Genomic DNA, 203,932 nt, shown 5'->3' with positions numbered 1-203,932 from the left:
TTTCTTTATGCAGGTAGTATTGACTGATACTAACATACTGAAATTTTAAAATTTTTATTAATTAATACAGCAATAAACCCATTACATGTTAACAAAAATAATTATGAAAATTACATTTAAAATAGAAAATGGCATGGCTTTACAATTTTGCATCTCTTCAGTCTAAGATTTCATTCGTGGATTCTCACATGTATCTTTACATTTAATCTACTGTAATCTGATGTTTTGATGAAAGTACACGAAGAAAAGCCAAACCCACACAACTACGCAAATGGCTGCAGATTATCTTAGCAGTCTCTCAGGAGAGGGGGCATCTGCCAAGTGGCAGTTTTCAGAGGCCAGCTGCAATGTGCACTCTGCAATCCTATCAATTCATTTTTTCGTACTGTTACCTCTGACATTCTGAATGGGGTCACGCTGTATCAACAATGGCTGAGCTTCGCAGACCTCCCAATCTTTGACACACTTATTATACACCAAAATTGACATTTGTTAACATCACCACGGGTGCTCAGCATGGTAGATTAAAATTTTCACCTATAAGCTCAAGTTTTACCATTGGCAACACTCTGTTCCTTCTCCAGAAAATAAATGCTGTCAAGTGTGAATAGCCAGTTACCAAACCTTTGCTCAAGTAAAAGATGACAGTTGATGAGGAAAGTAGCCATTGGGCCCACAGCTTATGCAGGACACTCACAAAGATGTGATTTATGCATCCTGTCACTCAGAAACATGAAAAGGACTGCAGACAGGTTGAGCATCATGGAAAGACTATACGATTACTAACTGCATGGCAGGAAAGACCACCACTGGCCTTGAAGTGTGCTGTGTGCCAGTTTTATCCATGTCAGCTTTTGCAGATAGCAGCAGTGAGAGCACTGTTAGATATTTCCCTTTACAGACCACACTCTGAAGCAGTGTGTTGGCTGGTCTACATATCCAGTTGCCTGAGTACGATGGGATTATGAGAGCCTAGAATCCTAAGTGTAAATCATGAAGCTTCCTCGCTCACCTAATTCAATGGCCACTGAACAACCTTTTGTTAACTGCCACACAGTTAAACGTCAGATGGAAAATGCTACCTGCACAGCTAACATGGTCATCCTCATAGCTATCCTCACCGTAAGTGAATGTATTTACATTCACTTAATGAATTGCCATTATGTTTCTGCTCAGCAGGCTCTCAGCCTCGTGGGAGCAGAGCTGATCATTTTGGAGGTAAATGCTATCTCATGATAACTTCCCTGCAGTTTTTGTTCCTATGGCACCTCCGCAATTTTCTGCAAAGGGAAGACTATGGCAATTTCAAATATTATGCTAGAGGTCTGTGGTATCAAAGCCAACAACAACTAACATGTAAAATGGCAAAAATTTTCTCTGGAAAGTATTAAGTTATTACTTTCTGGTTTAGCTTGAGTTAAAAAATGACAATTGAGCTTTACAGTGATAAGGTAAGGACTGAGAAAACACAGGAACAGCACGTGACCTTGCCCCCACCTCCGCTGCTCTAGGCCACTTCCTGGGCTATGGCGTAAGAAGCCTTCCCAGCAACAGCGCAAGCACAGGGGAGTGGGCATGCTTGCATGGGACACAAGAGGTAGCACAGCCTGGAGCTGGCAGCCGGCCAGCAGCATCCCCATTCCTCACAGCAGTTTCCTGACTGGCACAGGCAGCAGCACTGGATGACCAGCTCTGACCTAAGGTTTTGGGATAAACTCTTGAGAGATTAGGCAAGAGCCTAATGACCAATCCACTGTGTTCAAACTATCATAAGTGACATTCATGGCTTACAGTCAAAAAGTAAACAATTCCTATTTTAACATTTAACTTTCCTTTAACACCATGCTCTTAGTTTCTAGTTTTATATCAATACTTTCTTCCTCCATTGCTTTTCTATGCCAAGACAATGTCCCTTGAAGAGTTAAATATCATTAATAAATCAAACTACTATAGTACTGTTTTTAGATACATCTACAATTTTATTACAAAAACCACTGTTTTGGCATTAGTTGGTTACAGTGAGCGTAAGATACCGTGAGTGTGCCAGAGCAGCTCTAAGGAAACAACTGTATCATCTGCTTATGGAATCGAACCCAACTTACTGCCTCACCCTCATCGCATGTGAGTTACCTGCAGTCACTACACGAGGAATGCCTTTGCACAGACCACTCAGGGAAGAGCCAATGCTAAGCAATTAGGTTAAATGCTGATAAGACTACAAAAGCTCCCTGATGGAACTCCTTTCTTCCTACTCTGCTCCAATTACATTGCCTTGTATAATAACTGTATTACTCAGAGCTAACCAGATAGCAGCACCACCCAGGGAACATCACGCTTAGTTCTTGTTAGAAAACAGCACCTGTGCAGTGCACATTTCACACCACAGGCCAAGGGAATGATCCTGCATGAGAGTCCCTTAAAAAAATAAAAGTGCCCTGTCGCACCCTTCTGGATGGTGCTACTGCTGCACATTTGTCGGGAGGTCACCCTCTGAGCTGTGTTTGCTTTGAAGGGATCTTCCAATGTATCTCCAATATTCCTTTCTTATCGTGTCTTTTTCTTTAGCCAGGATTTCACATAACTGCAAATAAGAAATAAAAATTCATTAAAAGAGGTGGAAGATTAAATCTCAAGAGAAAATGCTTTTAAGCCATCACAACTCAATTCATGTTCAACTAAAGTGCAATGCTAGTCACACACGATGAGGACACTGCAAATTTGCAGAAAAATGGAATTCACACAGGAGTCTACTTTGGTGTAAAAATCTTGTACTTTTTCAATAATACATTTTCCATGAATTTCCTCAATTCCTCCTATATATGCAGATTTCAAAATTTTTGAAATTTATAAAGCTATCTTTGAATTCCATTTTTCTATGAAATACACTCACACATCCCCTAGAACACAGCAAACAGCCCTAAGCAACCATGTTGAAAAGGGCATAAATATTAGCGATATTGAGCAGAGTCAATGCTGAAATACCAAAAAGAAAAATACAAATTTCACAGCTTACCTCTAGTGCTTTATTTAGAATGTCCTCCTTATTGTCACATTGGTTTTCTAGCATGTCTTCATAGATATCCACAAGAAAGGCAATTAGGTATGGGGAACTGTGACTTGGTTGTAAATCAAGTAACTGACTTAATAGATTAGGATATTTGGAAAGACCACGATCCTGCAAAATACTTAAAAAGAAAAGAAAACAAACAAACAAAAAAAAACCAGAGAGTAAGATGTTTAACTCTGAAACAGAAACAAAAACTCATGAAATACAAGCATGAAAAGATGACTTGGTTTGAATGAATGAGGCTGAACCAAAAAAGTTTTCAGTTACAGGAGTGTATCAGAGATAATCAGGAGTAAAATCATTTAAAAAAAAGAAAACTAATTATTTGTAGTTCAATCTGTAAAGTAAAAGCAGAAAAGAAATCATCCTCTTAAAATAGGAGAGCTTACTTCTTGGTGGTCCCACCCTTAGCTCTCTGCTGTGCCCAGTCCTCCGAGCCCAGCACTTCCGCAGAGTGACCGGGTCCCACACTGCAGCCTCTTGCGTTTACTGCCCTCACTGACCTACATGTTCAACAGTAAGTTTCCTTCGATCAACAGCCAGAACTGAAGCTTTTTCTGTTTAAGGAGTAAAACTGAAAGAAAATGAAATACTGGCCAAGCATCCGTTTGATGTTTGCAAATTGTCCAGCCTACTTCACTGTGTTCTTGAGTCGAGCACATCCCAAGTGTGTGTGTGTGTGTGTGTGTGTGTGCTGAACAAAGTGTGTGTGTGTACTCTATGACAAGACCAAAACCCAAAACAAAACAAAACCAAAATCAAACAAAAAACACTCTTGCAAATGGGCATTCAGCCAGCAGTGAGGACACTCACACCCCATACTGGAGCAGCTGGCCTTGATTCCCGACTCCAGTTTTTGACTGGACATGGATTGAATTTCCGGTTCCAGGCTTCACCCCTGGCCAAGCCCACCATTTACCAGCATTTGCAAAACTGAACCAATGGTTGCCACTCTTGCTCTATTAGTCTCTCTGCTTCGCAAGTATTTTTTAAAGATTACAGGTTTCATAAATACAATATTTCATTACTGTTTTACCTGGACATTCAAAGGAAAGTTGGAGGGTGAAACAAAAAAAAATCTTCTATCTGCTGGCTCACTCACAAAAGCCACCATGGCCCAGGTTGGGCTCAGCGGAAACCAGGAGCACTGAACTCCTATGTGGATAACAAGGGCCATCTTCTACTATCTTTCCCAGACACACCACGGGAGACAAACTGGAAGTGGAACAGCTGGGGCCTAAAACTAGTGTCATACAGAATGCTGTATCACACACGGCAGCTTAATCCACTGACCTAGACTATTTTTAAAAACTGCTGGTACATGCGTAAGATGGGAGGAAAGCAGTTTAGTGAGTTACTGTTAACACTGTAATACTGCTGTTAGGTCGAGGAAAATGGAAAACCCTCAGGTATTCTTTTAGAGTTTGATTATGAAATATATTCCATGATGCCTCATATTAGCAGGTTATTTGCTTTATATATAAAACAAGCAAAAGTGGTCACTTACCCTTTCAAATAGTTCCATGCACTTTCATTATGTGGTACTAATTTAATCATTTCCAGAGTATACCTATAAGAAAAAAAAAACACACAAGTGTGTAAATAACATCTTTTTTATACATTTATTTTCACTGGCAAGTCAGATTTACAGAGGGGAGAGATGCAGAGAATGATCTGTTGGCTGGTTTACTTCCCCAGTAACCACAATAGCCGGAGCTGAGCCGACCTGAAGCCAGGAGTCAGGAGCTTTGTTCAGGTTGATCTCCCAAACAGGTGCGTGGTCCCAAGGCTCTGGGCCACCATTTACTGCTCTCCCAGGCCACAAGCAGGAAGTTGGACGGGAAGTGGAGCAGCTTGATGCACAAACTGGTGCCCACATGGGATGCCAGCGCATGTAACGCAAGGATCTGGCCACTAAGCTATTGCACCAGGCCCAAGTGTGTATATCATCTTACAGAACAGCACAATGGGGTCCAGCACAATGGCTCAGTGGCTAAATCTTCATCTTGCATGCACCAGTATCCAATAGGGCACCAGTTTGTGTCCTGGCTGCTTCACTTCCTATCCAGCTCTGTACTTGTGGCCTGGGAGAACAATACAGAATGGCCCTGTACCTATGTGGGACACTTGAAGGAAATTCCTGGCTTCAGATCAGCTCAGCTCCAGCCATTGCAGGCACTTGGGGAGAGAACTTGGGGATGGAACATGTCTCTGAGTGTCTCCTTCTCTCTGTAAATCTAACTTTCCAACAAAAATATAAATTAAAAAAAAAAAAAAGAAACAGCACAATGGACACAGTTATAAGGTCAGAACCCAGTCTACATGTGCTTTCCTACTGGCAATTCTTTTTTCCTGTCTCTCAGGGGATGCTGGCATCTCTCTAGATCATATCTGAATCAGAAAGCCTCAAGTCTGCGGCTTACTCTAGTCTACACAGCTCCTCCCTCCTGCATATCTCTAACCTGTCCCAGGGCAGGACACCTAGCCAATTTAAAGGTTTCAATTCACAGTAAGGAAAGAAATTCACACAGATCTCCTTTCTGGAAGACATGTCAGCTAAAACAAGGAGATCAAAAAGACAAGACGTACTTGTACCTGAAAAAAATGAGTCAATGCAAAAGGACAATTAACATAATACTAGTTATTATGTTAACTATCATAAAATTATAATTATATAAACAGGATAGCATAGAAACCACATAAAATTAAAATTCAATTTCTCATATTCTAAATGAAGACTAATAAAAACAATGATGCAATTTCCAATCAAACAAGCATTCCCTTTCTCTTCCCCCACATTATTAAACAAAATATAGACTTAATTACCACTGTTTGAGCACATCTCTTCTCAGATATCACCAATAGGAGCTTCTTATTCTTGAATTTGTGTGGTATTATCACAATACAATTCTATCAAAGTAACATAAACTCACTTAACATTACAAAGATTTTTCCAACTAGTTTCACGTAACTCATGTTTCATGACCACATTCCTACAGTTTTGTTTTGTTTTTAAGATTTATTTTTATTGGAAAGTCAGATTTACAGACAAAAGGATAGATAGAAAGACCTTCTGTCCCTGGTCCATTCTCCAAGTGGCCGCAATGGCCAGAGCTAAGCCCATCTGAAGCCAGGAGCCAGGAATTTCCTCTAGGTCTCCCACAGAAGTGCAGGACCTTAAGGGCCATCCTCTATTGCTCTCCCAAGCCACAAGCTTGCAGCTGGATGGGAAGTGGAGCAGCCAGGACACAAATTGGCATCCATTTGAGATCTCAACATACACAAGGTGAAGATTTAGCCACTAAGCCATCATGCTGGGCCCTCTATAGATTTTAACTGGTCATCACAGCTCTTCCTTTTGACTTTTAAATTGTACAGGCATATGACATTCATACAAGCCAAGAGTGGTACAAGCCCAAACAAAATTGGAAGCAACAGTACAAAGTGGTAAAAAGGTAAGAAAGAACTGTATAAATGGTTCAGAAACTCGCAGACCCAGAGAATGATCATTGGATTTTTGTTTGTTGATACATAGAATTTAACCTTTTCTTTTTGTCCTATTGAAGGCTTCTATCTGCCATGGTAAGACAAAAATACACAAATAACATTTGATAACAATAAACATGGGGCGGGGGGAGGCAGTAGCATTTTTACTAGCATTCTATCACTGACTGCAAAGCTTTTCCTTCCTTCCAGCACTGTGTCTCCAATGAACCACCTATATTTCCCTAAGCTTTTTATTTTGGGAGTTATTTTTGGAGAGAAATCTACATGTTAGGAACCTAGGCCATGGCAGGGTTCCTAACAGTAGGACAGGGAGTTAGGTGCTGATTTTTCCACCTGTGACCCAGCTCCCTGCTGATGGCCTGTAAAAGCAGAAGATGGCCCAGACACTTGGGCACTGCCATTCATATGGGAGACCCAGATGGAGTTAAGATCCTGGCTTTGGTCTGTTCCACTCTGGCTATTGCAAGCCAGGTGAGCATACTAAACTCTCTCCATCTTCACAGATAAATAAATCTCAAGGGAAACAAGAAGCAGTCACCATTTATTGGCCATCAAGACAATTTAGGCTGTTCACTGGGAATTGCCACTACCATGGCCAGCACAGAGGATCCAGCAGCAGCCAGAGGTCAGGAAGCAGGCTGTGAAGAAGGCATAGGAGGCCAGCAAGTCAAAGCAGCAGAAGCCGAGAGAGGCAGTGTTTTAGATGGCCTACTGTGTCACAGAGCTTTGGCAAAGCACAGTTCTGTTCTCACAAGGCACTAAGCTGCTTCTGTATGTTACAAAGCTGGTGCCAGGATGTTCTGGCTTCCTTGAACAAACATACAATTTAGTCAAGAATTCATCTTCTTTCTTCCCATTTCTTAGAACTGTGATCAGTATACATGTTGTTTTCCTTATATCTTTTAGTCTGAACAACATAGACACCAGCAATAAATTTTTTCTAATCCACAATAAACATACCTGCTTAAATACAAATGTTAATTTTAGGTATTATTTTGGAATGAATTCCTGAACTATTTCATTATACACAAAAGCTGAGGAGTCGTTCACCTATTAAGTGTCAAAGAAAATGAAGCAGCGACAGGCCAGTCTTCTGCTATACTTAACAGGCCTTATTCACTATGAGCTGACATAACCTTACATGGCACCTATGTAAATTTCACACACACATTTTTCTCATTCTGCTTCTCTGCCTCTCAAGTAAATTAAAACAAGAAACAAAAAAAATCTAAGCTATGTTTGAGATTTGAGGGTATGTCCACTCCAAACATAAGCCAGGAACAGAGTTAATGGAGAACTTTTAATGAAAAAGCAAATCATTGGAAACTGAAATTGAGCATATAAAAAAGGTATGTGTGTTGATGCTAGTGAAAGTGAAGGCAAGGATACAAGGGGGCCATGAAAATCAGCTTCTCAGCAGCACTGACAACAACTTTTACAACAAAAATTATGACTTTGGTCTCCTCACATTTTAAAATTAATGCGCATGTTCCAACAGACACTGAGACAGAATGCACCAATAATGTCAGAAAAGAAGTCACTACTAATATTTGTGCAAATAATAGAAATTCATGCCAATTCAGAAATTCTAGTTCTTTCAGCAGCTTTCTGTATATTCCCCCAATTGGAACATTCCTCCAGGGAACATCCAACAGTGTCTGGAAACAGTTTTGCTTAAAGGCCAGAAATGCGGCTAGACACCCTAGTCCACTCAGGGGAGCCCCACAAAAGGTCTTATTAGGCCCAAGACTCTGCACTCGATTAACAGGGTACCCGGGGACTAAGACACTATAAACCAGAGGTACACCACATTATTTGCCAATGTGGCATTATGTAATTTATCTCAGCACTCAGCCTTGTTTCAGTACTGCAAAAGTAGAACATGGGACAGTCTTGATCCTTGCTGTATCCTCAATGCCAGACATGAGGTCAGGATGAGCATTTTCTTAACAGACGAGCAAGAGAAGGGCATTACTAACTGGACTTCTCTCTCCAACACAGCACGATCATTGTAGCCGGTGGTATTAGAAATGACGAAGTATCTTTGGTTCCAGACAGAGTTATTTCTCACATCTTCTTTGAGAAGCTGGTCTACATACTGCAGCTCATTATCCCAGAGTTTATATTCCTAAAAGAGAATTTTTAAAAACCCATCCAATTAGAACATGCTGTTAGTTATAAACAAGTACATCAACAAAAATATTTTAAAAATCTTTAAAATCATATTCCTTTAATTAGAAAAGTCTAAAATGTAATGAAAAAATCTTTCTGATGAAATGATCTTGAGAGTGCAAAAAGTCAGTCACTGGGAAAAAATTCACAGAAAACAACACACTACAATTGTTTGTAAGCATAAAGAGAAGGCTTACAGTGGGAGTTAAACTATTCTATTCAGGATTCAACATGTGGGTAAGAACAAAATACATAACTCTTATGTGAAATCAGACTCTAAGGCTTATATATGCAAAAACTTTAACACGGAATATATACACCCTTTTTAACTAAATGCAAGTCTATTAAAAACATACTACTTTCTAACAAATATGTGATACAAATTCAAGCAAATGTTGAAATTTACTCTTCTTTAGAAGGATACTACCGGAATCTACTTGCAAACATACCTGAAGAGACTGTAAGTACTAAATCTTAGTTTGTCAGATTTTAAGTATCTTAATAATTTTATAACTAATGCATAACGATGTATATGTATGACATGGTTTAGATGTAAACATATACTTTAACAGTCCTTTTAACTATTTCAATTAAAAAATGAGAATGTGAAAAATGCTGTAACAAGAAAGGCATTACCTGAATAACCCACTGCCGATGCTGCCAGGCATGGTAATTCTTGGCATCCTGATTAAGAATGTCAGCAATAAACTCAAGCTCCTGAGACGGATCTCCCAGCCACTCCACTAATACACGTCTGTGATGCCTAAAGAGGGTGGGGTTTAGTGTGCATTCGCTCAAGAACTAATACATGAGGCATGCATAATTCTCAACCCTGCAGGGGCCAATGCTGTGGCACAGCATGAAACACCACTGCCAACTGCTTCTCGGCCTTTTGGCTAAGATCAAGTGTAAATGCTGCTGCCAGTCATACCAGCAACCCACATGGGCACTGGTTTGAGTCCCAGCTGCTCCACTTTTGATCCTGCTCCCTGCTAATGTACCTGTAAAAGAAGTGGTAGATGGCCCAATTCCTTGGGCCACTGCACCCAAGTGGGAGACCCAGAAGAGGTTCTGGGCTCCTGGCTTCACATTGGCCAAGCCCCAGCCATTACGGTCATTTGGGGAGTAAATCCATAGATGGAGGATCGGTCTCTCTTTGTAATTCTTTCAAGTTAACAAATAAATGTTAAATACTGCACTGCAGGGGGAAAGTGACCCAAATGTGACACAGAAGAAGCATTTAGGAAATTTTTAGACAGTTCCAGATGAACTAGCTGTTTTTAAAAGCTGCTGTCAATATAAGCCAGCAGGAAAAACAGTAAGACTGCACTGTTAAACCAGAGTAAGGATATTTAAGGCATCCAACTAACAGATGTTGTCTAGCTAGTACAGAACAAAGTTTACATGGCTGAGTTTCCCTCCATTTAGGTTAAAAGTTCTTCACATGAATGCTATGGAGGATATATGTGTTCATAAAGATCTTTATTTGGAAACCTGAGATTTCAAAACTACCAGTAATCTACCACTATACAGCTACATTATAGAGCTCAATTTTGAGTTACTATACAGTTTTTTTTCACACCATCATTTTGTAATGTTTTAGTGAGAATTCTTAGGATGAAAGTTTGGTTACAAACCATTGCGCGCCAGCGCCAATATGGAATGCTGGTATCAACTGGCAGCAGAGGACTGGCTCAATACACAATTTCACCAACTCCCAGCACAGGTATTTGACACAGTGGTTAGAACGCCAGCTGAGAGAACTGCATCCCATACTGGATTGCCTGGCTGAGTCCCAGATCCTCTATTCCAAGGCAGTGTCCTGCTAATGGACTTCCTAGGAGGCAGTAAATGATGGCTCAAGTTTTTGGGTCTTTGCCATTTGCCCAAGAAAACCAAACTGAGCTTGAGGTAACTGACTTAGCCTGAAAATTGAAGGTATTTGAAGAGGCAATCAACAGAAGATTGCTATCTGTCAATCTCCGCTTTCACACAGGATGAAAATAGGTTTCTCATTGTTTAAAAAAAGTACCACACCTGGCCCAGCAAGGTAGTTTAGGAGCTAAATCCTCGCCTTGCATGCACCAGGATCCCACAGAGGCACTAGTTAATGTCCTAGCTGCTCTACTTTCCATCCATCTCCCTGCTTGTAGCCTGGGAAAGCAGCGGAGAGAGACGGCCCAAAGCCTTGGGACCCTGCACCCACATGGGAAGTCTAAAAGAAGCTCCTGGCTCCTGGTTCTGGATCAGATGAACTCTGTTGCAGCCACTTGGGGAGTGAACCAGTGGAGGGAAAATCTTTCTCTGTGTATCTCTTTCTCTATAAATCCGCATTTCCAATAATTTAAAAAAAAAGGTACCACACCTAAAAAAACTGCTGAATGTTCAACAGCAGGGATTTTCTGTGGTTTTGTTGTTTTCCAGATAAAGGGTAATAACATTATAGACAGCACCTGCAGTATCCAGAAAAGATAAACCATTTCTCTTCGGCAAACACGATGTAATGAAATAATGAGAATAGCTATGATATCTAGATTTTTGTCACTACAGAGTTTATATATAAATACCTGCAGGGAAATTAATTTTTTTTTTTACAAAGATCTCCCTCTAATTAAAAAATTATAATTTTAATTTAAAAATTACTTTACATCTAATTTCTTAGGCGGCAAAACAGTTGTAAGCAAAGAGGTCACAGTGGTAAAGCTGTTTAGCTAAATATAGCTCCACAAAGATCCACACAATACTCACAGCCAGCCCTTCTACTGTTTGCTAAGCAACATCCAGTTACTGAGTGCTGTACCTATTATGCTCAGATTCTCCGAGCATTAGTTATCAGTTCTTGGTTGCGCATTTCATAGAGTAACACTTGATTACGTGGTCTGCTGCTCCCTGGTTTGTCCACATTTGGCATGAAGGCATTGTTTCTTGTACAGCTAACCCATGGGGTGGACACCTTCTCAATTCTGAGTGTTGACTGGATCCCCTCCCCTACAGAATGCCCAATCCTCTCTGTATTAACTCTCCTCACCATAAAGTCTTTACCACCATGACAAAAATAAATAAATAATTATAATAATCAAAGCTCTGTGTCTTACTTCTCAGTAACTAGTCTTAATCTCCCATTTATAATTGAACTACTTGCTACTTACTTCACTCCCTTTCCAGCCACCACCCTGGTGGGAGGACAGTTCATGGCAAGGGCATTCAACAACAACCACAGAGCTAACAGATCTGTCATCAATCCTTCCTACTCCTTATTCCACATAATTTTTCAACCACTTACTGGACAGCTTTACCAGGTTTCTCTGCAAACTCTACTTGTCCAATACTGACCCCATCTTTCTTCCCCAAAACATGCTGCCATGCCTCAACATTTCCCTAAGTGATGGCACCACCATTCACCCAGCTGTCAAGCCAAAATACCAACATCACTTTTGCCATTCCTCAAGAAATTATACTTCACCTGTTACTATTATTGCCAAACTGACTGAATACTCTCAAAACTAGCCTTCTCCTGTGTCCCACACTTTGAAGGAATCATTCAGGGTCACTCATTATATGCTAGGAACTATTCAGACTCTAGTTCCTCTGTTTGTTCTCAGTCCTTCTGCCTCATTTCTTCTTTCTTCCTATTCTGCTGTGCTACCTCTACCTGTAACAATGCCTGCATCCTTCTCATGCTAACTTAGGGCCTTAAATTTTAGATCAATACACCTTATGAACAAGCTCTACCACACTTTTCACACTGTTCTGTAACATAACTGGTTTGATTATTTGCTTTCTCATTTAGGTCATGTCAAGTTCATCTTAGTATCTCCAGTATCAATAAATCTGTTTAAATAAATAAAGATTAAATATCAGAAAGTCATAATATATTGAATAAAAATGTTTTCTAATTCTTATTGAAATGTTTTCTAACCCCAACAGTACTGCATTTTGATGGTGAAACTTTTAAACAAATAACAGTAGCTAACATCTTAGTGCTAACCACACATGCGGAAGCACTTTAAGCATGAAATTAAAGGTATCTCGGAATCCCAACAACACCACATAGCAGGTAACATCGGCCCAATGTAAAGTTCTGAAACTATATAAAAAATTTTTTAAAAACTCCCTACTATGTCATCATGGGCAAGCACTATCTACTTAGTGATACGTCTCTCTGTTTTCATCTTACCAAACTTGATAGTTTTTTGGCTGCTCCTCAATTATTGCAGTAATGTAGTTCATTTCTTCGTGTAGATCCTTCTGAAGGGACTTCAAGAGAACTCTCCGAAAATGCCTAGAGCAAGCATCAACCATCCAAAGTCTCATTACTCCATGTAAGTTACCTGGCAACAGTATCAAACAGAGCTAAAGGATAGTTAGACATTTTTGGTAGCTGCTCTCTGGAACCAGGAATTTAACAGTCTCACTGGCTGTAGTCATCCACATTCATGCACCTGTCTAGTAACTGCAAGATAAAGCATCTGCAGTAAAAACAGTGAAAGGCAACAAAGAAATGGGAGTAAATTTTTGAGCTTAAAAAAATAAAGGACCACTAAGTAATTACTTTCAATTAAAACACTGTGAGGGGCCAGCATTGTCGTGTAGCTAGCAAGGAGTCCCAGCTGCTCTGCTTCCCATCAGTTCCCTCTAATGTACCTGGGAAAGCAGGAGCAGGTGGCCCAAGTGCTTGGGTTCCTGCATCCATCCACGTGAGAAGAAACTCCTGGCTTCCAGCTTCAGAGGACGGAGGACAGATCAAATCAATCAACTACCCAATCAAGTGTTGGCAGTGAATAAGTGGAGAATCTTAGGTGAACTATGTCAGCCAGTGGATTCTGGAGAAATTTCATTGTGCTTGGAGTGGCAAAATCAACAGTAATTCAGAACTGTTAAACTATTGAAAATTTATGAGCAGGGCTCTCAGATGATGCCCTCCATCTGGGAACCAGGGGTGATGTCAGGTGGCTGCCCTCCATCCTAAGGTGCTGAGGCATTTGGGAGGCTGAGTGTGGCTTCTCTCCTTTTCTCCCCTCCAGGTACAGGAATTAAAAAAAAAGAATGCGGAAATGGTGATCTCACCCATTTTGCTATAGCTCTTGACCCTAATCACCATGATCAACTACGTAAAAATCATAAAAAATAAAAATTAAACAAAATAATTAAGTTTATATTGAAGACATAAAATAATGCAATGTCATGCTGAGATTTCCAGTTAAATGGGATATATTAAATAAATAAATAATAAAAAATAATAAAAATATTTTTAAAAATAATAAAATAAATAAATTTAATAAAACTGTTGGTCATCTCTCCAGACTTCCAGTCTATTGAATTAAGCTGATTTCTCTGCATCAACTCTTGGTGGTCTGAACCTTGCTTGCTTGCTTTCTTAGAATATTCATTTATTTTTATTTGAAAGGCAGATTTTACAGACAAGGAGGGAGAGGCCATCCGCCAAATGGTCACAATGGCTGGAGTTGAGCTGATCTGAAATCAGGAGCTTCTTCCAGGTCTTGCACATGGGTGCAGGCACCCAAGAATTTGAGACATCCTCTGCTGCTTTCTCAGGTCATAAGCAAGGAGCTGGATCAAACATGGAGCAGCTGGGACATGAACTAGCAGCCATTTAGGATGCCAGCACCACATGTGGAGTACTAGGCTGTAACACCATCACACCAACCCCCACCTTGTTTTTAGACATTACACTATGACTCATTATTATGTGCAACTATGTGTCAATTAAAAATAAAAAACATGGGTCTGAAATAGTAGCCTAGTCCTGGGCTAAAGCCCTCGCCTTGAGAGCACCAGGATCCCATATGGGCGCCACTTCTAATCCCAGCAGCCTTGCTTCACACCCAGCTCCCTGCTTATGGCCTGGGAAAGCAACAGAGGACAGCCCAAAGCCTTGGGATCCTGCACCCACACAAGAGATCCAGAAGAAGCTCCTGGCCCTCTACTTCAGATCAGCGAAGCTCTGGCTGTTGAGGCCACTTAGGGAGTGAATCAGCGGACGGAAGATCTTCTCTGTCTCTCCTCTCTGCGCATCCAAGTTACCAATACAAATGTTTTTAAAAAATAACAACAAATAAAAAACACATTATCAATAGAAGAGACAAAGTGAGAAAGAACTCAAAATTAAATTAAAAAGACAATGAAAAGACAATTCAGGTGGCATAATATACAACTAAACGCATTCCAGAAAGAGAAAACATAGCAAAGACGCAGTATTAAAAAAGACAAAATTCTCACAATTTAAAGAGAAAAGGTTTACACAAAGAAATAGGAATCTGCAACTTGAACAAAAGCTGAAACAAATGGAAAACTGGTTTTAAAATTGTTAAAATAACTTTTATAGTTACAGCGATAAATCTGAAGGGAGACTAAGCATTCTTAGACACATAAATCGAGGAACCACCAGTATGAAATAGCAGGCAAAGCCACTCCCAGCGATACCAGCACACTGTCAGAGTGGCTGTTCAAATTCTGGCTGCTACTTATGACCCAGTACCCTGCTAATGGCCTGGGAAAGCAGTGGAAGATGTCCCAAGGACTCGGGCCCCTGTCACCTATGTGGTAATTCCAGAAGTTTCTCACTCCTCTGACTATGAACATTCAGAGAGTGAACCAGGGGATGAAGACCTCTTTCTGTCTTTAGGTAACTAACCTTTAAAAAACAAAAGTGAATGAGCATGAACAAGAAACTGGTAACTCATTTTAACAGAAGGGGAACAGTGGAAAATAAACTTTCATTTGTAGATAACGGATGAGGTTCAAAAAGAAAACAATAAAAAGTAACACTGAAATACACTCATTAATTCAAGAAGAAGCCTGCCACATGTGGCCATTTGGTACAGCAGCTAAGATTATTGGGGTGCACACATATTGGAATGTCTGGTGCAGGTCCTCACTCTGCTCCCAATTCCCAGTCCTGCTAATGTGTGCTGTCAACAGGGGGTGGCTAAGTTGGAGCTGGCTCCCTGGAACGTGCACGGGGCAGAGCTGCTGGCTTCAGCCAGGCCCAGACCCAGCAGTCCAACATGTGGGGTGTGAGCCAGTAGGTAGGGGGTCACTCTGAGCATGTAGTGCTATGCCTTTGAAATAAGCAAAAACTCAAGCCCAACTACTCCATAATCACATTTCAAAGAAAAAAAAACAAAACAGGAGTTGCCACCAGAAAATGGGGCTCCTGGAAAAACGGGAAGGAGCTCACTTTTCCTCCAGGGACTGACTTCACCCTTATGTGAAATGTTACTTTAATAAAAATTACCACTTACTTTAAAAAAAAAATCATATAAATTTAAACATGAGACATTTTAACAGAAACCTGAATGATGTGTACTACTTACCACACTGTGTAATTGGCTGCATTTAATTCAATAGCATCTCGGGTCAGTTTAAAAGCTCGTTCACTCCTTTCATCACGTTGGAGAACAGCCCGGAAATAATCATAAACATCCCTAACTGGAGAAGAGCACACACTACATTAGGACTGCCTTCTTCCACAAAGCAAGCCCAGAGCAGGCATCTGACAAACGGCTCAGCACACCCGGGGGCCCTGTATGAAGGCACAGGTGATCAAGCTGTCACCTGAGGGCCAGTTCAAGTCCAAGCTGCTCTACTTCCAACCCAGAGCCCTGATGCACTTGGGAGAGTGGTAGATGGCCCAAGTCCTTGGAACACTACTGCCCTCAAGGAAGAAAAGGATCACATTCCTGGCTCCTGCCTTCAGCCTGGCCCAACCCTAGTGACTGCAGCCATCTGGGTGGTGAATTAGTGAATGCAAGATTCATCTCTCCCTCTCCCTCTCTTATTCTGTCATTCTTCCTTTCAAACAGTAAGAAAAAACCTTGAAAATAAAGAGACTTGGGGTCAAGTCCTGACTGCTCCTGATCCTGTTTGCTGCCTTGCACCATGTGCTGTTTCCCGCCTTGCAATTTGGCAGGCTCCATGTGTTGGCTCAAGAGGCTGGGTCCCTGCCACCCACTTGGAAGACTCATACTGAGTTCCTGACTCCTGGTTTCAAGCCTGGCCCAGCCCACTTGCTACATATTTAGCAACTGAAACAACAAAATCTATCTCTACCTCCCCTGGTGCCTTTCAAAAATAAACAAATAATTAAAAATAATAAATACTGGAGAATGTTTCAAGCTTCAAAAAATCACAACTCAATAATATAAAATAGCTGTAATTATTTCAAAAGCCATAATGGGTAGAAAGATATGTTATTTGCGATCATTCAAAATCAGCAAAATATAATGACATGACTGTGACCGCCACCCTATAGTGTTCTCCAGTGTCACAGCATGAAGCAGCAGCTACATACATATATCTATACACACTGCTCGCTATGCTAGTGTTAGATTACAAAGATCTTAAACCTAAAATTAAGAGTGCTGACCCCAGGGCAATGGCTCAGTTGGCTAATTCTACATGGGTACCAGTTCAAATCCCAGCTGCTCCACTTCTCATCCAGCTCCCTGCTTATGCCTGAAAAAGCAGTAGAGGATGACCCATAGCCTTGGAACGCCAAGGGGATTCCTGGCTTTGGACTGGCACAACTTCAGTCATCGCAGCATTTGGGGAGCGAACCAGCAGATGGAAGATATTTCTGTCTCTTCTTTCTGTAAAATATGCCTTTTGAATAATAAATAAATAAATAAACTCAAAAAATAAAAAAGAGTGTACACATCAACTACATTCACATGCCTACTTTTCTCAAATAGTTAGACTGCTTAAAAAACGTACACAGTAGTTAAAATGTTCAACAGTATAAAAAGGTTCGCAGTAAATCTCAGTTCCACTAAATTCCCATTATTCCTGCCTGGAAACAACGTGTTGATGTATCCTGTATCCTTCCATGTATTCTTTTCTAAAATGGGTGGCAAAGATCCAACCACTTGTATTGTCACCTGCTGCCTCCCAGAGTAGGTACTAGCAGAAGCTGGAATAGGAAAGGAGCCAAGACTCGAACCCAGCCTTCTGAACGGAGGTGGGTGTCCCAAGTGACACCTTGACCAGGAAGCCAAACACACCTCTCCTTCTAAAGAAAATTCTCTACATAAGCCTGCCATGTGGTCTAATTCATAATTTTCTACATAAGCAAGATTATACTCACATGTTGTAGCAAGCTTCTCTCACTTGCAAATTACTAAAAATAAACTTTTACGAAAATTATTTGGTACAACCATTTAAAATCTAAACTTACATATGCTTTGACCTAACAATTCTAATTCTAGAAAGTTCTCTTACAAATATACTCCTACATGTATGAAAAGCACCCAAGGATATTTGTTTTGCTTTGCTTTTAAAGCAGGTAGCTAATGCTGTGGCTTAGAAAGCTAACCTGCAATGCAGCAGCTTTCCAAATAGCAACTAATCCACTCCAATCTGGCCCCAGACCTGAATAAAAACAGCAGATGTCCCAAGTACCCAGGCCCCTGCTAGCCATGTGGGAGGCCCAGATAAAGCTCCTGGCTCTGACCTGGTCCAATCCAGCTTGTTGCACCAACTGAGAGTTAAATCAGCAGATGGAAGGTCTTTGTCGCTCCCTTTCAAATAAATAAATAAATCTTTAAAAAATTAAACACTTTAAAGCTGAATTTAATCTATTCCAGGGCAAAATTAGGAACAACATGTCAATCAGAGACACACATACATACTATTAAAATAATAAAACGGGAGGCTACTGCAATGAGATGGCTCCACTACGGAGTTCCTATGTAAGCAAGTCAAAATCAATTCAGTAAAATGACATTTGAGTTTAACCAATAAGGAGCTGCTAACTAAATTCTAATTATACTGAATAGAACTGTTTTCCGTAAAACTTTCCCACTTAATTTTATTTGGAAGGCAGGGACACAGAGGGAGGGGCAAAGAAGCTATTCCTCTATGTGGGCTCATTCCCACATGCCTGCGTGTTGCTCCCTGCACCCAGGTCTCCTACATGGGTGGCAGGCACTTAACTACGTAAGCCATCCCCCCGTGCCTCCCAGGACTGCACGAGCAAGCAGTCAGACCCCAAGCAGAGTAGCCAGGATTCCACCCAAGCACTTCAATCAAATATGGGACATAGACCCCAAGCAGCTGCTCTGCAGCGTTCTTTTCATACTAAAAGCTTCCAGAAGACCAAGCTGGGCAGGGCTACAACACCTCACATGAGCTGGATCAGGGGAAAGCCAGGTTGGGTTGGTTGACTGTTCCTACTGGTGCATGCACAAACCAGAGTGGGACTGGGTTGGTTGGGCTTTGCCACAACATCAGCTGGCAGATGCAGGGCGGCAAATTCTGACAAGTTAAACTGCAGAACCAAAAATCTTTCAGAGAATCAAGATGGCGGAATAAGGTAAGTACAAGTTTAAACAGATGAAAAAAAAAAAGTTTAAACAGAAGGAGAAATATTAGCCAGTGTGAAGCACAGAGGGAACATGCCAGGAAACAGGAGAGGGCAGACCAACAGCAGAGGGGCACCTGGAGACTGACAGACACAGAAAAGCAGCAAAAACAAAGGTGTGGTGTTGCAGTGACTGATACTCCAGGAGCATTCAGCAAATGGCAATCTGAACTCCACCTGCAGCCAGGTGAGAAGGGACTTTCACTGGGAGCTTGGGAGGTGAACCCAGACAAAGAACTGCTCGTCCTTCTGGTCTGATTTGAACAGTAGCAGAGACAGAGCAGCAGATCCCAGACGAGTAGTACTGGAACAGGGTGGATTTCACAACCTAGTCCAGCCCCTAGAGTCATATCAGGTGCCATTTTGTTTAAGGAGGCAAGGGCTATGGGGCAGGACTGCAAATGCACTGAGCAGGGAGTGAAATCACTTCTACTTCAGCGAACTGCAATAAGGTGGATTCCTACAGGTTCTACCCAAGACAGGTACAGATAGCCCTCAGTCTTGATGCCCAGCAAATCAAGAACTCTAGTAGTGGCACATCAGGTACCATTTTGTACAGTGTGGCAAAGAATTTGCGACTGCAGGGAAAACAGTGAGCTGTGCATGCACTGAGCTCGGTGAGAACTCCCTGAACTTAGTACACTGCACTGGTCCCACAGGAAAATAATACTGACTATGCCATTATACAGGTCAAAATAGGTCTGTGTGGCCCTCAGACCCAATGCCCAATAGGTTCTGACAAGATCACCACCAACAACAACCTATCTATACAGGACACTTGGTGCCTCCCTAATCCTGGGACCTGCTCTAACTGAAAGTGGGAGAAAGGTTGTACACACAACGGTGCAGCCTCAGCATAGTATCACAGGAGGTGGAGACTGGTGAGCCAGGAGCTGGGAAGACAAAGACCATGGTAGAAATCTAACATAAGAACCCAGACCTGGAACTCACTGGAGGCAGTGGCACAACTGATTGCACACAAAGAGCCATGTACTAACTGCAAAATAAAACTGAATGGCAGACCTGTGGGTGACAGAGCTTAGAAACCTGCCCCAAGGAGAAGAATCTGAGAAGCAGAACTATAATGATCAAGAGCAAAAGAAGAGACAAAGACACAACGAATATTACTGAAGATTCCCCTGCAAAGGAACAAAACCCTTTACCAACCACAGAGCTAACTGAGGAAAACATTTGGAAAACTGGGGACACAATTCAAAACACTTGTTATAAAACTTCTTATCAACAACAAGAAGCACACAAAGCAGGCATTCAAGGAATTCAAGGAATATGTCACACTGGAAATGAATAAAATGAAAGCTGATATATCAGAAATCAAGAATACAGTGGAGCAAACTAAAAGTACAGTGGAGGGTCTCCAAAATAGAATGAAGGAAGCAGAAGAAAGAATCTCAGAACTGCAAGATATTTCCAGCCACCAGGGGGAAACAAACAAAAAGATGGAAGCAAAGTTGGCTCAAGCTAAAAAAGCATTTAAGAATTGAAAGACACTATTAAAAAGCCTAATTTAAGAGTTATAGGAGTCACAGAAGGTACAGAAAGAGAAGCTGGGTTTACAAATGTATTTAATGAAATAATAAAGGAAAATTTCCCTAATCTAGAGAAAGAATTGGGAAACAACATCCATGAGGGGTATAGAATTCCCAAAGGCTTGACTAAAAGCAATCTTAACCATGACACAAGATAATCAAGCTCTCTTCAGTTGAACATAAAGAAAAGATCCTTAAATGTGCACATGAAAAAAAATCAACTGATATATAAAGGAATGCCAATTAAACTCACAGGAGACCTCTCACAGGAAACTCTACAGGCAGGAAGAGAACGGAGCAACATATTTCAGATTTTAAAAGCAAAAAATTGTCAGCCCAGAATAAATTACTCAGCAAAGCTTTCCCTTGTCTTTGAAAATGAAATAAAATTCTTCCACAGTAAATGAAAGTGAAAATATGCCTCTTCCGGCCTAGTAGGGAAATAGTGGACACCTCCCTCCTGGGTAACCACTCTCTCTATGGAGAGCACGAAAACCAGGACAGGGCAGGGGTGGCTAGACAGAAAGGCACCTGCCAATATGTGTGTGGGCTGGATAGTAGGTTGGTTGGGTTGAACTAGGCTTCAATGCCCATTGACAAATACAAGAGCTAAATGGAAAGTGGGACAGACTGAACAAGCCTGCGGTACATACCGGTATGCATGGGAACCAGGGTAAGGAGCAGGCCTGGTGAAGGTTCTGGGGAGTCACCCCAACCAGGCTGCAGCTCCCACTGGTTTGCATGAGGACCGAGTGTGAAATGGGCAGGATCAGGCTGGACTACAACACCCACTGGTTCAAGTGGAAGACAGCTGGAGGCAGAACTGACCCAGCAGTTGCAACGACCAGCATGTGCATAAGCTGACCGGGGCGACGGACTGTGCCAGACCCTGTACTGGCAAACTCACACAAGAATCAGGTTTGTGATCATCTCAGATGAAGTTTCTTTGGAGATTCCTCCAACTGAACTGCTGATCTCAGAATCCCAACCATGAAGTGATTATGTCAGCCAGTAGATTCTGAATAGGTTTCATCACGACTGGAACAGCGAGACTGGCAGCAGTTCAGACCTGTTGAACTGTCAAAACTGCTTGAGCAGGACCCTTGGAGTGTGCCTCACATCGGGAACCGGGGATGAGTGGGAGGCTGGATGGAGCTTCTCCTTTTGTTTCTCCCCTGACCCCAGATACAGGAGAAAAAAATGATATTAATGTGAAAACAATGGTCTTACCCACTTTCCTGCAGCCCTTGACCCTTTGTACCCTAATAAACTAAGTAAGATTATTAAAAAAAATATATATGCCTCTTCCAAACCTGCCCTACAGAGAAAAGGAACAGCGCCCACCAAAATCAAAGGCAAATGTGAAGAACATCCCAGTGAAATAACAAGAGAAGACTAAATCAGTGACAAACCCATTGCTAAAAAGACAGGACCAAATTACCACCCATTCATATTAACCCTGAATGTAAACAGCTTAAATCATCAATCAAACATCATAGATAGGCAGACTGGATTAAAAAACAAAACCCATCTATTTTTTGCCTACAAGAGATAAGAGTATGGAAATGGTCTTCTCACCCACCATCCTGCAACCCTTGACCCTAATCAATCACATATGAATTATTTTAAAAAGTAAAAAAATTAAAAAATAAACCTTCTGGGGCCAGTGGTATGGTCCAAAATGTTGTCCCCAGTGGGACATCCACTCCTGTATCAGACGGCCTGGATCAAGCAATCGCTGCTCAGTGGGAGATGTGGATGGAGTTACTCGGTTGCCAGCTGTGGCACGACCTAGCTCCAGCTGTCATGGGTCTTTGAGGAAGGAATCAATATAATCTTTCAAATAAACTTAATAAATGAATTCCGCAATGGAGTTCATGAATGAAAATGACATTCCCTTTTAATTTTTGTAACTTTCATTCATAATAATAATGAAATTTCACCCTAAGAAAATGAAATACTATCTATGTCCTTATTACTTTGTTCATTTTGTGACTAGATTTTCAACCTTCTGTTGTAGGAATTCCTGTTAAATTCTGAGTATTAAATGATCTATCTCCTGCCATAGTGCTGCTGTTTCTTCTGTAAGTGTGAATTTTGACATTATTTATTAATTTTTTAAGGTTTATTTTTATCGGAGGGGCAGCTTTACAGAGAAGGGGAGACATAAAGAAAAAGAAAGAGATCGTCCATTCACTGGCTAACTCCCCAAATGTCTACAATATCCTCAGCTGAAGTGATCTGAAGCCAGGAGCCAGGAGCTTCTTCCAGGTATCCAACATGGGTACAAGGGGCCAAGACTTTGGGCCATCTTCCAGTGCTTTCCCAGGCCATAAGCAGGCCGTTGGATGGAAAGTGGAATAGCCAGAACTCAAAACGGTGCCCACATGGGATGCTAGTGCTGTAGGTGGAAGACTAGCCTATTAATTTATTTTTCATAGCTCAAATTTATTGTTTCCTTTGTGGTTTCTAATCCTGGCAAACACATTAACTTAAACGATTAATGATTCAGTCTGTAGAAATGTTAAGTTTACCCTCAGTACAAACATGATTGCATTAATTTTCCCAAACATCTTCGTTTCGGTATTTATGAATCATAAAAAGTTGTAGTTTACATTTCTGCTGTCATTAGTGAGGTTAATACCTCTTCATAGGTATTTCTGCTCCTTCTGATCTGTTTCTGTATAAAATTTCTCCAAGTATGGAAATTTTGCATTTTTACATGCATTTTTTCCTTAACTCTGAATTTCCCATTCTAACAATGCCTTCTCCATCCCAAATATCTATTTGCTACCAGTATGTTCATAGTCTTGTTTCAGGACTTTATATATGCATATATGTGCTTTACAAATTTTTCATAAGTACATCAAATATTCATCACATTTACTTCACACACATATTTTGATTATTTTTAGGACCCTTGCTGCTCTATTTTTATTCTATTAATCTATTTATGTATTAATTTCCCCATGTTAATTTTAATTGGTACATTTTCATGCTCAGTAAGGCAATTCTGATACAATTTTTACTCTTTTTCAAATGTATCTGACCATCCTTTCACAATCAGATAAAAAAAAGTAAAAGCTTTTTTGTAAAGCAAGGATGATGTTGGATAATAAAGCCTTAACTGAAAGAAATATACAAATTTCAAAACTAACATTGCAATGTATTTGTTTTACCCTTTCCCAAAACAACTAACAATTAACATTCGCATGACCTTCAATGCACAAAGCATCTTCACATTCATTATCAAAGAATACTTTGTCTAAGAAAATAATCCACCCATTTTAATATCCATAAACATATTCCAACGGAATCTAACATTTCATTGTCAAAATATATTTCAAAATGCTATTTTGACAACCAGAGCTCATTATAAATGAAACAGTAACTCATTTGTGATCTCCTACATGCAGATAAAGCAGAAGAGGGAAAGTGCAATCACCCACCAACCAGCATGTGTTACAATGGAACAGTCATTACTCAGATATGACCATTCTTGGGACAAAACAAAATTACTAATCATGAAAAAATACAAACCAACTCATTCTAAAACACTGATTTATATTAGACAAAAACCTATCACCTAACTTGCTAGAGTTGTTATTTCTCTTTTTTTAAACATTTATTTATCTGAAAGACAGAGTGGCAAAGAGACGGAAAGACCCAGAGGGACATCTTCCACCCACTGTTTCACTCCCCAAACGGTCATAAAGGCTGAGGCGACCAGCCCAAACCCAAGAGCTAGGGGCTTCCTGTCGATCTCCCACATGGCTAACAGAGGCCCAAGGACTTGGGCCACCATCCAGTGCTTTCCTGGTTTGGAAGTGGAGCAGCTCAGACTTGAACCAGTGCCCACAGATGTGAACTGCAACTCCACTACTAAGACTGACTTACAGACCTGTTTCAAGTAAAAGCAAACTTACATTTTTCACTATAGATGATCTGGACCACTGGATTGGGACCATCATTCTGTGGTACTGGATCAATATCTGCCCATTCTGCTCTGTCCCTGAAAATACACGTTGTTTTCAGTGATTATACTCAAACACATAAGAGAAACAACTCTTCTTTATAACAATTTTCTTAAAATTTACATTAAAACCAAAAGCTCAGAGGGACTTACCGCAATCATGGCTGAGTTTCTCAGGGTCACATTTGGCCACCTGCTTTACACACTGAACTTTTAAAGCAAAAATTCTCTAAGGTTAATAAATCCTTCAAATAGAGATGCTTTTAACAGATCAACAACTTTCAAATTTAAAGTTTTATACTCGGAAGCAGCATCTTCGTTTCAAACACACGGCAGTTTCCACTGCAAAACGATCTAGCTCACTGGCTGGCAGACTGGAATTCGTGTCTTTCAAACTTGAGGAACAAGTTACTACGCACGGACATCCAGTTTCTGTAGAGCAGACAAGTGGCCCAGGTGATGAGTCAGAGAGCAGGCAGACTCAAACTGCGCAAACTGGAGTACTCACTCTACCACTTACAAGCCAAGTATCCCTGAGAAAGTCAGTCCTTCTGGGCCCCACTACTTCACTTCTAAAATGGGGATGCTGGCATCACCAAGCAACCTCAGAAGGCTGTTTTTGGATTCAATGAGGTAACAGATGCTAAGTATTTAAAATGTGCATAGCGAATCACAGCATTCAAGGACTACTACTCATTATCAAAGATAAAATTACATTATAGTGATAACAACTTACAGACATTCCCCTGTGAACTCTCTAATGTGACCCAGTTTTTAGCCTTTTTTTTTTTTAATTTAAAACTCAAGAGTGAACAGAGAGAAAAGCAGAAACAAAGAGAGATCTTTCCCCCTCTGGTTCACTCCCCAAATGCCAGAGCTAGGCAGGAGCAGAGCCAGGAGCTTCTTCCACGTCTCCCATGTGGGTGCAGGGGACCAAGGACTTGAGTCACCCCTCCTCTGCTTTCCCAAGCACATCAGCACGGAAGTGGATTTAAGTGGAGTAGCCAGGACTCAAGCAGGAGCTGCAGATTAGCGTGCAATGCCACGGCTCCAACACCTTAGCCCCTCTTTCACTCCTACTCTTTTCCTGTCACCCACTCTTGCCTATACCTGATCAGCTGCTGACAAAAGGTGCCAGACAATCCCTGTGTGTCCAAGAAAGGAGCAGAAACGCTGGGGGAACAATGACCTGAGATGGGACATTGCAATGGAGAGGAGACTATGAAGTCGGTGACTGCGAAATCAGACAGTCTAAACATCTCACAGTCCAGGGACAAGGTCACCACAACCAACTGAAATCTAGAAAACACAGGCTCCACTAATAATTACATCAATAATAAAATCTGGCCAGCGACTGCTCCTTCGTTCACCTGACGGGTGTGAATGCATAGCTAGGGAGAAGACGGGATGTTTTTGCTTCTGCAGGTGCACATAGAAAACAAGGAATCGGCATTTCTCCCTAAAAGCAGCGGCCACAAGGGGCTGGAGTTGCGTGCTGGGGTGGGTGGAGGAGAGCCAGGGGCGCTCAAGCAGCACTTCCACGCGTGAACGTTAAAGTCAGAAAGCTCTCTGCACCCTCGCGGCCTAACGATGCTAACAAGAGGGTCCCAGGCTCTAATATGAACTCAATCCTCCGCGGTCTCGCCCCTGGGGGGCAAGCAGCGCCCCAGCCCTTGCCCGGTGTGAGCGGGAAGCTCCTCTCCCAGGCTCCCAAGCCAGCACGCCGCGATGCAGGACCCGCTCCCGGGGCGTCACCTGTACAGGACGTAGGTGGGCGAGTCCAGGCTCAGAAACCCGTCGTCCATAGGCGACGGCACCGCCTCTCCGGCCTCGGCCGCTGTCTCTCCGCTCTGCGCCGGCGGCGGCGGCTGCGGCGGTGGCTGCTCCGGCTGGCCCTGCTCGGCGCCAGACGCTGCTTCCCCGACCCCCTCGGTGGCCGCCATCTCGCCTTGGTCCGCAGCGGAGGGGAAGGCGGAGGCCCCGCCCCTTAACCCTGGCGGCCACTTCCGGCTGCTCGCTTCCGGCCATAGAGTTGCGGGCCAGAGCGCTGGGGCAGGGTCTGGGAGGACCGGTGCGGGAGTCTGCGAGTCGGGGTAGAGACTGTCCAGCCGGTCCGGAAGCCTTCCAGAAGTAGGCTTGCCCCGGGTTGGGACTTGGCGACCGGGCGTTTGACCGAATATTGGAAGCTGTCAAGAAGCCAGCACCGGCAGGCCAGTGGCTGGACCGGCGACCCCTGACTCCCACCTCAGAGCAGCCAGCCTCCAGCGGGCCATTTTAGTCGTCAAAGGGCCTTTCCTCACCTCACCCCACCCTACACAAATTCTCTTTTGTATAAAAGCCAATCCTCCTTCAAGGAAGAATGGCTGCCCAAGTGTGGGTGTTGCTGTGAGCAGAGAGCCAACAGCTTAACCCCAAGCTACCCACCCAGGATGAACAAGTGAGGCTAAGGCACAGAGGCCGAGTCCTGAGGGGCTCAGGAGGTGGACCCAGAGGCCTGCTTCACACTCCCGCCTGGCAGGTGACTGCAGGACCTGCAGCCCCCAGCCCCCCAGTCTCTGATTCTAAGACCACCATTCACAAAAACACAGCACAGTGGACTATAGGCGAGTGCATTTTATTTAGTGAAAGAAAGCAATGTGGGGGGGTCAAGCTTTTGTTCATTATTTACACATTTTGAAGCTTAACAGGTCATATCATAACTATTTCTGACTGTGGGTCATTATCAACATTTTGGGAAACAATGGCAGTGGAGGTGATGATAAACTCTGGACATGGTTTTAAAGGCTGTTTAATGCCTTCATTGGATGTGGCATTGTGAAACACCCCCCTCCCCCCAAAAAAGGCTCCAAGATAAAACTTTCTTTGGTCAGAATTAACCAAAGTGTCTTTGATTGTCCATTGTGTTTAACAATATACTGGTTTTTTTTTAGGGACTTCTATTTACATATACAAAAGTTTTTAGGTTATTAATTTTTTTTTTAAAAAGTGTTAACTTTTTTTTTAAAGATTTATTTTTATTATTTTTTTATTGGAAAGGCAGATATACAGACAGGAGAGACAGAGAGGAAGATCTTCCGTCCGATGATTCACTCCCCAAGTGAGTGCAATGGACCGATACTATGCCGATCCAAAGCCAGGAGCCTCGAGCCTTTTCCGGGTCTCCCATGCGGGTGCAGGGTCCCAAAGCCTTGGGCCGTCCTCGACTGCTTTCCCGGGCCACAGGCAGAGAGCTGGAAGGGAAGCGGGGCTGCCGGGATTAGAACCGGCGCCCATATGGGATCCCGGGCGTGCAAGGCGAGGACCTTTAACCACTTGCGCCACCACGCTGGGCCCCCAAAAGTATTAACTTTTAAAAACTTCTAGACATTTTAGTACTTTGTTTTTCTGGGCTATAAAATAACTTCTCTGTCTTTGCTGATCCTCTGATATGCACTTCCCAATCAATGATGAATTCCTCTACACTCTAATAATTAATTCAAATAGACTATACAACATATCATTTGAAGTTGTAGGAAAAGAAAATCAACCACTTCTACCAATATTTCAATACAAGCATCCTAAACTACCAATCAAAAATACAACCTAAGTAGGGAGCCAAAGTAAGTCTGAGCAACAGTAGGTACCTTACTCTCCCAGCCATGTGGATCTGTGGCTAGAAGAACCAGGCTGCCTGCTGGGGATCCTAGCTCCCCATCTATTGCTGCTGGGTGAGGGGAGCGTCCTGGGCTTGTGGGCAGCCAGTGCACCAACTGACACCAGCTCTGCCTGCTGGCTGCCATGGATAAGGCCACTGTATGTGTAAGTGAGGAATGAATCCCGAGGGACACTCAACCACAAAGCCACTGTACTTGCAGGTAAGTGAGGGGACTGAGACCTGGTAGTTTGGAGGGGAGAGACCTGAAGATCTTTGTGGGTCGGACTGATACACCAGCCCATATGGAAGTCCTGGGTTGGGCTTGTTAGCATGAAACATGACTGACAATGAACATGACACACAAGCTATGGCTGGGGGCCTGTCTGGCAGGGCTAGATCCCAGTACCTGACAGTGAGTGTCACATCAGGGAATGGGTCAAATCAATTGGGCTATGACACCAACTAGCAAGAGAACCAAGTCCAGGGGTGGATTCTGTGGGGGACAAATGGGCCCAACGCTATGGAACTACAAGACCCGCTGGTTAGCTTAAGAGTTGGAATGATGATGGGCTGAGTTAGGTGTGACCATGTAACTCACTGGTAGTGGGGCTGAGAACTAGTGGGCAGGTCCAGACTGTAGCACTAGCATGACCACCCTGAAACATGGTGTGGGGTGTGCTGGGCTACACCAATTCATACAAAGACCAGGACAGATGGGGCGAGCCATGCTGTGTAAGGGCCAAACTCTTGCTGACAAACATGAGATCTTGCTGTGGGAGTGACCCCATTGAAGGAACCTGGGGAACTCCCCTAGTGGGTCATAGCTCCTACTGATGAGCACATGGAAAGCAATGGACCCAAGGCCTTGAACCCCTGCACGCACAAGGAGGACCTGGAGGATGCTTTTGGCTTCAGACTGGATCAGCTCCGGATGTGGGGCCGTTTGGGGAGTGAGGCAGTTGGTGGAAGACTTTTTTTTTCTTTTCCTGTCTCTTACTGTGAATCTGAAAAGGTAGATTTTTATATAGAGAGGGACAGACAGACGCAGAGGTCTTCATCTGGTTGTTCACTCCCCCAGTGGCCTCAGTGGCTGGAGCTGGGTCCATGGTGCTGTATTAGCTTAGAGCCCTTCCTGCTCCCCTGCCTGGGACCCAAATGCATACATGCATAGTTCCGGCCCACCAGCATGCCATGCATGCCAGCATGCTGGCCTGGGACCCAATGCCACCCACTTCCCAACCTCCAGCTGCCTGGAACTCTGGCACATGTGAGTACTCAGGCCTGGAACCTGGAACAGCACTCCAACAGCACCGAGCAGTTGTTTTCTTTCTGCACTTTTTTTTTAAAAAGATATTTATTTTTATTGGAAAGTCAGATTTACAGAAGGGAAGATCTCCCATCTGCTGATTCACTTCCCAAGTGGCTGCAATGGCCGGAGTCACACTGATCTGAAGCCAGGAGCTACTTCCTGGTGTGTCACATGGGTGCAGGGTCCCAAGGCTTTGGGGCATCCTCTACTTCTTTCCCAGGCCACAAGCTAGATGGTAAGCAGGGCTGCCAGGATTAGAACTGGTGCCTATATGGGATCTGGACGCATGCAAGGCAAGGACTTTAGCCACTAGGCTACCATGCCGGGCCCACTTTTTTTCTTATTTTTAAGAACTAATGTAACAAAAGAGTAGTTACAGAGAAAGAGAGAGCAAATCTTTCATCCAAATAGCCACAACAGATAGGGTCAGGCCAGGCACAAGCCCTAGGAGCTCCATATGGGCTTCCACATGGGTAAAGGAGCCCAAGCACTTGGTTCTTCCACTGCTTTCTCAAGTGCAGCTGAGAAAGTGGATAGAAAGTGGAGCTGGATAGAAAGTGGAGCAGCTAGGGGCCAGGCGTGATAGTGTAATGATTAATGTCCTTGCCTTGAATGCAGCTGGGATCCCATATGGGCGCCGGTTCTAATCCCGGCAGCTCCACTTCCCATCCAGCTCCCTGCTTGTAGCCTGGGAAAGCAGTCAAGGACAACCCAAAACCTTGAGACTCTGCACCCGTGTGGGAGACCTAGAAAGAAGTTTCTGGCTCCTGTCTTCAGATAGGTGCAGCACCGGCCGTTGCGGCCACTTGGGGAGTGAATCATTGGATGGGAAATCTTCCTCTCTGTCTCTCCTCCTCTCTGTACATCTGCTTTTCCAATAAAATAAATAAATCTTTAAAAAAAAAAGTGGAGCAGCTAGAATTTTACTTGGAGCTCGTATAGGGTGTCAGCACTGTAGTCAGCCCCCTCCCAGGACTTTTGATATCATTCTGCTGACCTATGCTTCTGTATCAGGAACAGGTTCCCATGAAGCACAGCCTGCTGTTTTCCTAACTCTTGGGCAGAATGATTGCAGTAAGGTCTTTACAGGCGTGGATCAAGCCAAACACAAGGCACACAGAGGCTCTGGGCTGGCAGCAGAGATCAAGAAGACCTTACCTACTTCTCTCTCCCTCGCCAGATCTCACAACCCCTTACTCCTGCAATGCAATCAGGGACCTGAAGGCATCAACCTGCTTGGCTGCTACAGAGAAAGCAATGCTGAAGGCTGCTAAGCAGTGGGGGAAGGTGGAAGCTGACAGCTTAGTCATTTCACAGGATCCCCAACCATCTGGCGATCGCTTCACCTGAAAAGCTTCCAAAGTGTGCAATCTAGTGAGCTGCATCATTGAGCTGTGAAAGCAATGCAATGAAAAGCTTGTGTCAGTGGTTCCTAAAAACGAAAAGTAATCCATGATGAACTGCACAATGAAACAGTGAAATGATTGACAATTTACGCCTCAATTTGTTTTACCTGTTGTGTAGTTTATTTGGTTTATTTAAATAATAAAAGGACTGGAGAAAGGTATCTGGTTCAGCAGTTAAAGTTCTCCTTGGGATGCCCACATCTCGTGCCAGGGAGTACAGGTTTGAGTCCCAGCTTTGTTTATGATTCAGCTTCCTGGTAATGTACGCCTGCAGAAGCAGCTTCAATATAGCATCGTGTTAATGCTCAGAGCCTAAATACAGTGTCCTGCTAATGCATACCTGTGGAGGCTGCAGGTGGTACCCCAGGCGCTTGGTTCTCTAGGTGGGAGACCTGGGTTGAGCTCTTGGCTTCTGCCTTTGGCCTCATCCAGCCCAAGGCTACTGGGGTTTTTTGAAGAGTGAAGCAGAGGATAGATGATATTTCTGTGTGTCAGGCTGCCTTTGAAGTAAATAAATAAAACTTAAAGAAAAAAAAAAACCCCTCAAATTTCTCCCACTAAAGAATGAGAACTCCCTTTTCATAGACTGTTTGACAATGACATTAACTTCATGAAGGCCTCATGGTTGCATCTGAACACCTTGTATGAACCGTCACTGGGGCAAGTTTCCACCCCTCTGCATCACCAACCCCCTGACTTTGGGGTCTACATACTAGCGTGTATTCAGAAAGCCTTTGAAACTGCAACAGTTGGGTTACTATTGACAGTTCCTGGTTAGGAAGCCCTCCTGAGTAGGTGACATTTGAAGAACGATTCCATGGAGATGGAGCAAGCCCAGATGGACATCTTTTTTTTTTTAATCATTTTTTGTCTTAATTTTTCCAGGTGGACATCTGTGGGAAGCCATTCCTGGTGGAAGTGCAGACATGAAGACATCTGGTAAGAAGCCCTTGTGACTGCAGTGCAGTGATTGAATGGGAGATGAAAGTCAGACTTACAGAAGGGCAGGAAATATCTGTGTTTCCTTGTCCCACACAATTTTGCCTTTTACTTGTGAGATGTGAAGTTTGGCTATGGGTATCTTTTGCTTTGCCAGACACTATGACTTCCGTATTGAGAATGAATTGTCCTCAGTTTATGCAAACTATAGTGGCATCACAGGTGAAGATAGAATTAGGGAAGCCCAGAGGGGATTACTGTGGCAGAGGAGAGACAGTAGCTCTGGAAATGGCAGAAATGCTGTATAATTGGTTAAACTGCTGTCTGCAACACCAATATGCTGTATTGGTGCCATCTAGGAGTCTTATCTGCTCCACTTCCGATTCAGCTTCCTGTGAATACCCCTGGGAAAGCAGTGGAGGACAGTTCAAGTAAGTGGGCCTCTGTAACCATGTGGGAGACTTGGAAGAAGCTCCTGGCTCCTGGCTTTGGACCAGCCCTACCCTGGCCATTGTAGCCATTTAGGGAATGGACAAGCACAGGGAATATCTGTTTCCCTCTCTCCCTGTATCTCTGGGAATACATACATCTTTCCAAAAAAAATTCAGCAATAATGTTATAAGTGGTGAGGCAAAAATTTGTGTAAAAATTTTAAGAGGGCTAAGTGCAGAAGCCTAATGGTTAATGTCCTCACTTTGCATGCACCAGGATCCCATATGGGTGCTGGTTCATATCTTGGCTGCTCCATTTCCCAGCCAGCTCCCTGCTTGTTGCCTGAGAAAGCAATAGAGGACAGCCCAAGACTTTGGAACTCTGCACCTGCATGGAAGACCTGGAAGAAGCTCCTGGCTCCTGGTTTCAGATTGGCTCAATCTGGCCATGGTAGCTGCTTGGGGAGTGAACCAGTGGATGGAAGATCTTTCTCATTGTTTCTCCTTCTCTCTGAAATATGACTTACCAATAAAATACAGATAAATCGTCAAAAAAAGATTTAAGTCATCATCATCAACACTTGCTGACTATGCATATGGGGGAAAGATGAGGAAAGAGAGGGAAGGCCAAGTTTTCTTCAGGACTTTGGGCCTGAGCAGTGGCAGGAATCAGCATGTAGATACTGGGAATTCTGCTGAAGTGGCAAAAGATTGTTTAGTAACAAAGGGCAAGGTTTGCCTCTCACTTGAAAAAAAAAAAAAGGACCCAAAATGCAGGTGTACTCATCAAGACCTGGGCAACTCACACACTGTTGAGAATATAAAATGCCTAACCACCTCAGAATATAGCTTGGCAACATTTAAAAAATTGTGCACAGACATCCTATATCACCCAGGTATTCCACTCCTAGGTGTGTATGCAAGTGCTTATAAGCAAACATCTACAATGGCTTCATTTGTGACAGTGACACATTGGGGGAAGAAAACACCAATGTCCACCACCAAGTGAATGCATCAATTAGAGGTGAACCAGCTATACAATGGAATACTCCTCACCCATATAAATGGGTGACCCTTGAACAGACACACAAGATGGAAAGCCTCAAGGTGATCATGCTGAGAAAATGCGGCCGGACAAAAATGAGGGCCTACGACACGGAGATGATAGAAAGCATGAAAAGCAGGATTGACATCCGGGGAGCTGGCAAGGCTGGAAATATTATAAAGGGGTCTGACGAGCCCTTGGTTTAAAATGCTGAATTCATCATTACAAACAGATGTATCCAGGCCCGGTGCAGTAACGTAGTGGCTAAAGCCTTTTGCCTTGCATGCGCTGGGATCCCATATAGTCACCAGTTCTAATCCCGGCAGCTCCACTTCCCATCCTGCTTCCTGCTTGTGGCGTGGGAAAGTGGTCGAGGATGGCCCAAAGCCTTGGGACCCTGCACCCGTGTGGGAGACCCGGAGAGCTCCTGGTTCCTGGCTTCAGATTGGCCCAGCTCCAGCTGTTGTGGTCATTTGTGGAGTGAATCATCGGACCAAGGCTCTTCCTCTCTGTTTCTCCTCTCTGTATATCTGCCTTTCCAATAAAAATAAATAAATCTTAAAACACACACACACACACAAACAGACGTATTCATATTTTGGGAAAGTTCTTTATGATACAGTCCCAGGAATTAGGGACCAGGGCACTCAAGTATTCTCTAATTTTCCTTCTGAAGTATGATCTTCATAGTTTCCTCCTTTCAGAATCCAGGGTGGTAGCTGTGGGACTTACCATTCCTCCACTGAGAAGCAGACTATGTTCTGCTTTGACTTGGCTGGTCTTGTTTCTGAGTTCTGACCAATAGAGAAGCAGGGCTGTGTACCTCTCAAGGTTAGACCTTACACAGATCTGTACCTTTCTCCTGTGACTGAGAACTTTGGCTAAGTTCGAAGCTGGCTGCACAGTATGTGTACACCCCATCTGAGGGTTCAGATAGTGAGAAGATCTAGTCTAGACCTGGTAGTTGCCCCATGAGTCTTTGGTATGTCAGCAGGCCAGCCCAAGAGCCGGCACACGGCGAGTCTTCCGGTGAGCTAATCACACCTGAAAGGGCAAGTTCAACTGAGAGCACCTGCACTGGACTCAGCTGAAGTGTGAGATGGTTGAGAGCTGCTAAACTGCAGAATGGTTTGTGATGCTGCAACATACATGCACTTCAGGCAAACAGGAGAGATACTATGCAGGAACCTAATATAGTTACAGTCCAGCTAGGAAATAAACTGTTTCTGATATTGAAATGTCATACTAAGTGCACATAAACATGAACATTATTTTAGCTATGTATAATGCTACCTTACTTACTGCTAATTTCACTTTGGGATAATCTGGTTGTTTGTTTTTAAATAATCCCACCAATGTCAAATGTTATTTACTTCCAAATTACTATTACAACCTTATGTCAGATTTCAATAATGTTTAGGAGAACAGATGGAGCCCAATGGGTCTACAAGGTTAGACAAGGGACATTTGCTGCCTAACTAGGATGCTTCAGTGATAATGTCTTATCTCGTGAAGTTACACTGATGCAAAGAATGCTGTACTTGTGTGGTGAAATGGAGAACATAACTCTTAAGATGCAAGAATTCATATTGAAGTTCTAACCCTGTGTTTTTTGCCTAGTCATTTACAAGCATTTTGTACCAGGCTAACTCAATGCAAAATCTAGTGCCGATCCTGGAGGAAAATTAAAAGAATATGTATTTCTGATTTATGATAAGTCAGTAACATGATCTGTAAGTTGTCAGGACAGTATGGCAAGTAAGTGAAAGTGGAAATAATTCAATTATTCAATTACTACATGTTTTTGTCACGATTCAAGAACAAAACAACAAAACTGAGCTACATTTTTATACAAGTCTTTATTTACAACTTGTTTAACAACTGTACACTTTTTGCAGCCTTGAAAACATTTTTGTACTTGAATGGGAAAATATAGTTTGACCAAATCTTAACTTTACTCTTCATATACATATACATATATTATATGCATACATATAAACACATACACATAATACCATAACAAGTTGGCAGTCATAAATTCAAAATGAGTGATTATCAAAACAAAATATAAAATTTCAAAAAAAACTAAAATTTCATCTTGGGTGGTGAGTTATTGTGACTGTAGGTAAAATTTCTTACTGAAGCTCTCTAGCAAGTAATTCATCTCAGAAAACCAGCAAGAATACCCACTAAATGTCCAAAAACAGTAAACTGTAGATAAATTTTGTAAGCAGGTGGAGAAATGCTTGGATACCACTATGTACAAAGTGGCTAAATCTGTATTGTGTTTCAGTTGTGAAGCAAGTCCTACATGGACATCATTTCTGGATTATAAAGACAAAGAATGAAATGATGAAACTATAAATTTAATAGTCAGCCAGAAACAAGACTACTTGTAGCAATATTCTTTCTGCAAAGGCTATAGTGCAAGGTGGATAACTGTAATGTTGAAGAAGAAACCCATAACCCAGAGAACAATCAGTACTTAAGACATGAGGGTAAGGCTCCAGAGTGGGTCCTGTGACTAACACAGCCCCAGCTCCAATGTACGAAGATCTTTTCCAGCACATCTGAGAAGTGTAAAAAGGACTACAGAGGAAAAAAAAGTCTCTTTTAAAATCCCCAAATTTCTGACACTCTGATTTTGCTAATCAAAATAAGGCAACTTATTAAACAATCGGATATGTTTGAATTTTACCAGTCATAACACAGTCAAAAAATAAGTGTTATAAATAATAGGCTATTGTCAAAACATGAAAACTGCAAAATAAGACAAACCTGGAAATTTCCTTCTGAGTACAAAGCATCCCCAAACATACAGAAAGTGTAAACAGCAGTTAGTGAAAGTGATGACATTTTAGTGCATATGAATTATAAATAACTAAGACTCTTAATAACAAGACTATTGTTAAAAAAAACTGAAAAGGCCCCCAAATCATCCACTGCTATCTTTGTAGACAGTCACTTCCTGCATTTTTACTAAAATACTATTTCTTATTTTAAGCATACTGAAAATTTCCCTTAACTAGTGTGAGTCTCTGTAGAACATTATGTAAACCAGGTCACCAAGAAAGTGATAAAATTAGCTTAAGTCACACTATTGCTCATCTGTCCTTGGACTGCCCTAAGAATTCCATCACACCTTGTGTGGAAGTTGACACCATCTGATCAAGCTTGTTTCCTCATTACAAAAACTAAAGAAGAGAGGCGCATCAAGACTTCCTAATAGTGCAGCTTTACTGAAGTGCTGCACTCATTCAAGAGGAACACGATTTTCATTTAAAAATTCACAGATATAACCATACAGTCTTTTAGTGAAGTAGTTTAGTACCAGCTCAAGGACATTATCTTAATGTTTTCGTTAGCTAAGTCATTGGAATAGTCAATGTCTGCTTTACACATAAAACTTGATTATAACTCAAGTTAATAACAGCCACAAGCTATGAGGAAAGTCAAATTATTTGGATCTTGATGTACGTATCTTGGAGGTGGAAGATAGTTAAATGTGACTTTGGGGAAAAATGCTTAAAGGAACAGAAGAAAGTGTTGGGAACTCTCATTAGGCCCATATAGGCTTAAAAGTAATAACATATAATGAAGTTTATTCACTTTTACTTGAAAATTGGTATCCATATCAGTTTTTGTTGGGTAAATATTAGATAACAATATTATCACTGAAAAGATCCTAAGAAATTGCTCACCAAATGATTTAATCACCTGAAATAAAGCACTGAGAATCTATTTAAAAAAATGAATATACTAATAATTACCTTAACTCAATGGGGTCTAGATTTTTTTTTCATGGTCATAATAAATGGCTACTATTTATTTTCTTTTCTAAGAAGAAAGTTTTGCAGTGGTAGAACACAAGAGCTGCCACAGGTTAACGACAGCCTTCACTCTGTCCCTATTTTTGTTTGGGTGCCCCGGGTTCCCAGAACAGGTGGCTGCAGAGCATCTGAGCTGTGGCGAGCTAACTGACGCACACAAAATCCACCGAAATCATCACATGGGACCACTGATGTTCTCCTTTAGACCAACAAAAGCAGCCAGGAGGAATAAGACAGGAAGAGTTTTATCTGTTTTAGCAATGAATCAGTACTTCTACTAACTGAACCTCTGTGTTTTGTCCTCATGTGTAAATGTAGAGCTTTTGCTTTGGGAAGGTGAGGTGTACTTTTCTGTTGCTGGGCTGTGGCCCTGGCAGGTGTCCTGCCAAACCAGTGCACCCCAGGACAGGGTGACGCGGAGGACAGCAGCACACAGACTGTTCACACCACAGATGCTAAAAAGCGTAAAGCACCTTCATGCTCTCACGAGCTGATTTCCCCATTCTTTGGCAGTAATCACTCAGTGTCAGTTCATGTCACAACAAGCATCTCCAAACTTTTGGACTATAATTGGAATACTAATATATCCAAGTTACAAATCGAGGAATCCCAGTTCCTAAAACACAAACAATCCTCTCCCCCGCCAAAACCTCTCAATAGAACAAGCTGAAAACTTTGCTAAATATGCATTGAAAAAATGGCCAAGGGTGGACATTTGCTGTAGCAGTGAAGATGCCTATGTAACAAGGTTGGGTACCTGGGGCTTGATTCCCAGCTCTGGACTCAAGCTTCCTGTTAGAGCGGCCTCTAGAGGGCAGTGGTGATGGTGCAACTAACGGGGTCCCTGATAGACCTGGGTAAGTTCCTACCTAGCTCCCAGCTTCTGCCTGGCCATTGTAGGCATTAGGGGAGTGAACCAGAGATGGGATGTGTCTGTCCATCAGCCTGTATCTCTAACTAAAAGAAAAGGAAAAAGAAAAAAAAGAGCCCAGTTTATAAAGCATATCTGTTACAGAACTAAGAGTCCTCCTGTATCATCTTGACATGTTTAGGAGGGCCTGCCTTCCCTCAACCCCCACCATTTGTCAAATAACCTGACTTGTCAGCTTTTAGAACCAGCTTTTATTCTCTTATCCTTGGGCATGGATGGTGAATTTAAGAGACAATTTTGCAGGAGAGAGTCAAAGGTAGGCAAATCTTCACATTAACCAGAAGACAGCTTAGTTTTCATTGATGCAACTCTAGCAAATGAGAAGTTTTGAGTGTGTCTGCATTTGAGGGGGTTCTGTAGGTCTTGTTAGGAGCCCTCATCCAACTTCAGGTTTCCAGACTTAGACCTTCAGAGTCCTGACTTTGAGACAGGAACCGGGGTGTAGAGGGAGTCAAGAGTTGTGAGGTATAAACAGCATGCAATGATCAGGATAGTACACAACACCACACTCACATCTAACAGTGTTGACACACACAACACGAACACACAGCTCCTCACAGGCAGCTTTACAACACAACCACTAAGTATTCTCCTTCAGTTTAGAGACCTCTCGGGTGATAAGACTGCTCAGAAATCTCCTAGACATGTTAAAACCTCTTATGCTTTGGTAGTTTTCTTTTTTCTCACTTGGAAGTTGCTTTAATACCGGATCTGGGAGTTCCAGGGATCTATACACATCTCTGATTACATTGTCAGACCCTAAGCTTCTAATTCTGAGCCAGGGCATAATGGCTCATTTTCAAAATATTTTAAAATGTCTACTTTGCTTTCATCTTCCACAGACTTTTGTGAGGGGCTGCTCTTCTTAGTTGTAAAATGGAGCCTGTGGTTTTGCAAACAAGATAAGACAGCAGCTCTAGACAACTGTTAGGAAGTTGTTTACAAGCGTGATTCACTACCAGTTTCTTGTCAACTCATCAAATCACAGAATCCTTATGATGATCAAACATCACTATCTCAGGTTTAGCCACGGCTTAACAATGCCAAAATGAAAATAATTGTTTCCCCCCCCTCAACTAATTGATATACAGTTTCATTATGTGCCTACTTAACAGCTACTGAGAGACACTAAGAAAATAAGCTATATTTTTCTACTCTGTTATTGAATGATCACATTAATAGATGTTAAGCATTACTTTAAGCAAAAGTTTTGAGTGTCTTAGTACTACCATCTGCCTGGATACTCACTCACAATCAGGCCATTCTTAATGTAGTCATCCTCTGAACTCACTAGGAGGGATTGGCCTGAATAGTCTTCTGCTACTTTCTTAATTTTCTATTCTGACTTCATACACAGCATGCAAATCTAGTCTTACAGACTGCTACCAGCAAATATAAGAAAAAGAGACATCAAGCAATCTTGCTACATACTTATATATGCATGTCTTAGGAAGCATCCATAGACCTTGCCACAAATGCTAAAATCACATACTTGCCATAATCAAGTTTATGCCTTTTGTTATGCAAACAAACTAATGTCCCTTCTTACCATTTCAATGTAATGTGAACATCTTCATGTGTTGTCTTAACTTTCAAAGTTTCTATATTCATAAATACATGTGACCTGGCTTGCTAAGGCTGTTTATAATTAGCATGGACTTCCCAACAGTATAACCCTTGATTTAAGAGATTGTGATGTCATGTTTGTGTTGTTCATTTTATAAAGATGAAAGTTACATCTGAATAATTGTGTGATTTGTGGGGGACAAGAAATAGCAGAGTGAAACAGCAGTACCAAACTGTACTTACACTTATTTAAGCTTCTAAGTAGCTTTTACCATAAAAATTGTAAAAATATTGTGCTAAAATCACAAAATAAAAACATTTTGAAATTTTTCAATAAAAGCAACACTAGGTATTTTCATAGGATGTAAAACTTTAAATGACAAACACACTGACAATATTCTTCCTCAGGTAGAAACATAGGAACTAAAGCCAACAGAGCTGACTTTTTAAAAAACTGATTAGGAAACCCATCTAACTTACATATTAAAAACAAACAAAAACCCAACATGATGAAAAGATCCCCAGCATCCAATGCCCATGCACTCTGCTCAGCCACCCTTTGCCCTCCTGGAGCGTCAGAGTGGGGTCACAGCCTCGCACAGTACTATACCAGGCAAAGAATTCCATCTTCACAGAAGGGTAACAAGTAAAGCTATTCTTCTGTATATAGTGAATAGACAACACAAAGTGGAAGCATCTTTCTCTCACTCTTGAACCAAAGATGTCCTTATCCACCTGGCTATCAACTAGTTGAGCTCCCTCTTCCCAACCTGGGATAACTGCAATATCTTGGTGTCAGAGATCTGCATAACTGAAGAAAAAAGGAAAAGAGTGAAATGAATCTTCAAGAACTTAAGTTTATGTTTCAAGAAGATTTTAACATGGTGTGATCATTACAACACAAGATGAATGCTCATGTGGGAGTGAGATACAATCAGAAGCATTTGCTCTCATTCCTCAGATATCAAGAACTGACCGCAGAGGGAACCTGAGAAGAGGAGCTCAAATATAAAATGCATGTGTTCTTCAACATCTGTCACTGTTCATCTATTTTCGCTGCTTGGATATTTCCTTGAGAGAGCTAATGAAATACACAGAGTGAAGTTTCTGACTGGGTGCTAGCTTACTTTGGTACAATGAAAACATGGCCCACAACATCACCCTCACACTCTACCTCAGGCAGCCCATCTCACCTGGCTAACGAGATCCAACAGAAATAATTAAATGCTGCTAAATTTTGGAGTATGGGCCTTTTATTTAGGGCTCACTCCTTTTGTTGTCATTATTGAGTAATTTAGAGAAATGGTAAAAAGATCAAGTCACGTCTTTGAAGACTCATTTAAAAATATTGTATAACTTATTCTCTTTTCAGATATGATGAACTACAATATTTGCTGGATTAAAAAATTAATACATATGATTTTTAAATTGTACTACTAATTTAAAAATATAAACATTCTTTCAACGTTCATTAAGTGTTTACATTGAATTTCTTGCGCTTGTTATCAGGAAAATAGCTTTCCGTTTACAAGAATTCAAATGCTACAGCTGTGGCTCACTCAACCAGGCACATGAACATTGCACACACCACTTGCCAATGCCAAGCTCAGTCCCTCATGTGCACGCTCACACACACACACATACACAGTGGCTTCATGAAATTACTGTGTACAGGAGTTGGAGCTTAGTACATCTACATTCAGTTCCTAATATCTTTCACGTTCTGGAAACACCACAGATCACCACCCATCTCTCCTGAGAATTATTAACCTTTAGTGGAGAAAAGAGATCTTAAACCCTGCCCAAAAGCCAGACAAGGGAAGAGACCGTGGCCACGGCCTTAGTGCAGTTTTATTCTAGGATTTCCAATACCCAAAGCACACTCAGATGTTGTTTGCTATTAAAAATACCTGTTTTGTTTTCAAACATCATCAAATGTTTAGAAATATCATCTCTTTATGTAATGAAAGTTACAAATGTAAACATCCAAATCAAAGCATACAACAGATGCTAAATAAGAATCCGAAATAAAACTTCTAAGAGATTGGCACCTTTCCAATCCATTTAGAGAAAAATATTTGGCTAGGAGACCAGGACTGAGAATAACTAGAGAATGAAAATTAAAATGTCTCATCTCACAGAATACTCTCATTTATTATTATACATTCTGTTGTTTCCACCTGCCTTACTCTGCAAGTATCATGCTCTCGTTTTTATTTCACCAAGGCCAGCAGTGTTCACATCCTAATATGTTTCATAATCATGTGAATCTTCGTGCTATCTGTGAAACAGGGTAAGGGGAAGAAGCATCCTACAAGAGCTTTACGCTCTCATCTCAGTTTCTTAAGAAGCCCCCATACTGCACTCTGCTCATGTAGAGTTCTCCGTGCTTGCTAGTTCTTGCTGCTCTGTAGTAGCATCAGGCAAAAGTGTTCATGGTGTGCTCAACTTCCGCATTTAATGTAAAGTTAGCACAATGCCTGGAGTCACTTCTGTGTTTATGTTAATGCCTTTCCTCAAGTAGATTTTCTAATGACAAAAATGCTTCTAATTCTTGTCAACTAATTCATAAACAATTAAAAATCAAGCATAAGAATTTCTAACACTTAAATTACATTTTCCTGAATTTGAAGTGATATATTTGTATTTGACAATCAGACCTAAATGAAAACCGATCTTTCACGCATCAAGTACAAGAAATATTTCTGACCTAATTTCAGAAAATTTTTACTTTTAAAAAAATATTTGCTGTGCTGCAGAGGAACTCAATATATTGGGACAAACATGTACATGAGTCAAAATGGGAAGCTGGACAGGACAGAAGGTATTTCACTGTCACATGAATGTTTGCTTTTACACCTATAGCACCTTAGACAACAAGGGGCCTTCCAGCGATGACTCCACAGGCATTCATCCATGTGAATAAACACAACTTACAACTGAAACATTCTGAAACCCAGAAAAGCCACTCAGCAACAAAATCTAGGACTACCAGATTTAAGAAAAAATTATGAAGAGAGCTCTCATAATAATACTACATATAAGAAGTCATTTAATGATCTGAATGGTATTAAAGATAGAGAATTATAATAAATGAATGGGTTTATAAATGAAGGAATACATGAAACAAATGATGGACAAGTTAACAAACTACCCAAAAGGAATACCTTAATTGTAAGTGTATGAGAAATAGATCACATGGATGTGCAGTGTAACAGAGTAACTGGTAAATACGCTGATAGACTTAATCCTTGGCTAGAAGATATTCCAAAATAAGGAAAAAAAATGCACTGCCTGATTTTTTTCTTCTATAGTTTTCCCACAAATAATCTCACCAATGCATTTACTTCTGCCAGCTAACAAAATTGCAGGAAATAACGAAATATTACATAGTTATGTTTTAAAAACAGTCCCCAAATCTTAGGACAGATTTAATTTCCTATAAAACCACATGAAAACTGATTTTTTTTCTCTAAATAATAACCAGGTGCCTTAGGTGACATGATTAGCACCTCTGCCAGTGTATTTTCATCTTTGCAAAAAGTGCACTTGCCAACCAGTTATATAGTAAATATGCGAATTATTTGAAGTGCAATTGGAAAACAATCAAAAATACAGATCAATACATCATAAAAAGATTAATTCCCTTTAAACAAAGACATTCTTATAAAGCATGGTAACACATAGGCACAATAAAGAATATAAATTTATATCAATCATTGGCAGAAAATCTAATTCATTACAAAGCATTGGGGAAGAAGACATTTTCATACAAAGGAAAGTATTACACTATTATACAACACTTTTAATTGGACACTTACAAATTTTTGGCACATTAAAAGGAACTGAAAGGATTATAAAATAAAGGACAAGGGAAAGGAAAAGAGATACAGGAGAGAGAAAAGTCCTCAGATAAGAAGCACTAAATAATAACATCTAAGAGAAAGAAAAAATAAGCTGGCTGAATTTCCTGAAATGTTGTTACATGTAACAGAAGGATGCTTTGAATGCAGGTTGTTTTTTTGTTTCTCACAGCAGACTGCTCTACCTTGCTGTGGCTGGTTGAACATGGCCTGGGTAAGATCTTCTTGTGCTGGTTGCCTGCCTTTGCCTAGCCAGAAATGACTGCCCGGAACTTGTGCTAGCCAGTCTATCTTCAGCCGCCTTTTTATGCAGAGCCATTCCCTGTAGCATTATAAAACAACAGCAATATAAGCAATCAATGTAAAAGGAGTGGAATAATATATCTGTTACAAAATGTCATCATGCAGAATTTGTCACACTGCATACAAAGCACAATTAGAAATATGAATTACAAATTATTTTATGAATTATTTTATAGAGGTATTTTAGTTCCAATAATTAATTACAAATTTTAGGAAAATTAAGGGTTTTTTGCATTTTGATAACCAAAACAATAGATCACAGAGACAGATTTCAGGAACATAATCCCCACATTCAAATCACAATTCCCTTCTAAAGTGTACAAGGTAATTTGCCAAGAAAAAAGTGCAACTGATTGGTGGCAGCTGATTCAGATGGGCAATGGAAATCACTGAGCTTATATAGGATGGAAAAACGGAAACGCACTTGTTTCTTAAGATGGAAAGCCACACCAGATGTTATACATACCACTGTGATGGTTCTCTTCACTTGCAGGCCGACTTGTATTCTCAAACAAACTAAGAGAAGCTCCTGGGGCCACCACACAGGGCCCAACTGAGAGAGCAAGGTGGTCTTTCTTGGAGCCAGGGAAGGATAGCCTAGGCATGCACTTATTGGGTTGAGAGTGCCTTAATCGAGGGAGGAAACCCACGGTGAGTCTGGATGTGGTGCAGACAATAATAGCACTACTGGCCTAAAGGCGGGGGGTGTCAGGACAAAAAGCTAACAAGCAAGGAAGAACCCTGGACAGAGAAAACAGCATGACAGAAGCTGATGTTGAATCCTATCCCTAATGCTTACAAGTGAAGCTGGCAACAGCAAGAGACAAGCCATGAGGAGGCAAAAGAGGTCAGGTGGATAAGCCAGATGGTATGAACATGAAATTTAGCTTTCCTGGAATGAAATGAACAAAGCACAGAAGAGAAATCTTCCCATTACTATGTGGCTTTTAGAGAAAGCACTTGCCCTGGCATTGCATTTCTTGTTTTATGTTAGTCTATCATGCACCCCCTATTGCACATCCTAATACACATTTTCCAATGAGATAATTCAGAACTTTTTAAGTTCAGCTTGAAAAAGTTTGATTTGAAAAAGTAACAAATATTTAAATTGGCTACATATGCTACTATATTTAAAGCACTTTTTTTTTTCATTTTTGCATTTGAGAAGTCATCACACGTTTTCAAGCTATCAATATTGACCTCTAGACACTGACTCGACTTCTGAGCACCTTAGAGCCCTTCCCCAGCAATCCCCACCTCCTGAGCCGCCCGAGCAGGTCAGCGGAATGCTGTTACTACAACATATGTGAACCCAACTCTGAGAGTTTGTTTAGAGTTATTTCTTTACTGAGCAGTGTGCAATTAGGGCTCCTCCTCAGTACTGTATCAAAGAAGAAATATATCTGGTTCCAATTAAGAAACAATGTGCAAATCACAAAACCAATAAAAATGTTAGGTTACTAATAAAAATCGATTCGCAGAACTGAGCACTAAGCTTAGGGGAGGACAGAGAGGAAAAATGACCATGCTCAGGGTTCTTACATAGGTGGTGTTACTGTGCTCAGGATTCTAGAGAAATTCCTTAAATATGTGGTGTGTCTCTATTCTTAAAATGTTACTTCTCAAGAGACCTACACTTGGTAACAATATAATAAGTCCAATACATCCTCCTTTAAAAAAATTGTGATAGAATCTTAACTGAACAGTTTTGACCAAGACAAAAATACATATTGATGTTATCTAATTTATAAATGTAAAAGCTATGATTTTAGTTTTGCCTGAAAGGTAGAGACAGAGAGAAGGACCATCTGCTGATTCACATGGCAAATGCCCACCACAAACAGGGCTGGCCTCAGCCAAGGCAAGGAAGTTTGGAACTTGACCTGCATCTCTCACGCAGGTGGTAGAGACCCGAGGTCTTCAGCGTCCCACCTGTTGCCCCCCAGGGAAGGCACACAGACAGTGGAGGCAGGACCTGATCCCACTGAGCCCACGCACTCGGACATGGCATGTCAGTATCCCAAGCTGTGTCCTAGTAACTGGGCCAAAATTCTGTCCTGAATTCATGAATTTTTGAAAAAGATCAAACCAAATTTTCAGACCAGGGACACTAACCCTTAATAGGCAGTATCTATTACAACTAACACACAAATAATGGTGTTGTCTCATTTACAGTGCCCTGGGCTCACACAGGGGATAAAGCAAGGAGTTTGGTTTCATTTTTCTCTCTTACATAATTAGTACTTTGAAATGAAAAAAAGAGGTTCTTTCGGGAAGAACAACATAAACAGACAAAAAGCCTGAGAAAGAAATGTTGGAAAAAATTGAGCATTTTAAAACAAGCACAACTCTCCTCACGCTGAAGCACACAAGTTCCCCCTGTAACACACATAGTTTGTGTGTACTGAAATACTCAATCGCAAAACCTTCCGATGATTCAGGGTCTGATCTGTGAGATGGCTAAGGCATCCACAATGGAAGTACATTCAGCAAAGCCCTGGTAACAGTTCCCCTCAACAAAAGATGCTGCATGTATGTTTAGATATTCTGAATGTCCGTCTCCCTTACAATAAACAGATCTGACATTAAACTGGCATTCATCTTGCTATCTCCTTGGGTGATGTATGCGGCATATCCTGAACCCGTTCATGGTGACTCTCATACTGCTTTTTCAGCCCCAAGGTAAGTATTTGCTCAGGTTCTGTTAGTATGTTAGGATAGCAATCACTTTCACACTAATTTGGCAGAATTACTTCTGCAATAAAGGCAGTGCAGTAATTACTCCAGGTTCCTAGGACTTCGCAGTAGGTTGAGGTGCTCATGTCTTACCATGTTGTACCAGGCACTAACAATATACTTCTCCTCCATCTCTCTTTGGCTCTTCGTTTTCTCATATTCTTTCTAAAGAACAAACACATGCACACATGTAAAGCTAGAAAATAATTCAATTAAAATAAGACACTGACAGTTGTCTATATCCAACTGTAATTTTCTGTTTCCAGAAAGCAAAAAAAAAAAAAAAAAAAAAAAATCAAACCAAAACAAAGCAAAACAAACAAACAAAAAAAACCCGAAGATGAGTATTTTATCACACAGCATACAGTATATTACCTCTAAGGAGTAGAAAAGCCGGTCCCGTTCCTGGAGCTGGTTTTTAAGAGCTTGTATTTCTGGTGCTGCTCCTTGATTCTGTTTAGGATCTAAAGTGCGGATAACCTACAAAAAGTGATGAAAAATTAAAAGCTGTTAAATTTGAAGAATACAACATTGAAAACAATTATTAAAAAATTCAGGGCCCAGCACGATAGCCTATTTGCTAAATCACTGCTTTGCATCTGCTGAGATCCCATAAGGGCATTGGTTCGTATCCTGACTGCTCCACTTCCCTTTCAGCTCCCTGCTTGTGGCTTGGGAAAGCAATAGAAGATTAACCAAAGCCTTGGGACACTGCACCTATGTGGGAGACCTGGAATAAGCTTCTGGCTTCTGATTGGCTCAGCTGCGGCCACTGTGGCCACTTGGGGACTAAACAAGTAGACAGAAGATCTTTCTGTATCTACTTTTCTCTATATCTTCCTTTCCAGCTGTTGTGGCCACTTGGGGAGTGAACCAGTAGATGGATCTTTCTGTCTCTCCTCTGTAAATTTGCCTTTGCAATGAAAATAAATCTTAAAAAAAAAATAAAGACGAACACCTAGCTATCTGCAGGGATAAACTGGAAATCTATGAATTATATTAATTGTTGCAGCTTTTGAATTATATAAAGAATCCATCTTAAAGAGTAATTCTGACTTAAAAGTAATAAATATTGCAGCAGCAGATAGTTCTGTCAGCTGTCCACTCTTTCCCTTTCTTGTGACTTGGCTCAGCCCCCTGCCACCAAACAACGGAACTTTGAAGAGCTGTTGGGCATAGAGGGTCTCAGCCTGGCACTGTTGCTCGATCTCTTCCCCTGCCTGTTTAGTTTGTGTATTTGTACTGGCAGTAATTCTCAGACAAACTACAGGATTTCAGGGAAAGGCTTTTTTTCCCCCAATATAGATATATATATTTTTAAAGATTTATTTATTTATTGGAAAGTCAGATATACAGAGAGGAGGGGAGACAGAGAGGAAGATCTTCCATCCGATGATTCAATCCCCAAGTGAGCACAACGGCCAATGCTATGCCGATCCAAAGCCAGGAGCCAGGAACTTCTTCCGGGTATCCCACATGGGTGCAGGGTCCCAAAGCTTTGGGCCGTCCTTGACTGCTTTCCCAGGCCACAAGCAGGTAGCTGGATGGGAAGTGGAGCTGCCGGGATTAGAACCGGCACCCATATGGGATTCTGGGGCGCTCAAGGTGAGGAGGGCTTGAGCCGCTAGGCCATGCTGCCGGGCCCTCCCCCAATATATTTTTACAAAGGACAAAGTTGTTTTGTTCTTTAGATGTATTCTGACTACACTTGATCTTAGCCAAAAGGCTGTGAAGTGGCAGATGCATTTTTATTTATTTGAAAGGCAGAGAAACAGAGAGACAGGTATCTCCCACCCACGGGTTCATTCTCTATGGGCCTGCCTGGGTCAGCATGGAGCAGGTTGAAGCCAGGAGTCTCTCACACAGGTTAGCAGGGATCAAAAACTGGAATCATCACATGCAGCTTGCCCAGAGTGCGTACAGCAGGAAGCTGGAACTGGGAGTTGAGGTGGGAGCTGAACCCAGGCACTCCAATACTGATATAGGCGCACAAACATTACTTTTTTTTCCCCCAAAAAGCACCTCACCGAATGCAACAAATGTTTGTCCTAGCCTTAAAACTTTTACTGTCAGAATGTCCAAATCCAAAATGTTTGAAAAGGTAAAACAAAATATTCGCTTTTTTTGCCTTCAACTTTGCTCAGCAAAGTACTACATTGCCATTTGTGACTTCTCCACCTACATCGTCCATACTTACTCATTACAGGGACTGTATTTAAATGATCTGCAAAGCTGCTGACATATCCCATAGCTACTTTAATGTGCACCTCTTTGGTTATGGTTGTTATTCTACAATATCACAATATTATTTTCATCTGTTAGAAAACCAACTCTATAAAATCAGCACTCTTTGGCCCAAATTCACACTTGTACACGTCTCCAAAATACATTCTAAAACTGACCTCCGACCAGCACCAATCCAGGCCCCAAGGAGAACAGCACTGCATCAGGCAGTGGGATGGGGCTCTTCAGTCACAATGGCCTCCAGCAGCACTGCCTCATCGAGCTTTCCATGACAAAACTTTAATCCCATGTCCTGGACTGACCTAACAGCTTCCTGAAGGCATTATTTTACCTCTTTTTCCTACAAACTTTAAGCTAGGTTGTTATAGCTTATGTTCAGGCTAATTATTGCTTTATCAGGAGGCACAAGGCCTTGGCTGTCCCAGCACCGGTATTGTGAATTTCAGTTTTAAGGGGCAGGGTGGCGACCACCACTCATTTCCTACACCAGGGTATTTTTTTCTTGGTAATCCTAAGTAATCTGCAGGTGATCTGCTTGAACACTGCCTCTTGGCTAACACAACCAACTTCTGTTTTTAAGAGGATTTCTTCTTTTTCTCCTGGGAACGCTCTTGATGAGATGCCACTATTTCTGTGTATTCATTACATTTCCAAACTTTAATGAGGCATGATCACAAAGTAGAGTAACATGCCCACTAATTCATACTTACACTTTTGGCTTTCTCTAAGTACTTTTTATATCGTTCTTCCATTTGCTTCATTTCTTCTTCTTTCTTCCGTAAAGCTTCTTGTAATTCTTCAATTTTTAAAGCTTAAAATAAAATAAAGCAAAAGTAAATTATTTAGGTTGCAACAGTTTAAAAAAATATCTCATTTGGAGCCAGCGCTGTGGCATATCAGGTAGACTCTGCTCGCAGTGCTGGAATTCAATATGGGTGTTGGTTATTGCCCTGACTGCTCTGCTTCAATCCAGCTCCTTGCTATTGTGACTGGGAAAGCAGCAGAAAACAGACTTAGTGTTTGGCCTCCTGGAAGAAGCTCTGACTCCTGGCTTTGGACTGGTTCAGCTCTGGCCATTGTGGCCACTTGGGGAGTGAACCAGCAGATGAAAGAGCTTTCTCTCTGTCTCTCCTTCTCTGTACAAATCTGCCTTTCCAATAAAAATAAATCTCAAAAAATAAATACAACAAAGCAGTTACAACAGGAAAAATATACTGATTCTACTTGAGACAGGAAGTATGTATGATTATCAACAGGTGCAGAGAAGAGCCCTGGGAATGTATTATCACTTTTGGGAATAGCACTCCAGTATGACATGACGAAAAAGTTTTGTAAATGGGTGGTACTGGTGATAGTTGTACATGATAAATGCACTTAGTGTCACTGAATTGTACACTTAAAATGGTTTTGTTATGCATATTTGACCAAAAGTTAAAACCAGTAAAAATCTGCCTTCTCATTGCCGCCCAAAGAAAGTCAGGCTATATACAAGGTATAAAAATCAATGGAGGCCAAGTACAGATGACTTACATGTAACTATAGCATAAAAGCATCTAATTTCAGGGATGGGTGTTCGCCCTACATTAAAACGCAAGTTAGGACTCCAGCCCCATGGAGGCAGCTGTGATGTTTCTACCACCACCCACATTAGAAACAGACTGAGCTTCCTGACCCTGGCTTTGGTCCTGGTAGCTCTAGCCATTACAGACATCCGGAGAGTGAATTAGCATATGGTAGCTGTCACCTATCACCCTATTAAAAAAAATACAAAATCCTAACTTCATATGTTTATTATAATCTACATCTAAGGAAAAATTAACTATAATCAGAAGTTAAATACATATAAAGTAATTACATACTCATTCTGTAAATAAAGCAAATTCCTTAATTGCCAGAATACAGAGTAGGACCCATTTCAAAAAGAAACAATGTTATACAATAAACTTCTCACTATGGCAATGTGTGGATAATTCAATTAAAAACTATGCTAATTAAGATATACTCACAGCTATTGTTAAATCTTGGTTCAAGATCTTCAATAATGGCTCGCTTCTTCTGCAGTTCATTATTGGCTTCATGCAGCTTCTCTCTGTAACAAAAATTAACACTGTGTCATGCAGTGTTTTTGTTTTGTTTTCCATTTAAAACTAAAGGTCTAGTATCTATATTTCTGGAATACATTTGCAATGCTCCGAAGTGCTAGCTACAAAACAAAGATGAGAGACTAATTGGTATGACATTAATTTTTCTTAAAATTTTGTGAAAGGCAAGGAGAAAATTTCCCGTTTTTCCTCGGAACAGTGGTCATTTCTTTCATTGAGGCCTGCATAAACAAACAGCCTGTGTAAGAAAGCACAGATCTTTATTTTGCAGGAATAGGATATCGTAAAAAGTTAAATTTAAAACTTTAGAGAGGATTTATAAAGCAAATTTTGTTGTGAAAAGTAGTTCTAAACATAGTAGTTAATGGAATCAATACAAATGGTGAACTAATGATACACATAATCACATACGTATGACACCGATGTTTAACAATGTAAGTACAGAGGAGAGCACTGTCAGGTTCCATTAGGCTTGTCTAGGGATGAGATCAGTCACGGATGAAGGACGTGGTATCTTGCTGGGTGCTGGAAATACTGGAGATATGCTGATTTGAGTTACTCAGCTATGGAGGTAAGCATTCAAGCTACAGATTTAGGAACTTAGGATACATACTTTTGTGTGTATGTTACATCCTAATATAAAAGAATGAGCAGAAAACAAGTTTCTTTCCTAGTTTGCAACATGTGTTATTCTCCTTTAACAGCACTTAGTGCACAACACAATGTTGCATGAGCTGAAGAACAGTCACAAAAATAAAAGGTCAATTGAGTACTCTGTTATATCTTCTATGCCTAATACTTTGACAAATCTTTTTCTCTTTCAATATACTATCACCACATGTTTAACATATCTGAAACATGATGTAACATATTAAATGTATACCTATACTAATCTGAAGAAAGGGGAGAAAAAAACACACTTTAGAAAACCAAGCTCGGGGCCCGGGGCATGGCCTAGCAGCTAGGTTCCTCGCCTTGAACGCCCCGGCATCTCATATGGGCGCCAGTTCTAATCCTGGCAACTCCACTTCCCATCCAGCTCCCTGCTTGTGGCCTGGGAAAGCAGTTGAGGACGGCCCAAAGCTTTGGGACCCTGCACCCATGTGGGATACCCGGAAGAAGTTCCTGGCTCCTGGCTTTGGATCGGCACAGCATCGGCCGTTGTGCTCACTTGGGGATTGAATCATCGGATGGAAGATCTTCCTCTCTGTCTCCCCTCCTCTCTGTATATCTGACTTTGTAATAAAAATAAATAAATCTTGAAAAAAAAAGAAAAACCAAGCTCACAGGATAGGCTTTTGGTTTAGTGGCTAAGCTGTCTCGGGGGAAGGACACGCAGCATGCTGGGGTTCAGTGGCTAAGCTGCTACTAGGACACACAGCGTGCTCAGGTTCAAGTCGTGGTCCCAGTCCTAGGCTCCACTTCTTCCTGAGGCACATTCTGGGAAGCAACAGGGGTTGTTGGCTCAAGCAGTTGGGTTTCTGCTACCCACAGGAGACCTAAACAAAGTCCTAGGTTCCCGGCTTCTGCCTGGCCCAGTCTCAGTTGCTATGGAGACTTGGGAGTAAATCAGTGGAAGGAAGACCTCTGTCTGACTCTGCCTTTTTTTTTTTTTTTAATTTTTAAAATTATTTTTATTGGAAAGGCAGATTTACAGAGACAAGGAGAGACAGATCTTTCATCTGCTGGTTCATTCCCCAAGTGGCTGCAATGGCCAGAGCTGATCTGATCTGATGCCAGGAGTCAGAGCTGCTTCTGTGTCTCTTGTGCATGGGTGCAGGGTCTCAAGGCTTTAATCCGCCCTTGACTGCTTTCCCAGGCCACAAGTAGGGAGCTGGTCAGGAAATGGAGCAGCTGGGACATGAACTGTTGCCCATATGGGACCCTGGCACATGCAAAGCCAGAATTTAGCCACTAAGCCATCATGTTGGGCATGTTCTGCCCTTTAATAAATAAAAATAATAAGCACTAGCCCCAAGCAACCCTAAAACAGAAAACCAAAAACCCCATACTAGTGATTCACCACTATGATGAGAAACAGAAATCATCCCCAAACCTTAGGAGTTGGGTGTGTCTGTAATCTCTTCCCTGTGCCCATGATTTTTACAGAAAAATCATTTGAGTGGTAGAGACAGGTGGACACAGAAAGCCCCGCTCCCCAAACAGCTGTAACAGCCAGGGCTGGGCCAGGCCAAAGCTGAGAACACAGTTCTGGTCTTTCACATGTGTAGCAGGCATCCGGCTGCTTGAGCCCTCCCCAGCTGCTGCTCAGGGCACGCATGAACAGAAAGGCAGAATCATGTCACTCTGGCGTGAGATGCAGGCATCCCAACCACTCCCCTAGCTGTTGGCCAGACATTGGCTCTACAAGTCTGAATCTTTACTATTCTTGATTTTTAATATTGTTTTATTATCTGTATTTTACTGCTGATTAATTTTGCCCTGGTGTTATTATTTTGTTGTTCAGCCATTAAGTGTTGCCCTGACTTGCATCCTTTATGACAATTGTTCTTGATATCAGCCCATTTTGCACATTTTCACCACTGAATGGAGTTCTGTTGTTTAAATTTGCTCTATCCTTCTCCAGCTGGTAGACAATTATGTTGGTTTTGCTTTTTTTGTATTTACAGATAACATATGTTAATCTTTTGTCTCTTTTTTTTTTTTTTAAAGATTTACTTGTTTTTCTTGGAAAGGCAGATTTACAGAGAGAAGGAGAGACAGAAAGATCCTCCATCCACTGGCTTACTCCCCAAGGCTGCAATAGCTGGAGCTGAGCTGATTCTAAGCCAGGAGCCAGGAGGCTCCTATTTTCTCCCCTCATGGATGCAGATCCAAGGCTCTGGGCCATCCTATATTGCTTTCCCAGGCCACAAGCAGGGAGCTGGAAGGGAGATGGAATAGCAAGGAGACAAACTGGCAGCCATAAAGGGTCTTAATGAATGCAAGGCGAGAACTTTAGCCACTGGGCAACCGTGCCCAGCCCTACAGAGATTATTTTTGCACTTTCTTCTACATCTTTTGCTATGCATTGACAGCAACACCTCTAGCAAATGCTGCCGCATAGGTGCAACTGAGATATTGAATATGTGTGTGTCCATCTTGACTAAGAAATTGATGAGCACTAACCTTGGCAGGGAAGATTCAGCATTGTTCAACGTCTTTGGTGGGGTCACCTCGTCTGATCTTCAAAGTTTTTTTTTTTTTTAATAATTTAGGTGTGTTTAAAATGATCTCCATTATTTCTAAAATTTGCATGAGATTTACTATACCTTTCATTTAAAAACTGATACATTTTTATGAAAAAATGATGTATCTTCCATCTGCTAGTTAACTCGTCAAATGGCTGCAATGGGCTGGGTCAGGATGAAGCCAGAAGCCTGGAACTCCAGCTGGGACTCTACACATCGATGTTGGGAGCCCAAGCATTTGGGTCATCTGAGATTGATGATTTGAGTCTTCTGAGGTTGACTGTTTTTTTTATACATCTATGGATGCTGTGGGGGTTTTAATTGTCCAAAAAAAGTAACCTGAAGTTCCTACCCCTAGTATTTGTGAAGTTTATGTTATTTGGAAATTGAGTCTTTGTAGATATTAATGAGTAAGAGAAGGTCCCTGGATAAGCACTGGCCCTAAATCCAGTGAGTGGTCAACTATAGTGTTAAAGGATTTAAACAGAATATCTGAGTTTTAAACTACACAATGTTATAAAGTGTACAGTAAAATCCTGTACCACCCTGCTTGATCCATTCAGGGGTATGAACCATTCTGTTCAGGTCATCCATATGGAATATGACATCCACTCATTTATCACCAAGCATCCATCTCAGTTATCCAATAAATGGTTGCAGTATCAATATATTGCTATACTCACTCTATTCTGCTACTAGCAATGGTTGTTACTCTCTCATTGTGCTTAACTTCCATGTTAACTCTATCATTGGTTCATTTGTATATGAAAAAACATGGTATATACAGGGTTTAGTTCTTTCTGCAGTTTTTGGCGTTCGCTGGCAATGTTGGAATGTATGCCCCAGGGATAAGAGGGGTACCCCACAGAGAAAACAATGGTATGCAAAGATGGAGACAGACTGGAGTGACATGTCTACAAGCTGGGGAACATCAAGGCTTGCATCAGGACACAGAAACTGGGACACAGGCATGAACAAATTCTGTCAGGGTGGCTGGGAGGAGACAACTTTGCAACGCCTGGAGTTTAGCCTCCAGTGTAAGAAGGAAGAAGTCTTATGCCAGCCAGATTGTGGTAATCTGCGACAGCATCCATAAGAAGCTAATACAGGCTTCATCCTCAATAAGAAACCTTCTGTGATAAAGATATTAGCAAGCAAAGGACTGAACATAGGACAGAGACAGATGGTTTCACAAAATGAGAGATATTCTTTTTTTTTATAAACCAGAAAAGGGAATTTTGAAAAAACAGGATTTAGTATCCAATTTTCAAACTTACAAAGGTCAGAAAGTAGCCTTCTAGTATATTAAAAATTGGCCCATTTTAGATGTGGTAACAAATCTCAACTCCTAGTGGTATCTCCTACATTAAAGAAAGGGGTGGGAGGAGGAAATAGCATGAAGCCATCTCTAGAACACAGGATTCCTCTACAACCACAGCACAAGTGCAAACTGTCTCTGCAGTGTGGAGGATGTCTGGCGTAACGCAGTGTTACACTGACACCCCAACAAGCTGTGATTCATAGTCACGCTGCCTTCAGCACCTGCAAGGAACTTTACTCCAAAGCGACAGGAAAGATGAAGGTTGCTCTGGGTGCAGGAAACACCCCGAAGATTCCTGATACTGTCAGCTCTCCTCAGAGAGGGATGAAGAAACTAACAGTGATACATCTTAGGTTGAAGCTCATCACTACAGGAGTAAGTCATACTCCAACGTGGTTGCAATTCAAGGACTTGTCTGATTACCTATCAAAATCTCCTTCAAGAGGAAGATGCAGCTGGCACACTTTAGAGCTCAGCTGGCTGCCTGTCTTACACAATGGAATTCTACCGAAGCAGCTACACGGCCAGGCCTACTCTCTCTCCAGCAGCTCTAAGCCAGGGTAGTGCTGGGTGAGTATAATGATGGAGTGTGTGGGCCGGCAGAGGCCCAGTCAGGACCTCAGGGCCTTTATGGAACTAGGCTTCTAACTCAAAATCAGCAGGGAAGACACAGGCCTTAAGGTCTCATGCAGACAATGGTTCCAGCAGTGGCTATTTGACCTGATGACCTCGGGCAGGTAGGATCCTCTGCACACAACTCTTACTCCCAACTCCTGCTGGGCAAAAGACTAAAGCCTCTGTAACCAGCTGGCACAGACAATAAGGTTCCACAGTTTTTATACTTACAGATGTTCCTCAAGCTTCTTTTTTAGAAGAACTGACTGAAAATGGAAAATAAAGATGAGTTTATTACTTAGCATTTTAAATAGCAAATAATTTTTTAAAAAGAGTACAGTAGTGACTTTGAATAAGCCCCCAGGGATATCTTTGGTCAAGACACAGAATGAATTACAGTTTAATTTTCTTTAATTTAGGGAAGAGGCAGTCTGAGAGCAATCACTATAAAATATCCAGAAACCGGATATGTGATGTTTGTATTTGTAGAGAAGGAAATAAGTGGCAAAGTCACTTAACTATAGCTCTAACATCTCTGGACCCGACAAGCAGGGAGAGCTCCATGACCGGCAAGCTTACTCTCAGAGCCTTTTTCATCTCTTACAGTGTTTTCTTGCAACATGAAAAAGTATAATTTCCCAAACTTATTGACTCAATCAGTGATTTATTACTTGAATGGCTTGCAAATAAATTATGCAACAGTATGAAAAATGTGAAGATGCTGTATGCACATCTTTTAATGTTCTTACAATTGCATCTTTGTCTGGGTTCAAAGAAAAGAAAAAGCTCTCCTGAAAAGCAGGAGATCAAATTGATGTAACTGAACTTATGCACTTCCATACCCCAATGTATTAACCTGACAACTGTTACTATCCAAATATGCAGTAGGAGGAGGCCACACTGTGATAAGAAACCAGCACCAAAATCCCTTCCACAAAGGAATTAACTGACATAACGGGGTAGAGCAGGACAAAGATGGGGGGAAAAAGACAACGATTCTCTTTGGCTTGACTTCTTGATTTGGACATCCGTTAAATATGTTAATTGCAAAAGTCATAAACCCGTTTGGCAAATAAAGCTAGCCTATTCCTTTTGCATGAAAGTGCCTTCATTTAAAATTTCAACTATGATGTTAGATAATGAATAAACCTATAAACTGTTCACTACACAGAAAGGAACAGGAAGCCATACTTACAATAGCCTTGAGCAGAACCATGCCAAGAGACAGAGAGGACATATTAGTATGACGCAAACACAGCAGCCAACAGAAGACAATTTGATTTAGTAATTCTTGAACAAAAGTAAAAAGATACGCATTTTGTTTCAGAAATGTACATTTTTCTTCTATGATTTCCTCATCCTGTCTTGTTCTTCGGAGTTTTATATACTGTGGCTAGCTCAAATTATCCACATGACTTTATGTAACAATGTTTTTCTGCTTCCATGCTAAAAACAAATGACATAAAAAAGTCATAATAATGTGCAGACCATCCTACTCTGACTTAGGTCACATGAAAGGACTGTGTTTCTGATAACATAAACAGGTAAAACAATGCTGTTCTCAGAGGGAACTACACCCATTTGGCAGGTCTTCCATGTGTTACACATTCCTGAGATGCAGCACTGTAGGTTAGTGAGACAGAAAAGTGACAGAACCTATACAGCACCACTCATTTCTCCAGCTGGAGACAGATGTTCAGAATAAGTGAATTTTTGTCAGAGTGTTTTCAGCCAAGGAAGCCCTTCTGTTTAGCTTTAAGCAACATGCCTCATTAAGCAGAGGTCATTTGATAAATGAATTAATTTATGCGACCAGTACTTGACGGGGCTGGCATCTTACTTCTGACATGCATTACTCTATCTGTACCTTCATGAAAGAAAATAAAGCACAACAGGAGGTAATGTTTACCTAGTACTGATATTTCCTCTTTTCACTCCATTCCTTTTCCTATCCTATCAAATCAAAAACTCTCCTCCAAGTAGAGATCAGAACAAATCTCGTGTTCACTTCAGGCTAAGAGATGAAGTGATTTCAATGACCTCAGAAATGTTACTGTTTCAGGTTGATCCTCTAAAGTACTCCTAACCACGCTTGGGATTTTAACACATTAATGATGCTTTCACTTCATCTCTCTGTGATTTAGCATTCTGGATAAAAACATTGTCTTTTTTTGAAGGCACTGTAAATTATCTCCATTTTAATAAGGGCAAAAGATAGTTTAAATGTGACGAATAGCTTAGGGATAAACTAAAAATCACTAATACTAGAAAAAAGATGCTGCCAATATAAACCAGATATATGTTTAGACAAACTAATTAAAATTAGATACCATATTTTGATTTGTAGCAATATGTTCAACTCCTTTTGTTTGATTGTTTCTCTTTTATGTTTGTAAAGCTGGATGCAATTGTCTGTACTTGCAATTTGAAAATCAATCCCCCAAAATGACTGTCAATGAAAACCAAGATCTGTACTCAAAATGTCAGTTGATAGAAAATTACACTGGCATTAGGAGAAACTAAACAAAACTAGCATCCAAATAACTAGCTAAGTATTAGTCACTAAAAATTTGGAATTTCCCCCCTCCTTTTTAACCCTGTTTTCTAAACATTTTACAAGTCATAGCTCTAATACACACTTGTCATTAAATGACTAATTTACACGTTGCCAGAGACTGAGTAAGCATCATGTGTCAGCTAGGCACTATGACACGCTCAGATGCTGAAGGCAAGCGAGCCACATTCCTTGGCTCAGCTCTTCAGCGTACTCCAGGTGAGGGTGCAGGCAGGCAGAGCCAGAGCAGCCAAGCGCAGAGCTCTCAGGCAAGGGGAGTGGTGGGACTCAGAAACCTAGGGATGTCATTATTTACTGGAATATCAAGTTTACACTAAAAATTTCTGCCTTACAAATTTCTGTCCTCAGCTGAAGACTCAACATGCACTTTGGCAAACTGAATGTGAGACACTGAAGCACTACAAGAAACATTGGTAAAAGGGAAACACTTTCATTTGTGTAGTCAATATAATGCTAAATTATTTGTATAGATCACTAAATTAAAAAATAAAAGTTATAGGCTTTTTCAACACCATGGAGCTTTGGCTGTGGTTGCCAACATTTTAAACTTACATCTTCTGCTTTTGAGCCTTGGTCCTGTAAAGATTTTTGCAATTCTTCGACTTGTGACTGTACTTCCAGAAGTCTCTGATTCACCAGCCTAGAAATCAAATGTACATTAATTTTCCAAATACTGACATGCATTTTTTTGTAGTCATACTGATTAGACAGATGTGTAACTAGCACACTAGAGCCTCTTGTAACAGAAGTAGATAGTGATAGTTGTAAACATAAGGCCTTTATGTTTTGAGCTTGCTTTTCAAATTATCTTCATATTGCTTGAAATGATTTCCAATGTAGTGGTTTGGGGGACACACTTTTTGGAACTGATGTCCTTGCATCAGTTCAAGTGTTCAAACAGACTGAGTCAGCACTAGGCTCATGATCCCTGCATTCAAGAATTCTACAGTCTTTGGCAAAGGTGAACACGTAAATCAAACAACTAAAAATGCAATGAGGTAGACACTTCTCAACAGTGCACACAGGCATAAAAAAAAAAGAGAGAGAGAGAGAGAGATTGCTCAAAGAATCACGAACGTGGAAGAGTGGAAACAAGGAGCAAAGATGGCCATGGCAGATCAGCCAAGGGATCTCCAGGGAAAGGACCCTCAGGCTGAAGAACAACCACAGAATGAGGGGAAACATAGGAGGGAGGTGTTACTGAAATTAAAATAACTAAGAAGGAGGAACTTATTAACAACATTGAATATAGTTAAGAGACAAGTGAAGAATGATCCTACTGGCTATTTACAGGATGCCTATTTATTTTTCTAAGAAATACTTCAGTGGGGTAAACACTTGGCTCAGTAATTAAGGTGTCATTTAGGGTGCCAGTATTGCACATAGAAGTGCCTGGGTTTAAATCCTGGCTCAGCTTCTGATTCTACCTTCCCAATAATGTGCATCCTAGGAGGCAGAAGGTAACAGTTTAGTCACTGGGTCTAACATCCCCATGGGAGACTTGGGTTAAGCTGCAGGCATTGGGAGGGTGAACAGAAGGTATCTCTCTCTCTCTTTCTGCCTTTCAGATAATAAAAAATTCAAATGTAGAGGCTGACACCATGGCATAGTGGCAGAAACTGCCAGCTGTGCAACATGGGGATCTCATATAGGTGTTTGTGTTCCAGAGGCTCCAGCTTCCTGCTAATGGCCTTGGAAAAGCAGCAAAGGATGGTCCAGGTGCCTGGGCCCCTGCCAGCCACATGGGAAATGTGGACGAAGATCCTAAATACAGAGTTTCACAATGGCTCAGCTCTGGCCATTGTGACCATTTGTGGAGTGAATCAGCAAGTGGTAGATTATCTCCTGTCTCTTCTCTGTCACTCCGATTTTCAATTAATAAGTAAATCTTTACAAAAACTTTCAAAAATAAATGAAAGACATACTGTAGTGAAATGATAGAAGCAAGATTCCCAAAGTAAGAATAAGACGAGGCAGTATTTAGAATGCAAACAGACATAAAGTTCAATACCATTTTTTACTTAACAAGCTGTAAGATATTAAATCATCAGAGAATCCAGGTTCAACATGAAGATACAAGTATGTAAATACAAAATTAATGACACCAACTTTGCTTTTATTTTATTTTTCAGAAAGCAATATAAAAATACTACTGAACTGTAAGACTACTTCATGAGCTGACGTTTGAGATCATTTCATCAGCTTTCATTGTAATCCTACAGGGTATGTACGATTGTAGAGGCCATAAGATACCATGAGTCCACACCAAGTTGTTCCTTGCGGTGTTTGTGTAAAAAACTCAAATGTCCATCACTGGGAGCAGACAAGTAAACATGGTAATATAACTGTTAAGAGTAGATAAGCAACAAAAATATGTGTTAAATATATGTGAATAAATCACAAAACAAGTAAGGTTTATAAGGCTCATCTCACAGGTTGTTTAGAAGATGAAGGGAAACAATGCATGGAGCATATCCAGCGTACTCTGTGCACACAGCAAGCACCTGTGTGAACTGCTTCTACCGTCCCCGTCCCTCTTGAGGCATTCACTTAGCTAGCATTTTAATCAGAGTCCAACACCTGCTGAATACACAGCTGTCACGGAGCTGCACAGGGAAGATGAGCTTGAGGTCAATGACACCTTCTGAGGTACAGAAATAAGAGGACACATTCCTTGAGAGCACTCCTTGGGCAATTCTGAAACAGCTCCATTCTCCACACTGCATCCCTTTTCCAGTATCGTTTCCTCAAAAGCTGGCATTACAGATGAAAGACATGCTCGTGCACTGGGAAAACCTGATGGAAGGGGCAGCAGAGGTCTACTCAAAGCTGGCTTTCTACCAGGGACATCTGGGTGGTGAGCAGACAGTAAGTAATAGAGCTGAAAGGTAATAGAGCTAAAAACACAGAGGAACAAATATCAGGTTTCCTGGAGCTCAGTCAGTACTGCAATCCAGTAAAAGATTAAATTGGAAATGTGGTAAATAGCTGTCAATCTCAGTCATAACAAACTTCGGGTAAGTCACTTAAGAGAAAAAGCATCCAGAGAGAGGAAGGCAGGAGAAAGAACAACTGTTGTGCAAGCCAGATGGGAGACAGATTGGCCAGGAAGGGGATCTGGGGGGGGTGGAGAGCTTTGGAGTCAGGCAGCCAGGGTCCGTGGCCCAGGTCCCTCATTTGCACAACATTTATGAAGATAAGCAACACAAAACATTCAAAGAATTTAGCATGATGTTTGGAACAAATAGATGCTTAATAAATATGAACTTAATATTTTTCTTGTTTAAATCACTGGGGATGCCTATCTAAACATAAACTGTTATCCGTGTCTTAATTGAAAGAAACTTGGACACTAGGTAGTTAGTAAGTCTCTGTAACTAACACAACTGATTCAGGCCATGGTCATTAGTCTTCCGTATATTCCAAGACTGAATCAATGGCAACAAGCTGGACTATTTCTGATACAACAAAAGTGGTAAGCATAAAATCTGGAGAAATAAGGAAAAACGTTGTGGGAAAAGATATGTGTTTTCAATAGAAAATTCAGACTTGGCAATGGCTTTCCTGACAAGACCAATTAAAATAAAACCTACCTTGGGGTCAAGAATCAATGTTATAAACAAGGTACTTTCTACCCAGAGACAGCAGGACTGGTGCTGTTTCTAGAATCTCCCTTCCTCCCTCACTTTTATTTCCCACTGAAGCACTTTAGAAAAAGTGATACCAGGCAAACTATGCCTAATATTTTACTTGAATAAGAATGTTAATCCCTTGAAAATAACAGAATTATCACAGCATAGTAAGAAAAAGGAAAACACACCATCTAATTGGTACCTAACAGTTTTCAAACTGAAAGGGAGAACACAGTTGTGACACAGTGCGTTAAGCTACCTCCTGTGATGCTGACAATCACATTGGCGGCTCCACTTCCCATCCATGTCCCTGCTAATGCACTTGGGAAGGTAGCAGTGACCACCGTGCTGGGGCGCCTGCAACCCACACAGCAAATCCAGAAAAAGTTCGAGGCTTCTGGTTTTGATCTGACATAGCCCTGGCAATAGAGATTATTTGGGGAGTCAATCAGTTGATGGGAGATTCTCTCTCTTATTTTTCCCTCTCTGTAACTGTACTAAATTAAATACATTATTAAATAAATCTTAAGAAAAAATAAAAAGCAAATGAAAATAGCTGATGGTCACAACAAAATTAAAAAAAAAAAAAAAGGTAACCCTTGTCAGTTACTAATTAAAATAACTGATTCTTAGGCCAGTGCAGTAGCCTAGTGGCTAAAGTCCTAGCCTTGCATGCGCTGGGATCCCATATGCCTGTCCAAGTGGCCCTGCTTCCCATCCAGTTCCCTGCTTATGGTCTGGAAAAGCAGTGGAGGATGGCCCAAAGCCTTGGGATCCTGCACCTATGTGGGAGACCTGGAAGAGGTTCCTGGCTTTGGATTAGCTCAGCTCCGGCCATTGCAGCCACTTGGGGAGTGAATCAACAGATGGAAGATCTTCCTCTCTGTATATCTGATGTTACAATAAAAATAACATAATCTTTAAAAAAAAATCTGACTCTTCCTATCTGTATAACAACATGCTAAAAACTTAAAAGTAGAGAAGTGAGTCTCTTATCAAAATTTTAAGATGCTAACTTTTTCCAAACAACTGAATTGTTCACTTGAGTAATTTCCCTATAGGATCAGAAAATCATTAGATGTCCTGTCAACTCCGTTACGATGGATCCTACTGCTTTCTCTATTTCAACAGAGTCTCTGAACCATCAGCCTGTGAAAAGAGAGTCAGTTTTATTAACATAATGAGGACAGTGAACGGAAACTGTTGGTGAAAGACTGTGAATTGATGAAGGTGTTTTCAGAAGTCCTCTGCCTTTATTCAATGATTAGAAAGGGCAAACGTTGGAGCTTTGGCAGCATTTGGTCTAAAGAAATAGTATAAATGCTACTAAAAAGAGACATAATAGTTTCTGGCAAATCTGAAAGTGGAGAGATGGGTTAAAGTACTCCTAAAAGAAAACAGAATAGGACAGATCACATTTCAAAATACAAGTCAAACCTTTAAAGGAAAACCTGTGGCTGGTCATGGCCACCTGCAGATACTCTACCTATTCTCTGTTTCCAGCTCATTCTTGCGTAGATTCGCATCATCCAGAAGGCTTTGCAATAAGGCAATTCTTTCATTATCTGAACCCTCTTGGTTAATTTTTAACATCTTATTCTCGTGCTGAAGACGAATAAGTTTCTCCCTGAATGAACAAAATAAAAACTTATGTGGTACATCAATACAATACAAATACCAAAACCCAGCTTCTGTAGTTAAAAGATTTAATACACAGAGCACAAATGGAAATAAAGTATCTGTGGAGCACCTAATACATAATACAACTACGAAGACTTTATATTTTGAGTCTTAAGAACTTTCTTTTTACAACAGGTAATCTGAAGATAACTGAGTCTAAACACTAGGATTTGAAATGAAGATTTCTAAACCCTACAACCCCATTTCCTTTCCCATATAAATTTTTAAGCTATGCATACTTTTATTCATCCTTTGGTTCTCATCAGGATCATGATGTTACCAAGTACTTGGCTACAAGATATTACACGCAAGCAGGACTGCCCTCAAGATAAACACTACATGTCTACATATGTAATATTATGCTGTTATCACAAATAGATTCTTAATTAAGATGACTGCAATAGATTGTTGTGGGCTTTGTGTTATGCCAGGATTGCACATTAAGGGATGGTAAGAACAGCTGCTAAACACAACTGGCCATCACATTTACTGTAGGGATGACAGAGGATGGTGCCTACAAAAACGGATCTACTGAAGGTATGCTTCCTGTCTTTACACCGGGCCATCAGCAGAAGGCGCCAGAAAGACAGTGCTTCCAGATTTCAGACAAAATGAAAAATGGAAAAATTTTTTAAAATAAATAAATATAAACAAGAATAATGCACACATTTTTAAATTCATTCTTGCACTGGATATATGAGAGTCAAATTTGTGACCCAATTCAAGAAATTACGCAGTACCTGATAAATGATACATAAGGGCAACACTGACTATACAATTAAAAAGTAAACACCCATTGTAGAGCAAAAAGAAAAATAGAAATACAGTACTATCTGAAGTTGGCACATAACTACTGCTGAAATATAGCTAATTCTGTATAGACATACACACAAGTAAATATTTTAAAAAGAGATCACATGATATATGTTGCACTGATACTGCTGTTTATATACTTAAAATTTCATGTTCTCATATATTAGTTATCGTAGTAAACTGGACTAATAATTGTACTAATGACATGTTAAAATGCATAAGAGTAATTATTTAAATAAACTAGTGAGCATTTATATTGCTGTGAATTCTATGTTTTAACACGTTAAAATGACCAAATTAATCTATACATATACTTTTATGTACCTTCCTGGTCATCCCTTAAAATTAACTTGTAGAAAAATAATTTTTGGATCAAAAAACAGGCTTATGCTTAGACAACAGGTTCCGACTATGTCCTCATAAGACAGTTACACCACTTTATTTTACCTGCTATGTCCAGCTCATGAAGTATACAATTCCTCCTCATCCTTAACACAGTAAAATGTATTAAATGTTAAGTTGCAAATTCAACTCTGTTCACCATTTCCTTGATATGTCTTTTGGACATAGAACATGTTTTAATTTATACCTAGTCATAATCAGAAAAGCTGAGTTTACTGACTCATGATTTATTTATTTTTTTTAGGATTTATTTTTGGTGGAAAAGCAAATTAGACTTATGGAGAGACAGAAGATGACTCATCCATTGGTTCACTCACAAATGGCCACAATGGCTGGAGCTGAAATTTCGAAGCCAAGAGCCAAGAGCTTCTTCTGGGTCTCCCATGTGGGTGCAGGGTCCTAAGGCTTTGGGTCATCTTCCATTGCTTTCCCAGGCCACAAGCAGGGAGCTGGGTGGGAAGTAGAGCAGCTGGGACAAGAACCGTTGGCCATATGGAATACCAGTGCATGCAAGGTGAGGATTTAGCCACTGAGCCATAGCTATGGGCCCTATTTACTGAATTTTCATCATTGACCTTTTCATAGTTTAGAAAGCAACTATACTACAAATAAGTGCCTGTAAAAATAATTTTGGGGGAAATATGACCATTTCTCTGAAATTCTCATAAAATATAAGAATTCACTCATCCAACTAATTTTATCGATTTAATCATCATAAAGTAGGACATCAGATGGCAATCAAGTAAAAGGTATACAAAGATTTTTCTAGACTGTGTGTCTTAAGTCCATGTGCTTATTAGTAAATAAATCTTGGTGATTAATTTTTTGCAGGTTGCTTGTTAAGTACAATCTTTGTCCTTGGGTAAAGTATTCTTCTTGCTAAACATTGGCAATATGTAAGCACAAAGTGGATTAGCATGCTCTCAATGTGTGAAAGATTCCACTACTAAAAATATTTCTGTTTTGGGTCAGTTTAAGATTAAGATTATGGGCCAGTGTTGTCCTACAGGGAATGCAGCCAGAGTGGCAATTCTGCTTCCAATTCAGTTCCCTGCTAATGTGCTTGGGAAGGTGCTAGAAGATGATCTAAGTACCCTGCCATCCTCATGGGAGACCAGGCCAAAGCTCTTGACTCCTGGTTTCCAACTGGCCCAGGCCTATTGCAGCCACTTGGGGAATGAGCCAGTAGGTAAAAGAGCAGTTTCTTGATCTATCTGTCCCTCTCCACTTTCCAAAATAAACCTTACATTAAAAATAAAAAGCTTTTGATATGCTTAAAATATAGAAAGATAACAGAGTTCATGTTGAAAGTAGCAGTAACAAAAACAAACTGTTTTGTCTGCTTTAGAGAAACACGTTTGCCACTCGCGTGCATTGTGACTGAGTAGGACGGCATCCTTACCTGATCTCAGGCGTCACAATCTCCACCGCCAGACTGTCAGAAGGCTCCTGACTCCCCAGGGGCACCAGCCCTGTGAACACACACAGGAAAATGACGTTCAGAAAAGGGACACCATTTGTACAGGAAACTCTAATTTTCTGAACCATGTCACAGTAGTCTTATTATAATATAATTTTACAACTTTAATTGTAATACTGCAACCCACCATCACTATTTTTAAAACTTTCCCATATCAAAAATTCTGCAATCAATCAGTCACAAACAACTCTCCACCACCACTTTCCTTCTCCCTGACAGCCACACTCTACTTCTTGTCTGTCCCAATGATCCTCCCACTGGAAGCACTTCACATGTGAGACCACATAACATCTGCATCTGGTTGGTTTCACTTAATAAAGTGTTTTATAGATTCAGAAACGTTACAGCTGGAATCAGCACTTCTTTCCTTTTCTTAGCCAAGGAATATTCCATTGTACACACAAACCACAGCTCCATCTCTTACTAGAAACCTGGGTTGTTTCCACCATTTAGTTACTGTAAATAAGTATGGTTGAGTCTATGTTTTTATTGTCTTGGAATTGCCAGGTCTTATGGTAATTTTTACTTTTGTGAAAGGTAGAGTTAAAAAACCCACAGACAGGGCTCGACGTCATGGCCTTGCGGCTAGAGTCCTCACCTTGAACCCGCCAAGATCCCACGTGGGCACCGGTTCTAATTCCGGCAGCTCCACTTCCCATCCAGCTCCCTGCTTGTGGCCTGGGAAAGCAGTCAAGGATGGCCCAGGGCTTTGGGACCCGGCACCCATGTGGGAGACCCTGAAGAAGTTCCTGGATCCTGGTTTTGGATCGGCACGGCACCAACCGTTGGGCTCACTTGGGGAGTGAGTCATCAGATGGAAGATCTTCCTCTCTGTCTCTCCTCTTCCTCTCTGTATATCTGACTTTGAAATAAAAGTAAAATAAATCTTTAAAAAAAAAAAAGAAAACCCACAGACAGGAAATAGATCTTCCATCTACTGGTTCATAGCCTAAATGGCTAAAATGACCAATGATAGGCCAGGCCAAAGCCAGGAGCCAGGAACTTCCTCTAGGTCTTCCACAAGGCTGGCAGGTGCCCAGTACTTAGGCCAACATCTGCTGCTTTCCCAGGCCCATCACCAGGGAATTGAATCAGAAGAACATCAGACACCCATACAGGTTGTGGCATTGCAGGCAGCAGCTGACTCAGCTGCAATCTATTGCTGGCCCTGTATGGTAATTCTAATTTTTAGGAGCCACTAAACCATTTCCCATAGCTTCGTCTCATTTTAGTCTCACTAGTAACACATAAATGTTCCAAGTTTTCTCTATCCTTGCTAACATTTATTTTCCTTTATGTTTTTGGTATTGCTTGTCTTAACTGGCACTAAGTGATATTTTATTAAAAGTAGTTCTAATTAGCATTTTTCTTCTGACAATGACAATGACATTGAATACCTTTTCTTGTGTTTACTGACCACTGTTTATCATCTTTGGAGAAGTATCCTTTCAAGTCCTTTTTGTGCTATTCTTAGGTGACAGAAATTCCTCTTATATTCTAGACAATAGTCTCTAATCAGATACGCAGTCTACTAATATCTCCCCTTGTCTGAAGGCTGCTTCCATTTAATTAATATTTTCCTCTAAACACAGATTTTAAATTTTGACGAAGCCCAACTCATTATTTTTTTTTTTTAATTTTCAGTGCCTATGCTTTCAGTTTCAATTCCAGGGAACCACTATCAAACTCAAGGTCAGTAAGATTTTCCTCTAAAAGCTCTTTTTTTTAAAGCCTTTTCCTGTTTTGGTAGGTCCTCTGGCCTCAGGCTTCCTTCCGTGGCTGCTGCTTGGTCTCCAGGTTCTTCTCTGCTGGTTGGGCTGGTGGCCAGGGCAATGCCTTTGTAGAAATTCCCAAGGTTTTCTTTCTGGGTCCAGTTAGTGCTGGTGAAAACATTGGCAATAGATCTACAGAAAAGTCAGATCTCAGCGAGCACATGACCTGCTACTGTGGGACATGTGTGTGTGTTGTATGTGTTACTATTGGACAGGGACAGAGTGTCTCTGTGTGTCGTATGTGTGTGTTACTGCAATACATGCAGTGTGTGTCTGTGTGTTACTGTGGGACAGGGACACGGTGTCTCTGTGTGTCGTATGTGTGTGTTACTGCAATACATGCAGTGTGTGTGTGTTACTGTGGGACAGGGACACGGTGTGTGTGTGTGTGTGTGTGTGTGTGTGTGTGTGTGTGTTGGGGAGAGGGAACAGCTATGCTCAGGGGAAAAGGATTCTGAAAGTTTTAGGTCTGGTGTCATTCTTTCATGTGTAGACATGCACAAATACGCAATTTTCATTTTTCTTCATACAAGTATTACAGTGGGCATCTCTGCCTAATTCCTAAACCTTAACGGAAAATCTTTCAGTCTTTCAACATTCAATATGATGTTTTAAATAAAGACTTAGTTATTTTTATTGGATAATTCTGGAATATGAAATGTCCCTCCATTTATTCATTTTTTTTTTTAAAAATAAAGACTTATTTTTATTGGAAAGTCAGATATACAGAGAGGAGGAGAGACAGAGAAGATCTTCCTCTCGATGATTCATTTCTAAAGCGGCTGCAGTGGGTGGTCCTGAGCTGATCCAAAGCCAAGGAGCTAGGAGCTTCCTCCGGGTCTCCCACACGGGTGCAGTGTCCCAAGGTTTTGGGCTGTCCTCGACTGCTTTCCCAGGCCACAAACAGGGAGCTGGATGGAAAGCAGGGCTGCCAAGATTAGAACCAGTGCCATAGGGGATCCTGGGAGTGCAAGGAGAGGATTTTAGCCACTAGGCTACTGCACTGGGCCGACTTACTTTGTATTTTTTTATTTGATAAAGAAACATACAAGAGTGATCACCCAATTACTGTGTCACTCCACAAACATCTTCGAGAGCCAGGGCTGATTCCAGCTGAGGACAGAAGTCAGGAGCCAGGAGCTCCAACTTAACTGTCACATGATTGCCAAGGGTCTATGTACTTGGGCATTTTCATTGCCTTCTCGACACATCATCAGGATGCTGAATGGGGGAAGCACAGCAGCAGACTCAACTGTCACTCCAGTACAGGATGCCAGCATTGCAGGTGGTAGCTTAACTTATGCCACACCACCAGCCTCTCTCCACTTATTTAGATCTTACTTTACCTCAGCACTGTTTTACAGCTTTTCACTTTAAAATTTATCTTTCAGCATTTTATTCTTTTTGATTCTTCTGTAATTTTATTTTCAGACTGTTCAAGAAATATACAAAAATAAAACAAGCATTTTTCTTGAGACCTTGCTGAACTTATGTCTGATTTGTTTTTACAACTTCCCTCCTAATGAGTTGCTCTGCTATTTTTTTTTCTTTTGCCTGAGTGTGCCTGCTTACCACCTCAGTTACAAAGCTCAGAAGGGCAACACACGGATGCAAAATGAAACCCACGAAGAGCACTTCATGCTGACGGTTCAAGAAGGGCATCATCTACTTTTTCTTAACTTCATGATGTAACAAACACAATTCTTCACGCCAGGCGAGACATATGAATCCTTCTATGGTTCTATGGTGTATAGCTGAATGAGAATGCCGAACATTTAGGTTGTTAAAAAATTCACTATTATAGGACCCAGCAGGATGGCCTGGTGGCTAAATTCTTGCCTTGCACGTGCCACGATTGTGTCTGGCTGCTCCAGTTCCCTGCTTGTGGCCTGGGAAAGCAGCTGAGGATGGCCCAAAGCCTTGGGCCCCTGCACCTACGTGGCAGACCCGGAAGAAGCTCCTGGCTCTTGATTTTGGATCGGCTTAATTCTGGCCATTGTGGCCATATGGTTGGTTAACCAGAGGATGGAAAATCTTTCTCTCTGTCTCTCTTTCCCTCTATCTGTCTTTCCAATAAACCAAATAAAAAACTTAACTAATTTCACAAAGTTCACTACTAGAAACACTTTCAGTGTTTTAGGATGGTTGCCTACAGCAAAACCACTTGGCCAAAGGATCCACACAAGCAATAACAAACTAATCTGAATATTTAGGAAATGTCTTTTACTTTTTTTTTTTTCTTAACGTAGGAGCTGAGAGCTAAAGAGTTAAGGTTCTGGTTAAATTCTTATTTACTCATTTATATTGGAAAGTCAGATTTACAGAGAGAAGGAGAGACACAAAGATTTTCCACCCCTGATTCATTCCCTAAGTGGCCACAACAGCTGGAGCTGAGTTGATCTGAAGGCAGGAGCCAGGAGCCTTTTCCGGGCCTCCCACATGGGTGCAGGGTCCCAAGGCCTTGGGATGTCCTCTACTGCTTTCCCAGGCTACAAGCAGGGAGCTGACTGGGAAGTGAGGCAGCTGGGATATGAAGTGGTGCCCATATGGGATCCTGGTACATGCAAGGCTAGTACTTTAGCCACTAGTCTACTGCACTGGGCTCTCTGATTAGATTCTTAGCATTTTGGAAAAAATGCTGTAGAGTTGATTAGAAACGCATAAAATAATTGCCAGGCAATGATGAGGGCTGATTATAATCAGAAATCATTTATTTTTGGTGAAAATAATCAAAAAAGAAATGTAATGTTCTTTAGCTGGCTTTGGTTATTTGGGATAGTGTCTGAATCTGGATCTGAGAGGTACAGAGGACAGGAGAGAGAGCAGAGGGGAGGACACAGTTACAAGGGCTACCACAAAGGCTGGGCAAACAGGACACTGAGGCCAGCCGAGAGCTGACAAGCAGTGACAACTACTGATGCGGGCCTCAGAAGGCAAGTACACAGGGAGCAGTCTGGAGAGAAGGAGAAAGTGGGGGTCGATGAAGAGGCTGAAATGCTAAGAGCTGGTGACTAGTGAATCAAGTGAGGCTGCACAAGCAACTGCCACTGTGATGTCTGAGAGGCCAAGAGCTGACCTGGCCAGGTCACGTACAAGAGCGCTTGAACGTAAGTTCCTAAACGGACTGAAACCTTATCCTACTTAGTTCATCTAGGGGAAAAAAATCACTGACTTAAAATGTCTGATACACTTGCAAAAGAGGTCATGAGCAGTTTTTCAGGCAAAATTTTCCAGGTGAACAAAGATGATTTTAACAAATACTTTCCAACTAATAAATCTCAGATGTTAAAAAGAAAATACTCTTTAGTTGAGCAGCTAAAGCCAATTCTACAACTATAGCCCAGAAATAGCTAAAAAGATTTTATTGTCTCCTACCACTTGTTCATGTCAATCTACTGGTATAATAATTTTAATGTAAATATTTTATTCTAACTGGTACCACGAGAAATATGAAGCAACTTTAAAAAGTATATGGAAAAATAAAAAGATGTTTATTTTATTGTAACAATTTTGAAATCAATGTAGTTTTCTCATAATATACATTTTTTATCAAGTTCATGGAGGCTCCCATATGTACAGATTTCAAAAAAAATTTTGCAGCAAAATGATCATCTTTCCATTCTACTTTCCGTGAAGCCTGTTAAGGTCTTCACGAAGCTAGCAGCATGAGCTTACCTTGAGTTGTGAGCTGCCCTTCTTGAGCCTGGACACACCGAAGCTCTTCAATGGTTTCCTTTAAAGAATCCCTTTCTGTTCGTAGTCTCTGCAGGAACATAAAAGCAGGGTTAGTCTTACGTGTTAAAGGTTCTGCAGTGGTTACCATCTTACCAAACAAAATGCTAAGTGATAGTGCTCACAGACATATTTTACCTTTCCATCTCTTAATGAAGGACCACAATGTAAAGAAAATGTATTACTTAAAAAAAATTTAATTTGCTTTGCCCATTTAACAACACTAAACAATACGTACAAAGCAGCATGCTACCCAAAGGCAAACAAAAGAAACTGTTCTGGTAAGTTTTGGCTTTTTTTCTTTTGAAGAAAAAAAAAAGTAAATTAATGATTTAATCCAAAATTTATCTAATTATAGTTAGGTCTCCAGGATAACTGATTTCTTAACGTTTTTCTTATTAAACATAAAAATCAAAAGGATAGTTTTAGTATTCATTAAAAAATGACAAAGTAAGAGTGTTTTTAAAGAGTTCAATATATTCTAATCAACAACAAAAAAAGTATCTTCCATATTGACACAGAAAACGAAGAGTTACACAAATCTAGCTATGGGCAGAACAATGTAAAAGAGACAACAGCAGCAGAAAATATTGGCATATAAAAAGGAGAGGCCGGGCCAATGACTCAGTTGGCTAATATGCCCCTTGTAAGTGCTGGGATCCCATGTGAGCAACTGTGTCCCAGCTGTTCCACTTCCTTTTAGTTCCCTGCTTGTGGCCTGGGAAAGCAGCAGAGGATGGGCCAAGCCTTGGGACCCTGCACCCACATAGGAGACCCAGAAGAAGCTCCTCGCTCCTGGCTTTGCATCAGCTCAGCTCAGGCAGTGGAGGCCATTTGGGGAGTGAACCAGTGGATGGAAGACCTCTGTTTCTCCTTCTCTCTGTAAATCTGACTTTCCAATAAAAACAAAGAAAAAAAATAGCAATCAGAATGTCAGAATGGAACTAGAAAGTCTTTTATATCTTTTATTTTCAATCGATTTTAGAAACACAAGGAGAAATCTGTTGTTAAAAAATACACAGGTTCTCTTGTTTCTATCACAAATAGAATGGATAGTCAAAAGATGAATCATTACTATCCTAATTTTAGCAGTGTTCAAAACTAAAGTATTTTGTTACACATACTCACATCTTTTTCTTTTTGAAGACTGTCAACTTTTTCTTTTAGCCGCTTATATTCAAAATCTAATTTATCTGCTTTCTTTGATTCTTCAGATAATCTATTTTGCAGTTCTACTACCTGATACAGAAAGACATGATTACATCTTATAATTTGGAAAGTAACAAATTTTCATTATTTTCTTCTATAGGTCTATAAAGACCCCCTCTTCACTAACACTCACATAAAAATACAGTTATTTAATGCAGTGGAGACATGAAGGAAGCAAAAGCCAGAGTCATTTAGAATAACAATGTTCAAAATTGTAAGAGGGGCTCATGATGTGGTGCAGCAAGGAAAGCCACTGCCTGTGGCATCAGCATCCCATCTGGGTGGTGGTTTGCGTCCTGCCTGCTTCACTACTGCTCCAGCTCCCTGATAAAGCTCCTTGGAAAAGAGAGGATGACCCAACTCCACGGGCCCCCACACCCACGTCGGATACCCAGAAGATGCTCCAGGCTCTAGTCTGGCTCAGTTCTGGACACTGACCATCTTGGGAGTGAAATCAGCAAACGAAAGATCTTTCTCTCTGTCTTTCCCTCTCTATTATTTTTTCAAATATATAAATATGTACAAAAATTATATTTTTACAAAAAGAATATATACAGGACTTCTATTTCTAGTAATACAGATAACTGGGCATTCAAAGATCCTGTTTGTACAAAACAAGAAATCCTAAGAAGAGAAGATATCCAATTGTACAGCTAAATTCACACGAAAGGGAAATCCACAGAGGCTAAACTCTGAGCGAGAAGTTCACACAGACTCTTGTGGGTACCAAGAGGTGCCAGATTCCAAACTTTGCAAGGCATTTATTAGGAGACAGGTGGTTGTTGAATCACCAGGAAATCTAAAAGGTCAGAAAAAGGGTGAGGCTAAGGGAAGAAATATATCAGCAGAAAAAGAAAACTGCGTACTTTGGGCTTAAAAAGTACAAACTGGAAATCTAACAATGACCTTTTAGTACACAGATTTTGTGTTCAAATTTTTAGAACTGTTGTCTGGGGAAAATTACACCAAACAATTAAAGTGATCCTGATTAATAATGCTACGGAAAATCTGATAGAAGCAAACTCCATATATGATCTGCAGAAACACAACCTCAACTCAGGATACCCAAAGACAAAGATGAATTGATAAAAGCAAACACCAGCACTACAGAGGCCCACAGGGAAATAAACAGCATTGCACTAGTCAGTAGAAAACATGACCAGAAACAAGAGAACAGAATAAGGTCTCAAAGTATTTCATATTGGAATTGTCAAATTTAAAAATATGTACACATGTATAGATACTAGATTTAAAAAGTTAAAGAGGAGGAACTGCGGTGTGTGGTGATGCTGACGTTGCAAATGAGTGCTGGTTCGTGTTGTGGCTGCTTCACATGAAACCCAACTCCCTGCAAATGCTCCTGGGAAAGCAGCAGAGGATATCCAAGCACTTCGGCCCCTGCCACTCTGTTGGGAGACCTGGAAGACGCTACTAGCTTGCACTGCAGCCATTTGGGGACTGAACCAGGAGAGATGTAAAATCTTTCTCTCTGTGTAACTTTGTCTTTCAAATAATTTTTTTTAAAAAAGTGAAATAATGAAAAAGGAGTAAGAGATTATAAAAACAATCATGCGGTTTGAAAGACACACAAGCGAACTGGTGGAAAGAACATAAAGTCTATTAAGCACTAGTACCAAGTACAGAGTTTTCATGCATTATGCAAGTTTTACTACAATACTGTTGGTGCATCAGTTTTTAAAATGATTTACTTATTTTACTTGAAAGCAAAAATTACAGAGAGGCAGGGAAAGATAGAAAGAGAGGTCTTCCATCCACTGCTATGATCATAGCTGGGCCAGTCCAAAGTTGGGAGCCTAGAGTCTCTTCCATGTCTCCTGTGTGGGTGCAGGGGACCAAGCACGTGGTTATCTTCTGCTAATTTCTTAGGAGCATTAACAGGGAGTTGGATCAGAAGTGGAGCAGCTGGCATATGAACTGCTGCCCATGGCTCAGTCTGGTATGCCATCATGCTGGCTCCTAGATTTCTTTTTAAATTCTAAATCTGATATCCTTCATTACTTTTCAAAAATGTCCAGCCAGCTGTTCCTTCAACTATATCTCACCAATTCTTTCAAATGTTTTGTTTTATATTTCATGTCACCTAATAACATTTATAGTTTCTGTTGTAGCTATATCTATTGTAGGTAACATCTCAGTTCATACTCAATGCTATCAATTCTTTTAATTTTACTTTTAATATTGTTAATAGTTTGCTTTGGGCTATATATAAGAATTTATTCAGAAGAAAAAATATATCTCCATCAAAACACACCACCTACAATTCATGATGTACAGGGCTGTTCTAAAACTTCATAAAAGGAAAATTCAAGTTTTATACAATTTTATTTTTCTGAGAACAGCAGACCAACTCCAATTTACTTTATCAAGATGGTATAATATTGGTTGCAAAAGCAGATAAAACAGAATTATCTCCACTGAATCATACAGGTTTAAGCTTAGAAAAAAAATCTACCAATAATGATTTATCATATTAACACAAAGTATATAGGAAAATTAGCTGACTGAATCCAAGATTTGCTTAAGAAAGAAGCTGGAAATAAGGTGAGAATAAATCCTACAACAGGGCTGGTATAGTAAACTAATCCTTTGCCTGTGGTGCTGGTATCCCAGTGGGCTATAGTCCCTATCCTTGTTACTCCACTTCCCATCCAGTTTCACCCAAAAGAGCAGTGGAGGATGGCTCAATACCTGGGCCCCTGCACCACATGGGAGACACAGAAGAAGCTCCTGGCTCCCAGCTTTGGACCAGCCCAGACCTGGCAATTACAGCTATCTGGGGAGTGAACCAGTGGGTGGAAAATCTCTGTCTCTCCCCTTCTCTCTTTAATTGTTTCAAGCAAAATAAATAAATCTTAGACCAACAAACTCAAAATGCTATTTTTCTTAAACTGCATTTACAAGACATCCAAAACATGCTAAGTCCCTAAGAGTAATACAACAACTGTTATGCTTAGAAGATTATAAAAGTTAATTAAAAGATACTGAAAATCTAAGTAAGTGGAAAGATAGGTTCACAGACAGCAACATTCATTGTCACCAAGATGTTAATACTTCCCAAACTGTAAACAGATTCTACGTAAGTCCAATTCCCAAAGAATGTTTGTGTTTAAAAGAAAAGCAAAAACCAAGAATACACTTTTGCAAAAGAAAATGGCTCATGGAACTGTATTCCAAATGTCAAAATTACTAAAAATCTACAGAAAATACACAAAAATGTGGTACTGGTTAAGACTAAGCAAGTAAACCAAGAAAATAGAACAGTTCCAAAACAAATCCTCACATAACACAGAAAGTTAATGTATGCAAAAATACTTCTAACAGCTCACAGAGGGGCCGGTGTTCACTTAGCAGTTGAGATGCCAGTGAGGGTGCCTGGATGTGATACCTGGGTGTGTTCCCAATTTTAGTTTTGTGTTCATGCAGACCTGGAGAGGGACCGCAGATGGCTCAAGTAGCTAGTTTCCTGCCACCCCGGGGGAGACCTGGGCTAGGTCCCACCTTCCTGGCTGTGGCTCCCAGCCTGGGGTCAATTCTAGGCATTTGGAAAATGAAGCAGCAAGAGTTCTGTTTGTCCCTCTCTGCTTGTTTCTCATATACATACATACATACATACATTCATACACACCCCTTTTTCAAGATTGCAGAAACATGGAGCTAAAAGACAAATTTATTTTAGGGCCAAAAATTTGAAAACCATGCAGGACTTTCATAATATGAGTTTTCTGGGAACATTCTGGAGCCCTTCATAGAAAGTAGCACTGTAAGCTATGTGGCCGAATGAACTATTACATAAATAGTGCTAGCTCAACTAACTATTCACACAGACAAAACCAGTATTCAATGGATTTCTTTTCACACCATGTACAAAAATCCATCCTAGGGAGGACTAAAAAGCTAAGTGTTAAAAGCAGATTTAAAATCTTGCAATGAAAACAGAGATCAGACTTACAGCATTGTAATGGAAAAAATCTTTTCAAAGTAAATAATTAGTTAATTAGAGAAGGAGTGAGACAGAGAGAGCATGTGTGCAGACTCAAGCCAGCTCCCATTTGCTGGTTAATTCCCCAAATGCCTCAACAGCCAGGGCTGGACAAGGCCAAAGCCAGGGACCAGGAATGCCTCTAGGATACCCGCATGCATGACAGAGGTTCTGTGACTTGAGCCACCACATCAGCAGAAACTGGGACAGGAAGCAGAGCAGGACTGTGAGCACAACGATGCAAATATGGGATATGCAGGTCCCTGTGCGCATCTTACAGATTGCACCAAACCCCACCCCTGGAAATGATTTCTTACACAAGCACAAAAGCACACAAATCGTCACCCTTAAAAGAAGTAAAAGTAAGGTCATAAATCTGCAAGTGACGATTTAGAAATCAGTAGGAAAAAGAAACAATTTTAAAATCACATAAAGCATGAAAATAGACAATTTGTAATCAAGATAATGCAAAATATAATCACAGGAGAAACCAGTTTATATCCACGGATGTGATATAAACACTTGGAGCGCAACATGTAAACGCAGACAGAGGAATATCTCAGTACACGGAAGATGCTCTAATAGACAAATTCCATAGAATCTTCAAACATAGATGGAAGAGAACACATGCTCACTACTATTCACAACAATATTTCTTTTAATATTACAACAAAGGTGCAACACCTTCAATGGGAAAATGGATAAAGTTTTGCTACACAAAATTTTTGAAGATTCCTTATATAATAAAGAAAAAGTAAAGAATAATGAAAACAAGTCGGAGTTTCGAGAAGCCACTTATTGTAATGACATACCTACTTTAATATCGTCAAGAAATAGTGTTTCTGTTTGTTTACCTGTCTCTTGTATGTCTCAAGTTGGCTTCTTGCTGCATTGGCCTTTCTTAACTCTTCTTCTAGACTGACAGTGTTCTGCATATACATAGTGTTCTTCTCTTCTAAGAGTTTAACCTGCCGCCTCAAATCACCGAGGTCTTCTAACTTCTTTTTGTATGATTCCACTTGACCTTCGAGTTTAGAAACTTTATCAGATGAATGCCTGGAGTGAGACAGGAAATTAAGCTATAAGAACATCCATAGTTACAAAACTGCTTTAGGCAGTGCTAAAGCAAGAAATGCTGTCAGAAAAGAACATGGGCTAACGACATTGTAAGATCCTAAGTGGTGACAGATCATTTTTTCTCAGGTTAAATATAAACAAAATTACTAACATCCAGGACTATAGCAAATTTCAAAATCCAACAACAAACAATCCAGTTAAGAAAAGGGCAAAGGGAGCGCAGCGCAGCAGCCAAATGGCTAAAGTCTTCGCCTTGCATGTACCAGGATCCCATGTTGGCACAGGTTCTATCCTGGCTGTCCTGCTTCCCATCCAACTCCCTGCTTGTGGCCTGGGAAATAAGCAGAAGATGGCCCAAAGCCTTGGAACCCTGGACACACATGGGAAACCCAGAAGAAGTTCTTCTCTTGGGGAATCCAATTGGCTCAGCTCTGGACGACACTGCAGTCACTTGGTGAATGAATCAGTGGATAGAAGAGTTTTCTTTCTGCATCTCTATCTCTGTACATCTGCATTTCCAATAGAAGTGAATAAATCTTATAAAAGATCAATATGGAGAATCCTCAGATATCTGAAAACAGATCCACAATATGACCAAGCTATCTCATTCCTGAGAATATATCCAAAAGAAATGAAATCTGCACATAAGAGAGTTATCTATAACCCCATGTTTAGAGCAGCAAAATACACAATAACTAAGATATGGATCCAACCCATATGCTCACTGGCTAGTGACTAGACAAAGAAAATGCCTACGGAATACTACCCAACCATAAAAAATAAGGAATTCTTATCATTCACAATAAAATGGACCCAGTTGCAAACGATTGTGCCTAATGAAATAAGGCAGTCCCAAGAAGATAAATATCTTGAGTTCTCCTTGATCTATACACAAAGCACAATAAACATAATCTTTATGAGTAAGATCAGCATGCTGGGAATTAACTGCTGTGTACAGCGACAGTCTATATGACAAGTAACAGCAGGACTTTCATTTTCATTTTAGATTACTTTTATTATATGTACTCATATTTTCCCCCTTTTCTCTCCTTTTATTTTCTATGTCATGATACCTTTAAATATCAGAAAGTTATACCTGTTATTGTGAAATGAATGAATATGCTATTGTAATCTGGGAAAAAATGAGTGAGGAGATAAGGAAGAGGCAGGGCAGGGAGGGTATGCTTGCTCTATGCTTGCAAGTCTGTATCTGTATCATGAAAAATGTCAAATCTGCTCATTCTAAACAAATTAAAAGAATTAAAACAAAAGTCCCCCCAAATATGTCCAAAATCGTAGCACAATGTGTAACAGAGAATGTAGGAAACCAACGAGGAGGGAGCCAGCACAGTAACATTTACTACAAAAGTAAAAGTGTGTGGTGTCTAAATGACACGGCCAGGAAGATACAGGAACAACTCTGACGAGCACTTTCACATTTGGTTATGGAGAAAAAAGAGTGATAAATCAATCTTTCTTCCCTTTTCTTTTTCCTTTTTTTCATTTTTTTTTTCCTTACGGTTAAACAGACTTACATGTGTTTGTGCATGAATGAGAAGGGTAGCCTGGACAGGAGGGTTAACAGGTCTATACTAAAGCAGCTAGAATGAAAATGGGCAAGTGGTTGCACAGAGGTGCCTGGAAGCATGGGGGACAAAGGCTCCGAGAGTCAGCAGTGCATTGCCTGAGGAAGGCGTGGTATGGCGGTCCGTCAGCTGAGAAAAGCAGAAGAAACACAGTAATAATGAGGAAAATGCAAAATCAATCTCCCCACAAAGCAGAAGCAGAGTGGGGAGCCTGTGGTAGGAACCCCATACAAAGGTCATTAACAGGTAGAAGGACAAAACTGCTTTACTCCATAATTTGTTCTCAGTATTGCAAGAGCAAAGTGGAAGAAAAAGGTGGTTTCCAAGGACCCCAAGGAGGAGAGTAGACTATACAGTAAGTAGAACAATGGGAAAATGAGAGGCAGCAAAGAGTAAAGGAGTAAGAATATCTACCAAAGCAAAGAAGCATCTGGAGGAACTGGGGACGGGGAAGGAAGACCTGGTGACAGGAGGTACAACAGTTACAAAGAGCCTACAAAGCTATGTAAATATGAAGTGATGGCCAGAGATTAATTTCTACTTAACAAATACACTTGCTTGCAGGTTCCCTTCCCAGTGCTTGCAGACAAACACCCACAGAATTCTTCATGGAAACCTCAGGCAGGTAGTACATGATTTCTGCCTCACAGATGAGAGATTAAATGGAAGACCTGGGAACCAGGTGTCTGGCTCCTGCACACCAGGGAAGTCACAGAACTGAGAGTGTGGCTTCCAGGCAGGTGGGGCCGAGCCGCCGCCCTAACGGGAGATGGCTCACCTAAGAACATCGATCTCATCTTTCAGAGACTGGGCTTCATCTGCCAGCGTGGTGAGCTCCTCATTCTGCTGTCGCAGTTCAGAGATTTCCTTCTCCAATTCTTCACAGCGTATTCGATAATCATCTTTAGCTGCTTCTAGTCTGTAACCAAACACAGCACGGATCAAGCCGGCACTGTTTACACTCTCATCATTCCTCTCACGACAGTCACAGAAAGTAACAACAGGAAACATCAACATACTCTGTTGGGTGGTCACAAGCTGCCGTCCCAAGCCTGCCCTGTCAGGACAAAGGCTGCACTGTTGCCAGGAATGGAAAGATGGCAACTGACGCCTGCGTACCACCAAAGAGCTAGACATCAAGTAATGCTTTCTCAAAATATTACTCAATGTCATTTATTTAAGGTTCATTTTTTTACTATGACACTAATACAAGTTCCTGTTGAAAAGCTGTCAAAATACAGGAAAGAAAATAAAAATCACTCATTCATCCGCAGAGATAACTACTACTTACATTTTTGGTGAGTATTCTCCAGGCTCATTTCTGTTTGCTGTTTTCATGTACAACATGGACAGTACAGTTCCCACCTACTCACTGGCTTGTCTATTTAACATACGTCCCTCCTTCATTTTACAAGGTTCTTTGTCTCTCATGTTGCAAATATTTTATCCAATTTACTTACTCAATAATTAAATCTTAGTTATTTTTTATTTATTTAATGTATATCCTTCAGTAGTTTATTATTAGTTCAATTTGTCTTTCTGCTTTTAAGTCATACTTGACACTTTTTTCTTTTAACTGCAAATTTGTTAGTAATTCTAATGGCTTCACCTTAATGTTAAAAATTCAAATTTTCCCACATCAAATTTTATATACAATGAATGTAGGAATTTAATTTTCCTTGCTGTGATACCTATCAGAATTCATTTAACAGATATTCTATTTATTTCCTATTGATAAAATGCTTCCATTGTCATATTACACATTTTTATACAGTTAGATACATTTGTATCAATTTCTGTGGTATTTCACTGTATCAGTACTAACTTATTTGAATTATAAGAGGCCTATAACTTATTTCCACATTGAATATGGCAAGAGTTCACTATTCTCAAAATGTCTGGTGGAATTTTGCTTATTAGTACCTTAATTAAACAAACTTTAGACTGGTTAGCAGAAAACAATATCCTTGAAATGTTCCTTTAAAAACATGTAAGACTACAATTATTCTATCCATATAATATTTTTATGTGTAACTTAAAAGTTTTATGTATTTTTAACATTTTAACATTTTTTTTATTTTCAGGATTTCATTTATTTAATAACGTAAGATTTTGCCAATTATTCTGATCAGCAATTGCTAGAAAAGTAGTATGTAACATGTCTTTCAGCTAGCTTTCTTTCCCCTGTTAAGTGTGTACTGGGTCAAAGAACTTTTCACTTAATTCCCTTACGTTTTCTAGGTAAGAAAAAAATACTATCTGTAGAAAATAATTGCTTAGTTTTTGTCTTTCCAACATTTTTGCTTCATTTCTTTTTATTTCATTTTCTATAAAAGTAGCAATAGCAGCTAAAACTTACACAGCACTAGCCAGGCAACATTCTCAGTGTTTTTCATGTACCTCCGTTAACGCGGTGCACTGTCCCTTTATAACACAAGTTATCTACGAAATTCAAATCTGAAAAGCCACAGGTTCTAAAAAATAGTAAGTAAAAGCAAACACAATCTTAATAAAGATGAGCCAGAGCTGGCTTGGTGTGGTAGTCTAGTTGCTAAAGTTCTGGCCTTGCATGTACCAGTATCCCATATAGGTGACGGTTCCTATCCTGGCAGCCCTGCTTCCCATCAGTTCCCTATTTGTGGTCCCTGCCTGTGGCTTGGGAAAGCAGTCAAGGACGGCCCAAAGCCTTGAGACTCTGCACCTGCATGGGAGACCCAGAAGAAGCTTCTGGCTTCAGATTGGCTCAGCTCTGGCCATTGCAGCCATTTGGGGAATGAACCATTGGATGAAAGATCTTCCCCCCCCCTCTACATATCTGACTTTCCAAAGAAAAAAAACTTAAAAATACAAATATAACTTCTGAATTAAATTATTCAAATAAAATGATACACTGAAGCACCAAGCACTATTTCCTTCATAATATGATTTAAGGCTATCTATCCTTAATACCACTTTCCCTAAACACTAATTTTAAAATGAGCCACAGTTTGGGATAAGAGCCACCCTATGATTCTTTTTACCAAATCAAGTGAGTATGGGGTAATCTCATACTTTAAAAATTACAGAGAACCCAAAAAGCTGTCTTTAGGAGTTTCTTCTATCAGTATTTACTTTGTTAGAAATTAAAACAATAAAATTCAAGCCTTCCTCCCTTAGTTACCTGAAGATAACAGCAATAAATCAATTGTGTTATGAGAATAAAAAACTATATTGCTGGGGCAGGCATTTAGTCTATGAGCTCAGAACGTCTATAGGATCTCCCACATCCCACCTTCAAGTACCTGATTTCAACACCCTGCCCCAGCTTAGCTCCAGCCATTGCCTGCATAAGAGGAATGAACCAGTAGATATGAGCTTTCTGTCTCTTTGCCTCTCAAATAAAAATAAGCAAACCAAACAAGAAAAATCACAGTGAGATGTTGCTTAGGCCATTCACATCTCAGAGATCCTGGGTTGGGAGTTCCATTGCTGCTTCCTATGCAGCTTCTGGTAAATTCATCCTGGGAGGGGCAGGTGATGGTTCAAGTACTGGGGTCCCTGTCACCTGTGTGGGGAAGGCAGATGGAATCCTAGGTTCCTAGCATTGGTTTGCCCTGACCCTGGCTGTTAACAGGCATCTGGAGAGTGAGCCAGTAGGTAGAAGATCTTTCTGTGTCTGTGCCTTTCAAAGAAATAATTTTTGGGGGTAAAGCAAAGCAAAACAAAACAGGGGAGCCAGGCTGGGCTAACCGATTGTATCCACTGTTGCAGGAATGAACCAGAGTAAGGTCAGGCAGGTTGGGCTTTGCTGCAGCAGCAGCTGCCAAGTGCTGGGACTAGGGGCAAATCCTGTGGAGCTAGACTGCGGAACCACCTGGGGAGTGCAAGATCCGGGCAGGAAGTGGGTCCAGTAGGGAGGCTGTGAATACCTCTCTGATAGGCTGAAACTCCCACTGGTGAGCATGAAAACCAGGACTGGGGACAGGCCTGGCTGGACAGGCAGTGGCACCTGCTGGCATGAGTGTGGGCTGAAAGGTGGAGTCAGCTGGACTGAGTCAGGCTTCAATGCCCAATGATGTATATGAGATCTCAATGGGATGTGGGGTTGAATGAACCAGTCCACTGCACATATTGGAAGGAACAGGAAGCAGACCTGTAGGCTAGTCCAGCAGGGATTACTAGGGGGTCAGTCTGGCTAGGCTTCAGCTCCTGATGGTGTATATGAGGGCCAAGCGTGTGGTAGTCAGGGTTGGGCTGGGCTGCAGCACCCATTGGTTTGCAGAGGAAGGAGGGCAGAAGAAATTGATCAACTACCCCAGTGAAACTTCACTGCAAACTTCCGAGTGAATGGAGACTTGGAGGTGGTCTATGTTAGCCAACGCTGGAAACCTACAGCTGGGTAATAAAAAGGTTTTACTATACTTTTTCTTATTGGAATAAAATAACGAAATATCTTCATCACACTGCTAAATCCTTCAGTTGTGGGGTTTTGTTTTATCTTGTAGACAGACATGGAATTTCCTTCCTTTTTTGTATTCCCTTACAGGATCCAAGTGCCAAAGGAAACTTCTTTTCTTTTGTCTTTTATTTCTCCAGAAGTTATATGTGGAGGACTTGGCCCTTGAAATCCTGCCTGTCCTTTAAAGTCAGCTTGTCTCTAATGAAGTCTAAGACTTCCTTAATGTGGTTTCTCACTGACCTGTGTGTCAGGAACAGGCATCAACTTCTCTAAATTTCTGGCCTGGATATTTCTGTGGCAGCTGACCTTTTAAGAAGATGCACTTCTCTGCCTGTGGCACCATCATCGCATACAGTCACTGTGTGTGTGTGTCCTGGCTGCTCCACATTCCATCTAGTTTTTCACTTGCAGCCTGAGACCTTGGGCTGCTGCCCCCAAGTGGGAGACCTAGAGGAAGCTCCAGGCTCCTACCTTCTGCCTGGCTCAGCTCCAGCACCTGGGGAGTGAACCAGCAGACAGAAGACCTGTGTTTCCTTCTTTCTCTGTTAAAAGATAAAAAAGCCTTTTGAACCTTTGGAGCGTGCGCCACTTCGGGATCGGGACCCTGGGTCAATACTGGGTGGCCGTTCCCCATCTCTGGGGACTAGGGAGGTTGCAAGACTGGGTGGTTTATTCCATCTGCCCCATACTCCCAGATACAGAAAGAAATAGAAAATTTGTAAATAATGATCATACCAATGACAGGTGACAACTTTTCCTAACCCTTGATCCTCTTCACCCTGATCATTATGTAAATATCATCTAAAATAAAACTTAAAAGAAAAATCTGCCTTTCAGATTAAATACATACATTCACAAATAAATCCTAAGGAAAAAAATCTCTCTGCTCTGAGATCCCTGTCTCAGGTTGCAGCTTCCACTCTACTCTGGCAATTGCTCCCACCGCCCGCCCCCCCAAAAAAACAATTTGAGATTCGAAGTGACTTTTACCTATGTGGTAATTACTCCAACTCACTATTAGGCCCCTTCACAAGTGTTATTCTATTCTGTTCTGGATTCCTATCAAACATCATGGCGGCCGAGGAGGGGCAGGTGTGTGCGGAATAGGGTTGGTGTTGGCTACCTCCCTTCACTTAAGATTATCTGCAGCTGGGACATTTGTCTTCAGGTCACATTGAGGCAATATCTATGCCAAAATTCCTCCTAGTCATGAAGCTACCTCGTACTGCATGGAGACGTGGGGAAGCTGTGTACTACACAGCCAGAGTCGTCTGCAAGGGCCCAGAAGCACTGACACTGTATTTTCAACTTCAAATGGCAGTCACCAAATGTTTACAAGTTAGATTTTAATGAGTGATCTTTACCTGAATGTTTCTTCCTGTAGCTGTTCTAACTGTGTTTGGAGCTGCAGATGCCTTCTTCCTGCTGGACTATTAGGGTCTTCTATAGAGTCAGACTGATTGAGTCTTTCCATCAGTATCTGATTTTCTGCCAACAAACTACTCTTTTCTTCTTGCAGGGCTGCAACCTGTCGCCAAGGGGAAGACAGTGGTCATTGCTTCCAGTGACAACTTCTGTTCAGGAAAGCCTATTAATGCAGTGCCATCATCTCCACTTCAAACATTACATTATTTCCAACTGTTGAACACACAGAACACTGTGGAAGAGTTAATTTTTTTTTTAAGTTCCAAAGGTCTTAAGGGTTTATTTTGATGTAAAAAACGAAATCCATGAGTAGCATTTCTAGAACATGCATGTTCCACACAAACCTTTTGAAGGTTACTAATATTTGCATACAAGAGTTCATCTTTATTTTAAATTAATTACGTGCAAATGCCACGTGATTGATCCAGCCACTCTATTCCTAGGTATTTACTCAAGAAAAATAAAACCCCCCACGGAGATTTACAAGGAAGGCTTGTAGCAGCCTTGCTTAGAACAGAGCAAAGCTGGCAACAACTCAAATGTTTATCCACAGATGGATCAATAGGAAAATTGCAGTGTATTTCTACAACAGAATACTTACTCAGCAATGAAAACAACTGTTGATACCAATTACACAGATAAATATGAAAATGAAAGAAGCCGGATGTTGCACTCATCAGAAACAGTACTCAATGTACAATGCTTTTAAACACAGCACTACAAGACTGTAAAGGTCTCTCTTCAACTCTCACGTTCTCCTGACCATTTTATCCTCCCATTCCACAAGGCTGCTTACCAGAACCACTAAGAACCTGGGTACCACTAATATCAGACAACATGATTGATGCACTTGATCCTCCTCCCTGGATGTCTCACTCTCCTGGACTCTGCACCTTTTCATCCCCTTGGTTAGTCCTCCATCAGCCCCTGCCCCTGCACTCTTCCAGTGTATGGCTGTAAACACCATTGCGTCACTGAAAATCAGCATATTCCTATCTCTGGCCTACAACCTTGAAGTGGTATCACTTCCACATGCATGTCCAATAGGGATCACACATCATTTTTTTTTAAGATTTATTCTATTTTTATTGGAAAGTCAGATATACAGAGAGGAGGCCTAAATATGAAATATTAACATGTGCGATTTTGGGCCTGGTGCGGTAGCCTAGCTGCTAAAGTCCTCGCTTTGCAACTGCCGGGATACCATATGGATGCTGGTTCTAATCCTGGTGGCCCCGCCTCATATCCAGCTCCCTGCTTGTGGCCTGGGAAGGCAGTCGAGGACGGAACAAAGCTTTGGGAACCTGCACCTGCATGGGAGACCTGGAAGAGAGAGGCTTCTGGCTCCTGGCTTTGGATTGGCACAGCTTCGGCTATTGTGGTCACTTTGGGAGTGAATGGCTCCTTCCATTCCTCTCTGGGTGTTCTTGGTCACTGCACTCCCTGTGACTCAGCACTCTGGCAGTTGTGCTGGAGCTGGCTGCAGACAGGCAGACAGTTTAAATAGTCAAGGGCCTTGGGGGTTGGCTGGTAAGCCATCAGTGACACAAAATCAGCCACTGGGAGAGTATTCATATAGAAACTGCCAAGCACTACAAACCCAGGTTTTAAACACCACCCTACTCTCCTGAGAGTCAGTATACTGAAATACCACAAAGACTTTCCTGTGCAGATACCCCTCCTTGGCCTCTCCTTTTCTGTGGGTTTATACCTTTTTAATTCATTTAGCATGAGTCCTCGTTGTTGAATCAAAAGCCAGCTTTCCTTTTGTCCTCAGTCAGAGCTGCTGGGCCGCACGGCACACACAACACACACAGAGATACACTCTACACAAAACAGGTTCCCTACCTGCATATCCAGTTCATGGCATCTCTGAGCAATTTCTTCCTTGGCTGACAAAGCTTCATTAAGTTCCTCTGTAGTTTTCTTCAACTAGTTGAAACAAAGAGGTAAGTAGGTCAGTACAAAGCAGCAATAACTAGTGTATAACATATGTATAAACCACAATTAGACCATTCCCAATCCTTTCTGGAAGGATGGTGCAGGCAGAAATCAAGGGCTCCTCTGAAAAGGTCCACAGGCAGCATGTTCAATGTTAAGTTTCCCTCAGCACTAAATCTGGTCTTTTCTGTCTTTCTGATTTGGTTTTTCCTTTATGAAGTTTTGTTACACATATTTTGTCTGGATTATTTGTTACTTGGTTATTCAGCAGGTGAGAAATTTTAGTTTGGTAAAATATATATGTACTAGAGCAACAGAGATTTCAAGCTGTAAAAGTAAACAGCTGGATACAGGAAGGAAAAAAAGATAATGCGGAAATGGTGATCTCACCCACCTTCCTATAGCCCTTGACCCTAATCAACTATGTAAAAATCATCAAAAATAAAAGTTAATAATTTTTAAAAAAAGTAAACAGCTGGTATTTTTTAACATAAGGCTATAGTCATAGCCAGTCTTTATGGTCATTTGCATAGCATCATTTTAAGAAAAGAGTTTTGTTCTTCTGATACTCAATATAAAGCAATATTCCTTGCATGTGTCTTATTATTACATAAATTCTAAGTTAGCAATGTATGGAACAAATGATTAAAATCTCTTCATTTCATGAAATCAAACTCTGTCTCTTATAGATATAAAAATGCATTTATGGTACAACTTTGAAAGTAAATATCACAAAGTAAGTAAATGACAAATCCCAGCTAGGTTAAAATTACAGCTCCTCAGAAGAGCTTCCTACAAAACATTTAAAACCATTCGAAACGAGAGAAAACTAAGAATATGAACATGTTTCTTCATATAATGGAAGAGTTATCCAAGAATAGTTTGATCACAGAAACTGACAGTTTCTACAACAGGACTTTATGAAGAGATAACATTTAAAAGTATAGAATAACTTTCCACTAAAAGTATAAAAACATACTGCAGTATTTCCCCTTCCCCCTCAAAATTACAGCTGCTCCCTTATATTCCCTTGCAGCATTTTATTTATCTACTGGCAGAAAATTCACAACTTCACAAAAGATGAGGGTAAGGCAAGGGGGGACATCTTCAAGTAGAGAATATGGTTATAGCTAAAATATCTTTAAAATAAACAAATTGGAATAAACATATCCATCCTCCAGGTACCTAACTACTGTGTTAAATGTGGCATATATATACTGCTAATAGAAAAGAAAAAATTTTAAAAAAACAGGAATTACGATAAGTTAAATCATTTTACAGTGTTATGGAAGAGTACTTTCATTAGTGTCTGAAGTGTATCTTTTCTCAACATTGCACAAACAGAAATCATCTGAGTGCCATACCTGACGATCGAGGTCAACGTAGGCATCATTCCCAGCAGAGACGGGGGATTCTTTACTCATCAGCTGAAATGAAGATTTACATGATCAATTCCACTAGAGCAAAGAAGACACTACACATAACTACACAGCAAAGTGAACCACAGGCACCAGCGAAATGTATACACTGAAATGTGAGTTTGTGTTTTTTAAGATTTACTGATTTTTATTGGAAAGGCAGATTTACAGAGAGAAGGAGACAAAGAGAAAGATCTGCCATCCAGTGGTTCATCCCGCAAAATAGCTGCAATGGCTGGAATTGAGCCAATCCAAAGCCAGGAACCAGGAGCTTCTTCCAGGTCTCCTAAGCGGGTGCAGGGTCCCAAGGCTTTGGGCCATCCTTGACTGCTTTCCCCAGCCACAAGCAGGGAGCTGGATGGGAAGCGGAGCAGCCAGGACATAAACTGTGCCCATATGGGATCCTGCTACTTGGAAGCAGATTTGGAGGCAGAAGATACTGGGCCTTGAGTCTGTCCTTTTTTTCCTCTGTTCCAGGATAATGCCATGTTGCAAAGTTAGTACTGGGTCTGAGGCAAGTGTCTAACCTGATGGTTAGGATGTCTGTGTCCTAAGTTGCAGTTTCTGGGCTCAATAACCAGCTCCTGTTCTTGCCTGTAGCTTTCTGCCAATTCAGACCTGGGAAGCAGTGATGATAGCAGTAACTGGCTTCCAGCCACCCACATGGGAAATGTGAACTGCATTCTTGGCTCTTGGCTTCTATGCAGCCCAGCCCTCGCCCAGTCCTGGCCACTGGAGACATTTTGGGGGATGTGAACAAACAGATGCACATTCTCTGCACCTTGCAAATAAATTAAAAAAATCAGTAAGTGTCTTCAAAATCCTTATAAGATATATTAAAGTCATAGTAGTAGTTTGAATTCAGACAATGAATCAGCGGACGGAAGATCTCTTTTTCTTTTTCCTTTCTTTCCTTTTTTCCACCAGTTCCCTCAAATAAATAAATCTCTTAAAAAAAAAAACAAAAACAAGATTAGAGCTCTAAATTCTGGTGCTTGTTTTCATTCCAAGCCGAGTTCTAAGAATCAAGCATAATTTACTCTTACCACTAAAAAGACAAGATTACCAGCTCTTTAAGTTAACAATGTGGTTTATTATTTAAAAAGTTATTTATCTGTAAAAATACTAACACTTGGCACCTTTTTATGTCTAAGGAATAAATGTGTACAATATTAATTAAAACTAACAGGCTTAGGCCTGGTACGATGGCTGAACTGCTTAATCCTCCCATTGCAAGTGCTCAAATCTCATACGGGTGCCACTTCATGTGCCGGCTCTTCCATTTAGCTCCCTGCTTGTGGCCTGGAAAAGCAATCAAGGACGGCCCAATGCCTTGGGACCCTGCACCGACGCAGGAGATCCAGGAGAAACTCCTGGCTCCTGGCTTAGCTCCAGTCGTGGCAGCCACTGTTTCTCCTTCTCTCTGTATGTTTGACTTTCCAATAAAAATAAATAAATCTTTAAAAAAGGGAGGGGGAGGGAGAGGGACAATCAGTTCCGATCGTGTTGGCCATTTGGGGAGTGAACCAGTAGACTGAAGAATCTTCCTTATTCTCTTTCTCTGCTTCCATCTCTAAATCTTCTTCTCAAATAAAAATAAATATCTAGAAGTAACAACAACAAAACCGGGGGTTCTGGGCTCAGGACCATGTAAATCCATCAGGTGAGGTAATGTTGAAATCTGAGAACCACTGCTGTGCATAGACTCTTACTATAACTGGTGGAGTGGAAGTGTCCCGGGTGAAAAATACTGGCACCCAATATTCATGCTGCTGAGAATATTAATAAAAAGATTTTTAAAGGTTTTCTCCTGGGCCTGGCACGGTAGCCTCACAGCTAAAGTCCTCGCCTTGCACACACAAGGATCTCGGGTGGGGGGCTGGTTTTTGTCCCGGAGTTCCTACTTCCTATCCAGCTTCCTACTTGTGTCTTGGGAAAGCAGATGAAGACTGTCCAAAGCCTTGGGACCCAGCACCCGGGTTGGAGACCTGGAAGAAACTCCTGGCTTCAGATTGGCCATTTCGGGAGTGAATCATCAGATGGAAGATCTTTCTCTGTCTTTCCTCCTCTCTGCATATCTGACTATCCAATACAAATAAATAATTCTTTAAAAAAAGGTTTTCCCCCAATTGAAAAAATTTGCATAGTATAAACATGTAATATGCATAAATATAAAGAAAATAGCTGTCATTACCTAGATATAATCTGAAATATCTGATTTGAGAATTTGCTATTTGTGACCTCCTTGGGTCTAGCTTAGTACAAAAAGATAAGACAAATAGTAGATACATTAAAGTGTGACAAAGGCTGCAGCCAGAATATTCATGAAGAATGCATCTGGCTCAGAAACGGAATTGACTAATACGTCCACAAACAAATGAAAGTATACACAAATGTGATATTTCTATGCTATGCAATGCTGTTCAGTAATAAAAGGAACAAGCCTTGAAAATATGCTGGATTAAACCAAACATAAATATCCAGGATAGGTACAACCATAACTACAGAGGAAATGTATAGTAACTACCTGGAAGGTACTGGGACTCTTTTAGGTACAGAATAAGTTTTACTATATAGAGGTGACATTTGTACAACACTGTGAATGTGTTATTTGTTGCAATGACAAAATTTTCTATCATATGTATTAAAAAAACAAATCAGTAGTGAAGACAAAATGTGCTTTAAGAAAAAAAGAAGTCACCTTTAAAAAAAAAGAGCTATTTTTATTTATCGGAAAACCAGTTACAGATCTTCCATCAACTGGTTCAGTTTCCAAATGGCCCCAATGGCCATGGCAGGACCAGACGGAAACCAGAAGGTTTTTTCAGGTCAGGGCTGAAGAACTTAGGCCATCTTTTGCTGCTTTCCCAGGAGCATTAGCAGTGAAATGGATCAGAAGTGGGGCAGCTGGGACTCAAACCACTGCCCACATAGGAAGCTGGCTGGCACAGTAGGTGGTGGCTTTATTGGTCAAGTCATAATGCCGCCACCAAAAGGCTTAGCTTACAAAAGGCCTGTCTTGGTTCCAAAAATTGATCCTGTTGACTCCTTGGCCTCCCCCCAGTGACTTATAACCTAATCCAGGCTTCCATCACTCCATGAGATCTCTTAGTTTTCCAGTCCTATCTTCTACCATGGTCTGGATTTTGAGTGTCTGTCCAAGGTCCGTAGGTGAAGGCTTGGTTTGCAGGTAGTGCTAGGGAGAGGTTCTCTGGTCACTTGGGGCATGCATTTTCTTGGAAGGGATTGTAGGATCCAGTCTCTAACCTCCTGTTTGATGATGTAAGTTACTCCACAATATGCACCTTGACCTGTCATGCCACCATTCTCCACCTTCACCAGGGGCCAAACTAACACGGCTGTGTGAGGTTACAATTTGAACAAATAAAACTGTGAATGTATAATCTTTCTCTTTGTAAAGTTAGCTGCCTCAGGTATTTCACTGTAGTGATGCTGCCTAACAAATTTCCCATCCACTCTTTCTACTGTGCAGAGTTTCTCATAGACCTCAATGTTTTTCCTCCTCAGAATCTTTTAAAAATATATTTTATTTTAAATTTTGAATTATGTGGTACAATATTGTACAGGCTGGAATTCCCCCCAAAACTTCCACCCCATAAGATTTTGCCCATTTTGTTACAATAGTGTAGTCTTTCATAAGGAATCATAATTCTATCAGTCTCTTATTTAAGTGTACCCTGACATTGGTACAGACAACGTCAGACAGTCCAGCATCCCATTCTCTACACATGTCCAACAATTTCACTGGAAATCCATCTTTTGTCTGGAGGCAAGGATGCATGCTCCATTATACACCCATGTCTGTATATGACAGACCCTAGTACTGCATCACCTTACATTTCCATAAGTGGGAAGCCATGAAACAAGGTCAACAACTGGTATGAGTTAGAACAGCCACAACAACAACATCAACAACAAATTACAGCATCATGAAAAAATGGGCCGCTGAGTAACCATCACATGGGTGACAAAAAGGAAACACAAAAGTCTCTTGGGAAAAATAATGCCATCATATAATTCATGAGTCCGTGATGAATTCAACAAGAGAAAAGAAATTATTTGGAATAAACCAAACTGCCAGTCCCAGAAAAGACCCCTAAACAGTCTACCAGTGCTGAGACTTAGCGCTGCATTTCCTGGTCTCTTTGCATTGTTATGTAGCAATACCCAGCTAAGGAGAGTAAGCCAGAGGACATAGCAACCTTCCTTCAACTCTTACTGCAGCTTGGAAACAGGAGTGCGTTGGCAGTAGCTTGTTTAGCCAGAGCTACGCCAACAGGTGGGAAAACCATGAAACAGGACTGCACACAACTTAATCAGCACACTTTTGATACAAGTTGGGAGGTTTTGTGGATGTAATAATTCAGGCTGCCAAGTAGGATGCCTACATGTTGTATCAGAGTGCTGGTTCAAGCCCTGCCTCCTATTCTTGTGGTCCAACTTCCAGTAGATGACGACTCAAAGTTCTTGAGCTCTTGCTACTCATATGGAAGGCCCAGATGGAATTCCCAGGCTCAGCTGGGACAGTCCTGGCCATTATTGGTAGCTGGGAATGGAAGCAGCAGATGGAAGATGTCTATCTATCTATCTATGCTACTATCTCTGTCATTCTACCTTTCCAGAAAGAGCAAGAAGGAGAGAGAGAAAGGGAGAGAACGAGAACTGGAATCCCAATGACTACACAGCTCCTATACTAACCAGGACTAGGCAAGACCAATTAAACTATATGTTGGGGTTGATGTTGTGGGCTAAGGAGTTGAATAGTGCTCGTTAACCTGGGCAGGAACAGGAACTGGGCTTGTGGCTAAAAACACCTAGACTAATTGTTCTCATCTGTATCCAATATCCTGCTAAATGAGGAAGGGGTGGGGAGAGTATATAAGGAGAGATGAAGGAGCAATAAAGGAAGACTCGGTAGAGACTTCTACCATCACTGGTCTCCTGTCGGTGCTTCATCCCTAGACCCTCTCCCTGTCCACGTTACTGGCTCTGCTGGCTGGAGCAAATGGTGCCTAATGGTGGGGCACTGCACGCGAGACAATCTGAGGGACCCCTGGTTTAGAATTTAAAAATTTTGCAGGAGTATAAGTGATTTCATCCCCAGACCCTCTCCCAGTCCTAGGGCATGAGGGATGATCTGTGGGACCTCTGGAACTCTGGAGGGGCATTATGATTTCATCCCCAGATGTTCTCCCCATCCTGGGGCACGAGGGACAATCTGAGGGACCCCGGAAATCCAGAGGTAAGTTTAGAATTAAATATTTTGCAGGGGCATAAGTAAAATTTATCATGGGGCAAGAACTTGGTAAAGTGCAGATGATTAAGAGACTCCGAGATCTGTTCCAGTCACAAGGCACCGACACTAAGCTTAAGGCCTCACAGAAGTTCGTTGAAACTGTCTGCGATGTCTCCTCTTGGTTTGCTCTCCTTGTAGCCTTTTCCTCTGGTGCTTGGTAAAAAATGCTTTGTCATCCCTCAAGCAGTGGTGCAACCCTTCCTTGAAAAATTATCTGTAAGAAGGGGGAGGGAGCCGAAAACCAGAGTAAGTAGACAGAAGGCACTCCAAACCAGGGTGAGAAAGAAGCCGCAAACCAGAGTAAGAAGACAGAAGGAACCCCAAACCAGGGTAAATAAGAAGAAGGAACCCCAGATCAGACTAAGTCTGGAGAAACTGCGAGATGTAGATTCGGAGTCCTCTTCTGAGGAGGAAGGGGAAGAAGATAGAAGTGAGTTTGTTGAGAATCCTCCACCTGTAGAGCAGGTGCCCAAAGAGCATATGCCAAGCAAAAACTGCTTTTGGCCAGGCAGAGCCCTCTGCGCAGCCTGTGCCATTGGTGCCATTAAATCAGGACGCAGCTGTGAGATTTATGGGAGCAACTTCAGCGTCTTTCCCTTCAGTTGAGGCAAGATTAGCAATAGCCCCAGACAAAATACAACTTATTTCTCTGTTTAATTATTTGGAATTTCAACTTTTTCGGAATTGTATTAAACCCAAATTCTCACAGTCCAGATGTTTTTAGCCATCTTTAAAAAGGTATGCAAGAATTCAAAAATTTCAAATTCTAGGGCTTCCCTTGGTATTCTTACAAGGTCTCAAGAATGCCAATGAATTAATCTCCCATTTTGTGGAGTTAATCAGGTTTATTGAATTATATTAAGATTATTTGCAAATTGACGTGATACACATCCCAGAGTTTGGGACACTAAAGTATGGAACAACGGAACTGTACTGATGAACATGTGCGGGTAGGCATGCTTATATTGTAACAGCAAGTTGATTTGTTGGCAGAGGAGCAGCAGATGCTGTGGGATATGCTCAGGGCCTCTTGTTCCCCATCATATGTGTTGATGTATGTAACATCTATGCAAGTGCAAAATGTTTCCCAAGCCCGGGAACTGCTGTCTGCTCATTGCTTCCGAGCTAAAGATACTCCTAGCAATGGAACAGGGTTGCCAGCCTCTCCAAGTATGGTTTGTGCAGCTGCAGCAGGCAACGCAGCCAGTGACAGGTAAGATGGACCAGGCACTGACAAACCTAAGACAGGGGCTCCATCATTCTACGGAGATTCCTGATGACGGATAAGGCTGATAACCTGAGAGCCCACAACCTAAGACAGGCACATTCAAGTCTGCTTTAAAACAAAAAAGGGGGACCTGTTGTGGGCTAAGGAGTTGAATAGTGCTCGTTAGACTGGGCAGGAACAGGAACTGGGCTTGTGGCTAAAAACACCTAGACTAATTGTTCTCATCTGTATCCAATATCCTGCTAAATGAGGAAGGGGTGGGGAGAGTATATAAGGAGAGGTGAAGGAGCAATAAAGGGAGACTTTGCAGAGACTTCCACCATCACTGGTCTCCTGTTGGTGCTTCATCCCCAGACCCTCTCCCTGTCCATGTTACTGGCTCTGCTGGTCGGAGCAGGCATAATGCTTTCAGGCATGCCTTCAATTATGGCATCCCACACAGACACCAATTCAAGTTCCAGCTGATCCATTTTCTATCCAGCTCCTTGCTAATGCAACTGTGAAAGCAGTGGAAGATGGCTGAAGTGGTTGGGTCCTTGGACCTGTGTGGGAGACCCAGAAGAAGATATTGGCTACTGGCTTCATCCTGGCCCAGCTTCAGCACTGAGACCACTCTGGAAATGAATCAGTAGACAGTTCTGTCTGTCTTCCTCTGTGAAATGCTACCTTTCAAATGAGTCTTTAAAAAAATAAAGATTTATTGGAAAGGTGGACATACAGAGAGAAGAGACAGAGAGGAAGATGGTTCACTCCCCAAGTGACCGCAAGGGCTGGAACTGAGAGGAGCCTCTTCCGGGTCTTCCACGCAGGTGCAGGGCCCCAAAGCCTTGGGCCGTGCTCCACTGCCTTCCCAGGCCACAGGCAGGGAGCTGGATGGGAAGCAGGGCTGCCAGGGCTAGAACAGGCACCCAGATGGGATCCTGGCATACTAAAGGTGAGGATCTTAACCTCTACAACACTGCGCCGGACCCTCAAGTGAGTCTTTTAATACAAATCCCACCATGTATATTGCCCAGACAGTAACTGACTTTGGTATTTTTATACTCAAGACTAACTTCATCTGATATCAAAGGGTATTATAAAGTCCTTAAAAAATACACCAGTTTACATTCTGGCCACCAATCATCAATTACCAAACAGATCAGTTTTTTTGAACACTTTTGTTATTTCCTGAAAGGTCCTCTAGCTGGTTGGTGATTCCAGTTTTGGGGGAGTGGTCTCTAAGTCTTAAGCATTCCACCGAAGTGTCTTTACTATTCACACCTCTAAACAGTGTATGCTAAGGAGCTGACTCCACTTGGGGCCTGACAGGCAGTAAAATCAGCCATGTGAGCAGAAGCCTGAGGATTCAGACAGCTGACATGCGCCCAATCTCCAGGAAGGTGGAAGGAGACCTGATCATCAATTTCATCCTGCTGGGCAATGATTCTATCAGTCCCAGCTTCAAATCCTAATGAAGACTGTAGGAAAGCTCTGGTGAGTTTCTTTGCTGGCAATATTTTTCACACTGTCACTTGATGATGCTCTGGAAGTTAACATGTCCTGATTTCATGGGGGAGAGGACAAATTAAAGTGGATTTGGAACCATACTTAGCCTTATCTTATGTACTTTTGGGCATAAATTTAATAAATAAGGAATGAATTCACTTGAGTTTATATCCTTTTTCTTAAACATTTCATGGAAATGTAATGAAAAATTCATTTCAATGCAAACAATTTTTGAAATCTGCACATTCAAATAAGGTACCTTCCACTGCTTTTTGATTGAAAATATTCTCACGTCCAAGATTGACCAATTAGTAGTCTGAATTTACTGTTACTTTAAATATATTTGTTTCTGGAGGGAACGAGCATTTTTATGTGAAGTATATGCCTTGAGTCGTCACAAAAGTTCTCCAGGGACTTCTAGCACCTGCTGCCTTCCAGTGTGTGCACTAGCAAGAAGCTGACACTTGAACCACATACCCTTGTGGATGGCCCTACCGCTAGGCTAAAGGCTGACATTTCTTTTCTCTTTTTTTGGTGCTACACTTTACATTTAAACTAACTATCTGGGGCTAGTGCTAAGGCTAAACAAGCTGATCCTCCACCCTGTGGCCCCAGCATCCCATAAGGGCACTGGTTCATGTTGCAGCTGGTCCACTTCCGATCCACCTGTCTGCTTATGGCCTGGGAAACTAGCACAGGATGGCTCAAGTCCTTGGGACCCTGCATCCACATGGGAGACCCAGAGGAGGCTCCTGGTTCTAAGCTTCAGATCAGCTCAGCTCTGTTTGTTGCAGCCATTTGGAGAGTGAACCAGCAGATGGACAGCCTTCTCTATCTATCCTTCTCTCTGTAAGATCGCCCATCCACTGGTTTACTCCCCAAGTGGCTGCAATGGCTGGAACTGAGTTGCTCCAAAGCCAGGAGCCAGGAGCTTCTTCCAGATCTCCCACACAGGTGCAGGATCCACGGCTTTGGGCCATCCTCTACTATTTTCCCAGGACAAAAGCAGGGAGTTGGAAGGGAAATAGTGCAGCCGGGACACCAACTGGTGCCCAAATGGGATCCGGAGCATGCAAGGCAAGGACTTTGGCCACTAGACTACCATGCTAGGCCCTAAATAAATCTTTTTAAAAAAACAGAGTAACTGTTCCTCCACAAATTACTCTGCTATATTTGCAGCTGATGACCCTTTGCTGTCAAATGGAATCAGTAATTCAAGGAGAGGTAGACCCTGGCTTAATTTATTAATAACTTATCGTCAGTATTTATTAGCTTAAGAAATTAGTCTATTATTCCTAGTTCATTAAGAATACTTTAAAGAGGGCCTGGCACGGTAGCCTAGCAGCTGAAATCCTCACCTTGTATGTGCTGGGATCCCATGTGGGCACCAATTCTGATCCCGGTGGCTCTGCTTCCCATCCAGCTCCCTGATTGTGGTCTGGGAAGGCAGTCAAGGACAGCCCAAAGCCTTGGGACCCTGCACCCACGTGGGAGACCTGGAGAAGGCTCTGGGTTCCTGCTTCAGATAGACTCAGTTCTGGCCGTTGTGGTCACTTGGGGAGTGAATCATCAGATGGGAGATCTTTCTCCTTGTGTCTCCTCCTATCTGTATATCTGACTTTCCAATAAAAAATAAAATAAATCTTTAAAAAAGAAAAAAAGAATACTTTAAATAGTACCCAGCTATAGGCAATTACCTAGGTTGCTTTGTACCTAGGCAAGTGTCACACTGCTGGGAGAAAAGCAGCTAAGGCTAATGGGCACCCTGGGCCTGGCTAATGCCAAATTTGTGTTAACTATATCCATATGCCAGCTTAGTTGCTTTTTCTATACCACTTTTTTTTTTTAAACAGATGTAGGGAAGGCAGGGAACGCCAGGCTGAGACACACTACTTCAGCCCCAGGCAGTTGTAGGTATGACTGAGGACATGTTTGACAGACAAGGAATGACTTCAGCTGGTTTCCACGGACTAGGCCATTGCACACAGAGGTAAGCAATGTAATGGACAAGGCGATTTAGAAGTGGGGAAATTGGAAGGCATGCCTGGGTCAGGCCAAGGCACCTGCCCCTGTGGGAGACTTGGGGTAAGCTAAGTATAAGTAGCACTGCCTGCCACTCAGTAGTACATGCAAAATCTGGGATTAGGGAGCATGCCAAGCTGGGCTGGGCTGGACCAAGTACCTGCCTGCAAGTGTCAGAGTAGGGGGTGAGCCACATCGGGCTAGGCCACAGGACCCACTAGAATATAGCAGATGCACATGGGAGGCATGATGGCCAGTACATCCAGGCCAGTAGGGGACATCAAATACCTTGTCAAAGAATGGAAAGCAGAATAGGTTGGACAATTCTCCAGGCCAAGCTCTGCAGCATGTTCCTGGGTCTGTGGATGCACTAAAGTGGAACTGGTCAACCAACAGACCTTGGATAGATTTTTATCAACCCTGGTACACCAAACCAACAATGTCTCAGAATTATTAAAACCATCCAAGTGACACCCTTGGAAACTCTTCCCCACATTGGGGTCTTCAAAGCATCATCAAGTGACTGTCCCCAATCTCTGCGTGCTGGTGTAGTTTGACAGCAAGGCACAGCTTACTCCCTCTACCATCCCCCTCCTGTGTCCCACCCACCATCCTCTCCACCCTAACTGGAGGTCTACATGGGCATGCATCTCTCTCAACTTTGTAAACAATGTTACTGTTTCACAAATGTAAGTAAAACAGTTCCCTAAATATAAGTAGGAAAAGCTCTTTTTAGAATTTTTCTTCCATTATTTCAACTTATGTTTGTTCCTTCAACTTTTCACAAACTTGTAGTACAAAGCTTCAACGTACCTCCTGGATGGCTGTCATGACAACGTGTTGCACAGATTCCTCCATCATCATAATAGCTTGGATGTACTCTGAAAATAAGAACAATCTGGAATGTCACTGTTCAAGTCAAAGACAGTCAAGGGAACACAGGCTAACACTCCAAAACTTGTCCCAAGTACTTTCCTAGGAATCCCACAGGCAGAGCCAAAGTAAAAGCTGAGAAGCAAAGCATTCTTCTTTCCTTGAAATAACTTTTTCCTTTTATCATTCCCTACAAAATTGAGCTTTCAACACCAAGTCCTGGGATGTAGCATCAGCATGAATGTGTGATTGTGTGAAACAGTGAAATGGGATCCAAATCAAGGTGGAAAGAATTCCATACTACTTTCTAATCTAAAAATCATCTTTCACATTATGTGATAGCAAGGCACTGACTTATGTACAGTACCCACCTTAGTATCTTCTAATACAGAAAAGCAAAATAAAACTGAGTTGCTTAGGATAAAGAATTGAGAATTTAAGATAGAAGTTATCACAGTTAAACAGCTATCATATAATCCTGAATTTTAAAATGTCCCACAATTCATAATTAAGCTAACAAAGCAACCCCATAAGGTACATCTTTACCACAGCCAAAAAGAGTAAGATCTTTCTAGCTTATAGTGGCAATGAGATGCAAAATTCTTAAGTTTTTCCCTTCTAAAAAAATTCTGCAAATAGTTTTCAATATTTTAGATCTAAGCAACAGATGATAAAGGTGGAATTAAGCATAGAAAAAAATCAGCGGGTCAGCTGGATAATGTTGTATTTTTTCATAAAAAAATTTTGAAAGACTAAAGTGATATACAAATCTTAGCCTCAATTGTTTCTTTGACCCCATACATCCAAAATAGGAGACATTCAAAAGTCTTCTGACTCCTCAGATTAGAATACAAAGGGATCTTACTGGGAAATTGTTTGAGTAATCTTTTAAGAAGATACACATGTGTTTTGAATACCAAACTGCAATGATTGTCCTAATAATTTATTTTGAAACAGAAACTATGTTTACAACACAATTAAATTATGACACTCTGATTCTTAACTGCCAAAACTTTTAGTTTGTCAAAATTTTAAGTAAACATCATCATAATATTTAGACTCAGTCAAATATTTGGTTATACAAATACAAATGAAATAACTAAATCATAGTCTGTTCTTAGGCCAACAGCAGTAGCATATTGTAACTCAAATAGTGTTCAGTCAAAAAACAACTTTTTAGTTTGATTTCTATCATTCGGTTTATTTTCTTGATAAAGATCACCCTGTGAATGCCGGAAAATAGCAACAGAGAGCTTGTAGTTACGTGTTCAAACTATGCAACAGAGAATTCAAAGGCAGCAGAGATGTTCACAGAGTTACCACGGCTAACTAGCTCTCAAAATAAAAAGTGTGGACATGGAAGAGAAGAAGCAGTGGTACTGGTGATGAAGAAGGAAAATCTGATGACAGCCTGCTCGATGTGAAGACCACCACAGTGGAAGAAGAGAGGTACGAAGTTAGTCAGGTGTGAGAGGGGAAGCGTTAGTTTAGAAGCGGTGTTGCCACGTCAAGGCCCTTCCCCGCGAACACCGTAAAATGCTAAATGAAAAAAATGGTGATGATAATTATGTTATTCATAAAAAAATTTAAAGACCTTTAAAGTCCAAAATAAATTATATGTGACTACTGGGTACACATCTCTGAGGCAATGCTATAGACTAAACAAGGTATGCTAGGTGAGGGAGTTTATTCTGGAACCTTGGCCATCTAAAATTTACAGCATAGTTTAGTACAAAGCATATTAAGTTCAAATGCAGAAGAAACATGGGTTTTTGTCCTCAGCTAGACTCTCACAAGAAATCTTGGGCAAGTTAGATAATGCTAAGTAATCCCATTTTGTGAACATAAAAACTATTTTTTATTCTGTGTCTAGTAAGTATCAGAATGAAAACAAACACTAAGTAAATATTCTCTTCAGTGCTTTGCCTTTTCAATGTACCACCATTTTATTTGGCCCAATTGGAGAAATCAGGTAGCCAAGATAAATAATATGCATTTGAGTCAATGTTTTCTCATAGGAAAGACTGAATATGAAGCCATTAATTTGCATGGAGCTTTAGGGATGGACTACAAAGCAAACACACAATTTCATTTAACTCTGGTATCTCCCAGATTTTGCTCTCTCATTTTGTAAACAAGTAAACATGTTGAATGTCTTATCCAAAGTAAATCAGGTTGTAAGAGCCACTTCTGTAAGCCTTGCGTTATAAGCATACCATAAATATGCAGGGACAGCTAATACTTCATTAAGAAACTTAATTTGGTTCTTAGCCTCCATTGTGTCCCTAAGAGTAGATACGCCTTTAGTCTGGACAAGTGAATGCTTGAATGCTACCTCCTGCTCCTGCAACATTTCTGCTATTCAAAGGCAAAACTGAATTTAGATGTTAATAGAGTTCTGATCTGTATGAGAAATCCAACAGACTGTGCTGTTTTCAAAGGACTATGGGGGCATGTACCATCCATCTTCTGTCTTTTCTTAATTCTGTGTGGTATTAAATAGGAAGGTTAGCCAACTCTTAACAGCCATATGCTTCCAAAGATACTGATGTGTTAAGCAGAATCCTCAAAGTTGATGAATTTCCAGATATTGAGAACTACAATAATTTATCATTTACCTTAAAATTAAAACATTTTAGTAATATATAATAATCAAATGTAGAAATTCTATTTTAATTCTTTTTCCTTTTTATTTTTCAGACGGGAAGATTTATTGAGGAGAGTTCAGGGAATGAGCCTGCCTTTTGAGCAGGGCATCCATCCCAGTGGCCTCGGCTGTTGACAGGCGTCATCCTATGATCCCTGGGGTTCATAAACCATGGTAACAGATAAAAAAAGAACTGAATTCTATCTAGTTTCTTGTGTTCAAATGAGAAAGTGTATTGTGATCATTTAAAATGGTTCTGAACCAGTATTGAAAGAGGAAAAAAAAAAGGCTTTCTGGCTTATAAGAAAATTCTGTTCCCTGAGCCTATTTTAATTCTTGAACTACATTAATATGTAAACTAAAATTTACTATAAGAGCATGACTCAATAAAATCTAAAAGGAATGAGGCCAAGAAGAAACACGCTCTTTAGGGCTGAGTGCGGTAGCCTAGTGGCTAAAGCCCTGGCCTTGAAAGCACCCAAATGGATGCCGGTTGGTATCCCAGCTGCTCCACTTCTCTTCCTGCTCATTGCCAGTGGCCTGGGAAGGCAGTAGAGAATGGCCCAAAGCTTTGGGACCCTGCACCCACTTGCCACATGGGAGATCTGGAAGAAGCTCCTGGCTCCAGATCAGCTCTGCTTAGGCCATTGTGGCCATGTGGGGAATGAACCAGCAGATGGAGGATCTTTCTGTTTTTGCTTCTCTGTGTAAATCTGCCCTTCCAATAAAAATAAATATCTGTAATCAGAGACCAATAAAACTCTTCATAACGTCAAGAGAACAATGGTGACTACAATTAAACTTACCACAAGAACATAAAAAAGATACAATAACAAGTTGCATTATCAGGGATGGGCTAGGACACTAGTTTAAGCTTAAAAATATTCACTTATTCCAAAGTGAGTGAAGGTAAGATTCTATAACGGCATTATCTGAAGCAGTCCCATTTCCTTATCCTGCTTCATTTTGCTTCATCTTTTTCTCACTATATTCTAAGTACAATGTTGTGGACTTCTCAATTTCTCAAAGTTTAGACTGATTTAAGTTTCTAGAATTTATACTATCTAGATTATACTCCATATTTTTACTTAAATAACTTCCCTGACCCTGATATGTCCAGTCATCGCTCCGATTAATTATTCGTGTAATTATTTAACATCATCCCTTCCACCCAAGTTCCTCAGGCACATACATTTGCTTGTTTTGTATAACACTGTGTTCCCACCCTTAGATAATACATCAGTTCAACAAATGCTTGTGAAATGAATCAACTACAGAGAGGAGAAAAATGGTGAAAGTATTTATGCTACACATAATAAATTTGGGCAGCAGTTTTTAGAAATAACTCAGTTCTATGCAAATGAGTAATTACCAATATAAGGAAGAGAAAAGCTATTAAGATAAACACAAGGGAAGAATTTTTAAATTTATTCCTTTATTATCTTACATATAAAGCCAGTTTTCAAGTAACTTCCCTAAAACCACAAATCTATCACCTTGAGTTTGTGGTACATATAAAAGTACTGCACTGCCTAATAAAATCTGTAAATTAATTGCACTTTTCAAAGTATATCTTAACTTCAAATAAATTACCTTGCTTCTGTTCACAGTTCACAGCGCAGCCTAAAATGAGCTGTAGCATTCTCCCGAGCTCAGCTGCGTCGGAATGCTCCCCAACAAGGCTCACATCAGGAAGGGTGAAATCGTTAATCTGCTGTCCTAGGATCTGGATGGAGACAGGGAGATACTTCTGTCACACCGATATGTCAAATGCTGTATCCGATACTGATGAGCCTGCTACCCTCAGATAACTGCTAAGGACAGTGTTACTGTCCTCACACACAGCTTCTGGTTTTTGCCTTTCACACTGAGATTTTAACTATCCTGGAATGTGTTATGGGCACTGAGCAAAGCAATGAGTATTACTGATGCTTCTGCAACAAAAGGCCTGGACACACACGTGCTCTAAAGCTGAGACTTAACGTCATAGGGTCAGAGTGCAGCAGGTTAAGCCACCACCTCCAACATCAGCATCCCATGTGAGTGTCAGCTAGACTTTCAAGTGCTCCACTTTCCATTCAGCTCCCTGTAATGCTCCTGAGAAAGCAGTAAAACATGTCCCAATTACTTGAGTCCCTGCCACTTGGGAGATCTAACTCTTCCTCTAACTCTGCCTTTTAAATAAATATAAATATTATTGTTGTTTTATTTAATAAAAACATCATGTCCCCAGCAGTAAGGTCCCCTGAGCCACCTTCACTTCGTGTAACTCCTAAAATGCTGGTGGGACAATCTTCATCAGGAAGGAGAATAGAGGTTCTCTTAAAGGGAAGACAGGCTAAATAAATGACTGATATGCACATAGTGAAATTTACCACTAAAAAGGCCCCTCACTCAGAATCTAAACACCTTTTACAGTGCTTTATTTACTTTTTTGTCTGAAAAGCAGGGAGTCAGAGACTTCTCATCCATTGGCATAGGCTGAAGTCAGGGACCATGAACTCAATCCAGGATTCCACATGTGTCACAACTACTTGGGATCATCAGCTGCTAGCTCTCACGGTGCACATTAGCAGGAAGCTGGAATCAGGAATTAAGCTGGGACTCCAACCCAGGCATTCCAGTAGGTGTTGTGAGCAACCCAGCCAGCATCTTGGCTGCTATGCCAAACACTTGTCCCTGAGCCTTACTTGTAAATATCAACACCCCCAAAACAGGTCCTACTGACCTGGGTTGTAGGATGAACGTTTACTTTACAACTATTAAACCCCACAGGAACTTACTGTGTCCTTTTCCAAAATCATGTTTATCTCACAGTGACTGTGTGGCGGAGCCCCAACAAAGTGCTGCAGTGTGAGGAATGCAGTAAAGAGGAAAGGGGAACACTGAGTGAGCCTGGGGGTGTGGGGTGGGGGCAGCACAAGCCACACAGTTGTGTATGTGGAAGCTGAGCACACCACAGAGAGCCCAGAGGGCACATGTGGAGGCAGGCGCAGTCAGGAGGAACACTGAGTGAGTTGGGGGGCAGTGGGCAGGGGTACACACAAGCCACACAGCTGGATGTGGAAGGAGGGCACGTATGGAGACAGAAGGGCAGATGGACTCTGAAGGCAGCCTGTTCGGCAGGCTGGGGTACTTGGGAGTGGGATTTAGGGTGCAGAAGCAGGTCATTTTGGTCCTACTGAGTTAGGTTAGGGATATGGCTTTTACCCTAATGAAAGTAAATCCAATCCAGTGAACAAGAATATATCAACCCAAGAAGGATACAATGTTATTCTCAAGAAAGATATAAAATAAGTTGCTGGCAGAGGTGTCTTCTAAGAGAAAGAATAAAGTAAGCAAAACATGAAAGTAAAAAAACCTCATCTTTTATTAATATTCTCGCAAAGGTAAGAGAAAGTATTACATTCCTAAAGGAAGAACAGTTTATAGAAGTACCACTCAGAAAACAATGTGTGCTCTGGGGCATTCCAACAGCAGAAATGGAGACTTCAACAAACACACTGCATGAAAGGTACGTATTATCTCAGAAACCAGGACAAAACCGCAAGACATAAAAGCAGGTCAGGGGCTGGAGCCATGGTGCAGCACACTAAGCAGCTGATTAGCGTGCTGCATCCCCATGTCCAAGTGCCAGTTCAAGTCTCTGCTGCTCTGCTTCTGATCCAGCTATCTGCTAATGTGCCCAAGAAAGCAGCACAAGATGGCCAAGTGCTTGGGCCTCCACGCACATGGGAGACACAGACAGAGTTCCTGCCGCAGCCCTGGCTCTAGTGGCATCTAGGGGAATAAGCAAGCAGAGGACCACTTTGCCTTTCAAATCAATCAGTTCTGAAAAAAGGAGGTTCAAAGGCTGGACAGAAGTTCTAAAAAGAGTAAACAGAAAATAAAGGGTTTTAAAAGAGTCAAGTGTAGACATTCAGAAGAAAATTTTCTAAAACTAAAACAAGCAGATATCCAAATTTTAAGGGTTTGCTAAATGCCAAGCACAATAAAAAAAATATATATATATATATATCACACAAAATACTTCACCCCAAAGCATACAGCATGAGCTCTGGGGTATGAAGGGTTCTTGGAAGCTTCCAGAAATGAATATGTCACCAACAGAAAACAGCAACAAGAAAAACTTCAACACCACTGCTGCAGGCTGGAGGTGAATGAAGCACAGCTCCCAAACCACCAAGAGATCACTTTCACCCCGAAACTCCAAATACAGCTCAACCCTACAGGACAAAGGCTGAACTAACACTCATTCCATGTACAAAGGTTTTTTAAAATACCAAAGGTTCACCATGTACTTTCCTAAAAATGCTCCTGAAATGTGTTCCATCAAAATAAAACAGTAAACCAGGAAAGAAGTACACAGGACTCAACAGATGGAATAAATGAAGAAAAACAAAGAAAATCCAAGGACAAGCAGCAGGTCTTCACAGAATGAGTTTATTGTTCTATTTATTCCTGTTAGAATGAATAACTATTTTGCTGCACAGGTAAGTGCTATTTGCTTAAACCCAGACAGCACTGGGAGTATGTGCATAATACTAGATATGTATATCATGTTACTTTGCTACAATCTAAAAAGATTTCTAAGAGCTAGCGTAATGGTTCAACCAGCAGTGCCCACATTCCATTTGGGTGTCAGTTAGTGTCCTGGCTGGTCCATTTAATGAGAACAGATGTGAGTGTAAGTAGAGGTAAAACTTGTGGGGAAATGGACTGTAAGGAAATGATGCAGCAGCTGAGTTCTAGCAGTGTGGTGTCTGTTTATCCTTTGGGATAGAGAAAGGTAACATGAAGCTAGTTACTGTACTGCCCAATTTCTCTCCATCAGTGCCAGACTGTTCTGATATAAATCCAGAGGGCAAAATCCATTCACCCAGAAATGTAGCTTTTCCAAGGGAAGAAATGGCAGACCACCATGGAGATGACTGGCACACAGACCTCATACGACCTTCACAAATCATGCAAGAAAGGAGATAACTGGTAGCATAAAGTAAATCCAACAAAAAGTAACAATCATTGTCATATGACCCAATGTACAGCAAAAGAAAAAAAAAAAAGACTATTGCTCTACTGATCACCTAATAAATGGCTGATAAGCAAAAATATGCTAGAAACTAAATGATGGAAGACAAACTGACTAATTTTGAAGCAAAAGTTCCTTATTTTATAACAATTATAAAATCAAACTATCCTGTGGTAATATTTCCAATAGGAATGAGTGAAAACTCCTTACCTCATGATTGTAATCCAGGATTCCTTTTAAAATCTTCTTTAAATTGCTAATCTGTTTAAAAATAGAGAACAAATGAAGACACACATTTGTTAAATTTCATTTAAGTGAAAATACAATTTAACACAAGAAAACTTCTGAGCCAACCAATCATTCTACATGAAGTACACCTATCCCTTATCCGAAAATCTAACATTCAAAATATTCTGAAATCTAAAACTGTTAAAAAATGTTCAACTATTGAAAGAAGAGAGATCAATCTCCCATCCAATGATTCACTGTACAAATGCTCAAAAGAGTCAGGGCGGGACCAGGCCAGGCCAGGAGCCCAGAACTCCAGGGGCTCCCTGTGAGTGGCAGACACGTGGGTCACCATCTGCTGCTTCTCAGGTGTTTATGGGAGCAGAGGAGCTATCCCATATGGGATGCAGGTGTTCCACACAGTGGCTTACCCCACTGGCCACAATGCCTGCCCCGAAATCAAGCTGGCTCTCCAGAAGTTTCAAGTTCCAAGTGAGGGGTGCTCAGGTTGCCCCTGATGAGGTCCTAGAACAGAATAAAGCAGAGCCTGGACTATCAAGTGAAAGGGGCAAATGCCTTGCAGTACAAGTTAGTGGCGAAAGACCTCCATGTTTATAGAAGAAAATAACCTAAAAACTGCCTATTCATTAAAACAAACAAAAACTCTGTAGTAAAATTAACATATTTGTGCAAAAACTGGATTATACAAACAACGAATCTTGTGTTTTACTTCCTTATTCTAGATGCTCACTTTTTTCATATTTTAACCTGACAGTCTTACAGATCAATAAAATTTAAAATAGAAATTTTTTTCTCCATTACAGAAAGCTTTTTAGATCATCTTTAACCAGCAGTATTGCAAAACTGAAGATGTCTAACACAGGATGGTACAGGAATTTCAGTTCTGAACTTGGGTCTCAGTAATACTCAGGACACTGAAGATAGCACACAGAGGTTTACTTGTGTGCATGCAGGGGTAGAGAGATGCAAATCCTGCTTTGTTTAATGGTAAGTAGCCTTGCTTTAAAATCCATGAATTGTCTTAAACATCTTATGACATTAAAAATGAATAATTTCAGAGTACAGTGCTGTGGCACAGCATCCTGATCCTGCACCTACGGCACCAGCATTTTCTATAGGCACCAGTTCGAGCCCCAGCTGCTTTACTCCCAATCCAGCTCCCTGTAGGGAAAGCAATGGAAGATGCTCTAAGAACTTGGGATCCTGCAACCAAGTGGAAGACTTGGAAGAAGCTCCGAGCTCCTGCCTTCAGATCTCCCCAGCTCAGATCATTAGAGCCAACTGGGAATCAGCAGATCTCTCTCTCTGTCTCCCCCTCTCTAATTCTTTCAAGTAAAGTAAATACACTTAAATAGTCATTTTAATAGCCTATTCTTGAAAGATTGTTTAAAAATGGCAACAATGGGGGTGAGTGCAGTGGCTCAACTAAATCCTCCATCATCTCCCATAGGGGCATAGGTTTCAGTCCTTGGCTGCTCCACTTCTCATCCAGCTCCCTGATTATGCCCTGGGAAAGCAGCAGAGGATGGCCAAAGTGCTTGGACCGCTGCATCCAGGTAGGAGACCTGGAGGAAGCTCCTGTCTCCTGGCTTTGCATTGCCTCAGATCCAGCCATTGTAGCCATTTGGGGAGCAAATAAGCAGATGGAAGATCCTTCTCTCTCCTCCTCTCAATAAACATGCCTTTCCAATAAAGTAAATAAATCTAAAAAACAAAGCAAACAATAAAACCCCTTTTTTTCCTTAAATTAAAATAGTGCCATCAAAAAGTGCCCTTTGGGATGAGTAACGGCTTGGGATCCAGCTCTGGTACATACTGCAGTTTCCTGCTAACACACACCTTGGAAGCAGCAGGTGATGGTGCAGTTCAGTTCCTGTTGCTGTGTGGGAGAACTGGCCTGAGTTCCAGCCTTCTGGCTCAGCGTGGCACAGCCCCACCTATCACAGTATTAGGGGTAGTGAACCAACGGATGGGAGATATTTCTTTCTGTGTCTAACAAAAAATTTCCACTCAGTAACTTAATTTTAAAAATAAAGGAATTGGATTTGACAGATCTACAACCTAAATAATCAATACTCCTCATCAAGCATGTACCTTAGGGGAAATAAAAAGACAAACCAAGCTTAGCGCTTAAAAATAAGTGCACAAAGCTTGCAAAAAATATCAATATAGTTGTATAAAGTTACGGGGACAGAGAACTAACAGTGTGGTAGGCAAGAGCGAGCAGTGGTGGGACAGATAATGCTACAAAGGCAGCACCTGTGCTGAGGAAGCGATGACTGAGTTCTGCATCCTCACAGTAGTGGTTGTTATAGGAAGCCACAACCAAGGCAGTGTGACACAGAGCACACAGCACAGCACAGTGCAGTAACTGTGGAACCAGCATGCAGTGTGACTGTGCCAGTTTAGGCTTCCTAGACCCTGAACCAGTTATGCAAGATGTCAACAAGTGTGGGTGAAAAGCACACAGGACAACTCCCTGTGAATCAATAGCGTAGAAGTTTAAAATATAAAGAAACAACGTACTGGATTGCAACCAGCATTCTTTAAAATATAAACATCACATGTAAAGGGTTAGAACTTATTCAGCTTACACATACTTGTACATTCAGGTGGAAGTAGGTTACAATGTCAACTGTGTTTCTTACTGTGGGTTTTTGTGAAAGGAGCTTGAAAAATCCTGGAACATTAGGCTACTAAGAAGATGAATATGTTTCACTAAGTGCTTTGTACACAGTTAACAAAAATCAGTGTTTCTTGTTACATACAGTGCTACTCCAAGCATCGAACTACAAACCATCCCCAGTTACAAGCAGGGACACACAGGCACTCTGCTCCCCAAGTCCTTGCCCGGCAGCATCACCCTTCACTAGCTTATACTTTTATACTACATCTTCTCACGGTGAGACTTAAGGTACCACCAACTCCAGATTCTACATTATCTCACTACAAGCCACTTCAACTTCTAAAGCTTACTGAACATGTCAGACAAAATTTTAAAAAGAAGAAAAGAAAATCGACAAATATTATAAATACACAAATCTTTTTAAAAATGAACAGATGGAAAAAGAAAAATACCTTTAGCCTCCAATTATCTCCTACTTCGGTTTTGATTCTGTTTAGCCAGTTTTCATCAAAATATGCAGGATCTCTGCAAATAAGGAAAAGCTAGTAATTTGAGGTTGTGTAGCTAGCAAGCTAAGAACCCTCCACAAAACTGAATCTCAACCCGTATCATCACTTACCCGAACCATAAGAATGCATTTACCATACACCAGTCATTTAAAAAAGCTCAGCACAATTACAGCTGAATTCCCAAAATCAACTTGACTGTTACTTTTTATAAAAATATGTATTTCATCAAAAAGCAAACCAAGAGATAAAAATGATAATATACATTTAACACATTTTTAAAATAAGCTATAGATAAGAACACCAAACTGGAACCTATGACATAAGTATTACCTAAAAACAATCAAAATCAATCACATATTTTTTTAATGGGTAAAGTATATATATCAAGAAAGTTAAAATGAATTTTTCACTTAATATTTCAACAACCTTCATCACTTAATGCTAGAAGATTAACTAACAATGTCACTAAATTCCAATTTTTCCAAACATCACAAACTGAGAATCTATTTTCTCAGGTGCAGTACTGAGCACAAAAGCTGCACACAATCTGTTTGCAAAGTCTTAAAATCTAAAATACCTGCTGAGAGCAATCATATCAAAGCAAGGACAGACTCTGAATTCATATTTTTTCCTGTAAAAATCTCCCATTACGCCAAATAAAATCTATGTAGAAAAGGAGAATAAAGTTTTAAAACCAGCATGAGATAATTTTAAGTATTCAAACTGGGATTTTGAGAAACTGGATGATCCGTTTCAGACTACAGTGGAACTCCAGCACTTCACTGTTCTAGAACTGTTAAGTCCAAGATCTTCCTAAAACAGAGTGCAATGAAATAGAAGTATTTGAGACAATCTGCATCTCATCTGTTATGCAACCCATTAAATATAATCAGCACTAAACCTCACTTAAATCAAGTGAATCTGAATGTTATTTGAAGATTTTACCTATTGTTATGAAGAAGAAAATATACTTATTTAGCTAATATCTATATATGAGGGGCCAGTGCAGTGTTGTGGCATGTTAATCCTCTGTCCTGCAGCATTGACATCCCATATGGGTACCAGTTTGTGTTTTGGATGCTCTATTTCTGATCCATCTCCCTGCCTGTGGCCTGGGAAAGCAGTGGAGGATGGCCCAAAGCCTTGGCACCCAGCACCCGTGTGAGAGGACTAGAAGAAGCTCCTGGCTCTCAACTTTGGATCAGTTCAACTCTGGCTGTTGTGGCCATCTGGGGCATAAACAAGCAGATGGAAAACTTTTGTTGTCTCTCCTTTTTATCTGTAAAATCTGCCTTTCAAATAACAAATTAACTATAGTGGGTTGGTCTGGCATGGCCACAGTATCTGTTGCTGTAGGTCAGGACTAGGGGCGAGCCAACACAGGCTGAGCCAAGCACCCACTGGTGGGTGTGAGATCCACGACTGGAAGCTGGACATATACAGGGGAGCTTGGGGAATTCCCCTATTAAGACACAGTCACAGTTGTTGAGCACAGGAATCGAGGCTTTGGACAGTCCAGGTCAAGCCATAGTACCTATCAGCATACACGTGGGTCAGGTCTGGGGGGAAGACTGGACTGGGCTAGTCTATAACACCCACTTGAGGATGTAAGGACCAAGAAGGGATGCAGTCCAGACTGGGTTGAGAAAGCAACACCTGCCAGTTCACGTTAGGGTTACGACCTGAACCTAGCTGGGTTGGGCGAGGCTGCAGCACCTACTGGCAAATGCCGAAGTGAGATGGGCCATACCAGACGGGACTGCTGCATGTATAGGCACACACAAGACCCCAGGCCAGAAGTGAGCCTGTTGAGGAGACTGCAGGTACCCACCTCTCCACCCCACCCCTGCCCTCGATGGGCCACTGTTTTCACTGGGGAATGTGAGAGCTAGGAATGGGGGTGGTCCAAGCTGGACGGGGCTACATGCCCATCGGCTTTTATGAAATCTAGGTATAGGGGAGGGCTGGGCTACGCTAGAGCACAGCATCCACTGTGCATGCAAGAGCAACAGTAAGTGCCAACCAGCCGAGCTTTGCCACGGCATCCACTAGCAAGTGTCAGGACAGGGTGCAAGTTGTGTCGGACTGGAGTAACCCCCGGAAAATGCAAGATCCAGGACTGGGAGTGGGCCTAATAGAGAAAAAGGTGGGCACTTCTGTGCTGGGTTGCAGCTCCCAGCGCTGGGGACAGATTGAACTGGACAAAGTGGCAACCCCTGTTTGCATACATGTGGAATGGACTATAGTGTGGGTAAGCTAAGTTGTAAGACACATAGGTGTACACAAAAGCCTGATTGGGAAGCAACAGAGACCAGTCTAGTCTGCTCTACATACAGGAACCGGGGCTCAGAGAGGGCCTAGTAAGAATTATTGGGGGTCACCCCAACTAAGCTGCAGTCTGTGGCAGGCTGGGATGGGTGAGCCACAGCACCTGTTGGGGACAGAACTGACCAAGCAACTACAACCACCAGAGTGTATGTGGCCTGATGTGAATGATGGTCTAAACCTTGGAGCAACAAAACTAACAGTGTCTGACAACTATCAAAAGCACTCAAGCAATACTCTCAGAACATTCTTCTCCACATTGGGGTTTCTAAGACGACATTAAACGAACATCCCCATTCGTGGGTACTGATGCAGTTTGGCAGCTGGAAGTCTTCCTCCCCACCTCCCTTCACCCATCTTCCCCTCCCAAATTTAGTAGCAAAGGGACAAAAAGGAAAATTGGAAGCATTTGTCCCACCCACCTTTCCTTATGCTTTGACCCTTTCCACCCTAATCAGTGGTCCTTACAGGCATGCATGCTTGACAACTAGGTAAATAACATCAAAAATAAAATAAAATTTAAAAACAACTATAAAAAAAGAACAGCTACAACTAAATAGCATTTATGGAAATTTGCTGTGGTTACTTTTGAAGCCTGTGTCATATTGTTTGATAACATGTTAACTTTACTGTCTATACTTTGACTTAACTTCATTGAGAATGTAATCCGCATATCATACATCATACCCATTACAGTGAATTGTAGCATATAGTGTGTCACAGTCACACAATCTAATCTCAAAGCTTTCCTATCTTCCCCAAAATAAACTGCATCTATCCACTGCACCTATTTTGCCCTGTCTCCAGTTCCTGGAAACTGCTCATCTACTGCAGCTCTATTAATTTGCCTATTCTGGATATTTTACATAAATGAAATCAAATATATGTGTCTCCTGTTTATATCACATAGCATTTTCAGGTTTATCCATATTGCAGCACATGCTAACCATTCTCTGCTGCAGCTGAACAACATTTCATTCATGAATATAGTCTTGTGGCTCCACACTAAAATAGTGATCGACTCTGAACCACATAAACAACAGTGGTCCCTAAGAATTAAATCACCCAGCCGCTCTGGAGCCATTCAAAGTTGTACAAGTACACACTATGATGTTCACACAACAGTGTACTTCTTACAAAGTATTTCCATCCTTAAGCAACACAGGAGAGTGCAAGATACTCTGTTCAGCTGGCCTACATTTGGGCTGCTCCCACTTTCTGGCTATTACAAATGCAGATGCTTTTTAAACATTACAGCATTTAATTGGTGAGACATCTGAACCATTGATGCTTGTGTACCAGTTTCTGTGCACACACTTCATTTAGGTACACATCTGGGGGTGGAGATGCTGAGTCCTGGAACTCTATGTTTAGCATCTGAAGCACAGCCAATCTGTTTTCCAAAGGCAGCTGCATCATTGTGCCTTGTTGTTCATAATGCATGTAGGTTCCAACTGCTCCACAACTCTGCCAATACTTGTAATTATCTGCCTTTTTAGTTACAGCAATCCTAGTGGGTGTGAAGAAGTGCTTATATTTGCAGTTCTCTAAAGCCCAAGGACAACAAGAATCTATTCATGTGCTTCTTGCTCATTTGTGTATCCTTTTTGGATAGTACAGGTTAGCTAGCTCCTCACTGAAAAAATTATCTTAGATATTTGTTGTTGTTTTTCATATTCAGGATACCAGGACATATTATGTAAGTATTTTCTCCCACTCTGATCTTTTCATTTTCTTGGTGGAATACATTGCAAACGCTTCTTAATTTTTTTTTCAAAAATGTTGTTTATTTGTTTGAGAGGGGGTAAGGGGAGACAGTGAGGGAAGGAGGGAAGGAGAGAGCTGGAGAAGTGTACTGGCTCTCCCGTCTGGTGGTTTATGGTTCAACTGTCCCCAACAGCTGGGCTGGGGTGAACCCCACAAACTGAAACATAGTCCAGACCCCCACATGGGTGGCAGAACCCAATTACATGGTCATCACTGCCGCCTCCCAGGGAGGGCAGCCTCTGCAGTTAGGGGTGGGCATTAAACTCCAGGACTCTCACACAGGATGTGGGTGTCTTCACTGCAGGCCCAAATGCCTATCCCATAGGTTTATAATTCTGATGAAGTTCCATGTAGCTATTTCATACTTGTGCCATATCAATAACATGAAGTTCCAAAGATTTATTCCTATATTTTCTTTCAGCAATAATATACAGTTTAGTTCTTACATCAGATTAACTTTTTTTTCCCATTTTCATTTTGCTTTTTTTTTTTAAATCTTTACATAGTTAATTAGGGCAAAAAGGTTCAAGGGCTACAGGAAAGTGGGTAATCAGATTAACTCTTAAGTAGGTCTACGCTTAGTTTGTACGTGGTAAGGAAGAAGGTTAATCTACTGTTTCGTACGTCCTTAGTCACACCCATTTATTTTTGTGACAAGTTTAGTGTTTTTATTTAAGTTTTTAAAAACAACAAAAACAATTTTAAGATGAAAAGAAAAAAAAAATCATAGGTACTTTCATTAAGAGAAACAAATCTGGACCCAGCCTGGTGGATGAAGTCCTGGCCTTGCAAGCACTGGGATCCCATATGGTCCCTGGTTCTAATGCTGGGAGCCCCACCTCTCTGCTTGTGGCCTGGGAAGGCAGTGGAAGACAGCCCAAAGCCTTGGGACCCTGCACCTGTGTGGGAGATCCAGAGGAGGCCCCTGTCTCCGGGTTTTGGACTGATTCAGCTCCGGCTGTTGTGCCCACTTGGGGAATCAAATCAGCAGATGGAGGATCTTTCTGTTTGTATCTCCTTTCTGTAAATCTGACTTTCCAATAAAAATAAATAAATTTAAAAAAATTTTTAAGATTTATTTTATTTTTATTACAAAATCAGATATACAGAGAGGAGGAGAGACAGAGAGGAGGATCTTCCATCCGATGATTCACTCCCCAAGTGAGCGCAACGGCCGATGCTATGCCGATCCGAAACCAGGATCCAGGAACTTCTTCAGGGTCTCCCACATGGGTGCAGAGTCCCAAAGCTTTGGGCCGTCCTCAACTGCTTTCCCAGACCACAAGCAGGGAGCTGGATGGGAAATGGAGCTGCTGGGATTAGAACCGGCGCCCATATGGGATCCTGGCCACTAGGCCACACTGCCGGGCCCAATAAATTAAAAAAAATTTTTTTTTAAAGAAACCCTCTAAGCAGACAATGCAAAGCAAAGCAATGAAAATGGATTCTACTAAAACTATAGGAATTACAAAGCTCAATTCAAATGTTTGAAAATATCCAATGTTATTTTTTACAGTTTACTGAAAAAACCATATTCTAAAAAGCATGATCATTGGTAATCACGCACTGATCCTATCAGTCAAAAGACTATAGGAGGATGATCTGTGAGCTGAATACTCCAGGGCTGACAAGGCACAGGGAAGCAGGGCAGCCACCTGAGGGCAGCTCTTATCTCAAGGCCTATTAGGTAAGGGTTTGGTTCTTCTTGCTCTGAAGATAAACAAACCCTCCACTCCATCCCACCCTGCCTAGACTAGGCCCATAACAGCTTAAGGGATGAAGACTGATCTAGATGGACCTACAGTTCATTAAACAATCACTGTAATATTAGCAGGCTGAATGACAACCAGCTGCCAAGACAGCTAATAACAGGCCTCTAAGGGAGTGGATGCTATATTCTGAGAAATCCGGTTCTGTTTATTCACATGGCACTTTTATTAGCAAGCATGTAGTATTTTAAAATAAGTATACTAGATCTTAATGTTAAATAAAATGTGTACTAGGACACTGGTTTGGACTGAGCTCCTGCACTGGGCCCAAGAGAACAGACTGAAATAGTCACTGCCACAGTCATTCCACCAGCTGAAAGTAAGCTGCTTATCAGAGCTGAGCAATCAGGAGTGGGAGCAGCCAAATCCCCAAGCCAGCCAGTGTCAGCTGCAAGATAAAGAAACCCCTCTGCTTTCACCTTTACAGGAGAGTCACTCTGAAATGACCAACCCGCCTACCATTTCCTGCGTCTGCTTTCCTCAGTCCTTCTCTGTCTAGAAAACCAAAGTCTTCCGCCTGACCCACTGGAACACTTGCTTTATTTTATTACAATGAGGTATTGTCTGATTCTAGAACCGTGAATAAATATCAATTAGGACCTTTAAATTCTACTTGTTATAATTTTATACTTTGATTTTAGATAAGACTGTTTGCTAGTGGTTTTTTTTTTTTAGGTTTATTTTTATTGGAAAGGTAGACTTTACAGACAGAAAAATCTTCCATCTGCTGGTTTACCTCCCAAATGGCTATAACAGCCACAATTGAGCTAATCAGAAGCCAAGAGCTTCTTCCCAGTCTCCCACATGGGTACAGGGACCCAAGCCCCAAGCTACCCTCTGCTCTTTTCCCAGGCCATAAGCAGGGAGCTGGATGAGAAGTGGAGCAGCAGGGACAGAAACTGACAGCCATATGGGATGCCAGAAGGTGGAGGATTAGCCCGTTAATCTACAAAGCTGGTGCCCTAATGATCTTTTAATTACCCAAAATAACCATCTTGGTACTATGCTGCTAAATGGTATATTAAGGACTTGACTATAACAATTAAGTTTTATACCCCTAATGACAAACCAGCTAATCATGCTTCACCTCCACCAAGCATTGCAAGTACACAGGCACTGATTTTAAACCAAAGACAATTTAGCATTCAACAAAAATGAAAGTATCAATTGACGAGACATTATCACATTTGGTCTTTTCCTGCTTTCTTTCTTGAACATGAGGCACCACTTTCTGCTCTGCGTTACTGATTAAATCAGCACAGGATTGAAGTCATCTCCAAACACCCTTGAAATGTTCAATTATGACAGAAATGTATTTGTAATTCATAAAGAGCACTTCTGGACTACAACAGTGTTTACACTAGTGCGATCTATGTGGGTTATGCAGATAGCCTCAAAATGGGGTCTGACGCCACCATAAACAACTGCGCAATTAGAGGCTGACTTCCAGGAAGGCGAGTAGAACTGGCCAATGATTCCAACCATGCCTCCTGTATCAAAACTCCAAGTTTAAAGGCTGGGTATTTGGTCTGGAGTTAGGATGCCTATCAACACAGTAGCATACTATATTAGAATGCCTGCATCGGGCCCGGCGTGGTGGCGCAAGTGGTTAAAGGTCCTCGCCTTGCACGCCCGGGATCCCATATGGGCGCCGGTTCTAATCCCGGCAGCCCCGCTTCCCTTCCAGCTCCCTGCCTGTGGCCTGGGAAAGCAGTCGAGGACGGCCCAAAGCTTTGGGAACCTGCACCCGCGTGGGAGACCTGGAAGAGGCTCCTGGCTTCGGACCGGCATAGTATCGGCCCGTTGCGCTCACTTGGGGAGTGAACCATCGGACGGAAGATCTTCGTCTCTGTCTCTCCTCTCTGTATATCCGTCTTTCCAACGAAAAAATAATAAAAAAAATAAATCTTTAAAAAAAAAAAAAAAAAAAAAGAATGCCTGCATCTACTCCGCTGCTGCAGCTCCTGGCTCCAGCTTCCTGCTAATGTAGACCCTGCAAGGCAGCAGGTGATGGCTCAAGCCATTATGATCCTGCCATTGACGACGAAGACTCAGACTGAGTTCTCCGCTCAACCTAGCCAAATCATCAGTCAACCAAGGAAAACTGCAAAACCCACTTTGAATGAGTTTATTATATTGATTCTTTTTGTTTATTTTATTTTTCATTTAAAAGATTTACAGAGAGAGAGACAAAGACAAAGATCTTCCATCTGCTGGTTCACTTCCCAAATGGCCACAACAGCCATTACTGAGCTGATCACAGACCAGGAGCAAGAAGTCTCTAATAGGTTTCCCACGTGTGTGTGCAGGGTTCCAAGGACTTGGGCCACTACCTACTGCTTTCCCAGGCCATACACAGGTAACTGGACGGGAAGTGGAGTAGCCAGGACATGAAGCAGTACCCTTAAGGGATTCAGCACTTTAAGGAGGAGGATGAATCAATCGAGCCACCACATGAGGCCCTGAATGAGTTTCAATATACAGGTGTGGAGGTGGGTGTTGACCCAGCAGGCAAAGCTCTGCTGCTCCCCTTCTCCTGCAACCTGAACGATCCCTTAACCCTAGATATATAACTCTTAGCAAACTGCTTCTCCAGAGATACAGTCTGTTTAGGGAACAGTAACTTCCTGCTCTCTCCTTTACCTATCACAATAAAGCTCTCCTCTAGTAGCTCCCATCTGAGACTGGCAACTCCACAAATGAACAGATTCCCTGTCTATGCTAGCTGCATATTCCCTTGATGTCTCTCACATTCATCTTCAACATTCCCCAGACTGAGCTCATGACACACCCAGCACTCCTCCAACCTTGACATCTCCTTTCACTAACCCCATTCAAATCACCACAATCTCCTGCTGGTAGCTACCTTCCCATCTTCATTTTATACCATGCTCCCCTTCTGCTTTAGCCCCGTCAACCAAGCAGCATTCACACACTCCGTCATCCCTCAGGGTTCCTGCATGCTCCCTGACATCTGCTAAGAAATTTGTCAGTAATCACCTTCCAAGTTAAATTTATTTCTACTTATTCAAGTGCAGTGCTCATGGCTTCCTAGACTACGTTGCCACTTTACAAACCTTCATAATACTGTGTACTTCTCCTCTGAAGCATTTTCTTTTCCTACTTAATTAAAATCTGGTCTTCCTGATACTATAAACTCCTTAACTCCCTTCAGCAAATAAATCAAGGCTCATCCTGTATAACCAATGCTAGAAATAAAGTGACCACTTGGTCAACATCAAATGCACACATGAGTAATAAAATGTTGGTGAGGGTGGTATATTTCACAGCTGACTGAAACAGGTATGATATGGATAAATCAAACAACATGAATGAAATCTCTGCCTGAAAGAAAGTCACAGAAGAGAATATACAGAATGATCCGACTTATGAGATGTTAAAAAACAGGGGCCCGGCACAGTGGCCTAGTGGCTAAAATCCTCGCCTTGAACACGCCAGGATCCCATACAGGCGCCGGTTCTAATCGCAGTGGCCCCACTTGCCATCCAGCTCCCTACTTGTGGCCTGGGAAAGCAGTAGAGGACAGTCCAAAGCCTTGGGACCTTGCACCCGCATGGGAGACCAGGAAGAGTTCTTGGCTCCTGACTGGCTCAGCTCCAGTTGTTGCGCTCACTTGGGGAGTGAATCATTGGATGGTAGAACCTCCTCTCTGTATATCTGACTTTCCAATAAAAAAAAAAAAATCTTAAAAAAAAAGAAAAAAGGGGACCGGCGTGGTGGCGCAGTGGTTAAGGGCCTTGCATGTGCCGGGATCCCATATGGGCGCCGGTTCTATCCCATATGGCGGCCCCGCATCCCATCCAGCTCCCTGCCTGTGGCCCGGAAAAGCAGTAGAGGACGGCCCAAAGCTTTGGGACCCTGCACCCGCGTGGGAGACCCGGAAGAGGCTCCTGGCTTCGGATCGGCATAGCATCGAACGTTGTGCTCACTTAGGGACTGAATCATCGGACGGAAATCTTCCTCTCTGTCTCTCCTCTCTGTATATCTGCCTTTCCAATAAAAACAAATCTTAAAAAAAAAAAAAGAGAGAAAAAAGATGCTGAAAGACAGGCCAAAGTAGTTAATAGTGTGGACATCAGAATCGTGGCTGTCTCTGGCATTAAGAGGTACTGACAGGCCCAGCACAGTAGTCTAGCAGCTAAAGTCCTTGCCTTGCATGCGCCGGTAACCCATATGGTATCCAGTTCTAATCCTGGCAACCCTGGTTCCCATCCAGCTCCCTGTTTGTGGCATGGGAAAGCAGTTGAGGACAGCCCAAAGTCTTGGGATTCTGCACCTGTGTGGGAGACCTGGAGGAAGCTCCTGGCTCCTGGCTTTCGATCAGTGCAGCTCTGGCTGTTGAGGTCACTTGGGGAGTGAATCAACAAACAGAACATCTTCCTCTCTATCTCTCCTCTTCTCTGTATATCTGACTTCATAATAAAAATAAATCTTGAAAAAAAAAAAAGACATGAGAAGCTACATCACTATTAAAAAAATTTTAAAAAAGAGGTACTGACTAGGGAAGGAGCATAAGAAGGGAGCTGTCTGCACCCAGAAATGTCCCACAAAAGCTTGAGCTGGAGAAAGCCACAGGAGGCAGGCACCTTCCACTAAACTGCTCATACACAGCCTGTCACTTTTTAAAAATAATTTTCTGTAAATGTCAAACTGTAACAAGAGGAAACAGAAATGAAAAGCATTTTGCTGAAAAATAAAGGTAGAAAACTCAAGATAAAAAGCTCCCAAAATTGTGGCTCATAGAACACAAAGTACATTATAAATTTAGCAAATTTTTTTCTCACTGTAAATGGACAAATTATGTTTATATTCACAGGGTAAAAAGTGATGTTATAATAAATGTGTAACTTGCAGCTTCTTTAAATCAAAGTAATTAATACGTATCACCTCAATTTTTTTTTTTTTTTACTGTGGGAACATCTGAAATTTACTCATTTACTATAATATCACATTGAAATAAATATTGAACAATTCTCCCTATTTCGAAGCTTTGTACTTGAATTATCTTTCCATTCCACTTATCCTTCCCCCCTTCCCACTGTCTACTCTTTGCTTCTATGAATCCAGTTATTTCACAGATGTTACACTAAGAGGAGATGGATCACACAGCACTTGTCTTTCTGGGCATGGCTTATTTTACTGAGCATGATGATGTCTTCCACCTTCATCCATGCAGCTGCAAACAGAATTCCTTCCTTTTTAAAGGCTGAATAGTATTTCACTGTTTAATCACACAAGTTTCTCTTCATTTATGCATCATAAGCACTCAGGTTGACTCTGTTGATTAGGGGTGTAGTGAATGTAAGCGTGCACAGAAGTGTGGCAGTCCCACAGTGTCAAAAGGCTCTTTCTGTTCTAACCTCACCAACACCTGTTATTATTAGTCTTTCATATAACAGCCTTTTAACATGGTGAGGTGATAGCTCATCATGGTGTTAAACTGAAAAACAGCCATTTGAGTTGCTTCTAACAGGGTCAATTCTAGAGCTTGTTACAATGTAAGTAACAACTCATTCAACGATGGTACTTATTCTCAACAACACTGTAGAAACCACAAAGAGTCATTTGTCTTAAAACCTCAGGCTACAGGATCCATACAGCATCAACTTATAAAAGTATCCTGAAGTCACACCAATTCAGTAACTTCTTAAATTCACAACTCTTTATTACAAAATGTCAAAGTTGATAATCATTTAATATAAATTTTATGCCATTGTTTTCAAAATATTAAGAATACATGTTTCATAAATCCCAAAACAGATACTTCATTTAACAAACATGAGCATCCATGACACAGTTTAAAGCACCAGTTAACTGCTACTAACATTTGACCATCCTGACCTATTAATAATGCTAATTTTGTACTCTTTAACCACAAATCAGGCATTTTTCTAGCTGCTGGGACCGAACAGTGAACAAAACAAACTCTCTGGCCTGGTGTGGAATTTGCATTGTGTGTGTAGGAATACAGGGGGATAGCTAGAGAAATGAATACCCAAATACATTGGCATATCAAATGGTATTACAAATGCCAGAGAACACAAAAAATTATAGATACAGATTATAGCAAAATGGTCCATGCTATTTTCTATGGGAGGTCAGAGAAAGACTCAGCATTAAGACAACATTTGATCAAAATGCTACAGAAAAGAGAAGTATGTCTCTAAGACTATTTACAATGGCAAAATATGGTCCCTGACATGATAATCTCTGCCAAGAAATACAAGAAATAATTTTGCGAAAACCACCATGGTATCACAGTTACGGCCTTAACTAAATATGTACCTACTCAATCTATTCCTAACAAGCACAAAACAACAAAATTATCCCGACTGTTTACAAGTAAGCATCATGTACAAGAACATCCGTTAGGATAAGCCACTTATCCTTACATCTTTTGAAGAACCTGGGCCATCACAACCCCACTCGTTAAATCTTCCACAGTCTGGCATGGTGCATCCACATTAAACGTCTGGATCTAAAGAGAGAAAAAGATTCTATGTTTAACTATACCAACATTACTCAGGCTGTACGCGCATGTGTGTGTACACGTGTGCGTGTGTGTGTGTGTGTGTGAGAGAGAGAGAGAGAGAGAGAGAGAGAATGAAAATGATCTCATCTCAGAGCTGGAACAATTTTTAAAAACAGAACAGTTGGACATTTTTTCCTTTATAAGAAATTTCCAGCAGAATGGTATTGTTGATTTTCCCCACTAGCAAAAAAAAAATTGTGGACACTCAGTGACTTCCCAGCATCCATTCTACTTAGAAATAATCAGTCTAAGAGACTCATAGTAACTCATCCCCTTCACTACTGGCTGCTTTGAGACACAAAGGGCAAGGAAAGCTTGGACCAAAAAGAAACAGACACCCTTTGAGAAGAAAAAGCCAATCCTGTATTGACAAGGATGGTGTGCTGCCTCAGTCACTGCGGGCCTTCATCTTCCAACGCAAAGGATGGCAGCCTTAGGATGAGGCCAGTGGGAGCAGCAAGGTGGGGCAGAGGCAACTTGAGGTAAAAATGGAACTCCTGAATTAAAAAAACAGAACAAAAACCTGAAACCTCCTATTAGGTGAGACAAAATTTGCCACTGTTTAAGCCTAGTCAGAGTTATAGGTTCCTGTTCCCCAGAGCCCAGATACCTTTACGAGTGGAAGCCACACTTATCACTGTGAGGTTATTCAATTCATTTTCACTTCAAATGGATTCTGAACTAAAAGTAGTTATGCACTAGTAGATAAAACACGGCTGAGATATGTTATACTTTCCCTAACAGTAGAAATTATGTCTAAAATAAGTGAACGTCGCCAAGGCTGATTATTCCCAGAAGTCTAAGATTAGACGGAAATACACTACTGAGGCTAGACCACAGGCCACCCTCTGCAATGGGTTAGTGAAATGCAGCAGTGCTCCAGGAGTAAAAACAGCACAAAGATGCAAACTCAGAATGGGATGCAATCTAGGAATTAAGAGACCAACAGTGAGAAAAGTAACATGAAAGACAGTGCGTAGGATGCTGAGAAACCCTCTAAGAGCAATGAGGGCAACAAGGGATTTTTAAGCAGGAGAATGAGGCCATGAGACTTGCACTGTATAGCTTATACTGCCTATTGTATGGTGAAAGGATTAGAGGATTAACACAGAAGAGATGATGCTAGCCAGTGACAACAGAAACATTGAAAGCAACACTCACATATCACCCTACATACATTTTTATTTACTGGTTTAGGAACGAAGTCAAACTGAGTATTTTAGGATTTTTGATAAATAACCACAATGCCTTCATAATGTAGCAATTTACAAACAGGTGAGTATCCACTTCTCTGCATCACATATCTATGAAGTCATTTACATTCACGAAGCAATGTCTTTATCAAAAGCTGCCAGTACAACCCAGATGTTTTGAAGAATGGAACTTGCATTATTTTTAACATATTGTTTACCCAATACTATGTCAATTAATTCCATAATGTTGTATATTGATACTGAGGTTTTGTTGGGGGCTTTTAACTGACCGGAACTTTACTCTGTTAGCCCTATCTTCAGACCAGAGAAGGTCTCCCCAAGAGGCCACTGAACTTATCTGGACAATAAGATGCTGGACTTTATGCTAGGTATATGCTTGCAAGGAAGGAATCTCAACTGAACTTGAACTGTGGTTATACAGCAAGGTGGAGGAATCCACCATGGGGGGAGGGGTATGGGAGGGGAATCCCCAGTGCCTATAAAACTGTATCACATAATACAATGTTAATAACAATTAAAAAAAAAAAGCTGCCAGTAGTAACCACAGGGAGGCTACTGGTTGTAACCACAGTGTCTGTCACGGTGGTGTGTGAGGAGTCGCACGGGATACTAGGCACTTAGGGTTTCTGTACTTCTCCCTCCGTCTTAACCTTTCAAGGTGTGTTCTTCCCTGGAAGGAGAACCAAAGGACAGAATCGCTATCTCAGAGTTGTTGTCCTAACAAGAGCAAGGAGGCGCAGCCCACACTAAGCTCATCTCTGGGTCTCTGTCAAAGCTGTCAGCTTATCATCAGAATGGGAGGAGGAAGTCACCAGTTCCACCCTTCCGATGGCCTTTAGCTGTGGACCAGGTGGAAGACACTGCTGCTCACTGCAAATGAGGTTTTGTTTTGCTCTTTGACTCCCTGAGATGATGAATGAGACACACCATCTCTTCTGTTTTATCAGGGCTTTTTTTTTTTCCTTCCTTGGATCTTCCTCTTGCCACAATGTGAGGAGATGTCCCCCTTTCTCTCTTAGATCTCCTCAGGTCTTTCCTCCCTTGGAGCCCCTTTCTGCCACTATGGCAGAAGCCCTTTCCCCTCCTCTTTCTAAATATCCTGCTTTGCAAACTAGAGTTGTCTGAATGAAAATTCTTTCATGTGAGACAAGAAACAAGGTTGCTGCCATGCTTCACATCAAACGCTCCCCAATGGTGGGGATAACCAAGTTCTTGCCTCTGTTGCAGCTGTCAACACAGCATCATTGCTGTGGATAGTCAGCCAGTTCAGGGACACAAGTTTGGAAGCTACTTATATGGTCCCTTTTGCCCACCTATTACCTGAACCTGAGAGGGGGCAGTATAATACTGCTGTATAGCCAGGCCCCTCATAAGCCCCCATAAAGGCACATGATAGGGGGTGGCTTGCTCTCTTGGTCTAGTGTTTCCATCTCTAGCACTCCAACTCTTGGCTGCGCCAGTATCTGCTTGCTCTCTGACTTCCTATGGACAGACTCTGAGAACATGGAGCTCCTGAGCATGGCCCCTGTGTGTCTGTATTCCTCACCCTCTTTTCACTCCTTGGGCAGGACAGTAAAGATGTTAATGCTAAGATGCTTTGTATTTCTAATTTGTGTACTATCAAGAGTTCCAGGAGATTTGAGGCCTAGCAGTAGTGGACCGTGGGCAGAGGAGCCAGGGAAAGGTGAATGTCTGCAGCTTTGTAAGTGTGTCCAGGTTACTCATTACTTGTCTCTTAGGGCAACTTACATTGCTGGGGAAGCTGGGACATATATCTTCAGTTTAACGGATGGACTTCAGGGTCATGACCATTTGCTCTTCTCAGGGTTTTCATTCAGACTGGACTGTCACATGGACTTGTCATGTGTTGATTTCCTTAATCACCTTAGACTTGTCTGGCATGATCTCACTCACACCCTGTAACACTGTCGTGCCACCAATTAGATCAATGGTCACTTGGCGACCCTCAGCTTCCACCCTTACCTCTAAACTGTTCTCTTGTAACTGACTGCTTCTATTTCTTTGGTTCCTACCTGCTCTGAACAATGGGAGGGGTGTCAGGTATTCCTGGCACTCTTTATCATCTTCTGGGAACCTGCCGGCAAACACCATTTCAAAATTTTTAACAGCTTCAGAAGTGTCAGTCATTCTAAAATTTCCAAGAATTTGAGGCAGCTGTACTGTTCAATGTTCAGGTCTTAATCTGCTAAGGAATGCATCTGTCCAGCTTCAGGTGAACCCAGCTAGCAAGGCTGCAGAAGCAGCCTCAGTCCGTCCCACCAGCACACATCACTCTCCAATGCAATGAGACCTTTTTAAAATAATAACAGAGCTAGCATTGGAGCACAGCAGGTTGGGTCTCCGTCTGCACTCCAGTTACTGTGCTTTTATCCAGTTCCCCATTGATACGCCTCTGACAGCAATGGGCGATGGCCCAACTGTTTGGGAGACCTGGGATGGACTATGCAGCTCCTGGCTTTGGCCCAGTCCAACCCTGGCCATATGGCCATCTCAGGAGGAACACAGAGGATGGAAGACCTCATTCTCTGTCACTTTTTCAAGTGAATAAATAAATCTTCAGAAAAAAATCACCAAAAGCTATTTTTAAAAAGAAGCAGTAACAAGTATAGTCAGTAGCATCCTCATACTTACATAGCAGAGCCTTATGAGTAGTGTTGGTTATGGCAGCAAAGGTGAAGCAAATTATCTTAAAGAACCTCATAGCAAGTAGTTTTTGCTTATCTATTTGGAAGAGGTTAAGGCCTTCTAAGCCAGACCCTGACACTAACCTAATTTCATGGTAGAAATTCAGTAAAAATTACTAAGCAAAAACATGGAACAAATAAACATTCAGGAACGGTCTTAAATTTTACCCCGCACTATCTGGACCATCTCCTCACTTAGAGGGTGGTAATTATTTTAGAAGAAGCAAGCCCTTGTTTGCATTCCACACTTGCAATGTGAATAGCTCATTAAAACAAACAAAAAGCCCAGAGCCTTGTAGGTGTGATTAGAAGCAAAGGCAGTGGGGAGGCCCTTTCCCCTTTCCTCCAGGAACCCCAGCACAATGCCCCATACAGAACAGGTCCTCAGGGAACAATTGGCTAACACCTGAGTTAATCCTAACCCCCAGTCTTCCTCCTCATCTGCCACTTAACCTTGGATGTATCAGCTTCATCCTCTTTTTAAAAGATGCCCGCTGCTTTGTTACATATTTACTTACATCTGAATGACAGAGATTAAGAGAGAGGAAATCTCTCATCTGCTAGCTCAAGCTCCCCAGGCCTAGCAACACCTGGGGCTGGAGAGCTCAAAGGCAGGATCCCAGCCTCTGGACCAACAAGCAGGAAACTGTAATAAGATGCAGAACTGAGACTGAAACAGCAGTTCAATACAGGACACGGGTGTCCCAAGTAACTGTCCGCACCTTTTTAGCCATCTCCTCTGTCTTCATCAGTTCTTCCATGTAAAGACTGTGGAAACACACCCTGTGGAAGCTTAGCGACTAAATGGGAAAATAAATGCACATTAAAAGTTTTCAAAAGTCTAAAGCAATGCTCCCTAAGTGTGGGTGTACATAAGGGTTAACTGGCAAGTTTTCATCTTGAAAATATACATTTCTTGACTCCATCTACCGAATCTGTGTGTGTGTGTATGCACAAAAATCACGGACCTACTTTAAAAAAAAAAAAAGGTTTATTCTTATTGGAAAGGCAGATCTATATAGAGAAGCAAAAAGAAAAATATCTTCCATCCGCTGGTCCTCCCTAATCCCTGCCCAAGTGGATGCCTGAGCTGAGTCGATATGAAGCCAAGACAAGAAGCCTTCACCAGTCTCCCATGTGGGTGCAGGGTCCGGAGGCTATGAGCCATCCTATACTGCTTTCCCAGGCCACAAAGGGTGCTGGATGGAATGTGGGATTGAAATAAAAATGGAGTAAACACGGCTCGCTGATAACTGCAATTCTTTTTGCTTTTGTAACTTGTACTTTACTTGCTTGGCTAACAAACTGTTGGCCTAATGGCCAACTCGACCTTTAGTGCCGGTGGCCCCAATCCTCGTAAGTCAAGGCCCCAGCCTTATTAACCCATAGATAATTCAAGATCAGGGTTCTGGTTGTCACAGGTGGCGCCAAATTGGAGGCCAGACCAGAGGAGAGTGGACAGGGGATGGCAAGCCGAGATAAGCAAGGAATGCATGAACCTTCCTCACTCGCCTTTCGAGCTGCTGTAAATTGTACCCCACCCTTGATGCTGCGTCCAACTGCCCCGTTTAAAACTTTGTAATTGTACTGCTTGGGGCTGCACCCCGGTAAGGAGTATAGTATTGTCCCGGCTGGCGGGTCGGTTGGTTGCCTTGCCTCTCATTTATAATAAAATTTTGTTGTGACTGTCACTGGTGATTGTAACATTCTGTTTTAGTGGTTGAGTGGATGCAACAGAAAGTAGAGCAGTCAGGATACAAGAAAGTGTCCACATGGGAACCTGGTGCTTGAAGGTGGAGGATTAACCAATTGATGCATTGTGCAGGGCCCAGGAACCTATTTTTAACAAATCCATCCAGAAACTATGATGTAGCTGGGCAATGGTTTGGCATTTGCAATCCTCAGATCCAACTCACTACCAAATATGAGAAAGCAAGATCAAACAATTGTCCCTGGTTAATCAGAAGAACCTAATTTTAAGAATCAAGGGTTATGCATAATTCATCTTTTGTCTTATGACACAGAGCTAAATTTTATTTTGATTGCTAAAAATTTCTTTCTTTACAGGACCACCTACTGGTTCACTCTGCAAATGCACTCAACAGCTGGGGCTGAGACCTGTCCATGTGGATCCCAAGGACCCACTCTTGGGGCTCATCAGGATCCGCATTAGCACAAACCTGTAACTGGGAGCAGCACCAGGCCTCCACACCAAGCACTCTGATGTGGACTGTGAGCTTCTCAGCTGCTGGGCCCTTCTCAGCTGCCTGCCCCTATGGGTCTCAATTATTCTCTTCGTATTAGCCCTTGAGGTGCATGGCTGCTCATGAGGTTAGAAGACACTCTCTTCTGGCTTTGAGATGGAGCTGAAGTACATCTCAAAAAAATTTATCCCTACAATCTCTTTCTGTGGTAACAGAAATGTTCTTCGAGTGTGACAATTACATACCCTGTGACCACACTAAAAAAAAGAAAGAGAATTGTACACTTTAAACGAATGAATTTTATGGTGAATAAATCACATCTCTATTTTTAAAAATTACTTAGTCCTCTGAACTAACACTGACGGGGTATTTCAGGATAGCAGTTCCGTACAAATGAAAGATAACACCAACCAATTGCACAAAGGCATAGATTTCTACCTCAACGGTCAGGTCTTTGAATTCCAAGAAGCTCTACCAATAGAACCCAACCTGCCTCTTCCATGTTCCAAGCATTAAAAGCAAAGCATGTGATCACCTGGGATTAGATCGAGAGAGCAGGAATTCTGAACCAGGGGTCATTATGCTCCTAGAAGATATTTTTAGCTGTTAAAACTGGGGAAGTGCTTTTGGCTTTTAGCAGGTAGAGGCAAAACACTGCTCTAGAGCAGTAGTCATTAAAATGTGGTCCCCAGTTCACTAAGAGTAACATGTCAATTAAATCCAAAGCATGAGAACTATTGCCCTGGTAGCAATCTTAATGTTAAATAGGAACACAATCAAAAAAGTACAATGTTGCTTGTTCAAAGTCAGGCTGTGGGAGACATGGAAGAAGCTCCTGGCTAGCTCCTGGATTCGTATCAGCTTAGCTCAGTTCCGGCTTTGTGGGCCATCTGCGGAGTGAACCAGCCAGTGAAGATCTCGCCCCTCTGTTTTCCCTTCTCTGTAAATCTGCCTTTCCAATAAAAACCAAAACAAGTTTTTTAAAAAGTTGCTACAATTAGTTTGAAACAAAATTAAGGTTTGAACTCAGATGGTCTTAACATCAGAATCTGTACTCCTTTAAGAGTCATGCTATACTGATCTTATATTTTTCAATGTGACTTTTTAACTTCTATATACCAGTAATTCCTTTTCCATAAATGCATTCATTCATTTAAAAAGCAGGTGACAGAATGAAGGAGAGAGAGATCTTATAGCCACGATTGATTTCCCAAATGGCCATGCCAGCTGTGCAAGGCCCAGAACTCCATCTGGGGCTCCCAGGTGGTACTTAGGCCATCCTCTGCTGCTTCCCAAGTGCTTCAGCAGGGAGCTAGTTCAGAAGTGGAGAACAGCATTCTGACATGGGTGCTAGTGTCACAAGTGGAAGCTTAACCCGATATACCATCACAGCCTCCCCAGTCAGTGACTGACTTCATCCCATCAGAGGACATCGCAGCATGGCCCTGGCAGAGCACAAAGAATGGAATGGGGGAGATGCCACACAGTCTGTACACCCTCCCTAATTTGATCATCACTTGTATGCCTTTTATAGGCTGCCAAATAAGTAACAAGAAAATACTGAGAACATGTTTAGGCTTCCCAGCCTATCAGGGAAGCCTATGCGATGTCTCTGTTTTTCACTTGGCTTCCTGTCATTAACATTATAGGTTCTTTGTCTTCTAGTTTCTAAAGTCTGGGAAAATGAGGTATTTTCATGGTGATACGTGTACAGTTCAAGACATTACGCTCGACAGGCAGGGCTGGGGGGTGGCGGAGATTTTCAGGTACATCCTGCTGAACCTGCTTACTGCATGAACTCGGATTTGGAATTTAAGCTTAAAATGTTTTCCATGGGCAGTATGATACTCTGTCTTTTCATAAGTATTCCTCTTTCAACAAAAATGTGGAACAAATGGTTCTTGGACTGTTTGATACAATGGCAATTTATCTAGCATTTGGGGCAATGAGATTCAGTTCCACACAACTGAATTCTCCAGAAGTGAGTAAGAGTCATCCCTTCACTTGCTGTTTCCACCGTTTTCAGTGGAAGAATTTCTAATCTTAAAACACATGCTACCCAGCGGAAACAAAAACGACTGACACTCGGAGCTTCATGACTATGTTCCCAAACAACCAGAAGGCTCAATCACCCGGACTGAACTTGTGCAATTCTTGGGTCTTTCTGTCACCGACAGCTGCCAGTATTTTGCAGCCTGGTGCAGTCAGAAGTCATTTCTAGCTTATCGCCTGATGAAAATCACACAAGCACATTGACTAGAAGTTTACGTAAAACAAGAGTAAGTTGTTCTGACTGGGAGTCTTTTTTTTTTTTTTTTTTTTGTAAGTATAATTGTAGATAATTCCCCCACAATTGGTCCTGGAATTGTGTCACTATTTACCCGGCCTTTAGCATGAGACGCTACCAGACTTTACAAGTGCACATGTCCAGCTACTTTAAGCACTATTCACCAAAAATGTTTAGCTTTTTACTAAGAGAACAGACCCAGCAGCTAACTCAGCTTTGAAACATTTCAAATATTAAGTATTCTCAAGTCTTAAAATTGTACTTGTTTGGGTCACTGTCATTTTCTCCTTTCCAGAACTTTCCCCGCATGAGACTAGTGAATGTCACCAAGTGTACCCTGTATCCTCTGTAGCCGACATCTGATCAGACCCTAAATTGGCTCTTTCATATAGTCTGCTTCTCAAACCTCTGATTTTTCACTCAAACCAACTGCACTAATTCCTTTCTAGATGTTAAACAGCGTAGCCCAAGCTCAGATGCAATCAGCTTCCCCGGCTTCTCCTGCTTGCTTCTTTTCTGACACTGCGATACAAGTAGAATTAAAACGTAACTAAAGATTCTTAGCCTTCTGGTTACAGTATCTGCCAATGCTGCACCTTCCACTACATCAAATACTTCCCCCTCTGTCTCCTCAGGCTGGGCAAACCATGGGGCATTATGCAACATGTTTTCTAGAAGCCAGAACCCACCAGAGCTGTAAATTCCACTTTAGCTATATATCTCTGAGACCTATCTGAAATTCTTATGGTCTCAGAGAAAACTACTGTACCAGGCACCACCATATCCTGTGTTGCCCAGGACATGATCTGATTCCTGACAGCACCAAATTAAAAACTCCAGACTATCTTGTGCTGAGGTTTGTAGCAAGCTGCTTACACCTGAGCAGAACAATCACCTCCTCCAGGGATCCGAAGGCGGAACCCAAGACTCAACAGAATTTCTCTGACATTAGTGTTGTACCTGCAAACTGACTACAGACGCTGCAGTCGCCTCCATAAATACATTCGCGTGTTATTTTAGAAAGGTCATTGAGTAAAAGGAGCACTCCTCCAGCAGGAGGGGAGAGAAAACACGGAAGCAGTTGAGTGTCCGGCTCCTGAAAGCATAGCTGCTGACCTCAGAACTGAGCATACGCAAAACCGTCTCCAGAAAGGCCCCCCTCCACCCCCCGAGTTCTACCGATGGCCAGATACGAATAAAATCCACGTTACCATTCCTACGTTCGGTATGTCGCCTAAGTACCGCCCCACTGCCAGCTTCCTAACGGCCAAAATGCGTCTGGTCATCTTCAGCGCACGGTGGCCGGGTGTCCCTCCCGCCCTCCCTTTTTAAAGGAACTTCTAATTTTCCGCTGCAGCCGGCAGGGCCCGTCCTTCGCGGACATGACAACAAAGGCTGCGAGCCAGCGGCGTCAGCCGGGTCCCGAGCCCCGGCGCATCGGGGTGTACCCCCCGCCCCGGCCGCGGCGGCCAGCGCGCCGCACCCCATCATTAGCCTCCTCCGGGGCTGACTCGGCCCGGCAGCAGCAGCCAACACCCCGGCCCCGGCCAAGTTCTCTCCCGGCCCCCCGAGGCATCCCCGGCCCCGCGCGGCCCAGGCCCCGGATGTGACGGCGCCCGCGGCGTTCGCCCCCCGGGACGCGCGTGGCACAGGGTGGGGGCGAGGCCGGAAAGGCGGCCCGGGGTCCGCGGCGAGCGTCTCCCACCGCCCCCTCCGGCCACCACGTACCCAAGTCAGGAGGCTCTCACACAGCTCCACCCGCTCCACCGACTCCACACTGAACATCTTTTTTTTCCCCCCACCGCGCTCGGGGCTCGGCAACGCCTCTCCACCAGGCCAAGGCCAGGAAAACCGCTGCTGCCCGAGGGTCGGGATGGAGTCTGGAGGGTCCCGGCAGCAGCCGACCTGGCCTCTCCTCTGGTTCACCGCCTCCTTTGGGGCCAGCCGCTTGCTGTCTCCCCGGCGCTGGCAGCCGCTCCGCACCGTCACCCCCGCGCCCCTCCTTCTGCGCGGCCCCGCGAGCGCGCGCCCGCCCGCCGCGCGCGCCCCGCCCCGAGCCCCGCCCACAACCCGCGCTCGCCGGGCGAGCCGCAGCGCGCAGCCGTGCTCCGCCAGGCCCGTCCCCGGCTCCGCCGCCGCCGCCGCCGCCGCCGCGCGCCCCCGCCGCAGCTCGCTGCGTGTCGCGACGCGCGCGCGCCCGTCTCTGGCCGGGCCGTCCGCTCGGGCCCTCACGGAAGCTCGCAGTGCGCGTGCGCCGGTGCCCACACTCCCCCACCCCCACCCCATGAGACTGGAGGCAGCTGGTGTTCGCCCGGGAAGGGTGGCGGGGCTGTCCCCGGAAACAGGCTCTGTCCTCTGTCACCGGGAGTTGGCGAGGTAGCTCCTCCGCGGTGGAGAGGTACGCGCCCCCTCTCCTCCCCACCCACCCGGGCCGCGGCCTCGGGCGTCCTGGGGCGCGTGGCCGGCCACGCCTCCGGATCTGGTCCGCGAGAGGGCGGGCGCCGCTGCCCGGGGTCGCTTCCCGGCTGCCCCAGATTCTTCAGGGCGGACGAGTGGGATCGGAGCCGAGACCCCACTGTTTCCTTCAGGAATCCCGGGGCTCGACCCCGGCATCGGGCCCCGTTGCCGTCCGGAGTCGCCGGGAGGCGGTGGAAACGGGCTTGCTGGGCGTCTTGGAGGTGCTAGGTGGGCTCGGCCGGCGGTGAGGGGAGCCTTGCTTTGCTTCCCGGGGTGGCTCGGAGCCCCGAACCCCTGACAACTTCACTTCTCATAGCGGAGGCTGTGTGCGGTCTCTCCGAGCCGGGAGGACCCCGTCGGTGGCCTGGGCCTGGCTGGCCTCCTGTTTGGAGCCAGCTTCCCCTTCACGGCGAGGCGGGGCATTGGATTCATCCCCTTCTCACCTTTTAGAGTCTTGCGTTGTGGCATTGCGGAAAAGTGCATACGACATACGTGTGTAGAGAACAGTTAATAAAACACCCCGATAGAAACACACGTTGCCAGCAACCTGAGGAGCTGTGCACTTCCTAGCGGCATGTGCCTTTCCTAGCGTAATTCCCTTCCGAATTTGACTGGTGGAATCATCGCACGTGTATATGCATGCAATACAGTTTTTCCTTTGGTTATGTTGAAACTTGTGGCATCAATATTATGGGGTTTGGGTGGTGTTACAATAATAATAGTTTAAATGTGTGCCTAGCTGTTGGTAGTTTTCAGTATTGTCTGATATTCCATTGTGTGGATGTAACATTGTATCTATTGTCTACTCTCTTCGGTTCCGGTTTGGGCTGCTCACACTAGTACTGTAAACCTTGTTTCTGGGTGCGAAAGTGCAAACCTGCTGGAGTTTGCACTCCATTCGGCCAGTCCTTGGAGTCCTAGGACGTTGGTTAGTTCTTGGAGCCTGCAGACAACCCCAAACTATAGTCTTTCTGAGACACATTTTCAGTTTGGTTGGCAGTTCCTGGGAACCTTCGTCCCTATTCCTGCTCCCTATTCCTGCTAACCGTAACTTTTCTCCTTGACTATTCCAAAAACCAGAGCAGCATTGCGTCACTTCTGATTTCTGATGATGCCTTACCCAGCCCTAGTGAACAGTCCATACGAGATGATTTATCCAGTTGTGAGTGTAAAAACAAATGGCCAGGAGACTTTTCAGTGGTTTTTCAAATATTCCTTTCACCAGGGGCCAAGGAACCTTTAGAAATTGTAATAGAAGAGTACTTCAAAAGTTCATAGAGAAGTGCAGGTTCATTTTTGGCAGAGAAAGTGTTTTGAAATTCACATAACACTTTTTTTTCCCCATAATGCATACTTTCCAAGTACTGTGAAAAAAACGTTGCAACACAGTAAACTTTTTTTTTTCCAAAAGAGGTTTTTACTTATTTATTTAATTTTATTTCTTTTTATTTGAAAGGCAGACTTACAGAGAAAGGAGAGACAGAGAGAAAGATCTTCCAGTCACTAGTTCACTCCCCAAATGTCCACAATGGCCAGAGCTGAGCCAATCTGAAGCCAGAAGCCAGAAGCCAGGAGCTTCTTTCAGGTCTCCCATATGAGTGAAAGGTCTCAAGACTTTGGGCCATCCCTGACTACTTTCCCAGGCCACAAGCAGGGAGCTGGATGGGAAGTGGAGCAACTGAGACAGGAACTGACGCCTGAATGGGATCCTGGCATTTGGAGGTGGTGTATTAGCCTAGTGAGCCATGGCAAACTCAATACTTTGATTTCCATTGTTCCAGGAGACTTTTGAAGTTCCCTCCTAGGTGTTGCAACTGCCCGTGGATCTGTCAAACCAGAGTTCCTGCATTGTGTGCAGAATTGTTTCTGTAGGATGGCTGTAACTCTCATGACCTACATCCGTGTTAGGCAAGTGAAGGAAGTCACTAAGTGTATGTTTACAGAAGTTAGCCTGACTTGCAGGCAGCTTGTCTTACTGGCTTCCGTGGAAGGACTTGTGGCGTAGGAGGTGCCTTTGCCCCTGGCTGCCCAGGTGCTCAAGGCTGTGCCAGCTGACCCAAAGCCTCTTCTTTCAAGTCTGCATATGCGCAGTCCTTTCACCCCTGATGTTGTGGTTTGCTTGGTATCATTTTGTGGCTCCCTTATGTTAAAAGCTGCTTAGAGGTACAATCCCAGAAGCCGTATGTCCATCAGAGGTTTCTACCAAGGCTTGAGTGAAAAAAACACTGTTTTGTTTGTTTGTTTGTTTGTTTTTGGTTCATTTAAGGGACTCCTTGAATTTCCTGTTTTTCTCTTGTTTTTTTTTTTTTTCTGTGTATGTGTTTCCTTCCCTGTAAGTTTTGGAGAAGGCCTGGGAGAGGGGAGTTGAGCTTGATTTAGTTGTCTTCTTATTCTGGTTAGTTGGAGGCCAGTTCCTGTCTACAGCTGTTGATCAGAATCAAGTGAAAATTGTGGTGTCTCGTGTGGCAATGTTTCTACAGGTGGCCTACATTCCAGGGAACAAATACCTTAGAGCTTTGATTAAAGGGAGTTTGAAAGGCTCAATAGTGCAGCTGTGGGGAAAGGCAAGGCTAAGTATCCCACTTCCTTGACAGTTGTTAATAACAGTAATCATAATGTTACAGCACCCATTTACTGAGTCTGTAAAATGTGCCAGCCAATAGGGTAAATGCATTATCTTCATCATCTCCTAAACTCAGTGTCACGGGAAACTACTGATTGAAGCCGGCGTCAGCAGAGGTGAAAGAACTCAGCAGAGCAGTGTGCCAGGATGAGCCTGCTGTGGCCAGAGCAGTGTGCCAGTGTGAGCCCGCCGTGGTCAGAGCAGTGTGCCAGTGTGAGCCCACCGTGGCCAGAGCAGTGTGCCAGGGTGAGCCCGCCTTGGCCAGAGCAGTGTGCCAGGATGAGCCTGCTGTGGCCAGAGCAGAGTGCCAGTGTGAGCCTGCTGTGGCCAGAGCAGTGTGCCAGGGTGAGCCCGCCGTGGCCAGAGCAGTGTGCCAGTGTGAGCCTGCCGTGGCCAGAACAGTCGGCCACTGTGAGCCTGCTGTGGCCAGAGCAGTGTGCCAGTGTGAGCCTGCTGTGGCCAGAGCAGCAATCAGGCAGGAGAGCTGGAAGTTGCTCCTGCAACACGGGCTGCTACCTGCAGTGTATTTCTGCAACCAGTTTATTCTTGGGTACAGCAGGTCTTATTGGTCATATTTGAACCTCTGAGGGGTGGAGCTGGGGAGGTTGAGCTGCTTTTAGGGTCCTGGGGCAAGAAGAGTTTGAGTGGGTGACAAAGTGGCAGCTTGGTGTGGTCCAACCTAATTGTCTACATTTTACACTTAAGGGGGCTGAGGCTGAAACTTCTTGTTAGTACACAGTTGTCTAACTGCAAAGTTTATGCTTCTTCCTTACTATATTAAGCTACTCAGTAAAGCTTTTAGCCAACTAACCAACAACAAATCCAGTTCCCTAGGCTCTTGTCGGTTGTGCCACCCGGTTTCCAAGATGGATGGTGGTATGCTTCTATAAAGCTCAAAACAGTACTGAGAACTCTATTTCTGTGTTTGACAGAATTCCATGAAATAATATAGATAGGTATTCTTTACAGGCAGTAACTTTGTTTCTGGGTGGCAGATAAATGGCATTCGCTAGCTCTCATAACCCATAAAATCCTGTGTATTGCTCAAGGAATTAAGTTGTAGTTCCTGATGGAAAGGACTTTGTGATAGAGAAAGCTTGGCCATTGGTGGCAGTGTTTAGCAAGTGCCTCTTTGCCTTTCCCTGAGATCTTCAGAAGGCAGCAAGAAGCAATATGAATGCATGTCAGAGGCCTGGTTTGCATCTCAAGGGCTGAAGCAAGTGCTGGCTTTACTTTATTGTCAAAGTATTCCATGCTCGAAAAGAATTCAGAATGTAGAACTGTATCCTGGAAAGGTGAAAATCTGGCTCTCCCAGGCCAGCTCCCTACTCCCAGCCACATGAGCCTCTGCTTTTTGTCTTGGTGGACTGTTTTCTATTCTGGAAGCTCTGAGTCAGTGAATATAGTGAAAGGAACTGAAGAAAACAAGTTCAACTGGGGATTTCTCATTTGGTAGAAAAATGGGAAATCCTGAGAGCTCAAGTGAAGTGGAGCTACGATCTAATTTGCTGTCCAACAAGCCCCTGCTTGGGCTTCAGAGCCTGTGCAGTGGGACAAAATCAGCCACACTGTCTTATTCTAGACAAGCACTGGGTGGAAAACGGAAGTCGGAGTACCAAAGTGCCTATTGCTTTTGAAATTTAGTTTCAAAATTGAGATATCAGCATGGATATTGGGCATAGCAGTTAAAGCACTTGAGGTGCCCTCATCAAGTACTGAAGTCCAGGTTTAGCACTCTGCTCTGCTTCCCATTCTGGCTTCCTGCTAATATGTACCCTAAGAGGCAGCAAGTGATGGTCCAGGGGGTTGGATCTCTGCCATATATGTGGGAGACTTGGATGGAATTTTTAGTCCCTGGAGTTGGCCCGACCCAGTCCCAGATTGTGGCATTTAGGTAGGTGCTCTGCCTGTCTCTTTCTGCCTTTTGTGTAAATAAAAATAATTTTAAAAATTTAAAGATTGAAGTAGCATGTCACCTCAAGTAGGAAATTTTCTTTTTGTTGAATAGTCCCAATAATCTTAAATCAGATGAGCTTATTCCAAACTGAATAGGTTGCCTCATTTTTGAGGCTCTCTCTCCTACAGTTTCCTCTCTTTATTAAGAGAAAAACTACGACAAAAGTTGTACTATGAAAGTCCTGCACACATAGATCAAACAGTATTTTGTTTCCACCAGACAGACAGTTCTAGGTTTGATTGGGATTTACACATGGTAAGAAAAAAAGCAGGTGACACCTGTGCCCCTCTTAGCAGCATTAAGAACTTCTGTAAAATCATACAAATAACATGTGGCCACCCAATGTTAAGTAACCTGGATTTTTTTTTAAAGATTTACTTAATTTTATTGCAAAGGCAGATATAAAGAGAGGAGGAGACAAAAAGATCTTTTGTCTGTTAGTTCACTCATCAAGTGGCCACAAGGCCTGAACTGAGCCAATCTGAAGCCAGGAGCCAGGAACCTCCTTGTCTGCAGGTCTCCCATGTGGGTACAGGGTCCCAGGACTTTGGACCATCTTCTGCTTCTTTCCCCTGCTACAAGCAGGGAGCTGGAAGGGAAGTGGAGCAGCCAGGACACAATCTGGTGCCCATATGGAAACCTGGCATGTGCAAGGCAAGGATTTGGCCACTAAGCCATTGCACAGGACTGAAGTATGGTGGATCTTTGGGCATGGAATATTTTAAGGACATGTGACTGCATGGAAGTAATATATACATAATGGTAACCAAACTTATACAGTAGAATTCAGATATATCACCGCTGATTATATCTGGAAGGACACAGAAACAAATATAACGTATTTGTAAACAAAAATACAAAGAAAGTAGTGAAACTGGCATAGCATAGGGGACAATATGAGTGGTAGTAATTACAACACTTGTATTGGGACAGTTACCGTCACTGCTGTTGGTTTGGTCTAAATCACACCACTCTGCACTAGTCAGTTTCAGTAAGGATCTTGACATGGGGATGAACATTTTGGTTAGCTGAGCTGATGCAGGTAATTGTCATGGTAGGACTTCTCACAACAGCCGTGACTTCTGCAAGAGGATAATACGAACTAACCACATGGCCCATCCCCATATTCTCTGAGGCTCTGGAGTTTCACTGGGGGATTTCTCTTTTGCATACAAAGGCTGACATTAGGCCCCTTTCCCTGAGTTCCCCGGTGTTTGCCCTCATGATGGATATTTGAACATTGTCATTGGCGAGTTCCTGATGTCAGGCTGGGACTGCGTGTAAAGCTGAGGCAAGCTGCCTTTGCTCTATTTCTTAGTTTAGGTGTTCATCAGAGGTCATTTCCTACTAGCAGCCAGTTCAGATGACTTTGATGCTCAAGAATCCTCTGATTAGTGGTGTTGGACAAAATTCGTTATATAAATGCAAAACTTATTTTAATTGTTAACATTATACCTATTTGAGTGTTTCCTTTAGTTCTGCCTTATGTGTCTTTGAAGACTTATCTTGCTCCTTAGGCTGCAGTGTGGTTGGCCTCTGTCCCTTCTGTCCACTGCATGTCCTCCTGGCTTAGAGCAGAGCCCGGGGCTTCCCATTGCCTTTCCCTCTGTCTTCATGACCAAGTGCAGCTTTGTAATGATTCCATAGTCCCAGCTGTCCAAAGAATGGCGAACCAGCAGCTGAACTTGGCTGCAGGTGATGCCATTCGTTTTTAGTTTCTCAAACAACTTTAATTCCAATAGTTTTAGTGTTGATAATAAAAGTCATATAATATAAATGTCTTTTACTGTTTAAATCACTAACATTCTAATTGCAAAAAGTGTTTGTTGGCTCCTACTGTGTGCAGGGCATATGCTGGGTAATACAAGAATATCTATTGAAGGCTGCAATGTGTATTTTCTCCCGTTCATACAGGGTAGTTCTGTAAGACACACACTCTGCTATGAGAGGGGAAGAAGGATCTAATGTATTTGGGGAGTTTTTTGGCTCTTAGGAGTAAGAAAATGATACTTGGGCCAGAAAAATGTCTTTATTATTAAAATTAAAGGAGCTAAGTTTGAAGAAGAAAGGTTATTAAAAATCTTTTTTTCTAAAAAATCAAGTGGATGATAAACTGTAATAACCACTGTTCATCTTAAAGGAAACAGAATTTTATAATCCTCAAAATATTGTGCCTGGGAAATTTTAAAGAACTAATTGATGTCATCACCTCTGGAGTTGGATTTAAAGCAACCTACCTTAAGAGGATGCTATGGGCCCAGCACAGTAGCCTAGCGGCTAAAGTCCTTACCTTGAACGTGCCAGGGTCCCATATGGGCACTGGTTCTAATCCAGGCAGCCCTGCTTTCCATTCAGCTCCCTGCTTGTGGCCTGGGAAAGCAGTCGAGGATGGCCCAAAGCCTTGGGACCCTGCACATGCATGGGAGACCCAGAAGAGGCTCCTTGGCTCCTGGCCTCAAATTGGCTCAGCTCTGGCTGTTGTAGCCTTTCAAGGACTGAATCAACGGATGGAAGATCTTCTCTGTCTTCCTCTCTGTATATCTGACTTTCAAAACACAAATTTATTACAAGTCAGTTAAATTCCTTTTATGTTTCCACTGTGTTAATTTTAACTTCTGTCTTGTTTGTATTTTAGATTTGGAATGGCCAAATATCAAGGCGAAGTTCAAAGTTTGAAATTGGATGATGATTCAGTGATAGAAGGAGTAAGTGACCAAGTACTTGTGGCAGTTGTGGTCAGTTTCGCTTTGATTGCTACCCTGGTATATGCACTTTTCAGGTGAGAATAAAGGACAAAAGAACTGAAATATTAAATGTTTCCCCAAGACATGGACTTTGACTGCTACTGATATGTAATGCTTGGTATGCAAAACAGGATCTCAGTGATGACATATATGAGGTATGCAAAAAAGTTGTAGAAAAAAGAAGAAATAAGTTTATGGGGCTGGTGCTAAGCTCAGCGAGGTGAATACCATGACGTTGACATCCTGCAGGGGCACAGGTTTTACATCTTGGTGACTTCTGATCCAGTACTCTGCTAATGGCCTGCGAAAGCAGTGGACAATGACCCAAGTACTTGGCCCTCTGCCAACCATGTGGGATACCCAGAAGAAGCTCCTGGCACTGGCCTGCACCAGCACTAGCCATTTTGTGTACATCTGGGGAATAAACCAATGAATGGAAGATACTGCGTTCTTTCTCTCTCTCTCTACCTCTGTAATTCTACTTCCAAAGAAATAATCTTTAAAAAAAAAAAAAAGAGAGAGAATAGTCTATACTGTTAAAAAATTTTGAAATTTGGGCCCAGCACAGTAGCCTAGCAGCTAAAATTCTCGCCTTGCACATGCCTGGATCCCATATGGGCTCCAGTTCTAATCCCAGCTGCCCCACTTCCCATCTAGCTCCCTGCTTGTGGCTTGGGAAAGTGGATGAGGACAGCCCAAAGCCTTGGGACCTTGCACCCATGTGGGAGACCTGGAAGAGGCTCCTGGTTTCATATCAGCTCAACTCTGGCCGTTGTGGCAGCTTAGAAAGAGAATCATTGGTCGGAAGATCTTCCTCTCTGTCTCTCCTCCTCTCTATATATCTGACTTTCCAATAAAAATAAATATTTAAATAAATAGAGAGTTTTCTCAAGATAAAAAAAACTTTAAAAATGCTTTGAAATTCATGCTTTGAAGAGGTCATAAAAATGTGCATTATGAAAAACGCTTACATGCATGATTTTAACAAATTGTATAAAAATAAACTTAAAACAGCAAGTGTTGTGATGGAGCAAGCGTAACTGCCACCTGTGACTGTTCACCTTCCAGTCCAGCTCTCTACTGATGGCCTGGGAAGGCAGCATAGGATGGTCCAAGTCCTTGGGGCCATGTGGGAAACCTGGAAGAAATTCCTACCTCCTGGCTTCAGATCATCCCATCTCTGACCATTGTAGCCATCTGAGGAGTGAACTAGCAGATGGAAGACCTCTGTGTCTTTCCTTCTTTCTCTATAATTCTGCTCTTTAAAAAAAATCCTTTAAAAAAGACACAGGTAAATAAAATGATTTCACATGTTCATGGATTGAATGATTTTATTGTACTTGACCCCAAATATCTCAGGTAACAAAAGCAAAGACAGACAAATGGAATTTCATCAAACTGAAAAACTTCAGCACAGAAAAGGGAACAATCAGCAGAGTGAAGTAGGCCACAGAGAAAATATTAGGACATTGTACATCTCTGATAAGGGGTTAATATCTAAAATGTACAAGGAACTCAATTCCATAGCAAGAAAACAGATTGATTATAAAATGAGCAGAGGAGTTCTGCAAAGTGAAGCCTGAAATCCAAGGTCACAATAAAGCATCTGAAATTCATTGCCAGGATCGTGATGGTACAGGAAGGGAACGTGGAAGATGCATACAGGACCCTAAGCAAAATCCTCACGATGGGCATTAACTGATGGTGGTAGTGCTAAGGGAAGCCTTCCCGGCCAGCAGAGGGAACGCCCTGAAGCTGTGGACGTGACCCAAGCAGTGAACTTGGTGTTGTGAGAGACTCTTACCAGGTCCATGGTAGAGCTGCTGAGGCCCATGGATAGAAGGACCAGTGTGAACACCTGGGTCCATTTTGGGTGTCCACTCTTGTTTTGCCAAGCCCATTTGCTATTATCTTTTCCTACAATAAAGGTAACAAGTAAAAAAAGAAGGCCTGTATATAAAGGAGCATTTCTCCAAATAAGACATACAAATGGCTAGCAAGCATGTTGTTCACCCCTTATTCACCAAGGAAATGCAGTTTAAAACCACTGCGAGAATAGCTAACGTCTGTGAGAATAGTTGTGTCCAGAAAGGTGGAAGATAGGAGCCTTGGGTTATGGTGCAATGTGCAACACTGACATATCAGTACTGGTTCATCTCCTGCCTGCTCCACTTCCAATCCAGCTTCTTGCTAATGTGCCTGGGAAAGTGGTGAAAAATGACCCAAATGCTTGGGCCCCTGCCACTCATGTGGGAGACCTGGAGTTCCTGGCTCTTGACTTTGGCCTGGCTGTGAGGCCATTTAGGGAGTGCAACAGCAGATGGAATATCTCTGTCTCTCATCTCTGTCATTCCCCCTCTCTCTCTTTGTGTAACTCTGCCTTTCAAATATTAGCATAGTAGTAGTATTAGCATATAACCCAGCAATCACACTTGCAAGTATCTAGCCAAAGAAAATTAAATCAATATGTTAAAGCGATTTCTATGCTTGCATGTTTTTGCAGCATGGTATGATATGGAATAAATGTAAGTGTGCCTCAGAAGATAAATGAATAAAGGCTTAAAAGGAAAAGCAAAGCTGTCATTTTCAACAATATGGATGAACCTGGTGAACACAGTGCAAACTGAAATAAGTCAAGCTTGAAAAGATACTTCATGGTCTCACTTATATGTAGAATGTGAAAGAACTGAATTCGTAGAAGTACAGCCTGGAATAGAATGATGCTTTCCAGTGGCTAGGAGAAATAAAGAATACGAAGCTTCCGTTAGAATAAATAAAGAGATGAAGAAGAAAGTATTAGCCTTTTAAAAAACAGTTATTTTTGTTAAAGTAAAGATAATATTTCTATGACTTACTTTCTAATTTCCCCACTATGAATATTTATTATTTGCATAATAAACACTTTTCCCCCTCAGAGTGAATTGATGTGAAGTCCAAACTAAAGAGTTTCCATTCAAACAATAACTTCCTATCTCTTCTCTCCCAGCTCCCATTAACTCCTTTACTTCTTCTTGTAAAATCACATGATATTTCTCCTTTTCAAAGTCTGTTTGTGTCGCAGTGGCTGACCGCCTGGGCTAAGGGGCTGGTTCCTCAGTCGGGCTCCTTAGTTGAGTGGCCTGTTCCCTGTGTCGGCCTGGTCTGTTGAAGGAATTGATGGGGGAAGCTAGCAGATGAGACTGTTCTTCCTCTTACTCTCTGTAATGTAAACTAAAACGCGTTTACACTGTACCATGTGGCAGAACCCCATCGTTTTTATGACTAAATCCTATTTCATTGTATGTATATACTGCATTTTATTTATCCATTCATTTTTAAATAAGACATGTGGCTTTCTATCTTTTGACTGGTGCAAAGAATAATAATGAACAGGTATTTGTTGTGAATCTCTGCTTTCAGAAGGAATGGCATGGCTACATGGCAATTAAGTTAAACTTTAAAAAAAAAAGTTTTATTTTTATTTGAAAGGCACAATCACAAAGAGAAGAAGAGGCAGAGAAATATCTTCCATCTGCTGGTTCACTCGCGAAAACAGCTGCAATAGCTTTAGCTGAGCTGATCCAGGATCCAGGCGCCTCTACCAGGTCTCTCACGTAGGTGCAAGGAGCCTAAGGACTTGAGCCGTCTTCCTCTGCTTTTCCAGGCCATAAGCAGGAAGCTGGATCAGAAGTGGACCAGCTGTGATGAGAACTGGTGCCCATATGGGATGCCAGTGCTAACAGGTAGAGGATTAGCCTATTAAGCCATCACACCAGCCCCAATCATATTTGACTTTCTGAGGAACTTCCAGACTGTTCTCCACAGCAGTCCCTGTTTCTCATTCCCACCAGAAAAACATGAAGCTCCCATTTTCTCAATATCCTTGCAAATACTTGTTATTTACTGTTTTGTTTTTAATGATAGCCATTCTCATGGGAATGAAGTAGTATCCCAGTATGGTTTAATAATTTTTAAAATGTATGTATTTAAGAAGCAGAGACAGGAGAGAGATCGAGAGAGCCCACCCACTGGTTCATTCTCCAGACGCCCACGATGACTGAGTGGCTGAGACTGAGGCAGGAAGTCAGGAGCTCAGGCCACTCAGCCCATGTGGGTGGCAGGAGTCAGCTGCTTGAGCAGTGAACACTGCCCTGGAAGGTGTGCAGCAGCAGACAGCTGGAATCAGGAGCCAGACAGAACAAGGTGAGCCTGGTACTCTGATGTGAGCGTAGACTAAACCCTGGCTGTGGTTTTCATTTCCATTTTTGTATCACTGAGGCTGAACATCATTTCATATGCTAACTGGCTACTTTGAACATTTTTAGATTGTGAGATTTGCTTTTTGTCTCTGAGTTATATAAATGTCCTTTATATTCTTATATTTTTAGCAGATACGTGATGGAAAAATATTTTCTCACATTGTATGAATTGTAAGTCTTTGATAATGTCCTTTGACGTGCCAAGCTTTTAATTTTAATGAAGTCCATCTGCTCTTTTTTGTTGTGACCTTTGCTTAAGAAATAATAAGATTTATTTTATTTTTATTTGAAAGGGACAGTTACAGAGAGGAGAGACAGAAAAAGAGAGATATTTCGTCCTGTGGGTCACTCCCCAAATGGCCACAACGGCCAGAATTGGACTGATCAAAAACCTGGAGCCAGGAGCTTCTTCTGGGTCTTTCACATAGGTGCAGAGATCCGAAGACTTGAGCTATTCTCCTCTGTTTTCCTAGACCACAACAGGGAGGTGGATCAGAAGTGGAGTAGTCAGGACTTGAACCTGCATCCATATGGTATGACAGCACCACAGCCAGAAGCCCAGCCTACTAGGCCATTGTACCAGCCCCTTGCTTGTGCTCTTGGCCTCACCTTAGAAATCACTGGCTATTCCAAAAATTTTGGGGAAAAAATGGCATAGTTTTAACTCTTAAATTCAGTTCACATTTTGAATTAATTTTTGCATATGATATGAACCTAAGGGGCCAATTTCATTCTTTTGCATGTGGATAAGTAGTTTTACCAGGACCATTGGTTGGAAGTATGCCTTCCTAGTGAGTGATCCTGGCATACTTGTCAAAAGTCAAATACATGTCCAGTGCCCTGGCTCAAGAACCTAATCATACGCTGCAGGTGCCAGCATCAGTTTAAGCACAGGCTAGTGTTCTAACTGCTCCACTGCTCAATTGGCTCCCTCCTGATAGCCTGGTAAAGCAACAGAGGATGACCCAAGTCCTTGGTCCCTTGCAGCCACATGAGAGACCTGGAAGAAGCTCCTGGCTTCCAGCTTTGGATCAGCCCAGTTCTGGCTATTGTGGCCATTTGGGGAGTGAATCAGCAGATGGAAGATTTTTCTGTTTGTAAATCTTCCTTTAAATAAAAATAAATGTCTTTTTAAAAAAAAACGCGCAATGTCTTTGGGCTGTTGGAACCAGTCACCATGGACTGGACTGGATTGGATGCCTTGGTATTTACCCACTCACAGCTCTAGAGGCTGGGTGAGATCAAGGTATTAGGGATCTGGTTTCTTTTTTTTTTAAGATTTATTTTTATTATTTTTTTATTGGAAAGGCGGATATACAGAGAGGAGAGACAGAGAGGAAGATCTTCCGTCCGATGATTCACTCCCCAAGTGAGCACAACGGCCGATGCTATGCCGGTCCGAAGCCAGGAGCCTCTTCCGGGTCTCCCACGCGGGTGCAGGGTCCCAAAGCTTTGGGCCGTCCTCGACTGCTTTCCTGGGCCACAGGCAGGGAGCTGGAAGGGAAGCGGGGCTGCTGGGATTAGAACTGGTGCCCATATGGGATCCCGGGCATGCAAGGCGAGGACCTTAACCACTTGTGCCACCGCGCCGGGCCCGGGATCTGGTTTCTGACAAAGCCTATTTCCTGGTTTACAGATTGGCTGTTTCCTTACTGTAGATTCATGTGGCGGGCTCACCCATGTCTCTTCTAATAAGGGCACTAAGCTTATCATGAAGGCACAGCTGTCCTGACCCAGTTACTTCCCGAAGGTCTCACCTGCACACACCACTATTCTGTGAATTTGGTACAGGATGCAAACACACAGTCATGGCAGCTGTGCCGGTCAGAGCTGCTTCCTAGGCTCTGCTTTCTACCCCATTGGTTTCTGTATCCTATGACAGTACCACTCTCTTCTGACTAGTGTAGATTTCTAGTGATTTTCAAACCAGTGAATGTTGGCTTTTACAGTTTCATTCTTTTTCAAAACTGTTTTGCTGATTTGGGAGTCCCTTGAGATTTCATAGGATGTTCAGAATGATTTTTTTCTTCTGCAAAACAGGATTTTGATAGGAGCTTTGAGTCTATAAGTAGATGGCTTTGGGTGGTATTTTGTTTTTCAAGAACATTGTCTCTGAACAGAATTTCTTTCTATTTGTGTTTTTTTTTTTCAGCTATAATTAATTTGTTCTCTCTTTTAAAAATATTTATTTATTTTTATCTGAAAGTCAGATATACAGAAAGGAGGAGAAACAGAGAGGAAGATCTTCCATCTGATGATTCACTCCCCAAGCAGACACAATGGTTGGAGCAGAGTCGATCCAAAGTCAGGAGCCAGGAACCTCTTCTGGGTCTCCCATTTGGGTGTAGGGTTCAAGGCTCTGGGCCGTCCTTGTCTGCTTTCCCAGGTCACAAGCAGGGAGCTGGATGGGAAGCGGGGCCACTAGGATGTGAACTGGTGGCCACATGGGATCCCAGTGTGCGCAAGGCAAGGACTTTAGCCACTAGGCTACTGTGCCTGGCCCACACGTTTGTATGTTTTGATTCAAACTTTCTGTGACAAGGCTTAGGTATCATTTCCCCTCTTAGATCAGAGGTTCCTAGCTCTTTCGAAGGCTTGCATACAACTTAAATGTTTGCTAATTCTAGTTTTTCCTTTCACAAAACAAAGAAGGAGCATAAATTGTTGGAAAATATGGTAGCAACAAATATCCTGGAGCCACCACTGTATTTGGCACCTTACTTTAGCCCAACTTGAGGCCAAATGTCATGTCATTTTATCATAGCTAACATGATCACATGTTCCAGATATATTCTAGTGTGGGTCTTAGTTTACTTTAAATCATCCCGTTGTCTAAGAAGTTTTTAGTTCTGTACTCATAGCTGCCAATCATATTTAATTGCCTGTACTACACCTTGGGCTGTTCTTGTTCTTTGGCTCTACTTTGATTTCTCAGATATTCTAACAGATCTAAGAAATCCTACATCTTCACTTTTTTTGGAAAGAAGCCAAATTAAAGAATTTCTAGTAACAAGGTTCTTGCCTATGCTCTGAAAAATAGGTCCTCTTTTTTTTTTTTCCAAATGAGAAGAAGATAGTCTGAAAGTCTGGAAAATTGGGCCCCAGCGCGATAGCGTAGTGGTTAAAGTCCTCGCCTTGAATGTCCCAGGATCCCATATGGGTGCTGGTTCTAGTCCCAGAGGCCTCTCTTCATATCCAGCTCCCTGCTTGTGGCCTGAGAAAGCAGTCGAGGATGGCCCAAAGCCTTGGGACCCTGCACCCACATGGGAGAACCAAAAGAAGCTCCTGGCTCCTGGCTTCGGATTGGTTCAGCTCCAGCTGTTGTGGCCACTTGGGGAGTGAATCATCAGACAGAAAATCTTTCTCTGTCTCCTCCTCTCTCTCTGCATATCTGCCTTTCCAATAAAAACAAAGAAATTTTTAAAAAGGAAAAAAAAAGTCTGGAAAGTTGCCATTTAGCTGGATAGTCACCAGTATTTAAGGTGAACAGTGAGATGCTTCCTATGTTAGGTTGTTAATACTTTGCATTTATATAAAATGTCTCCTTTTATAGATCACTTATTCACTCAGAAGAATGCAACTTTTTTAAGATTTATTTTTGTTTTTATTGGAAAGTCAGATATTCACAGGAGCAGAGAGGCAATCACAATAATTTGGGAGCATTTAAAGTCATTTCCTTATATCTTTGTATACTTTTATTAGATACTTGACTTTGATGTCCTCTCTGCACTAATGCTTTTTTAAAAATTTGCACTTTGTACTAGAAATCGCATAATCACAGGACATATTTTTAAAATGATCTGTAACCCATTAGGATATTTGGGTTCTTACATCTGTTGGATATGGATTAAAGGTTTATTGTATTTTGTTTAACAGAAATGTACATCAGAACATTCACCCAGAAAACCAAGAGCTGGTAAGGGTACTTCGAGAACAACTTCAAACAGAACAGGTACTGCTCCCTAAAGATGTGTGTTTCTGTCACTGCATGAGTGTACAACACAATGAAACAGTTGTTATTGATCCTAAAGGCGGGCTTCCTTGCAGCTTCAGATTACCTAACGTCATTCAGTGACTGCACTTTCAGATCAGACAGCTTGATCGCTCTTATCAGTTCATGCTTTCTTTGTTAACTTTTAAGGTTAAAGACAACAATTTTCCTCCTATTTGTGTAGAAATAATCACTGCTTAACTGGCCTTAGTGAAACATAGTGGGGAAACTCTAAAATCAATTTCCTTAAGAACTATAAAGAATTGACTAAAAGAGATGACTTTTAAAAGAATAGTCCCCCTGCCCAAAGGTAACACAGCTGGTGAGACAATGAAGTAAACCTTTCTTCTTTGCCTTTTTGGTTTTCACCAAATTTCTAAGAACCAGAAATGTACTATTCTTTATGAATTGTGATATTGCACACATTCAGGCCAAAATGGCTAACATCAAGAACAAAAATTAAAAATTGCTTTCCTATCTGATTAACTTTAGTTCCATTGAAGGTTCTGTAGTTTTTCCAGTTATCAAATAATTTTTAAACATCTACGATGTGCCAGACATTGTCCTAGGCATTGATAGATGTGAGCTAAACAGATAAAACCTCCCAGCCTCACCGAAATGTATTGCTGTAAGGGTTTAATTACATTAGTAGTATTCTGTTCCAGAATTACTATCAGTATTCCATGTTGGGAGAGTGTTTTAATAAGCACAGTGATTTTGCAAACTATTTCATATAATCTGTAAGCATGATTAATTAGGTAGCTATACTTATTCTCATTAATGTGTTGGATTAATGTTTGTTTAACTGAGCAGTAGTAATTGTGGGAGTGGGTCTGCCTCTGCAGGAGTCCCTGATTTTTTTGTAGCATTGTTCCATTCATTTACCTTCTACCTTCCTTCCAACATGACCTATAGCTGTTAGTGTTAGAATAAAGCTATTAATTTAACTTATTCTGTGTTGTTAAAAAAAATGATTGCCACTAGCCACATGTGGAGAGTTAAACTTGTGCTAATGTTAAATCCAGTTTAAAAGTCAGGGCTTTAGTTCCAGTGAGCATTTCTAGTATGACACAAAACTGGCTGCCATATGGAAAGCACAGATTAAGATTTCCATTACTGCAGCAAGTTCTATTGCACAGAACTGCAACTGAGGTTTTTGTCAGTATGTGCCAAATATTAATGATAAGGGCCATGTTAGGTATGATACATTTTTCTTTCTCATATTATTAAAACTGGCATAAATGACCAACATATCAACCTTCCTAGAAAATAATTTAGCATTTATTGTTCAACTGCTGCACTGGCTCAGCCTCGTGCTTCTCAGAATAATGTGTTTATCCCAGGAGTCAAAGAGAAACTCATGAGTTAATCTGAGTTTTAGCTTTCAACTTGTTCAAGTTGCAAGATGGAAACAGGCAGTGTATATGAGACCAGCACTGTAGCTTCATAACTTTATCAAAATTTTAAAACTTTAAACTGTGACAATCTTAAGCTTGCCGAGAATTGCATGTTATTGATTTTGTCCTTAAATATCACTTAGCAGGAGGTTACTTTGGAAACTCTGAGGTGTACATGTGTACGTGTTTCTTTACCAGGATGCCCCTGCTGCTGCCCGACAGCAATTCTATACTGACATGTACTGTCCAATCTGTTTACATCAAGCCTCCTTCCCCTTTGAGACAAACTGTGGACACCTTTTCTGTGGTAAGCAAGTAGTGCTTTGACCCATGTGTGCATGTAGGTGAGAGTCCTAATTCTCCCCTTATCACATTTTATCTTTCATCAGTAGGGTAATCTGATATTCTACTCTATTCGTGAATCAAGTGTACTTAGCATATGATGTAGTAAATTATGTAATTTAATATGTATATTCTCTTTAGTATGTAATGTATCATCTGTTAATTCAGTGATTTAAAAAAAAACCGAATTGTTCAGCTTCTCAATATCCAGAAACATGTGTTTCTTTGAATAGTAATTCAAATATAGTTAGTCTTAGGGCCTCACTGCATCTCTCCTTGTTCATCTCTTTCTGGTAGTTTCATTCTTTTTTTAAAGATTTTTTGTTGTTGTAAAGTCAGATTTATAGAGAGAGACAGAGGGAAAAATCCTTCACTGATTCACTGCCCAAGTGGCTGCAGTGGCTGGAGCTGAGCCTATCCAAAACCAGGAGCCGGGGCTTCTTCTGGGTCTCCTATGTGGATGCAGAATCCTGAGGCTTTGAGCCATCCTCTGCTGCTTTCCCAGGCCATGAACTAGCATCCGTATGGGATCCCAGTGCATGTGAAGAGAGGACTTTAGTCACTACGCTACTGTGCTGAGCCCAATTTCATTTATTCTTTATCCTTACCAAGGCAGGAAAATTCTTCCTTCAAAAACCCTCCCTGAGAGCTTCCCATAACTGTCCTATCTTTGAGTTACTGTAAAAGTTGCTAGTTTCTGTTTGTAGCTTCAAGAGAGTTAAAGAACAGCAAGAAACCCAGAATGACCTTGAGACTACATATTATCATTACCTTCAGAAAGATATTATGGTGAATGAGATATTTTATTGTTTAGTGTTTCCAAACTAGAGTGGGGGAGACAGTTATTACAAACCTACATGTGCTAGACACTTCACTTCATCTCATCTAATCCCATAAATGGGGAAACTGAGGCTCAGAAATCTCACCAAGTTTAATTCAGCTGCTCGGCAAATAGAGCCCGATTTTAAACTTAGGTTTGTCTGAAACTCTTACGTCTAATTCTGCTTTATGTGACTCATGGCATATATAACAAAAAGACTCAGCCAACAGCTGAATTGTCCAGTCACTACACATTTTTATGTTTTTTTATAAATCTTTTTTTTTAAGATTTATTTTATTTTTATTGCAAAGTCAGATATACAGAGAAGAGGAGACACAGAGAGGAAGATATTCTGTCTGATGATTCACTCCCCAAGTGACTGCAATGGCCGGAGCTGAGCCAGTTCCATGCCAGGATCCAGAAACTTCTTCCAGGTGTCCCACACAGGTATAGGGTCCCAAGGCTTTGGGCCATCCTTGACTGCTTTCCCAGGCCACAAGCAGGAAGCTGGATGGAAATTGGAGCTGCCGGGATTAGAACTGGCACCCATATGGGATCCTGGTGCGTTCAAGCAAGGACTTTAGCCACTAGGCCACCACACTGAGCCCTACACTTATTTTTATTTATCAGTAATATTTTTTTCTATTTGAATGAGTATGTGTAATTGTGCCCAAAATGCACCAAATTTTCACACAAAGATTTAAAACTTAATACACAATGATCCTATAAATTGGTTTCTCCCTTGTGTATCTTTTATCTAACTTCATCACAAAATTCTTATTTATTTGAGAAACAGAAAGAGATCTGCCATCCATTGATCAGCTGCCCAGATGTGCACAGTTTGGGACTTGCAAGGCTGAAGCCAGTAGCTGGGAATTCAGTCCAGGTCTCCCAAGTGGATGGTGAGCACCCAGTCATTTGAAGCAACATCTGCTGTCTCCCAGGGTGCACACTAGCAGGAAGTTGGAATCTGGATTGGATGAAACTCAAGCCTAGGCTTTTGGATATGGAATGCAGGTGCCCCAGGTGGCGGCTTAACAGCTGTACAGTCACTCCATCACAGAATTCTCAGATACAGTGAGTGTTATTTATGAGTTGGGAGTGACATAAATATTTCAAATCCATACCTTGCAATGCAGAGTTTTCTATAGCTTGTGCTTATTTAGTAATTGAGTCTTATTATTGTTTTTATTCCATAGTTTCAACCTCTTCCCTAAAGATTTTTTTTTGCCTGAGTGACTAAATAATTAGAAAATGTTGTTTGCAGTTTAATTATCTTGTTGAGAATGTTACTGAGCAGGAAAAGAATTGAAGACTGGGTGGGGAGAAGGACATGACCATCATGGAAGGCAGCTGCTGTTGTGCCGCAAAGCCTCTGGGAGTCCTGCCTCTCCACCTGGCACTGCCCTCTCCTGAGCCTGGAGGTGGTCTTGGCCGTGCTTTGGCAGAGTGCTTACTCCACACAGAGGTGGGCACAGTCAGTGCAGTCTGCCAGGTGACGTTGGCCTGTTTGCCAACCCAGGCTTAGGTAATTCACTGAGTGGACAGTCCTGCCCACTGAAGGACTGACTGTGTTGCACTCTGATACCCTGCTATTAGATACTTTGATTTAGTGTCTGTACATTCAGAATTGTAAAACAAAGCCAGTGATTCAGCTTCTCAATAAACAGAAGTACATTTTTGAATAGCTGCTCAAGTACATTCAGGTGTGCATAGGTTTAAAAAATTCTGCCCAAAGCAAACTTACCTTTTAATTCCATTTTGTGCAAACTTTTTGAAACACCCTTCTGTCAAGAGCACTTCCTATATGTAGCACCACAGTTATGTTCCGTTACAGTGAACCAAAAGAAGTAGCAGCAACTACTTACTGTATTTATAATCTGTGTTAGTTTAATTCTCCAGCAGTTATGTGAGGTCTTACGGCCATCTGCAAACAGACTCAAAAAGATTATGACCTAGATGGGGGTTACAGAGTCATCTCTCCACCCTCTGATTTAGGTGGAGACACCTTCATGGAGGGGGGAGTTAAGACAGAGGAACATGTCACACTTAAAACAGCATATGTGTATGAACTGGAATATTTGACATTACAGAGCTAGTTTTTCAGTGCAGGCTTAACTGGCCATTACATAATTTGGATAACAAGAACAACTGTGTCTTATGGACAAAAAAAATGTGGGACCGAATGAGTCAAAACGCAGTGAGTTTTTGGAGGAAAAGGTAGTAGACAAATAAGTCTCAGATGTTCTGTATAGTAATAATAATACTAACAGAGGAGGAAGTTTTGCTTTTGTACTTCTTCCATGCATGCAGGTTGCTCAGAGCGCTTCCTAAACAATGTTTAGCTAGCAGTACTTTATGAGAGGAAATATGTCCAGCAGAGTCTCATCCTTAAGTTGGTGAACAAGTAGTTCCCCGCAGTTGCTGTGATGTCCAGTTGGGATAGTCCCTGCTTAGCTCATCTGCTTGCCCCCAGCATCCTCTCACTCAGCGTCTGTTTCTGCCTCTGGCCTTTGTTTTTGTCTCTCATGTGTCCTCTCACCTATGTTCTCTGCCTGTCTAAATCTCCCCTTTCCTGCAAAGTTCACATCCTTTCTTGTCTGCAAGTTCCTCCCCAGTGCATCCTCCTTTGTACTCTTTTTGTACTTAAAAGTTAATAATATATATTTCAAAATCTAATTACTTTCTAATGGATTTCAATGTGTTACCTTGGTCTGCTCAGATTGCTTTTATTTGTTTTGCATTCTAAACCTTCTAGAGGAATAAAAAGAAGGGTCACAGATAGGCAAGAGTAGGAGCACAAAGGTGGGGCAGCTTTAAGGTGCATCGGGTCAAGCTGCTGCCTGCAAAGCCGTCATCCCACATCGGCGACCATTTCAAGTTCTGGCTGCTCCATTTCCAATCGAGCTCCCTGCTAATGTGCCTGGGAAAGCAACAGGTGGTGACTGCAATTCTTGGGCTCCTGAACCCATGTGGGAAACCTAGATGGAGTGCCAGGCTCCTGGCTTTGGACGAACCCCGCCCAGCCATTATGCTTGGGAGATCAACTGGCAGATGGAAGATTCTTTCATTGTCTCTCTCTGGGGATGAACCAGCATATGGAAAATTCTCTAATTCTCTCCCTTCCTCTGCTTCTCTCCCTCTCTGGAACTCTGCCTTTCAAATAAATAAATAAATAATTTTTCTTTAAGATTTATTTATTCATTCATTATAAAGTCAGATCTACAGAGAGGAAGATCTTTTGTCCACTGATTCACTCCCCAAGTGGCCACAACAGCCGGAGCTGAGCCGATCTGAAGCCAAGAGCTTCTTCTGGATCCCACGTGGGCACAGGGTCCCAAGGCTTTGGGCTGTTCTCTACTGCTTTCCCAGGCCACAAGCAGGGAGCCAGATAGAAAGTGAAGCTGTGGAGCTGCCTGGATTAGAACTAGTGCCTATATGGGATCCTGGTACACACAAGGCGAGGACTTCAGCCACTAGGCCATCATGCCAGACCCTATAAATAGCTATTTTTTGAAAATGCATCCATCTCAGGGTTCTGGCTTTAGGGTCTGCTTTACATATTTAAAAAAATACAAAGAGGGAAGCAGCATTTAACCAAGTTGTTAAGACCCCCACATCCCACATCAGAGTTCTTGGGTTCAGTTCTTGACTCTTATTACCCTGGGCTCCAGATTCCTGCCAGTGCAGAACCTGAGAGGCAGCGATGATGTCTCGACTCACTGAATTCCTGCCACCCTCATGAGAGACCTATGTTGAGTTAATATCTCTTGACTCCAGCCCAGCACATTTGTTACAGGCAAGTGAGTAGTGAACCAGTGCTGTCTTTCTGTCTCTCCAATAAATAAAAGGAAAGAACAGGAGAAAGGGAGAGAAGGGAAGGTAAAATACAGAGAGAATGCTAGAGGTAAAATGAAGACTCAGGTTAACACTTGACACTCAGTTCAGATTCACAATGGGACCTGGATGGTTGCAGACACAGGTGTCCTGCAGAGAAGCAAGTGAGTTCAGTGCTTGTGCACTTGGCTTAGCATGTGTGCTCAGGTCATATACACTGACCTATAAACTGTCAAGCAGAAAAATCACATCTATCTAGTATGAGCAACGAATGAATCCCTAAACTGCACTACACACTTTATTGTGATAGAGAACATGTAACCTTTGTATCTTTTTATTTCTTGCCTAAACTGCTTCATTACTGTTAGTGAATACTTCGAAATTTTGTTTTCCGAATTCTTATAAATCAAAGTTGTATTTTTGTTACATATGCGTCAAACTTAGAACAGCATATTTTTCGTGCAATTTGATGATTGTCATGTTTATAGTATTTAATCATTTTGTTTATTTTACATAGGAAATGGAATATTTCTATGAAGCTTAATAACATTAAGGCAGTTATTGCATGCTTGGTTTTGATTGTGTAAAAATATAGCTGAACCAGTAGTTTAGATAAGAATACTTCTTACCGCTAGGGGTTGTTACTAGATTTAAATCTACCTGTACAGTTGGTTGGATGAAGTACAAAAATGTTTATAAATAAGGTGACTTTTTTATTAAAATATTAAGTTTCAGTATGTGGAGCTTTCTCAGGCTATATTAACTTTACTACCTCAGCATTAATGTTTTTCTTTTTCCCCATTAGGTGCCTGCATTATTGCATACTGGCGATATGGTTCATGGCTGGGAGCAATCAGTTGTCCAATCTGTAGACAAACGGTAATGTTTGCTGGCAAGAAAGTATCATTTATGCTATTTCAGCTTATAAATTTTTGTTTTATTTTTAAATCTTATATTATTTTGATTTTTTTTAGAAACTCATATATCCAAAGTTTATGTGATATTAGTGATTATTTTTTAAACTTGGTTAAAAGTAACACCAAGGGTCCCATGTATGTCCTGGCTGTTTAGGACTCTCACATGCGTTATCCAGGTCCCCAGGCTTGCATCTCAACTTGCTCTCAGACCCAACTTCCTGCTAATGGGAAGCCACAAATGACAGCTGGGGTCGCTGGACCCCTGCCACCTACATGGGAGACCTTGCCTTGGCCTGACCTATCCTGGGCTGCTGTGGGCATTTGAGGTGTGAACCAGCAGATAAGGAATCTCTCGCCATCTGCTCGTTTTTTAAATAAATAAAAATTTCAAAAGACATCAGAAAAAAAGGAAATTCTATCGGGGAAATTCTATCCCTCGTCCCACGAGCAAGACCCCATACAGTAAAGATTCTTTGAAAAGTTTATTTCTTAAGACTTCAAGTGTAGTTACAAAGAAAAAAAACAGTTACAACAGTTTTAAGATTTATTACAGCAAAGTGAAAGCCGCTACAGCCTAGCGCTAGTGATAGCAGCTACAACATAGCCTTGAAGCGATAGCCTTAGCTCTAGCAGCTCTAGCCTTTGAAGCGCGCCTGGGAGAATCTCCTCTTAACTATTTTTTACCCAGACCTTTTTACATTACACAAACCAATCCATACACAGTTCCTCACATCATGTGGTAAGCACACCAGTCATAACTTAGGTCACGTAGCTTCCTTGCGTGCTCGGCCCAATCCTCAGTAACTTCCCAAAACCTGTTTACCACCTTTGTGCCACGAAGCAATGGTCAACAAGCGCCATCTTTGAGGCGCGGCTCCGCTCTCCACAAATTCTATTTGGAAACCTGTGATTTTAGGGGAAAAAAAACTTGTTGCATAAGTCTTTCTAAGATTGCAGTATTTTCTGCAATACCAAGAAAGAAAGTACTAAACTAGCTAGTCAAGCATAATCATGTATATCCCATATACACTTCTTTTGGGACAAGTGTGCTTTCTAAATTATATATATTTTTTCTTTCCTTCTTTTTTTAAATATTGTTTACAAAGTTGAGAGGGATACATACCCGGGGGAGGCCTCCAGTTCAGGTGGGGAAACTTAAGATGTGGAGGAGGGTGGATAGGACAAATGTTTCAGTTCTTTTTCTTTCTTTTTTCTACCAGTGTCCCCGGCAGTAAGGGGCAGGGGGTCACCTCTCATTGTCAAACTACTCACCACCCTAGGATGGGGTATAGTCATTTGATGATGCCCTAGAGACCCCCAATGTGGGGAAGAGTATTCTGAGGGTGTTACCTTAGTGATTCTGATAGTTCTGAGAGATTGTCGGTTTTGCTGCTCCAGGGTTAAGAAAATCTACCCAGTGTCACTTGGCTGACCAGTTTCACCTTAGGGCATCCACAGACTTGGGAACATGCTGCAAAGCTTGGCCAGGAGAGTTGTTCAACCTCTTCTGCTTTCCATCCTCTGAGAGGCACTTGATGTCCCCTGCTGGCCTGGATGAGCTGGCTGTTATGTCCCCTGTGTGCTTCTGGGCATGCTGTCCACTGCACAGGCATCAGCAGCTGAGGAGGCCTAGTCCTGATACATGCACTCCAAGGTCAGACTGCATATCTGGTGATTTCCCCTGTGGCCAGGGCCTAAGTGCAATGGTCTAGCTGGGGAGTCCCCTAATAAACCTTGCCTGGGGTGACCTCAGACTTGTCTTTTGTGCACCAGCCAGTGCAGGCTCAGGTGTGATCTGTGCCAATGATACATACCAGTGGATGTGGCTGACTGGTCAGTTTTGCTCCAGCCCCATCTCTTGTGAACTGACAGACATTATGACCTAGCCCAGTCAACCCACCGCAGGCCTGGTCTTCATGCACACCAGAAGGGTTATGTAGCCCATACATGGCAACCTCCAATTACCAGGCCTGCCCCCAGCCCTAGTTTTTGTATGTGCCAGAATGTGCTACAGCCTAACTTGGCCTGTCCCATATCATATTTTGTTCTCGTGTACACCCATTTGTGTTGTGGCTTAGCTCAGCCCAATCTGGTCTACACGTATACCAAGTGGTGCTGCTGCCTTGTCCAGCCTGGTCCGCCCCCAGCCCTGGCTCTTGTGCTCACCAGTGGTAGCTGCAGCCCAGCAGGAGAGTGTTAAATTTATATTTAATCTTCCCTCTTCCAGTGAGGGTTGAGTTATTTTTAAATGATGTAAATAATTTGTAAGTATTTCATTTCTTTTAAAGACATAGCCATGTTGTATTGTTCAGAACACACTGATCTTTACTTTTTTCTTTTTTTTAAATAAAGAGAAGGTGATGAGATCACTGGCTTACCTGGCCCATGTTCAGGGATGAAGTGGGGCCAGGATGGGAAAGCCTTCCAGCCTGTGTTCCAGGAAGGAGAAAGTGTCACTCCAGTAAATGTGCCTGGGGCGGGGTGGTTACATGATACCACCCTCCAAGTCCCTGGAGAACACACTGTGTCTTTATAGCTGGTATAGAAAACACCTTAAGAGGAAGACAGTGAGTTGCTGTAAATGTAAATTGCAGGAGTAAAATGACAGCACAATTGAGATATGCCAAATTTTCCCAATTTCTTTAACAAACCGAAGAAACATAATAGTGACATATTCTAAGAAACCAGAGTTCTTTGTGGTTTTTTTTTATTATGGCAAAACAGTGCATTGCACTAGTTATATGATTTTTCATAATTACTTTTTTATTTAAAGATTTGTTTATTTTTATTGGAAAGTCAGATATACAGAGAGGAGGAGAGAGGAAGATCTTCCGTCTGATGATTCACACTCCAAGTGACTGCAACGGCCAGTACTGTGCCCATCCAAAGCCAGGAGCCAGGAGCCTCTTCTGGATCTCCCACACAGGTGCATGGTCCCAAGGCTTTGGGCCATCCTTGATTACTTTCCCAGGCCACAGTAGGGAGCTGGATGGGAAGTGGAGCTGTCGGAATTAGAACCGGCGCCCATATGGGAACCTGGCACATTCCAGGCAAGGACTTTAGCTGCTAGGCCACCGCACCAGGCCTCATAATTACTCTTTTTTTTAGAAAGATGTATTTATTTTTTGGGAAAAGCAGATCCACGAGAGAAGGAAAGCAGAGGGAAAGATCTATTCGCTGGTTCACTCCTCAGATGCCTGTGATAGCCAGAGACGAAGTGATCAGGAGCTCCTTCCGGGTCTCTCACACAGGTGCAGAGTCCATGGCCTTAGGTCATCCTCTGCTGCTTTCCCAGGAAGCAATCAGGAAGCTAGATGGGAAGTGGAGCAGCCAGGACACAAACCAGCACCCATATGTGACCACAGTGCCTGCAAGGCGAGGATTCAGCCACTTAGCCACCGTGCCAGGCCCAATTACCTTTATATTTGTTTCACCTAAAATAAGATTAAATTCTTTTCTGGGGATAGTTTATGAATAGGTAAAAGACAACATTTCCTAAAGGAGCTTTCCAAAGTGCAAAATAAATAGGGCTGTCCAGTGAGGATGACATCATACACTAACTTTTGTTACCTCTTGAGACCACACTGAAACAATAGGAAAGGCCATTTTGTGTAGGCCTAATCCCACAAAGACAAAGCACAGAAAAGTCCAGCATTTTTTCAAGAATCTCTGTGAAATAGCCATTTAGAAAAACTCACAGAACAAAGACACAAGCCCGTTGAGGTGTCACAAAGCAACAGTTTGGTAATCACCATGCAGATGAAAGACTGGAAATGGCCCCAGGTCTCCTCCACGCTCTCCATCCCTTAGGCCTCCCTCAGATACAGCATGGTAAACATCGCCTGAGTCTAGCTAGTAGGTTTTTTTTTTTTTTATAATGTCTTTATATTTTTATTTGAAAGGCAGATCATATACAGAGAAGAGAGACAGGATCTTCCATCTGCTAGCCCCCTAATGGCTGCAATGGCCACAGGTAAGCTGCTCCAAAGCCACGAGCCAAGAGCTTCTTCCGGGTCTCTCCCACATGGTGCAGGACCCCAAGGTTTTGGGCCATCTGCTTTCCCAGGCCACAAGCAAGGAGCTGGGTGGGAAGTAAAGCAGCCAGAAGTACTTGTACAGGTACTTGTATGGGATCCTGGCGCTTTCAAGGTGAGGATTTAGCCACTGAGCCACCGTGCTGGGCCCTAGGGGCAGTTCTGTTCTCTCAGCATCATCTCCCAGATGAGGGTTTAGCTTTGTCTGATTTTTGAACTTTATGTAAATAAAACCATAAGGTATGTATTGTTTTATGCACATGTGTGCACACACACATATATACAAATACATGTACATGTCCATGTGGGTAGGTATGTGCTCCTTCCATCCATATTACTGCGTTGCTGCCCTTTCCTTTTTTGGGAGCAGGGGATGATCGCTGCAGAGATTTCCAGGTCTTTCTCTTCTTTCTCTCTTTGCTTTTCCATTCCCAAATTCTTTCTCATTCACATTTGACTTTTTATCACATGGTGAGGAGAAAAACTGATTTTGTTGTTATTATTGAACTTCCTTCCTAGCCAGTTTGTTTTGTGTCATAAGGCAGTCAACACTGAACATCTCCAGCATCACTGGATCTTACCATAACATCATCTCTTACCACTGTTTGCCATCTGCCAGCAACATTAAGAGCAGTTAGTTAAGTCCTACATGAAAAAAATCAGCCTTCCCACTGCCCCCACCGTCCCTTCTTATGGAATCCACCTGTGTGTTATCAGGTGTTATCCCTTTGTGCCATCCTAAGCTGACCAGAGTCTGTAAGGTAGAGAGAAAACTAAGTCACTAATACAGCTGTGGGCTCATCGAGGAGGCAAGACAGATGGCCTGTATCTGCTCCACTGCCTGATCCACTGGGTCACGGGAATAATGCACAGGCTGCCACCTCTGACTGCTCCCCAGGGCTCAGCTGCCAGTTTCAGGCATCCTCCCCTTTCATCTGGGGGTGTGGTCACATAGGAGGAGGACCGCAGCTTCCTTTTGTTTGTTTACCTAGTACTTCCCAGAGAACCTGGCCCAATAATCATCAGTCGCTGCATGTTTAACCAGTCTGTGATGAAGACCTGGCAGAGTTTGTGCTGCTCCACTGACTGCACAGTCATGCCTTTAATGAGTGCTTGGGAAGCACCTGAGCCGGGGGCAGGCTTGAGGAAAGACGGAATCCCAGCTGATGCCTTCTAACTCCGTCTGCTACTACTCCCATTTTTGGGAGCTCATAGAAATATTCAGTGACCATTTTCTGTGGGAGTGTGTTCTGATTTAAACTGTTTATGTCATATTATCCCAACACTGTCCTGGGACATTTTTTTATGTCTTTATCACAACTGTAGAGGAAGAAGGGTTAAACATAATGTGTTTATAACAGAATTATATTTTAATTGCCCTAGGGAGAGCTAGGCCACAGCACCAGCTGGCAAGTGCTGGGACTGAGTGCGAATCATTTCAGGCTGGACCACAGTACACCCTTGGCAGGCACAAGATCCAGAGCTGGGAACATGCCTGACAGGAGAGCTGTGGGCACTCCGCTGCTAACCTGTATTTATTGCTGGTGAGCACAAGAATCAGAACTGGGAGTGGGCCGGACTATACAAGGGTGCAGCACCTGTTGGCATACCTTAGGGCCAGGTCTGGGGGGCAGGGCAGACTGAGCTAGACCACAGCACAATGCTTTGGGACCCTGCACCCGTGTGGGAGACCTGGAAAGAAGTTCTTGGTTCCCGGCTTCGGATCGGCACAGCACCGGCCCTTGTGGTCACTTGGGGAGTAAATCACCAGACAGAAGATCTTCCTCTCTGTCTCTCCTCTCTGTATATTTGACTTTGTAATAAAAATAAATAAATCTTTAGGAAAAAAAAAAAAAGAGGCTGGCATGCAGAAAACCAGGGCTGGGGACAGTCTTGGTAGGCATTAGTAGGGGTTGCCACAGCTGGGCCTTAGAAACTGCTAGTATGAGAACCAGGTGTGTGGCAGTTTGGCTGGGTTAGGCCCCAGCACCCTTTGGTTTGCATAAGATATGAAGCTGGGGCAAAACTGAGCAGGCAGCTGCCAGTGTGTACAGGTGATAGCCCACACCTGCCCCTGCACTGGCTGGTGACAAGTCTGAGGTCAGCAAACAAGGGTTCCTGGGAGACTGACCACTGGACTCGAACCCTGGCTATGGGGAAAAATCACAAGATACGTGGTCTGACCTTGGAGAACATGTATCGGGACTGGGACTCTTCAGCTGCTAATACCTGTGCAGTAGACAGGATGCCAAGATGTATGTCAGGGATATGATGTCCAGCAGAGAACATCAAGTGCCTTGTCAAAGGATAGAACATAGAACAGGTTAGACAATTCTGGCCAAGCTTTGTACCGTGTCCTAAGTCTGGATGCCCTAAGGTGGAGCCGGTCAGCCAACTGACCTTAGAAAGATTTTCTTAATCCCAGAGCAACAAAACCTGCAGCGGCTCAACCTATACTTGAGTGTCACTGAAGTGATACTCTTCCCCACATCAGAGTCTCTAGGGTGTCATCACAGGGCCATCCCCTAACCCCTGGTGCTGGTGTGACTGACAGCAAGGAGCAGCCCCTTCCCCATATCCCATGCTATCACAGGAAAAAAAGAAAACAAACCTGAAGCATATGTCCTACCCACTTCCTCCCTGCCTAACCCTCCCCACCCTAATATGTGCATGCCCTACATGGGTGTGCACCCCTCTCACTATATAAACAATGTCAACAAGATGGCTCAGTGGCTGAATCCTCACCTTGCAAACACCAGGACACTGGTTCATGTCCCAGCTGCTTCACTTCCCATCCTACTCTCTGCTTGTGGCTTGGGAAAACTGTAGAAGATGGCCAAAAGCTTTGGGACTCTGCACCCACATGGGCGACCTGGAAGAGGCTTCTGGTTCCTGGCTTTGGATTGGCTCAACTCCAGCCACTGGCTGCTTGGCAAGTAAACCAGTGGATGGAAAACCTTTCTCTGTGTATCTCCTCCTCTCTGTAAATCTGCCTTTCTAGTAAAAATAAACAAATCTTTGAAAAATAATAAAAGGGGTCTGGCATGGAAGCCTAGTGGCTAAAATCCTTGCCTTGCATGCACTGGGATCCCATATGGGTGCCAGTTCTAATCTCAACAGCCCCAGCTTCCCATGCAGCTCCCTGCTTGTGGCCTGGGAAAGTAGATGAGGACAGCCCAAAGCCTTGGGACCTTGTACCAGCGTGGGAGACCTAGAAGAGGCCCCACGCTCCTGGCTTCGGATTGGCTCAGCTCCGGCCATTGCTGCCCCTTGGGGAGTGAAACATCAGATGGAAGGTCTTCCTTTCTTTTTCTCCTCCTCTATGTATATCTGACTTTCCAGTAAAAATAAATCTTAAAAAAAATTTTTTTTAAAGAATTCAAATAGGGATAATTTAAATAAAATAATTTAAACGAAGTATTTAATAAAAATTTTAAAAGTGAAATATTGAGAAGCTTTGATTGGATAAAGATAAAATGAATAAAACTAATGCAAGTGTTGTAACGAATTTTTTTCTGTTTATCCAGGTGACTTTGCTTCTGACAGTCTTTGGAGAAGAGGATCAGTCTCAGGAAGTTATACAGTTGCGTCAAGACATTAATGATTATAACAGGAGATTCTCAGGGCAGCCCAGATCTGTAAGTACTGGTGAAGCGGGTGCAAAATTAGAAGGAGCTGTATACTCTTCTTGTAAGATTTCCTGTCAGATATCCAAGTTTTTACTTTCATGGTTGTTAATAACTTTCCCAGAGACTACCTTTTTCTTTTTTAACCAAGAAATGGACACAGGAAAAAAAAAAGTTATGAAAGGAACTAGCAAACAGGCAATAGGTAAAATTGGATGGAAAGAGAAAACTAACTCCTGTTATGATTCTAAATCAGTTTGCCTTGTGGGAAAATTTCCAGTGGAAAACTTATGGGGAGAATTTTACTGTTTTGTTTATTTTGGACCATTTGAAATGTTCCTGTAAATAACTATCTCAGGGAATTATTTCATATTAGCTCCTTAACAGCATCCTGTTCCAACAAACACAGTAATTCTACAGTGAACTTCCCTGACATTTTACTGACTTATTTTCCTCAGAATCTTGAATGATTCTAGAATTATGTGTATGGCTGAGTGTGTACTTTAAAAACGAAACTGTGCTAAGCCAGTATTGCTAAGGGAAGCTGGACCTGAGCCCTGAGCTCTGTGCTTCGTGGGCCCAGCTGCCCTGCACCCACTTCCTCAGACTTCTCATGCCTACGCCTTCCTCCTGGACAGTGTCCGAACTTGGATTTCTTTTTCTCTCTCGTTCTCCTTTCCTGGTCTGTGAGTCAGTCCACCGTTGTTGGCCTTCTATCTCCTGGCTGTCCTGTTACTGTTTTCTCATAAGGACACCGTGGCTACAAGCCAGGATGTGCCCATAGTCTCGCGTGGGAGAACTACAGCGGCCTCCTCTCGTCTACCTTTTTCCTCTGGATAGGAGCTAAAGAAATAGTTACAAGAAATGAATCTGACCCTGATGCTCTGGTGCCTTCACAGTGTGACAGCCTGTTACCACAGTTTCCAAGGCTCTGCCTGACCTTCCTCTCAGCTCAGAACGCTCAGGTTCAATGCTTAAAGGCCTGCACACATGGCATTTCTCCTGCTGGGAATGCTTTATCCCTCTGCTGTTGTCTGGCTTCCCCTGGTAGCCCACCATGGTCCTGTCACTGCCCTCTGCACACTCCCAGTAGGCTCTCATCACTGGCAGGATTTGAATCTTGTCAATTATCATCCACTCAGTAGACTAAAAGCTGCAGGAAGGCAAGGACTGTGTTTAATTCTTCACCACTCTATTGCTAATATGAAACACCAGGAATATAGGCCCTTAACACTGGTTAAATAAGTCAGCATGTTACTTTTAAGAATTGATACTACTGGGCCCAGTGCAATAGCATAGTGGGTAAAGTCCTTGCACTGCACGTGCCAGGATCCCATATGGGTGATAGTTCTAATCCCGGTGGCCCCGCTTCCCATCCAGCTCCCTGCTTGTGGCCTGGGAAAGGAGTTGAGGACAGCCCAAACCCTTGGAGACCGGAAGAAGCTCCTGGCTTCTGGCTTTGGGAGTGAACCATCGGATGGAAGATCTTCCTCTCTGTCTCTCCTCCTCTTTGTATCTCTGACTTTCCAATAAAAACAAAAAAAATCTTAAAAAGAAAAAAGAATTGATACTACTGCTCCCAGCCAAAAACAATAAGCTCTTGGTCCTTGTTTAGTGATGCCATATATGTTAGGTGCCCCAACAACAGGAAAAAGTTCGTTCAATTGCTGTGGTCTTCCTCAGCCTCTTCTGCTATTTTTGATCTGTTAGTAGTTTGTTTACTTATTTATTTATTGTTTTACCTGTCCTTCAGTGACACCTGTAGAATGATTCTTTGAAGATGAAACCTGTTTCAAATTCAGCAACCATCCCTGGACTTTAAAAAGTCATTTTGATTCTCATTGGTATTTTCTTTTAAGATTTTTTTTTTTTATTGCAAAGTCAGATATACAGAGAGGAGGAGCAACAGAGAGGAAGATCTTCTGTCTGATGATTCACTCCCCAAGCAGCCGCAATGGCTGGAGCTGAGCTGATCCAAAGCTGGGAGCCTGGGGCCTCTTCTGGGTCTCCCACATGGGCGCAGGGTCCCACGGCTTTGGGCCATCCTCAGCTGCTTTTCAGGCCACAAGGAACTGGATAGAAAGAAGGGCCGCTGGGACCAGAACTGGCGTCCATATGGGATCCCGGCACATTCAAGGCGAGGACGTCAGCCAGTAGGCTATTGTGCTGTTCTTCTCATTGGTATTTTAAAATGAGAAGCAAACTGTTGCAACTATTGCTAAGTTTTTAAAAATAGATTTATGATAATTAGTAAGAAATCCTGGTAGGTCATGAAATTATTATGAAGACATTTAGTTATTTGACATGCTTAATTATTCACACATTTCTTAGCAAATCATTTCACTTTAGCTTAAGTAATGACACTATATCAGAAATGAACAAAATAGCTCAGATAATGGACTGACAGGTTTTCAACAGACTAGCTAGCTGCTGGTTAGGACACCTGAAATGGTATGTAGCCAGAGCCAGATACCTGCATTCAGTTCCTGGCTCTGGCTCCATTCCAAGCTTCCGGCTTCCTGGGAGGCACTGGAGAAGGCTGAAGGCATCGAGGTAACTGTCACCCATGTGGGAGACCTGGTCCAAATCCAGCTCCACGCATTTGGGAAATGAACCAGAAGATAGAAGGGTGTCTGCCTCTCAAACTTTCAAAAAGAAAATTAACATAGGAAGTAATTTGTATATAGGTTATTTCTGTTATTTTATGAACAGGTTCCCAAAATGAGTTACAAGGTTTTCATCAAGCAATGTTTAAAACCTTCTCCTTATTTGTTAAATTCTTCCCATTTTTGTCTCCTAACTCTGATTCAGCTTACTTTGTAAAAATTAAAAATTATCTATTTATTTATTTGAATGAGTTACAAAGAGAGGGGGGAGATACAGAGAGTGCGTCCATCCACTGGTTCACTCCCCAGATGGCCACAGCAGTCAGGGCTGAGCCAGGAAGTGACAAGGGCCATTAGCAGAGCTGGATTGAAAATGAAGCAGCTGGGACAAACACCAGCATCCGTGTGGAATGCCAGCATTGTAGGTGGCAGCTTTATCCACTGTCACAATGGCAGCCCCCATTTTGTACTTCATAAATAAAATATATACACAGATTTGTATTTATGGTTTTTTATACAGATTGTTGTAAGCAGAGGAAAGATCAGAAAAGGTGACAGACTGTAAGGAACCAGTCACTGCTGTTGTTAAGCAGCTCACGAGTCTTTCATGTGTAATACTTTTATGTTGTCTGGCAGTTTATGAAGACCCTTCATATACATTCTCTCTTTTAGCTCTTTATTGCCCTTGTTAAACAAGTGTTTCATCAGGATCACACAGCACATTATGACTGAATTCAAACCTAGATGTGACTTTAACGCTGAGGCCTGAGTGTAAGCCTCACAGGCTAATTACAAATGCCATAGGTTCTGGATTTGGTTTATTTAACTAACTCACATTAGAGATAACTTGAGTTCTGTATTACTGTATTGAATATTTCTAGCTTGTTGCCTTTGGTTGCTTTATAATGATCTGCAATAAGACCTATTTTATAAGGGCCTGGTAATCAAAGAACTAATTTTAAATAAAATGCATAATTAGCAAATAGGGTGGTCACCAATTCATAAAACTCATTTATCCTGAGTTTGTATACTGTAAAAAAAAGTATCATTCTGCAAACTGACACATTAGATGCTAAATTATATCTGTTTTTCCTCCTACCAGATTATGGAGAGAATCCTGGATCTCCCCACTTTGCTGAGGCATGCATTCAGGGAAATGTTTTCAGTCGGGGGCCTTTTCTGGATGTTCCGCATTAGGATTATACTTTGCTTAATGGGAGCTTTTTTCTATCTCATCTCACCTCTGGATTTTGTACCTGAAGCCTTGTTTGGAATTCTAGGTTTTCTAGATGATTTCTTCGTCATCTTTTTGTTGCTTATATACATCTCCATTATGTATCGAGAAGTGATAACCCAAAGGTTAACCAGATGAAAAAAGATGAGTTTACTAGCACATGTGAGCTAATGCACAAAATCAGACAAAAAAACCCCACAGCAATTTAATATGTTTAAATATTATCTTACAAGCTTAAAACCATTGTGTCACGAACATTTAATTATTATTTGACAAATGCTTGGTACTATACAACTGGAATTTTTTACATGTTGCAGGTTTGAATGTTAAAGTTAGAACTGTAATGCTCTACAATTATATCTTAAATCTGTCCTATCTATTAAATCTTGGGGGAAAAAACAGAATTATATAAAAGGGATACTTTTATATCTTTTTAATGCCCCCAAATTACTTAAGATTGGATATACAGTAGCATGCTATTAAATGTGCAGTTTATCCAATTTATCCTCCTCAATGGGTACCTATACAATATAGCTATCAAACTGAAGTATTTTTTGCTACAATAAAATATAAAATATTGGAGAAAAGTCAGTGTTTCTCTAAGAGCTAGCTGTTTTGTGCATTGGGAGCAGTTCTGCTTTTTCTATTCTGATATAAGTCTGTCATCAGCTGAAAGCGAAAGAAGAAACTTGAACTTCATAGCTTGATCTCACATCCTGGTTTACAGAACACCTTTTCATCAATAGAAGAACGAAGAAGATGAGAATCATTTCTTCCCAGTCAACACACACTTGATGTTCACAGTTACAACACTTCCACAAGAGTGTGGTCCTTCTAAAGGAGTAGATAGAGAAGTAACGCGTAAAGGCAAGTGTAGGAACCTCAGTGACCTAGTAGCCCGGGGGGACCTGCAGGCCCCCGGTGCGCTAAGGAATGGGCCAGGAGCATCATCTTCAGTTTGGCAAGAGAAATTTCTGATTTGCTTTAGCAGCAGAAATGTCAGATTTGGCTAGTTTTTATTTTAAGAAAACTGTTACACAATACTCTCATCACAGCTTATACAGAATGAGACAGACCTGAATAAGAAACATTTCTTTCTGGAACTATGGCCTCAGTCTCTAATATTCCCTTCTGCAATTTCCTGTTTGAGAAGAACCGATACCACAAATGCTGCTACGCTTCCTGCAGCAGGAATTGCTCGCTAGTGAATGGCCCAAGGGTCAGTGTTAGCTGCCTCTTCCCAAGTCACTGCTGCGGACAGCGTTTGTTGTTAGCAAGTCCCACAACCTGCAGACCAGGGTATGAATCCTTCACAGTCTCCCAGGTCCATCCCATTGATATCAACTCACAAGGCTCTAAGTGGAACAGTTTATATTTTCTAATTTGGACATGAAATGAACCTGTTGCCTGTCACAGGAAAACTGTAATGCTTAAGCATAGCACATTATGATTAAGGCCCCATCTTCCCTACCTTCTGTTTTATCCTTATGATAAAATATTCTGAGCAAGGCAAGGCAAGCCTCACCTTCACAGATGAAATTGCCATACTCTTGATGTTGCAGCTGCCTGAAGTCACATGAGTGTTCCTTTTGTAGGACTTCTTGCTTTGGATGGTAGGCAGATAGGAAGAGGAGCAGCAGGAGGCAGGAAGTGAGACCTGCAGTGTTTCATAATGCATTGTCCCTTCATTGCGGCTCAGGTGGCCTCAGGTGGAAAGCTGTAGACAACTTTGTGGATCCCAATGCTACCCTTCCATGCCAAGTGTCTGCCAGAGTGACACACTTCACAAATACATGTGTCAGCTGGGGATTGAAAAGCTGAGGGGCGGGATGTTGCATCACCACTCAATAGCATAGAAATGAATTTCCTGCCAATTATAAATCTGGACTGGGGCTACAGTAGTGTCGCTTTTCTGAACGGATTTTCTGTGCTCATGTTTTGCTCCAGGTGCCAACATTTTTGGTTTCAATAATTATTACAATATCTGGAATGACCACCAGCCTTCCCCTCCCTGGTAGAAGCATATGGTACCAAAGTGAAAAGGGTTCCTGCTGGTATTTCAGTCTTAGATCTGCAATTATGTCATTTTTCCTGATTACTGATAAATGCAGAAGTGATCTGAGAGAGTATTAAAGCAAGTACAGTGAATCAGTGTTTGCAAACATTGTCATAATTTTCAACTTTAGAGTTAGATCATGTAAGTCAAAGTGACAAATCAGGTTTTTCTTTTTTTGAAACTGCAATATTGTAACTGTTAAAAAAACAGATGGTCTGAGCCCAGGAGCAGGTACCAGGCAGCTCTGTGGGGAACAGTGGCTTCAGGCGTTCCAATGGATGCACTTGAGGGGATGGGGAAGACAGGGCTTGTGGCCATTCCTTGTGGCTGCGCAGATACCTACCTCACAGAGCTGTTGCAGAGGAGTGGCAGCTTGGTTCAAACTGTGTGATTTATTCTTTTGAATAAAAGTGATGTACCTTAAAATTTCTAAATTGTGTGGAGTTTTTTTGTTTGTTTGCTTGCTTGGATGTTGTCTGGTTTAAAATTCAAACCTCCCTGGCCCAGTACAGTAGCCTAGTAGTTAAAGTCCTTACCTTGCTCACATTAGGATCCCATATAGGTGCCGGTTAGTATCCTGGCAGAAGGTCAGAAAGAGATGGAAAAGACCTTTAAGAACAATTTGAAACTCCCAATATAATGCCAATTCCTTACGATACACAGTAACTGGGTGGGAACACAGAGAAATCTCTCATTTCCCTTGGAAAAGCTAGGAATCCACGTAGTGTAACTTGCAGGAACTGGATAAGTATCTTAAAGTTGATAGATCCAGATCAGCATTAGACAATAGCAAAAGCTATAATGACACACAAGGGGACTTAGGAACGACCTAAACAGTCTATTAACAGGTGGTCATATGCACAGAATAAGGGAGAACCCCAGAGCGGAACAGAGGGACTGGAGGAGGCTTATCCCCCACCCACAAGGACTCCTGGACTCCCACCAAGGTCTATCAGAACGGACACAAGAACGTCAACACAACTGCCAAAGAGAAAACGGGGATCTGGAATGCTTCCGAATGCTGTGAACCCAGAGGACAGACATCCCCCCTCTTTGGACAAACTACACGAGATGGAAGAAGCCCGAGTCCTTCCACATAGGAACCAACGACATCAGAACAACAACTAGGAACCACGATCGGTCAGCAGAACAAGAAGATCAACAAACTTCCGGCGGGACAATGGGGGAGGAACCTTCTCCAGTCCGTACCTAGTTCCAGCTCTGGGCCTCCACCCCCTATAATGACCAACAAGGTTCCTCCTAACCCCCTTGCCCCCCTTCACACACACACACACACACACACACACACACACACACACACACACATATACACACACTAATAGGATGAGATAACCAAAGAACAATAAAGATAGGTCATCAAGGACTCACTCATGTACTATTAGATGGAACATAAAGAACAAGTATTCATTAGCAAGGTATGAGAGATTTCTCTGCAACACCCCCCAAAATCGTTGCACACCTCAATTGAGGAGGTGACATTGAAATAGTTGTAGAAGGTAATCAAGAACTTACATGTAATTTTAACATATTGTCTACCCAATACTATGTCAGACATCTAATGTAGGCCTTGATTTAACCTGTAATTCATGCTTGGTTGATTGTTACTTTTTGAACCTGTCACTGAAACTGTCTAAACCCAGAAGTTTTGAAGAATTGAACTTTTTTTTTTTTTTTAACATATTGTTCACTCAATACTATACTAATTAATCCCATAACATTGGATATTGACGCTGATGTTTTGTTGGGGGTTTTGACTGACCGGAACTTTACTCTGTCAGCTCTGCCTTCAGACCAGAGAAGGTCTTCCCAAGAGGCCACTGAACTTATCTGGACAATGGGACACTGGACTTTATGCTGGGTATATGCTTACAATGAAGGAATTTCAACTGAACTTGAACCGCGGTTATGCAGCAAGGTGGAGGAATCCACTATGGGAGGAGGGGGGTGGGAGGGGTGGGGGGGACTCCCCAGTGCTTACAAAACTGTATCACATAATGCAATGTTAATAACAAATAAAAAAAATTGTATAACCAAAAAAAAAAAAAAACCAATTTGAAGGGCCCGGCATGGTGGCGCAAGTGGTTAAGGTCCTCGCCTTGCATGCCCGGGATCCCATATGGGCGCCGGTTCTAATCCCACCTGCCCTGCTTCCCATCCAGCTCCCTGCCTGTGGCCAGGGAAAGCAGTCGAGGACGGCCCAAAGCTTTGGGACCCTGCACCCACGCGGGAGACCCAGAAGAATCTCCTGGCTTCTGATGGGCATAGTATCGGCCGTTGTGCTTACTTGGGGAGTGAATCATTGGACGGAAGATCTTCCTCTCTGTCTCTCCTCTCTGTATATCCGCCTTTCCAATAAAAAAAAAAAAAAACAACAATTTGAAGCCCAGGAAAATAGGCTGTTTATGGAAGGCATAGCAGAGCTCACCCATGCAAAACACGTTGATCCATAGCCTACAGTATAGGCATCCCATATGGATGCCAGTATAGGAGTCGGCTGCCCAACTTCTAACCCAGCTCCCTGTTAATGCCCCTGGGCACTCATGTTGGAACTCCGGAAGTTCCTGGCTTCTGGCTCCCACTGGCCCAGCTCCAGCTGTGGCCATTTGGGGGATGAAGCCCTGGATGGATCTGTCTCGCTTTCTCTGTAATTACTATTTTTTTTTGTAACTACTTTTCAAATAAATTTTTAAAAAATATTTATTCCTTTTTTATTGGAAAGAGATTTACAGAGAGGAGAGACAGAAAGATGTTCCATCTGTTGGTTCACTCCCAAGTGGCCACAACTGCCAGGGCTGAGTTGGTCATAAACCCAAAAGTCAGTAACTACTTCTTCAGGCGCCCCCCCCCCCCCGTGGATGCAGGGTCCCGGGGCTTTGGGCCATCCTCTACCACTATTCCAGGTCACAAGAAAGGGGCCTGGAAGGGAAATGGGGCAGCCAGGGTATTAACCGTTGCTTCTATGGGATCTCGGTGCATGCAAGGCAAGGGCCGCCCTCAAATAAAAATTTTTTAATGAAAGAAATGAAAAGGGATGGATTTAAGAGGTATTTACTCTAAAAGTTAACATGGCCATCAATGGGTTCTAACACTCCAGTTTCTGGTTTGCATAACCAAGGACAGATTTCAGCACTTGGGGATAAGGGGACAGAGAAAAGGCCCAGTCTAAGCATGGCCAGTCAGCTAGCAGTTCGCTCTCCAGGACTCCAGGCTGAGCCAGGGACTCAAAGAAACCTCTTCTCTCCCGTCACGGCTCGCGGCAACGCCAAGCATCAGAGCTCGGTCACGGAGACGCCAGGTGTTACACCAAAACCCTCGCTCAGCTCCCCCTGGAGCTACTGGGATGACAGGGCGCCACAACAACCCCCTCGGCTTGAACCCGTTCTCCTTTAGGTCACCAGACTCAACAAGCTGTATCTGTTTCCCTCCCACTCAAAGCTGCCCGAATAAAATTAGAGGTGAACTGAGCCGACACACGATGCCGCAGGAGCGCGCTTCGCCCTCAGCTCCCCTCGCCCCCTTTCCAGAAGGGCCTGTCAGACACCCTGGGCTGAGGCCCCGCCTACTTCCGCAACGCCGAACATTGCCCCGCCCCACGACGCAGGAAACGCTAGGCCTCAGCCAATGGCCTGCGTCCCAGGAAACGTTACCTCTGACCTCAGGGGGCTAATCAGAGACGGTGGGAAGAACTCCTCGCGAGAGATTGAGTTTGAAGCTGTCTCCGCCATCTTGGAGATGGGAGAGGGGCGATGGCTGTGGCCCTTCTGCTAATGCAAACAACCGAACAGACACGTTAGTCACAAGCCCCTCGAGTGGAACTGCCTTCACTGAAACGATTTACCAAAGCTACGGAAGAAGAGGGCCTCAAAACCCACAGCAGAGACACGGCGAACAGCTTCGCCCGCCTTCAGGGGCGGCCAAAGCGACAGGCCGGAGACCGGAAGGATGGTGCAGTCCTGTTCCGCTTACGGCTGCAAGAACCGGTATGACAAGGATAAGCCCGTGTCTTTCCACAAGTAAGTCCCTGGCGCGCGTCGCGGGCCGGTCTCCGCCGGGTTGAGGGGGTGCGGGGCGGAGTCGGCGCGCGGCGGCGCGAGAGCGAACGGGAGGGCGGGGGCGGGAGCCGGGGCTGGGCTTAGGGTCGGGGCCGGAGTCGGGGGCCGGGAGCCGGGGCTGGGCTTAGGGTCGGGTCCAGCCCGGGCACCGGAGTCGAGAGCCGGGAAGGGTTTGGGGTCGGGCACCGAGCCGGGAGTTGGGGGTGGGTTTTGGGCCGGGGTTCAACCCGGACACCGGAGTCGGGGAACGGGAGTCGGGGTGGGCTTAGGGTCGGGGCCTGGGCTGCGGCCGCCTTGTATCCCGTGCTGGGTGTGAGGGCCCCGCCGCTGCTGCTCTTCCCGCGCCGGGCGTCCTCCTCTCAGGCTTAGGGTTGGCGCGTTCCGGAGCCGCGGCTGAGAGAGAAAATAAGGCCTCCAAGGTGGACGGGTGGCGATTGTGCGGGCCAGGGTTTCAGACCGCAGTCTTGGGGGACCCCAAAGTTTTAACAGAAAAAGCTTGCGGCAGGCCCGGGCTTCCAGCACCTAGGGCTGTGTTTTTAATCCGGCAGGCTCGGTAGCCACACTGCTGCCAGAGCAGACAGCCGAAAGAAGCACCAAATTGTCTGCAAGTTTCTTTCCTTTGCGGTGGGTTTTCTTTGCAGGAATTCCCGTGTGTGAGTGGATACTAGCTGAAGAATCAGATGCAGTAGAAAAATAATTACCAAATTAAAGTTGGTGTGTGTGGTGGGGCTGTTTATTATAGATTGATTTTAAGAGGCAGATAACAGAGAGGAAGAACTCTTGTGTGGGCTGGTTCACATCCCAAACGCTGCAGAAGGCTGCAGCCAGGGATTCCTGGGACCCAATCCCTCTGCCAGGCAGCATAACAGGGAGCCAGATTTGCATGGAGCACCTGCACTGGAAGCAAGGCTTCCATCTGAAAGGGTTTCGAAGGTTTTCACCTCCTGAAACGGGAAATGCGAGAGGAGCTAGATTGACTTTACTCTGAAATGTCTAATCAGACTGCTGTGTCGAAACATCACATGCTACCTCGAAACATCATGTGCTACCTCAGAAATACATAGAATTTTCGTGTGTCGGGTAATTTTTTAAAATAGGAGTTAGGGCTGTGTTTCCAGTACGTTTGCTATATAATGTGAGATGAGTTCTGCAGCTCCTGGTCCGCTACGCTGTCTGCAAAGCAGAGTATGTTCAGAGGGTGGGCCAGCAGATGCTGACAGCGCCTCAGTCTTGGGTTCCCCAGACCCTGCCCTTTCTCCCCGTCCTCTTCTATGTAAAGCTACGACACCTGCTAGTGAAGGGTGACATTCACACACCATGGACACTGATGCTGCTGGGTATTGCTTGAGTTGCTGCTGGAAGCCAAAGGAGGGCTAACCTGCTCTAGAAGAGCAAAGCCTCACACAGCCGAGTCAGGAGGTCCTGGGTGCTGAGTGTTGCACACTGTGGCCGCAGTAGTTTCTACTTAAGGGGCCATTTCTGACGGGTTTTTCCGCGAATACCTTTTCTGCCAGCTTCTGAGCAGTGAGAAATGGAGTGCTGTGTGAAGGAACGGTTGGTTAGGTGTCCATAATAATAGCAGAGTCAGGCTGTCATATGTCACAGAGAAGACGCTGGAATATAGGTTTGAAACAAACTTCTTGGGCTTTTTCATAATTTCCCCCTGGTTTTCCAAATCTTTGACCTTGAAAAAGTATGATTAACGATAAATTTAAGCCTTTAACTACTTCCCTTTACCTAGGTCTAATGAATGTATCCCGGTTGATTAAATGAGAAATGATTCCCATAATATTACTTGCCTATGGTTTGATTCATTCGGAGGAACTCTGAGAGCACCAGAAAATGAATGGATAAAGCTATGAATATGAACTGATTCTATAGTATATATTTAATTTGGATCTTTTCATGTCCTCAGTACGAAAGGTTGAACATTATAAGTGAGATAAAAGGTATCTTTGGTTTTGAGGTTTTGTTTTTTAATGAGGTCAGAGAACTGAGCGATGTCTTTTTCTCAGGTTTCCACTGACTCGACCCAGCCTTTGTAAAAAATGGGAAGCGGCTGTCAGGAGAAAAAACTTTAAGCCCACCAAGTACAGCAGTATTTGTTCGGAGCACTTTACCCCAGACTGCTTTAAGAGGGAGTGCAACAACAAGCTCCTCAAGGAGAATGCCGTGCCCACGATATTTCTCTGTACTGAACCACATGACAAGGTAATCTTAAAATACTGGGTTTTCTGTGTATATTATATTAACGTGTTCATTATAGTAGTTGAGAAAATATATGTACTTGGACCCTATCACTAATAAATAACCACTGTTCAACATGATAAACTACAGAAAAAATTGAGAGGCTAAAAGACCATGTGTGTAGCTATGTGTGCTTGACATCTGTGGCGGGACTAAGGCTGAAGCCAGGAGCTGTGAGACAGCCCAGTAAATGTCAGGAACTCAGCCAGCTGAACCATCACTGCTGCTTCCCAGAGTCCTCAGGAGCCAAGCTACATGGGGACCTTAACCACAGGCCAAACACCCACCCCATCACTTACTTCAAAAACAAAAACAAAACCCTAATGGCTGTGTATTAAAATTTGTTAAAAATTTGTAATTTCTTTACTAAAAAATAATTCCACATAAGAAACTATAATTTTTTAGCTTATATCTCTATGCCCCTATGTGGATGTTGATGAATGTTGAATTTTCTATTTTAAAGATGTATTTTACTTTTATTGGAAAGTCAGATATACAGGGAGGAGGAGAGACAGAGAAGAAGACCTTATATCCATTGATTATAACTCCCCAAGTGGCCGCAGCAGCCGGAGCTGAACCTGTCTGAAGTCAGGAGCTCTCTGGGTCTCCCATGCAGGTGCAGGACCCCAAGGCTTTGGGGTGTCCTCGACTGCTTTCCCAGGCCACAAGCAGGGAGCTGGATGGGAAGTGGGGCAGCTGGAATTAGAACCAGTGCCCATATGGGATCCCAGCGCATGCAAGGTGAGGAGTTTAGCCTCTAGGCTACTGCACTGGGCCTTGAATTTTCTATCAGTGACAGTTTTCTAAATTTTTCTATCTTCGTTTCGAGTGTTTAGTAGTATTTAGAGCTCAGTAATCATTTTATCTCATTTCTGCTTCAGGTGGTAAAGTTTAATTAAGCTATTACCATTTTGGAATTTTTTAAGATTAATTTTATTGGAAAGTCAGATTTACATAAAGACCTCCATTTGCTGGCTCACTTCCCACGTAACAACAGTGACTGGAGCTGATCTGATCTGAAGCTTCTTCTGGAAGCCAGGAGCTTCTTCTGGGTCTCCCAAATGGGTGCAGGTTCTCAAGGTTTTGCACCATTCTGTACTGCTTTCCCAGTACACAGGCAGGGAGCGGGAAGGGAAGTGGAGCATCCAGGATTTAAACTGGGAACGACATGAGATCCTGGTGCATGCACATGCAAGGTGAGGACTTTAACCACTAGGCTACCACTCCGTGTCCTGGAATGTTTCTATTCTGTAGAATCACGAAACATGTCCTTTTTTAAAAAAAGATTGATTTATTTTAACTGCAAAGTCAGAAATAAAGAGAGGAGGAGAGACAGAGAGGAAGGAAGATCTTCTGTCCATTGATTCACTCCCCAAGCGGCCAAAATACCTGAGCTGAGCCAGTCTGAAGCCAGGAGCCAACAACTTTTTCCAGGTCTCCCACATGGGTGCAGAGTCCCAAGGCTTTGGGCTGTCCTCTGCTGCTCTCCCAGGCCACAGGCAGGGAGCTGGAATGGGAAGTTGGGATGCCGGGGTTACAACCAGTGCCCATATGGGATCCTGGCACGTGCAAGACAAAGACTTTAGCCCCTGCTATCGCGCTGGGCCCTTAAAATATGTATTTCTTAAATTCACAGAATAATTACTTTACACTGCTCGTTACTAACTTCAGACATGCCTTCTTTGTTGTTTTAGAAGGAAGATCATCTGGAGTCGCAAGAGCAGCTGCCCCCACCTCCTTTAACACCTCCCATTTCCCAGGTGGATGCTGCCATTGGGCTGCTGATGCCTCCTCTGCAGACCCCCGACAATCTCTCGGTTTTCTGTGACCACAACTACACTGTGGAGGATACTATGCACCAGAGGAAGAGGATTCAGCAGCTTGAACAGCAAGTTGAAAAACTCAGAAAGAAGCTCAAGACGGCACAGCAGCGATGCAGAAGACAGGAACGGCAGCTCGAGAAACTAAAGGAGGTCGTACACTTCCAAAAAGAGAAAGATGACGTATCAGAAAGAGGTTACGTGATCCTGCCAAATGACTTCTTTGAGATAGTGGAAGTACCAGCATAGAAAGAAGTGTGTGTTAAGTTTTTGATGGGGCAATACCACATATCCTCTTTTAACCTGTAAAGGAGTTTTGTTTTAAAAAGGAACACTTGATTATTTGTATAAAAGCAATTCAGAATATTTTTTTAAAAAATAAATTAGATATATACTGTAAAATTGTAAAATTTTTGTTTGTAATGTCAGGGTTTTTACATTTTAGCAAAATACCTTTATAAACTAGCCTCAGACTGCCAGTGCAAGTTGGATTCAGAATTGGAGAATTTTGTTCTTTGAGTATTTATAGAAATAATGTAAAAATAAGGAAACAATGAGAATAGTACAGTAAGATTTAAGTTTAAAATTTGAAATTGATGTTGTTTATTGAGAAATTTTAGTTGCATTTAATCAAAGATGGATCAGATCATGGGCCCTAACATCACAAGATACATATGTATGTATGTATGCTCACATGTTCTTGTTTGTGAACTCAGAAAGTTCATCTGTTATTCTGAATCACTTGGCAGGTCACTGCTTGAAAAGATTTGAGTGTCTTGAGAGCTCAGTAGAGCAACGTTTTTTATATAAGAACAGATTTTTTAAAAAGTAGGCCCCTCTCCTTTCTCCACTGTTAAGTATCTTAAACTAGAATCGTGTCATCAGTGAAAGAAACATTCTTAAATAAGCAAAGTACGGCATTATTATGAGTGAGGTAGTAAAAGTTAGGTCTAATCCATGATACTGGTTTCTCTAATGAAGGGACACCCAATTCCTCAGCTGTAGTTGTATCTCCATCTAAATCTGTGTAACAGAGTTTGGTTTGTGTTATCCTATATTCATTTTGCAATTAACTAGTTGATTTTAGTCAAAACTTTCATAAAAAATCATCTCAACACAAGTTAGAATTGTATCCCACTTATTTAAATGAGTGATTTATATTCAAAAGCAGCCTAATGTATAGTGTTTATTTGCTGAATGTTGAAACTTAAACACTGAGGTTTCTGTTCAAGCTGTGAGTTGTATTTTGACTTTGTGAGAAATTTTACATATATTTGAGATGAAAATACATTCTGAGTAAGCAAATGTTGCTACTGCCTATATAGATATAGGATAACTCTTCCAGCTCTAGTGATCACTTTAATAAATGCACTGAGATTGATGCATAGCAACAGGCCTTCCAAGACAGCATTAAAATGTGTGGGGTGCGCTGTGGCTTTTTAGATCTCGTTTTCATTGTCATTCATTGCCATGCTGCTGTGGATAGTACTTGATTCCTGATACTTTATGAACCAGTGTCTCAAAATAGAAAATAATGATTAGAATATCATACAGAGTCACCTAGTCTGGTAGTATTATTTAGAACTAACTCAGATGAATGCATGTTCACTGGTTCTTCCTGAAATTTGTGACTGTTCATCTCTGTAGCAATTCATGGAAGATATATAGGTAAATATTCTGCCAAGGATATGTCTTCAACCTGCATTCTTTCTACTTGAAAGATTGTGGGGTGTGTGTGTGTTTGTTTCTATCCCCAGAACTGAGAATGCAGAGTGGGTTATAAGTGTTAATCCTAATTAGAAACTACTTTGTTTTCACAACAGACATATCCCCACATGGAGAGAACTGAGCAAGGAGCATGCCCACTGGTTGGTTTCACTTAAATTTAACAGAAATTTTGAAGTGCATTTGCTTATTTGTGATTTGAGATGTTAACATTTGTTAAGTTTTAAAAATTTATTTTATGCGTTTTGTTGTTTGTAACACTGCCAAGAAAAGTAGAACGTTGAGGCAAAAATAGATTCTGTTCAACCATAGTGAAATTCAGTTTGAAACAAGCAGGGACAAAGTTTTTTTCAATGTGGAATAAATGATCTTCTGTAGTCTTCTATGTTGAAATGCAGTCATTGACATGCAGGAAGAGAGCTGGAGAACAAGTGCAGTGATTTACAAAAAAGCAATCATTAACTACTTGGAGTTTGCTTCAAGTCATGCTCTCTTATAATTCAAGGCCTTGATGACTTTTCTCTTCTTGGATATGGCTTTTTCCTTCTTAGATTTTTTTTTTCTTTTGAGTGACAAATATTTTTAGAGAATTCCCATCCTTTTCTAAATCGATAGTATTTTATGTGTTGTTAAAGTTAGCAATTTTTAATTTTAAAAATGTTAAAGGATATGAATAAACTTCATGATTTAACTTTTCAATGAGGTGAACTGTAAAATACCACCAGTAACTTTTATTTTAAACATTTGTTTACTTTTTTAAAACTGTCACTGATAGAAAATTCAAGGCCCAGCACAGTAGCTTAGAGGCTAAAGTCTTTACCTTGCACGCGCTGGGATCCCATATGGGTGCCGGTTCTAATCCCAGCTGTTCCACTTCCTATCCAGCTCCCTGCTTGTAGTCTGGGAAAGTAGTCAGGGAAAGATTTAAGGAGTAAAAGATACAGAAAGAAAGATCTCCCATCCGCTAGTTTGCTCCCCAAGTAGTCGCAATGGCTGAGAGCTGAGCCCATCTGAAGCCAGGAGCTTCTTCCAGGTCTCCTACACAGGTACAGGGTCCCAAGGCTTTGAGTCGTGCTCAACTGCTTTCCCAGGCCACAAGCAGGGAGGTGAATGGAAAGTGGAGCTGCCAGGATTAGAACCAGTGCCTATATGGGATCCGGGTGTGTGCAAGATGAGGACTTTATCTGTTAGGCTAACGCACTGAACCTTACCACCACTAGCTTAAGGGGAAAAATGCTTCTGCAATGACAGCATGAGAATTTCTGCTAATTCCTTCACTTGTGAAAAGAATTTTAAAACAAAATAGTATTTAGTCTCTTAAGTTTCATAAGGGGCTACATGAAGAGAAGAAATATTCAATATTGTGCATTGGGTTAAGCCTCATTTAAAGCACAGTTCTGGCTGCCTCAGTTTAAAAAAAAAAAATTTATTTATTCTTATTGGAAAGGCAGATTCACAGAGAAAAGGACAGACAGTAAGATCTTACATGCACTGGCTTACTCCCCAAGTGGCCGCAACAGCCAAGAGCTGAGCCCATCAGAAGCCAGGAGCTGCTTCTGGGTCTCCTATGTGGGTGCAGGGTCCCAAGGTTTTAGACCATGCTCTATTGCTTTCCCAGGCTACAAGCAGGGAACTGGAAGGAAAGTGGAGCAACCAGGAGATGAAACAGCCACATATGAGATCCTGGCGCATGCAAGGCAAGGACTTAAACCTCTAGGCCACTGCACCGGGCCCTGCTGTTCTGCTTCTGATCCAGCTCCCTGCTAATGCACCTGGGAAAGCAGTGGAGGATGGCTCTAGTCCTTGGACCCTTGCACTCATGTAGGAGACCCTGATGGAGCTCCAGGCTGGGCACTTCAGTGATTTGGGGAATGAGCCAGTGAATGTAAAATACCTCACCCCTGTCCCCACCAGCCTCCTCACCCCCGCCCCCCCCATAACTCCACCTTAATCTGTAAAAAGCATTGCAGGGAAATCTAAGTGTAATAACCTTGACTTTGTGGCATGCATTATATAATACTTTGCTTTACTGTCTTCCCTCCACCTCATCCCGTCGCAGCTTCGTGCTATAAAAACTATTCTGAGGGATATGACTTGCCTACCTGCCCCACATATCCTTGGTTGGGCCCTCTGGCCTGCATTACACACGGGTTGCAGTTCAACATTCTCGCAAGCCAAGTCAGGAAGACCGCAGACTGGCACCCCAACTGAACTCTGCACCTGAGGCAGGCCACTGCCCGCACCTGTGGCTCCAGAACAGTGATCCTGGTTTTTCCTAGACGACATGGAGGTTATTGAAACAGCTCTGGTGTTCTCCCTAAAGGAGCTGATTTTATGCAGAACAATGTGGAATCAGAAAAAAAGCTTCAAAAATCACCCTGCAAAAGGGTGTGTGACCAAATTTAATTGGATCCAACTAGGGCAATTTATGTACCAGAATTAACAGCTGGTAGGTGGTGTGTTCCAGCAGAGGATGATGAGCAAAGCACAAAGTTTACCTTAAAAAGGCAGCATCCAGGAGTTAGCCACTGAGGGAAGACCTGCCAGGGCAGCTGGTCAGTGCAGGCTTAGTTTGTAAAAAGGCCATGTTGCCTTTGGTTGCCCAGTTTAAGGGATTAAAACAAGTCGGTCAAAAAAAGATAATGGAAATACACACTTTTGGTTGGGCTATGTGGGTAGAAGTTAATAGCCACTCAGGGAATCGGGATATAAATTATCCAATCAGCAAACAGTGGGTCTTATTGCTGAGATCAGGGCCAGGGGGGCATCATGTGGCTATCTTTAGTAAACGGGGTTTTATGCTGGAGCTGTGCGTTGCTAGAGGGCACTGCAGGAGAAAGCACTTTGGAAGAGGCCTTGTTTATTTTTTAACATTCTCACAGGGGCCTTGCTTGTAAACCCTTCTGATTCCTCACACACTAGCATTGTCAAAAAAAAACAAACAAGCAAACAAAGCAAAAAACCAGCAAAACAGCTGTCAGCTGGCAAGAGGAGCCCAAGAGCTGAGTGTTAACACTGTGAGTACAGACATTTGGTTCATTGTCAAAGCAAGGCGTTTAAACTGTGAGTAGAAAATTGCTTACAACTAGCAAGCATCATAGCTTGCCAAGTCCACACGTGCACCTGGGAAGTTCTGAGGCAAACAGGGTGTTGAGTAAATAGGACTTTCGAGTGCTTACTTTAGCAAAACTAAAGCTAATGGAAGTCACAAGACTTGGGCAACATCTGGGAAGACTAACCCTGTAGTGCTCAGCCAGAAAAGCCGGGGGAATGATCTGCTTGTTGGTAACTACACCAGGTGTGCCTGCCTGCAGGACACTATTAATGTAGTCTCACTTTCACTATCTGAGTTCACACTCATCCTTGTGAGTGGACAGGTTAGGATAATTCTCACTGAACCAACAAAGGGCAAGTCACTGTCGTAACTGTCAAGGACAGCTACTCTAAAACTGTCATCCCAGTGAATGTACCCTCCAAGGAGGTAAGGACATCACTGGATTAGCCAAGCCAAGTGAACAAGCCCCAGGGCTGAGGGGTGGGTGTCTTCAGCATCTAGAATTCTGGCACTGTCAAGTCTGAAAGGCTCCATTTTTAACAAAAAGGAGGAGCAGGAAAATGTAACACACATGGGAGGAAAAAAGGAACAAGGCTGAACCTAGAATTTATCAGGCCCCTGTATCTTTTCCTCAAACTACAGTTCCTCTGTAAGGCTTAACTAAAGAGCAAAGTCAAGCCTGAGGCCCTGAATCCTGAAGATTAGAATTGTCCCTGTAGTTAACATGGTTAACATTGCCATTTTGACCTAAGAACACATAACAGGTGAAGGTGTGGTACAACGCATATTGCTTCCTATGTATAAAGGAGCTTAGCTTTCAGAGGATTTTATGTGGGGGATGGAAGAGGGGAAACAAGAAAATCACTTAAAATGTCTTAAGTCAGCTAAGTATAATTTAGATTTATTTTCTTCTTAAAAAATATTTATTTTTTTAAAGAATTTTTTTTTTGTTTTTCAATTTGTGAGGCAGAGTTACAGAGGAAGAAGAGAGAGGGAGGATTCTTCCATCCGCTGGTTCACTTTTTTATTGCACTGCATTATGTGACACAGTGTTATAGGCACTGGGATTCCCCCCACCCCTCCCTGAACCCTCTCCCCATGGTGGATTTCTCCACGTTGTTGCATTACCACAGTTCAAATTCAGTTGAGGTTCTTTCGTTGAAAGCATTTACCAAGCATAAAGTCCAGCGTCTTATTATCCTAGTGAGTTCAACGATTTCTTGGTGAGACCATCTCTGGTCTGAAGGTAAAGCCGGCAAAGTATCATCCCAATCAATTTAAAGCCCCAACATAACATCAACAACAATTTACAACATTATGGTACTAATTGACATGGTATTGATTAACCAATATGTTAATAGGAAAATGCAGGTTCTTAACTACATCCTGTGACTTCTTCATAGACATTTCAATTTTGGTTTATATTCAACCGGGTTCTATACACCTCAAAATGGCTATAGATTACTATTCAGCTGTCTCGTGTTCATTTTCATTTTAGTATTTAGCTATTTATAGTGTTGAAGCATGATTTTGCTGAACTTGGTTATTTTTTGGATGGTCTGAACTGGCTTATAACTGTAGCAAGACATGTGTCATCAGTTTAGGTACAGAACAATTTTTTAGGAGGGGTGAGGCGTAACTAATCTTTGTGTCCCATGCTGGTTTACTCTTGATATGACCTCAGTGCTGGGGCTCGGCCATGCCGCAGCCAGGTTCCCGGAGCCTCATCAGGGTCTCCCACATGGATGGCAGAAATCCAAAGACTTGGGCTACCTCCACTGCCTTCCCAGCACACCAGCAGGGAACTGGATGCCAAATGGAGCAGCCAGGACTTGGACTGGTGCTGATATGGGATGCTGATACTGCAGGCAATGGTTTAACCTGTGCCATGGTGCTAGCTCCAAACTGGGTTAAAAAAATTTTTTTAAAGATTTATTTATTTTTATTGGAAAAGGCAGATCAGATTTATGCAGAGAAGAAGAAATAGAAAGCTCCTCCATCTGCTAGTTCACTTCCGTAATGGCTGCAATGGCTAGAGCTGAGCTGAAGTGAGGAGCCTGGAACTTCTGGGTCTCATGCAGGTACGTGGTTCCAAGGCTTTGGGCTGTTTTCTACTGCTTTCTCAGGTCACAGGCAGGCAGCTGGATGGGAAGTGGAGTAGCTGGGACACAACTAGCGCCCATATCGGCACATGGAAGTCGAGATTTAGCCATTGAGCCATTGTGCCAGGACCTCCCCTAAATTTAAATTTACTAAATTTATGTTTCTAGATGAAATTCATGCATTTATAGTTTCTGAAATTTTATACAAGGCACAGGACATATTGGTAAACATACTTTTACAAATTATTGAAATATGACAGTTTAGAATTACTTGTTAATTTTTCAATATAAATTAAGATATTAATCATTTTGACAATTACTAGTAATTCTAATATTACTAATCCTTTTTTAGGAGACTTTTTAAAGATTTATTCTTATTGGAAATGCAGATGTACAGAGAAAAGGAGTGACAGAGGAAGATCTGCTGTCCATTGATTAATTCCCCAAGTGGCCAAAACGGCTGGACTTGAGCTGATTGAAACCAGGAGTCTTCTCGAGGTCTACCGCACGGGTGCGGGGTCCCAAGGCTTTGGGCCGTCCTCTACTGCTTTCCCAGGCCACAAGCAGGGAGCTGGATGGGAAATGGAACAGCTGGAATACAAACCGGTGCTAATATACTAATAATTCTGATCAATACATGGTCATACAAATAAGAAAAAGATGGAAATATCTGTTAGAAAGTAAGACTTAATTTTCATACATGAAGTTGTTGGGAATGTGAGAATCCTCTCTTGGTTTTGGCTAAAGGAAAATAAAATAATTAGTCAAGAGGATAATCATTGGTGCAGCACAAGAAGAAAGAGAAAAAGTTTAGGATAAATACATAAGGACTAAGAATTTTCTAGGAAGTTTGTAGAAGCTGAATTTTGTGTGAGATGAGATTGGATGAGATTGGAAGTGAGAAGACTTCGACTAGGACGTGATGGGCAGGGAATGTGAAGGCCTCACCAATAATGTAAGGAATGGCTCCGTCAATTGGGAAAGTAAGCTCCAGCCTTGAGAAGAATGAAGGTGGTCGGGTGGCCGGTCTTGAGGATGTGCCAAAGAACAGATCAGAGAGGCCCTAAGATAAATTAGGTTTGGGGTATCTAGTTCTTATGAAATATTTCAGTGATTGCTTCATAATTCATCTATATCTCTGGTTAAAACATTCCCATTCTGGGCCCAGTGCAATAGCTCAAGTGGCTGATTCTCTGCCTCCAAGCTCTGACACCCATTAATGTTCTGGCTGCTTCCCAGCCAGCTCCCTGCTTGTGGCCTGGGAAAGCAGTGGAGGATGGCCCAAAGCCTTGGGACCCAGCATCCACGTATGAGACTCAGAAGTCCCAAGCTCCTGGCTTTGGGTTAGCTCAGCTCCTGCCATTGTAGCAGTGTCCTGCCATTGACCTCAGTGTCAATTTCTCAGCACTTTGATTCAAAACATTCTTACAGTCAATTTAGTGGTTCCTCCTTCCCACCCCAAGATTTGTTTATTTGAAAGACACAGTTGGAAGTGGAGCAGCCAGGACTTAAATACACCCATATGTGACGCCCATGTTGCAGGTGGTGGCTTAAATGGAGAAGCAGCGTTGGCGCTCAACTGCTCCTCTTCTGATCCAACTTCCTGCGAATGCCCCTGGGAAAGCAGCAGGAGAGAGTGCAAGTGTTTGGGTCCCTGCCATCCATTTGGAAGAGCCACATGGCGTTACTTGCTCCTGACAGTAGCCTGGCCCGCCAATGGCTCTTGCACTCATTTGGGGACTAAGCCAGCTGATAGAAGACCTCTCCTCTCTGTGCAAGTTTGGTATCTATGAAAAATACTAGCAATGTTTCTATTTTTTTGCAGAGATAGAAAAAATAATCCTGAAATTCATACTCAAGAGACCCTAAGTAGCCAAAACAATTTTTTAAAATAAGTTAAAAGAGGGGTCCGGCATGGTAGTCTAGTGGCTAAAGTCCTCGCCTTGCAAGTGCTGGGATCCCATATGGGCGCCAGCTCTAATCTAGGCTGCCCCGCTTCCCATCTAGCTCCCTGCTAGATGGCCTGGGACAGCGGTCGAGGACAGCCCAAAGCGTTGGAACCCTGCACTTGCGTGGGAGACCCAGAAGAGGCTGTGGTCTTCCGGCTTCGGATTAAGTTAGCTCTGGCCGTTGCACCTGCTTGGGGAGTGATCTTTCTCTGTCTCTCCTCCTCTCTGTATATCTGACTTTCCAATAAAAATAAATCTTAAAAAATAATTAAAGAGAAAAAGAATCTGTTCATTTTAAAATTAAAAGGAGTGAAGTGTCAATGTTTGTGATGACTCTTATCTGACCAACTGCAGTTATCGGGCAGTACTTATTGGATGCTAAGAGCAAAAGAACAGTGTGTAAGAATCAATGAAATGTAGCGATTCCTTTACTGCCCAAGTGAGCCAGAATTGATTGCTGCTGCTTAGCCCTAAGGGCCTTGCCTGATGGACCTCCTGACTTAGAAAGTCTAAGCACTGCTGATATCTAGGATCTTAACCTACAATCTGAACACGATACTCAGACAGTGTGCTCATCCAAGCCTGTCTGCTCTGCAAAGGCACGACTCCCAGTGGCAGCCTGTTCTTGTCCAAGAGTTCCATTTCAGTCTGTGAAATCCAGGCCAGTGCAATGGCTCTGTCAGCTAACTAGAAACAGGAAATGTGGACTTTTTGCCTCAAGTCTGTTGAGAGTTTTGGGGACCGGCTTCTGGCTTGGGTCACTTACAGGGTTACTGAGAGTGATGATGAGAGGAACTGCCGCTATTTATTTGTCCTGATCCTAATTCTTCACTCTTGGCATCTCTGTTTTCTATGAAGGTCCAGAAAAGTCACTTTGCACTTCCCTTCCCTCTCACATCTTACCTTGCGAACCCAGAGCAGCATGGCGGGGGGAGGCTGGTTCTAGACCTCTCATGTTCATGTTCATCTGGATGTTGTTGTCCTTGCCCACCAACAGGCCCCCGAATACCCTGATACAACATGCTGGCAATCCAGCAATGGCTTCTTAACACATTAACCCACGTACAGCCCGGTCACTGGTTTCCTCGCACAGACACCTACGCAGTGTCGGTGATGTCTGCCCACTGAACGAGGTCATTCATCTTGGGCTCACGTGATCCTACATGACACCCTAACAACTTCTAGTTAGAAGACATTGGGTCTATTTGTCAACAGGTAGTTCCCAGTGCATTTATTAGCCTTTTTAAATACAAGGTGACTACTTATTTCTTTGACTCATACCAACAATGAGAGGTCAGTGAAAGGGGGAATGCTTGAGCAGAGCTTCATATTGTCTCAGTGGAAGAATCCACATTTTAGGAATTAGCAGCTACGTTTTTAAAAATAGAAAAAGGATTTATTTTATTTTTCCTTGAAAGGCATATTTTACAGAGGTAGGAGAGACATAGATCTTCCATCTGCTGGTTTGCTCCCCAAATGCCCACAACAGCCAGAGCTGAGCTGATCCGAAGCCGGGAACCAGCAGCTTCTTCCAGGTCTCCATGGGTGTGAAAGTCCCAACTTGGGCCCTCCTCTGTGAGCAGACAGCTGGATAGGAAGTGAAGCATCCAGGACATGAACCAGTGCCCCTATGGGATGCTAGCACCACGAGCTGAGGACTAGCCTGTTGTATCATTGTGATAGTCTCTTCTTCATTCTCTTTTTTTTTAAAAAAAATAAGACTTATTTATTTATTAAAGATTGATTCATTTTCATTGGAAAGTCACATATACAGAAAGATGGAGAGAGAGAAAGATCTTCCATCCGTTGATTCACTCCCCAAGTGACCACAGTGGCCGGAGCTGGGGTGATCCGATGCCAGGAGCCAGGAGCTTCTTCCAGATCTTCCACGTGAGTACAGGGTCCCAAGGTTTTGAGCTGCCCTTGACTGCTTTCCCAGGCCACAAGCAGGGAGCTGGCTGGCAAGTGGGGCCGTTGGGAAGTGAATATCGGATCCCAGTGTGTGTAAGGCAAGGATTTTAGCTACTAGGCTATTGTGCCATGCTCCTTCTTTGTCCTCTTATAACAGACTTTTCTTTCTCTCTGGAAAGAAAATTACACTTTGACCAGGTAAATGTAAGTAAATAGATACTTTATGCAAAGGGTAATCATGCACTTGGTTTTTTGTTTTGTTTAAAGAAACAATGATGAGGGGGGTACTATTGTGGTGCAGTGGGTTAAGGTGTGGCTTTCAATGCCAACAGCCCATATAACTTTTTTTTTTACTTTTTAAAAAAGATTTATTATTATTATTATTATTATTATTATTATCATTATTGCAAAGCCAGATGTATACAGACAAGAGGAGAGACAGAGAGAAAGATCTTCTGTCCGATGGTTCACTCCCCAAGTGACTGCAATGGCCGGTGCTGTGCTGATCTGAAGCCAGGAGCCCAGATCCTCTTCTAGGTCTTCCACATGGGTGCAGGGTCCTAAGGCTTTGGGCCATCCTCAACTGCTTTCCCAGGCTACAAGCAGGGAGCTGGATAGGAAGTGAGGCTGCCGGGATTAGAACCTGTGCCCATATGGGATCCCGGCGTTCAAGGACTTTAGCTGCTAGGCCATGGTGCCGGGCCCCTATATAACTTTGAATCCTGGCTGCTGTACATACATCCCCCACTCTAGCGTTTGCTAATGTGCCTGGGAAAGCAGCAGAAGAGAGTCCAAGTATTTGGGACCCTGCCCAGCCTGCATGGGCATGTCCCTAGTGGAGTTCCAGGCTCCTGGCTTTGGCCTGGCCCAGTCGTGCAATCACTAGGGGAGTGAATCAGCAAATGGCCGTGCTTGCTTTCACTCTTTCTTTGCCTCTCCTAAGACTGCCTCTCAATAAATACAACTTTAAAAAAAAGAAACTGACAGATGAGAAAGAGGAAAAGGCAAATAGGAACTCGGAAAGGGACTAATAATTCCTGGATATTTTCTGAGAATAAACTTTAGGAGGTAATTGCAGACTGACCTCTCCCTGCCCTTCTCAGTTTCAATTTCCTGTAAGATGGTCTCCTTACCTGATCATGGTGCCCTTGTCAACACTCAGAAACCCACCAGTGCGTGTTAGTAGCAGCTAAACTTCCACTTCCCTGGGATGAGGCCACTTGTCCAGAGGGCATTTGAACCTCTGAGAGATCCTGATGATATTTCTCCATTTTCCCATAGATGTTCTTTTTCTGCTCTGGGAGTTCCATTGCTGTTTGTCTCCTGGTCTTGCTTTATGTGCTCTGGTCCACAGCAGTTTTGCAGTCTGGCTTTGATTGCGTGACTTTAACAGCTGCCAGCAGTACTGCAGACTACTTCCCCCTGGAGGCTTAACGATGATCAGAATTTCTAAAGAGACCCAGAGCTGTAGACTTGCAGGGCAGGGCACCAGGGTCCTTTGGTGGGGAGGCTGGCATGGAGAACAGCAGCCAGGACAATCCTGTCTCAGCTGCATCACAGCAGGTGTGCAGGTGCAGGCTTATGCAGGCTGCATCCAAGCCAGAGGGCTTACTCTGTGTGCTGTGGGCCCATGAGTCTCCTCTTCCAGGAGCTCTTCTTCAACAGAGAAGTTCCTGGAGGAGTAGCCATTCTGATCCTCTCTGCTTTAGCCAGAGGAGCCTGAGCAAGAAGATACAGCGAACGAGAGGGACAGTCCATTTACTGGTTCACTCCCGCAAAGCCACCAAGAGGCAGGTCTGGGCTAGACTAAAGCCAGGAACTGGGAACTCAGTGCAGGAGGTCTCCTGCCTGGATGGCCAGGGAGCTGTCACCTGTTGCCTTCCCAGGCACAACAGCCAAAGCTGCGGTAGAAAGTGGGGCAGCAGGGACTTGAACCCAGGGACTCAGATACAGGATGCAGGCCACCAAAGCAGCAAGTTAACCTGTAGTGTCGACCTGGCATCAGTATATTTAACAAGGAGCTGACCCAGCAGGCCAGGCTGGCTCAAACTATAGGTTGCCCCTGGAGGTTCTGCATTCTCAAAGGGTCATTTCCTGCCTGGTAAGTTCCCATAATTACAGTCCTCTAGGTATCTTCTGGCCTTCTCCCTTCCCCACCCGATGCAGAGTGTTATTACAAGACTCACCCTGGGGTGCTTTCATGCTAGAGCTGGGATTTGAACCTGAGTTCCAAATGGCAATTTTCCTAATTTTTACTTGAGCTGCTCACTCACTATCTCTGTCCAACATCTCCCAGGCCAAGCAAGTAACAATGTTGCTGAAATGTTGATGTTAAAGGAAGCATCCAAGTGACAATTCTAGACAGCTTGTAATTAAAAGCCACCATCAGTGTCTGTTCATGTAAAATGACTGGCTGCTTTCTACTTCTTGGGGCTTTGATCAACTAACTTCTCCCCAGAACCAGGTAAAAGTCGTTGACCTTTTGGTCTCCTAGTGACTGCCCCCTCTGAAGGAGCTTCCCCTATATTCTGGAACAATCTTATCGTAGTTCTGCCAAGTGTGTAGTTGAACTTGGCTGTTTACATGGCTATCTTTACTCTGCTCTGAGACACTGGAGTGCAAGGAAGAAGCTTTTTTTTTAAAAAAAGATTTATTTGTTTCTACTTGAAAGGCAGATTTACACAGAGAAGGAGAGACAGAAAGATCTTCCATCCACTGGTTCACTTCCCAAATGGATTCAGTGGTCAGAGCTGAGCTGATCTAAGCCAGGAGCCTGGGTCTTCTCTGAGTCTCCCATGTGGGTGCTGGGGCCCAAGGCTTTGGGCCATCCTCTGCTGTTTTCCCAGTCCATAAGCAGGAAGCTAGATTGGAAGTGGAGCAGTTGGGATACAAACCAACATCCAAATGGGATCTTGGTGTTTGAAGGAAGAGGATTAACCTGTTATGGTCACTGTACTGGCCCCAAGGATGAATACCCTAGCAGGTATTCTGAACACAACAGCCTCTCAACAATCAGATGACATGTTTAGAAAAATGATCCAAAAACATGGAAATTAGGCAAGGGATAACTGCAAGTTTCTTTGGAGTCACAGAGAGGCATTATCCAAGTCATTATCGCTCAAAGACTGATTCTCCAAGAAACTGTACCCTTCGTTCAATTACTATTTACTTGGGCCATCTTCCACTGCTTTTCCAGGCACATTAGCAGGGAGCTGGATTAGAAGTAGAGCAGCCAGGAAAGTAGACATTGCAGGCGGTGGCTTAGCTTGCCATGCCTCCACATGTTTTTTAAATGACATTTTGATCATATTAGAGAACCCACCAGAATGTACGTGTGTCCTTGTCTGTCAGAATCAGTTAAGCTGTGCTGTCCAAGAAATGTACCGCATGGACTGTTTAATGTCAGACATATTTTTTCTTGGTTTCTAGAATGAATCCCACAGGGAAACAGATAGAACTTTATTCTCATCAGTTCTCTGCTTGTCTTTCCAATTCTGTATTTTTAGTTTTGTCTATGGTTCATGTTTAACTCCATTAGCCCTTTCATGGGTTGAGCTCCTCTGCATCCGTTTGCAGTGACTGGTGTGCAAGGACCAGTAAGTCATCCTGGAGGAGCAGCAGAACAGCTCTGATGGCTTGTGCTGTGGCCTGTGCCAGCAGATTACTCCTCACTAGTGGCAGCAATGTTTAGAAACCTCTTACGTTCTAATCCTTTGATTAATTTTATTTGTATATTTGTGACTCCACAGTGGGAAGGTATCTTGTCATATGGACTAATGATTGATGCTGTAACAATTAAAGCCGCAAACCCTGTGAGTGCTTGGCTGTCATTTATCAAAAGACTTTTTATTTCTCTTTATGTGTATGAAATATTGTCTTACCCCTGACAAGTGTTTATAAATTAGATGACGGTGTCTGAAATTGGAGCTGTGTTCTTATTGGTTCTTTATCAAGACTGATTAAGCACTTCTATAAATATAAGTGTCATCTGAACTACTAGAAAATAAAGAGACAGAACTTCTGATGTGTTAAATGTAATGGTCTTTTCAGAGACAAAATGCTTCCCAATAACAAATGCTAGCTCAGAAACAATTTTTGTAAGACCCCAAGTTCATATAGTCCATGTGACTATTTCGACAAACCAGCTTGTATAATCATATCGTATTTATAGGGCTGGTGCTGTGGTACAGGGTGTTAAGCTTCTGCCCATGGCGCTGGCATCCTATTGGAGTGCCAACTGCTCCACTTCTGAGCCTCCCTGCTAGTGAGCCTGGGAAAGCAGCAGAAGATGGCCCAGGTGCTCAGATCCCTGCCACTACGCTCCTAACTTCAACCTGACCAAGACCATCAGATAGAAAAACTCTGTTATCCTGCCTTTCAAATAAATGAAGGCAATCTTTTTAAAAATGCTGTATTTTCTCATGGACATATAGGAAGTTCTTTTTCTTTCTCCTTTAGGCTGAATCTGTAATTTAGCGCTGCGTATTTATTAAGTGAATTGGAGAAACCTTTCTTTGTTCTCACTGATCCCTCAGAATTTAGACACAAAGCCTTTCACTTTTCATGGTGGGAAACAAATAATGGGACAATACACCTCTACTTATTATGTGCGATTTATGTACTATATCCAGAAAAGACAGCATTAAAAAATTATCTCGAGTTACGTTTTTCTCCAAAATGCAAAGATGGTTTAACTGCAGTGGACCTTAGAGTCCCTAAATTAACAGAAAATCAGAACCCAATACATTAAATTAATAGAAAAAAGCGACAAATCAAGCAGAACTCTCAATATTTGCGAAGTCAAAAAAAGAGACATTTTAACATATGTTTATAATTAAAATAAAACAAAGCAGAAAATCCCCTTGGAAAATGAAAACTAAAGAATATTTTTAAAAAAGATTTAGTTATTTATTTAGAGACAGAGATACAGAAAGATAGAAAAGGAGAGACATCACAATGGCTTGGGTTGAACCAGGAGCTAGGAGCTTCGGTTTCTCATGTGCGTACAGAGACTAAAGCACTGAGCCACCCTCTGCTGCTTTCCCAGGCACATTACCAAGCAACTGGGTCAGAAGTGGAGCAGCCAGGACTGGAACCAGTGCCCACATGGCATGCCGGTGTTCTAGTCAGTGGCTTAATGTGCTACACCACAGAGTGCACAGGATAGGGGGTTTGGCTTGCAACCTGTGACCCTAAGTCAGCTACCTATCTGTCCCATTTCATCTCCCCTGCTCTGAGATTTCCTACTCTTAATCTTCTGGATTATTAAAGGATGTGTGTGTGTATATATATATATATATATAAAGATTATATATATAATATAAAGATTTTTATATCTTTATGTGTGTGTATATATATAAAGATTATATATATATAAAACGATATATATATAACGATTTTTAAATTAGAAAGTTAGATATACAGAGAGGAGGAGACACAGAGAGAAAGATCTTCCATCCATTGATTCACTCTCCAAGTGGCCACAATGGCTGGAGCTGAGCAGACCCAAAGCCGGGAACTTGCTCCAGGTCTCCCATGTGGGCTCAGGGTCCTAAGGCTTCGGGCCGTCCTCAACTGCTTTCCCAGGCAATAAGCAGGGAGCTGGATGGGAAGTGGAGCTGCCGGGATTAGAACTGGCGCCTGAATGGGATTCTGGCGTGTTCAAGGCGAGGACTTTAGCCACTAGGCTACCGTTCCAGGCCTGCATTTCTATCTTCTACAAAAATTTCCTGTTGGTTAGGGCCATCTGCTTTGCCTATCCCAGTTTCAAACATCTGTATCTCATTTAATGCCTCCATCTTATAGGCCAGATAACTTCTGACATGCCACTGGCTGTGTCCCCACATGATCTTCATTAGTCTTAGAGGGTGATGGATTCTGAAACAGACAAGTTTATCCATCAGCAAGAGAAAATTGGAGAGAAACAAATTGCAAATGAGGTGGCACTGTAGCTTAGTGGCTAAAGTCCTCACCTTGCACGTGTTGGGATCCTGTAGGGGCTCCACTTCTCATTCAGCTTTCTGCTTGTGGCCCAGGAAAGCAGTTGAGGACAGCCCAAAGTCTTGGGATCCTGCACCTGCATGGGAGACCCGGAAGAGGTTCCTGGTTCCTGACTTTGGATTGGCCCAGCACCAGCCGTTGTGGTCACTTGGGGAGTGAATCATTGGACCAAGGCTCTTCCTCTCTGTCTCTCCTCCTCTCTGTAAATATGACTTTCCAATTAAAAAAAAAGGAAAGGAAGATAATTTGCTATTTTTCCCAATATTAGGTATTGATAGATTGGCCCTGTGCAGATTGTAAAACCATCTAACGTGAGTGTAAAGACAAATGTCCCTTTCAGTGAAGATGCTGCCAGCAGTGTGGAGTTACAGATTCCCCAAGTCACTGCGCAGGCTGCTCTGTGTTCTGTGAGTTTGTACAAGGCCTTTGGAGTTGTCCACGACTGCTTTAGACAGAGAGACTTGAAAGCTTGCTATAGGAGTTGGAGTGTAGGCCAAATTATCTAAAGCAGTATCAGGTTGTAAAACTTCACTGTATGTGACATACTGAGCTCACCTAATACCATTTCAGAAAAACTCACAAAGGAGTTCCTCTGCCAATAGCAGCTTCCAAAAGAACTGAGAGAAGAGGGAGGTAAGCTCCATCTTCACTTAGAGTGAAGCGGCCTTGATACGGTGAGAGTAAAGGCTGTACTCGTGTTCCTGCCTTTTAGAGAGGTATTTGAGGACTTCTGCACACGAGTCAGCAGGCTTGTCTTTTGTGTGCACCCGAGTACGTTGCTCTCTTTGCACGGGAATCAGCAAAGGCTGTGGCCTAACCAGCTACCTGTGTGCTGAGGCCAGGACACACACCCACAGGCTCCCTGAGATCAGAGGCCCTGAAGCATCTGGAGCCAGCAGCTAAGCCAAGGTCTAGCTAGCCAAGGTCTTGACTGCTAGCCAAGGTCAAGGCCATCAGTGGGATCAAGTGCCGTTGTGATAAGGGAAGAGGTACCTGGAAGGATCTGGTACCTGGTCTCCAGGACGTGGAGCAGACACAGGCAGTGATACCCTGACCCCAGCCCATGGCCCCACCCCCTGCCAAAAGAGTATCTTGACATCAGATTAAGGGTTACACAAGGGAACTGGTTTTCCTCATTTATATTCATCATTGCAATAGATCCTAAACAGCAGAAGACACGTAAGAATTTAAAAAGAAAAAAAATGTCATTGAAAAATTTCATAGAAAGCATGATCACCTTCATAGACGATCCAAAAGTATTTACAAATAAGGTATTAGAGATTATGAAAGAATTGAGCAAGACTGCAGGACATAGAATCAACATAAAAACCAGTTTCATGAATACATGGCAAGATATCAAAACCAGAAAATGCCTTTTGAAAGAAATACATTTGCAATAGTAGAAAAAGGTGAAATACTGAGTGAATGAGTGTTACAAAGTAAATACAGGGTATTTACCGATAACACCGTAAAACCTGCCACTGAGTGCCCAAAAAGCTGCACCAGGACAGGTTCTCTTCAAGGTTGCTTCACAGACCCCAGCTGAAGTCCACTAAGGATCCAGGCCCACAGACAGACAGTGCCAGAACTGCAAAGGTTTGTAAACCCAATGAGGTCACTCGGGCTGAGCACAATAAACCGAGTCACTTGCAAACACATTTGACAATGACAAGAGAAACGTAAAGTGTGTAAACATGCTGATAAGGCAATTACAATATTGCTACTGGAGTGAGAAACTCAGCATTCACACATGTTCAGACTAAATGCCCACTAAAAAGACATGGCGTGAGAGCAGGCATTTAGCCTGGAGGCTGAGAGACCTACGTCCCACATGGGAGTACGTGGATTTGGTTACTGGTTCTGGCTCCAGACCCCGTCTTCCTGACAATGCAACAATTGAGTGGTGACAGCTCATGGGACGGGGTTCCCCCCACCAGTGCGGGAGTCCTGAGTTCTCCAGGTTTTGGCCCTGACATTGGGAGTGAGCCAGTAGGGGAGAGCTCTGTCTCTAATTGCCTTCCAAAGAATGACAATGCAAAACAGAAACATATCCACTCAATAGAATTCTAAATGGAAGCCACAGTGGTCCCTCTGGTCGGTGTTTGTTTTAAATGATGCCTGCGGGGTGTTGGCATTGTGACACAACAGGTAAAGTTTCTGCCTGCGGTGCTGGTATCCCATAAGAGCCACTTAACTTTCTATCCGGTATTCTGTTAAGGTGCCTGGGAAAGACATTAGAAGACAGCCCAGGTGCTTGGGCCCCTGTCACCCATGCTGGGGACCTAAGAGTAGACCCTGGCTTGGCTCCTGGCTTCTGCTTGGTTTAACTGCTGACTGGAGTGAAATGCAAATGGAAGATTCATTCTCTCTTTCCTGACTTGTAAATAAATAAATACGTCTTTTTTAAAAAGTTGCTTACAGAAGATTCTATGCAGATGATGTTCATGTGAATTTCAAAGATATGCAAAAACAGTACTGGAGTGACTTACAGATATGTATCTGTGTAGAAAAATTATATAGACACGTTGAGATGGTAAACTCCAATTCAAGGTGATGGACATTTCTGAACCAGAGGGGATATTGTGAGGGAGAGGGTACAGGAAATTTTAAACCTTACTGACTGAAGTTTGCGCACTTCCTGCTTTCAGATCTTTTTGAAGTTGCACACAACAGCCAGCAGGTGGCAGGGCATGCTTGGGATTTGTAGGGCCTGAAAACAAAACTTCCCCTTTTGATCACAAGAAAACAATGCCTCCTTTGAAGCCACTGTCATGCTCCAAAGTAAAAGCAATCAACTAAAAACAGTATTTTCCTTGTGCTATTTGTTATTTCTAATAATCACACTATAATTTTCTTCTAAAACATAGTCAATTTTTTTTTTAGCAGGGTCACTCTGGCTTTGATTCTGCCGCAGTGCCTCTGTGAAGCAGGTGTTCCCTGAAGGTTTGTGGCAACAGGAATATTCTAGCTTGACTTGCACAGCCCCCCGCCCCAAGTAAGTTTCACTCCCTTCCTCCCTGTGAGTTCCTTGCCATCTCCCTCTCCTTAGAAGCAGCCCAGGCAACTTATGTATTGTACAGATTTTGGTATGCTGTATTTCTTTTTTGTTTACGGCAGTTTTATCGATCTGTTTTTATTTATGTGAAAAGCAGAGTAGCACAGAGACAGAGAGCTGCTGTGTGCTGACTGTCTTCTCCAGTGGTCACAACAGACTGAGCCCAGGGCCCAGAACTCTCTCTGGGTCTCCTACATTGGAGCAGGGACACAAGTCCTTGGGTGTCCAAGCTGGATGGGAAGTGGATCTGGATTTGAACCGAGCCCTCTAACACGGGCTGCTAGCGTCCCGAGCCCCACAGGTACATCCAGGGAGCATTTTGCTGCAATTTGCTTTCACATTTCCTCCAGAAACCTCCTTTTATCTTTTTGCCTTTTTGGCTCCCCTAGTTCTACTCTTGTCCCTATTTATTCTTTATTCCCGAGCAATGATACATTGTTGACTAAAATCTGTTCTTTCCTCTTGAATATCTCAATCTGTCTATTTTTGAAAGACATAGGTATCTGAACGGAAGTCATTATCGAGAGGAACAGGTTTAAACTGCAGCCAGCTGATTAAAATAGTGTCTTTTTCCCACTGTCATTCCCTCGTGAATTACAGCTACTGGAGAAGCTGGGGTGGAACATATATATATAGAGAGAGAGATAGACATATATCAAACATTCAAGGAAAATGAAATTAAGCAATAAGATTATTTTGGTGCAATGTTTTTGGAAAAAAAATATACGTGATATCTTCAAAAATTTCATGGAAAACATGTTGTGAAAAAGCTATGCCTAGGCTTCACAAACGTTTGCACCAAAGTAAACTAAACTTTCTTTTCCTCTGAGGGAGAGAGAGTGTGTGTTCCCCTCTGGTTAGCTCCTGAATTGCCCACACTAGCTGGGGCTGGGCTGAGGCGGAAGCCGGAACCTAGGAACTCATCCAGAACACCCACGGGGGCAGTAGCGATGCAGCTGCTGGAACCATGACCTCCCGGGGTGCACTTTAGCAGAAACAAGTCAGGAGCCGGAGCTGAGAATTGAACTGAAGCTTAACTGGCACCAATGTAAGTCAAACACCCACCCCTAAACCTAACCTATTTATTTGTTTATTTGAAAGAGAGGAGTAAAATGACTAAAATCAGGAATGAAGGAGAGAAGCAATCACTACTGATATTCCAGAAGTGAAAAGAACTACAAGGAAATATTTTGAACACCTGTATGCCGAAAAATAGAGACCTTAGATGAAATGATGACCTCCTAGTAAGAGACAAATAGACTTATGACAAGCAACCAGAGGCTAGCCTGGTGTGATGTAGCGGGTAGCACTGCCACCTGTAACGCGGGCACCTCGTGCCAGGGAACCAGCCTGAGGCCCTGCTGCTCTGTTTCTCATCCAGTTCCCGTCTAACACACCGGGGAAAGCAGCAGAAGATGGTCCAAGTATTGGGGGCCCCTGTCACCACGTGGGAGCCCCGATGGAGTCCCTGCTTCCTGACTGCAACATGGCACAGCCTTGGCCACCGTGGCTACTTAGGGAGCGAACACAAGCAGCTAGAAGATGTCTCTCTCTCTCACTCTCACTCTGTTTTTCGCATAATAGAAATATATCTTTAACAGAATAGATCTTCCAACAAAGAAGGGATCAGGACTAGAAAACTTCACTGATGAGTTCTACCAGTTTTTAAATAATTAATGCCAACACATAACAAATTATATCAAAATGTAGAAGACTTCCTCTCTGTTATAGCAGTACTATAATAGTAAGAAAATCAGAAAAAAATCACAGGAAACTAAAGGCCAAATATCTTCCATAAACATACTTCAGAAATTCCTCAACAAAAGACTTGCAAACAATCCATAAGGGATTATACAGGATGAGAAAATGAGATTTGTCCCAGAACTACCAGTTACATTTAACATCACAATAGATCAGTGTTTTTTTTTTTTTTAAGATTTATTTATTTCTCCTGAAAGTCAGAGTTAACACAGAAAGAGAGATCTTCCATCTGCTGGTTCATTCTCAAAACAGTCACATCAGCTGGCAAGAGCTGAGCTGGTGCGAAGCTGGGAGCCGTGAGTCTCTTCTGGGTTTCCCACATGGTAACACAGTCCCAAGGCCTTGAGCCACCCTCCGTTGCTTTCCCAGGCCATAAGCGGGAGCTGGTTTGGAAATGGAGCAGGTAAGACTAGAACCTGTGCCATAAGGGATGCCAGCATCAGGGGCTGAGGATTAGCTTGTTATACCACCATTGCAGCCACCCCCTCACTTTTAAAAATAAGCACATTTAATAAGGTCTTACTTTTCAAAAATCTAATTTGCCAAATGGCACCAGTGAATTCCAAGATGTGAACCATGTCCATATGCGATGCAGTGCTGCAGGAGGAAGCTTAGCCTACAGGTTACACCAGCCCCTTGTATTCCACTTTAATTCTTTTTTTTTTTTTGGTTTATTAGTTATGTATGCCTCTTTTTTTTTTCTTGTGTTTGCTTCAATGTTTATACCTTTAGTGTGTATCTTTCATTTGTCATAGTCTTTCTTCACTGTTTCGCATTGTGGTGCAACAGGTTCAGACAGTGTTTGAGGTGTCTGTATTCTATGTTGGAGCACTGATTTGAGGCTTGGCTACTCAACATTTCCTTTCCAACTTTGTGCTAGGAGGCAGTAGTTGATGACCCTGATGCTCGGATCCTGCCACCCTGTGGAAGACCTCAAGGGAGTTCCTGCCTCCTGGCTTCAGCCTGGCCTAACTCCGCTGTTGAGGTCATTTGGAGAGATAATTTGCAGGAGAAAAATCTGTCTATGTGGCTCCAACTCTCTTATTCTGCCTTTCAAATGAAGAAAGAGATTTTCCTATGTTTTTTTTAAAAAAAGATTTATTTGTTTTTATTGGAAAGTCAGATATACCACAAGAGGAGGAGAGAGAGAGGAAAATCTTCTGTCCATTGATTCATTCTCTACGTGGCTGTTGCAGCCAGAGCTGAGCAGATCTGAAGCCAGCAGCCAGGAGCTTCTTCTGGGTCTCCCACTTGGGCACAGGGTCCCAAGGCCTTGGGCCATCCTTGACTGTGGAGGCTGGCACTGTGGCAGATCAGATAAAACCTCTGCCTGTGATGCTGGTGGCCTGAAGCGGTGCTAGCTTCTGTACTGTGTGCTTAACTCCTAATCCAACTCTCTGCTATGGCCTGGGAAAAGCAGCAGAAGATGCCCAAGTACCTGAGCCGTTGCACCCATGTAGGGGACCTGAGAGAAGATCTTAGCTCCTGACTTCGGCCTGACTCAGTCCAGACCATTGTGGCCATGTGGGGAGTGAACCAGCGGATGGACAATCTCTCTCTCTCTTTGTCTTTCCCTCTGTCTCTGTGACATTGACTTTCAAAGTAATCAAATCAATTTTTAAAAAATTAAATTGTCTCGATATTAAATCAATTTTTTCTTTTACGTAAAATAAAGCATCTATATGGCAATTTCAGAATATCTCTAACATTTTTTGATTTTATGACATGCAGATTTGCAAGGACACCATGTCCCAGAAGCGTCTAATTCAATAATCTCACGGAGCCACTGAGCATGATGGGTGAGTCGGAGGTGTTCCTGTGACTCTCCGGAGTCCTGCCGGCCATCTGCGTCAGGATCCACTCCAGAGCTCATCAGATGTGCACTTCCTTTGGTCCCACCTGCACCCACCGACTCAGAACCTGAAGATGGGCCTGGCAGTCTCATTTGCTAAGATTGCTCGCAACCCCTACTTCTGATGACCACCGAAGTTTGGGAACTCTGGAACCATCATATAAGAAATTGGAATCTCGATAATCTTACCTTCTGAGCCTACCCACTCTTTCCTTGTCATATGCATGAGCAGGTTGCCCTCTGGAAGAAGCAATCTAGTGTACTGTCCTTGTATTTTTAATAGCTGCTGTCATATACATCTTCTGCTAAACTTACTGCAGTCCTATAAGAGGGTGATTACAAAAAGTTCCATCCTTGTCCTGACCTCTGGTACCCACAAATGTTACCTTCTTCGGCAAAAGGTGTGTGTGTGTGTGTGTTAAGATGCTGTTTATTTATTTGAAAGAGTTACAGAGAGAGGGAGAGACACATAGAAGAGGTCTTGCATCTGCTGCTTCACTCTTCATGTGGCCACAACAGCCAATGTGGGCCGAGTCAAATCCAGGAGCCTAGAGCTTCATTTGGGTCTCCCATATAGATGACAGCAGTCCAGCGACTATGGCCATCATCCTCCATTGCTTTTCCCAAACCATTAGCAGGGAGCTGGATTGGAAGTGGAGATGTTGAGATGTGAACTGGTGCCCACATTTGATGCCAGCACTGTGGATGGCAATGTTACCTGCTAAGCCATAAGGCAAGCCCTGAAATCATTATTTGGTTGATGTAGTTAATAAACTGTGCAAGAGATCTTCCTTGATGACCTGGTAGGCACTAGATAGACTGCACAGGTACAGAGAAACCTGGTAGCCACAGAGACCAAGCTTGGAGTGACGCTGCCCAAGCCGAGGAATGCCTGGAGCCACCGGAAGCTGGCAGAGACCAGGAAGGGATTCTCCAGAGGCTCCACAGGAAGTGTGGCTTTGCCAACATTTGGATTTTGGACCTTTGGCCTCAGAAAAAAAATAATGTCTTGTCTTATTACACCACCAAGTTGTTATAATATGGCATCACAACCCTTGGAAACTAGTGCAGATGGGTACCGTTATTCTCGCAGTCACAGAACTGGGTGCCCTGCAGTGCAATGAATGCAGCAGCTGCTGGGTTTGAAGTCAGTGGTAGCCTAGACCCAACTGGTTCTTCTTTTTAGGAGGCAAACATCCCCCTGTCTTGAAGGGCTTGCACTGTGGTGTGAGAAACATAGAGGGAAGTCACAGAATTCCACCATGACGGTCCTGGTGTGGCCAGCAAAAGCTGGGTGTGGCTATAACTTTCCTGGAATCAGCCCCCATCCCAGCAGCCCTTCCAAACCAGCACTCATTACCATCTGACCGGAAGTCTTCAGCTTCTACAACCTCAACT

The 203,932-nt window shown here is 42.4% G+C and overlaps 4 protein-coding genes across 8 annotated transcripts; 2 read left to right on the top strand and 2 right to left on the bottom strand.

Moving 5' to 3' along the window:
* Window positions 1-1,953: 1,953 nt before the first annotated feature.
* FNTA (farnesyltransferase, CAAX box, alpha) lies at window positions 1,954-26,613 on the bottom strand. Its single transcript, XM_040994191.1, has 9 exons — window positions 26,403-26,613; window positions 24,601-24,686; window positions 16,084-16,198; window positions 12,924-13,028; window positions 9,383-9,509; window positions 8,554-8,702; window positions 4,575-4,637; window positions 3,014-3,185; window positions 1,954-2,581 (listed from the first exon to the last, which is right to left on the bottom strand). The coding sequence occupies exons 1-9, from the start codon at window positions 26,588-26,590 to the stop codon at window positions 2,459-2,461; spliced, it is 1,128 nt and encodes a 375-aa protein (XP_040850125.1). The 5' UTR covers window positions 26,591-26,613; the 3' UTR covers window positions 1,954-2,458.
* A 9,414-nt stretch (window positions 26,614-36,027) lies between these two features.
* HOOK3 (hook microtubule tethering protein 3) lies at window positions 36,028-134,078 on the bottom strand. 3 transcript variants are annotated; one of them, XM_040994188.1, is made up of 23 exons: window positions 133,834-134,078; window positions 123,556-123,641; window positions 111,225-111,297; window positions 108,108-108,158; window positions 104,462-104,594; window positions 100,162-100,229; window positions 89,240-89,302; window positions 87,783-87,866; window positions 85,874-86,037; window positions 80,850-80,990; window positions 78,263-78,464; window positions 73,328-73,438; window positions 72,143-72,230; window positions 66,618-66,687; window positions 63,807-63,947; window positions 59,241-59,328; window positions 57,309-57,314; window positions 56,345-56,379; window positions 50,891-50,973; window positions 49,595-49,695; window positions 47,016-47,120; window positions 46,734-46,805; window positions 36,028-43,923 (listed from the first exon to the last, which is right to left on the bottom strand). In XM_040994188.1, exons 1-23 carry the CDS (start codon window positions 133,888-133,890, stop codon window positions 43,783-43,785), a joined length of 2,163 nt encoding a protein of 720 aa, XP_040850122.1. In that variant the 5' UTR covers window positions 133,891-134,078; the 3' UTR covers window positions 36,028-43,782. The 3 variants fall into 3 exon arrangements, with proteins under 3 accessions (XP_040850122.1, XP_040850124.1, XP_040850123.1); XM_040994190.1 differs by lacking the exon at window positions 133,834-134,078 and adding an exon at window positions 108,557-108,650 and having other exon boundaries at window positions 123,556-123,574; XM_040994189.1 differs by lacking the exon at window positions 57,309-57,314.
* A 312-nt stretch (window positions 134,079-134,390) lies between these two features.
* RNF170 (ring finger protein 170) lies at window positions 134,391-169,113 on the top strand. 3 transcript variants are annotated; one of them, XM_040994187.1, is made up of 7 exons: window positions 134,391-134,503; window positions 141,778-141,847; window positions 150,001-150,076; window positions 151,711-151,819; window positions 157,317-157,390; window positions 164,990-165,100; window positions 168,797-169,113. In XM_040994187.1, exons 4-7 carry the CDS (start codon window positions 151,750-151,752, stop codon window positions 169,064-169,066), a joined length of 525 nt encoding a protein of 174 aa, XP_040850121.1. In that variant the 5' UTR covers window positions 134,391-134,503; window positions 141,778-141,847; window positions 150,001-150,076; window positions 151,711-151,749; the 3' UTR covers window positions 169,067-169,113. The 3 variants fall into 3 exon arrangements, with proteins under 3 accessions (XP_040850121.1, XP_040850119.1, XP_040850120.1); XM_040994185.1 differs by having other exon boundaries at window positions 141,778-141,921; XM_040994186.1 differs by lacking the exon at window positions 134,391-134,503 and adding an exon at window positions 134,598-134,790 and having other exon boundaries at window positions 141,778-141,921.
* A 5,590-nt stretch (window positions 169,114-174,703) lies between these two features.
* THAP1 (THAP domain containing 1) lies at window positions 174,704-181,231 on the top strand. The gene is made up of 3 exons (XM_040994184.1): window positions 174,704-175,018; window positions 177,073-177,268; window positions 178,999-181,231. The coding sequence occupies exons 1-3, from the start codon at window positions 174,948-174,950 to the stop codon at window positions 179,371-179,373; spliced, it is 642 nt and encodes a 213-aa protein (XP_040850118.1). The 5' UTR covers window positions 174,704-174,947; the 3' UTR covers window positions 179,374-181,231.
* Window positions 181,232-203,932: the final 22,701 nt, after the last annotated feature.

Source organism: Ochotona curzoniae, unplaced genomic scaffold (genome assembly GCF_017591425.1).
Source record: "Ochotona curzoniae isolate NIBS_2020 unplaced genomic scaffold, NIBS_Ocur_1.0 contig_899, whole genome shotgun sequence".
NCBI lineage: Eukaryota > Metazoa > Chordata > Mammalia > Lagomorpha > Ochotonidae > Ochotona > Ochotona curzoniae.
This window is presented reverse-complemented; position numbering and strand designations above follow the sequence as displayed.

What these genes read in the sequence shown, in the direction of transcription:
- RNF170 (XM_040994185.1), top strand. Translation starts at nt 141,785, where the DNA reads ATGGCCAAATATCAAGGCGAAGTTCAAAGTTTGAAATTGGATGATGAT. An exon ending in CTGGTATATGCACTTTTCAG is followed by an intron (nt 141,922 to 150,000) that starts GTGAGAATAAAG and finishes TTTGTTTAACAG; the next exon opens with AAATGTACATCAGAACATTC. An exon ending in TCTCAGGGCAGCCCAGATCT is followed by an intron (nt 165,101 to 168,796) that starts GTAAGTACTGGT and finishes TCCTCCTACCAG; the next exon opens with ATTATGGAGAGAATCCTGGA.
- THAP1 (XM_040994184.1), top strand. Translation starts at nt 174,948, where the DNA reads ATGGTGCAGTCCTGTTCCGCTTACGGCTGCAAGAACCGGTATGACAAG. An exon ending in AAGCCCGTGTCTTTCCACAA is followed by an intron (nt 175,019 to 177,072) that starts GTAAGTCCCTGG and finishes TCTTTTTCTCAG; the next exon opens with GTTTCCACTGACTCGACCCA. An exon ending in GTACTGAACCACATGACAAG is followed by an intron (nt 177,269 to 178,998) that starts GTAATCTTAAAA and finishes TTGTTGTTTTAG; the next exon opens with AAGGAAGATCATCTGGAGTC.
- HOOK3 (XM_040994188.1), bottom strand. Translation starts at nt 133,890, where the DNA reads ATGTTCAGTGTGGAGTCGGTGGAGCGGGTGGAGCTGTGTGAGAGCCTC. An exon ending in GTGAGAGCCTCCTGACTTGG is followed by an intron (nt 123,642 to 133,833) that starts GTACGTGGTGGC and finishes TTCTCTCTTTAG; the next exon opens with ATCCAGACGTTTAATGTGGA. An exon ending in GAACTGTGAACAGAAGCAAG is followed by an intron (nt 100,230 to 104,461) that starts GTAATTTATTTG and finishes TCTTATTTTCAG; the next exon opens with AGTACATCCAAGCTATTATG.
- FNTA (XM_040994191.1), bottom strand. Translation starts at nt 26,590, where the DNA reads ATGGCGGCCACCGAGGGGGTCGGGGAAGCAGCGTCTGGCGCCGAGCAG. An exon ending in GATCATCTATAGTGAAAAAT is followed by an intron (nt 16,199 to 24,600) that starts GTAAGTTTGCTT and finishes GCTCTTCTCCAG; the next exon opens with TTAGGGATGTTTATGATTAT. An exon ending in GTGTTGGAGAGAGAAGTCCA is followed by an intron (nt 4,638 to 8,553) that starts GTTAGTAATGCC and finishes TTTTTCTTATAG; the next exon opens with GTATACTCTGGAAATGATTA.